The 270,529-nt window shown below is 55.4% G+C and overlaps 63 protein-coding genes across 63 annotated transcripts in view; 30 read left to right on the forward strand and 33 right to left on the reverse strand.

The window, feature by feature from the left end:
• EsH8_VI_000566 (protein kinase RIM15) overlaps positions 1-2,463 on the reverse strand; it is a gene marked incomplete at both ends in the record, with an annotated part of 5,723 nt that extends 3,260 nt beyond the window's left edge. The window contains 2 exons of the mRNA XM_083271819.1: positions 1-1,912; positions 1,972-2,463. The exon at positions 1-1,912 is cut by the window's left edge and continues 3,260 nt beyond it. Coding sequence (XP_083126993.1) covers positions 1-1,912; positions 1,972-2,463 — 2,404 coding nt within the window. The remainder of the gene's footprint in view (positions 1,913-1,971) is intronic.
• A 9,242-nt stretch (positions 2,464-11,705) lies between these two features.
• On the reverse strand, positions 11,706-12,682 carry EsH8_VI_000567 (lysophospholipid acyltransferase family protein; the record flags this gene model as incomplete). The annotated part of the gene is made up of 2 exons (XM_083271820.1): positions 11,706-12,124; positions 12,190-12,682. 2 exons carry the CDS (start codon positions 12,680-12,682, stop codon positions 11,706-11,708), a joined length of 912 nt encoding a protein of 303 aa, XP_083126994.1.
• A 4,222-nt stretch (positions 12,683-16,904) lies between these two features.
• Positions 16,905-18,386, forward strand: EsH8_VI_000568 (bZIP transcription factor; the record flags this gene model as incomplete). The annotated part of the gene is made up of 5 exons (XM_083271821.1): positions 16,905-17,052; positions 17,112-17,199; positions 17,270-17,707; positions 17,879-18,247; positions 18,302-18,386. 5 exons carry the CDS (start codon positions 16,905-16,907, stop codon positions 18,384-18,386), a joined length of 1,128 nt encoding a protein of 375 aa, XP_083126995.1.
• A 734-nt stretch (positions 18,387-19,120) lies between these two features.
• On the forward strand, positions 19,121-21,005 carry EsH8_VI_000569 (eukaryotic translation initiation factor 3 subunit D; the record flags this gene model as incomplete). Its single annotated transcript, XM_083271822.1, has 3 exons — positions 19,121-19,334; positions 19,402-20,638; positions 20,714-21,005. The coding sequence occupies 3 exons, from the start codon at positions 19,121-19,123 to the stop codon at positions 21,003-21,005; spliced, it is 1,743 nt and encodes a 580-aa protein (XP_083126996.1).
• A 1,175-nt stretch (positions 21,006-22,180) lies between these two features.
• EsH8_VI_000570 (pre-rRNA-processing protein PNO1) lies at positions 22,181-23,202 on the reverse strand (the record flags this gene model as incomplete). Its single annotated transcript, XM_083271823.1, has 5 exons — positions 22,181-22,365; positions 22,424-22,522; positions 22,582-22,776; positions 22,846-22,927; positions 22,984-23,202. The coding sequence occupies 5 exons, from the start codon at positions 23,200-23,202 to the stop codon at positions 22,181-22,183; spliced, it is 780 nt and encodes a 259-aa protein (XP_083126997.1).
• A 728-nt stretch (positions 23,203-23,930) lies between these two features.
• EsH8_VI_000571 (mitochondrial distribution and morphology protein) lies at positions 23,931-26,242 on the forward strand (the record flags this gene model as incomplete). The annotated part of the gene is made up of 2 exons (XM_083271824.1): positions 23,931-24,762; positions 24,816-26,242. The coding sequence occupies 2 exons, from the start codon at positions 23,931-23,933 to the stop codon at positions 26,240-26,242; spliced, it is 2,259 nt and encodes a 752-aa protein (XP_083126998.1).
• A 1,549-nt stretch (positions 26,243-27,791) lies between these two features.
• Positions 27,792-28,902, reverse strand: EsH8_VI_000572 (translation initiation factor eIF3 core subunit j; the record flags this gene model as incomplete). The annotated part of the gene is made up of 4 exons (XM_083271825.1): positions 27,792-27,807; positions 27,861-28,546; positions 28,608-28,708; positions 28,884-28,902. 4 exons carry the CDS (start codon positions 28,900-28,902, stop codon positions 27,792-27,794), a joined length of 822 nt encoding a protein of 273 aa, XP_083126999.1.
• A 3,795-nt stretch (positions 28,903-32,697) lies between these two features.
• On the forward strand, positions 32,698-33,899 carry EsH8_VI_000573 (alternative oxidase-domain-containing protein; the record flags this gene model as incomplete). Its single annotated transcript, XM_083271826.1, has 3 exons — positions 32,698-33,202; positions 33,262-33,687; positions 33,754-33,899. The coding sequence occupies 3 exons, from the start codon at positions 32,698-32,700 to the stop codon at positions 33,897-33,899; spliced, it is 1,077 nt and encodes a 358-aa protein (XP_083127000.1).
• A 4,916-nt stretch (positions 33,900-38,815) lies between these two features.
• EsH8_VI_000574 (C2H2-type zinc finger protein) lies at positions 38,816-40,940 on the forward strand (the record flags this gene model as incomplete). Its single annotated transcript, XM_083271827.1, has 2 exons — positions 38,816-39,929; positions 39,979-40,940. 2 exons carry the CDS (start codon positions 38,816-38,818, stop codon positions 40,938-40,940), a joined length of 2,076 nt encoding a protein of 691 aa, XP_083127001.1.
• Positions 40,941-42,440: 1,500 nt separating this feature from the next.
• Positions 42,441-43,809, forward strand: EsH8_VI_000575 (chaperonin 10-like protein; the record flags this gene model as incomplete). Its single annotated transcript, XM_083271828.1, has 4 exons — positions 42,441-42,718; positions 42,823-42,952; positions 43,046-43,499; positions 43,607-43,809. 4 exons carry the CDS (start codon positions 42,441-42,443, stop codon positions 43,807-43,809), a joined length of 1,065 nt encoding a protein of 354 aa, XP_083127002.1.
• A 239-nt stretch (positions 43,810-44,048) lies between these two features.
• EsH8_VI_000576 (uncharacterized protein) lies at positions 44,049-44,609 on the reverse strand (the record flags this gene model as incomplete). Its single annotated transcript, XM_083271829.1, has 1 exon — positions 44,049-44,609. One exon carries the CDS (start codon positions 44,607-44,609, stop codon positions 44,049-44,051), a length of 561 nt encoding a protein of 186 aa, XP_083127003.1.
• A 5,963-nt stretch (positions 44,610-50,572) lies between these two features.
• Positions 50,573-57,665, forward strand: EsH8_VI_000577 (uncharacterized protein; the record flags this gene model as incomplete). Its single annotated transcript, XM_083271830.1, has 4 exons — positions 50,573-50,737; positions 51,033-54,114; positions 54,190-55,170; positions 55,285-57,665. 4 exons carry the CDS (start codon positions 50,573-50,575, stop codon positions 57,663-57,665), a joined length of 6,609 nt encoding a protein of 2,202 aa, XP_083127004.1.
• Positions 57,666-58,585: 920 nt separating this feature from the next.
• EsH8_VI_000578 (major facilitator superfamily domain-containing protein) lies at positions 58,586-60,462 on the reverse strand (the record flags this gene model as incomplete). The annotated part of the gene is made up of 4 exons (XM_083271831.1): positions 58,586-58,656; positions 58,713-60,189; positions 60,255-60,355; positions 60,417-60,462. 4 exons carry the CDS (start codon positions 60,460-60,462, stop codon positions 58,586-58,588), a joined length of 1,695 nt encoding a protein of 564 aa, XP_083127005.1.
• A 2,896-nt stretch (positions 60,463-63,358) lies between these two features.
• Positions 63,359-66,261, reverse strand: EsH8_VI_000579 (Zn(II)2Cys6 transcription factor domain-containing protein; the record flags this gene model as incomplete). Its single annotated transcript, XM_083271832.1, has 7 exons — positions 63,359-64,140; positions 64,269-64,495; positions 64,647-64,813; positions 64,971-65,241; positions 65,388-65,735; positions 65,832-65,915; positions 66,065-66,261. 7 exons carry the CDS (start codon positions 66,259-66,261, stop codon positions 63,359-63,361), a joined length of 2,076 nt encoding a protein of 691 aa, XP_083127006.1.
• Positions 66,262-66,772: 511 nt separating this feature from the next.
• On the forward strand, positions 66,773-68,116 carry EsH8_VI_000580 (isopenicillin N synthase family dioxygenase; the record flags this gene model as incomplete). Its single annotated transcript, XM_083271833.1, has 4 exons — positions 66,773-67,059; positions 67,140-67,828; positions 67,903-67,991; positions 68,060-68,116. The coding sequence occupies 4 exons, from the start codon at positions 66,773-66,775 to the stop codon at positions 68,114-68,116; spliced, it is 1,122 nt and encodes a 373-aa protein (XP_083127007.1).
• Positions 68,117-75,208: 7,092 nt separating this feature from the next.
• EsH8_VI_000581 (Zn(II)2Cys6 transcription factor) lies at positions 75,209-77,085 on the forward strand (the record flags this gene model as incomplete). The annotated part of the gene is made up of 5 exons (XM_083271834.1): positions 75,209-75,483; positions 75,625-76,449; positions 76,573-76,603; positions 76,657-76,712; positions 76,800-77,085. The coding sequence occupies 5 exons, from the start codon at positions 75,209-75,211 to the stop codon at positions 77,083-77,085; spliced, it is 1,473 nt and encodes a 490-aa protein (XP_083127008.1).
• A 75-nt stretch (positions 77,086-77,160) lies between these two features.
• EsH8_VI_000582 (uncharacterized protein) lies at positions 77,161-78,288 on the forward strand (the record flags this gene model as incomplete). The annotated part of the gene is made up of 2 exons (XM_083271835.1): positions 77,161-77,317; positions 77,564-78,288. 2 exons carry the CDS (start codon positions 77,161-77,163, stop codon positions 78,286-78,288), a joined length of 882 nt encoding a protein of 293 aa, XP_083127009.1.
• A 5,224-nt stretch (positions 78,289-83,512) lies between these two features.
• Positions 83,513-84,030, forward strand: EsH8_VI_000583 (CFEM domain-containing protein; the record flags this gene model as incomplete). The annotated part of the gene is made up of 2 exons (XM_083271836.1): positions 83,513-83,587; positions 83,689-84,030. 2 exons carry the CDS (start codon positions 83,513-83,515, stop codon positions 84,028-84,030), a joined length of 417 nt encoding a protein of 138 aa, XP_083127010.1.
• Positions 84,031-102,168: 18,138 nt separating this feature from the next.
• On the reverse strand, positions 102,169-103,617 carry EsH8_VI_000584 (histidine phosphatase superfamily; the record flags this gene model as incomplete). The annotated part of the gene is made up of 1 exon (XM_083271837.1): positions 102,169-103,617. The coding sequence occupies one exon, from the start codon at positions 103,615-103,617 to the stop codon at positions 102,169-102,171; it is 1,449 nt and encodes a 482-aa protein (XP_083127011.1).
• Positions 103,618-104,854: 1,237 nt separating this feature from the next.
• EsH8_VI_000585 (SDR family oxidoreductase) lies at positions 104,855-105,988 on the reverse strand (the record flags this gene model as incomplete). Its single annotated transcript, XM_083271838.1, has 4 exons — positions 104,855-105,494; positions 105,550-105,614; positions 105,676-105,869; positions 105,934-105,988. The coding sequence occupies 4 exons, from the start codon at positions 105,986-105,988 to the stop codon at positions 104,855-104,857; spliced, it is 954 nt and encodes a 317-aa protein (XP_083127012.1).
• A 1,425-nt stretch (positions 105,989-107,413) lies between these two features.
• EsH8_VI_000586 (class I SAM-dependent methyltransferase) lies at positions 107,414-108,878 on the forward strand (the record flags this gene model as incomplete). Its single annotated transcript, XM_083271839.1, has 9 exons — positions 107,414-107,464; positions 107,518-107,550; positions 107,614-107,704; positions 107,762-107,803; positions 107,862-108,016; positions 108,069-108,106; positions 108,158-108,295; positions 108,348-108,767; positions 108,818-108,878. The coding sequence occupies 9 exons, from the start codon at positions 107,414-107,416 to the stop codon at positions 108,876-108,878; spliced, it is 1,029 nt and encodes a 342-aa protein (XP_083127013.1).
• A 1,427-nt stretch (positions 108,879-110,305) lies between these two features.
• Positions 110,306-111,211, forward strand: EsH8_VI_000587 (uncharacterized protein; the record flags this gene model as incomplete). The annotated part of the gene is made up of 2 exons (XM_083271840.1): positions 110,306-110,368; positions 110,585-111,211. The coding sequence occupies 2 exons, from the start codon at positions 110,306-110,308 to the stop codon at positions 111,209-111,211; spliced, it is 690 nt and encodes a 229-aa protein (XP_083127014.1).
• Positions 111,212-111,680: 469 nt separating this feature from the next.
• Positions 111,681-112,957, reverse strand: EsH8_VI_000588 (Per1-like-domain-containing protein; the record flags this gene model as incomplete). The annotated part of the gene is made up of 4 exons (XM_083271841.1): positions 111,681-111,738; positions 111,815-112,574; positions 112,637-112,685; positions 112,823-112,957. 4 exons carry the CDS (start codon positions 112,955-112,957, stop codon positions 111,681-111,683), a joined length of 1,002 nt encoding a protein of 333 aa, XP_083127015.1.
• A 2,034-nt stretch (positions 112,958-114,991) lies between these two features.
• EsH8_VI_000589 (uncharacterized protein) lies at positions 114,992-116,036 on the forward strand (the record flags this gene model as incomplete). Its single annotated transcript, XM_083271842.1, has 2 exons — positions 114,992-115,625; positions 115,711-116,036. 2 exons carry the CDS (start codon positions 114,992-114,994, stop codon positions 116,034-116,036), a joined length of 960 nt encoding a protein of 319 aa, XP_083127016.1.
• Positions 116,037-116,736: 700 nt separating this feature from the next.
• Positions 116,737-117,468, reverse strand: EsH8_VI_000590 (uncharacterized protein; the record flags this gene model as incomplete). Its single annotated transcript, XM_083271843.1, has 2 exons — positions 116,737-117,307; positions 117,362-117,468. 2 exons carry the CDS (start codon positions 117,466-117,468, stop codon positions 116,737-116,739), a joined length of 678 nt encoding a protein of 225 aa, XP_083127017.1.
• Positions 117,469-119,132: 1,664 nt separating this feature from the next.
• Positions 119,133-119,947, reverse strand: EsH8_VI_000591 (uncharacterized protein; the record flags this gene model as incomplete). Its single annotated transcript, XM_083271844.1, has 2 exons — positions 119,133-119,379; positions 119,547-119,947. The coding sequence occupies 2 exons, from the start codon at positions 119,945-119,947 to the stop codon at positions 119,133-119,135; spliced, it is 648 nt and encodes a 215-aa protein (XP_083127018.1).
• Positions 119,948-121,517: 1,570 nt separating this feature from the next.
• On the reverse strand, positions 121,518-122,784 carry EsH8_VI_000592 (uncharacterized protein; the record flags this gene model as incomplete). The annotated part of the gene is made up of 2 exons (XM_083271845.1): positions 121,518-122,096; positions 122,191-122,784. 2 exons carry the CDS (start codon positions 122,782-122,784, stop codon positions 121,518-121,520), a joined length of 1,173 nt encoding a protein of 390 aa, XP_083127019.1.
• A 2,511-nt stretch (positions 122,785-125,295) lies between these two features.
• EsH8_VI_000593 (1-pyrroline-5-carboxylate dehydrogenase) lies at positions 125,296-127,084 on the reverse strand (the record flags this gene model as incomplete). The annotated part of the gene is made up of 3 exons (XM_083271846.1): positions 125,296-126,795; positions 126,858-126,965; positions 127,034-127,084. The coding sequence occupies 3 exons, from the start codon at positions 127,082-127,084 to the stop codon at positions 125,296-125,298; spliced, it is 1,659 nt and encodes a 552-aa protein (XP_083127020.1).
• Positions 127,085-128,210: 1,126 nt separating this feature from the next.
• Positions 128,211-131,052, reverse strand: EsH8_VI_000594 (uncharacterized protein; the record flags this gene model as incomplete). The annotated part of the gene is made up of 9 exons (XM_083271847.1): positions 128,211-128,983; positions 129,036-129,114; positions 129,169-129,309; positions 129,372-129,455; positions 129,510-129,619; positions 129,673-129,808; positions 129,863-129,932; positions 129,987-130,148; positions 130,202-131,052. The coding sequence occupies 9 exons, from the start codon at positions 131,050-131,052 to the stop codon at positions 128,211-128,213; spliced, it is 2,406 nt and encodes an 801-aa protein (XP_083127021.1).
• Positions 131,053-133,929: 2,877 nt separating this feature from the next.
• Positions 133,930-137,499, forward strand: EsH8_VI_000595 (uncharacterized protein; the record flags this gene model as incomplete). Its single annotated transcript, XM_083271848.1, has 3 exons — positions 133,930-134,050; positions 134,107-135,653; positions 135,703-137,499. 3 exons carry the CDS (start codon positions 133,930-133,932, stop codon positions 137,497-137,499), a joined length of 3,465 nt encoding a protein of 1,154 aa, XP_083127022.1.
• A 2,245-nt stretch (positions 137,500-139,744) lies between these two features.
• Positions 139,745-145,619, forward strand: EsH8_VI_000596 (uncharacterized protein; the record flags this gene model as incomplete). Its single annotated transcript, XM_083271849.1, has 8 exons — positions 139,745-140,413; positions 140,467-140,486; positions 140,561-141,043; positions 141,091-141,137; positions 141,191-143,252; positions 143,302-144,084; positions 144,138-144,385; positions 144,439-145,619. The coding sequence occupies 8 exons, from the start codon at positions 139,745-139,747 to the stop codon at positions 145,617-145,619; spliced, it is 5,493 nt and encodes a 1,830-aa protein (XP_083127023.1).
• Positions 145,620-146,258: 639 nt separating this feature from the next.
• On the reverse strand, positions 146,259-147,704 carry EsH8_VI_000597 (ubiquitin-2 like Rad60 SUMO-like-domain-containing protein; the record flags this gene model as incomplete). Its single annotated transcript, XM_083271850.1, has 2 exons — positions 146,259-147,336; positions 147,409-147,704. 2 exons carry the CDS (start codon positions 147,702-147,704, stop codon positions 146,259-146,261), a joined length of 1,374 nt encoding a protein of 457 aa, XP_083127024.1.
• Positions 147,705-148,404: 700 nt separating this feature from the next.
• EsH8_VI_000598 (U4/U6-U5 snRNP complex subunit LSM6) lies at positions 148,405-148,816 on the forward strand (the record flags this gene model as incomplete). Its single annotated transcript, XM_083271851.1, has 3 exons — positions 148,405-148,516; positions 148,618-148,731; positions 148,791-148,816. The coding sequence occupies 3 exons, from the start codon at positions 148,405-148,407 to the stop codon at positions 148,814-148,816; spliced, it is 252 nt and encodes an 83-aa protein (XP_083127025.1).
• A 206-nt stretch (positions 148,817-149,022) lies between these two features.
• Positions 149,023-150,147, reverse strand: EsH8_VI_000599 (S-adenosyl-L-methionine-dependent methyltransferase; the record flags this gene model as incomplete). The annotated part of the gene is made up of 4 exons (XM_083271852.1): positions 149,023-149,453; positions 149,528-149,613; positions 149,674-149,684; positions 149,797-150,147. The coding sequence occupies 4 exons, from the start codon at positions 150,145-150,147 to the stop codon at positions 149,023-149,025; spliced, it is 879 nt and encodes a 292-aa protein (XP_083127026.1).
• Positions 150,148-151,130: 983 nt separating this feature from the next.
• On the reverse strand, positions 151,131-152,154 carry EsH8_VI_000600 (uncharacterized protein; the record flags this gene model as incomplete). Its single annotated transcript, XM_083271853.1, has 2 exons — positions 151,131-152,051; positions 152,107-152,154. 2 exons carry the CDS (start codon positions 152,152-152,154, stop codon positions 151,131-151,133), a joined length of 969 nt encoding a protein of 322 aa, XP_083127027.1.
• A 5,833-nt stretch (positions 152,155-157,987) lies between these two features.
• EsH8_VI_000601 (uncharacterized protein) lies at positions 157,988-158,967 on the forward strand (the record flags this gene model as incomplete). Its single annotated transcript, XM_083271854.1, has 4 exons — positions 157,988-158,180; positions 158,278-158,306; positions 158,368-158,511; positions 158,584-158,967. The coding sequence occupies 4 exons, from the start codon at positions 157,988-157,990 to the stop codon at positions 158,965-158,967; spliced, it is 750 nt and encodes a 249-aa protein (XP_083127028.1).
• An 843-nt stretch (positions 158,968-159,810) lies between these two features.
• On the forward strand, positions 159,811-161,177 carry EsH8_VI_000602 (Cys/Met metabolism PLP-dependent enzyme-domain-containing protein; the record flags this gene model as incomplete). Its single annotated transcript, XM_083271855.1, has 2 exons — positions 159,811-160,008; positions 160,122-161,177. The coding sequence occupies 2 exons, from the start codon at positions 159,811-159,813 to the stop codon at positions 161,175-161,177; spliced, it is 1,254 nt and encodes a 417-aa protein (XP_083127029.1).
• A 428-nt stretch (positions 161,178-161,605) lies between these two features.
• EsH8_VI_000603 (isoprenoid synthase domain-containing protein) lies at positions 161,606-163,082 on the reverse strand (the record flags this gene model as incomplete). Its single annotated transcript, XM_083271856.1, has 8 exons — positions 161,606-161,675; positions 161,724-161,959; positions 162,014-162,047; positions 162,105-162,194; positions 162,257-162,413; positions 162,468-162,736; positions 162,785-162,850; positions 162,919-163,082. The coding sequence occupies 8 exons, from the start codon at positions 163,080-163,082 to the stop codon at positions 161,606-161,608; spliced, it is 1,086 nt and encodes a 361-aa protein (XP_083127030.1).
• A 1,868-nt stretch (positions 163,083-164,950) lies between these two features.
• On the reverse strand, positions 164,951-165,679 carry EsH8_VI_000604 (chitin deacetylase family protein; the record flags this gene model as incomplete). The annotated part of the gene is made up of 1 exon (XM_083271857.1): positions 164,951-165,679. One exon carries the CDS (start codon positions 165,677-165,679, stop codon positions 164,951-164,953), a length of 729 nt encoding a protein of 242 aa, XP_083127031.1.
• Positions 165,680-167,524: 1,845 nt separating this feature from the next.
• EsH8_VI_000605 (uncharacterized protein) lies at positions 167,525-168,102 on the forward strand (the record flags this gene model as incomplete). The annotated part of the gene is made up of 2 exons (XM_083271858.1): positions 167,525-167,988; positions 168,051-168,102. The coding sequence occupies 2 exons, from the start codon at positions 167,525-167,527 to the stop codon at positions 168,100-168,102; spliced, it is 516 nt and encodes a 171-aa protein (XP_083127032.1).
• A 3,564-nt stretch (positions 168,103-171,666) lies between these two features.
• Positions 171,667-172,575, reverse strand: EsH8_VI_000606 (uncharacterized protein; the record flags this gene model as incomplete). The annotated part of the gene is made up of 1 exon (XM_083271859.1): positions 171,667-172,575. One exon carries the CDS (start codon positions 172,573-172,575, stop codon positions 171,667-171,669), a length of 909 nt encoding a protein of 302 aa, XP_083127033.1.
• Positions 172,576-176,342: 3,767 nt separating this feature from the next.
• On the reverse strand, positions 176,343-178,051 carry EsH8_VI_000607 (rRNA-processing protein PWP1; the record flags this gene model as incomplete). Its single annotated transcript, XM_083271860.1, has 2 exons — positions 176,343-177,744; positions 177,807-178,051. 2 exons carry the CDS (start codon positions 178,049-178,051, stop codon positions 176,343-176,345), a joined length of 1,647 nt encoding a protein of 548 aa, XP_083127034.1.
• Positions 178,052-178,858: 807 nt separating this feature from the next.
• Positions 178,859-181,789, forward strand: EsH8_VI_000608 (uncharacterized protein; the record flags this gene model as incomplete). The annotated part of the gene is made up of 1 exon (XM_083271861.1): positions 178,859-181,789. The coding sequence occupies one exon, from the start codon at positions 178,859-178,861 to the stop codon at positions 181,787-181,789; it is 2,931 nt and encodes a 976-aa protein (XP_083127035.1).
• A 1,142-nt stretch (positions 181,790-182,931) lies between these two features.
• On the reverse strand, positions 182,932-183,581 carry EsH8_VI_000609 (Acylphosphatase-like domain-containing protein; the record flags this gene model as incomplete). Its single annotated transcript, XM_083271862.1, has 5 exons — positions 182,932-183,081; positions 183,189-183,258; positions 183,364-183,376; positions 183,483-183,516; positions 183,570-183,581. 5 exons carry the CDS (start codon positions 183,579-183,581, stop codon positions 182,932-182,934), a joined length of 279 nt encoding a protein of 92 aa, XP_083127036.1.
• A 397-nt stretch (positions 183,582-183,978) lies between these two features.
• On the forward strand, positions 183,979-185,379 carry EsH8_VI_000610 (uncharacterized protein; the record flags this gene model as incomplete). Its single annotated transcript, XM_083271863.1, has 3 exons — positions 183,979-184,463; positions 184,591-185,036; positions 185,102-185,379. 3 exons carry the CDS (start codon positions 183,979-183,981, stop codon positions 185,377-185,379), a joined length of 1,209 nt encoding a protein of 402 aa, XP_083127037.1.
• Positions 185,380-194,580: 9,201 nt separating this feature from the next.
• On the forward strand, positions 194,581-195,918 carry EsH8_VI_000611 (uncharacterized protein; the record flags this gene model as incomplete). The annotated part of the gene is made up of 1 exon (XM_083271864.1): positions 194,581-195,918. One exon carries the CDS (start codon positions 194,581-194,583, stop codon positions 195,916-195,918), a length of 1,338 nt encoding a protein of 445 aa, XP_083127038.1.
• A 1,005-nt stretch (positions 195,919-196,923) lies between these two features.
• Positions 196,924-198,015, reverse strand: EsH8_VI_000612 (EF-hand domain-containing protein; the record flags this gene model as incomplete). The annotated part of the gene is made up of 4 exons (XM_083271865.1): positions 196,924-197,387; positions 197,442-197,766; positions 197,885-197,903; positions 197,975-198,015. The coding sequence occupies 4 exons, from the start codon at positions 198,013-198,015 to the stop codon at positions 196,924-196,926; spliced, it is 849 nt and encodes a 282-aa protein (XP_083127039.1).
• A 2,724-nt stretch (positions 198,016-200,739) lies between these two features.
• Positions 200,740-201,965, forward strand: EsH8_VI_000613 (gamma-glutamylcyclotransferase; the record flags this gene model as incomplete). Its single annotated transcript, XM_083271866.1, has 2 exons — positions 200,740-200,795; positions 201,377-201,965. 2 exons carry the CDS (start codon positions 200,740-200,742, stop codon positions 201,963-201,965), a joined length of 645 nt encoding a protein of 214 aa, XP_083127040.1.
• A 590-nt stretch (positions 201,966-202,555) lies between these two features.
• Positions 202,556-203,430, reverse strand: EsH8_VI_000614 (RNA recognition motif domain-containing protein; the record flags this gene model as incomplete). Its single annotated transcript, XM_083271867.1, has 5 exons — positions 202,556-202,629; positions 202,686-202,930; positions 203,024-203,130; positions 203,264-203,336; positions 203,411-203,430. The coding sequence occupies 5 exons, from the start codon at positions 203,428-203,430 to the stop codon at positions 202,556-202,558; spliced, it is 519 nt and encodes a 172-aa protein (XP_083127041.1).
• A 9,239-nt stretch (positions 203,431-212,669) lies between these two features.
• EsH8_VI_000615 (Pyruvate/Phosphoenolpyruvate kinase-like domain-containing protein) lies at positions 212,670-213,687 on the reverse strand (the record flags this gene model as incomplete). The annotated part of the gene is made up of 2 exons (XM_083271868.1): positions 212,670-213,586; positions 213,642-213,687. 2 exons carry the CDS (start codon positions 213,685-213,687, stop codon positions 212,670-212,672), a joined length of 963 nt encoding a protein of 320 aa, XP_083127042.1.
• A 692-nt stretch (positions 213,688-214,379) lies between these two features.
• On the forward strand, positions 214,380-215,365 carry EsH8_VI_000616 (DUF846 domain-containing protein; the record flags this gene model as incomplete). The annotated part of the gene is made up of 4 exons (XM_083271869.1): positions 214,380-214,479; positions 214,547-214,592; positions 214,771-215,054; positions 215,208-215,365. 4 exons carry the CDS (start codon positions 214,380-214,382, stop codon positions 215,363-215,365), a joined length of 588 nt encoding a protein of 195 aa, XP_083127043.1.
• A 932-nt stretch (positions 215,366-216,297) lies between these two features.
• EsH8_VI_000617 (uncharacterized protein) lies at positions 216,298-217,670 on the reverse strand (the record flags this gene model as incomplete). Its single annotated transcript, XM_083271870.1, has 2 exons — positions 216,298-217,214; positions 217,301-217,670. 2 exons carry the CDS (start codon positions 217,668-217,670, stop codon positions 216,298-216,300), a joined length of 1,287 nt encoding a protein of 428 aa, XP_083127044.1.
• A 3,216-nt stretch (positions 217,671-220,886) lies between these two features.
• On the reverse strand, positions 220,887-224,686 carry EsH8_VI_000618 (TMCO4 family protein; the record flags this gene model as incomplete). The annotated part of the gene is made up of 2 exons (XM_083271871.1): positions 220,887-222,245; positions 222,305-224,686. The coding sequence occupies 2 exons, from the start codon at positions 224,684-224,686 to the stop codon at positions 220,887-220,889; spliced, it is 3,741 nt and encodes a 1,246-aa protein (XP_083127045.1).
• A 1,091-nt stretch (positions 224,687-225,777) lies between these two features.
• Positions 225,778-228,490, reverse strand: EsH8_VI_000619 (rRNA-processing protein UTP23; the record flags this gene model as incomplete). The annotated part of the gene is made up of 5 exons (XM_083271872.1): positions 225,778-226,496; positions 226,550-226,694; positions 227,240-227,274; positions 227,333-228,012; positions 228,063-228,490. 5 exons carry the CDS (start codon positions 228,488-228,490, stop codon positions 225,778-225,780), a joined length of 2,007 nt encoding a protein of 668 aa, XP_083127046.1.
• Positions 228,491-236,639: 8,149 nt separating this feature from the next.
• Positions 236,640-240,712, forward strand: EsH8_VI_000620 (PH domain-containing protein; the record flags this gene model as incomplete). The annotated part of the gene is made up of 3 exons (XM_083271873.1): positions 236,640-236,757; positions 236,835-236,992; positions 237,098-240,712. 3 exons carry the CDS (start codon positions 236,640-236,642, stop codon positions 240,710-240,712), a joined length of 3,891 nt encoding a protein of 1,296 aa, XP_083127047.1.
• Positions 240,713-242,535: 1,823 nt separating this feature from the next.
• On the forward strand, positions 242,536-246,395 carry EsH8_VI_000621 (serine/threonine-protein kinase; the record flags this gene model as incomplete). The annotated part of the gene is made up of 4 exons (XM_083271874.1): positions 242,536-242,566; positions 242,647-243,344; positions 243,397-243,696; positions 243,750-246,395. The coding sequence occupies 4 exons, from the start codon at positions 242,536-242,538 to the stop codon at positions 246,393-246,395; spliced, it is 3,675 nt and encodes a 1,224-aa protein (XP_083127048.1).
• A 1,292-nt stretch (positions 246,396-247,687) lies between these two features.
• EsH8_VI_000622 (uncharacterized protein) lies at positions 247,688-249,603 on the reverse strand (the record flags this gene model as incomplete). The annotated part of the gene is made up of 2 exons (XM_083271875.1): positions 247,688-249,499; positions 249,550-249,603. The coding sequence occupies 2 exons, from the start codon at positions 249,601-249,603 to the stop codon at positions 247,688-247,690; spliced, it is 1,866 nt and encodes a 621-aa protein (XP_083127049.1).
• A 1,965-nt stretch (positions 249,604-251,568) lies between these two features.
• Positions 251,569-254,097, reverse strand: EsH8_VI_000623 (dolichyl-diphosphooligosaccharide--protein glycosyltransferase subunit STT3; the record flags this gene model as incomplete). The annotated part of the gene is made up of 5 exons (XM_083271876.1): positions 251,569-251,839; positions 251,890-253,042; positions 253,093-253,767; positions 253,823-253,846; positions 253,971-254,097. The coding sequence occupies 5 exons, from the start codon at positions 254,095-254,097 to the stop codon at positions 251,569-251,571; spliced, it is 2,250 nt and encodes a 749-aa protein (XP_083127050.1).
• A 1,026-nt stretch (positions 254,098-255,123) lies between these two features.
• On the reverse strand, positions 255,124-255,685 carry EsH8_VI_000624 (F1F0 ATP synthase subunit e; the record flags this gene model as incomplete). The annotated part of the gene is made up of 3 exons (XM_083271877.1): positions 255,124-255,197; positions 255,310-255,499; positions 255,662-255,685. 3 exons carry the CDS (start codon positions 255,683-255,685, stop codon positions 255,124-255,126), a joined length of 288 nt encoding a protein of 95 aa, XP_083127051.1.
• Positions 255,686-256,466: 781 nt separating this feature from the next.
• On the forward strand, positions 256,467-258,611 carry EsH8_VI_000625 (WD40-repeat-containing domain protein; the record flags this gene model as incomplete). Its single annotated transcript, XM_083271878.1, has 2 exons — positions 256,467-256,589; positions 256,641-258,611. 2 exons carry the CDS (start codon positions 256,467-256,469, stop codon positions 258,609-258,611), a joined length of 2,094 nt encoding a protein of 697 aa, XP_083127052.1.
• Positions 258,612-259,038: 427 nt separating this feature from the next.
• On the reverse strand, positions 259,039-262,406 carry EsH8_VI_000626 (RIC1-domain-containing protein; the record flags this gene model as incomplete). Its single annotated transcript, XM_083271879.1, has 3 exons — positions 259,039-259,740; positions 259,792-261,963; positions 262,023-262,406. The coding sequence occupies 3 exons, from the start codon at positions 262,404-262,406 to the stop codon at positions 259,039-259,041; spliced, it is 3,258 nt and encodes a 1,085-aa protein (XP_083127053.1).
• Positions 262,407-263,426: 1,020 nt separating this feature from the next.
• Positions 263,427-264,724, forward strand: EsH8_VI_000627 (WD40-repeat-containing domain protein; the record flags this gene model as incomplete). The annotated part of the gene is made up of 6 exons (XM_083271880.1): positions 263,427-263,539; positions 263,601-263,674; positions 263,744-263,982; positions 264,037-264,403; positions 264,454-264,498; positions 264,561-264,724. 6 exons carry the CDS (start codon positions 263,427-263,429, stop codon positions 264,722-264,724), a joined length of 1,002 nt encoding a protein of 333 aa, XP_083127054.1.
• A 2,125-nt stretch (positions 264,725-266,849) lies between these two features.
• Positions 266,850-269,955, forward strand: EsH8_VI_000628 (transcription factor domain-containing protein; the record flags this gene model as incomplete). The annotated part of the gene is made up of 7 exons (XM_083271881.1): positions 266,850-267,141; positions 267,264-267,624; positions 267,680-267,757; positions 267,834-268,103; positions 268,161-268,824; positions 268,875-269,117; positions 269,167-269,955. The coding sequence occupies 7 exons, from the start codon at positions 266,850-266,852 to the stop codon at positions 269,953-269,955; spliced, it is 2,697 nt and encodes an 898-aa protein (XP_083127055.1).
• Positions 269,956-270,529: the final 574 nt, after the last annotated feature.

The following is a 270,529-nucleotide window of genomic DNA, read 5'->3' on the forward strand; positions in this document are numbered from 1 at the left end:
CCCAGTCTTCCGGAAGACCGCCGAGCACCTTTATGAGCGACGCACAGTCGCCACCATTGAGATATTCCATGACAAGGTATAGGTAATCCTTGCTAGAAAAGGTCCAATAGAGCTTGGCGACAAATTCGCTTTGGCCCTGCCACATCATGATGGCGCGTTCGGCCTTGACGTTTCCGACCTGGTTCTTGGCAACCATGTCTGCCTTCTTCAACACCTTGATGGCAAAATACTCTCCAGTCGACTTCTTTTTGGACAGGTAGACACTGCCAAAAGCGCCTTTGCTGATTGGCTTAATGATTTCAAAATCTTTGATAGAAGGAGGTGCCGGCCGTGCTTGTGGTGGAGGCTGATGAGCAGTCATTCTCGGAGAGGGGGGGCCCTTCATCACAAATTCGGACATTGCAGCCGAAGACTGGCGGCGGTGGTGATTCACTGGCAAGTGAGCCGGAGAACTGAACTCGCTGCCCGGCAACAACGGAGATGCTTCAGGAGAGGCGAGACCATCTTGTGGGAACGGGAAGTTGCGCGGTTTGATGATGCGGAGAGGAGACGACGGCTGGTTGATGCGCGAAGGCGATTCTTGACGTCGAGGAGAAGATGTGCCCGGAAGGATAATGCTCCTACGATGATGCTGCCGGGCGCTGGCGGCTCGGCGGAGATCTCCAAACTCGGATATCGGAGAGTCGGTACGGGGTGGCTGTCTTGAAGTCACGGAAGATGACCGCATGCTTCCGTCGCTATCCCCAGCGTCACTCTCGAAGAGGAGTGATTCTCGTCTGGACTCTCGGGCAGGGGCAAACGGGTTGATCCCCCCCAAGTTGGATCTCGGCGTCGGGCACTCCCTAGGACTGCTTGAGCGCGTAGATTCCACAAACGATGTCGGTCGGGCCCTGCCAGTGTTCTCGTTCAGGTTGACGTTTTGAAGGGCAACCGCGAGGGCCGAGGGGTTTTCGAAAGACCCCTGGAAGAAGAGTTCCTCCTGCGCAGGCGTTGCTCCCTCCTCCTCTTCATCGTCCTCGGTGGAGTCGCTTAAGCGGCCAGCAGCAATCCTAGCTGCTTTGCGCATTGCCTCGTCGATGCAGTCTTGGACGATGACGGCGAACTCGATCCTAATGCGCTCGGCATATTCAATGATTTTCCGATGTCTGAAGACTGCCTCCACCTTGGTTTTGGCGGCTTTCTCGGTGTCGGCGCACAGCAGGGCGAGGCCCTGCTCCTGCTCTAGCGTGTTGGTGCTGGGCGATTGCCACTGCATAACCTGTGAGATACGTGACTCGGATTGGGGAGATTGCGTCCTCATCTCGCCGGGGTTCTGAGAGGAAGCCTCCTTCACCGCCGGGGTACTTATCTCAATGGCCGTGTCGCAGAGGTCGAGAAGCAGCTCCACAATCCTTGCCTGAGGACGCCTGATAGCAAAGGAGCGAGCTCGTGAATGACCAAAGCCACCTGACCTTTCTCTCGACTGAGACACTGAGCTTCCAGGAGACGATTGAGCTGATATGGGGGGCCCGATGGGCAAGCCCTTGTACTCGGCAGCTGGGCCAGAGAGCTGGTCGCCCGTCAAAGGCCGGCTTTTTCTTGCTTCGAGGGCATCCAAAACCCTAACGATACAGTTCCGGTGATCCGTCAAACTGTCTTGCGCCATCTGCACATCCATTTCGGCCCTGTGCTCTTGCAAACATAGGTCGGTGTGTTTCTCAAACCACCACGGCGAGATTTGTCGCTCGCAGATACGGCACAGAACCGGCAGGGGCGGGGGGTGGTTTTCAGGGTCGTCGACGCCGGACTCGGCAAGCTGCGTCAGGTAGCTGGCGAGTACCTCGGCGCCAGATCCAAGAGAGTCAACGATCACAGCGGGGAGGTCGATCTTGATCTCTCGAGGTGCGATATAGGGTCGAATCATCCACATCGTCTGAAGCGAAGAGCAATTAGCAAGAGAACTAGGCCATCAGTGATAACAGAAGTACTCACATGGCTCTCCCCCCCCGAGGCTCCGTCGTAGACCATGATGCCTTGGGCCTCGAGGTCAATAGCATCGGGGATGCACTGCTCGGTCTCATTGGGGTCCTGCTCCTGGAGATTCTCAATAGGGAGCAGCCTGGACAAGGGGCCCAGGGTAACGGCGAAGCGTACTCTCTGGCTCCGTGAATCGTCGGATTTCATGGACTCTACAGTGTCTGCAAACACCGTCTTGTTGTCACTGACGATCAAATCGGTAATCGCGGTTCCTTGGACCGAGTCGGGCTGGGTGCCAATCACGTCCGCCCATGACGGGCTGACCCATCGGATGGTGCCGTCGAGATTGAGGTCGAGGATGACATTCAGAGTCTGCTCGGCAGCCTCGCGTAGCTCCTCTCTTTCCTCTCGGATGTCTTCGCTGAAGGATCGCTCCATGGCGCCGGCCTGTGACCGGAGAGAGGTCACGGCCGGGGGGGCCAGCATGCTGATCTGTGGTGGTTCCATTGTGGGAAGGTAGCGGGTGAAATCCCCGATTGTGACGATACCATTGGCCGGTTTTCTTCGTCTCGGCGAGCGAGGACTGACTGAAGGGTGTTTGTTCGAGGTTGGACGGGAGGATATCAAGGCTGTTGCAAGTCGAGAATTGGTTCAACTCGGGGACACCGAGTGAGAGCCAGGTTGTCTGGCTAAGGGCCAAGACTACAGGCAAGCCAAACCGCGAGACATGACGAGTGTCGAAGTGAGCAGTCTTGTGGCGCGAAAAGCGAGTGGCAGCTACGGTGTCGACCACAAGACGCTGCCCACCTTTGGTGCGAGTGCTGGAAGAAGGAAACGAGGGTATTCGGCAACGAAGAGTCGTGGAGCGTTGGGCAATCGGGGGGCCAGAAGGAAGCTCGGGAGTCGGAAAGGTACACTCGACGTGACGGGACGGGACGTGATCGAGTGTGGGTGTTGGTGCCGGCTGGCCGACTTTGGTTCTCCGGGGTCCAGTCGAAGGTAGACGGGGAAGGAATGAGTCGACGAGAGGAACGAAGGCAAACGCGAGGATTGGCGTTGCTGTCTGGGACAGAGCTCGCAGTGTCGGTGGCCGTACTGGGCCTTGGGTGTTGTCGTTAAACAAAACACAGAAGCAGATTAGGAAAAAAAAAAAAAAAGTCCAGGGAACGGCACAGGCAAAGTTCACGCCGCAGGGTGGCCCTTTGTGATGATGGTGTCAGTCGTTCATTACCGTCCTTTTGGCTTGCCTATGCACTTGGCACCTTCACACGTAAGGTCCTGGTCCTATTGGAGGTAAAGGTCGGCAAAAGCCCAGGCAAACCGAGCCCCCTCAGCGAGCACTTAGCATAGGTCGCGTCCTAATTATGGGGCCCCTCTGCACATTCAGTGGTTGTGGGTGGGTAGATTAAGCGGGGAACACGCCTCGTCTATCCAATCAAGCAGGGATACTCTGGGAACGACCCAGTAGATGTACATGCATGACACGCCAACTCTGTATGCGAGGCAGCGTACCTCTACCCAAAGCAGTCTAGTGTCTTTCCAGTTAGCTCTGGTCGCTAAAACACGAGCGAGCGAGGGAGTCGGGGGTGAGGGGGCAGGGGCAGGAACAGGAGCAAGACTGCACTAGGAGAAGGAAGAGGAGGGCGGAGGCGCTCCAAGCCAGTCCGGTCCAGGGCAGCACTTCATAGTGTGCACCGCACTAGGATGGATGGGACTGGCACTGGCATTGGCGATGACAATAGCAATGGCTCTGGCTGATGAAGGACACTGGCGGAATGGCACGCAGTCTCTGGCACAGACAGGATCACACTTCGCTGGGCCGGCTAGGGGCTGCCGCTGGGGTCCGCTGGGGGCCACTCGGAAGTTTTGTCGGCTGGGAACAAATCAACAACCTGGACCACCAGACGGGCAATATCGCCAATCCACTGCTTCGTGCCATCGAGACGAGACGTCTTCACTTTCGTTCCCTCTGTTCTGCCCGCTACCTGTCCTTCTCAGTGTACGGATGCTCCCCATGTCGTGCCATGCCTCAGGACGTACCATGTTTCCCCAGGCCGGCACCGTACCTTGGTTTGCTTATAAACCAAGTGAGCCTGCATCCACTTCCCGGTATGCAGTGGGCTATTTTATTAGCATTGGGCAACCCGAAGTGACCGGGGGTTTCCGACACACAGCGGACCTCGGAGGGGTGGAAGGGAACGACGACCCTGACCTGGGAAAAGAAACAATGGAGGAACACGACGAAAAACAACAACGGTCATGCAAGAAATCCTGCGTCCAGGCTCCAGAGAGCAGCAGCAGCATGCATTGAGACCCCTCCCACCTTGTTACCCTGCCTGCTTTGCTTTGCTTTGCCTTACCTTCATCGGCCCATCTCCTTTATGTTCTGTTGTCTGCTGTGTTGGCTTGGCCTACGCTCGAATGCTCTTATCTCTTGTCGCCATCCTCCCTTGCGTAGCACACCAACAACGGCCGCATCGGACGCAACGGACAAGCAGACGCTTTCGTCTGCTCTGCCTTTTGGGGTTTGCCTTCACACCTGACGCAACTACCGCGCACCCCCCTCTTCAACCCAAACCAAGACTGCAGTGTCTCTACACCCGGGGGAGAGCAGCAGAAACAGCAGCCCAAAGTTTGACACCACCACATGGGAAACTTTGCTCCCCCGTCTCCCTTGCCCTAGTCCAACGTGCCTGCGCCTGCAAATTACCATCCATGTCCAGACCGCGCACCCACTGGCTACTGGCCCTTCCCTCTCCAAGGGTCCAAATGCCATCCCGCAAACCCGGCTATGTCATCATCGGTCTTCCGCCTCTTGTCCTCTCAGCCCGGCCCGGCCCCCAACGCCGAAGCCGAGTCGCCATTTGCTGGCTTGAACAGCAACGCCCGCCTCCCCAGTACATGCTTTCCTCGCATTGAAACAGTGGCACACGGGCGGGCAATGGTTCAAACAATACGGGACCCTCCTTGGTGGTCACTCATCACCCATCTGCGCACACATCGATTGACCTGGTTTGCATTCGCATCTCCAAAGCTTCTGCTGGCTAGCCTACGCTAAAACAAGCCGATGCGGCATGTTAAAGGCGTCGCATGTCGGCTCCAGGCACTAGGATGCGTGCTAGGTGGCACTTGCATTGGGGCTTCCCGTCCCAGCCCAGCTCATGCCATCGTGGTAAGACACCATCAGCTGGTCTCCCCGTTCATGCCGCTTCGTCTGCAGGCGGCACCACTCCCTGACACCTACCGCTTTTCGTACCCTACATGTGGCTTTGCCTTTATCCTATTGTGCCACAGAACCGCTGTTCCGTGCATGCTGCTCGAAATACACCGTCACATTCGCGGCACGACGGCACCTGTGCCTGTTGGGCCTGTCCGGCCTGGCCAAGAAGCCAGAAAACCCTCCGCCATCTGCTGCACATCCAGTCAACCCTCGCTGCCCGCGGTCTCCTGCTCATTGGGCCACCGCCGCCGGTATCCAGGTCATCCCCCCTCCTTTGTTTTTTTGGAGCTGCGGATCACTGTGAGGGACAGTCGGATCGACGATGGGCTATCCTGGATGGATCCCTTCGAGAATGCAAACGACTTGGCTCAAGCCGGCCCCTTAGGACTGCGTTGATCTGCATTGGGCCTCCCCAGTCCGGGGTGTCTCAAGTTTACTAGAAGTGGCAGAGAAATTGAAAGCGCCTCCTCGTGCAGTATCTCGCTCCGACAAAGCCGGGACGAGTGGGCGGAGTCCAACAACAGCCGTTCTAACGTCAACCCATCAGCGTCAAGACGTGTGCAACTCCCCTAGTCCGAACAGGCCTGGAACCGCGTACATAGTAGAACATTAATCGCAACTCGGTCGATGTTCTTTTGCCTGGGAACAAGGGAACTGCCGGGCACGAGAAATATCGCCGCTACCCCCCACCCCTTCACTGCTACGCTGCCTATCTTACGTCAAGCGGAGTTGGCAGAGCCTCGCAAGGACTACAGTCAACGTTGTTGAAGGGAACCAACTCCACACTCGACTATGTTTGCTCAAACTCTACACACCGATCCCATCCCGGAGAGTCCGCGAGCCCACCACCTCCTCGCTGTCTCATCGCTGCCAGCCTGTCTCCAGAGGATGGATGTATACGTGCCACACACAAGAATTTGCCTGTATTTTCTTCCATGGTTAATACCACCTCGGGACACACCGGTCAGCAACCCTTTCACACAACCTCTTAGGTAACGTGGTCCAGCCTGCAGCTGCATCTTCGCCTGCGTCTGCTCACCGGCACTCTGCCCGGGACTCGATACTGAGGTGAAAGTGTATCATCTCACATACACACACCCCCATCCTGCTGATCCCTAGCGTGCAGTAGAGTCAATTACTGCGAGAAAAACATGAGTAGCCGGCCTAGAGCAGCTCGGGGGCGCCATTCAGTGCCTGGGATGCCGTGGAACGCTACGCGAGTTGTTGACGGAGGCAAGGAGAAGGTAGTTTCTCAGAGCCCGAAGACAGCGGCGGGGAAAACGTGCTCCACACGCCGCTCCGGACGATGGTCCCACAGATGGAATTGAGGAGGCCGGAGTTGGAGCTAACCAAGCACGCCTCAAATGTGTCAAGACCGTTTTCGACTGTTCCTGTTACGTCCTTGCAACGGCAGACCATGGCAGTTGCTGGCACCACCATCTCACGACGTCCATATGACCTGTGACAATCCCATCTGTCATGGCCGCCCACCGCCTTCCTCCTCGCCGGAACCACTCAACTCTGGCCGCTTTGTTGCATCCCACTCACTCCCACGGACGCCTTACAGCTGCAAAAGCTGAAGGGTCAACAGGCTCTACCCCAAATTCCCAAAACGCCCGCGCCAAGCGTTCTGCCCGCATGATATCGCCTATCCCGCCATCCCTGACTTTCTTGTCCAATCGGCGGCAAAGGGGGTGTGGAAGAATCTCACGGGAAGCAGTAGGGCACTCTCAATGGAGTCTGCTGTACCTCCAGACGCATTCCCAAGCACCGAATCATCTCGAATTTCCCATATGCCGGGTGGGAAGCGTGAGCATGGTGCTGCAGCGCGGCACCCTCGAGCACCCTGTTTGCTTTCTCTTCTTACTTTCAACCACGTCTGTCTCACCGACTCTCTATCACTATTTCCCTTCCTCCCACTCAAGCCCTCGCAGATTCTTCGTCGTCCCGACTATCCCTGCTTCTCATGCCTATTCTCCCGAAACGCTGGCTTTCCGAAAGCCTCCTTGTCATTGAGGCAGCAGTCAGCCTATGAGAACACTATCATTGTGGCCTTCCCCAACCCGCAGATGGGGTAACGGTGCCGAATCGAGATTCTTCTTTCGAATTATTCCATCCGCGGCATACACTCACACACTCACGCAGTCACTCCCACTCACCCACTCCCACGCAATCACTCCCACACACATGCACGTACAAGGCGCTTCGATTTCGGGATCCGTGTTCCCCCCACATCCTGCGTCTCGTAAGAAGCATATGGCGTAGCTATTCGAGCCGCCAGTCTTGTTGATCTAATGACTGATCGCCCTTTCGTCTCTCCTATCGACAAGCGCACAGATATCGGTGACAATGAATCGACATGTACTACCGGGAATGATTGACTTCGACACTACTCGGTTCGGCACCCCAAAGCACGCTGTTCGTCCCAAGGACAAGCGCTGTCTCTGCCCCCCTCCTTTCCCCAAAACCGTCGGGCGCCGACCAGAGTGTGAGATCAAAAGTGGACCAGCTACTCGTCGAGACATTCCATGACAAGTCAGCCCAAGCATGCGAGAAGCTCAGACTTTTGAAGGTCGGCCATTGGAATTGGTCCCCTCTTTGCCGCAACCCCAAACAACCTTAACGACTCATGCGATTGCATGTCCACCGCTGAGCACGTCGTGTCGGCGGTCGAGTAATTAGTGCCTGCCCCAGATACATCCTGGGCCTTGTCCTGTGACACGGACCAAGCCCGGCTTCCGCTTGCCTTCCCGCGCCAGGGTCGTCGCGTTGTGGCAATTGATCGCCAAGTCAGCTGGACAAATGCACGGCCTTGACTCCCAAACTCTCTTGGATTCCCTGTTGTTCGATACCAACTTTCATTTACCCTCCATGGTACGCTCTTTTCAATCGGACGGCTTGCTGCTTCAAACCATCGGTGAACCAAAAGACTGGAGGGCAACGGGCAATCTTGCCCACGAGTTTGCGATCTTTGGTGGGAATGAGCAAATCAAATCAATGACGCTCTTCGCGATCTACACAGGCAGTCAGCACTTTTATTAATGACATTTATGCAGCCAGCACAAGTTCCAGTGGTAAGAACAACAACGAGCTACCTATGGAACTGGGGGGCGCAGCATTCCTCCTGTGCAGCCCTGTCATTATGGGAATTGACTTTGCGGGCATGGTTCGTGCACCTCAGAAGGTTGAGGGCTATGCAAAGCTCCGGCTTGGAACCTTGATGCCGGCCCAAGGTTTGTTTCTGAACAATAATCTGGTTGAGTCGATTCAAGAGTTGTCCAATAACATTATGCTCGACATCCACAGCATCAAACCTGGGCTTCGCATTGTTTGTTTCTTTCAATGACTATATCAAACTGCCTCGGGTCTCAAGGCTTACCTGAACTGTTAACTCATGGGAATTCCCCCACAAATGTCAACGTGGAAGCAACAGTAGACACAATGGTTGTGCTCTCGGCGTACGTAAAGCTCTGCGGTCGTCCCGAGACCGAAGAGCTGCTAGGAACAGTACAGTTTACGTTCTGGGAAGTCCCAACAACAAGGATTGCGAGGGTAAACCGGCCGCGGTCAACGAGCCGGGAACCCGAGAACGATTAGCAGTGTTGTGTCTCAGCAAAGTGATCAGCGAATATTGTCTCTTTATGGCAATCTCACCGTGCTGCCCCTAGGTTCCATGGTTATCACAGCATAGACGATCGGGGGCGTCCTCTAACCACGAGACTGGTAACAACTAGGTTGCTGATGCTGATTATCTAGAACCGTGCTCATGGTCGATACGTTACGTGTACAAATACCATGAGTTGAGCAACCTTTTTTTTTTACATCTCAAATGGCCTTCCTTGTCCATATCTGTATACAGTGAGCCCATTTAGGAATTGAGGGGTAACGCCGTTGATCTACATTATGTATCAATTGGGCTGCGGGTATATGAGGAGGCCACCAGTGGCGGTGTCTTGCAGCATGAATCATAGTAGTACCGGGGCATAGCCTACGACCACTTGGTCTAAGGCTGATACACGGATATTCCGGGCGTTTGTTGATGTTTTACCCCATCCCTCCCTTGATTCTACAGCCGGGAGCGCTGCCGAAAGAAGCTCAATGTGAATTGGAGATACTGTGGTATGAGACCAGTGATGCGGAGTAACTTCCTCGTCTGGAAATCCCGCGAATGCACGAACCGAGGCAGGCGAACTCGGCCCAGGGTTTACGTTGTCGAACAATCCCGGGTGCCAAATAGTTGCGAAACGCATAAAAGAACTATTTCAGGGTTCTCTGTTCAGGGTTCTCCGAACCATTCTTTGCGCCGCATCAACCGTGTCACCCGCCACCGGAACAACCCTGGCACGGCCGCTGAGACGCCAAGGTTCGTTCCGGGAGGCGGACGGGCCGCATCGCGGGCGCCAGATATAAGACCGACGGGACCCCGTTCACGATGTCCGGCGCTGACGCCGAAACCGCTGCACGAGTGTGCACCGATGAGGTGTATGGAGCAGCCCTTCGCGGGCCAGAGGCGCAGAGACGCCATCCTGTTGCCGGAGAACCACGAGATTTCGTACGATAATAACAACAGCTTGCGCGCACGTCGCACGTGGAGGAGCCAGCAACTGCCCGAGGAGATGGAGTGCCGATGGTCTACCCCGATAGGAGCGTATACGTGGTTCAAGCACTCCCGAGAAGACAATCCACGGTTGTTGAAGAGGTAGAGAGGATAGCACTCTTGGAGGTTATGGGGTGGCCGACGGAGACACTTCCTGCTGCTGCTGCTGGGGAAGAGATGTGCACCATGCAGTGGGATCTTTTCGAAGAGAGTTTGCCTGGCAAGTGGACTTGAAGGCTGTATCGGTGCAGAGGGGAAGGCAAAACGAAACTTCCTGTGAGTTGGGTCATCTACTTCAGGAGATATGCCGGCTACCGTAGAGTCGTTGGTTTACTCGAATGGCTCTCCGTCTGACGCTTCACCTACCGATACCTAAGTAGTTACCCCTAGCAATCAATATCACACTCGTAAACAGCATATAGAATCATTCGAAAAGACTCTGTTTCGGAGGCAGGGCTGTCTTGATCGAGTTAGAAGACGACGGCTTACGGACTGGGCTTGCTTCCATAAGACGACTCTAATGAGAAGGATAAGGACAAGGAGGCTCTCTGTAGCTGGTATGTAGTTAAACTAAGTTTGGTCACGTTCTAAAGCAAGGAAGGCGAGGTAGGTGTTTGGCCTGGGAGTTATGTGGTTTCCACTTTCGAAGACTCTGGTTCAGCGTGGAGTTGAGGATACCAAATGTAATATAGCAGGTTCAAAATGAACCGCACCCGTTAGGATGACATACAACACTCCGTCGGTCTTTGAAATCCTGCTCGATAACTATGAGAACTATTTGTGTTTGCATGGCTTGTGTTCTCCGGTCTGCTATCATTGCCCATACCTCCGGGGTGTGTGGTTGCAAAAGGCAGTGGTCCAACAGGAGCCGGCTTTGAGATAGGGCACTCAGTCACTGGGTTTACATTTCCAGCCAATCTCCCCCATATTTAGGTCGGACGTAGCACATGCAAATACGATGGCTAAGGAGAACGAGGAAACGTCATTACAGTTACTCTGGTACCTGGCGACTAGTCTAGCTCTGCCCAGCACACAGGGGTGACACCAGAAGGAGTCACGGTAGTTTTCCTCGGACAAAAGCACTGTACTTCAACAATCCTGGCTTGAGATATGGCGAACGAGATATAACGAATGAGGCCTGAAAAGGGGCGGGACAGCTTTTTGGCGATACCGAGAGAAGCATCAACAGGATGTCAGCCTGGCTCCTGATGATATCTCGCCTGGGTTTACCCCTGTGATTATTTTACAACGAGGGGTGCCGCAGACATGTGAAGCCTTGAATGATCGGCTCCATCAGGTAGGACGAGGGAAATCGGCACATTAGCGCCGCCACACTGCAGCACTACCAAGGGCAATCATCCACCGCATTACGTGCGAATGACGGCGAAGTATCAACAACGTGAGCGGCTCAGCCGATTTGGGACACCCCTTTAACAACACTTTGTACCACGGTAATTCTTTCTTTGCCTAGCATCGAATATCCGGTATGCTTTGATTTGTCGTTAGCTGGCATCATATTCTGGGAATCGCTGACTGGGAATCCCCTGGAATTGGTGTTTACTGATGTGATGCCGTCGTTGCCTATCACCATACTTTACATGGCCTGTCGTATCAGGATGGTATGGAAACCGCCGCCTTGGTGAGTGCTTCATCAATAGAAAACAGATGGGAAGGAGAGTTCGACCTTTTTCAACCTGGGTAGGAGCGTCGGGGAGAGTATTTCCGGTATCGTAAAGGTCCGAAAGGATGGGACTGCTTTATTATCCTTTTAGTATTTAACATTTCTGACGACATGCCAGCTGCTCTCATTACAAATTGGGCGATGAAGCACCGCATCCCTCGAGGTGCAGTTGTGAGGGCCACAACATGCTGCCTCGGAATGAGAAACGTCCTATCTTCCCTACTTCGCGACATCACAAGAACCAGCCAATCTCATGCTGTAGATGTCCATTCGGCCTTCTTCACATCCAGCCACTCTCCCTTCTCAACCCAGAGATTCTCGAGCCACTTCGCCAGCTTCTCATCGTCCGCCGGCAGGTCTTCAAGCGGAAACCTGCGAACATGTACGTGGAACTTGTACCCCAGGCGAGAGCTCAGCCCAGGAACGCTCAGGGTATCCCACATGCTCGGCGCCTCTTGGAACTCCTTTCCATTATGATACGCAATCGTTATGTCGTACACCGCCTTGACGTGGGGTGCCTTCCTGAGGTGCTGCACGGTGGTGATGAAGCCCTTCGTTCTGGGGTACAGCAAGTGCTTGGGCTGCGGCCGCCCAGTTTCCTTGCACCACTCGATCGACTGCTCGTACTTTCTCTTTGTGAAGCGTGTGGCCTCACTGAAGCTAATGAGCCCTATTCTCGGTGAGTATATACCCCGATCCATGCCATCACATCCGACTGCTTGGTTAACCACTTACAGGTCGGCCATTGCCTCTTCATGATGCCGGAGAACACCCTATCAAGCTCATGCTTGTCCTTTCCCCAGTTCCGGCTCACCATGGGCATGCCCATGGCCCACAGCCCCCAACCAAGAAAGGGGACAATCCGCAACTGGATCTTGGCGAAGTAGCGACAACGGCCTAACATCCCAGCCTTAATGGCCAGAGCCTGGATCATGTAAAAGTCCGCCCACCCGACATGGTTGGCTACCACGATCGCCGACTCCCCGCGCGGAATGGCATCGCCGGAGAAGGTCAGGTTTGCGCCATTGAACCGCTCAAATATGATTTGGATCCAGTACCACACTGTCTCGGCGATCCGTGACGATGAATTATACACGAAATTTGGAGCGAGCCACTTCAGCGGTAGCTGGAGAGAGATGGCCGTGTCGGCCAACAGTAGCCAGAGTATCCAAGGCGCTAATATGGCGGCTCCTCGGAAGTGAGTGAGCGCATTGCCGTGGCCAGCCATGACGAGCGAACTGGTCGTCAAGGCCGAAATGAAATTCCGAAGCGAAGCAAGGTGACCGAGCCGGCTATGTTGTCCGACTCTGGTGTCTTTTGCAACTGGCGACGCACAGAAAAAGAAAGAAACAAAGTTGGGCCGTCTGATGAGCGAGCCAGAGCGTGGCAGAACGTCCTACAACCCAAGGTACCTTGCCCTAGAGAAAATGGTGTTTCGGAAGGGAGTCGCGTGCGCGTGACTTTCAGCCAGCGAATCAAGGGTGACTGATAGTTTCGAACGAGCGGGCGACGATCCGGGGTTCACTTGTCTCAGAGGTTTGCGTCCTCCCGCTCGGTCTGTGGACAATCACCGCGGTATTCCCTGTTACCGAGGGAGCTTCAGGTTTGGCGATCGTGGGCTGAGGGTCTGTTCAAAGAACATGACTTTTGAACGGGTAAGAAAGAGAAAGAGAGTGGGAAAAAAGGAAATATACTACTGCAGTGGCTGGCCTCGAGTCTTCGACTAACAGAGAAGTCGGTCCCGCCGGACTGCCCAAGTGGGATGTGGTATGACGGCATAGACTTTTTTCCCAGTCTTTTTTTTGCAGAGATTCGGCCTCTTTTGGAGCGTACACTACGCTTAACTCACAATGAGGACAAGTGCCCCTCTCCGGCCGTGGAAGGCAGGGGTTCGTCGCTCCCGGCTTCTCAGCACATAAGCCGAGCTAGGAAGATGGGGTGAGACATCAAAGTACCAGAAGCAAACCGACAGGTTTACGACGTTCCGGCTCCCATCTGACGGAAGCGGTACACAGACTGACACTCACGCGTCAAAGTTGGCAGCAGAAACAAACAATTAAGATCGCAAATCCGAGGAGTCTAGAATAGGACGTCAAGCGGGAGGGCCAGACAAGGGGCTCTTGGCTTTCCCAGCTCGTCCGATGTCGACGCGGCCATTGGGTCGCTGAGCCGATTTGGTGGGCTCGGCCGAGGCCTGTGTGGATGGGGAACCGGGGGTTGAAAGGGGGGTTTGTGAACCTATACGTACGAGATGCCCTCCCGCGTACGAGTAGGTAGTGTACTTCGAACGCTGGTATGTATGTAGGGCTGGGATCTAGCCTTTCCCCGTGCATATGTGTCCTGACGAGAGGCTGGGCGCAGGGCATGGAGTCTTGGATTTTTTATACGGACGTACGGGGATGATTATATTGATATTTTGCGAAGGCCGTGCATTCAATTCTGACGAGTCCAAGACGAGCAATGGTGATAAGCGAACAAACAAGCAAACATGCAGCTTGTGTGAACCCACTCGTAATTACCACTCCGACAGGCTCGGAGCTGGTCCCGGCTCTGCTGCTACTATCTATTGCGTCCCGCAGCAGGGCCAGGAGCTGCCCAAGTAAGAGACGCCGAGTCAAGCACGTCAAGCCACGCGCGAATGTGTTCGAACAAGGAGCAGCAGTGGCCGTTGGCTGCACCCGAAAGCCTCCTTCCCTAATTTGCACAGCTAGCTGCCCTGCTCTGTGCTACCGCCAGGTCCAGCTAAGCTAGGTGAAGTAGGTGGTCAGTGGCCATGACCCAGGGTCGGAGCAGCGAATGGAACCCCTCTCCTCGTCCCCCCCCCATCGCCTGAAGCTGGCGCAGCACATGTTTGCTGCTGTGGTAGGAAGCGTCTTTGATACTGGCCGGGCCTCTTTTGCCCCTTTGGGATTCCCCATTACTGTGGCAGTACCTGTAGCAGGCCCTTCAGATCGTTCGTTTGAGCAGGGCGTCTGGTCTCCTCCTCCAAACAGCCTAGATGTCTAAATGAGATACAGTACCGGCTCAGAAGTCTGAGATCCGACCCACTTTTACACCAAGACTTACACTTTTCCAACTTACGTAATTTACTAACTTAGGCTATAAGTACTACTAAAAATTTAACTACAAGTAGAACTTTATGGAATACATAGTATATATATTTTATATTTGTTTTAGCACTCTATTTTATAGAGATATACTATATTAAAGTTAGTTAAAATGTAAATTCTTTACTTTAGTATGAAAATTGCTTGATTTTAGGAAGAATTTTAGGAAGTTTATATTAAAGCGCTTCTATTTTACTTTACATAAATACTAAAAATCTAAAATAAATACAAATAAAAGCAACTATAAGTAAATTACTGTTTTATAATAAAATTTATATATATTATACGCTAATTACTTAAGTTATAGCAATTTTAAAACTAAAGGTAAAATAAGGCTTAAAACTACTTAACTATATATATTTAGGTATATATTGCTTAGTAATAAGTATAAAAATATTTATAAAATATAAAAATTGTTTATTAGTAAGGATGATATTTTATTTTACTATATGATTTCTTATATAGGGAGATAATGCAACTTAAAAAGGTAGCGCCTGTAAAGAAAAGTGGGGTGATCTCAGACTTTTGGCCTGGTACTGTAGATGTTGAACATCGCCACAATTTGACGCGTATGCATCATGGCCGAGGCTCTTTACACCAGCCGCTGCCCTCCCCCCTTTTTGTTTTTGTTCAGCTTGTCTGGTGGTAATAACCTGCACGACACAGTTCAAATAAGCCCAAGACGATGCCCGCAGCGGCTTTTACCGGCCTTGTCGACTTGTGAATTACCTGATCTTGACCCCATACGGATACACCGCACTGGTCCCTCACATAGCCGCCGGCGGACGCAACTAAACTGTACGGGAATCGAGACCTGGACCCCCCCGCCCACGGCACGCGCCTTTCCAGCCCCCCCGCGCCAACATAAATCCCCAATATTTGTCACCCTCGGAGCGACGACTTTCTCTCGGTTTCACCACCGTCGACCATCGCGTGGTAGGCTAATTGATATAGCATAGCCCTTCCCGGTGACCACTTCGACGGGCCTGTCGCCACTACTACTCTTTGCGGAAGACGGCTCTCCCACGTAAGGCAGACGAGCTCACAGAGAACCTCGTGGAACGCCGATGATCCCGAAAAAGCAACGAAATCGGAGTCTTCGTCTAGTCCTACGCCAACCCGACCAGGCTCATCAACAAGGGGGATTGGATCTGGGCTCGAGTCACCCATTCGTATCCGCCGTGCCCACAGAGCGGTTGTGAACCAGACAACCCTTTTCAACGTCAATCCGTGAACAACCAAACTTTACCTTCCATTCACAGGCGTGCTGCACCCGAGATCGCTTCGATCCGAGGAACAGGCTGTTGCTGAAACCCCGCATATTCTCCCTCCCGTCATCCTTTTTGCGGCTCATCCAGACTCGAGACTGGCTACCCGCCCGTCCGCCCGCTCGCCCTCTGCTCTCGGCGTCCGCCATCTTGTCTTAGAAGAGCGCGGTGGCGCCTCCTCTCGTCATCTCGATTCGCGACAGACATTGGCCACATACAAGGCCAAACCACTGTGTGAAAGGACGAAGCCAAGGGCCATTGCCACCCCGTCTCTCTACCTGTTGGCGGTTTTCTCCGCTTCGCCGTCATCCGTTCTCTCTCTATCGTCGCCTCCGAGCGCTTTCTGCCACCCTTCTCCAAATCATTTCCCCAACCCAAGACGTTAAAGCGGGCAGCATTAGGGGAGCTAGAGCCTGAGCCAGAGCCAGACTGCAATCCACCATCCCTACAAGACGCACAACATCTTTCCGTCTGGACTGTGTCAAACAAATCTAAAACAGGGCGGACCAGATTACCTTACCTACCCCGACTCTTCCACGACCTGCGCCCTGCTCGTCCCCCTCGCCGCAGCCGCATTGTATCCTCAGACAGCTCGGACGCCAGAATTGAGTTTCAAGTTCGGGGACATCTTCTTTCAAATAACCATAATCGTGGACCGGCAACCAGCACATGATACAGCCTTGGACGGCTAAACCCCTTCCCATTGCAACATCCCCTGCTTCAACGGGCGACATCCACCGTTATCCAGCAACGCATTGCCAGACGAGGCCGGAATCTGCCCACGGCGCATCCAAACTTTTCAAAGTAAGCCCTCCAGCCCATCCAGTCGTCGCCGCGCCTCCAGCCGAGACGTATTTGAAAGAGCTTACCTCCTCCATCGCCGTTGCATTGCGCATCATTCACATGACGACATAAGTCGCAGCCCTTCCCTTTAAACCCATTGTTTCGTTGCAATGTTTCTTGGCCGATCAAAATGACTGACCTAGCCACCGTAGCATCCTATCGCTCCCCGCCGAACCTATCGTCGTCACCGGCTCGCAAGCAATCTGCGAGCTCGTTACACGAGAGGGCAGCGATGTCTTCCTCATTATCGCCTGACCAGTATGGGAAGCAGCCACAGTATGGCGGCGGCGGCGGCTCCGGCTCCGACCAGGAAAGGGGCCCGTTGAGCTCTCTGAATCTCGGTTTTCTCAAGTCCTTGACGGAAAAGAGAACCACCAGAGGTAAGACTACTGATTTGCCCATGCCGACAACAGGTTATCTGACAATGCGCTCTCTTTAGAAGGCAACCCGCCCAAGAGGAGAGGTCCGAAGCCCGACAGCAAGCCTGCCTTGACCCGACGACAAGAATTGAATCGCCAGGCGCAACGGTGAGTCACGACGTCCTCTGCGAGATGACAATCGCGACGCGGCACATGATATTAACGTTGGGATTTGCAGCACGCATCGCGAGAGGAAGGAGTTGTACATCAAGGCTCTGGAAGACGAGGTGCTAAGACTAAAAGAGATCTTTAGCAACGTGACGCAAGACAAGGACAAGATAGCCGAGGAGAACAGGCAACTCAAGCAGCTTTTGGTCCAGAATGGAATTCCTGTCTCCCGCTACGGCGACGACATGGTCAGCAATCCTAGCGTTGGCTACACGTCCAGCGCTAGCCAGTCGGGCCACAGCTACGGCCAAAACGCCTACACGCCGCCCTTGACATCCACGACAGCGCCATCGATGTCCCCATCGTCTCACGGTCCGTCTCACTCTCACTCACACGGTCCGCCTCCTCCTCTCCCCCAGATGAGCAGCCAGCAGCTGCAAAACATGCAGGCGCAGAGTTCTGGAAGGGGTGTGGACTTTGAGCAAGCGGGCATTGACTTCGTCTTAACGTACGATAACCACCACCCCTCGAAGGCATACCTATCACCTCCCCCGCAGTGAAAAGTACTTGTCACATCACCAAGTCTGGACACCATCGGGAGTCGAGTGATGTGAGCGATGATGACCGAACGGAAGAAGAGCTTGCTGACGAGTGCGACTTTGTCGATGGTACGCAACAGTCTCGAGAAACCCTGCATGAATCACATGCCCTGGCTACTGGAGAGATCAAGCGAGATGGGCGGCGAGCCCTGCGGCCACGCGCTGATGGCCTCCTGCCCTCCGGCGCCCTTCCCGGAGCTGACGCCGGACATTCCGTTCGGGTACAGCAACGTCAACGGAGACTTGGATTCCCAACAGAGAACGTGGGAAGTCAGCAAGGGCAGCCTTTCGGCCCTGCTCGACCTGAGCAAGAAGCTGAACCTCGATGGAGAGGTCACGCCTGTCATGGCCTGGGGCATGGTCTTGGGCCACCCCAGGGCCCACGAGCTGCGGGCCGGGGATTTCCAGAAGCTCACTGACGAGCTCAAGGACAAGGTCCGATGCTACGGGTATGTGTTGCTTACGGTTTCGGTCGTGCACGTGCATGTGCTAACAAGGCTTAGCTTCGGCGCCGTCATGGAAGAGTTCGAGGTCAGGGATGCCTTGGAGAACGTGTTCTGCTCCGGACCCGAGATGATGACCTTTTGAGGACTCCGATTGGAATGATTGGGCAGGGTATATATATTGTTAAGACGGATGGGATTATGCATATAAAGGGATTCGGCGAGTCTCTGCTTGTATCATTGGGCTGACGAGGCGCTCAGGCGGGAGACGAGAGCGTGTTCTATAAATACTAGCGATACCACGGCTGATAATGAGATTTTTATCTATTTATTTTTTATTTATTTAGCGCAATTTTCATTTCCGCTGAACATCAGAGTAGAAATAAATAAATAAATAAAATGGAGGAAAGGAACAAAAAAGGGGGGAAAGGGAGAGAGAGAGAAAGAAAAAGAAAAAAAGGAAAATATCGTCTGAAATTAGAATGCCATGTACCCGCTGCGGCCGTCAGGCCTACCACGTTGGCCATCGTGATGTTCGTGTAATTCACTGCTTGCGACTTTTGTGTTTCGCGGGCCACCAATGCAGCTGGCCGTGGCCCCGCGCGGCGCGGAAACGAGTGGCTGTCAGGCGCCACCAGGTGCCGAAACATGTTGCTCGAAATTTTGCCCGCTCTGCCCCACAAAGTTCACCCCACCAAAATCCGAACGACGAAAATCAACGGCGAGAGGAGGCGCACTACCCAAACCCTTGACGACTTTTCCCTCTCCAGATCCCGAAAGCGCTGCTGCACCCGTACGAGAGACGCACAGCACCCGATCTCGACTTCGAAGTCTCTTTTTTCTGCAGCCGATCCAAAGCGAAAAAAAATCATTTTCAACATGGCTCAGGAAATCGACTGGGTCAAGCTCGTCGAGACGTGCCCGTCCGGCGACGGTTGGGGCCCGCCCGTCACCACCGACACCACACTGAACGGCGTCCCCTATGCGCCCTTCTCCAAGGGCGACAAGCTCGGTCGCATGGCCGACTGGACCTCCGAGGGCAAGGACAGGGAGGGACGTGGCGGCAGACAGCAGTACAACCGTAACTACCGTGGTAAGCTCATCTATATAAAAACTCTTGATGGAATCTCAAGGACGTCGTCGCTAACTCTTCTGCCCAGACCAACAGGTCTACGGTGCCGGCCACGCCATCTCCTTCAACGCTCCCCCCGCCGAGGACGAGTCCACCTTCTCCGTCGTCAGCAACACCCGCGACAGCGGCAAGACAAGATACGGTCGCGGCGCCGTCTTCACCCGTGGCCGCGGCCAGCGTGGAGGTGCCGGCCCTACCGCCCGCGGTGGCCGGACCACCCTCACTCGCGGTGGCCAGCAGGGAGGCCGCGGCGGCTACGGAGGCTTTGACCGCGGTGGCAGAGGCGGTGGCCGCGGCGGCCGCCGCTTCGGCTGGAAGGACTACGACAAGCCCGCCCGTAACCGCGATGCCAGCATCAACATCAAGGCGGACTGGAACCTCCTCGAGGAGATTGACTACAACCGTCTCGCCAAGCTCAACCTGGACGCCGACGAGGGTGAGGATGTGGACACCTACGGCTTTGTTTACAGCTACGACCGCTCGTACGACAAGCCTGCTGTCAAGGGCTTTGAGCGCAAGCTTAACGCCATCGACCGCGCCGCCTACAACGTCACGACTTCTTCCGATCCTGTGATCCAGGAGCTCGCCGAGAAGGACGAGGCCTCCATCTTCGCCACCGACAGCATTCTCTCCATGCTCATGTGCTCCCCGCGGTCCGTCTACCCCTGGGACATTGTCATCTCCGTGCAGGGCAACAAGGTCTTCCTGGACAAGCGCGACAACGCCGCGCTCGACATGGTCACCGTCAACGAGAACGCCGCCGACTCCCCCATGGACGCCGCCGACGGCAGCAAGGACAGCCTCAACATGCCCGGCGCCCTCGCCGAGGAGGCCACCTACATCAACCACAACTTCGCCAACCAGGTCGTCATCGAGAACGAGTCCCAGAAGCTCCAGATGCCCCACGCCAACCCCTTCTACAACTCGTCCGAGGACACGGACCCGCCCGCCAGCAAGGCCTACAAGTACCGCAAGTTCGACCTCTCCACCAACAGCGAGGAGGACAACTTCTACCTGGTCGTGCGTACCGAGGTCGACGCCGTCCAGAAGAACACCATCAGCGGCGACGACCAGCTCGTCACCCTGCACGCGCTCAACGAGTTCGACAGCAAGGCCCAGGGCAGCGGTGGCGCCCTCGACTGGCGGACGAAGCTCGTCAGCCAGCGCGGTGCTGTCGTGGCCACGGAGATGAAGAACAACTCTTGCAAGCTTGCCCGGTGGGCGGTGCAGAGCATCCTCGCCCGTGCCGACGTTATGAAGCTTGGGTACGTCCCCTACTGTTTCCTCCCAAACTGAATCTCTCCTTTTCATAATCATCATGCTGACACCAACCCTCTTAGTTTCGTGTCTCGCGCCAACCCCAAGTCCAACGACAAGCACGTCATCCTGGGCGTTGTCGGCTGGAAGCCGCGCGACTTCGCCAACCAGATGAACCTGTCCCTCTCCAACGGTTGGGGTATCGTTCGCACCATCGCCGACATGTGTCTCAGACGCGAGAAGGACGGCAAGTACATCCTCGTCAAGGACCCCAACAAGTCCATCCTCCGCCTGTACGAGCTCCCTGCCGGCAGCCTCGACGACGACGAGGAGCAGGACGAGGCCCCCGAGGCGGGCGAGGGTGACGAGGAGTAAGCGAAGGCGGACGAGAAGCAGTTGCTCAAGGTCGTTGACACCCAATAAAACGATCTCTAAATACGGAGAAACAGTAGAAAGGGAGGGGAAGGGGGAGTAAGTAAGTAGGCGAGAGGGGAAAAGCTTTCTTCCTGTCCAAGACGGCCTGGATATGTATGGGCTTGGCTTGCTAGGTGGCCACCGGGAGAGTGGCCATGATGTAAAAAGTCTTTCTTCGACGGGTAGGCACGTATAGACGTCTATGGAGTAACGCATTACGGACATTTTTCACCCAACGTTTCCTTGTGACCCTCTTCGTTTGTCCGTTTCACGTCTTTTGCTCCAAGGATATCCCGGCATATGGTTTTTGTTTCCGTGATCGACCCCCAAGTTTTTATTTTATTTTTCGACTACGTCGTCCTGATTCACCGACTTGTCCCTAGTCTCTGTTTTGTCCCTGTTGGAAAGGTGAGAGGTTGGTCTTGCTAGATTTAATCCAAACGAAAGGGAGGGTGTTACCTTCTCAGGGTCTGCAGGGCCGTAGTTAACTGGGAGCGAGGCAGGCAGGCAGCCAGCCAGCCTTGCTGTTTCGACGAGGGCGTCTACCTACGAAATGTTTTCCCATGTGGAACGATGGCGGGCTTGGTGCTTTATATACAAACAATAACGTAGACAACAGAACAGGTGCCCGCACCCCGTGGGCCTCTAGCAGTGCTCGGGATTGCAACCTTGACCAATTCATGGCAGGTCCAAAGGGTATATACAGCATTACCTGACCTTTACAACAACGTACATGCCTATGTGCAACCAAACAACCCCAGTCCAGGATTCGCACAAGTTATTGGCTGGTGGTGGTAGTAGTAGTAGCAGTAGCAGTAGTCACCAGGATTCCTTGGCCAGTTTTCCAAACATGGTGTAATGCTGTACAACAGCTGTTTCTTCACACGACGTGCCTTGGGGCAGCAGGTGTCTAGTTGCATGCGACGGGGCCAAATTCAAGAGCGTTCGGAATCTTTTCTCACATTCTTTCCCCCCCGTCCTTAAACAAGTTTTTGGAATCTCTATAAAATGCCCACAACGCCGGAGTCCATGACGGATGTCATTCATGCCAATCATTACCCACCCGAAAATTTTCATCATTTTACTTTTTTGCTTTGGGATTATCCAACTTCTTTCCCCTTCCACGGAGTTCCCTTTTAGAATCTCTCCTTCATGCGCGCCGCAACCGTCCGCAGGTTGCCGTACACCTTGGAAGGCGGCTTTCCGAGAATCAAGCTCACGATGGACTCGCGGGCCATGTGGATGTTCTTGTAGGCGCCGAGGATGTGGATCTTGCTGTCGGCCAGGACGATACGGGTCTTGCTGGCGTTCTCGATGGCAACTGCAGACTAATGTTAGCGAAAAGTACCGCGGGTTTGTGTATAAGGGGGAAACCGTACACTTCGTCTTGCCGTCCTTGCCTGCAATACGACCAATAGCACGGCCTTGCGCCTCGTTACCCATGACTTGCTTGACATCGCGGATCTCGAACGTCTCGACTGCCGAGGTGTTAGTAACTCTATCGCGGCATGGGAAATGGTATCCCGGGCTGGCTTACTGTAGAGATCGTCCAGACGCAGCAGCGCGATAGCATCGTCGACGTCGAAGCCCAGAGTGAAGGCCTTGACGAAGTCCTCACCCTTCTGCAGCGCACCATCCTCGGTGGTGTGCTTCGAGGTCCGGAGCTCGACCTGTTTCCGGCGCGGGTTCATGCGCACCTGGAGCTTGAGGTGCTCGACGAGCGGGGGGTAGACTGGGCGCGAAGTGTCAGAGCAAACAAATCCTCAAGCACAGTTCCAGGTTAGGGGTGTGGTGGGCGTACTCTTGGGCCAGGCGGACTTGAGAGGTGTGAATCGGTGAGGGGGGACAGGGACCTTGCGAGTCTCTATTCTGGTGACGGGGTCCTGGGTTTGTCTTAGCTCCTGATATCGAGGTCATGAAGGAAGCCAGGGTAGCGTACGATGTCTCTGGCTGGCGCGAAGCGCGGGCGGTTCTCCTCGTCGACAACCATCTCACCCTCCTCTCCGTTGTGCGGCACACTGGGAAGAATCGCATCCATCTCCTCGGGCAGAGTGGGCGCATCGAGGAGGAGTTCCTCATCTTGCTGAGGCTCTTGGAGAGGGGCCTCGAATGGCGGGGCAGCGATCTCCGCCTGCTTGATGGCGGTCGGGGCAGGCATGCTGGGCGATTCTGGGAATGAAGTCTCGAGGGTTTGACGGGCAGTGGGAATCTCGGTCGTCAGGTACAGATCGCGTCGGTCGGGTGTTTCCTGGTTGTGTGTTGAGCCGAGTCGGTCTGGCGGGGGCGCAGGCGGTCGAGAAGAAAAAAAGCGGCGGTGCCAATTGCCAGGCCGGTATCGATTTAATCGCCGAATTCCCAAATTTTTGTGTTGCGTTATCGATAAGGGGATAAGGCCGGCCAGATAGAGTGAGAGTCAGAGAGGAGAGGAGACTGAGAAAAAAACTGGAGTGGAGTCAAGCCAGCACCGTGCACCCTTGCCCACCTCAAGTAAGCAATGCTCAGGGCCAGGAGGAGGCCCAGACTGGGGGCACGGACCGTGTTGTGCTCTGAATTTTTCCAGGTGACGGGCGTCGGGAGGTGCGCTGGAAGGTAGCGCCGCCCCATACGTATCGTGCATTTGGAACGGGTCCTGCCGGGTTCAGCGAGGTAAGGTAGAGCTGCGGTAGCGCGTCATGGATGACTTTTCACAGGTGCCTTCCCTGGCCCAGCTTTGCATCTCAGTCATTGCTGCATGAGCGCATGAAATGTGCTAACATTTGCCGTGCCTCCCTCGATACTTGGTTTCTCCCCTCTCGTTCCGTTCTCGTTGCGGTAAATAAACAGCGCCGGCCCTTTTTTCCCTGTCGCCGTCTCTTGTTCAACCAAGAGGCAGGATGAGCTGGAGCAATGTCTAACGCTTCGACGACTCTATTCGGGCGTCTCTTCTGGTCTTGCGCCGGTGGATCTGCGCAGACTTTGGGACTGCGAGGGACGACTATCACGACTGCGACGAGAACCACCTGTTTGCGAGCCAGCCAACCCGTTACCAATCCTGCTTATTCCAGGACAAACCCTTTTAGAAGGTCGATTCACACCGGACACCAACACTCGTTTCCACGACCGAATATCCATAATGCACGACGAAGCTATACCGGCAGTGGCCTGCTGCTGGTCGGGGTCACCACGAACCTCTCTCCTACGCAAGCTACGGTAGCCTGCGCTGCCGCTGCGGAGTCTGCCGCAAACACCGGCTTGACGAAGAAGTCCAACGTCTATCAAATAGCTCGACAAGCATGGCGAAGGGGTATACACAGCGACTCGAGAGGACTTAGATCGACAGGCGAGAGACACTTGAGCTCCAAGAGCGGGAAGCACGAGGAAAAGGCTACGACGACCCAGCCGAAACAGGATGCATCCAAGACGGCGGATCAGGGCAAGTCAGATGCACCTGACCCCGACGCCGAGTCGATTACCTCCACCATGTCGAAATATTTGCACATACCGAAGATGCCGCATCGGCCCACCCGGGACGAACTACTGGCTGCCGCGAACGGCTTCCTGGGTCGCCTGAAAGTCCGATTCAAGTGGGCGTCTATCAGGAGTATGAGGCCATGGAACATTGACGAATGGGGCGCATTTGTGTCGTGGTTTCTCTTCGGCCATCTGGTCTGGGTTCTTGTTGGAACTACCACATTCTTCTCCCTCATCATCTTTAGCATCAACACTGTTTTCGCGCAGGGTAAGCCCGCCCTCGCCCTCAATCCAGATCAAACCGCTTACAATTTCATACAGAAACTCTTGCGAAATGGGTTGGCGACTCCCTGACCGAATCCGCCGGTGTTACTGTAGTCTTCGAGTCGGCCATCGTTCCCAAGTGGGGGGATGGCGTGATCAGCTTCAAGAACGTCTTTGTTTCACGAAGACCAGGACAGGTCACGTCTTCGGTCAGCAAGGGATCGTCGGAGAGCGCCGCGGCCATGGTGGCGACTGGGAAAAAAACCGAGCAGGACGGCGAAGTCCTGGAGGAGGACGATGGCAACTACACCCAATATGACCTAACGATCGCTACGGTGAACGTAACCTTGTCGTTCCTGAAGTGGTGGAATGGGAAGGGCTTCCTGAAAGACGTCGAGGTCAAGGGCGTTCGTGGTGTGGTTGACCGCACTTCCGTGCAGTGGTCAGACGAGGCGGTCGACCCCTTGTCTTACCGCCACACACACGAGCCCGGTGATTTCGAGATCGACTCCTTTAAATTGGAGGACCTCCTCGTCACCGTCCATCAGCCCAAAGGGTTCCGGCCCTTCTCGGTCAGCATTTATTCCTGCGAACTCCCGCAGCTCAGGAAGCAGTGGCTATTCTATGATTTCCTGTCGGCGACGCACATGTCTGGATCCTTTGACGGCTCTTTATTCACGATCCACCCCCGCCAGGTGCATGGCATCATTGCCGGCGAGAACGGCGACGTCGCGGATGATGTTGGCGAGCCTTCGGCTTGGAAGAAGTTCAGTCGTCTTCGCATTGACGGCCTCAAGATAGATCACCTTAATCGCGGCGTCGAAGGCCCATTTGGCTGGATCTATGAGGGTAACGTCGACATCGTTGCGGACGTCATGTTCCCCGCAGACATTGACGACGGCATCACCAAAGTCATGTCGGACTTTTACGATCAAGTTGAAGACGTTGTGATTTCCAATCGCATGCGTCTGCTTCAGAAGGATCTCCTCGCAAGCCCCGCGCCAGACCTCCTGGGTCCTGCACCCACACAAGGCCATCTTTACCATGTTGAGCCGGAGTTGGCCGAAGAATACAACCGGGAGGCTGCTGAATCCTCTGATTCGACGGATGAGGACAGAAGGTTCTTGATCATGGATCTCCGGATCCATATGAACGACGTCAAGGCGGCCGTGCCCCTTTTTACGAAGGATATCTCATACGTCAACCAGGCACTCGTCCGCCCGATTGTAGCCTACATCAACGCCAAGAAAACATATATCCCCATCAACTGCCGCATAGTTAAACGCGTTACCGATTTCGATGGCAGCTGGTCCATATTTGACTGCGGTCTCATGGATGACATGTCAGCCGAAACCTACGAGGCTTTCGCACGCGACATTGAGGACCAGCAGAGCCGCGTCCGCCGACTCAAGAAGGTCGGCTTCTGGACTTTGAGCCTCGCAGTCCACGCCCTCTTCATGGGCATGGCTGGCAACGTCATCTAAGTTTACATCTCCTCTCCTGCTATTTCTGCCCCCTACCCGAACACGGCTGTCTTAACGAGCGCATGAATTCGAAGACGGGCGTTCATCTTGTATAGAAGGGGGAACTAGTGTGTACATATAACGGGCAGACATTTCTGCACAGCAGATGGGGTTAGGTTCCAAACCACTCAACCCTTCTCTGCTGATTTTTCTCTCTGGGAGGCGAGGCGTTTTGCTTGATACATAAGGATATACACGTGGTAGGGGAGTGGAAAACCCAAAATAATTGATACCCCTATTTTCAACAGTCTTGATCTGAACGTGTTTCCCGTGCATGTTGCAAACTTGCAGTTTGCCCCTTGCGATATGACTCACCCCTAGACGGGAGCTTCACGTCTGGTCTGTTGTTTTGCTGCTAGCATGCATGAGCGTCGGGATAGCTGGTCTGGGGATCCAGACAATGCGCATCACAGCAAACATCTCCACTACCCCCCTCCCCCGCTCCTCACGACCCCTCAAGAGCTGGGTTATGCATAAAGTCGTATATGAGGTAAACAAACACTTGGCACGCACGAGAACCCCGACCTAGTCACGCAGGGATATCGGATCGCGGCTTGGGATGAACAACACATGGATAGTCGCGAGAGGCCTGCGCGCAGCCGTGCCGCCGACTTACTGACAACACACACACACACGCATATAAACAAGGCAGGCACGACTTTGAGCGGTTTAGTGGCGGTTCGGGATAAGAGCTCCAAGAATTCGGTTTGGTTACGGGATCATGGGATCTCGGTGGCCGTCTGCATGAAAAACAAGCAAGCATGTCTGCCTGAATGCTTCGTCAACTGGAGGAACGAGGGGGCCAAGAAGTAGCACATCAGGCGGGGGCATGGATAGCCTAGGGGCTGAGAGACATATATTGGTGTCCGAAGGTCGTATGGAGTGAAACGAGAGCCCTTTGCACCGACTTTACGGTACCGAGGATATCGCAATTTCAAAGCAGGGGGTGTTAGATAATACGCATACAACGACCGACTTGAAACCGATTTCGAAATCTCATGACAAAAGACAAAGACGGCAGAACATGACAGGTTAAGGCATGGAGGGGAAGACGAGTATCAAAAACGAGGGGTCGCAGATGTATCCTCAGTGATTCAAATCTATCGTGTTTTGCTCTACTCATTCCCAATACCCATAATTCTAGAATGGCCTTGCTCCTGATATCATGCGAGAAACGCACTATGGCCATGCCCTATGACAACTTGGATTAGACGATGACTGCTTTCCATAATCACCCAGCGTCTGTCCTGATCGACGCCATATCCGCATCCTGATAATCTACTCCCTACCACCTCCCAGCAGCCCCAACAGCCCGCAAGTCCTCCTTTCAATGCCCCAACTGCGCATGGCGCAGCCGGGTTCGCGACAGCGACGCTGGTAGACTTGGTCATGCCGCTGCCACATTTGTCGGTACAAAGCCGCGCCGGGACTGTTGGCACGGAATGGGCTCGCGGAGGTGCAAGGGGCTGGGCGCTGGGCGTGGCAGAATAATGCAACCCTGCCTTTTGCTTCACATAAAGTCGTCACTAGGAAAGGGTCAGCAACAATGTCAAGTGTGCATGCAGCCGGATCAACTTACTCTCCGAAGCCGTCGTCCTCGTACGTCTCAGTATCAGCAACGGGGGCACGGCTGACAACGGCCGAGACCTTGGTCTTGGCGGCCTTGCTCTTCTTGTTGCCTCCCTGAGAGGCCTTCTCCTCCTTCATCTTCTCGTTGCCGAGAGCAGTGAGGGTGCTGGCGACCTTCTTGATCTGGTCGCTGGGCAGGTCCTTGGCCAGAGCCTTGGCGAACTCCTGGAGGAAGAGTCCGTAGTGAGCCTTCTTGACATTGTTGGCGATGATGGGCGTCAGCGTGGTGCGGAGGTGCTCGAACTGGGTCTTGGTGATGGGGTTGAAGAGCGGCATCTCGGCAATGTTGGCCGTCTTGCTCGGGTCGTTGGGGTCGATCTGGACGGCGGTGCCGGCGAGGTTGGCCTTGCGGCCGGAGGGCACACCGATGCTGCCGAAGAGATCCTCGGCGTGCTTCATGTCGGACTCCTTCTCGGTGCGGCGGAGGCGCTCTCGGCGCTCGGCCTCGGTCTCCTCCTCGTCAGAGTCACCGGCCTCGAGGCGAGCACGCTCCTCCTTGAGCTCGGCGATGCGCTCGGCCTTGGACTTCTTGTTCTTCTTGGCCTCCTCGAGAGCCTTGGCCTTTGCCTCTTCGGCCTTCTTGGCCTTCTCGCGCTCGACCTCGGAGTCTTCGGCGGCATCCCAGGAGTCAAGAACCTGGGGGCGAAGATGTCAGCGTACATGCACCGAGGTGCGATGTAGAGAATCCTCAACATACGTCATCATCGTCCTCCTCGTCTTCGAACTTGCGGCGGATGGGGATCGCGCCGACGGCGGGAGAGGAAGAGCCGGAGCTCTCGTCGCCGCTCTCCTCCTCGTCTAGAGGGAAACATCACAGTCAGTAGAGCCCAGGCAGGTCGCAAGCGAGTCTTGTGGTGGTCTGGAGAACAGCAGTTGCGCTGTCCGGTCTGGACAGATCATCGCGACATTTTGCCTCTGACGATAATTTGTGTGCGTGTGCGTGTGCGGGACAATCCAGGTGTTGATAACTCACCCCACTTCTTGGGAGGCATGATGTCAGATTACGATTGCTGAACGCGGGGCAAACGAGGGAAAATATCCAGGAGCCGGTGTGTGAAGACGACTGCGCGAGAGCAGAACAATCTTCTCAGAGAAAGTGGTTATCAAAAAACGATGTCAAAGTTTGGGAGAAGAAACCCGTCGGCCTGGCTGGAGTCTAGTAAGGAAAGAAACAAATTGTGGAAGGGAAGGGGGGTCTGTGGTTGGGCAGGAAGTGAGAGGGAAACCCCGTCAGGCCGAGCGCGGCAGCGGCCAGCAGCGGGGGACACGCTGGAAATCCGAGCCTGTCTCTTTGCAGTCCACTTACATCCGCCCACGGTGGCACGCTCACTGCGCTTGCATTCGTCCGATGAGGCATTCCTCCTGCGGGTTTCTTATTTGAGACAAGGCAACGTAAGTTGCTCACCTTTGCATGTTTGTGTCGCTAAGGGGGGCGCTACGGGCGGGTGAAGGCTCACTAACATGCTCTTCAAGGGACCTGGCTTGGTGGTTTTGGGCGGACTGCCAAGTTACAGTTACATAAAACTCTCCCACTTCCCTTTCCCTGAACAGGACACAACTACCCCCGCCTTGCCTTGATATTTTTCCATGGTGATACTACAGCGACTCGTTGGGGGTCTACATACAGACTCATGAGGTTCAGGTTGGATACTGGTAGGTTCCGCAAAAGATGAAAAAGCAACCGAAAGATGTCGCAACTCGTTTCCGCCGCCTCTCAAGCTGCATCTCTATATGCGAATTTCAAACCCCAAGTCCCGAGGCAAAGAAGGTTGTATATAGGCGGCAGTGCAGCTTCGTGTAACCCCTATTGATCGACCGCAGCAACAACACCGGCAACCCCTTTGTGCCACGTGGAAAGTGTCAAAGTTTCCAGATCGCCGAACCTGGCTCACGCGCCTTAGAGGAATCAAACTAACTTGCCTCATCATAAGACTTCAGCGAGCTTGGCCCGTGATGGACTTACATACTCAGTCGCACAACAATAGTCGAGGATTGGGATGGCAGCTTTAAGAAATTACGTCCGAGGTCAGCTCTCCCAATGCTCGGGTGGTGACAGGTGCTCGCAGACGTAGATTTTGCGGTTTCGTGACATGTGGTTGATGGACGTTGGACCCCGCCATGCTTGACTGCATTTGGCGACAAGCATCGCCAGGACGTCTCTCGGAGAGGGCTGGTTCCACGGGACGTATCATTTGGCCTCACTGGCCTCACTGGCCTCAAGTGTCAAATCTGGCCAACCATGGTTCGTGACTTCCTCATACTTTGGCGCACCCATTGAACTTCTTGTGGAACCAGCCCGTTCTTGCCTCACTTGAGCTGGCCATCCAGCGCATCTCCAAGCAGTGACTCACCAAACAACCCCGCGCCCACGCCTGCCAGACAAAAAAAAAAAAAAAAAAGAGGAAAAACCCCTCCAGGCAGGCCCCAGGCAAATACGGTACGTACCGTTGCTGATTGCGGCCCCACCCGGAAAACCTATATAAGCCCCTCCACCCACCGCGTTTCTTCCTTCTCTTCTCTTCTTTTTCTTCTTCATCCGAGTGCAAGGGCTTTACGCGTATCAGTGAGGATTCGTCCGAGATCGTGTTTTTGCTAGTTGAAAACTATAACTATGACCACTCCTGGTTGGCCTAGGCCGGCCAGGGAATTTTTGAACACCAAAAGTCTTTTTTTGCAAAGATTATTTTTGCTTTCATTGCTTGCGGTCCCTTGCGGATCGTGGTGAAGAAGGTGCTGCACTTCCCTGATAGGGAGAACACATGCGTCTTGAGCCCTTGGCACGCCATCACTGGATTATAACCAATGCTACGATTCATCTGTACACACAAACTCTTCGGAATGATTGTGACTCAGTGAGACACTGCAGCCATGTGCAGGACGGCACCGTGTAGCCGGTGCTGGCAGGCATCCTGAGATTTGATGGTCTTGTCTACCAGGTACCTACCACAAGACCGTAATGTCGTCTCACCCACGCCAACATGGTGTGGTCCTGCGGACTTGCAACGCTTGAAGGATCACGGCCCCAGCAGTTCGGATGACGTTCTGTGCCAGCAGAGCCGCCTTCTCCCGATCACTCCACAGCCGCCTCGAAGCAGCCTCATCCTGCAAACGTGACCAGCAAATTCTTCATCTTCGTACAAGCATCCATGTCGCATCCCATCTGGTGAAATGTCTTGGCCACCTTCTGGGTGAGAGGACGTGAGAAGAATCCACAAATTTGAGCAGATTTGTCGCCCTACAGTCCACCCGCCCGCCCATCCTCCAACAGTCAATGAGTCAACGCAATCCCAAATACTCTCAAACGTCATCCAAGATCCAATCTTCAATCTTCTGAGCGGACAGGAGGGTTCCCGGTCCCGGGCAATCATCTTCAATCTGGAACGGGATGAATATGCCTAATGGGGTTACTGCCATAATAACTGGTCCTCTTCCCCCCCCTTTGGACCTCCGGAGCGGGAAAGGCGGAGTCGGCGGCAACCGTCCTGTAGGGCGGAATCTTTTGGTTCATTGACAGGGCGGGATTTGAAAGTCTAGTTAATTAACGGGCTCCTCGGGGTCCAGTGAAACTAGCTCCTAGGCAATCGCCGTCTGGAAACTCGAACAGACCTAGCAAGTCTCTACCTCATGACTCGATCGTTGAAAGGACGGAGAAAGGAATAACCAAATAAATAAAACTCTGCAGTCTCGATTGTTTCGTAGCCAGCGGCTGAGATGTAGAAGTGTTTTGCTTATTGTTGCTCGATCATGTTGAGACCTTGCGTATTGGGCATTCAAGCGCATCAGTTGACCATACGACCGTCCCGGCCGGAATGGACGCCCCCAAGAAGCAGAACAGGCCGTAAGATTAGCAATACGAGCCTATTCCTGTACAACTCTCTAGCTGGGCGAGAAGAGGAAACAAGAAAAATAGTTCCGCAACTCGATTTCAATACAATCTCAAATCTCGACCAGCGTCCCGGGCCAATCACGTCCCCACGAAAAAGGTGCGGAACGGCCTCTTGACTCTGACAAAACCCCCCATCCCGAGAGGTCCCGACAGGAACGCCGTGCCAGTCCAGCTGATCACCTACGCCCGCCCGCTAAGACCGCCGGCAGCGTCTTCCTCCCCCCGCGGCGTTTGCAGTGCCCAGGTGCGCCCCCCACCAGGCCCGGCGTTTTCCATCTTTAGGTCCTCCACCTCTTGCGTCGCATACCCGCGACGCCGGGGGACGGCGCGAACGTCAGCAAACAACGACGTGAAATGCAAGTCGCTGATTGAGTTTTATGCGGCGTACTCTCGGCAATTCTCCCCTCCTGGGCCCAAAGGCGTCGGCCTACCCCGTTTTTGCCATGGATCGGGCTTCCACAGGGGCACATTGTGGCATTGCGCAAACCCATACGGATTCCTTCACCTTGTTGCCTACCCGGTCTCTCTTCGTCGTAGTGCCCCCTTCCGTTCCTGTTCTTTACCTTGCGGCCTATTGGATCCCCGTCTTCGCCGAAACCGAACCCTCACGCGGTGGCTTGCTCCCCTTGACCATGTGTACGCATTGTGTAATGTGTTCCATCTGACAGGTTCCTCCCAAACCACAGCCACCCCACCGCTTACACTGGCACGCCTTACGAGTGTAGGTTTCCAAGCATGGTTGGTATATAAGACTCCGGGCTCTGAGCCTCGTCAGGCCGTACGATTCCCGTCCCACCATCAGCACACATCAAGACATTCTTGACATCAACATCAGACCTTGACACATTCCCAAACCTTAAAAAAAAAAGTCTACCCGACTTTCACTAAACCACCGTCACCCATGCTTTCATCAACAGCATCCACAAGACTCTGCGCGCCGAAACAAGCCGCCCAGCTCGCTCGGGCGGCGGCGCTTCGCAACCTCGGCACCTCGTCCTTCGCGGGCTACTACTCGGGTGGCCTGCGGATCTCGGCCACCGCCGGTCTGCAACAGCAGCACGGTGGTCGGCTCTTCTCGACGACGCCGGCCGCCCAGCTCCGCGACTTCTTCCCCGCCAAGGAGACGGAGCACATCCGCACCACGGCCCCGGCATGGCCGCACCCCGGCTACACCAAACAGCAGATGCACGATATCGTGCCGGACCACCGCAAGCCGCGCACCGTTGGCGACTGGGCGGCGTGGAAGTTCGTCCGCCTGGCGCGGTGGTTCATGGACCGCGCCACGGGCCTCGGCTCGGAGCAGCAGGTCGACAAGAAGAACCCCACCACGTCGTTGGTGGCCGACAAGCCCCTCACCGAAGCGCAGTGGCTGGTGCGCTTCATCTTCCTGGAGAGTATTGCTGGAGGTGAGTTGTGAACCCCTCCTATCGTGCGGAAGCACCGTGTACTAACAAACCGCGACTAGTCCCGGGCATGGTGGCCGGCATGCTCCGGCACCTCGGCAGCCTGCGCCGCATGAAGCGCGACAATGGCTGGATCGAGACGCTCCTCGAGGAGAGCTTCAACGAGCGCATGCACCTCCTGACCTTCATGAAGATGTCGGAGCCGGGCTGGTTCATGAAGATCATGATCCTCGGCGCCCAGGGCGTCTTCTTCAACGGCATGTTCCTGTCGTACCTCATCTCGCCCAAGATCACCCACCGCTTCGTCGGCTACCTAGAGGAGGAGGCCGTGCACACGTACACGCGGTGCCTCTACGAGATCGACTTGGGCCTCTTGCCAAAGTGGTCCGACCCCAAGTTTGAGATTCCCGACATCGCCGTCCAGTACTGGAAGATCCCGGAAGGACACAGGACGATGAAGGACCTGATTTTGTACATCAGGGCTGACGGTTCGTAACCACCTCCCCTTGAGCTTATGGGATCCCAATCGACAGTGGACTGACAAGATATCGCAGAGGCCGTTCACCGAGGCGTCAACCACACCTTGAGTAACCTAAACCAGAAGGAGGACCCGAACCCCTTCGTCAGCGAGTACAAGGACGGCGGAAAGCCGAATGCCGCGCTGAAGGCCCAGGGCTTTGAGCGCGAGGAGGTCATCTGAAGACGCGGATCGAGAAGAAGACCGCAACGCACGACATTATTTGCTTTGCTCGAGCTTCGTAGCTTTGTTTTTTGTTTTTGGACCAACGGACGACATCAGCGCAGATGGCTGATTTTTGCTCCTTGATTTTTGCTACGAGTTGCAGAAAGAAAGAAAGACCGATGATACCATTAGAAGAAAGAGGGGATTGGCTGGCGTAAAAAGAAGGCGTTTTTTTTTTTGTTGGGAGACGGACACCCCCCACTCATTGTACAATATTGGGAGAGACATCGGTCTTTTGGATGGTTTGGATCTTGTTGGGTTTCCAATTTGGTCTCGTTTGTTAGATATGAGAGAGAGATGCTCTAAAAGAGACTCTGTGAGAAAGTCCTTTCTCGGGCGAATAGATTACCTTTCGTCAATGCCCGCCATACTTTCCAGCATTGAGGTGTAAATCGAAGTGACGCTGTATGCTTGATACAACGGACGAAGTGACATACCAAATGCATTTCTGCTGCCGGACAGAGTTTGACGCTATGGGAGTGATACAAGCTGAACAAGCCAGCTACATCCATTTTCCTCTGATGTTTCGCTGGGCTTGGGGATTCACCTCTTCTCTAGAGTGATTGACGAGCACAGCCACCCCAGGGCACGATTTCGGTGGACGGTTGATGCCGCCTCACCCTTTGGATGAACGGCATCTATAGTTACCATCAGATGAAAGTCAACTCTATCCCATGTTGGCCCTGCTGCCTGATGCCGGCCTGGGCATGGCGTAATGACCGGGAACATGGCAGCTGAGATGATTCCGAAATGCAATATCAAGTGCCGGTCAACTCGACATCTTGGGCACATGCCAGTCCCAGGCGTGCGGTCCGGTTCGTATTTCCGAAATGTTTCTAAAAATGGACTTGTGAAGGCGGGGGAAATGGCTCGAGGCCCGCCCCGGCATGGATGCGACCTTCGACGGTGTGGAGAATGGAAGCTCCTCCGAGCAACTCATGGGCTTCGATGGCCCTGCAACGGACCCTTTCTCGAATAAGCTTCTTCTTGCCGCGCGGTGGATTTGCGAAGACACATATGCTTGATGTCATGTTGGGGCGGGCCTGGTGTTGGGGGCCACGACGGCTTCGTGGCTGTGTTGAACGCCATTCCGCGTCCTGCAGCAGCGCTAGAAGTACGACGGGGCCCGTAATTGGCCATTTGGAAAGGCAAGTAGCAAGACAGAGGCACTTTGAAAAGGACACTTTCATCGACGAATATCATTTACAGGGCTGATGGGAAAACCCTGTTTCAAAACAAAACTGCGCCTCCTTGGAGCTCCTCGTAGGAGACCCGTCCGATTCTGGGGCAGCGGATGCTCTTGAGCTAATGGAGGGGTTGTGGCCTGCTTCAGGTGTGTAATCGGTTCCCAGGCGGTCTCTCCATCTTCTTGACGGCATGTAACGCCGACGGAGATTCGAGGGGTCAAGCTCATGTCGAATCTGACCTTCATCTTGTGCCTTGCGCCATGGGCCTGGAGGGTGAGACTTGTGCCTGACGATGATGGTATGCTGCCGTGCTCCGACTCAACCTTAGCGAGGTGGCAGCAGTCGGCTTTCAGAGCTTTGGACGATAGAGAAGGGTGATTGGGTGCGGGGACGTGACGCAGGCTCCGTCGAGTCTGACCATGGCCGCCAAAGGCTTCCGTCTGGGCCTGGGGCCTTGCGATCTGTATCTGGGAGGAAGACATGTGCCGAACTTACACGGGGGTGCGTTGCAGGGAATGTGACAGGGTTTAGGGTGCGTGTTTCTGTGCTTCGCTCACCGACGAATAGGCGAGCCGATGGAGGGACTAGTCGTGATGAGTGTCAGCATCCTCCTCCTACGAGGGCAGAGCGCACATTCGAGGGAGCGAGGTGCAATGCGGCAGCTTAATGCAGATGGGCCGCCGGGGCCACGGTTGTTCTGCCCATGGTCTCATGTGTGAGATGTGTTGGCGGGCTTACTTACGGGCGGCAGCTTGTAAGTGGTGCCAGCGTTTAATTAGATTGTCCACCACTTGGTTGCCCACTCTCATCTCATCACTGCTCCATGTGGGCTCGTTCATCTTGTGTCGATGAAGGGGGATCGACGGAGCTGGACAAAGGCGGTTGAATGATGTCGTCGTCAGTGTTGATTAGCGAAGGATGCCTGGCATCCAACGCAGCCAGTTGAGCTCCATCGTGTATCAGGTAGTCTAATGAGTTGGATATTGAAAGTGGGAAGTGGGTGGACGGGGCCTGTCAATCAGTATCTGACAGGCCGGCATCGAGCCCGGACCAGGGAGACAGGCGGTAGCGGCGACGGTGACAATGACAGGTGATTGAATCTTGCGCGTGCACCAGGGGGGGGAGTGGGTATGGGTCGGTGTCGGTGTGTACTGTAGCACAAGACAAGAGTGGAAGAACAGACCGAGCCAGAGCAGAGCGAGAGCCAGAGCGAGAGCCAGAGCGAGAGCCAAAGCGAAGGCCAGGATGACAGTGTAATGGAAAGGGCCACAGTGGTGGGGGGAAGTGTACCGCACTATGCGAGGATGAGGTAAGCCACCTAGGGCTCTGGGCACTCCTACGGGGAGCAAGGAAGACAGGCTGCCAAGGCCAAGCGAGGAACAGTGTAATTTCAAATTATCGGGCCTGGTAAGCAGTAGAGGTGACGGATGGACACGGACGGGAGACGGGAGCCCACTCCAAGGCAGACTCGAGGGCAGAGAACGCCTAACACAACAGCTTCAGTCGCAGCTTTGCCATGAACGGGACATTCCCCTGAGCCCCGGAAAGGCACTCCCAGCCAATCCTGACGCCGGAGCAGAAACAGACCGTCACCATTGGACCTGGAACGGCTCGGGCAGGGAACCGTACGATAGGCAAAGCAAGGGAACTAGCTACTGGTGAGAGACGTCCGCCGTCTGAGGTCAGGAGGCGGCAGGTACCTGGCGGTTTGGCCAACGGTCCAGTGCCTTGGGTAGAGTGTCTCGAGATGAGTCTGTACTATAGCCTATGTAGGCTAACGGGAACGAACACCTTGAATCCTTTGCAACTTGCAGACAGCATCCGTAATAACGTGCACCGACAGGTCGGGAGGGGCCACCCACGCCGATATTTCGGTAGTCTCTTCCTGTGAGAATAGGAAGCGAAAGCCCGCTCAAGTCAAGTCCCTCTTTTCCAGTGCAGCATGCAGTGAGTGCACACTGGTGACCGGAATTCCAATGTACTCAACATGGTGGTGCATCGTCTACAATGTTCCCGTTCGAAACGAGCCCCCATCCACCCCGCTTCCAATGGTCGTTTCCCGCCCGTTTCTCTGACCATGGACATCATGCGCGCTAGACTGAATGGGCGTTTGGTTTTCTTTGCTCTGCTGCCTAGGAGTCCCTCCCTTTGTTGGCTCGCGCACCCTCGACGCCAACATCCCCGGCGCTCTCGAGCTTTACCCCCCCGGTCCCCGACGCCGACCCGTACGCTTTAATATTATCGCACACTACACCGTCCGGAGTCACAAGCTTTTGTCCAGTGTGTCGACGACCTTCACGCCCCCAGCATACAGTGTTTTGAACCTGCCCGGCACGGCCAGCTTGTTGGCGCCCTCCCGCCCTAGGCTTTAAAGATTATCTGCGCATCAAGCCCGCCATCCGCTTTTCGCACTCGGGCATTAGCATCACGCCTCCCGTCCCAGACAGCGCATCACGCCCATCCGTTTTCAACAGCCTTCAATAGTAGCAGTCCCCGAGAGCTGGCCAACAATCCTAGCGCCAGACAGCATTCCATTCCTCCGCTTGAAACCCCTTCAGCTCTGGACTCCGAGCGACGCCCGTCATCATTGCTCAATCGACGTCAAGGCTCACCAGTGGCAAGCAGACTGACATATTCGAGAAACTTACGACCAACGCTTCGTGCAGCTCCTGCGTCCGGATCCCTGTGCGAAGGAGGGATATTTTTGGCTTTTAGCTTTCTCCCCTCCGCGACTTACAGCATCGCATCTCGCTCCGCGCATTCGCACACGCGGCCAGCACGCGTTCGACCAAGCAAGCCGAACGTCATTGACTGGAATCTGCCCTGGGGAGCTACGGGTAGAAAGCTGCAGCTGGCGCTTCACAGGCACAAGACAGGGAAGCAGAGAAGGGAACAACCACTCCAATCGCAGACCGTACCAGAGCAGAGCGCATACCAGACGAGTCGGGGCGCGCCGTTGCAGAGGTACCTCGTCCTGTCCCGAGCGTGGTAGAGCAAGTACGGAATACCTCCGTTGGGCACGCGCTTCAGGCCCAACCCCAGGTACACATCTACCTGACATTTACACACACGAAGCCGCCGGTCGACAGATCCATCCTCAAACGTGCACAGCCTTGTGGACACTACCCAGATTGGGCCGCCCAGGTGGAACCGATCCGCCCAATCACGCTGCCTGTCACCCACCTCACAAGTACCCCCCCAACTGTGACCCAACACAGACCCCAATTCCAACCCGGTGTCTGTCTGTCCGGTTCCTCGCCCGCCGACAAGTCCTCGCTTCCCCATCTCAACTCCTCTTTCGCACACTGTAGCACATTACCACTCACCCTCTCGCCGCGACACTCAACCTCCCCGACGCCTCCCCCCCCAAAAAGCTGCCAAAAGTCACACCACAAAGTCCTCTTTCTCGTCCCCGGCTCTGGTGCTCGTCGCCCTTGCTCAGTCACCTTCGTCTAAAATCCATCACCGTTGCGCAGATCTATTCGCGACAGCGAATAACACCTCGTCGCACACGGCTGCCCCCCCCGTCCCCTCCAGTTGGGTGCCGTCAGCTCGCGCGTCAGCACAGCCCCAGGGCGGTGCGGTGCCTGAAAGGCTGACTTGTGAACTGCCTCGCCCCGATTCTAAAGACAGCAACACAACACACACGACATCCCTCCATCCCGATCCTCGGCACACATCTGCATCATGGATCAACAGGGCCAACGCGGTCGCTCGCCGTCTGCGGGGCATCAGCAGCCTCATATAAGACATCCTTCGCATTCACCGTCGCCGAATCCGTTCCAGCCCACCAACGAAGCAGCTTCAATTGGACTCGGTCTCGGCTTGGATCAATCTGCCACTCAAGCCTTCTCCGGAGCCGCCTCTACCGACTTCTCCAACTTTAACACCGGCAGCAACTTCCTGAACGGCCAGCAGCCCGGCCAGTCCTTCAACCAGCAGCCCGGCGCCACCTTTGCGAACCAGGGCCAGACCGGCTTCCTCGATCCCAACTTCCCCTCCGGCGACTTCGCCTTGTTCCCGAACGCAGGCCAGGGTGAACAGCAGTTTAACACGGGAGTCTTCGACCAGAGCCTCAGCTCGGGTGATATGAACAACATGGCCATGTCGCAGAGTCACCACTCTCCCACCCCTCCCCACCTCCTCAATCCGGATCCCCACCAGACGCCCTCGACGCGCCAGTCTCCCGCCTTCAACCAGCACCAGTTCTCGTCGCCGCCGTCCGGCCACTCCAGACACGCCTCGCTCGGCCCCGAGGCCGCTCTCATGCCGAACCAGCTGAACGAATGGAGCCGACCCCAGTTCCAGGGTCACCGGAGGTCCCCTTCCGAGTACTCGGATGTTTCATCCGCTGCCCCGTCGCCGAACCTCGTGAGCGCCGACAGCTTTGATTCCGTCGACCAGCGCCATTCGCCGATGCAGCGCCCTGCGGACGCTGGCTTATACCAGCAAATCCAGGGCTTCGACAACTTCACCATCTCGGACCCCGCGCTTGGCAGCCCCAACCTCCATGGACGAAGCCCTTCGCACAGCCCGGCCATCTCTCCGCGCATCCTCCCTCAATCGATGCCCGAGCTCAATCAGCCGCCCAATTTTGGCCTTGGGAACCAGAATGCCGGCTTTGTCGGCGGTGCTGGCTATACCGGGCAAGAGGCATTCCCGACGCTGCAACAGCCCGGCCCTGAGATGCCCCAGGTCGCACCGGCCATCAACATCGAGTTTGCGCCTACCGCAAGGCAAAACAACTTTGAGCCCCCCAAGACTCAAATGGATCAGGATTCTCTGACTCCCCCCGAACGAGGTATGGCGCCCGCAACCCCGGGAATGACCACTGAGACTAACAAGTACAGCAGGCCGCCCTCGATCTCGGCCCCGCGCAGTAACGGACCCATTCAACAATTCCGGAGGAGGCATGGGACGCCAGACCTCCGTGGGCAGCTTGTCCCCTCACTTGGGGTCTGATCTATCCGCGCGAGACTCGTCACGATCGCTCTCCCCGCTCGACCGACAAGCAACAAGCCCCAGTCGCAGACGGCAATCGACCTCGGCCGTGCCCAACAACGTCATTGCGCTGAGACTGGCGGACCCCGAGTATCAAAATTCCCAGGACAATGGAAACTCGAAACGTGTGCAGAAGCACCCGGCCACGTTCCAGTGCACCCTGTGCCCGAAACGCTTTACCAGAGCCTACAACCTGCGATCCCACCTGCGAACGCATACGGACGAGCGCCCCTTCGTCTGTACGGTTTGCGGCAAGGCCTTCGCTCGGCAGCACGACCGCAAGAGACACGAGGGCCTTCATTCCGGAGAGAAGAAATTCGTCTGCAAAGGAGATCTTAAAGCCGGCGGCCAGTGGGGTTGCGGTCGGAGATTTGCGCGCGCTGACGCGCTTGGTCGACACTTCCGGTCAGAGGCGGGGAGGATCTGCATCAAACCCCTGTTGGACGAAGAAATGCTCGACAGGCAGCGTGCCTGGCAGGAGCAGCGGATGCAACAACAAAACATGCAGAACATGGCGGCCCAAGGCGCCATGGGCATGGAGCCGGGCTACCCCATGGACCCCAGCGGCCAGTACATGTTGCCGGCCGCGCTGCTTGCTCAGTACCCGGCGCTGGCCCAAATGAACTGGTCGGCGCCGGACGCGAGCAGCGGCCTCGAGGACGACATATCGGGCCGTTCGTCGTTCGACGCCAGCGACTACGAAGGCGACGACGGCGGTTATGTCAGCGGGCCCGGTACAGGGTTTGGCGAGGGTGGCATGGGCCAGAACTTTGGAGAAGTCGGCTATGCCAGCGACTACGGCGGTCGTTAACGGCGTATACGGGCACTGCTGACGGTTTTTGTTTTGTTTTCTGCCTTCTTTGTGCGGCAAATCGCCCATGACACGTTTTTTATACTATTCATTTATATCTGGGGGTGCGGCGCTTCATGATCGAGCGCCTGTTGTAAGGGAACACTGCGAACAACGCCCACTGAGAGGACATTGAGCGGATGGTCTGGTTACAGGGTTTAGAACGCGTTGTTATAGATACCATTATGACGATACTTTACTTTCACAATTTTTTTTTTTTGGTCCGTCCACTGCTTATAAGAACCCCGTGGAGAGATGCCAGAAGGGCGGCACGTGAGCGAGGAGACAGCCCAGAGCCAGGAGCTTACAGGCCCCTCGGAGGGGTAGCTTGCGGCGATAAGATTGCCGTTACATCATTTGACTGGGTCCGCGGGGTCGATCCAGCACTCTGCCCCGCGTACGTCGTCGATTAGTGAACAAGAGAGGGCGTAAGTCTCTTATTGTTATTATTAATTCTCAAGTTGAGGACGGCCGCGGGCTTGGTTCGGTCGATTACGCTCCCCGGTTTTATGGGGATTTATTCGTTGTTTTGTTGACCGACCTCGGCGCCGGATTTTTGCTTTTTTGTCAAACTACCAACCAATCCCCCCTCCCGAAAAAGAGTGAGAAATCGGCTGCGATCCGTAAGCCAGGGGGGCCGACTCCCTCGGCGCCGAAATAGAGGGGGTTGTGTGGTAGGTGGGTTAGGTGGGGCTAGTACGGTCAAGCACACCCCCACCGGGACCTCAGGAGCTCCGAGTAAAGTGTGCGTGCATTCAGGTGCCGAAAGATTGTTGGTAGGGGGCAGAAAAAAAAGCCAAAATCTTTTGAAAACACAAAGGAATGCCATCATACACTACATCATCGGTCGGACCGGGTGGGGAGGAGGGGGCGAACTTCGGCAAAAACACATGCCGGAGACCACCGTCCAAACCACGGGCGAGATTCCGCGAACGGTCCTGGAACCCGCGCGGCGGCGCATGGGAAAGAGCCTGCCCTGGCTGCCCTGGCTGCCAATGCTGGCGAGTGCGGGGCCCAGCGAAAGGGGCCCGGCTAGTGGCATCGACACACTGCGATGTGATTGTGGGAATTCCGGGAGGCCAGAGGGAAGGCGTGGGACAAAGTCCCATTGTGGATAACTCGCTCGCGCGCCAGCAGCGCATTGGCTTTCCCGCCGCACCGCGCCCCGGACTCAAAACGCAAAGCATTTGTAAGCTGGCCGGGGGAGATGCGATGGAGAGAGGGGAGGGGGGTGAGCTTCTATGACGAATGGGCTGTTGTATATAAGAGGCTTTTGGATCTTCGGTGTGTGTCTGTGTGTGAATATATGAAGCCAAGCTAGAGAGTCCGATTGAGTTTAAGCAAGCAACAAGATACCCCCCCCTCCAACCCCTCGCATACAGAAACACCACAAAACACACTCGCCAAAAGAAGCTCAAGCAAGCAAACAGACAGACAGACAAACACAAAACACGCGGAACAATGGCGCAGAACCAAGCTGTCAAGACGGTCGAGGCGGGCGTCGCAAAGGTCGTCGACGTCCCCGTCCCGGCGCTGCCGGCCGACGACTACATCCTGGTCAAGACGACGGCCGTGGCCATCAACCCGACCGACTGGAAGCACGTCGACCTCGCCGACAAGGCCGGGTGCGTCGGCATCTGGGTCGGGTGCGACTACGCCGGCGTCGTCGAGGAGGTCGGCCCGGGCGTCACCAAGGACTTCAAGAAGGGGGACCGCATCTGCGGACCCGTTAATGGATCGTGAGTTTTTTTCTTTGTGAATTTTTTTTCTTCTTTTCTTTTCTTTGGCTTGCTTTGTTGTCCGTCGCGGGATATCGAACGGAATGGCTGACGAGGACCGACAGCAACGCCCTGAGGGAGACTGACGGTGCCTTTGCCAAGTACGTCGCCGTCAAGGGCGACCTGCAGATCAAGACCCCGGACAACATCTCGGACGAGGAGGCCGCGACGCTCGGTATTGCCGTCACGACAGTCGTATGTTTTTCCCTCACGCCCCTCCCTCTCCCTCCCCAACCCCAAATCTTCCCCCTCGCGGCGGGGCACTAACACGCGCACGCACACCCGCAGGGCCAAGGCCTCTACCAGAACCTCAAGCTGCCGCTCCCCGACGCCCCCGCGACGGAGCCCAAGACGATCCTCATCTACGGCGGCAGCACGGCCATGGGCATCTCGGGCATCCAGTACGCCAAGCTGTCGGGCTACAACGTCATCACCACGGCCTCGCCCCGCAACTTCGACTACCTGCGGTCCCTGGGCGCGTCCGAGGTCTTCGACTACAACTCGCCCACCGTGTCCGAGGACATCCGCAAGCACACGGGCGACGGGCTGACGCTCGCCTGGGACTGCCAGTCCACCCCCGAGTCCGCCGCGCTCGTGGCCAGGGCCCTGTCGAGCACCGAGGACAGCCTGCTCGGCACGCTGCTGCCCGTCGACAAGGCCCAGGTGCAGGAGGTCAACCCCAAGGTCGACGTGCTGATGAGCCTGTACTACACCGTCTTTGGCGAGCCTTTTGGCTACTTCGGTAAGGCCCCGTCCGGTTCTTCTTTCCGCCCCGCCCCCATCTCCCCCCCTTCCCCCTTGCATTGCCATTCTTGACCCGAAGGACGTGTATTAACGCCGTGCCCGCAGGAAAGAGAGATGCCGTCCCCGAGAACTACGAGTTCGGCAAGAAGTTCTGGGAGCTCAGCCGCGGCCTGCTGGCCGACGGCAAGCTGAAGCCCATCCGGGTCATCAAGAACCGTGGCGGCAGCGGCCTGGACGGTGTCATTGTCGGGCTGAAGGAGTTGAAGGAGGGCAAGGTCAGCGCCGGGAAGCTTGTTTACACCATCTGAAAAGCGCCCGTGGAGGTGTAATAGTGTATTTAGAATTTAGAAGTATCTGGGGGGTGGAACATTTTATGACGTTTAAACCGCTTCCGAAATATTCAAGAAAAGCATCGCCGCCGCCCGCTTAAACGACCAACGACTTGTGGTATCTAGAAAACAACATCCAAAAACACAAGACGAAAAAAAAAAAGAAAAAAGGAGACGCCTAGTTCCCACCTTGCAGTTCGACAGAACCCGCAATACGCTTACATCTTGGCCCGGCCGACCTTCTGCGCAACTTCGTCGAGCATCTTTTGCACCATGCCGCGGTGTGCGCTCTCCATCTGGCCTTTGACGAGCGGCATCAACATGCGACTCGTCTCAACATGCGTCGTTTCGACAAGGTCGTAATCCCCCTCGACGTAACCCCCAAGCTTGCCGGAGCTGTGCTCGCCGGGCCAGCGCTCGGCGGGGCGGGGCAAGACGAGCCACTCAGACCAGACGCGGACGCCGCCGGGGGCATCGGCGCGGGAGCGCAGTCCGTTGGGAATGTTCTGCAGGGTGGCGGGGAAGCTGATCTCGGTCTTGACCCCCGGCACGACGGTGACTTTCTCGTAGATCTTGTAGGAGGCAATCTTGAAGCCGGACTCGAGGAAGAACTCATCGTTGACGATCTTGTCGAGGGCGACAGGCACTTTTTCGAAGCGTGTTATCAGCGGCTGGTGGCGGATGACGGGTGACTGGGACTGGAGCGTCGCGATCACCGCTTCCGCGGGCAGGATGCTTGGAAGGGGGACACGGATTGTCAGGCTGTGGTGGGCGGGCATCGTGATGAACTATGTGCTCCGGACACCGGCGTAGGTTTTGCGACGTCGTTCAATAGGTCTGTAGAGGTGCAGTTGATGACCCCGAAGAACAGCAGAGGCGACGAGAGATGGAGTGTCGGCCACAGAGATAGAAGCAGTATATATTCGTTTTTGGCTGGCGAAGGTGCTGATGAAATGTCAAGGTGTAGAGTGCCGTGAAGCCAAGATCAATTCAGCTTGCTTCCCTGTCGCTTGAGGATTGGCGGGGTCCCGCGTGTTATGTCTCGAAGGCGTGCGGACGGAGAGGACCTTGTGCTATGTGAACTACGTTTCCTACAGGTGGTGGACAAATTGAGAGGGCAATGGCGAGGGGGCGGCCATCTTTTGTTTCGTCCGATGGTCTGTTCTCGAAGGTGGTTGCCCCCCAAACAAGAGAAAGGGTGCGTCTGGTGCTGACTTTGTTTCGCATGGGCTTTGCGAGTGCGAACTGCGAACTTTCGACGTCACTCAAAGGATCGACCAGGCGCTGATATACATGGCAGCTTTGCCGCATCTAGAAACCGGTGCATGGAATGAGATTCTGGTGTACCCAGGGCATTGGTTGACAGGCTGCGCAAGATTTCGAGACTTTTGCTAGGTCTGACAAGGGCGACTACACTAGATGGTGTCTGCAGCATTTTGATACTCGACGGCGGCGAAGAAGGGGACAAGCTGAAACGAGTGGTCATGCTAAAATTAGCCTCGGACTGAGCCCTGGAGTCCGCTTGAGGCGCAACCCGGGATAATAGAGCGCCCGATCTTGGACCCTGAGTCGACGGCGGAGAGGCCGGGCTGCGACCTGGGGCAAAAAGTTCATTGTGTGGTGGCTGTGGCTGATGCTGACCGTCTCACCGGTAAGCCGAGTACGGGTAGATATCGTTATCTCGCCTTAACGGTACGGGCAGCACCGCAGCATCTGGCTTGGGGACGCAGGGTCGTTGTTTTGGCCGAGTTGGTTGTGTGCGCTCCGGCCAGATGCGGAACTTTTCCTCGGGATCCGAACATGGGCATTCAGGCTCGTCCCGACTTACCACCCCGGCTTTTTCTTCGTCGCAACCTGTTTCTTCCAGTGTACTGGTGTCGTTCGGGTCCATCCGAATCGACGTCACAGGCACCTTGACACAAGGCTGCAGAAGCACGATGTGGCGTTACCAAGCCCCAGTTGGCGACCGTTGAAACAGAGTGCTTCGGTTTAAATGGATACGCGCGTGTTCTTGGGAATGAGGTGGATAAACTGTCGCAAGAACAGGCGAGAGGACCCGTTACAAGCAGGCTGTCGCACCACCCGGTTCTTAAGAGATGATGGGTTGTAAAGCGGGAGATACGTGCATGCATCTTTTTGGGGCATCACAAATTGGCAATGTGGATGGTTCGATGCCCGTCATTGAACGGAGCAGCACCCTACGGTTTGGGCTCTGGGTATTATTTCGAAAAGGGTCGACAGGATTCCCGTGCAGGTCGATTCGACTCTGCAGCTAACCATGTTGGTGATATTGCATCGTGGTGCGTTGTCCTCCACATCGACCCATAGTTTCAACCTGACTGACCGTCGTGGTCCTTGCGGCCAACTGTTGACGCTTCAGGTCTGACCGCCAGAAAGCCACGGAATCCTGACATTTCATCCGAGGAGCCGTCCCCGTCAAACATGCATGAATGGTTGACTGGTGGCAGATACTGAGCTGGCAGATACACCGTAGTGAACGAGGTCATGTATGACTAGTGTAAGAGATGACTAGTGTAAGAGCCGCTTTCTCTTCAGTGCATCATCTGCTTGCTTGTCGGGCAAGGCCTTGTCCGTGGTTGTCCTGACAGGGCGGGCAGAACAAGCCCATTGTGTTCCTTTTCGTCTCTGCCTGCGTTATGCCCGACACCTCAAACTGACCAGTCCCATGTAAGTGAGCGGTAGTTTGTCTTGGTCGTGTTTATTCCATACATTGACAACGAAGAGAGGGAATAAAATTTTGCGGTATCCCAAAGCTCAAGGCCCAGACATGACGATTCGGCGTGGCTGGTTGGTGCGAATTCGCCCAGGCGTGGGTTGAGGAGTTGAAGCGGTGAAGGAGGCGCCATGCCGCTCTAGGCGATGCTCGTGGAATGAGTGGAGGGACATGCGCCATGCGATGCTGGAGGTGGGACATGCAGACCAGACGATCCAGTAGAGACGTGCAGTCGCATCTCCCAGGCAGGGCCGAAGACCTGGGTGTGCAAGGAGGCCAGGGCTAGCTCCCGATGTGCAGCGCGCGAGCACACCCGTCGAGATGCAGGCCGCTGGAGCTGGCTTAGGATGACTGGATGGACGTCCGCCATCGTGCAGATGCCAGATGGGGCTCCGGCGAGATGGGGAGGCGACCCAGCAAGTCCTCGGGCGAGCATAGGTACGAATACAAGGTCCAGCAGGTGGTGTCCCATGCTAGTAGGCGCATGGCTGCCCAGTCGGTAATGTATCGATACCTCATCTGGTGCGTTACCGCACCGGTGCTAGCTAGCAGCAAGCTGGCCGAGCCGTTGTCCGCATGGCAACGTCTCCATGAGAGGGAAAGGCCCGTCATTCTTCCCTCAGGCCGTCCCGCTTCCGGCGCGACGGTGCAGACAAGAGGGTGCGGTCTGGATGCCGCAGTGCGCGTAGGTATGATGATGAGCATGGTGTTCTCGCCTCTCTTCCCCCGCCAGTTTCTCGCGCCTGCATTCCAAGCTTTTCCCTCCGGACGCAGATGCATGGCCGAGCCTGTCTGTCATCAACAAAGGCAGTGATATGCCTGTAAGTACGCCACCTCCTTATCCCGCGGGGAGATGTGCGAGGGAGCTCCCTTGCTTGGCGGGGTTGGTGTATGTGGAGGAGGTACATGGGTATTTGCGGTCGAGTGGCTGAAAAGGCATGTACCTCAGCTGGCTGTTGAGCGCTTTAGGCGAAAGAGAAGGGATATCGAGCAGAGCAGACGCGCCAGAGTGCCCGACATCAACTCCGAGGAGGGAATGAGCGTCCGGGAGTAACCAGATAAGGGCTCTGGCAGGGGCCGTGATACACACCGATTTTTGGCCGGCGGTAGGCGAGGGGTGCAATGTAGTGGCGAAGCGTGCGCTGCCAGCAGAGCGAGCACCATCGTCATGAGGAACATGGAATACCGCAGTGTCGAAAGGAAGCCGACTTGTGACAACAGCAAAGGAACCCCAAGGACCAACGCTGTAATGCTGCGTTTTTAGAGCAGGGAAGAGGGCCGAAGAAATAAGTGCGTAGGGTCCAGCTAGTCACCGAGTCACCTAGTCGCCTACCTAGTCTAGGAAACTGGAGCCCAGAGACAACTGTCAGGTTGTCAATTCGGCAGGGTGCGGGCGGGTACGGTGTATATGATGTGCCTCTCCAGGCCCCAGAGCCCAGAACTCAGAACTCAAAGGCAGGCGGGTTTCCGTAGTTACATGTCAAAGTAGGCAGGTAGGTAATTAGCAGTTATACAGATAGCAGGCCAGGCGAGTGTGAAATGGCATGGCAGGGGAAGCAGGGTGCTTGCGGCAAGGGCGTTCGTTCCATCATCTCCCGCTGCCCTTTCTTTTCTCTCTCCCTTTGGGCTTCACTACCGGTAGCTTGTGACATGGTTGGAACCCGTCCAACCCAGGCCGCTGTTTGCTGAAGCCACGCAGGATATTTAAGTCTCGCAAGACACTCCACACACTCACGACAAGATGGATACTGGCTTGACTTTTGTCTTGGTTTTTTCGTGCACACCGACGACCTTGGACAGGCGTGTGGCGGGCAAAGCAGCGTCCAGAACCCCCCCTCCTGACCTTTCCTGGCCCTTTTCGATCCCGCGCCGTGTGGTGTGTGTGCTACGCGGATGCCCACTTGAAGCGGACGGGATCCTGGAGAAATGGCATCACCTGGGCGGCGGGTTGAAGAGGAGGGGGTCACGGTGGTGTGAACCGAGTCAACAGGCGGGACTTGCAGGGATTCGCATGGCTCATATCACACTCGCTCGGCCAATGAAGCGCCGAACCCGCCCCTCCACCCGTCCAAAGTGCCAGGGATCACCGCACACTGCGCTTTTGCCGACCGTAGCACCTCCTCTCATCTGTCATGGGCCATGGCTCGGGATCTAGTGTATTGCCTACCATGTAGTGTACGCACCACAACACACCACACACACGCGCACGCCCAAGGTGTTGGACATGCGGTGGAGAAGGGGACGAGGTAGCAAGCAAGCAAGCAAGCAAGCAATGGGGCACCGGCAGCAGCAGCAGCAGCAGGAGGAGGAGGAGGAGGGGACCGAGGAGCAACGACTAGGAGACTGAGATGAGACGGGTATTTGCATTGGATGTGATAGGATGGATGATGGATGGCTGGGCGGTTGGATCGCATAGACAGACGTACATACGTACATGCGGCATCAATCGATATCCATAATTATTCCTCCCGCCGACCTTACCTTAACTCACCGTGCTCCATACCTTGGCTTGGGTCGCATCGTTGACTCTTTCTCTAGTACACCTCTGCGGTATACAAGGCGCGGCCACCGCCCATGTTTCTCCGAACTGTTCCTTTTGTTCCCTTGCCGCCGCGTTCCACGACGAGGCGGGACTTTTGAAGAAAAAGAAAGAAGCACCTGTCGGGGTGGAAGGTGAAGAGAAGAACCCGCAATCGACCACTAACCGGACGGGAGAGCGTGCTGCTTCGACGAGCACAACTGTCTCGACCTTATCTGATTGCCGTCACATCTCGCCAGACGGGCTCAATCGGACGACGGACGACGGCTGCGCCTCGCACCACAACCTGTACAGTATCCCGACGAAACACGGAACATTGGTTCAGCTCGTCGTTCTGAGCCACACCAGGCCGACATCGAGGAGTACAGAAATACTGACGGCGTATGTCGTTGCCTGCCTCCTGCAAGATATTTGGCGGTCAGCAACATTGTCCGTCACCCACCAATTCGCCTCGCCGCGACGATCCAGCGACGACGCGCCGGGCCATTGGCTCCCTGTGCAGGAAGTGGCTTGTAAGAATCTTTTTTCTGGACCACCTCCAGCGTTCCTATTGCTCCTTTTTTTTGTTTGGTTGTTTTTTTCATTGTGCCTCGACATCCCCTCCATCAGGGGGAGGCACCCTTTGTGAAAATAGAAAACCAATAAAAAGGAGCCATAGGAACGGCTCAAAATCTGTTTGAGATGAATACCAAAAAAAAAAGTCGACCGGAAAATTGACTTCTCTTTTGACAGCTTCAACACCAACAACTTCTGGACCGGCACCCTGGGCAGTGACTTTGGTAACACAGACACCGACGAAGCTTCTGAGCGGTGACGCCAGAAAGCTACATCCCTGCTGCCATCGCTTTCCTCCCACTTGGCCCGTTATCGATCCTCCAATTCTCCGGCAATTCTTAGCAGGGGACCAGGAACATAATTAGAGCCAGGCGAAGGACCGACGAAGAGGTATTTCGCCCTGCCGTGCCATATCTTATCCGCCCTCCTCTTCCTTGCCCCTCCTCCCTTCCCCCATCAATTCACCTTACCCTTCAGGTCCCTTGCGCACCCGGGCAGCGTAAAGTGGTTCCAGCCGAACCGGCCTTCCAATCCCCCAGCCTGCGCATTTACGACGTCTTTCATCCTGTTGGCAAACTTCTTTTTTTTATTTTGTTTTTACTGATTGTTACTCCCTCTGCCTCAGTTCGCCTTGTTCCTACGAATACAAGCTTGGAAAAGTCTATTACCGGCGTTTCTCCTCGTACAGCCAATTCGTCCCTCGTTTCATCGATCCCTCCTTCTTCGGCCAAAACGACACTGCGCGCGCGCAAACCCGCTTCCCCTCCCGATACCCTTCGTACGACAGCAACGAACACAAAACACGATCGCGAACTGCATTCATTTTCAGTCTTCAGTCGTTCCTCCCCCCCGAACTGACGCAGCTTCCATGATTTTCGCACCCAGCTGTCGCAACACGAGCTCCAATTCCCAACATGGCTGCGGCCGCGGTTTCGACATTCTCCCCACTAGGATGGGCAGAAGGCGCATACGGCTGGAGGACGACCCCGTCATCAACGACTGGGTGGGATGAGAATGATGTGCGCATCCGCTTGCGCATGATCGCCCGCGCTTGGGAATCCGCATCGCATAATGCTCAGGTACGACCGAAACTTTTTCGTTCGCCGTCATGGGTTTCCTTTTTTTCTTCACTTTTTTTTTCTCTGTCCTAGATATCTCTGGGAATTTGTGCGCGCCGGCGCCGTTCCAGAGTCGACGCCTCTGCGCCCCTCCCAAGTCTAACGGCTCCTGTTCATTGCAATGGCTGGCCGGGAAAGTCCCGTTTCCTTGGGGAATCCGGGAAGCGAGGGATATGACGCCGTTTCGCCCCCCAATGCCACTAACACTGCCTTGGGATGAACTATCAAGCTAATTTAATCCGTTTGGCATCCCTAGATTTCATCCCATCGCCGACCCCTCAAAATTGCATGTGACATTTCAAGTCCGCTGAAAGCACCAGAATGCGGTCCACGATGGTCGCGTCGCCTTCACCCACCTTCTGAACCCTCCGAGTCGCCCGAGCAAATAATCGACCCGGCCAACACTGGCGCTTTTGCAAACCGACGGCCCTCTGACTTTTCATTCTTTACCCGACCCCAAACTTCGAGTACAGAAAAGCAAGAACGGCGCAGGGGGGACGCACTATTCAGGGATCCCACACACGACTTTTTGATCGACTTTGGTTCTGAGGAAGGCTTTATGCAGGCGGCTAAGAAGAAGAAGAAGGCGCCAGCCAAGGCACCGGTCTCCAACAACAATAACGACGACGACGGCGCTAAGAAGGAAGATGAAGGTGCCGGCGATGGAGGAGACCAGGGTGGTGATGCAGGCAACGCTGACGGCGGCGGCGCCGCAGGCGATGGCGACGGGGGCGACAAGGAGACGCCACCACCCGTCGACGACCCGCCTCCAGAGGACGACTGGGGCTTCGCACCCGCGAAATCTAAAAAGAAGGGTAAGAAGGACGATGAACCACCGACTATTCCGGCATCCAACCTCGACTCCTTCCACGAGATCAAACTAGATGACACAGGCGGTGGCAACGGCACGCTTGATATCAATTTTGGCTCAACGGACACCAAGAAGTCAGGGTTTGGAACATGGGGTACAAGTTGGACTGCAGGCACGGGACTTGGGAGCACTTGGGATTGGTCCGGGGCTAACAAGACTGCAGCCGCGAGCACGCCTGTAGAGGCAAAGGAAGAGATTGATTCAAATCCTTGGGGTCTCAATCGTGCAAAGCCCAAGAAGAAGACCACGACACTTGGGTTCAGCTTCGGCGACGACGAAACACCAGCCGAGCCCGAACCAGCCCCGGAGCCTGTGGATGACCCGTGGGGATCATGGGGTGCGACAACCAAGAAAAAGGGCAGTAAGGAGCCTGAGCCCGAGCCGCCGAAGGAGCCAGAGCCTGAGCCAGAACCGGAGAAGCAGGACGACCCCTGGGGGTTCACGACCACGTCCAAAAAAGACAAGAAGAAGAAGAAGGGCCTCCTTGCTGACCCGGAACCGGAACCGCCAAAGGAGGAGACAAAGCAGGACGACATTTGGAGCTCCTGGGGGTTGGGTAAGAAAAAGAAGGAACCAGTGGTAGTCGCGGAACCTGAGCCGGTCCCTGAGCCCGCACCTGACCCACCCCCTACCCAAGCTGACCCATGGAGCTGGGGAACTTCGATGAGCAAAAGTGACAAGAAGAAGAAGAAGGGCCTTCTTGTGGACCCTGTGCCCGAACCGGAGCCGGAGCCCGAACCAGAGCCAGTACCAGAACCTGTGCCAGAGCCGCCAAAAGTTGAAGAAGACCCGTTTGCCGGTCTGAGCGGCAAGCAGAGGAAGAAGAAGAAGGCCGAGATGGAAGAGGCGGCGCGAAAGGCCAAAGAGGAGGAAGAGGCGGCTGCCGCCGCTGCCGCCGAACAAGCAGCCAAGGAAGAGGAGGAGCGTCTTGCTCGAGAAGCGGAGGAGGCCGCCGCTGCGGAGGCCGCTGCAGAGGCCGCTGAGAAGGCTCGAATCGAACAGGAAGAGGCTGAAAAAGCCGAAGCTGAGGCTGCCAAGATTGCCAAAGAAGATGAACAATTCGCCGCCCTAGAGGCTAAAAAGGCCAAGAAGGGCAAATTGACCAAGAAGGACCAGGCAGTCTACGATACATTAAAAGCGTCCATCAATCAACGCAACGCAGGTGGAGCTGCTGCCGAAGCTGCTGCCGAAGCTGCCGCTGCCGAAGCTGCCGCCGCCGAAGCTGCCGCCGCCGAAGCCGCTGCCGCCGAAGCCGAGGAGGCTGCTCGAAAGGAGGAAGAGGAGCGACTTGCCAAGGAAGCCGAAGAGCAGGCAGCGAAGGAGGCAGCAGAAGCCGCCGAGGCAGTAGCAGCAGCAGAAGCGGCCAAGGCAGCGGCGGCAGTCGACGATTTCGGATGGGGCGTAACCAGCAAAAGCAAGAAGAAGAAGAAGGGCAAGGCTGAACCAGAGCCCGAACCAGTTGCTGAGGCCCCACCTCCCGCCCCCGAGCCGGAGCCCGAGCCGGAAAAGAAGGACGATCCTTGGGGCGCCTTCGTATCCACGTCGAAGAAGGACAAAAAGAAGAAGAAGGGACTTGTCGCCGAACCTGAACCCCCCAAAGAACCCGAACCCGAACCCGAACCCATACCCGAGCCAGAGCCGGAGCCAGAACCGCCAGTGGAAGACGACTGGGCGAGCTTTGGTCTTTCCAAGAAAGACAAGAAAAAAAACAAGGGGAAATCGGCTGACCCCGAGCCCGAACCCGAACCAGAGGTTGCTCCTGACCCTCCTTCTGCGGAACCAGAGCCAGAGTCAGAGAAAAAGGAGGATGACGATTTCTGGGCCTCTATTAGCTCTTCGAAAAAAGACAAGAAAAAGAAGAAGGAGGCCGAGGCCGAGAAGCCTAAAGAGGACTCTTGGGGCATCTGGGGTATTTCGTCGAAAAAAGATAAAGACAAGGACAAGGACAAAGACAAGGAGAAGAAGAAGAAGAGCAAGGAAGCCCTACCTGCAGAGGAACCAGCCGCGGAGGCAGTCGGGGACGATGACTGGGCAGCCTTGGACCAGAAAGCAGACAAGAAGAAGAAGAAGAAAGACTCCATGGCCCTGGTCGAGTTTGGTGAAGTGGAGGAAGCCGCGGCCCCTGCCGAAGAAGCTCCTCCCGCAGTACCCGATATTTCCGACCCCCTGGATGGTGACGACTTTTTCAACTCTTGGAACATTGGCAAGAAGGACAAGAAGAAGAAGGGAAGCGATGCCGAAATTGCCTCTGTGAAGCCCGATGCCATTGAAGAACCCGCTGATGACATCTGGGGAACGTCGTCTTCAAAGAAAAAGAAAGACAAGTCCAAAAACGAACCAGTTGAAGTTATGGACGAGGAGCCCAATTTGGATTCCGTACAGCCGGATTCCGTCGAGGAAACTAAGGATAAAGGCGATGAGGATGATTGGGCTGCTTGGGGATCCTCGAAAAAGAAGTCTAAGAACCGTAAGGACATACTCGCCGACCCTCCACCGCCAGCTCCCACCCCTCCTACAATGGACATGACTGAGCCTGAAGCAGAACCAGAACCTGAGAAAGAGAAATCCAGCTTTTGGGGCGACATAACCTCTTCCAAGTCCAAGTCCAAGGACAAAGACAAGGAAAAGGAGAAGTCGAAGAAAGAGCCCAAGCTGAGCGAGAAGGAGCTCAAGAAGCTCGAGAAGGAGAAGAAGAAGGCCGAGAAAGAAGAAGCAGCGCGGAAAGCCAAAGAGGAGGAAGAGGCGGCAGCCGCCGCCGCCGAACAAGCAGCCAAGGAAGAGGAGGAACGTCTTGCTCAAGAAGCGGAGGAGGCGGCTGCTGAGCAGGCTCGAATCGAGCAAGAAGAGGCCGAAAAAGCTGAAGCCGAGGCTGCCAGGATTGCTGAAGAAGATGAACAATTCGCCGCCCTAGAGGCTAAAAAGGCCAAGAAGGGCAAATTGACCAAGAAGGACCAGGCAGTCTACGATACATTAAAAGAGGCTATCGATCAACGGAACGCAGATCAAGCTGCTGCCGATGCCGAAGCCGCCGCCGCCGCCGAAGCCGTTGCCGCCGCCGAAGAGGCTGCACGCCAAGAGGAAGAAGAGCGCCTGGCCAAAGAGGCCGAGGAGGCTGCTGCCAAGGAGGCTGAGGAGCAGGCTGCACGCGAGCGAGAGGAAGCTGAGGCGGCGGACAAGAAGAAGTCGAAAAAGAGCTCCAAGACGGAGAAGGAATCCAAGTCCAAGTCCAAGTCGAAAGATAAAGAGAAGGAGGATAAGAAAGACAAGAAGGACAAGAAGGATAAGAAAGATAAGAGCAAAGACAAGGACAAGGACAAGGACATGGAGGAGGACCCTGACCAGGACGTCGACAAAGATGACGAGCTACTCGACATCGAACTTACCCCGGAGCAGGTGGAGGAGCTTCTGGCCGATCCCGAGCCCGCAGAGCCTGCTCCTCCTCCACCACCCCCGGCCCCGGAACCCAAGCCGTCCAACGATGCATTTAGCTTCTGGGGCATTGGCACGAAGAAGTCTAAGAAAGGTATGCGGCCTCAGGCAACTCCACCTCCCCCAATCCCCATTCACATCAGCACACCAACTTCTCGCTCAACGCATGTGTCACCCGAGATTACATTGCTGACTCATAAATGTCTAGAAGGTGCGAACTTCGGCTGGAATGACACGAGTACTTCATCCGCCATAAACAACGATGCCCCGACCTGGATCCAACCATCTGCGGCTCGTAAGACTAAAGGAACCAAGATTACTGACAGATTAAAAGCATTTGAACCGACGCCGCCGCCGGAAGACGAACCCGAACCTGTTGTTGAGGAACCTGCACCAGAACCCGCCCCGGAGGAACCTGCACCAGAGGAGCCGGTCCCAGAGGAACCAGTTCCTGAGGACCCGGTCCCACCGCCACCACCGCCCCCGGCCCTGACAAAGGAGGAAAGGAAACGACTTAAAAAGGAGAAGAAGCGCGCCGAAGCTTCGCCTGCACCGCCGCCCCCGCCTCCGGCCCCGGTAGAGGAACCGCTTTTGGTCGAAGTTGAGACGCTCGAAGAGGAGAACAAGCCGTCTGAACCCCCGGGTGCCTTCCCTGCTGAGGAGGATGAGAACGACATCATCGAAGTGATTGAAATGCCAGTGGAGAGAAAGAAGAAGAAGAGTAAGAAGAGCAAAGAAAGGGATATTTTTGCTGAAGAAGTCCCTCCTCCGCCAGCTCCGCCGCCACCCCCGGCTGTACCCGAGCCCCCTGCGCCCGAAGAACCCATCGCTGAGGAAGAAGAGCCCTTCTCGCCTCCACCCGAGCCGAAGTCTAGCAGAAAAGAACGGACCAAGATCAACCGGGAAGGTTCTTCGTCGTGGGGCGCGTGGGCAGCCTCTGGGTCTCGCGAGAAAGACAGGGATAGAGAGCGAGAGCGAGATCGAGACCGGGACAGAGAACGCAAGTCCAAGTCGAAACCTGAAAGGCGCGATAGAAAGCGTTCGTCTGCCGATAAGGAAGAAGGGAAGGGCTCGTCCAAAGGCTCCAGCTCCGGCAAGGTCGAACCCGTCGAGAAGGACATGGATACACCAGCGCCAATGCGCCCGAAGCTCATGTCCATGTTCAGCACCCCGCCGATTTCCCGGGCGACCTCTACTCGGGACCGGCGACATGGCTCCACTGGCCGGCCGTCACGTCGCCACTCGGTTGATGCTAGCGGCCTAGTGTCGCCTCCTCCAGAAGACGCGCCTGCCATGTCGTCCAAGGCTGCCAAGGTGCTTGGTGTCGACAAATCCAGCAGCAGGCGACGCAAGCGCGCTCCTGCCGAGGATGATGACATCGTCATGGTTGGTGCCAATGGTGACGGAGACGAAACCAATCCTCCCAAGTCGTCTCGCCGACGCCCGAGATACCCCAAGGACGACGATATTGTCATGGTGGATGCCGACGTCCCTTCCGAGCCGCCCCTAATGAAACGGTCCAATTCCAGTGCCAAGAAGGGTCTCGGTGGCTTGTTTAGTGGTCTCAGAACACCCAAGACAGAGCGCCCAGACCCTTTGCGAAGACGGCACACATATGCCACCGATGACGAGACCCGGCGAGATCGTCGCAAGGGCTCTGCCGGCGATGCAGAAGAGGCCGACCCGGCGGCCGCGACTGACATGGACCAGGAGGCACGCCGTGCTGCTCGTCGCGCTCGTCGCGCCGCCAGGGAGGCCGAAGTTGCTGAACCGGATGTCGATGACGCACGTCGCGCCAAAGATGAGGCCAGACGCGAGCGCCGCCGCCGGAAAGAAGAGGAAGAGTTCGAGGCACGGAGACAGGAAGAGAAGGAGGCGAGACGCGCAGAACGACGCGCGGCTCGTCAACGCGACGAGGAAGAACGGAGAGCAGCAGACGAACGAGAGGCTGAGCAGGCCGAACGACGCCGTCGTCGTAAAGAGCGTGAAGCTGCGGAAGCCGATGCGGAGGCCAGACGAGCGGCCCGAGAAGAACGTCGGCGTGCCCGTGATGCCGAGGGAGCTGACGACGAAGAAGCCCGAAGGGCCAGACGAGAAGCCAGGCGCGCCGCCCGTGCGACCGCCGAAGCTACCGACGGGGAAGAAATCCGCCAACGCGGCAGCCGGAGGCGGTCTACCCGAGAGTCCGGCGACGATGCCATGCACTCATCGCGACATCGGTACAGGCGCGATGAGGAACAACCCCCGGCGTGGCCCCACTCCGGAACCTCATCGTGGGTCAAGGAGCATACCGATGCGGGCCCACCCCCAGAGGACGGCGGACAAACGGACGCCGTGCCTCAGACCGAGGACGAAGCTCGTCGCGAGCGGCGTGAGCGTCGTCGCAGGGCCCGGTACGAAGAAGGCACTGCGGACGAGGCCGACGATCGCCGCCGCAAACTCCGCCGCGAGGAACGTGATCGCAGATACGGCGGCAGCGGAGGCGGCGGCGGCGGCTCCGAAGGAAGTGACGAGCGGCGTCGGCAGGCCATGCTCTCCGACGCTACGGCGACGCCGCGTAGCAGTTGGTGGAGGAAGCTGACTGGTTGATTCGACATGATTGTATGAATGGATGTCAGCAAGCGTGACTTGGAATTTTTTGCCATTTTCTTTTCTTTTCTTTTTGCCCCCTTTTTATTTGAGAAAACTTTGTGAAAAAAAAGCCCATTAACCACCCCAAATGATATATCTAGCATACCAACCTCCCCCCTAACTATCATGTCCGACCGATACCTGTTTGCAATATTGTGTGTTCTTTAAAAAAACGAAATCACCCCCCTAAATTTAACAATGTTGTCTTATTTCCCCCTGGGCTACGAGAGGAAAACGGTTGGCTTGTTGTATGTATCACCTCCTGGGACGGGGAAACCTCCGGTGCATTTGTTCTGGGCGCGGGATTAGCATACAGACATACCTCTTTTTTTGGAAAGCGGGGGGGGGGGGGGGGGGGTCGGCTGAAGGGAGTAGGGGAATTGCACACAAATAACATTAACACCACACACACACACACCCAACATAGTTATACCCAAAGGATGAGAGGAATGACGACGGACATATGCGAGAGTGTTTTTACTCCATGTCATTCGTTCACGGTGTTCCAGAAAGTGCCACCCCGTGCATCTCGCAAGCCAAATAAATGGTCCGTAGATATGTCGCCGAACTGCCCATATTGAACGGGCGAACACGCATGCTGCGGGATTGCAGATTTGAAACAGCCCCTGCCCGCCGCTCACCTCGGCCGTAGTCACATTGAGATTGGAAGTTTTATCGGTGTATTAACCAGAACTAGGCATTAACTACAGTACTGTGATTGTCGATTACATTCAAACGCCCAATGGCGGGTAAAGGGCCCCCCACTCATCGGGGCCGGGTAGTCCAAGTAGTGCTCCCCCGAGACGCCTACGCTTTTAAAAAGAATGAAGCTCCAGATTGAGCGTTGTTGGGTGGAGAAAGAAAACAGGGGCGGTGGTTCATCGCAGGCCGGTCAGCTCGAGCAAGTCGTGCTGGTGGAAGTAAGCGCGGACACGCTTGCCATATATGTCTGATTGATCCGTTAGTTTTGCCGTCATGCGAAAATTCAACACGGTTGGTACTTACACATCGGGATGCTGGAAGCACAAACGACGGCCTGGATGCTAGAGATGGCGATCATGGTGGGCTTGATGCCGCCCTGGATAATCCAGTCGTAAGCACTGTACGTGAGGCCAAAACTGAAAATGTTCTTGAAGATGATCATGATGGTGAAGCCCTCGATGGCAAGGTCGCGGTAGGCGTCGACGATGTACAGCGAGCTAGCCACCGCACCGATGACCATGCCAGCAACCTCGAAGCCGAAGAACACGAGCGGGACGACGTAGTGGTATTCCCCGGTGGAGAGGCCAGCGGAAGTGATGGCGAATCCGTACAAGCCGATGCAGCCGATGACGAACATGGGGAGCACCATGACAATGCGGAACTCGGGCTCGTAGATGCCCCCATTGCGACGTGTCATGAACTTGACACTCCAGTCGGAGAAGACGCCGGCAATAACGAACCCAATGAGAGCACCGACGAAAGCGCCGACGTAGGCGTATCCAGCATACACTTCGTTCCAGTAGTAAGGAGGTCCAAGGAAAAGGGCAGCGACAATGACACCGATGAAGACCGTCCAGCCAATCATTGTACCTTGGATCAGGCAGCCCCATAAGAAGGCGGGTTGGACGAAGAGAGGGAAAGGGCGCAGAAGCAGTTTCCAGTAGTGCTCATCTGTCTTGCGGCCGTCAAATAGGGCGAGCGACTGGACGAAGGTCTTCTTCGGGGTGTGGGCACCCTGACTAGCCTCCAGACCAGGCGTGGTCGTCGACATACCGGCGGTCGTCTTCTCGTGGTCACTGGGGCTGCTGCCGGGGCTGTCGTTGATATACGAAGCCTTATTGGCGGGGTCGACGGTTTGGGCAACCATGTCGGTGTTGAACGTAGCATCGCGGCGGAAAGCCGTCTCGGGGCAGAGGAAGAATACTGCCGGAAGCATAACGGCGCAAAAGATGGCCTCCAAGTAAAAGGTCCACCACCAGCCGATGCTGTGAGTAATTTTGCCAACGACGATCGGGGTGAAGAAGGCACCGCCAAAGACGGCCAAGTTCGTGAAAGCCATGCGCGAGCCGCGCTGATGGACGAAGTACAGGTCACCGACAGCGGCATTGACCAAGGTCTCAAAGGGGGCACAGCCAATGCCTTGGACGATGCGGGCGCCAAGCAGCGAGTCATAGTCCGTGCCTACGGCGCCGGCCCAGGCGGATGAGGCGATCAGGATACATATTCCAAGAATGAAGAGATGGCGCTTGCCCCAGACACGTCCCGAGGGCACGAAGAAGATGGCGGCAGCGCCGACTCCGAGGAGGAAGTAGCCGGTCAGCAGGGCGATGCGGGTAAAGTTGGTCTTGAACAGAAGAGCGATGGTGACGGTATTGGCAGCGAGAATGGGACCGAGGGCGGTCGCAAAAATGGCAGTGACGGAGAGGACCAAGGTGATGAGGTCCCGTTTCCAGAGGGGCCAATTGAGGGGATCGTTAGGGTCGTCGGAGGGTTGGGGGATCTGGCAAAGGTTGTCTGTCAGTGGTGGCGCGCGCACGCAGCGGTGTCGTGTCGTCGGTATCTCACAAGTATGATGGGCACGTCGCCGCTCGAATCGACCTTCAAGCCATGGTGGGCATCGGTCGCGGTCTGCGGACGGTCCGGATCGTCGTAATAGCGCGTGGTCCCTGGGATTTTGACAGCGTCAGCGTTGGGATGGCAGGAGGACAGAGCGGGCGTGAAACTCACCTGGCACTTGGTCCAAGACCTTGGACTCGAGAACTCCGAGGCCCATGGCTGCGAATGTGTATTTGCAGATGCTGTCAGCTGCGTGGGAGTTGCAGGATCAAGACATGATAAGGCTGAAGAGCAGACAGCCGGCACACACGAGGCGACCTAGCGTTTGTCAATGTCAAGAGGGAAAAGAACCTGGAGGGGGGGGGCATGCCAACGAAATGAGTATGGGCGGAAAACGCTAATCGCTCCAGGTGCAGTGTGTCTCTCACGCACCTGTGGTGTGACCCTGGGGCGACCGGGGTGGAGCCGACAGCGCCGTGGTAGGGATTTAGTGCAGGTAGTCTAGAACCATGGTCCTCTCTTGGTTCTTGATTTCTTCGGCAGCTGCGGGCTTGGGCGGCTAGGATTCTCCGCAGGGTCCAGTTATTCCAGTGGCTCATTAAACCTTAAAAGAGAGAAGCTTGACGGCAGTGGGTGCAGCCCAAAGGCCGACCCGGATGGGTCCCCCTGAACGAGAAGACAAAACCCACAACTACAGGGCCCGGCGAACTCAACCTGCCGGGCGGGGCTACGTGCCGAAGCGACGGAGCAACGAATGGACGACTGAACTCGGCGGAAGAAGAGAAAAATAAATGGCCATGTACGCCCCGAGCATCCTGCTCATTTCAAGAGTTCAGTCTCTTTACTTTTGCGACCGGCAAACTCAAACCCTATCCACCAACTCGTTACCACGGCACGTAGAGAGGTAACGGAAAACTTTCTACCAGCTCAAACCAACTTTGATACCCTTGCGACATGTGATCTGTTGTCGCTAGGTTTTTACATTCGTCATTCTCGACGGCCTTGTTGCCTTACATGATTGCTTTATGGGTTGCCTGCGCCTGGGCAACGACCTCGGAATGCCGTTGCGGGGGGCCAGGGGTACAAACAAGCTTTTCGGTGCATCAGAGACAGTGATCCGACGTTGTAGCGACTAGTGCAGGTGGCTTCCTCGAGAATGCTAACTTCGCCCCTCGTGCTTATGTGCAAAATGGTTGTAGGCGCTCCGCGAGGTCTTAACCTAGATACGTTCATCTTATTTTCCTCCTTGTTCCATCACCGCGTGTCTCGTAGGTTCTATTCGTTCGACACATAAAACGCAAACTGTTACTATCGGGGTGGGGCGCCATGGCTAAATAATCCTTGGGAAATGAACGCCCTTCCGGCGATGACATTTACATGCTCTGTTCTCAATCTCTTATCAGTAACAAGCGAGCAGGTGTACAAACATGGACTGGCAACGCAGCAAAACTGTAGATTCTTCATGGATTTCGGTATTGGTTTTCGTTCCAACGATCCAGTGAGAGCATGTTCCCTTCGGCTAGTCGTTGGCAGTAGGCATTTTGGGACGTAGATTATTCTTCCGCGGCCCCCAGTGGATGTTTCTGGCGCAGGAAACACACACCGAATTCGATCGTTGGCAAAGCCGGCTTCAAACACCAAGTTCCTCGCTTATCCCGGAGACGAGACCTGAAACCCAAGAGACGGGGGCAGCATAATACTACCTACGACCAGAGCTGGCCATGAACAATGTATGCGGCGTCCGGCAAGCCGCATTGTGCATGGGGAGGTGAGTACCAAGACGTACCCACCCACTTTGATAGCACACACATACTAGTCGAAAGCCCGACCAGAGGGAAGGCATGGCCGACAAACCGCCGCAAACGATTTTTTTTTCTTTTCTTGGTTCGGTATCCTACAGATTGAAGACAAACAAACTGCAAGGTTGCAAGCAATGGCGGGTTGGAAGGATTGGCGGTGAATAGATAAAACGGCATGTGTTATTGCCCGAATTGGCAATATCCATGTCATCATCCTCCCCCGTCCCCCGTGGCAAAAAAGGGGAGGGACTTGGCAGGCAGAGAGCAATTGGAAGGAACGACACGGAGCCCCCCCATTCACCGGCCGCACATCGAACCTGCCACTATGCTACTTGATTCCAAAAAGAAGTCGAGAAATTCACCCGACAAACAAACCAGAAAAGTCCCGGGCGTGGTTGGAGTAGTGGTTAACTCGTTGCCCTCCCATTACCCTTCGAGAGGCAGAAAGTAAGCCAGCATCCTCGCAGTTTACAGAATCCTGCTAACCCAGACAGCACTGGTTCGAACCCGGTGCCGCGCATCAAATTTTTCTTTTGCGCCTTCAATGTTTGTTTGCCCTTGCCTCGCCCCTCCATTCCAAAATGCCCATTTGTCCGTACAATTGCCCCCTTTTCGCGGCGCGCATTGGACTACTGGCCAAGCGGCACTTGACTCCTGCTGCGCAAGTGTCTTATGATAAAGTCGGTGTTTATACCACTATGAGATGTCATCGGCAAGAGTATTCTGCTTGGTCAGCACAGGTAAACAAAACCAGCCAATCGGTCGGTTAGCATCAAGATAGCGGTCCGGATAACAGAGAAACCGCTTAGTGCCGGGGATGGATGGTAGTTCTAGGTGGACCTTTATACTATACGCTTAGGGTTGCGTTATAGGATTCACAAAGTTGGATAGTTGCCAACGATTGGTCAGTACGGCTTACAAGGACTGATGATTCTACGCGGCGCAGGAAGCAGACCCGTGGCCAGCCACGGTGGCGCAAACGAACTCAAATAGGTACATCCGCTGTATAGACAGGCAATGGCGTCATGGCTACCCCCTATATACTACCAGCTTAACGAACCCGTACAACCATCGAGTTAGACGTGTCGAATAAACCGATAATGGCCGTCATATACGGAAATGCCCGGTACAAACACTGCATCCTGGAATAGTAGGCTGTTCGTTTGCTTATGTGGGCGCTGGGCGGAATTATGTACTTTTAACGCCGATACAGGAACAAAATCAAGCACCCCTTCTCCATTTCGAATTCCTTACAAAGATTGAGATTTCACCGACATGAAATCCGCAGATCGATTAAACTCCCCGGTCGCGGGATCAGAAGAACGTATGGTCCCCGAGCCCAAGGTGTCCCCCACTGAAGAAGAAATCCATCGTCTCCAATGCAAGAGACCCGTCAAACTCCGGAATCAGGGTCGCGCCTGTGAAAGATGAAGGGTGGTCATGCTGTTCCGCCGTGGCCTGCTGCTGCTGGTGTTGTTGTGTGGTCTGCGCCCAAGACGCCGGTCCTGCCTGTTGGCCCTGAACATTACGACCGCTCGGCGAGGACGCTTCCATCCTCGGCAGCACGTGGTCACCAGCAATCGCAGCCATATCCCCAGGGCACCCGTCGACCCTTGTCGCGACCTGCTTCAATGCCCTCTCTAGTCCGAACTGTATGGCCGACGGGGCGCTGTTTCCCCTGACGCCGTTGTGCTTCTGCGCCGCGCGGAGCAGCTCCAGCACCTCGCGGTCCGAGGACCCGATGCCCAGCGGCTTCTGCTCGTACTTTGAGATTATAAGCATTGCGTACGCCACACACAGGCGGTGGAACTCTGGGAGCTCCTCCGCGCGCGACGCGGGCATGTCGACGAAGGCTCTTATGACGTCTGTCGCAAAGGTGCTGACGCGCGCCTGTGTCATGTCCGGAGGGCCCTGAGAACCCTGAGAGTGGCCACTGTTGTTTGTATTGTTCATCGAAGAGTCTACTGGGTTAAGCCTCGGCGAACTCAGCAGGGAGCCCTGGTCTGATGTGGCTTGGTCATGTTCGAGTGAACGCCGGGCGAGGATCAGCCATGCGATTGAGTAGCTTATCCTCAGGGTCGAGGCGGCAGGGAGTTCTGTACAAATGACGTGTCAGCAAGCGGATTTGGTATCTTTGCAGGGATTATTCGAAGCCCAATGCATGGGATGGCGATTTGTCTCCTCATTCATATGTTAAAGTGGGCGGGTTGTCGTTCGAACGTACCGAACAAATAATTCCATCTCGACTTCCACGCTGAAAGCTCTTCGCACGCACCATCGCTTCCTAGATACGACCTCTGCGAGAACTTGTCCTGTAGTATTAGGTATAATACAATCTCGGCATACACCATGGCATCCCGCATCGTCACCTCCTCGAACTTGAGGAGGAGTTTGCACTGCTGGAGATATGCGGCCGGTACGGTTGCTGGTCGACTAGTAGTCGCCGCCCAACTGCACAATAGTCGACGTCAGTAACATCATCATATTGTATTGTGCCAGATGATACAGCACAAATGGTCTATCCGGCCCCTCCTATTTCATAGTTTTCCACTTCTCTCCAAGGTGATTATGAACGGACGCAAAAAGTTGGAGTGCGGCTTACTGGAGATTTACCAAGCATGTATTGGCCCAAAGTCGCATGACCCTTTGGTCTTCCTCGGTAGCCGTGCCGGATTTTGTCCTCGACAATATATCCGAGAAATTGATGCTCAGCATCGCCTGCTGCGCGCAATGCCCGCTTATCAACCAACTGTCGATATATTCGGGTCCCTGCTGCCATTGTGTCAGAAATGTCCTGCAAGCTGTACAAAGCCAACATCCCAGAACCCCAATTGTCATAGTTGACAACGCAGGTTCTGCTGACTCATTAACTCCTCCCAGTTCCTCGATCTGACCCTATTTAATGGTGCAGTGCGTCTGTACTTACCGATGGCGCCGAAGCCCACAGGCTCATGATTAAGATACCCATCAATTCCTCGAGAGGCAGTGGACTCGCAATCATCAACTGACCCATCTGCAGCCGCACATGCTCGAATACGCGCCGGTGCAGTACCGATGAGCTATGCTCGGTGAACCTCATCGCATGAAGACAGCAAACGTCGTGTAAGAATGGCGAGGCATGCCGGAGGTCTCGGTTCCTGGGAGCGAGGTCGACCTCGGTGTTGATGAGCAGTGTATGCCGCCTCCGGTGGACGAATCTGCGTGGCATATTAGCGCGTACGATCTTTCTATTCCGGGACCACGCTGGGGAGTTTCTATTTCCTCTCGTTTGTCTCCTCTTACCACTTTCCTTTACGGCGAAGGGCAATTTGGACGGGGGAGACTTCAGGTGTACATGACTTACTCAGGTACCAAATCGCGAGCCAACTTCTCGTCCAATATTCCGACAGAGACAATATCGGCCTGAACGTCAAACGTCCTTCGATACCCTCCACTCAGCTGGCTCCCGACTTTCCGCACAACCTCGGCCGGGGATGAGTAGACGTGTCGGTCTGCCGGCTCGACTTCTTCGTTTCTTGACGCTTTGGCAGCGCCATTCTCTTCGTTGCCGTTTTTATCTGCGGGTTGTGGCTGTTGCTGCCGCTCCTGTCGCCCCGTTGCGAGAGTCCGTCTAACATCGGGGCGGCTTCCCGATGCCAGCATCTGTACCGTCGCCTTGAGATCGGCTATTGACGCCTCTATGCTTCGAAATCTACCAGCAGCCCGAATTCAGTATTTATGGATGGTTATGAAAAAATAAAGGAGAAAGCCAAGCTAAAAGTGAATTGTAACCCGGAAGTGAATTTACCTTCCCTCCACATCGGGCTTAACCGGCGTCTCGCGCGACGAGACCGAATGCGTATCGCCACTGTCGTTCCACGTACAAGTGATCCTATTTAACTTAGTAAATTATGCCTTTTTTTTTTCTCTCCCCTTTTTTTCCCCATTGCCAAAATAGCCAGTTCAGTCCGGGCCCAAACTGGTTGGTCTTCTATGCAGCAACAGACACAGATGCTGGGCAACAGTCATGGACGAACGCACCTGAGCGAGCGGCAACGCGCACACGCCTCCGACTCATCGTCAAGCTCGCACCGGCACTTCTGCCTACGACACGTATCGCACGAGAGGATGCGCCGCTTCCTCTTCCGGCTCGAATCCTCCTTGCCTGCTCCATCCCGGCGGCTTTCGTCGCTCAGCCTACGGCGGCGGACGTTCGGCGAGTCCACTTGATTGTACATCCTGCCGAATCATTCGCCGTTGGCCAGGTCAATACAACTCGCGTGCTGGGGTAGACGTCTTGAAGCGTCGTCCCACACGTACGTGGTTGTTCGCAGTGGAAACGGGGGGGGCGGTGTTGCAGAGGTGTCGGACGAAACAGGAGATAGGCGGAGTTCTTCAGCTCCTTATCTGTTGGCGAAGAACCCCGCATGCTGAAATGAGGGTGGGTGGGGCGGGAGATAGCCGGATATCGACGGGCCGTCAACCAAGATAGGACGTCCCTAATCTCACCCTTTGACTGCACTCGGACTTTGGCGGTACAGCGGCAAGGGAAGCATGTTTGTGTAACGTTGGCTTCTAGTATAAATGTTTTATATACAGTGTGGTTTTGTGTTAAGGTCCTACGTAAATATACCAAGCGTGTGCTCAAAACGCAACAAAACACATTCATAACCGTTTGCTTAGAATACCAGTCTTTTCGACTCGAAAGAAAAAGACCAACTCACCCCGTCAATTTTAGTCACCCAGAATATGGCCACCATGACCGCAACGGAAACCGTGCCAGCCGGCAAAAGGAAGGTCTTCCTGAACAGCTATGATGGTATGACTTACAGACTCGTGTCTACCAACCCGCCACGTGACTGCACGCCGGACGAGATCCCCATTGTCGACCTCGACGGGATATACGGCGACCTCGATGCCCGAAGGTCCGTCGCGCGGGACATCTTGCATGCGGCAAAGACGAGCGGGTTCTTCTATATAAAAAACCACGGCATCCCCAAACATGTGACCGAAGCTGCTCATCAGAAGGGCATCGAGTAAGTTTCTCTGGCGAGAGTTATCCCGGAGCTGGCGGTCCGACATATTGATAGGACCCCCAAGGCTCACTCGACGATAGGTTTTTCAGACTGCCGGAGCAGGAAAAGCGAAAGCTGACCTCGACCACCTCTGCATACGGGTACTGCGGCTTCCGGGAGCGGCAGGCCAACCCGGCCGACACAAAGGACAGGAAAGAGGCCTTCATGTGCCACTATGAGCCCGAGTTTGACCCTCTGTACGAGGACCGCCTCGACCAAGTTCCCGCCCATGTCAGGCAGCACCTCCCCAAGGAGGACTTCGTGTGGACCGACGACGGAGACGCCGTCGTCCTCCCCGACTTCAAATCCGCCGTCCTGTCCCATTGGCGCGCCTGCCTTGCGCTCTCGCGCCGCCTGATCCGCGTCATCGCCCTAGCCCTCGACCTCCCGGAGGACCACTTCGACCACATGACGACCTACCCCGGCGGCGATTTCGCGATAAATTTTTACCCCGGCCACGGCGACGAGCCCGTCCAAGACCCGGACGAGGTCGGTGTCGGCGCGCACACGGACCTGCAGATCTTGACCCTTCTTTGGCAGGACGGTCACAGGGGGTTACAGGTGCTCAACAGTGCGGGGGAGTGGATGTGGGCGCCGCCGATCAGCGGCACTTTCGTCGTCAACATTGGCGACTTCTTCATGCGCATGACAAACGACCGGCTCAGATCGACGGTGCACCGGGTCGTGCAGCACGGCAAGGAGGACAGGCTCTCGATGCCCTTCTTTTTTGGTAAGGGGCGCGTTCCCGTCCAGCAACCGTGCATATGCTCTCTCAGCTAACCTAGCCCGTCTTGCCATGAACAGGTTTAAACTTCGACCAGGAGGTCGGCGTTCTCCCGACTTGCGTGGACGAGAATAACCCAGCAAAATATGGGCCTGTGACGTGCGGTGAGGTGAGTATTTCGGCATCTAGCCGAGAAAACCGTAGAGCCGATGTGATGTTCTAACGTCGGATCAACAGCTTATCGCGAAGCGCCTGGCCCAAGCGGACATCACTCCACAGCAAATTACGTCGTAAAAAGATGCCTCGGAGATCTGACATCGCCAGGATAGTCGGATGACATGGACTCTGGTCCGGGATATTAACCAGCCGTTGTCATTCACATACACTTGCGCTGTTGACCGAAGGAGCTGAAGGAAGGTAAGTCCCCTTATGGGAAAACCAAGCCCAAGGGGCTTTGACCGACCCGATCGCTCTTGGCCAAAACTGTCGATGAACGAGCTAGCTGTATGGGCACCTGGGCTCGCGACTAGTGGGTTGGATTTGGATGGCTCCCCGAACCTAAGGCTGCCCCTAATTATAGAGAGATCTTCAGTATCAGAAACTCCAATTCTTAGTTGCAAGTCATCATCCGCGTATATGGCCCACATAGATTGCAACATTGTGAAAGACGAGGTTGTAATACTCCCACCATGGCAAGAGATACGCGCCTACTGGCATGCGGAAGGGGTAGGGAGACACCAAACAACCAGGCTTCCCGGCAGAGAAGGCTGGGCATTTCGAAGGCCGCTCCCCGCCATGGCTTTCGGTCGGGAAGGGTAATATTGACTCCTCGCGCCTTGTAAAGAGGAATCCATGCGAGGAATTCGAATCCGCCCACAGCCCCATGTCGCTTGACCCGCCATGGCCTGCTCGCAGTGAACTGGTCCGAGATGGCCTTTAGCGCTACATGGTAACGAGTGATGGTGTGGCACGGGGAGTTACTTCGGGCGCAACCGCGCGACCGGAACGTTGCAATGGGTTTACAGAAGACTGAGACCTCCCGCCCAAGCAACCGGATATTTCTCGAGTCATTTTGAAGAACTCGGTATATTAGCTGCGCACGCCAGAAAGGAAGGATAAATAAATGAATAAACAAAAAGGGGGGATCACCGTGCGTTTCGTGCTGTTCCCCGAAAGATGCCCGTGTCGTCAATTGGAGACGAATTTTCTTAGTAAAAGGCCCTTCATGACTGGTTCTAGACGGGTGCTGTTATCAGGCGTGCCAGGCTGCGATGTGCCAACACCGTCGCTGGCCTCTCTGCCGACACCAAGTATCCGGCGTCTCGCTTCGGAAGATACACCCGCAACACGAGGTACAGTGCCTGACTTGGGTACGTTCGTTGTCGGCAATTAATGCCCAAGGAATGCGCTTCGAGCTTTGACGGAAGCAGCATGCCTGGCCAGGATGAAATATGATGCTATTATGTATATCATACGTGCCCTTTTAGTCCATGTAAGTTGCGTTAGTATCATAGAATGAAGCCGTCAACATCTTGACCGTTCCCAGCATTCAGCAAGGTGACTATCAGATCTCTCAGGCCGGCTTGTGCATCGGATGCCTCGTGTGGTACAATACCCTCAGTTGAGCTGAGAAGGAGGGAGATAAAGCGAGAGAAGCGAGAGAGAGACACACACAGCGACAGAGAGAGCGAGCCTCAATTGATGCACGATATCAGAGCATAATCTCATCCTGTCTTCCTCAGCCATCCTCGGGTATCTTTTGGCGGCTCCTGGAGAATCCCGCGACCTAAGCGACGTGCTTCCCGCATTAAACGCACCGCAACCCAGCATGTGCATGTACTCGCTGTCTAATCGTACGATGATAAGGACAAGACGACGGGAAATTGTGCAAATGGTCCGCTCATCGAAGTGTTTTGTCATAGCTGACCCCTCGAGGAGCGGTCGAGCCTATTAGTAGCCACGCTATCGGAGTCGTGCCAAGTCATGCGAGGGCCTTTTGGCCTATCCCCTTGACGGCCAGCGCTACGTCTACTAGTGCCCGACGTAACGACGAATCATGGCTTCTAATAATTCTGCCCGGGATGCCAGACGTAGAGGGCAGCCTAGATACGCACGCTACAAGCCAACGTGTGGCTGCCAGGGATGGCCTTGGTCGGCAGGGTTGTGTTGGAGTACGGCTTGAAGACAGCAAGATCGCTGCTGCGATGCAAGAGGCCATCCAATACTATACGATCTGTGGATAGGACGTAGATCTGTTGTTTGAAGGCCGCCATCCTCCCCCGCTTCTCGCATTAGCAGTTGTTCACTTGCCGGCTTGCACGTAACCGCGCAAGAGATACGGCATACGTCGACACCAGCATGTCCAGCTAGCGTATATTTTTCGGTTTAGGATGGCTGGGAGTGACCACATTTCGGCTCCGATATACCCTTTGAAGTACCTTGTCACGGCAAGCGGGCGACTGATGGTGCCAGGGGTAAAATTTTCACCATGAACTGACTGTCTGGGTCTATTCATACCGCAGCATCACTGCCGAGGCGAAGTATGCACGACCCAGAGAAGGTGGAACACAAGACAGGTCCTGCAGCGAGGGGTGCACAAGAGGGTCCAGGGAGATGATAAGCGGCGCTGGTTGGATGGCGATTAGCGCTGACATACGCATGTGACATGCTTGGCCGGGGAAGGACGGTATCGTTGGTTTGTTTGTGCAAAATGGCGAAATGGCAGCAGCGATTTATAATGACGTTTTCGCAGGCTGGGCTGGGCGGGAGGAAGGGGGCTCGGTCCTTGTTCGGTCCTGCGGTCCGATGACTGGCGTGACACCCGACAGCCAACTCGGAAGCAGTGACCGCCTGGCCATGCTGGGGGCAGCCGATGGGCGGAGAGGTACCGCCCCCAACCGGAGTGAACTCCGCAGCGGGGTCTTCAGAGTCCAGAACAAGGGACGACTCTCATGTGTGGCTGGCAGCCGACAAGAGGCTTCCGACAAGTACAACACTGATGGGGAGGTGGGAGAATGTTCTTGGCTAACCGAGAGATTTGTGGTCGATGGCATTGAAGAGCCGGAGATGGTTTGTCCGTCAGATCAGCTCGCTTGCCAGAGGGTCGGAGAGTGTCTATCCGTCTGTGTACGCTTCTACTTGTGTACTAAGTTTGAACATGAACCCCATCTCGAATTCGGAGCTAGCAGTCTGGATCTGTTTCGATTGTGGTCTTTGAGTCTGCCCGGTCACCATAGAGGCAAGACATATATCCTTACTGCAAGTGGTGAGTTCCTCCACTGAAGTACAAACCTCCCAGACGGCGAGATGGTCATCCGGGTGCAAAACCCCCGTCAAGCTCGAAAATCGACGAGGATTGACAACTGCCGGCGGGCCATGGCCATTAATGACTGGCCTCGCGATGCCAGGGCTGAGATCTGAATACCCGAGACAAGCGAGCTCTGTCCGTCTTCTCCTCGCCAGCGGAGAACATGGGTTTCGCCCAGGCGGTCATCCTAGCTTGATATGGGGCCGGGGCCAGGGATGGTGCGAGATGCTTGCAGTTGGGAAAAGCAAACACCCGAGACAAAGCAGCTCGCAACCTGGAAATAAGGCATGACTATCTTGTTTTGACGCCACTTCACCTTGATATTTGGTGACTTGATCGGAGCGGCGGTGGCAGGAAAGAGGAAACAAGGTTGCAGAGATGCAATGGCCCCGTTACCCTGCAAAGAAAGCCTCGTTTATTATCAATAGTGTGGGATGGAACCTCTGGATAACAGGTGCTGCACTGGTTGTTCGATGCAGTGAAATACACGAGGTGCGAGTACGGTGCTGTTCGATACTTGAAGGAGCTATCCACGGAACGCACTATAGGTCCCCCGTCTTGGCCCTCCGGCCTCCGAAGAACTGAATAACGTTCTGGAATCCAGGGCATTTTACGAGTCGGCCTGGACCTTCCCCGATTGTGTAAACAAGTGGGGTGCGGTGTACCGCATAGGGAAGTACATTTCTCACCATGTAAGTGAGTATATCTGTATGCATTCACGAATTTCGCTCGTCTCCACGGGCGGATGGATACCTTCCCTAAGAGCGTTGGTGTACGGTAGTAGTGTGGACACACGGATTCGTCGTCGTAATCAGTAGCAGGCATGAGGTTTGCAACTCAAGCCAAGCATCTCCGATCTGAAATCTCCTCTCAGGGTTGAGGCAATTGGACTAGGAGCATTGGGCAAGGTGTCCGTGATGTGAGTTGCCAAGAACCTCACACCAACGAAACACCAAAGAGCTGTCACTGGATGCGCTTGGCGAAGCAGACAAGAAGCGCAGCCCGGAAGAGGTGAGGGAGAGATCTGGATCGGATCCAGTTCAGATGCAATGGTCCCCTGGACACATCCACCTGTAACGTAACTTTATCGCACCCCCACCACATGCAATTTCTGACCAATCAAAATAAACTGTTGCCGTGTCCCCTGCTCACCGAAATCCACCATGAAATGGGGGTAGCGCCCGAGCAAGGTTTCGGCTCAACCGCCCCCCCATCGCCTGCCTACACTACATCGTACTTCATCCAACCACCTACACCCGCATTGTGCTAAAGAGAATGCAACGGCGGTAGAAGAAATGGTTCTTTAGAGATAGAGTCGAGTAAGGTGAGATGAGACAAGGCAGGTAGGTGTTTACATTCCCTCCCTCCCTGCAGCATCGAGAAGCGAGGTGACGTACCGGGAAACAACCCCCGAAACAGAGGTTGGCCAACTGCGCTACCGTCGGTTGGTCGATTAGATCTAAAGGAAAACTACTCATGGAATCCCCACAACCATCGCCTGGCTGTCTTTGATTCTTGGCAGACCATACAGTCTTCTGCTTCTTGTCTTGGTAGGGCTTGTGACCCTTCCGTGACTAACAAAGACAAGCACTGTACGCACCTCACGCGTAAGCTACCCGCGGAAAAACAAAAGACGGTCTACTAATGCCCCCCTCATTGACCGAGGTGGGAAAATGGGCGAAATGGGTAAAGGATTCCGGACCAACTAGGAGACGCTGTGATAAAAAGACAGGGGGGAGGGGGGGTTGCTCTCCTCCGACCCGCCATTCATCTCAGCTAAACCCCAGCAGATGTTCGTTCGTTGTCGACCTCGATCAATTTTTGTCCTGTTTGTCTCTCCTCCAAGTTTATTCAACTTGGGGAAACACATACGTCATGGGGTGCTGTGCTGCCGACTTCTTACACCCAAGAACACACCATGACGCCGCGAGACACGGGACGTGGTTGGATCTGCATCCTGCTCTAGCGAGCTCATCCAAAAGTCACAGCGCCAAGTCATGGTCTGTTTCTTGTTAGAACGGCAGACGGCAGACTGTCTCACGCTATATTTCGTCTCCAGGAAGCAGGGATGAATGAATCAGTGACTAACATACTTGAAGAGACTCAACGTGCATCAGATAATCATCTGGTTGTCGGAGGGTACATCCTGTTTCCGTACCAATGCCCCCCCCAAATCGGCTCCGACCATATGGGTGCTTCTGGTGAAAAGTGGGCTATGTATCGCTACTACTTACAGACGCGAAGAGATGCCTGCAGCTTGGTTACAGAGCACGGCAGTCATCTACCAGAGGAAAATTGATCAGACATGGCGAGCGATCTGACTGGCAAGTAGCAATGAGACAGACCTGGATCGGTATCCCTCCCCTCCAGACCATCATTACCCTGGTTAGAGGAGCTGGGGACAATAACATCCAACGTACTAGGTACACTCAACCAGCACTGGCTGGCGCGCGCCGCCAAGCGGTGGGGTGTGATGCAGAGGAAGAACGGAGCGGAGCGGTCACCAAGGGAGGAGCAATCCTGTGTCACCCATGCCTCACCTCAGCTCATCTGCCTTGCCTCCATCCTCAAGCCTGGGCTCAAGTAAAGCCATGTCTGGGTTAGGCCTGGTGACTCAAAGCGGGCTGGACGAGGGTGGCAGCCACTGGCGCTCTCTTCCTCCCACATATCATGAGTCCGATGCATCGCTTCACACCGCATGTAATCGTGCCGAACCACATCCTGCTGTTGTGTCACCTCCCTCGCCTTAACTCTGATTGGGGAGGGTGGTGGGCCAAGCATTTGCCGAGCCAAGAAAGCCATCTGCCAGCTCTTTTACTGAGTTGCGATTCCCACCTGCAATTGCATGTCAAGTTGTTGATGCACAACAAAATTACCACGGCCACGGCTGTCATTGCTCTGCGGATGTGCCCTTGGAACACACACACATACCCTTTTCGCAGTCGCCGACTTCTATGCTTGGTAGGTTGCCAATTTAGTTACGGTTCCGCCATCTAGGCCTCCCGACCCAGACGGCGCTACACGTCGTATCTGGGCGTTTTGGCGGGGGCAGTTCCTCGATACTTCTGCCCTGCCGTCGCTTTTTCGGTGCCTGCCGGTGATGTTGACGCCGATGCTGGTGCTAATGCGGAGGCTAGTGCTCTTCTGCTTCCACTTCACCTCTGCCTTGCCCAATTATCGGAATCGGAGCTGCCTCCGAATTCCGTAGCCTTGCCGCCACATCTGTCTTCCCACATCTCCTTCGCTTGCCCTCCAGTTTGTTCTTGCGGGGGGGAAAAGCCAGACACACTCCACTCGGCTTTTTGCTAGTAATATCTAAGAATCGCCAAAGAACGATTGCCGGCAGCGTCCTCCCATGTGTTTCCTAAGGCCGCCCGCAACATCTCCAGGTCAGGCCCCTCCTCCCCCCCCCGTTCACGGCAAAAAACAAACGCCAAACGCACGGCATGCGCTCCGGATAGCAGGGTTCCGTACCCCCGCCCACCGTGCCGTTTCTCCTGCTCGAAAATACGGTGGCCGGTTCCGCATCTCCTTCCTCCAACCCACATATTGCCGAGGAAGCGAGCTTGCTACATACTATAAGAGACCGAAGCCCAGCCAGCTCGACCAGAGAGGCGCGCCCCCAAACACCCTTGATCAGCTCAGTTCCCGACTCGACGCCCAATACCGAACCTCATCCTCGTCGCAGGTGCGAATGACCCCTGGTCCTGAGCCACTCTCACTCGCCTTCCTGGCCGCTCCTTCCCCGCCACTAGGGTTTTGCAGTCCCGGCGACCCTGGCTTGGGCCTCTTGTCCCGGCCTGGACAATACAACCCTCTCGCCTCTTTTCTCTGCCTAGCATGTAACGTCTTTACCTCAACATCAATTCCAGATTCCATCGAATGATGCGAATGTCTGGATCTGACCACCATCTCGAGCCCTTCACTATTAGGTGAACCATGAACGTCGAAACTCCACCTGCAGCCTCGAGCTCTGTGGGGCCGACGCCAGGCAAGCAGTCGACTCAAAGAAAGGAACGCGGCTCCATCGCACACCAAGTAAGTTTGATTCTGTGCTGTTTCCCTTGTGCCATTTCGCCATGTTTCGCTTCATCTCTGTACGGGATTCGGGGCCAGATCCACTGGGCGGGGCGATGACAGCCCACTGCCCTAACCTACCGGTGCTGGATGCCATTGATCATCCCTTCATGTTCCTCAGGCAACCTTCGGTTCGGCTCGGCTGCAATCTGACATCTAGACAGGCTTGCGAAGCCTGCCGCGGCAGAAAGCAGAAGTGCGATGAGGGATTGCCGAAGTGTGGCTATTGCACAAAGGCCAAAGTCGCCTGCGTATACAGAGAAACCCAGCCGACAAAGTACGTCTACTCCCCTATCCACATGTTCCGCTCATACGGCCGATCCGCCCTTAGCAGACTCTTGCTACCAGGATTCAGACGGTTCCAGTCGAGCCCTAGGTCTATTCGTAAGCTGCTCGTTAACGTACAAGCTTGGTGCAGGAAGGACAAGACATTGGTCGAGATACTCGACATTGTGACCAATATCCATCAGCAAACCAGTCATATCCCGGATATTTACAACAAGCTCCAGAATATACGAGCTGGTATTCCGCCCTCTCTTAGTAGCGAAAGCAGCAGTAGTGGAGTACCGTCAATGGCCACTCTCCGGTCTTCAGGTCAGCCTGGCCCGATACCGCAACAGCAAGAAACGTACCGTCACGCGTCCGCTATACATAAAATGATGGCCTGGCCCGCGGTGCGGCGAGCCCTTGAAGACTTCCAGCACGAGATGCCCGACCTCCAAACTATCTTCTGGGGGTCAGACTTTCGGCCCGAGACTTTGGGACAGCAAGGCCACGACCAGCGCCTTCCGCGAGGGGGGATAGAATCCATAACCATAAGAGAGCGAGTAGAGCTTGGTATTCCTCGGGATAACATGGAGCCAATTCAACTGATGGATGTGGACTATGGTCAACTCGAATTCCGCGCCAGGGTGTATTTCAACACCTTCAATCGGATCCACCCTGTAATAGACCGTCAGTCCTTTATGGAAGAGGTCTTCCCAGCGGTGCTCAGCAGCAGGTTCGAGGAGAATGCGGCTTCTACCTTGGTATGTCTGGTATTGGCACTCGGTGAGGTTGCTCTTGCCGAGGCACAATATCCTTCTGCGGTCTTCCAGGGCCAGCCAGTCGGACTAAGCGGGATCGCAGGAGCACTGGGAGACCGGCCACCAGGTCTTGTATTTTTCAACGAGGCCAGGCGGCGTATTGGGTTTTCTATGACGGGGTGCGACTTGGAGAACATACAAATGTACATCTTGGCAGGGTAAGTTTGGCCCTCAAATGGTGGAATTTACAGAGCCGGGCCCGAGCCCGGGCCCGGCCTTGGTGCGCAGTGCGATACGATGCGAGTGCTATATTAACTGGGACTCGGCTTGCCACGTGACAGGCTGTATTATGGGAGCTGTTTTCGACACATGGTGGGTAGTGGGAGAAGAGGAGTGTTCCGGGTGCTTGGCTAAATTCTGGGCAGGAGTTCTGGAGAATGACCATATCGGCGTCCTTGGCTTGCCACGCATTGATTTCCAGGTAAGATTATTTCCAATGCCACTCGGTAGCCGGCCAAGGCTTGATGCTTACCGGTCGATGGAGCCGGTGAGCTGATGGAATCTGCAGCAACTCTGCCGAAATTCGCTCCACCCGCGGCGATCAGGTCCGCCGGGCTTCTTGGCATTGCCTTATGATTGAAACGTACGTACGTCCCGAATTCGTCTTCGATAAAAAAACCAAAAATAACAAAAGAGCCCCTGCCTATTCCCCTACTATCCCCCTCGATTATCCAGAACTGCCATCTTGTCCCTATTTGCCGGTCAGCTCATCTGCCGACCGCGAGAGAGTGTTGAACGTTCAAGCTCCTGCGCCTAGAGCATATCCCTCATGCCCCCAAGAACTGGTTTTCTAACTGGTGCTTTGGTGCAGAGAACTCAATCTAGAGCTTGAGTTGCCCGTGACTGGTCTCCAAAAGTTGAAGGCCGGTATGCATATCCCCAAGTTTCATCAATATAATGCAACCAACAATGAGATGCTTCGTGAGCAGATATTCAACGATACCATGTCTCAATACCGAGAGATATTCATCTATAAAATGTCTCTTCAGAGCCTAGCAGTCAAGATTCACAACGGGCTAAGCCAAGGTCAGTATCTCCCGCCACGCTCAGGAGCCCCTCACTTCTTCTCATTGATCGATCTCGCTTGCACAATCCGGCAGTCCGTCATGCAATCTCGCCTTCCACTTGCTTTCAATTTTGTCCTATCCCTGCCTTTTCCTACCCTCAACTCACGCATTCGAGGTGATTTCCAGATGAGCACATGTGCAATGAGTAACATCTCGAAATGTTGCATCGTGTGGTACCCCTGCTGACGGTTTGTGTCTACAACAGTTACCGAATGCCCTCCCTCTATCCCGGGTCGGGCATTCCCTGAAATGGACAGCTCCCGTGTTGCGGCCGTTGTCGATGAGCTGATGAAGCAGCTTGACCAGTGGCACAACTCTTTACCGGATGGCCTGGTGTGGGACAGACACAACCACTCCGTCGTGTACCAAGCGCTCGAACTCGAAGCCAACGCCCAGCAGTTCTATGCTCCGAGTATGTACGCAACCGAACCCATGGATGAGATGCAGTCCACGTCCATTTCCGAGTTCATTGTCCCTAATTCCGACTATCCTCATTCGAACGATGTGCTTCATGCCCTTTTACGCACTCGGTACTATCACCTCGAATACCTTCTCTACCGACCTTTTGTCTACAAGGTGCTCCACGAGCCAGAAAAGCTCGTCGAGGAAGATTTCGTAGCGACGGCAAAATGCCTCCAGGCCTGTCTTTTATGGCCCATTATCCTCCCGCCGGTCTCTCGTAACAAACGACTAGTCCCTTGCCTCTACCTTTGGTCGCAAAACATACTGGGCGTGCTCGTCATCCTGCACTTGTCCACCAAAAACATGACGCTCTACCAAGCCCGAAATAGGTGTGGTCCGGAATTCGAGCTTCAAGCGAAGATGACGGTCGAAATGGGTCTTGCTTGGATCCGAGATCTGAAAGATTCTGATAGATGTGCGCAATGGTGCTGGACCATTCTCAAAGGTTTATATCGACTTGATGCCTGAAAATAAGCAGCTTCAAGCGAGACTCATTAGATCACTTGGCGCTTTATCAAGTGTCATGGCCCGTCAATCATCGGAAGCGGCCTTTGGACTAGGAGCAACTGGCACGATTCCCAGTGACCGCTTCGGGGCGATATAGAATGCGCGTTTTGTGGAAATCTTATTCACTGGACAAGCATGGCTAGGGGTTGAGCATCAAGCCTTTGAGGAGTATTTCGGATCATATAGACGGCGTTACGGTTTCAAATTATAATCGCATCATGTTGCACTGGCTGTGGGGGTGGATGAATGGGACGGGAGAGTGTAACTGACGGAATCCACCGGCAGCGGGGTGCGGCAGCGGGAGGAAACAATCCTGGAGCTGTCAATCTATTCGGCATCCGAGTTTCGACGTATCAGCAAGAGGATTCCATCCAAGCCAACCACTGATGACAGGACCACACTTCAAACCACACCTTGTGATGTGCTTGCTCATGAAGTCGGGGCGCCAAAATAGGCCATGTCGAACTGTCTGGGATAGGCATTCCTCGCAGTAGCTGTCACTGTCGACGATAACCTCACTTGTGTTAGGAACCACAAACTGAAACATGCCAGAGATAAATTCTTGCTGATTCTCCTACTTACACATCTCGCTTGCCAGGCCGAGGAGGCGATGATATCGTGACGTTGGATTACTGCATGTAGCAACTATGCAGATGAGTACAACTCGCTTTTCAACTCTGGTAAGACGGCAGGTTGCAGAAAGAAAGGCCCGGGCCTCAAGGGGAAAGAGTTGCTCACGTTTGCAAAGATGAACATCTACTACGATGTCTGTTGGTACTGTCCGCTGTTGAGCATCGACTACACCTAGGTCACTGTGCGGATCATGGGGCTTTTTGCGGCAATCGAGAGGGAACTGGATCATTTAATTCAGCTTTACAAGGCTGAGCGGCAATGGAGGAGCACGAAAAAGATCAGGCTCATATCGCTGGCCAAAGTGAAGCAAGAAGAGGATTGCCAGCAAATGATAGCTAGATGACTCAAAACCCAGAGCCCGTTTCACGAACCATATTTACTTGGAGTACTTGGGGTGAGTATTGGGCATGACAGATAAAAGAGGCGGGCGGCATAAGCATCCGATCAACGTTGGATGCTAGGTCATGTGCAAAAAAGGACCTTTGTGTAACCTGACTTCGATTCAGGGGCTACGACTGGCCGGCCCTTTACATGACAGAACTGGCTCGTTCGTACTTGACCAGCGTCTGTTGAATAAGTATGACAATGATGAACAGCTCATTTATACTGTGCACGACTGAACTGCCTTTCGTCTGCGTCTTGTGTGAATGTATCATGCCAACGCTGGAGACGAAGGGTAGACGCCGGCTCCGGCCTTTGGTTGATCACACCCGGTTCGGTTCCTCTCCTTACCCCTAACGTCGGCGAAGCATAGCCTATGAGAAGCACCGAGAGGACATAAACGACACCGTCGCACAAGATGATCCCACCCATCTCACTTCCGGATGATGTGACCTTGGGGCGGTCCTTGTCCGGGTCCCAGATGACGCGCGGGGGACCTTGGACCCGGGCTGATGGGCGCCGGGGAGGAGGGGTGTTCTCCGCAGTAGCCGCGTAGAAAGATGAGGAGGGTCTATCTCGTTCCTTTTTGTTTTCTTTTTCTTTTTCTCTTTTCTTCTCTTGTTCTTCTTCTTCGGCGAAACGGGGAGATCACGCCATGCTCATCCCAGGGGTGGCCGACCCGGCTCCTTGTTTCGACAAAAGGCTGACGGCAGATCATTCACATCCACATACAGGGATCCCAGGGGAAGAGGTAGAGAGATAGAGATAGAGAGCGAGGCAAGCAAAGTCAGTAATTAGGCTCCGGGGTGAGAGGGGAAGGGGTGTTTCCCTGGAGCCCTACCGAACAGAGAGGAACCCGCCTCGCCGAAGGGGAAACATGACAACCAAGACTATTTCAGTCGAGTGTTTCTTGGATTCCGGGCTCGATTTGAATATGGAGTCGTGAAATGCGTTCAACGAATGCTGGTGGCAAACTAGATGGGTGCTTTTTGGATGCCATAACACGCATACACACACACACACACACACGCACACACGCACGCACGCACGAAGTGGACGTTCCCAAGCCGCCTCAAAATACACGAACCGAGGTATTTGAAGGGCAGAAAGTACCGCTCCCCCCCCCCCTCACCCACCTCCCTTCAACCCCGGGCCCGGGGATGACAGGCATCGGGGGGCCTAGCTGAGGCAGAGGAACCCGCTCGCACGCCCGAGCTGAACAACCGAGAGACTATGAGCCTGTAGCGTCGTCTGCGCCCGGACTTCGGCAAAGCCAAAGCGGCGGGCGTCTTCCTGCCCCCCCCTTCCTCCCGTTCGGATTTTCAGCCGCCAACTTTTCCTCCCTCCTTACCCCCCTTCCTTCTTCTGCTTCTTCTTGTTCTTCTTCCTTTTCTCCTCCTTCCCTCCCTTTTCTCCCCACCCCACCCCACCCCACCACCCCTCCCAAGACCCAAAGGACGACGTCAACGGATGGAACCCCGTGCACGGCGCTGCGTTTGGGGGGGAAGGGGGAGGGGGGTTTGCCAACGACACTTGATACCGCCGCGCCAAAAGAAGGAACTTGAGCCCCAGCCAGGGTCCTTGCCGCCGGCGCCGGCGCCGGCACGGTGGCTTCGGTGACGCATGATCGAGAACAAGAAAAGAATTGCAGCCCTTGGCGATATGAATAATTCTTCCAAAACACCCTCCCCCCTCCCCTCTTCGTTTCTTTCTTTCCGGATGTGTGCAGCAAGCAAGCAAGCTGCCGTCATGCTGCACCTCGCAGCCACCGGGCAGAATGTCTGGGATGCGGTTATTTCAACAACAGGAGCGGAAAAGCACAGCACACCGATCCAGCCATCAGACGCTGGGTCCAGCTGCCGACGGTATACACAAACTCCCGCCGGCCGCTGCGGGGTTTGCGAGGGACGGAGAGGGAGAGAGGAGGCCATTTAGCGCTAGGTCCGTCAGTGACACGAGCCGCGAGCCGCGAGCCGGGCGCCGCTATTGAAAGCAAATGCGTGGTACTTGGGCGGCGGCAGGACGGGTGCGGTCCGGCGCTTAGGTCCGTCCGTCTCGCTTCCATTCGTATAGCTTGTCCGCCGAGAGAGGCTTGGAGGGGGGGGGGGCGTGTAGCTTGTGGCTGTCAAACATAGGACGTAGACAGGTAGGACACACGCCTAGCCGGCGGGACGCAAGCCATGTGTACTGGCAAGTTTCTTGGGTACAGTATAGCTATGACGCTGTACTCCCCCTTCCCTCCCCCCCGTCCCCGTGGAAGAATGACGGTCGGCCTCCTGCTCCCCATTTACGCTTATTCTCCTGCCGGCCTGCGGCCGCCCCGTCAAACTTGCCTCTTGGCCCAGCCGGGCAAACACGTCCGGGCCGCCCGACCGCAACCGTTCTCACCACCCAAAGCGCTGACGGGGGGCTGGCACGTTGTTCATGTGCGGTATATGAGTTCCTCCCATTTGACCCAGCTTCTAAAGGGTCAACTGCAGCAAGTAGGACAAGCTCTGCTTAGGCTGTGGCGTGGAAGGGGGAGGGGGGTCTATCGCCGATGGAAGAAGAATAAGAAGAAGAACGAGAGAACTAGGACGACGCAGACGCCAGCCCCGGTGCGCCAATGGCTCTAGTTGCCAGCCACAAGAGTTGAGAGTGGCACGGACTGGGCGCAGCAGCAGCACCGAGATCAGACGGCGCCCGTATTCGCGCATGGTTTGTCTCTGACAGCATGCAACCCGCTGAGCTCTTGCGCTTCTTCGTCGGCGTCAAAGTCAGAGGGGCCGGCCGACGAGGCAGGCAGGCAGGGCGGAAGCGGGCCGGGGAGGCTGCAAATAAACTGCGAGGACAACGGGGGTATGTACTATGCAGGCAGTGCCGGTAGCAGTCCAAGCCGCCGCTGTGTAACCCCCAAGTGGGGGAAGAAATGTTGTTAGTGCTGGGTGTCCTGCGATGGGGGCGGTCAGGTCCCATGTACAATGACGCCTTTTTTTCTTCTTGTCTCTCTCCCACGATCCCGAATCCCTGGGCATGGAGCGAGGGGCTTGTGCGGGCAGCGAGTGAGTGGGAAAGACGGCGTTTGGCATCCGGCTAAGAGGTGGTCGGGCGGCCCGGCCTTCGATCCCTCCCCCCCCCGCAGCCTAATCCGCCTCATGTTTCTTCTTTGCGGATCATTTGATCCGCTGATTTTCATCCCGGGATGGAGGAGAAGACGAATAAGAAAAGAGGAGGGAAAAAAACAACGTAGTGCAAAATGGAAAAAGGTAAAGAAGAGGAGCTTCCGTCCGGACCGATAATTCCAGACAAACAGAGCGCCGCGCGTGCATGGCCTGTGAGAAGTTTAGACGATGTTTCAGTCTCCCTGGCGGTCGGACGCAGTGGTTGACCCAAACAACGGATGCAAGGAAGTGGAGGAGCGAGGTGGATGCAAGCAAGCAACCAAGCAACCAAGCAAGCACACCCAAACAAACACGGAGCTGCCGGCAGGCCCGGGCCCCCGTACGGCCCTGCCCTTCCCCCTCCCGGAACCGCTCAGTCTCCCCAGGGCGCGAGGAAGGCACCGTACATGGCCTCCGGTTCTTCCGGCTCCTCCGGGTGGGTTAGCTTCACGGGGTTCCTGGGCGACCCTGACTTGGTTGGCATGCAAGCTGGCCAATTTTCCTCGCCAAATGAATTTCCCCATTAAACTTTAGAGCGAAAAGGGCGAAGAAAAAAGTCAAAGTTTATTGAACCATTACAGAGACTAGTGCAGCCAATGAGGCGCGCCGTACATGTCGACGATGCAACCTTGTGATTGGTGTGATTTCATTAAAAAGCGTCCTTGGCCAAGGGGCCCTGTTGATGGAAGGGGAAAGGAAATAAGGATGGTGGCACCCTTGGAGTTGATGGTTCGAATCGGGTCAAGCATACCGGTACATACCACTACGGTTGCAGACCACCCGCGGTGGTGTGTACACCTACCTAGTGCGCAAGCTTCAGCTCTTCTTCCCCTCTCGAATCTTCAGCCTACCTGTGTTACCCCATCCCTTTCCAATCGCCCCCTCGCAAGAGTGAAGCCCATCTCGTCGCCGCCCTTCTTTTCGCCAACGCATTTCTCGACGCCCAGACAACACATAACACGCCCTTTCGTCCGTGGAAGGAAACCGAACGCCCCGTGTCGCACACTTCACACCGCAGACAAACGGTCGTCATGAAGTTCTCCGCCGTACTCATCGCTCTGGCCGGCCTAGCCGTCGCGCAAGACACTGCGCTGCCGACGTGCGCAGTACGTTACCCCTCCTCGTCTCAACCCTCACCGTGACCGCCGATGCCACGGACCCCGATGTCTGATTCGCTCGTGGGCTGACTTGACGCTGTCGTGATTAGCAAGGCTGTGTGAACCAATACATCACAGGCAGTGCCATCGCCGGCTGCGGCCAGCTCGACATTAAGTGCATCTGCACCAACTCCGGATTCCTCGACGGCATCGCATGCTGTCTTGCCGGCGCCTGTAATCAAGTAGATCAGGACGCCGCCGTCAAGTACGCCAAAGACATCTGCACCACTGCCAGCGTCGCCGTGCCCGACCAGGTGGTCTGTAAAAGCTCCAACGCGTCGGCGTCCGCTACCGGCGCGACCGCGTCTGCCACGAACACACCGAACGCCGCGCCGACGATGGCGCCGGTTGCTTTGTTGGGGGGCCTTGTTGCTGTTTTGGCCGCGTTGTAGGTTTGGGCATCGTCTTGGGTGACGTGGGCGACGGTTGGAAAATTATCTCCGCATGTTGGCAAAAATGAGTTGGTAATGGCGTGTGCGCTCAGCTACCTTCATCGCCAAACATTGTATTTACTGTATGGGATTGTAATCATCGGTGCTTGGGTATGGCAGTGTGACAACAAATACGAGCTTCGTGGAACGTACCTGTAATTGAAAAGATGATAGAGAGACGTCAGTCACTATCACAATCGATGGACAAGCACCTTCATGCAGCCAGCCCACATGGGATGCTTCATTCGGTATATCGGATGCTCCAGCGACCGGGCTGCAGTGAGGACCCTGTGCGGCGCCGAGGGGTTTGTTGGACCGGAATAGTCCCGAAAGCACGACGCTGGGAGTAGTAGTGTACCTAGACTGGACTGAGAGAAGGGGAATGTCGATCCGGCAGAACCACGGGTAAAACGGCGCGAGGAAGCATCGAGTCCTTCCGGCCATGACCTTGCATCATCTATCTGCCGAAAGGGCGCACGTAGTGTGTGCGTCTGAGAGCTTCAGACCGCCAGTTCATCGAGCTCGATGTGAGTGTAGTGTGCAGGCACTGCCGTGAAGTTATTTTGGGTTTTCGACGAACCTTCTTTTGCATCAAGTAAGGGATCCTGGACCTTTCCCAAACACCCTCGAGCCTCTCCATGGAAGCTGGGGAGCGGGAAGAGATCAGTGAGCGCAACATTGACAAGAGCCTCCCGGCCATACCGTCCGGCTGGGTGTTGAATAAGCCTTGGGATTGCTGCTGTAAATCGGGCGGCCAGAAGCTTCCCTTTTATGACGCATACTCCTGCGACCACATGAGACAGGACGCGACGCACCTCTGCTCTCTGCGAGACTGTCTCGGCAGGCCGAAAGCACCATTAGAAGCGCGGAATCGCAGAACCAGACGGAGTGAATAGCCGCGTCATTCATCTGGAGGTTCTGGACGAGCCGGGACACCCCGTCTGCGGGGAGGGAGGCTATCTTTGGTCGTCGTCTCCGGCGATCTTGAGATGGGGCGCTGCAATATGGAACGGTAGCCACCGTTTCGATAAAGGTAGATTGGTCTCTCCCGATAATCCGCGCTCTGTGCATAGTGGTTTGCAAAACCGGTTCTGGCACACCTACGGAGTAAACCCCGGGGCAATTCCTCCAACTGGTGAGACGATAAGGGCAAGATAGTAGTAACTATGGATGTTTGTACGGTGTAGCCGGCATGCATGTAACGCCAAAAAAAAACACTGTTGGAACACCGTAGCATTTCGCACCCGCACCCCCAACGACTCGTTTGTATCGACCAACAAGAAGAAGCCGGCTGTTATGCGTCGTCAAAACATATATCAGAAGCAAGGCCGTGGCGGATAATGTCTCCCGTCCCCAAGAGCCGCTGTGGAGGCCACTAACCGTCACTGCCACAATGTTTTCGTACGTTCCCCGCCCAAAGATATTAGCATGCTCCAGGCCTTGGCAATGGCAGGCTGACGGCGATGGGTTTTCGAATGGATTGTCGGCCGCCAGCTTTTCTTTCTTGTTTGTCATAGGCCGACAACGCACAGTTATGAACCAACGTTGTTCGACTCCTCCATTGCAGAGCCGGCCCCCCACAACCACGCCTGTGAACGGTCCAAGGAGACTCCCCACGTAAATGCAGATATTACCAGAGCCGCGCCGTCGCCACGCAACTTCTACCGTCCTTACACTGCGGGTCCAGTCGACTTCACTGGGCCAGTTGGAGTACTATGTAAGGCATATGCGTGTAAAAAAAATTAAAAAAAAACATCCCCCCATCCCCTTCCCAAAATAAAAACCCCTGGCTTTGCCGACATGGTATAGCAAAATGTCATGGGGTGGTGTATGGTTTGGGAAGTCAAAGTACGTGCGGGCTGGTGTGAGGATGGTAGCACGTTAAGTTGAAAATGGTGCTACATTCGTAATCCTGTGCTAGGCCAGATGATTCGTGTCTTTCCATGGCATGTCATTTCCACACGGTGCGTCGACAGCCCACTTTCGCCCATTGTCTAGAACCGTGATATCGACGCAAGGTTTCGTATTCCGGACATTCAGGGTTTCCTAGAGGGCTAAGCGGGATGGAGACAGCTCCCCTTCTCTCTCGCTCTTCTCCACAAGGCGAAGAAGACCTCAAAGCCTAGCGGTTCCTGCAAGACCCTCTCCACTTGCTGTCAGACTTTGACGGGGTCCGCCCTGGTTGGGTCCGCCTGGGTTGGGCGTGCCTGACAATACCGCTTCTGGTCGAGTGTTGCGAGCAGGGGTCCCGGAAACCCCAGTCGGGTACCTGTCAGGATGGTCTTGGAACTGCCATGATTCGCTCAAGTCCCGATTGATGCGATCATCCAGCTCTGTCAGCCGCTGTGCAGGGAAAGGACAGGGACAAGGGGACAGGGAGATCAGATGAGGAATTTGGGGTTGCTGGGGCGTGGGGACGAGGTTGAACGGCGCTTTGATCATTTTGGAGTCTGGTGTGAAACCTGATGGTGGGTTTTTGTCCACGAACGCTATGACACCTGCCACTCCTGATGTCTGACCCTGCAAGGGAGTAGCAACTTAGCAAGGCAAGATGAATCACGGAACTGAGCAGCCATTGTCTTTGTAAGACGGCGACAACCAGCTACCAGCTTCACATGTAGTTCGGCCAGGATCAGCAGCGATAGGTTAAGCCAGACTCTTGACCTGGTATATATCAGGGTTGTCTGAAGCATCATGAATGCCCCGACGGGTGGCGTCGGCCTGGCGCAATTGCTTGCACGGCACCGTTGGTGGATCCAGCGTGATCGACAATGCCATGCCTGTGATGGCCCATCTGCGTGATGTACTATTGAACAACCATGCTTCTTGAATGGGAAAATATCCGGTCAGAATGGAGAAGCGCTTTCGAACAAGTCTGTACTTTGCACAGGTCAGGGAATCACGGCCTCGCCGTGCCTCCCGACTGCTAGTTCGTAACAAGCGTAGGAAGCTACCCTGCTCGAGTTGCCTTCGTCAATGACACACGATAATATCGGTAGCTTCCTGAGTACAAACCCTGATAAAGAAGTAAGGGACTTGGCAAGGTAGCCTAAAAAAACGCTGTCACCCACCAAAACATGTCGCTGATCGGCTGCCGTATTTGAGCGGGGGAGAGTGTGGGCGTCCAATGTTTCTGATGCAGGCCAGGGCGGCGGACCGGTACTTTTCTGCTTCCATGGCATGGGCTAGGGTTATCACGACAGTCTCTTTTAGAGATGCTGGCAGAGGGAATAATGGCCTAATGGTGTCCTACTCGAAGCCCTTTCATCTCGCAAATTGTCCGCTTTTGTGCAGCCATTTCGAGAACTGACAGCTATTTGCCAGACACCCATCCCCCAGCTCAGCAGCCTTCAACAACTTTGCATGATGACGACCGTGACCTTGGGAACACAACTAGACGCCGGCGGAGCAACTATGGGGTTTCCCAATGAAAAGCATAGGTCTTGGGGAACCTGCGCGAGTCCCTCTGGCCGCCCAGACGTGCGCGGATCGGCAGGTCTGATGGCTTCGTTCTGTCCCCCGAGGTTGCGAGAAAAGACTCTGCCAAGTGGAGATGACATGTTGCAGGGCCATCAACTGCCAAATGTCATACACCCCTCCCTTGGATGATGGTTCTGCAGGCCTGGATCTGGAGCCAGGCAATTTAAGATTTTGGCAGGCAAGCCAAAAGCTCGGCAATCCTGTCATGGCTGGTGTGCCCATCTTTCTGGTACGACGTAACCTGCTGCAACTGACCCCACTCAACCTAGTCCGTCCCATGAAGCCGGTGGCGTCTGTTTGCGGTCAGACAGGCACTAAGAAATGGACGATGGTCTTGAGTTTGTGAGGATACAACAGCAGCAAGCAACACTCCAGGTCAGTGGCAGAGGTGATGGCGCCTCTCGCCGCTTTGTGCTCTTCTGTGTCGCCGCCCACCCCTCAAGAGCCCCGAGTCTGTCCGTTCCGTTTTTTTTCGTTCTCTCTTGAAAAAAAATCTACCATTTCCGATCCGGCCATGATGAGATCAGCTTGCATGGCGAGCAGTATACCCTAGCTGGGCGATTCTCCGCTGTCCCTAGAAGCTGGCGATGCAGGCAACTCTCACCCTTGTATGTGCTGTAACCCAAGCTGTCGGCCAAGGAGTAACTAACAACGATCTTGACACGGTGCAATCGTCGACACAGCCCAAGTCATGAAGGTGATTAAATGCCGGATGTGCCTAGTGTTGGATGAATCACCGAAGGCCAGGATCAAAATAGTGACTGAGGGTATGAATAGGAGCCCAATGTCCGAGGAACGGGGGTTTCTTCTTCATTTTTCCTTTATTACCTTTCTCTGTGTTGCCCTCCCAAGCGGGTCAGGTGCTGAAGTAATCGAACCGTTCTTAGTTTTAGTGTCTCCAGCGTTGAGCTGATAGCATTGGTTTGGTTCATATGCAAGCTTGATCCCAAGCGAAAGGAGGAGTGGCGTTTTGAAAGACTACAAGGCGGCAAGCTTTCGTGGGGGTTTCCAAGCCATTGATCCGATCATCTGTAAGCACAGGCCTATTGTCTAAGACATACCGGATGCCCCTAAACCTGGGCGGTTGCCAAACGAGGCCAACTCAGGCGGCTGGATAGCATTGAATCACTCTTCGATACAGTTGGCGCCTTGCCCTGTCTTTGAAAGCGATAGAAGCACGGCGGCTCCGCCCTCCGAACACCCGCAGACACTATGCTCCACTCACCACGAGACCTTTAATCTGCATCTCAAGGTACAACATTGATTGACATGCCAGATTGATTGTCTGACATCCAGTGCCCATGTCGAGGTGTACCGAGCCGCATGGTGTGCATGTCCAGCAGGTGGGCCTCGCAAGGCCACGCGCGGCTAGCTTCCGGAGCGCCGCGGCATCATGAAGTCGCGCACCTCCTGCTGAAAAAAGACATCTGGACGATGCGAGAGTCGAGACGGCGGCCTTAGCAAGGCGGTAATATAGGCGAGGTTGCCAAGGGGGGTTAACCAACAGTGGAAGTGTTGAGGAAACTGGAAATCTCAACACTGTCACACAGGTCGATGTTCCTTGATGCTAGTACGGTTATGAAATGGCACGCCATTGCCCTGTACTTGGGCTTGAACCGAGGAACGGGGTGTTGCGAGCATTTGAGCCTCTCTGTCGCAGACGGACGGTCCCTGCGGGGTGTCACATCATCGTAATTGTGGCGGCCAAGGCGACAATAACTTGGAGACTGTGAACATTGTTGCTCCGATTGTCAGTGCACAATTCCCGGTTGGGTGTACCAACGACAACTTTCGGTGTCATGATGCTTTCTTTCCTGGCCGACGTCCGATCCTGTCTCAGTTCGATGCTGTTTTCTGGCTGCTTGTCTAGCACCTCGAGGCGATTACGGCGTTGGACCCAGAACATCCGTGAACCTGGCCCCGGGATCATCAGAAATTGCGTGATGTTGGAATCGCATGCGGAGAGCGCTTTGTCACCGCGACACTGCGGTGATTGCAAGCATGATGCCTTCAGGGAGCCTTGCCTGTCTGCAAGGTGGCATTGAGATCCCGTTGGACCTCGCTGAGGTTGCGGCGGATCGAGATATTATGGGTATGTAATCGTGGCATCGCTACGTTGCGCCTGCCAGTGTGATAGTTGAGGCAGCAGAAGAGATGTAGAGCATAGACAAGCAAGTGGCTTTGCTGGCTTGATTCACATATAATTTCCGAAAGCCGAGGGGAATTGGCGGGCGAAACTGCCCCACCGACAAATGTTGGTAGGCACTATGGGAGGGTGGCTTGAGTTGGCACACAACAGGGTTTGACGGTGGGTATGTTCCTGACAGAGGACGGGTCGGGTCGGGATTAGCGTGGCATAGATGGCACAACTCTGTTTGTGCGCTGGTGGCTTGCCGACGCTTATGAAGCAAGGCAGGCGAGGATGGCGAGCCTGTATTTGGAGATGGCAACGTCCCGTAATGGCGGCATGATGCCCATATACATGCCCAGGATGGCTTTGGGCACGCAGAGAGTGGAGGAAGCCTGCATCAGCCTAGCGAAGAGGATGCGTGTGAAGAAGCTGGTATCAGATGTCGTGTCCGTAGCTCAGCACAATTTTACCATGAATAGGCCACCCATCGCTAGAGAACACATGTTTGCTGTTTTTTTGGTCATGAGAAGGGGCTGTGAGAGCCAAGGCCAAGTACCTTGTCAACTTGGATTGGACTGGACGGAAATCAGAAAGCGCGAGAACGAGAAAGGGAGAGAGAGAGTATGTGTGTGTGTGGGCTGGTTGTGCTTGGACCCCGAAGTGATAGAATCATACATGGATTCGAGTCTGGCTTGCTGTTGGAGATGACGGGAGAAAACAGTGAGCCGGCAACGGCGGCGGGGGCGGGGGCGGAGCACGTCGGCGTGAGCGGATGCCCCCCGAACGGGGGAGGTGAGAGAGGTGAGAGGTGTGTGTATATGTGTGTGTGGACGGGTTTCCACTGGTGCACGGCAAAGGAGTCAGGAAAAGAAGGAAGGTACGGAGGACCACTAAGGGGGTAGAGAGGTGGCTGGCTGGTCGAATAATTCGTGCGCATGCAAACCGGACTGCTCCGGCTCGGTGTGTGCGTGTGCGTGTGTGTGTGTGTGTGTGTGTTTGTGTGGTGTGTGTGTGCGCGCGCTTCTCCAGTAGCCGTCCCTCCTCCGTCAGACTTAGGTCGAATCGAATCGGGCATCGTGCCATGTCGGCACATGAAATCTTGAGAAGGACCTGGTATAAGGTGAAGAGGTACGAAATAAGGTAGAGAGCGGAGCGGCCCTGTTCTTGCCGGGGCGGGCTTGCGTGGACTTGTCTTACCTCATCTGAGTCCCATCTGTGTGTCCGCCGAGGCCAGTTGCACCTCGCCTTTTGGTTCTGCGCTGCCAGCAACTGCCCATGGCCCACGGAGGAAGGCGACGACGGAAGGGAAGGAAGGGCCACGGTCGTTGAGTCACCCACCTTCCTTCCCAGCGATTCATGCAATAGTCAATCAAACAACGACGGGAAGAAGAATCCATGAGCAGTGGGTCCAGTTTCCGTTTCTTTCTTTTTCCGCCTCATGTTTCCTCACTGGTCGTTCTGCGGCTCGCGTGCCACACCGAGAGCGCCGCCTGTGTTTGGCAATAGTATGCGCCTTTGTTGAGCGAGGGAGAAACAGCGGGGTCAAAGAAGCCGCCCGGGGCAGGCAAAAGGAAACACCACCCTCCCACTCCCAACCCAATGGTTATGATTGCAGGACTGACTACCATGAATGAACAACCCTGAACTGGCGGTTGTCATTCATTGCATGGGCCCTGTCGGCGTCCACCCACACCCCAAATCAAATACCTACCTATTCCGTCCCCGTGCAGTCACCATATCTCAACCTACCTCTTGCGCCCTCGCTCTCGCATCTCAAGGCACGATGAGGGGGGAGCCTTGGCCCATGGGCTGGCTGCTGGAGGGACGAAGGAATGGTGCAAGAACGGACAGGATAGAGGACGACGAGGGATGCGGGACGGGGGACGGGGGATGGGAGATGGGGGATGGGCTTGAAGATGAAGTAGTGCATCCACCATGCATGCATCATGGCCTGGGTCGGAAAAGGAAAGGAAGGTGAAGATTAGACCCTTTGCACTTGCATTTGATGATGCTGATTCTGCAGCTACTCCTGCGGGGCACGTCCTCGACATTGGTACTTCTGTCTTTTTTGCATCTTCATCCTCATGGCCATGTCCGTGCCCACGTCTGCCCACGTCCGTCCATGTCGGGTTTTGCTTCTTCTGCATCGCATCTGCCCGCCCGCAGCATGCAAAGCATTCAACCCGTGCATTTTGGCCATGGCCTCATCCCACTTCATTCAACTTCGCGCTGCTTAACCTCGCCATTTTCGCCTCGCCTCGCCTTGCCTCGCCTTGCCCATCTCGTCCGTCCTACGATCTGACCTGTCTTCCGAAACGCCACACACTGAAAAATAACCAGCTCAGAGGCGTTTCGATCCAAAGCGGCTATGACGCAGTTCCAGTGACTCTATGCCGGTGTCTTCGCCAGCCACCGGAAGCCGACTGACACCCTACGCTCCCACTCACCACCTACCAATACCGCCGGCCCCGGACGGCGCTGTCCATGGCAATGGCCAACACAGCTTCCGCAACCAACCAATGAACGGTACCATACTCTGCTGGCCTAGCACTGCTGCGTCAGATTGCCGTACTATGTATGGTTGCCTGCCTCGTCCTATCCACCCGCTATCACGCCACTACTTTGCCGTCAGCCATGTCAACCTCTGATGCGCCAGACAGAGAGAGATACACACCGGCTCTTGGGCTACGGTACATTAGCCGGCTGGATATCAGATCATCAGCTTTCTGCTATTACTCTCACGCTCGCATCTGCAATGCACTTTTGCCATCTTCAACGTGGTCGAGGTCCAACCCCTCGTTTCCTCTCTAAACGCTCCCCGCGGCAGCTACCATCCATCACTGCCTAGGCGCCTATTCGTCCATGCTATGGCGTCCCATGCTATATCATTGCCCGCCCCCAACGCTATAGCACACCGAACCGGAGCAATATCAAGCACCGGCTGCCACCCCCTCCGATCCACCACCAACATCTCCTACCAGTGCACTTGCGCCCATTGCCCATATCAACTGTTGTCCGGGTTCGGATGCCCGCCATCGGGGGTGGCGTGCGGCAATATTCCATTTCAACCACGGCCCACATACTCATCGTGCCTACATCAGTTCCATCTACCTTCCACGACGAAAAGCAAATGAGCAACAGCAGCACCAGCATGAACAACCATGGACTCTCCTAGGTGGATGGGGATTCGGTGTACTCGGTTCAGCACCCAACGGGGCCTCTGTCTCGGTGCTCGAACAAAGACACCCCGCCCGCCCTGACACCTCCCGCGAAAGAGACCCAGCTTGGCCAGGTCGGTGCGTTGGCAGGGATCTGTCCCAGGGGTGCTACCTGTAGCGGACACTTCAGCGACGGCTCCTCCGTCTTGGGGCCAGTTCCTGATGGTCGCCAGGCTGTTCCACATTGTATTTTCCAGGTGCTCCGTAAGGCATGGACATGCGCACCAGAAAGAAGACCATCACGAACATGGGCCACTCAACAACGCCCGATGTCTGTTCTCGCAACCCTACAAGCCCAATCATGTCCCATGCCACAACAGTGTCGACTTGCTTACTGTTCTAGCCTTACAATTAGTGATTTCAACTGTTAAAAGGCCGACCTTCACTGGCGAAAGTGAAGAAGACGGGGGGGAAATCCCTCTCCGGTTAAGGAGGCAGGAGCTTCAGGATGACTGACCGTCACAACAAATGCCACTTGCCCATGCCGAAACAAAATTTCCTTTACCTCCTCGCCGCGCCATCACGCCTTCATGTCAGCGAGGCCCCGTCTAGTCTGAATCAATCATTCAAACCAAGCTGACCTGACCATTTCTTCTTGTCGGCACCAAACCTCGCTCGACCCCCCTAGACATACAGGCCGACCTTGACATCCCCACTGTCGGCAGAGGGCGTGGTGATAGCGGATTTACCTTGCAGGTGCCACGAGGTGTGCAGTTAAGACCAGGGGTCCTGATACCTCTCTCCCATGTATCCGCATCCCATCCCCTTTCGTCCCCCATGCCCCCCGTCCACTGTCAAAGCCCTCCATCGCCTGATGGGGGAATTTCCACCTGCATCCACTGTCACAGACCTGGACCTTGCGAGGCGGAGAGACCTCAACCCTGGACCTCGTCGTCCGTCCGTCCTAACGACCGTTTTTTTCGTTTTTTTTTTCTTTCGATGCAAGCGCTTCCGTCATGGCTCAGACATGGACAGGGTAGCTCAAATCCGTTCACAGTTTGCTCAAAACCAATGCTTTGCGCCTTGCCTCTCCTTTCCCTCAAGGTACATACCCTACCGCGCGCCCTGGCCCTGCTCTCTCGTCTCACTCATATATATCCATCCAGCCTCGACCGGCCATGCGCATGCTTTTTGCAACAACAGTTTCTGCTGCCTAAATACAAGTCTCGTCCTGATCTCAGATACACCCGACCAAGTTGGCTGTACTCTCTCCGCCGCCTCCTAAGCCTGTCATCTCTTCTTCTGCCTTTGTCCGTCTGTACAATTTCGGACCTTGAGACCAAGTTCCTCCAAAACAGAACTCTCAACACCACATCAGTACATATAACCCAAGGCATGCTGTCCTCTTCCTAGATACGTCGGACCTGATCATCACCACCACAACTTGACACTTCCGCCTACCCCAGTACCTACCTCTTCGGCCTATTGCCCAATCGGCCTTCCTCTCTTAGCACACCTCCAACACCATCTCGACGCATAGCGTGAGAGCTTGCCTGGTCGCTGCTAGGCTGATAGCGTCAACAGCCTTTACCTTTCACAACTTGTCGCCCATCATGTGCGACTTCACCAAGAACTACTACATCTACACATCATGTATCGACCCGGGCGCCCACTTTTTCAGAACCTCAGTGGACGGCAATCGGAGTCGGGCATGCTGCAATGGACCTCATGAGCGGTACATTGTCGTTCCTGGCCACTGCCCTCTTTGCAGTGGCTAAACAAGCCGTACTTGGCCAAACAGTCTTGCTGGTATTTTTTCACGGGCTGTTCGCTTGAAAACTCGGGCACGACAGTCAAAAGACCCCGACACACCCGGCCGACATCCCCGGCCAGCATTTCCACTGGACGGCTCTCGGGTGGGCCTCGAAATTCTCATTCACCACTCAACCACACTTTTCGACTGGAGACAAGTCTTTTTTTCACGCCGGTGCGGCGAGGCGTTCTGGGTATGGGCGGTGTTACTTGTTTCTGAGCTCCCGGCTCAATTCTCGTCGTTGCACTGAATTCCGGGAGGAGATGAGGCGAGGGAAAGGAGAACGACAAGCGAAAACGGCTGAACGATCAAGGGCGGACTCGCACCAAATCGAATGTCGACTTGCGGGGGACGGTTCTGCAGCCTCATTATTTGGTTTTCGAGACACCCCATTCCCGTTAACCGGACTCTGTTTCTTCTTCAGAGCGAGAGAGACGTCGAAACGGGGAACCTGAGAAGACGAGGGCTATCACCACCTCTACCGCGGGGTGGACTTGGTCATCCTGCCTGCTTTCCCACCACACGAAACACACAACGGCATCCGGGACCCCACGAGAGAAATGGCAGGACAGGCCCGGGGGAAAGGGAAAAAAGCAAAAGCAAAAAAGCACAGCAAGCGAGCACAGCACAAAAGCATCGTTGACCCCTCTCACACTTTTTCCCACTTGGTCTATTTTCTTCATCATTCTTCTTTTTCTTTTTTCCTCTCCCTTTCTTTTTTCCCACTCCTCCGGTCTTCACATCTCTGTTTAGTTGTTTTTCCTCTTGTCTTTCTTACTGGGTCCATTACACCGGCATAGCAAAGCAGATTGTGTGTGTGTGTAATTCTTGAGCGAGGGGGAGATGGGTGACGGGGAGGGAGGGGGCTGGCAAAGGGAGTGGTGGTACGGCGTTATATTTTTTATGGCATGGGATAGGCGCAAAACCGGGAAATCATGGGAAGAACAAAGTTGTTTGCAGGCATTACACTGCTACTGCATGAAGTCTAGTACTTTCTTCGTATTATATCAAGGAATCAAAAACGTTGCTACTTTTTTGTGGTAACCAACCATATATCACAACTTGACGCTCACCTGAATTCCCCCTCCGCCAAGGATAATACTTCGAGTGCAGTGTTTTTTTCCCAGCCCATTTATTATGCCTTGCTCTCCCATAAGCAGGTGCGTTCTTTAACGGGAGAGCTAAGATCTACAATGTGACGGCGGGGGCGAGTGCGTACCGAAGCGCTTTTGGCCTTTGGGGGAGGTGGGTGGGTGGCCGTCATCCAGGCCGAAAGCATATATCAGCTCCCAATATTTTCTAATATTCTTTTGGGCTTATATGTACGCTGTGCGTGTCCGTGTCTGTCGATGGCCCTGGTCTGGTGGGGGCGGGAGGGGGCCAAGAATCAACAGCAGGTCCTCGGCCGGGCTCGAGAACAGAAATCCGCATGGGGATACCTCCCGCCCAAGTCCCTCAACCAAGCCCAAGAGGCGAGGCTGAGTTATTGGGCAAGGTTATTGCGGCCGTCCGTATCAGTCCCAATGTTGGAGCCTGCAGCACTTCCGACTACGGCGGCCTCGAGGATGTCGGCGACGAAGGCAAGCGCGCTCGCACTATGGGTGTATAGCAGAGCCGCAATATACCCCCTCCACCCCCGATGCTGCGTTCTTGTTTGCAGTCATGCAAGCGACTCTCAGCCTGCCTCCCTCTATCACTTTCATCCCGTCTTGGGGGCTCCCCTCACTTCCCGCCGTTGGCTTGGTACCCCTCATCTGTTCCCTTTTCTGGACCTGCCCGGCGCCGCAAGGCTCGCGGGGATCGGATGTCCACCTTTGCTGACAGCTTGGCCACGGAACCACGAAGCCATGAAGCCACGAAAGCCAGGGGAACGTCTCCGATCCTAGCTTTGGCCCTCTGAAATGAGTTGGGTACTGGTCTAAGGAGCCATAAAACACACAATAACTCTTTATCTGTAGTAATTATATCCTCCGTGATGGAAGGCATGGCGATAAGATGACGGAAGGCTTGCCACGCGCAAGTTGATGAGATGCAGCCGGCCGGATGAAGACAACGCCGCAGCCCATCCGCACGCCGGGCCCCTCTTCCGTGTCACCATGCAATGCAGTCGGATCCTTCGACTGAAGACGCATTGGCAGAAGACAAATAATCGCATCATTCGAGGGCGCCCTTGACAACCTACATCCACACCCTCTCCTCCGACTCCTGTTACGAAGACCGGTCACGATGTGTGTAAGCCTTGCTATCATGCCGCGCAGCATGTCAGTGGGCCTATGAGGCAGCGTGGGGATTAATACACAGTCTTATGGACCAGACATGCGACAGTCACAACAGCAAGCTGCAGCGCCATGCCTCATGGCTGTCACGGCCGCTGTCTGCATGCAAGAGGCTCGTTTAGTTAACGGCGCGGCGATATCGTTGGTCGGAGGCTTGCAAAGTTGGATGAGAGAGCGTCCTAGTCGAAGACTCCCGTGGTACGATGCCGACACCGAGTTAAAGCTCCCTCTGACCGTCCAATAGGCCCACTGGGAGCCCTATACTCCTTTTGAAGGCTGCAGTCCTCACGTGAAGGTGGCCCGGATTAGCTGAATAAAGTGTTCAAGCTTCCGGGTGGTTGCTCCTGGATTCGCGCGTGATCGTTGAAGAGGGATGATGTTGGTTCGAAAGATGCCAACCTGTCCTACAGAAAGGAGCACGACGATCAGTTTCACTGAGTCGTACATAGGTGCGCATTGCCCCATCAAAGGTCGGCAACGCCCACTCGGTGGTTTGGTTCGTCCGAGTGGGCGTCGTGAGGTGTTGCTGCAATGGAGCGAGCGTGGAGCAAATGGCAGCGGGTCGACTTGGTTTGCTCTGGCTGGCAGACAGGGGGGCGCCGTACCGAATATTCCCCGACAGCAGTATTTTGCCCAGTATGCTTCCTCGGGCCCCCCATGTCAATCAATTGCTGGTCGAAGCAAGCGACCTCCCTGTTTATTTTCCTCCGTACTCGGCTGAGCGTCGCGCATCCGTTTCTTTTCCTAACCGATGTCGCACCCATCTGGGTCTCTCAGTGGGCTTGTGGCATTTCCCAAATTGCACTGGTCCGGTCCGTGATTTCGGTGCCGAGAGAGCGGCCGATAGCACATCTGGATGGCAGCCGAAGTCCAGAAACGGCGCCGTCTCCGGCTCCGTGCATGGGGTTGCATTGCCGATACGGTACGGTGGCCTGATACAGCCGCCCTACACCGTCCATGGGCGCCCCTTGGCTTGCTCGCCCTTGATCGTCCCGGCTCTCCGGACCCATCACCAACCCCGGGGCACTTTGCTAAGGTTTCCGTTCACTCCGAACCAAGAGGCCGACGGAGGCTTCCGATTCCAAGACAGGATTCCTGGTCGTTTGGCCTCATCCAGTGGGAAATCGTATGTTGCTGTCGCGTGGACCGAGTCAAGCGGGCCTCGAGCCCATCAAGTTACGTAGCGACCATCGCCCTTGTTTCCCGACGCACATGGTTTTGTACCATTTTCCCGTTCAACCGTTGGGCGGGACCCCTGTCGGACCGCTATGGCCCTTCTGGGCCTGGCGGGGACGACGATTGCCATTTCAGCTTTTCTCCATTCATGTCAAATTTTCCCTAGAGGCTCAAGCCAGGGGGCTTTGTTGACCTGGTCCTGGAGTCTCCGCCGCCTCATCATCCCCTCGTCCTGGCAGGGCCCATTGCAACGCTCCGCGTTTGTCGAAGCGACGAGACGGGGGATTTGGGCAGGGCACTCGTCGTATGATGCTGGCGAGTCAGTCGGATGATGTCAGGTTGGAAGATGAAGGGCTGCCAGCTCCTTGGTCCGGAGGGTACACAGAATGCTAGCGGCCGCCGAAGGTGCCGTGCCGACGTGGTCCCCCCTCCCCTCCCCCTCCCACGTGTCCCCGGCAGCGGGATCAGGGACCTGAGCAAGCGACCTGCTTGGCCTCCCAGTTCCACCACGTATGATTTCGCAACGCAGACGGACGGACGTCAAGGGAGACGGCCACCGGCACCTGTCATGGATGTGCCAAGGAAGTGAACTACTGCCCCGGTCCGTCTCCGCTCGGCACCTTAATTGGACGAAGGGACAGAGTATCGAACGGCGGTTGCATGCTCAGCTCACCCTTACCGAGAGCCAGGGACCTGGGTGGCGCCATTCGGCCCAGAGTAAATGTCAAAGTGAGCAACCCCTCCACTTCACCACTCCAAAGACTGGCATTTCCGCCGTTTTACCGACTGCCGATCGATGGGGTGATACTACCAAGGCAGTGGAGGCAAGAAATTGCTTCGCTTTGACGCAGGGCCGGGAGCACAAGATCCAAAAAAGCGACAGAACGATGCCGGCCTGGTTTCTAGAAGCAGGCGGGCAAGATGAATGATTGGCATGACCACTTCCTGCCTTCGTCCATGCTTAGTCAAGGTTATTAATCATTGTGGCCCCTTCACAGTGCCTTGTCCAGGTCCAGGTCCAGGCCCGGGTCCGGGTCTAGGTCCAGGTCTGCCAGGAGACGTCCTGAAGCACCTCCCCCGGCTTAGGCCAAGGCAAGTACCGAGTGCCAGGTAGCAGGCTCTGCGACTGCCGCATGGCTTCCTGGGACAGGCAGGCTGCTTGTCTGGAGAAAGAGACAGCTGCAGTGGGGCGGGGGTGATTGCAGCGCCTGCTTTACATAGGCAATATTGACTTCTCAGCCGGCAGTTGGAAGTCACTCGGCACACGAGCTGTCTGTGCAACAAACAGATGGCTGGTATCATCTGGGCTAGGCTCGAGATGGAATTTGGTACGCTGAGAAAGGCAGGCTGGAGTCGGCCGTTGACTCCATCCCGGCGCCCACTACTCCCATCGCGCCCTCCCCCCATCTTGCCCATTTTTTCCCATTAAGCTCGCCCCGTGTCGTGCCTCCTGTCTTGTTCTCTTTAGCGGCGGCAATAGCAGCCTATTCGGGCCGGCAACTTTGCCAATCAATGGACCTTCTCGGGCAAACAATGTCTGCCAACCCGAGTGCAAGTTGCCTTTTGGCATGTAAGAGCTCTTTGGAGCAATTGTGGTCCATAGGGGCTGGCCTCCAGACGCTGAATGAACCCAGCCAGAGCGGATAGCAATTGCCTGTGCCCGTGTTGTTTCCCTCCTCCAAGACTCCTGTCATGCCGTGCACATAATCCTGTCTTGCCCTCTCCAGACAAGGAAAGATCAATATGTGCAACAGGCAACAGTGGTTTACCTTCCATCCATGGCGCCGAACCCCGCCATGACAGTTGCCTACCTCGCTGTCAAAAATAGTCATGTATCTTGCGTCGCTCTAGCATGGAAGACTGCAGCCCCACGGCCTTGTTTCTTGACATGAAGCCCAGCATTTTCTCAGATCGGGACCAGCATCAAGATCAATATCAGGACCACGCTATGGTCGAACCAAGATGTGAATAAAGCGCCAAATACAGCTATACCGGGAAAGATCAAGAATACGACACAGGAATACTGCAGCAGGTCTTTCAAATCACTCCCTCGGGGTTACGGGATACCAACCGGACAGGCTCGCTGTGTAGCCGCCAAGCCTCAAACACGCACCGCCGTCATGTTGCGGCCAAAAGTAGAAGAAGAGGCGCTGGAGGAACCTACTATTCCAGCGGAAGTTCAACTGCAAAGCATGGTCATTCTTGTCGTCGCAGTCGTGTCCCTCCTTGGTGCCAGCTGGATCATGGCCAGCTACGCGGCAAGCTCCTCGCCGTAAATGCCCTCTGGTCCCGTTGCACTGACAACCAGCTCAGATGTTCCCCAATCTACGCTCGTTCCGTCACCGCCTCATTAATTGCCTTGCCATTAGCGATTTTCTCATGGCCCTCAACTTCCTCTGCTCGACGTCGTTGAACATCGACGGGAAATCCATTGGCGCTCCACAACAAGCCGATTTCTGCAGCTACAATGGTTTCATGACCCAAGTCTTTGTTATACAGACCGACTATTGGGTGCTGACCATCGCTGTCTGCACGTACTTTATTTTGGCCGGCCACAGAAAGCAATCCACCTGGATCCAGGATCACGAAGCCATCATATGGATGTTTCCGTGGTTCTTCTCTATCCTCTGGGCATCAATAGGTCTCGTAGTCGTCGGTTATGGGGATACTGGTGCTTGTGAGCGCCGCACCCCCATATGATGACGGGCCTAACTCGGGATCCTGACCATTATGAATAGGGTGCTGGTTCACTTCGGACAGGGTTATTCTGCTCGTCAACTTCGTTCCTCGATGTGAGTGAATATTGGAAACCACATGTTGACAGAGATCTAACGTAGCGTGCATTTCAGGGGTCATCATAATCACTGTGTTTGTACTGTATGCCTACCTGTCATATGTCCTTTACGAAGCACACGCCCGCTTGAGATCGGTTCATGAACCATCTCACCACCATCGCGGGTCTGGTCCTGCAAGGGAGAGCCAGCAGAGCAGCATCCACGGCGGCATGGAAACTCGCTCGATGGTTTCCATTATTAGGCTCAAAAGAGTAAGAAAATTGGGGCATACAGTATACTTGGAAGATGCAAACTGACACCTGATAGATCGCACGCCTCATGCTCTTGTATCCGCTTGCATATGCCGTGATCTGGTCACTACCCACCGCAATCCGGATATATCAGGCAACGAAAAATAAGCCAGCAGCCTTTACACTGCAGACGATCGACAAGGCCAGCATTGTGATACAAGGCCTCGTGGATTCCATTATCTACGGCATCAATGAGACGACCCGTGCGAGCTGGCGCGCACGTTTTCCTCGTCGGGGGTATCCTACTTTTCCAGGGGTGATTGTTCACGGTGCGGATAACCGCCAGTCAAACATGGGCAGGGAGAGGTCTCCTCAGCTCAGAGAGAGGAGCAGTCTTGAGCCTGCAACATCAAGTTCGAATGAAGAGGCCGGGTTCGAGAGTGATGATGCTTCAAGCCTGGCGGAGCTCTGAGAAGTGAGGGTGTAGGCTGGCCCAGTGGCGGTAGGAGGGAGTTCTGTGGAAGACTCTGGGAGCTCGGGTACGGGGAGTGGGCCGTTAATGGCCACCAACCCATCACTCTGAGTACTGACATGGTATTCATAGGAAGTACGAGGCTATGTTAAGCTTTAAAAGAGCCAGCTACTTCATGCATAGGGCCGGGAGTGGGTCGCTTGCTGCCGAACCAGGGGCTTGCTATAATTCGTGCATTCCATACCGCTGCCAGAATCGGAACGGCCTCCATGGAGTCTATAAACAGAAACGGGGGCCTTCTCTCACACATGATCATCAAGACAGGCTTCCGTGACGGCACAGCATGTGAAAACATGATCAGTCCGGCGGTAACAACATTTCATTACTAGTAGTTCATTTTCGTTACAAGTTACCATTCGCCACACATTCATCGTAACACATTATCTACCCCTTCCTTTCCTCTCCCCCTCTCTCTCCCCCTCTCCCTCCCTCTGTCTGTCTGTCACTCTTTCTGTCATCATATCTCTCTATCATGGATCCGAGTGACCGTCTTATCTTGGAACCCGTGTCAGTGCTTGGCACTGGCAGTCTGCTCGACGGCGGGGACGCCAGAGGCGTCCTTGGCAATCTTGGACTTCTTGACCATGCGCAGGCCGGCGACGGCCATGACCAAGCCCTGGATGCCGAGGATGACGACCAGGGTGACGAGCGCACCGATGACGCCGGCCACCGGGGTCGAGATGCCGCCGCTGCCGCTGCCGCCGGTGGAGTCGGAGCCGGTGGCGCCCGTGCTGCCGTCCAGGCCCAGGGCGGAGGCGCAGGTCCCCGTGGAGTTGCCGCAGGCCGTGCACCACGCCTTGGTGTCCTCGACAGCGAACTGGCGCATCTCGTCGACGAAGGTGGTCCAGGGGAGGAGGGTCTCGGAGCGGCCGAAGAGCGGGTAGACGTCGAGCGGGCTATCGCCGGCGGAGCCGTTGGCGAAGCGGAAGCGCACCGAGACGTCGGCGGCGGCGGGGCTGGCCGAGGTGGCGTTGGTGACGAGCTCGAAGACCATGGACGAGGCGTAGTCGACGACGGTCTGGAAGTCGGCCGAGACCTTTTGCAGCTGGGCGAGACCGAAGAAGGAGGAGAAGGAGGCGTAGGCGCCGAACTGGATGTTGGCCTTCGTGGAGCCCGTCTTGGCGGCGCTGTTGAGCGTCGCGTTGAGGGCCTGCAGGACCTGGCCGGCGAGGACCTTGCCGGCGATGGCGCGGATGGGGTCCGTCTCGTTGTAGGCCAGGTTCCACTCGTGGATGTTTGCGTAGTCCGTCAGGCGGCGGATGGTGGCGTTGGTGAGCAGGTCCGCCGACGGGATGGTCTCGTTGTGGATGGTGGCGACGTTGACGAGGTCGAAGATGGTGTAGGCGTTCTCGAAGGTGGCGGCCTTGGCGCCAAAGGTGCCGTTGATGACAGGCAGCAGGCCCTGGTAGAAGTCGAGAGACTCGGCGGCGACGGCCTGGTACTCGGGCGAGGAGAAGTAGTTGTTGGAGCTGACGACGGCCTTGCCGCACCCGCTGCCGCCCTGAAGCCACTCGCTACTCTCAGCGTCCTGGCTGGTGGCCGCCGTGCTGACGGCGTTGACGGGCACGTACTGGTACCCGCCCAGGGGCGCCTCGACGCTTGAGCCGTTGGCGAGGACGTTGGCGGTGCCGGCGGGCGGGTAGAAGCCCTGCAGGAAGGCGTAGGCCGAGGACTGCAGGACGACGTCGCTGGGCGACGTTACGGAGAGCTGCTCGGGCAGGACGTCGTCGGCGCTGATGTAGCGGATCTGGGCCGTGGCGTTGTCGCGGACGTAGCGCTGGCCGTAGTGGAGGCCCGACGTGTAGACCTCGTAGGCGCCGAGGTCGGTGAAGCGGACGGGGGGCGTCTTCTTGGCGGTGCGGTCGCCGTGGCGGTGGAAGACGTAGATGCCGAGCACGGTCTCGGCGGCGGCCGGCATGATGGGGAGGCCCAGGGCCAGGAGGAGCTTGAGTTCCATTGTGGGCGGCTGTCTCTTTTTCTTTCTTTCGTGACAATGGCCGGGTAGTTAGTTGCCTGGTTCTTGTCCGAGCCTTTTGAAAGTGTTAGCTACTGGGGTTTTCTTTTCTATCCTTGCTCGTTGACTTGGTCAGTCGCCGCCTGGTCATCAAGTCTCGGCCTCTTGACTTCACTTTTCCACTTCGCTCGGTTCTCATGGGAAGACAGGGGGGGAAGGGTACTAGCTTATATTCGAGGGGAAAGTAGGATGGCTTACTCCGTATGCGTAATTGCTATCCGGTTGAATATCGCACCGACAATGGGATGTGATAGACAATCGACGTCTGCCTATCTGCGACACAGCTTACGGAAAGCGTCAAGGATATCGAGCGGTCTCGGATATGGAGAGTCTCGAGACGTTACAGTTCGAAAGGCTCCCCTCGACGTCCTCCCGGGAACGGGTATCACCGGCCCTTTTATCCATCACCGACTGTCGCATTCTTCCACTCTTCACTAGCCCGGGGGGTTCGACAGAGAGAGCATCATTAGCCCTCGCTCCGGGGAGGAACATATCCATTTTCTCCACAGAGGCTCGACCCGCTCCAATCCTCCGAGCCAGTCGATGTTTCGCGATAAAGGAGGGGGTGAGAGGCACTAGCCACGGCAAGTGGTCATTAGATTTTATCACCGGCCATGTCCTATCAGCCAGCGCCGCGGAGGGCTTTTTGCGTCTGGGGCATGCCACAAGATGCGCCAGAAGCAGGCATTCGTGCGGCCAATTAGTCAAACTGTTCCTGATGTCCCCACCCGAGAAGCAAGCCATCACCTGCAGGGCGAGGGAAGTGGATGCCGGCTTGGCCAGAAAAGCTTGAGTGCGCCGCACCCGGCCGGCCTTCAGCGACGCTGATTAGTGGACAGGGCGACGAGGGGGGGGTTTAAAGAAGCGTTCAGTATTTCCGCTGCAGTCCGCGGGAGGGGCTCCGGCCTGTCGGCGGTTGCTCTGGGCTTGTCCAGCTTGGTTTTGTGGTGCCGACAGCCGATGGGTCAGAAGAACTGTTTGGTAAACGTAAGATGCAAATCTCACACACACTCTCTCTCTCTGGAAATGATTTTTTGAATTGGATCTAATGGGTCGAGGCGTTCTCCGCGCTTGAATGCCTCACAATTTACAGTTCTCAGGCCTTTAATCGTTGTTTATATCCGCGGGCTTGCTGAAGGTGGGTGGTATCGTCGACCCACCAAAGCCCCAGTTCTCCGACTCATAGCTTGGACTCGGTCTTTCGCCCGCTCTTCAAATTCTTCGAAATCTCTCCCTTGAGGAGGAAATCCGGATACACCATGTCTGCATCAGTTCCGACCGCGAGTGCACCCTGCCGTCTCCAAGCACCACCGTCGACGGGTATCGCCTGCCCGTTGACAAAACTGCCGGCGTCACTAAACAGGTAGACGGTGGAGTCGGCGATGTCCCGGACGACGCCCCACCGGCCTTGCGGCACGACGGAGTCGGCCTTGGACTGGTCCTGCTTGCTGCTGGCCAGCCGCTCCATGCCCTCCGTGTCCTTGATCGGCCCGGGGGCGATGACATTGCTCGTGACCCCGAACGGGCCGTACTCCAATGTCACCGACGCCATGAGAGAGTCGACAGCTGCCTTGGCGGCCGACACGTGCGCTTGCAGTGGCATCCCGGTCCAGTGGAATGTTGCAGACACAAAAATGATGCGGCCGCCTGTTCGGCCGTCTTTGCTTGGCGTAGGGTTCCTTTTAGCCGACTCAACCAGGTGAGAGATGGTGGCCTTGATGGTGTTGAAAGTGCCCAGAACGTCAATGTCGATGACGGCCTTGAAGGCGTTGGGGCTCATGCCGGACAAGGGTGCGATGAAGTTGCCAGCGGCGCCTGCACTGCAGCGGCCGGGCTGTCAGTTTCCGGGAAGATGGATCCGCATCGGGCACTTACATGACAAAGTCGATGCCTCCAAGTTCCTTGGCGCACCTGTCGGCCGCATCTTGCAGACTCTGGGGCTGATAGTGACAGGTCAGTTTTTCGAGATCCCTCGAGCGTGCAAAGCCCATCAATACGTACATTTCTCACGTCGCAGCCACCGATGCCGATGACCTTGGCCCCGGGTCTCGCAGTGGCCAAGTCCTTGGCCATGGCCTCGGTCTTTTCGACATTGCGGCCGATAATGCAGGCATTTGCTCCGAGGCGGACAAGAGCGCGGGTTTGAGCGCTGCAAATGGTTCCGGCACCGCCGGTGACAAAGGCAACTCTGTCGTCTGAAGGTCTTGGTCAGCCTCAACGCGGCGGCGAGAGACCACGGGTGCACGTGGCCGAACTTACTAAAGATGCCGTCCTTCCACACCGGACTCAGATACTCGGACTCCGGGACAGGCATGGTTGTAGAGGGAGGCTGTCTGCGTGGATGGCGAAGAGCAACAACTACTGTTCGTAAGTATCACCTGGCAAAGAGACGTGCGGGGCCTTTTCGACAAGATAAGCTCAGCTACAATGTAAAGGGCCTGGAGATTGGGGCCTTTGTGGATCAGTTGGCTTCACAAATAGCGATGGATGCAACACAGGAATAAGAAATGAAGAAGATAAGATTCCAGTTGGTGCGAATGCTGGTTTTGGCGCGCAACGGTAACGGCAAATGCGCAGCACAGATCGCGGCGGCAGTGACGCGACGGACCTCGGCAAGGACGGGGTGTGGAGTATTCCGTCGTGGTGGATAATATTGATTAGTCGGTGCTGCTGCTGATGTCAGCAGGACTAGAACGCCAGGCCTAAAACCCAGGCAAAGATCACGGGGGGGAGCTCTCGGTCGGCCAGCCACTGATTGGAGGGTGAAAGCCAGTGCGAGGTTGTTTCCTCAGTCAGCCTAGACGCACCTGGCCCTGCGTCCCAGGGCCGATTTTAGCGTGTTTTCCCGCCGCAATCATCCCCCGGAGGAGACGACAGGATCCCCCGGGGACACCTTCCCCAACCGCTGCTAGCGGCCGCTGCAACCAACGCCTCCCGCTTCTAAAGTAAACAACTTCGTCACATTCAAGCCAACAACAACTTGACCGCTTCACCCAACATTCATTTCTCCAACTAAGAACCGTATCCATGGGGAAAGCCTTAAATGAATGTGAACTTTGCGTAGGTGATATTGCAAACCGCAAACAATATGGCTCCGTCACACGTCCATCTCGATATTCATTTGCAGGAGACTGGAAGACCCAGAGACATGGGTATCGATACTCCCGGAGGCATAGTGACTTTAAAAACGGAGCCTGAACTTCGCCTCAGGCTCCGTCGTGAACGAAAGAGAACAACTGCAGGTGATTCTAGCTCCAACCAACATCTTGCCCGGCGACAAGGTCTTTCCTCTGTCCAGTCGTATGATCCCACAACGGGGGCATCTGAAGAATCTCGGTCTTTTGTCCCTTTTTCTTCCCTGGACTAATGCAACGGCTCAAATCCGCGACTCGCCTGTGTAGACGATTGGACATGGTGAAATACCAGAGGAACGGTCTCCAGTAATGATGCACCACGCCATCTGCTTCTGTCGTATGCTGGAGACCCGCCGTTCCTCATCTCGCTTCTATACGCGCGTAGCCTGCTTCCTCGACAGCAAACAGGCCCGCACGAGCAAACAAAACTGCATCTTTGCCGCCAACGTGCATAATGTCTTTGGCCAAGGAGAGGGGTAACACCTACATCTCTCAGAGAGATAAATGCACTCGGTCGTCGGTCTCTAGGTTCGTCTCGGTCGCCTTCGTCGAAACGTGGAACATCTGGTACAAGAGCAGCTCATTCTGTATTCAAAGCCCCCAACATGGCCAATCATCAAGCCGAAAATGGCGTGTTCATTGTCGCTGACGATGTGGTAAAACTTTCCCAACCTCACGGTAAACCAGAATATCCTAATTGTTCTCTTAGGATGCGGATGACACCTCATCGGTGGTGGCAACCGTAAGTGCAGATCCAAGATGATTCACATTGGAACTTGCCTCCGGTTCTGACTTTTACCTTCAGAGCATTGCTTCGTCGAGTACAAGCTTAGCTAGCTCAATTCTCAACCATCGTATCGAGAATGGAAGGACGTATCACAAGTATAAAGAGGGCAGTAGGTTCTACCGGTGCCCTCCGTCTTGATGCACATCAGTGGTTCTCACCAGTCTAGGATACAACTACCCAAACGATGAGAGGGAGAATGACAGACTAGGTTCCCAAATTCCTCCCTTGGCAGAATCGAGCTCGTCTTACCGTCAATCTACCCTTAGATTTCCAACACGAGCTTTTCTATCTCACCCTCCACGACAAGCTCGGCCTTGCACCTCCAAATGATGATGGGTCTCAAGTTAAGCGTGTTCTTGACCTTGGAACCGGCACCGGTATTTGGGCCATAGATTTTGGAGATGCGCATCCTGAGGCCGTGGTAAGAAAGATGAGCAAGCATTTCAGGTAATGAAAGTTGAACTTAGCCTTAGGTTTACGGCGTGGATCTTTCGCCTACACAATCAGCAGCGTATGTTCACAAACAGCACCAATAACCAACGACCGTACTGACATGTTTTAGCGTCCCTCCCAATGTCAAATTTGAAATTGACGACGTAGAGGAGCCATGGACGTATCACGAACCCTTTGATTACATTCACTGTCGCGCGATGACATCCTCCATCTCCAATTGGAGAAAACTTCTCAAGCAAGCGTTTAAGTAAGCACCACTACCTTAATATTTGTGTTACAATAAATGCTGACTGAACAAGCCACCTTGAACCTGGCGGATGGTTTGAGATGCAGGAGGGTCATATCAGACCCCGATCCGATGATGGAACCTTGTCCTCAAACCATGCACTTGTAAAGTGGGTGGATTTACTGGAAGAGGCCTGTAACAAATTCGGGCGTCCTTTCGCAGATATCCCAGGGCTTGCGGATGTGATGAAGGAGATTGGATTTGTCGACGTTACCTTGAGCACATACAAGTGGCCTCTCAATACGTGGCCCAAGGACCCCCATTACAAGGAACTCGGCCACTTCAGCTATGAGAACTTTATGGACGGCATCGAGGGTTTTACACTGGCTCCCTTCACTAGAGCCCTGGGCTGGACAAAAGAAGAGGTGAATGTCTTCCTCGTCGACGTGCGTAACGATTTGAAAGACAGAACTATACACGCATACATTCCCATGTAAGTCTAGCCTCACTCATTCTTCACTTCACTACTCATACATCCAACAGCCAAGTTGTTCACGGAAGGAGGCCCGATGAGCCCAAGGAGTCTGAAGAGCCGTCGGCATAAGGAATAGCTGGGATTTTGGTTCGCATTTCTTTTTGGAGACTATAATCAATTCCATCATGTAAATAAACGGCAAATCTTTACCTCCCAAGTCGTTGCGCAAATAAATTCACAGCACCGCCCCCGAAACTAAGCTACTATCTGGAGTACTTTGTTTGCCTGCGAAGTTGAAGTACTGGGCACTCGAAACTATGGTGTAGACTTTCATCATTATGAAGCCTCGAGCATGCCGTGAACACAGTTGTATATAACAGCTACTTCGGCGGCAAAAGTCCCAAGAATGGTCGATAAATCTGACGCAGATGTTTGCGCAGCCAATGGCAAAGCAGGGTGCAGCTTCAAGTAAGCATACGAGTGACTAGGTAGTTTAACGGCCAGCTAACACAAGCAAGCGGCAATAAGTGTTATTTGGGGCCGACATGGTTTCATGTCTCTCACAGAACCTAAATGATGTTCATTTGGACAGAGTATCTTTAGCCTCGTTTTGCTACAGCCTCTGGTTGATTAAATTTGACAACAACCGTCCCGTAGCTAAGGTGAAACAAACCCCGTCCTGCAGGTGAGCTAGTTGATTTACGACAGGAATAGCCTTAAGGTTTGGACTTCTGTACAGTTCAGCCAAAAGCGTGCAGATTAGACTATTTTGCCATTCTAGTAATGCATGGCTACTCAACCTATGGAAGCAATTCGGCAGAGGTCGCCGAGGAGGAGGGGACTCAAGGTTGATGGCATTGCGTTGGTGGATACATCAACATTACAGATTTAAGCAAGCTGGGGTTACTGCAGCAATAGTTTCCTTTCATTGAAGTAGTTCCTTCGGAGATTCAAGTTTAAACAATCGAGAGCCACCCATTGCCTTGGGCCAATGGCGAACTCTTACTCAACAAAGGCTAGAGTAAAAGCCATTGGATAACCTATGCAAGTAATTGTGCATTTGTTGTGCAATTGTGACGCAGCTTCGAATGCGAATGCAAGTGCACGGACAGGATTAAGCTCAGTTTCCCCATACGGAAGCTCTGCTCCAGGTCCGTCCCCACTCGACCCTGGGCCAACCAAAGCACGGCGAAACAACCAAGCAGCAGCCCCTCTCTTTTTCTTTTATTCCCGCGCAAGCGGCAGGCGGCAAGGCGGGAACGTCGTCAACAAGCGTCAATCAATCAATCAATCAGGCCAAATCCCATCCCCCCAGGCCCTTTTTGCCTTACCATCCTTCGACGCCTAACTGGTCAGGTCCAGCCCCCCAGATCAAACCAGCTCCAACGACAGACCACCACCCAGCCACCCACACCCCTGTGTCAGCAGCAGAACGACATCTATCCGAGTCGTCACATCCCGCACTCGACTCTACCTCGGGAACTTCGACTCTGCAACCCATCACCGACCTTTCGCCAACTCTTCTCCCCCCGAACTCGCTGCACTATCCAGCCACCATGGCTTCCAAAGGAGTCTCGCTCCTGAAGTTCGTGGGAACTGTTTCCCTCGGTCTTCTGACTGTGCGTTACCGCCCCCGCCCCGCTCTTCCCCTCCGCCCGGACCGTACAGCAGCTTGGCTCGCTGTCGGATCATCAGTGACGCCACTATTCCCATCACCCCTCCTCCAAACCTCCCCCCGCACCTCTAGAAGCCCCGGAACCCCGGGGCCACGCCCATCTTGATATGCTTCGCGCGCTGTAGATTCACAAGGGTTTGCTAAACATTGCGCGCAACAGGGCCTCTCGTACTCCCTCTCCACCGTGTCCGTCCCCTCGATCCTCTCCCTCCCCTCCGCATCCGACGCCCTCCGCGCCTTCCAGAACCTCTACCCCGGCGCGACCGCCCGCCTGCGCCTCCTGACAGGCGTTTCCGCCACGTCCTTCCTCCTCGCCTTCTTCCTCTCCCCGCGCGCCTTCCGCCACCCGTACCTCGTCTACTCCTCCGTCCTCTGCCTGACCTCCGGCCTCGCCGAGCAAATCACCCCTTACATCCTCAAGAGCTCGCCCGAATCGTCCAAGGAGGCCATCGCCGCTCGTCAACAGGCTCGCCGCGAGCGTGAAGAGGCCCGCAAGGCCGCCCGCCTGGCCCGCCAGGAGGCCCGCATGGAGGCCAGCTACGAGGTCCTCGGCGACACACAAAGCGACGGCGCCGGCAGCGCGAGCGGCGACGAGTCGGCAGCCGCCGCTGCGGAGGAGGAGGCCCTGAACGGCGAGGAGGTCCGCAGCGAGGTCGAAGGTTTCAGGAAGACACAGATCGTGCAGACCGCCATTGCCTCGTTCGGATTCCTGCTGTCCGTCATTGGCATCTGGGGCGACGGTGCCATCCAGGTCTTCCAGACCGAAACCGTCATTGTCGGCATATAAGGAAGGGCGGATGTTGAGGAACGGATGGGACGCATGGTGTCCCCGAGTACTTTTTTTTTTTTTGGTGAAATTGTTTGCGTTTGGGAGTCATGAGATTGAAGGGCCGGAAACACGATGCCACATTATTGCCGCTGTCACAGGAAACTGTCATACTCGTTACATATTCTTCTCTACTACCCCGGCCCAATGAGGATCGGAGAACATGGCAAAATAGACCATTGAAGCTAAGCTACGCACGCCAAGGCCGCTCCATCTCTTTAATTGCAATAGTGCAGTGCTCCTCTCTCGGCCAAGGCCATTCCTTGGACCTTCATTCACGGACCCCCCTTTCAGACTGGCAAATGAGTCCTTGGGGGCGGCAGTTATTCTTGTTATAAGCCTTGGGGTTATACCCCAAGGACCTAACCTCGACACGGGTAAACCCCCGTGGAGATGTGCGTGTAGGCGTCCGAAGCCGTAGCAGGTGCCCTCAAGACTTGAGCCTCTCGCTTCCCGCCATGTCGTCCTGCGCGTCCTTGATGAGGAATCTGGGAGCGGTGTCAGCGAACGGTCGCCTTCGACTCCCCAGCATTGCGTGCCGTGGGGGAGGGGGGGTAAACTCACCTGTACATCAGTATCGTCGGCGGGATCGTGCCCAAGTGCCACAAGCTGTGGGCGTCAAGGGCGCCCCACAGGGGCGGGAAGTCGAAGAGCTCGAGGCTCATGACGGTTATGACGCTGGCGACGACGATGCTCGGCCAGATGGCCCAGCCCCTGCGCGACTGCCTGTACTTCCTGAAGCTGAAGACGAGCCACATGACGTTCTGGACCATGCCGACGACGACGTTGGCGGCCATGTTGTAGGTGTAGTCCCAGCGGACGCCCTTCAGGTAGGCGACGTGGCCGGCGTACATGGCCAGGCACAGCAGGGTCCAGGCGCGCAGGACCGACCTCCGGCGCGGCGTGGGGCGGTCGAGGCGCAGGACGCGCACGACGGTGTAGTACAGGCCGTACAGCACGCTGGCGCCGGCGGCGAAGTAGTCGAGCTGCTCGGTGGCCGCGAAGTCGCGGGTGTGGAAGATGGCGCTAAAGGTCCACGAGGCGATGCCCACGCCCGCGAGCCACTCGTACCAGCGGCGCAGCGGGTAGGACGCGGGGACGACGGCGCGGAGCTTGCGCCAGCCGTCGCGGTGGGCCCAGAGGTTGCCCAGGCTGAAGAGGGTGCTGAAGGGCTCCTGGACGCCCAGGATGCGCTGGAAGGGCCATTTCCCGTGGAACTGGACCACGCGCTCGCCCTTGGCGACGCGCTCCTTTGTGATTATGTGCTGGCAGGTGTAGTCGCATTCGGAGGCGCAGGTCCAGAGGAGGAGGCGGCGGTGGATGGCTGTGCGGGAGGGGGTCAGCTTCTTGTGCGCGTGTGGTTTACGGGAGGGGACGGGGGCGTACGGATAGGTGTGGCATCTTTGCCCGGAGCGCAGTTTTCAGCTTGGCAAACCTGGATCGCGACGCAGCGTGTCAGTCACAGAAAGGGCGCGGCCAGGGAGACGAGTTGAAGGGGACAATATTTTTTTTAACGCGGACGGGCAGGCACGCGGGTATGTGTAGGTGTGCGTGGGGGGGGGAGGCACCAACTTGGACGCATTCTCTGAACTCTGGCAGCCGATCGCCGTAAGAGGCCTCGACCGTCGCGGCGAAGGCGAAGAGGATGGCGAGGAGGACTGGGAACAGAGGAGACTGCGATGGCCTCCCCGCTCGTAAGACTTTCATGGTGTCGGCATCTATCGCTGGGGTTCTCGCGTCGTTGTCGGCGGCGGCGGTAGCGGCGTGCGTTGTTTGTGCAGTGCAATGGGACGGACGGGAGGCAGGTATCTTGGGATGAGAGATGGGACACAAGGGTCCGGAGGTCTCGGACGGCCGCAGCTCTGTCACTGTGGCACTGATCGAATCAAGGTCCGGGTTATGGTACGTTGGCTGGCGGGGGATCCGGGTGTGTGATTGGCCACGCCTGGTAGGCCAATCTATTTGGCGGGGTTCAGCTCTGTTCCCATCTGTGTCTAGGGGCTCCCCGAGCTCCCATCCCTACTGCTCTTTGACGTCTGCCACTTAACCTCGACCATCCGGGTCAACACGCCGTGGCCCTTGGGATTGAAGCAGGTCATCACTCAACTATCCAATGATTTGTATTGGATAATATAACCATGGCTGGACCCACATGCTTCTGCTGGGGAACAAGAACTCGACATTGACTGATGAAGGTGGTCGGTTATTCTGTGCAGCGCCGCCTCTCTAAACAGATCAGAGTTTATGAGCTAAATAGTGGTAGCAGACAGCAGTGGTACGAGTTTCGGGCTCAGCATTGTCAATGAGGAGAAGAACGTGCATCAAAGTCAACCTTTAGTCGGATAAGCTCCGGCTGGTCATGTATCGCAGCATATTCGACATACTAGCTGGTGATGGTCTCGAATATCTATTCTCGGCTTGCCGTTTCACTTTTGCTCCTTCACCAATGGATACGTCGGGGGAGAGGGCATATCCGTTCGGCGAGCGCCATTGAACCCTGGCTAGTCGGGGAGGCCATGACAACAGAGATGTAACATGACGGGAGGCCTAACTCTGACACGGAAATAAGCACACGCTCAGAAAAGATATGGGCTAGTTTGATGATATAATTAAAGCAGCGTAAAAGGCCTGGTTACAAAAACAAGTCTTGTAACGCTGACACGAGAATGGAGAGAAGCACGTAAGCTCGCCGCCATATATTGAATGTAATAGAAGGTGTTGGACCCTGACTCTTCGGGACCCAGAAAGCAACCGAGTTGCGGGCTGTTCCTGCTTCCCAACTGGTATTTTCAGGGCGGGAAACAGGAGTTATCTGCATTTTCCATCCTGGTCCAGAGACTTTGCAATCTTCTACGTCCCCAGGCTTTACAATTTGGGTAGTTACCCCGGCACTCTTTTTTTTTTGTTCCCAGTTGAGACTCGTCACCTTTAACTAAAAGGACAATGACAGACCACCGATTCCTCTGTCATGTCCCTCCCTGCAAACTCCTTAGACCATGAGGTGGAGAGTCTAATGGCGGACGCTTTCATAGCTGGACATGTACTTTTCCCTCAACTTGATGACTTGCCCCATCCATCATTCGGCAGGACAATGCTGCTGCCCCAATCTTGCACGCGGCGATTTCTCCCGGCCAAGTCCGCATCGTCGCGCCACATCCTCTAAGAAAGAACTCAAAAAGGGACGGGGAAAAGAGGAAAGGGAAAAAAAGGGCCCTCGATTAAGATTACGTCTGGGTTCCCATTGGATCGCGTCTTCGAAGACGTTGGTTTCGGCACGTCCTGCCGGGCTTGGCATGGGCCCAGACGGCGGAAAACTAAGCCAACAAGCATAACGACCCCTGTCCTTCTGAATGGAGTCAATGGCGAGGCCCCACGCTCTTGCTCCCGCGCCATTCCAACTTGGCAAAGCTTGTGTTCGCTTCAGTGAAGACGAGGTTGCTCTCGGCGCGGGGCCTGTCTTCCCCTTGGTAGCTGTGCCGCCGGTGAGGCGGTTGTGGCTCTGCCGATTTCGTGAGAGAGAGGGAAAACCCTTCCGCAGCATTCTGAACCTTCAACCGCTCGGCTCTTTTCTCTCTTTCTCTCAACTGACGTCTTCTGAAGAAGGCTGGCAAAGGGGCTTCCAAGGCAAGTTGCTGTCGAGCTACTCGAGACTAGAACTGCTGGGTAGACTCGAACCATTCGCCAGCTTCTGCCCAACTCGGTTGTAACAAACTCCTCATCACATCCCCAAACGACCTTACGATGATCCCAACTCTGGCCTTCTATGAGGCGGCCGCCTCCTTCGTCAGCATCGCACCCTCGATCCTCGACAGCCATCCCAAGTCCAACAACGGTATGACCTATATGTTCTACGAGAAGACCGAATTTTTGTCCAACTCCTCCAACGTCGTCAAGATCGCATGGGCAGACGTACAGTCGGCATTCAAGCATCCCGACCACGCCGACGTGGCCACACACGCCGGAATCGACTGGACCAAGCCCTTCCCTGGCTCGACAATCGACGGTTTCCAAACCCACCTGCGCATTGCCAACGACGTCCCGTTTCCAGAGTCGACGGTGCATGACCAGTTCACCGAGGTCACTGCCATCACATACAGCCTCCCGGAGTCCATGATGAAAGACGGGGTGCCCAAGGCGATGGACCCTTCGTGGTACATATGCCGCCACTACATCGTCACCGACAAGATAGACCCAACCGGCCCCGTCGACCACACCTGCGGGTTCCTGCCGCAGGAATGCCGCGCTGACCTCGAGAGCAGCCTTACGGAAAACTGGACCAAGGAGGACCCCGAGTATCCCTGCTCTGCACTTGGTTTCGACTACGTCCCCGTGAGCTGCCAAGACTATCTAGGTCGTATCACCCAGCATGTTGAAGGTTAGTGTATTTTTCTTCTTCTTTCTGCCTCCGAGTTGATCAAACACCCCCCGCGCAACGACTTGGCTGACGCTGAGCGACGAAGCGTTCGACCCGGCATTGTTCGCGGACGTGGATGTATCCAAAGCAGTTGCGTTGGAAGCGGTCTCCCAAGGGTCCTGGATGATCGGCACCGGCTTCGTAGACGCCGGTAACTCGACGGCGTACTACGAGGCGACAAACCGGACATTCATAATCGGCACCGTCTTTGGCTACGGCTACTCCGTTGAGGAAGATCGGAAACAGACGCCCAAGCTGTCACTTGCTTGCCTCCGTCCCGAGTGGGTGGAACCGCCGCAGCCCACCACCACGACCGAAACCGCCGCCGCCGCCACGCCGTTCGTTTACGAGCCAACTGCCAGCCTCTGGTAGTGAGAGTCACTATGCACTTAGTTGAGAAAAGGTCGCCAGTTGCGGCCGTGTATTAATACCAAGCATCATCACCCGGGGTTGAATTCTTCTCGACTACCAATCCCACTCCATTCCACAAAGCTCCCCATGAGCTCAGTTGTCAAATTTCGGCCACTCAATGTTACTCAGTATAGTGACTGTTTTGCCTGCAATGTAGAGTTTGGACACCACGTTGTTGAGTGGCATCCCGAAACATGAACCAGTGTGTGTAATTCATGCCTCTGCTTCACGAAGGGCCACAAACGTATCCTGTTCTGCGCTGAAAGCTGTACGGATTGAACTCGTGAGGGGTTCGAGACTGTGTGGCCGCGCTTGAAGCGGTAGCTGTTCTCACCAAATCGGCCGAAGATCCTTTCGCGGGGGCATACCAGAGCAGTAGTTCCACGCTGACGATTCCTCTCGCTGGAGACGTATTGGTCTCGTTTTATACTCTCTGTTATTTGGCGGTCCTTATGGTGTCTCGTCGGCGGATGTCGTCAACTCTAAGCTTGCCGTCTCCCTTTGATCCGAGGCCGTATTGCTGCCATCCTCTTCCACAACTCCTTGGCGTCAAATCATAGTAATCTGGGCCCTCTCGATTTAATATTTTCTCTCGGCAGCAGTCGCTTGCCCCTATTGCCTAATGGCAGGCGATCACTAGCGGCTCAGCTCCGGCGCGGCATTAACCCGTGAGATCGCTGCTGAATCCCGGCACGTACTCCATCAGTATGCCTCTCACTTCGAGTAAGCGGCTGCCGGACTCCTTGTTGAGGACTATCGAAGTCGTGGCGTAGGCTCTGGGTAGTCTGGTGCCCTTCTCCGCGCCCGACCGGGACTGCAAACGCGACAGACGATCGCTGGCCGCGGCCTCGCACTCCATTTGTCGTTCAACCTCCTCCTGTAATTTGTTGCGCTTCTCCTCGGCGTCAAAGTCCTCGCTAGAGAGGTACTCGACCCAGTCATCGGCGGCTCCCCGGCGCACGAACTCGACGAATTCTTCTTCGAGCTCGGGAGACCATTCACCCGTGCCCCGGACAAGCCGCTGGTTCTGTGTAGAGGGGGAGAAGCGGCGGTCAAAGACTTTCAGTGCCGCTCTGATCGGAGGGCCTGCAGGCTGCATCACGGCAACTTCCATGACGGTCCAGTCGGAAGGTTGGAAAACACGCGATATCACCATTCGCAGAGGACCCTGAAAGGGGGGCGAGCCACCTTCGGCCAGGGCTGTTATCATGTTTCCTCGCCAGTATGGGTTTCTTTTTTAAAATATTAGCTTGCGGGGCGTTTTTACTGTCCTGGCAACAACCTACGGTGAGTATGCCATCTTGAGCCAGTCCACAATGCTTTTGAAGACATTGCCGATTCCCCGGGCCGCGCCGAAGAAGAGGCTTTTGATGTAAGCCAGAATGGCCGACATCGTGCCGCGAAGAGATGTTGCACTTGACAGGTTTGATTTATCTTGCCCCCCTCCCTGGAGTTGTAAAATCCTTCCTTCCGTGAGCGTTGTGATGCGATCGCGGGCCGGGAGCCAAGGCACGAGAAGTGAGGCAGGAAAGCGAAAGGCGCGAAGAAAAAAGGACGTTGCGACAGGGTTTGAGGGTGCAGGTTGAAAATGGACCCTGGGCAAGCCTGCCCGTTTGGGTAATCAGCTAATCAGAGCTTGTGTGGATAACCCCCGGCTGCCGCTCAAGGGTAGCTGGTGGCTCTAGCGTCTCGCATACCGACCTCATCGGCGGCTTCGGTGAGCTTCGGTGTAGGGCACTCTCTAAGCACTATGCCACGACGTAGCAACCGCTTTGATCTAGGTAACTCACCAAGCCACATTCCGGAGCTCATTTGTTTCCTTTGCGGGGTTTTTATAAAGGGGCACCAATATCAAGATTTCAAGGATATTGTTTAAAGCGAGTAGACAAGTTAACCTCAGCAAGGGTGACTGGAAGAGTCGCAATGCCCGGTAGTGAGGTGGTAGAGGCGGCGAACTAGTCCACCCAACGGCAACGCAATTGCAAACACCATATTCAGAATTTTCGCAGAGATAACAGACCAATATCTACGGACTTTTTTCAGAACTACGAGGCCGTCCATCAGGCGACAGAATCCGGTGAGTAGGCCGGGCCGTTAGAAGGGACCGCACAGATGCCCGCGGCAAAGCATGCCATCCCCTCCCGCATAAAGTTTCACGATGCGAGAAGGGGAACACCGCCTCCACCAACCCGAGCTTCCACATATCCATCCCAGGACAAACAAACCGCGGACGTGCAAAAATTTCGTGGCTGATACCCATCCCAACTTCTTTCGCGGTCTCGACTACATTTTCCCAGTGAATCCTGCAAATCCTTTTGAATCTTCGAAACCAGAAAATCCCACCCTCACATAGCGGATCCATGTCTCCTGCTTCAGTGTCTCCAGTATAAACAAACGGTTCAACCTCGAAAATAGAGGGGCTTGTCTGGGTTCGTACTCGATATGAATGCAGATGCCTGGGAAGGCTGGCGAACTGAAAGATGCTCCTGACAGCGTGGCGGCGGCGGAAACCACTCCGGAAACACGGTTCGTTCATGCTGCTGGGGGGCCGTGTTCCCTCAACCAACTCATCCCCTGCCGCTTTCAAGAACCATCGCCGGCCTCAACCCTGTTCTGCGCCGTAGCTGAGTCGTATATTTCGAAGGGCCTTCGGCAGAGAAGCTTGACAGGCGGATTCCAGCCTGGCGCCTTCGTCTGCCGGGTGGATTATACCAACTACAGGATCGAGCAGGTGTACTTGTTACTACACAGCGCGAATTGCAGGATGAACTGGTGGCCGAAGAAATCGTTGTGGAATTTTCTTTCCAAGGTATAAAAATAATAAAGAAATGTTCGCTTCCGTTCAGCAATTGCTGCCTTTCCGTGTCAATCACACCGATACCAGCGCATAACGTCTCCCAAATACCCAAAGAAAAGTGTCCCTCAAAACGCCGAGGCCTTCGCGCCCCAGTCCCGCGAAAAGTATATGCGCCTATTGCAATATATACAGCAAGAAACCCCTTTTGCTGCTTTTCCTCCCCCTCCCTTTTTTTTTCTTTCCATGTCTATTTCCTCTCCTCAGGCGGCCAACGCCAAGAGGCACGAATCAAGCAGCCTCGACGCCGCGAAGCCCGCGACGAAGCCGCCCGCGGCGATGGAGAACATGACGGCCGCCGTGAGGCTCGGGCTGATCTCGCGGTCGATCCACCGCTGCCTGAAGCTGAACTTGCCGAGGCGCATGTGGAACATCTCGTCGACGTCGGTGTCGCCCTTCCAGTTCGGCTTCACCTCCTTCGACCTGCGTTTGGTGTGCTTTCTTTCGGCTCTTTCAGGATTGCCTGGTTAGTCCGCGTCGTCAGTCATGCATGAGAGAGATGGAAGGCCATTCTGTGACTGGCACGGGCTTTGAACAAGAAATCCGAACTGTTGGGACGGAAACTCGAGTAACAGAGGGCGGTGCTAAACCAGGGAAGGAAAAAAGACTGGACTCACACAAGAGACAGGCAGATGTCGCCCTTGAGCTTCGCCTTCAGCTCCAGCTCAACGTCCAGGTCCAGCCCGATCTGCAGCTTCACGGGCCTGTCATTGGACTGGCGCTGCAGTGTCACCGTCGACGACTGCGCGGCGCCGACGCCGGCGTCGTTCTTGGCGACCTGGCCGCCGCGGTTGCGGTTGCGGCGGCGGCGGCGGCGGCGCCCGCTCCCGCTGCTCCCGTTGACGCTCACGCCCGAGTCGATGCTGGAGCTGCCCACGCTCGACGCCGAGTCGTCGAGGGGCAGGCCCAGGTCCTCCAGAATGTCGCCCTCGTCCACGGACGGGGGGCTGTAGCGCTGGGCGGGGCCGATGGACCGATGGCCCTTGTGGATGGTGGTGGTGGTGGAAACGGGGGCCATGTTTGTTTGCGTTCCGGTGCTTGGTTTCTCTAGCGTGTGAACAAGCTGAGATGAGAAGGCTGCCAAAGCCTGTCTGTTGACTTATGGGCCGGTGAACTCGAAAATGTTGCTCGAGAAGTCGGCGAGATCTCTCTGCCCGGGCTGGGGGACGCAGAGGAACAAAAAAGGAGGAGGAGGGTTTTCTGAGACGTGGGTTGTTCGCCGCAGGTTCTGCTTGCGAACTCGATTACTATGATATATATCAAGCGCGTCGGATAAAAAAATAATTCCCCTTCAAGTCTTTACTAAAGAGAGACAAGAAGTCGAAGAAGCTGCGAATGCCGGGGCGAGGTAGTCAACTCTCGAACCCTACTCGCCCTCAACCCTCCCCCCGGACGACGACCGGACTATATACCTACCCCTCGACCTCGACTCGCCACAACCTCAACGGTAGAACACACGGTCCCTCGAAACCCTGGAATTCCGTTTCTGGGCTGGGCACCAAAATTTCCCACGCGGCGGTCTCGCCCTCCCCCCTTCAGAGTCTGATATCGCACTTACACGGACCCCCCCTTCGACCCTTGTCGGTGGAAGGGACGTCACGTGATGGGTCGATGTGTGGGGACGGAACCGCATGAGAAGAGGCTCCTCGTACGATGGCCGTTCAACGCTGAAACTCGTATGCGACCTCGACGTCGCCCATCAGCTTTGCTTCCCTCCCTCTCGGCGAATCGAGCCGGGGGTTGCTCATGGCTGCTGCGCGTCGCTACCGTCGAACGAGTCCGTTTAGACATTGACACCCCGGCATTGGGGGGGAAAGGGTTGGGGGGCCTGGGCTTTTCTAGGGCGTATGGGATCCAACCTGTGCTGTTGGGATCCCCGGGGCCGCCTCGCTGCAGGAACGTTTTTCGACGGGGTGTTGGCATCTCTATCCCCCGTACATGCACGTCGCAGCTTGAAGTGCCTCTTTTCTACCGCTCACCTGGCCACCCCCGGCACCGAGTGGCCCAGTGTCCGTTGCAGAGGAACTTCTCGTCGGGGTAAAGAGGGTCAAACACTTGTCACCAACGCCCATCGTATGTTTGCTCAACCCATACGAACCCGTCGATGTATGAACGATTCTTGGTGGCAGAAAGACGGGGGAACACCGCCCCTGAATCCATACTCCTCTGGGTGCTCAGATTGAGTCGATTGGCCAATCAAGTCGTATTATATCAGTCCTGTCTAGCCCTCCCACCCATGCCCAAATCATGATATCGGTGCTTCGAGGTCTCGAGCAGCAACGACAAGAACAAAACTCCGTACAAATGCGCCGCGCCCTGACCGCCCGGTCCGTCTCAACCCCCATATTTCCCCCTCCCTGTTCGCCCAGGTTTCCTCTTCCGAATTTCCACGAGAATCAAAAGCCCGTCCCGTGTCCGGGGTAGACATCAATCACGACCCGTTACGACCAAATCCCCCCACCCCACCTCGCTATGCAGCAGATGTGAAAGCACCGAACCCGATCTAGTGCATTTCGTCTCTTTATGGTGTCGGTCCCTTGCTTTTCTCCTTCACTTCCTTTTCGCCAATTACTCGCCCCCCCTCCCCCTCATGTGCTGAGCAGGTCCCTCACCGACATGCCGCGGCCAGCGCCGCGCGAAGTGCCGCCGCTCGCTTCTCCGACCGTTCCTCTCCGGTCGCTGTTCAGCATCAGCAGCGCCGCCGTCGCCTCCTGGTCGAGGTCCCGCTGCGGCGCCAACGCCGGGCTGGTGAGGGTCGAGTGCGACGCCGACCCGATGCCGTGCCCGTAGGGATACGCCTGGGGCCCGAACGCCGGCGACGTGGTCGTTGACGTGCTGTAGCTGTAGTGGCGCTGGTCTGTCGAGACGGACGAGTACGAGTCGTGGCGATGCCTCGAGTCCTGCGGCAGGAGCGCGGGCGACACCGACGGCTGCTGCGAGCGCGAGTGTTGGGCAGGGAATGTCGGCGACGGGGCCTCGGACCCGGTCATTTCGACGTCGTCGGGGTCCTGGTATCTGGGGACGAATTGGGGCATGGGGCCCCACGGGTCACGGCCCGAAGGCGTCTGCAGGCCGGACTCGGTGGGTGAACGGGCCTCCGAAGCGTCCCGTTGGGCCTTGAGCTTGGCGACGCACTCCTCGAGATATCTCACATATTCTATTGATGCCTGCGCGATCATTCTTGTTAGTCTCATTAAAGAAAAAGAAGAAGAATTATTTTTTTTGGAAAAAAGGGCCTAGTGGGCCATTGTCACCACTCACCTGCAGAATGGCCAGCTTATGCATCTCCCCTGTGCAGGCCGGGATCATGCCCTTCAGCACGGCGAACTCCTCGTTCATCTTGGACCGACGGCGTCGCTCGATCAGGCTGTGCGCCGTTTTCCTCGCGATCTTGCGCCCCGCCGCGCTCGTCGCCGTCGGCTGCTTCTTCTTGGACTGCGCCGGGGTGGAGGCCGCGGCTTTCGCCGTGCCCGCCGACTTGGCAGCGGCGGGGGCCTCTTCGGGCTCCTCCTGGGCCCGGGGCTTCATCTGGATGATTTTGCGGGACCGGGTGGGCGGCGGGGGCAGCGCGAAGCTCTCGTTTGAGGCCTTCTGGGCGGCCGAGGAGCGCCGGCGAGACTTTACCGTCTCGCTGGGCTGCACCGGGTAGGGCGCGGCCTTGGACGGGGAAGCAGACAGCGAGCCTGCGTTTGGCGATGCCCTCGTGTCCGTCGGGGAGATTCTCGAGGCGTCTTGAATGATTGCAGGCGGGGGCAGTTCGAAGGATAGCTGCAGGGAGCTGAGGTCCTTGGAGCCATCTTGGCCCTTTATGTCGGTCGACGACCCCGGCGTGGGCGGCAATGTGGGACGCGGCATCGTGTTTGAGAGGAGGGATGAGGGACGAGCGACTTGAGCGATAAACAGAGCAGACTCTGACGGGAAATAGTAGAAAACGGCAGGCCGAGTGAGGAAACTCGACGTCTGTGCAGGACGACAGATCGATTGGCGACTGCAGCGAGGCTGTGCCGGCGGACGATCGATCCCGGATGATGAGAGACAGCGGTCGAACACCCGTTTTGGCTTGGCACACAATCCAAGGCGCCCGTCGCTGCTGTCAGGAGGGAGACGGATCCGATTCGCTGCTCTGGTCGCAAGACAGAACCGTGACCGCAGATAAAATGAGGAGCACGCGAGAGACGGAGAGGTGAGGGTATAGCCGTAGGTTGGTTTGTAAAAGAGAGAGGAGGTCCCGGAGGAGGAGAAGCAGGAGAAGGGATGGTTAAAGATTGGTACGACGTGGGATGAGATGGGATGGGCATGGGATGGAAGTACAAGTTGAGGCGGCGCACATCTGACTGACTCTCACTCTCTCGCTATCCTTGACTTGTCGTGCTCACCCTCTCTCTTCTCCCCTTCACTATCTATAACCCCGGACTGCGGCCACAAACTGTTAAGGCGCCCGCCGCAGAGTACTGCCGACTTCTTAGCAGACGTCTGGCAAGCCACGCCCCCCATCTCGACTAGGGAGGGGGGGTGGTCTCGGTCCGCATAGCACCCTGATGAAGCCCGGGGAGGGGTGGTGGCCTTGGGGGCAACGAAATAGGCAGAGGGAGAGAGGGCACGCGACTCCAAGCCAGAAGTGCCAGAAACCCATAAAACACCGACCAAAAGGAAGAAAGCACACGGCCCGGACCCTGAAGGAAGACATGGACGGGCAGAGAAAGCGTCCAATCAGGGCGGCGGACGCAGACTCCTGGGCGAGGAAAAGGGCAGGAGAGGCGGCATCGAGTGCTCGAAGCTGCCGGCCAATCAGAGGGGCGGATTCGAGCACATGGTGTTCCTGAATGGTAACTGCGCGACCCAGCGCCAAGCGCCCGCAAGGTTCCCTCCTCTCTCTCCCCCAATGGCGCCAAAGCTGGGATGGAGGCCGGTGCTGCTCTTGTCAATCACCACTGCACGGCCACATGGGCCATCGATCCATTGCACGCCCACGCCTTTGCTGTGTGGGTTTTTCTTGGTCGGTAGCCTGGGGTGTCGTAGCTTAGCCTGATGCACTCTGCTGGGGTTTGCGGCGCCGGGGAAGGGCCAAGAACCATAGGCACGAGACATGTGCTCGCGATGCGGTTGGCCGACTGGCTCTTGTTCTTGGGGGGTTTCAACGTCTAAATGGCCTTGGGATGCGTTCCGTGTGGCGGAGATTCGTCAATCAAGGATTGCTTGCGTGTGTGTGTGTGTGTGTGCGTTCGTGCGCGCGTGCCTGTCAACGTGCTTCACTTCTCTGTCCGGAGCGACGGGACGCGCAAGTTTGATGGCGATGTACCGCAGTAGGTAGGTAGGCTGACTTTGCAGTCCGGAACCGATGACGACCTCGCCTTTGCCGTCCACTGCCCAGGCCCGCTCGTAAAGTGAGCACGTGGGCGATCTGCTTGCTCCCTTCCATCCCCCTACAGACCCCCCCTCCGTCGCGACCGCGTTCTTCTTTTCCTGACTCGGCAGGCCTCGCGGCGGCAATTTGTTCCTTACTATCAGTCCGTAACCCGTTAGTTGCCTCGAGTAATTACGGCTTCGGTCTGCGGATGCACTCGAGAGGCCGCCCAAGAATCACGCGTGAGGGAATTGACTGCTTCTGGCTGTGCTCGCAGCATGTGTTGACGAGAGGCGCCCGGCCAGATCACGGTCCGGATTGCCTCTTTCTGAACACCCGCAGCCCTCGCGTCTCCTCCCTCTCTCCCTTTCTCTCCTGTAGAATAGAGTTTGGTCCCAGTTTTGCCTTCAAGGCGCAACTTGGAAAGCTCTCTCGTGTGCCCCAGACAGGGTGCCAGGGACCATTCTCATCTCGATCCGGCTTAGCGCCCGAACCCTGGGAACGGGGCCCCGACATGGGGGGGCAACAGGGGCCAACATGCTCAAGAAACTCCAGCGAGAAGCTTGGTTCATGTCCAATCCACCCCCTCCTCTATCCTATCCTGTCCCCTTAACTTCAACCTGGGCACGTGATGGTGCGGTACGGTGCAATCTCGACAAACATGGGGGGCATCTGAGAATCGCAAAAAGTCTTGGCGGAAAATCACTCATGTGCGGCCGCTTCACGAAATGTCTCAACGCGCCCAGCTGCCAAACTCGTTCACGCATTTCGGATTTCCCTTATTGGTAACTGAAAAAAAGTAAAGTAAAAATAACAGAAAAGTTGCTTCATTTTGGCCGTAGCAATGCTCATAATTCCCTCATGCCGTCGAGAGGGTAGCCCAGATATCCCATACTTCTCGCCAAATATCGTTGACAGTTTACAAAAATCCTTCCCTATTCCTCATCCTACGCTCTCCCGCTTTTCATTCTCCCGCCCTTTTTTTTGAATTTTTTCTTTCTTTTTTCGTCTTTTTCTCTCTCTCAAATCTCGTTGCTGGGATACGCGACCTTGGTCGTCGCCGCAAACTCCTCCTTGATGCTCCTCAGGTTCACGAACCGGGTGAGCAGGTTCTGGCTGCCTGCCTTGTCGTTCGTTCCGCTGGCCCTGCCGCCGCCAAATGGCTGCTGGCCGACAACGGCACCCGTGCTCTTGCAGTTGATGTAGAAGTTGCCCGCAGAGTTGCGCAGCTTGTCCTCCGCGAACCGCACCGCCGCGCGGTCGGCGGCGAAGATGGATCCGGTGAGGCCGTACTCGCCCGTCGAGTCGACCAGGTCGCAGGCCTCCGAGAAGGCCTGCACCGGGCTCGCCGTGTCGTCATAAACGTAGATGGTAAGCACGGGCCCGAAGAGCTCGGTGCTCAGCAGTTTGTGGTTCTTGTTGGTCGTCTGGTAGATGGTCGGGTGTACAAAGTAGCCCTTGGACGAGTCGTACTTGCCGCCCGCGATGAGCTCGAGCTCCTTGTCGTTCTTGGCGTCGTCGATGACGCCGGACAGCTTCTTGAACGAGCTGTCGTGGATGACGGGGCCGATAAAGTTGCCGTAGTCGGTGGGGTTGCCGATGGTGAGCTTCTTGGCCTCGCTGATGAGACCCTCCTTGAACTCGGGCCAGATCGACTTGGGGACGTAGGCCCTTGACGTCGCACTGCACTTCTGGCCCTGGAACTCGAACGCTCCGCGGATAGTCTGCTTGACGGCGTTGTCGACGTCGGCGGAGGAGTGGACGAGGTGGAAGTTCTTGCCGCCCGTCTCGCCGACGATTCTCGGGTATGACTGGTAGCGGCCCTCGGCCACGCCAGTGCCAATGGCGCCGTACAGCTTGCGGAAGATGGCCGTGCTGCCGGTGTAGTGGAGAGCGGCGAACTTCTTGTGCTCTAGCACAACCTTGGTGACCTCCTCGGGGTTGCCGGGCACGAACTGGATAACGTCACGGGGCAGGCCGGCCTCGATCAGGATGTTGTAAAGCAGCCAGTTGGACAGGATGGCGTAGTCGCTGGGCTTCCAGACAACGACGTTGCCGAGCAGCGCCGGTGCGCCGGGCAGGTTACCGGCAATGGCGGTGAAGTTGAACGGGCTGACAGCGTACACGAAGCCCTCGAGAGCTCTGTACTCGACGCGGTTCCACACGCCCGGGCTGTTATGCGCCGGCTGCTGAGCGTACAACTCCTCGGCGTACTGCACGTTGAAGCGCAGGAAGTCGGCCAACTCCGCCGCGGCGTCAATCTCGGCCTGCCATGCGTTCTTGCCCTGGCCGATCATGGTGGCGGCCATGATGTCGTAGCGGTATTTGGTGGAGATGAGGTCGGCGGCCTTGAGGAAGACGGCGGCACGGTCGGCGAAGGGGAGGGACTCCCACGCAGGCTTGGCCGCGAGGGCGGCGTTGATTGCGGCCTTGACATCGGATGGGGAGGCCTGGTGGTATGTCGCCACGGGGCTGTTGTGGTCGGCAGGGTTGACCTGCTCTCGGGTGTTGCCAGTCTTGATCTGGGGAGCTGGTCAGCGACGACTTGTTCTTCGGCCGAGGAGCGGATAGTACTAGTACTGACCTCCTTTCCGCCAATGACAATTGGCACCTCCAGTGGCAATTTGCTCTGCAGAGTGTCGATGGAGGCAGTCAGGCCCTCACGCTGGGCAGAGCCCTTTGCATAGTGGTGCTGTACGCCCGTCAGTCATCTCTACCCCTCACCAGCCAACCCCAAGCTCCGTCCGGAGTGCCACTTACGTTGGGCTCGTTGGTCACTTTGGGGATCTTGAACGCAGCAAAAGTCGCCATTCTGGTTGTTGATCTCGTCGCGGAGAGTGTCAAACGTGTTGCTAGTCGAGGGGTTGAAACGGCAGAAACGGTGCGGCCGAGTGATGTGATGCGGGAGGAGCTTCGAAGTTGGGAGTTCAGAAGCCCAGCTGCGCGTGTGGAAGCCATGATGGGCGGACGGGAAGCAGCAGAACGCCTTCTATAGGATTGGACGGAAAGGAAATCCTTAACACACACCAAACAGGTGACGGGACTGTGTGATGGTCGATGAAGGTCAATGGATGGCGAGCAGGTGACTTGGGAGAGAATGCACGGCAAACGACTGGCTATTAAACTTCCCTGGCGTAACGTAATAAAAAGCTCAATGGGTCGTGAGACATGCGTCTTCGTTCCTGGATACCAGCCATCGGCACGCAAGACGTGCCTCACACGCCGGGTGGCCGCGGGTTAAGAATGCCACTGCTCGAGAGCTTGTGAGGGGCTGCGGGGCCGGGCATCAGACAATGGATTCCCGGAGGCCAATGACGTCGCGTCCCGGCGTCGCTCTCTGCCGATAAAGATAGCAACAGCAGTTCTCCAGCTGCCTATCGTGCCCGTTGACTGTTTTGCGGGGTAGATATGGACCAATCAGAATCACCAATTGTGCCGCTACCTGGACCTGGGGTCGAGATAACAGCGGACTTGATCGGCTCAGTGGGCCCAGCAGATAAGGTAATCCAGCTCTCCCGATCCCGACTTTGCGACATCGGGATCGGACGAGTCTTCCGACATGGAGACAAGGCATGTATGTATTGCTGCTCCAACTACTCAAATGGGGAATAACCATGACGAGATAATAAAAGCAAACTAGGTATCTTTGGCCCCGTACTCGGGCTTGTCGTTATTAGCTTCCTGCGACGGGAAAAAATATTGAATAAGACTGGTGAGGCTCGGCTAGGCTTGACCTCTCCCAGGTGCACGCGCCCGCCGACATGCTCACAGCCATCTGTTACTCTTCCGAACTCCACCTCCTCTTCATGGGGTATAACGTAATGTGACCAACAGACCTCGGAACACCCTTCCGGCCACCAGGAGTGCATCGGAAGGACGATCGGACACCGGCTCGAAAGCTTACCGGGTGCGCACGAAAAACATCGAACAGAGCATTCTATTCTCCGTGTCCCTCGGGGTGCTCCTGTTCAGGGAATGGCTGAAGAGGCTCGGGCTGGCTGTTATACTTGAGCTGAGGCACCGTGAAGCCGTATCCCTCGGTGATACCCTCCCGGTTGTGCTGATCTATTTCGACGCGGATGCAGATGTCCAAGCTGCCGTCGTTGCCGGTGCCGTGCTGCTTCGAGGCTGCCCTGTGCTTTGAACCGGATTCAACCTCGCCGACATGCAGGAAGTCGTGCCCGCCCTTGCCCGAAATCACAGATCGCGCATCGCCGCCGTTGGTCACCGGCGCAGCAAGTCCATAGTTGGGCGAGTTCTCGGTCAAAATGGCAAAGTTACGGCTAGGCATGGTCACATGGTTGGAGTTCGACGTCTTGTTCGAGTCGCCCGGGTCCTTGTCAAAGAACTTGAGCAGAGTCTCGTCCGTGTCGTGGTTCAGGTGATGGATCTTGTTCCTCCTGGCGAGCAAGTTGGCAATGGCAGCCGGCGGTGGCTTATTGGTGATGGCCGAAGAAACCACGTTAGCCATGTAGCGGTGGTCGTTCTCCGTGGCAATGTTCAGGCGGGGGTGAGAGTAGAATCGGCCCATCGCCGCCAAGTGCACGTCGCCGCCCAAAATGGTGATGCGGACTGAGAATTCCGATGCGATGGCCTGGAGCCTCTCGACAAGGGCCCCACGCTCCTTCTTATGGGTCCTGGCCGTGTAGTGGTCGTCGAGGTCATCAAGCAGATCGATGCTGCCGTCAAAGTGGTTGAAAACCCCACCGGCTACGATTGTCAGCAAACTAATGACATGAACAGGGCTACCGGCAACACATACCGAGGCCGAATCTGCGGTTCAGGAACTTTACAGGGCCCATGATAGGACTTCTGAAGACATTCTCAAGCCATGTCAGGCGCTAAAGAAGAGTCAGAATGCGACTAGCCATTGTTTAAGACCAGCAGTGACTAACAGGGTATGCGATTGGAATTCCTAGCAAGAGAATCAGATGCTTTAATGGTCGCCCTGACTCTGCAGCAGACTTCAACTCATGCCTCAGGCGGCCGAAAATCAAGTCGTAAGTTTCTGGGTAGTTGATCTGATGACGTGTACGCTGCGAGTTGTTAGTTATGCGCGCACATGGCCGACTCTTTCATTATGATTGGACAGCCGTACCTCAGTTCGAGCGTCGATGCCGAGGAAGCCAATTCGGGCTCCAAGTCGGGCGAACATGTTGTGAGAATGCTCTGCAACGTAGGGCTATAAAAACTGGTTAGTGGTGACTATGGAGGGGGGTTGCATGGGGTCACTTACGCCTGGCTGCGTGCCCACAATGTAGCTAGGGTCCGACTTGGCAGGTGCGACGTAGGTGTCCATGAGCTGGTTGGGGTCAAGTCCTTGACCCTCGGCTGTCGTAGTATGATCTTTCCGTGTGAGTTAGACGGCAGACTTATCGTACTTGGATGGCGAAACTTACCCGACGTGTAGGTAGACGCTGGCGGAGGGAGGTGGTGCTGGAACAGCATATAGTACTTGTGAGCTGTTCCGCCAATACCTCTGAAAACATCGCATCGCATAAAGTCGTCAACATAAGAACCGAATCCGTCAATGATCTGTTTCTCGGTTAGCTCAGCCCTCGGCCCAAAAACACCCGTATTTCAGCTTACGTCGTGGTCATCCCAAATGTTAAGCTGGGGAATTTGGCCGTTGGCGGTCGCGAACGGCTCCGTGGAGTACCTGAGATCCATGTCAGCCCTGCCAAGCTCCGCGTCTGTACCCCTCTATACGTACCAGCGAATGTAGTTTTTCAGATAGTAGTCGTCGCAAGCCTGACGGAGCTTCTCCGGGAAGGGAAAATGTCTGCGCTTCTTGGGATTCGAGATTTCGGTCCACTCGCGCAACGGTCCGTCGACTCGAATCCCGTCGTTGTAAATCTGGTCACCTCCTCCGAGCCTTTGCGAACGTCAGTAACACATCCTCGCACCAGATCAAGACATTAGACGCACATGACGTGGAATGGTCGTTCTTTGTGGTGTCTGTTGACGTCGTTCCACAGCGCGGGGCCGCTCCAGGCGTCCTCGTCGGTGCCGACGCTGAACCCATTGCAGGAATGAAACATGATGCGCATCGACTCGTTGATGGATGGGACGAAGAAGTGGTAGCGGTCGGGCCTGATGTTGGCCGAGAAATGCATATCCGGAATCGAGTATTCCCACTTCGCCTCGGTTTGGCTAAGCGGAAGGGACAGGTCAAAGGCCCAGAACGTGTTGCGTGGGTCGGAATAGAGACATTGACCCTGGATGTCCGTGCCGCTTGATGCGCCGGGAGTCTCGCTGTTGACGGTACCGTTGGTACCGTTCACTCCGTTTGCGTCGGTAGCAACGTGCTGGCCGTTGACCGCCCCCGCGGGTCGAAGGGTCAAGTGCGGTGCGAAACTTTGCGTCTTACCCCCGCCCTTGGCAACGATCAAGACGCTTCCGTACCAATGGTCCCCGTCCATCCTGCGATAGTTGAGTAGCGGTCCACAGACGATCTCCCTGCCGCTGGGCGCATCTTGCTCGTTAGCATGGGTCGCAGTCGAGCGTGGCTGCTCCTCTCCAGTGGCCTCGCCGGCTGCGATCATGATAGGCTTAAAGTTGGGGGCGGCATTGGGGTTTTCGGGCTCGACGCGATCGCGGTTCAGGAAGCTGGCCAAGTCGTCCGTGGTTCCTCGCTCTTGGGGGTCCCGGGGTTGCGCATGAGCTTGGGCGGCGTGGCGCGCAAAAGAAGAGCTCTCCTGGTGGCGCCATCTGTTGGAAGACGCATAGGGGTTGTGCTCGACGTCATCAAGAGCTTCTCCTTGGGGGTGGGAAGCCATGATCGCAAATGCCTCCTGGTCGAATTGCGGGGGATTTCGCCTTTGTTCTGAGGTGAAAGCAGTCAGATAATGCAAAGACGACAATTGTCGTTCTTGAGCAACGGCAGGCTTCTCACAATGTCTCAGCGCAAATTAGACTGACAGGGACTGTTTGCGCGCCAGTAAACTCTGGAAAGTCAGTCAGTCGGGGATTGCTGCTTGCAATTGAGAAGCTCGGGGTATCGATCTTCGGGTATCTGGCAGTGAAGGACAGCAGCAACGCGACCCGGAAGAGGAGGGAATAGCAATATGAAAAGGGGGAAAGAGGGAGGAACAAACGAAAAGAGGGTGTCGTCGAATCCCACTACAAATCGCACGAGGAAAGTGTGTTGAGCTGGACTGGATGCTTGTTTGGCAAGGTAGCGCAAAGTGACGCGAGGTAGGAATGAAGTGGCAGGGGTTGTCGTCAGTGGAGTACGTACCCTGGTGCACATACCTACACTACCTACGCAGCCGCTGCAAGCAACGCGCTAATAGAGGTTGCCCGTTGATGGTCGTGCTGTTGTAAGGTGGACCGGGGCGTTTCTAGGGGTCAACCTGGTACGGACTAGAGCCGAAGGGGGCGAGTCGTGGAGTTTTGCGGGACTCCGGGATAGAGAAGGAGGACATTTACGGTTTGAGATGGACAAACTGATCTTCGCTTTTGTGGAAGTGTTTTTTTCCCCCTCTGTCACTAACTATTGAACGAGAACGCCCTCTCCCGGCCCCCAATCGCGATCCCACGGCCAGGGGGATATTCTCTCTCTCTCGCTCACGCACGAGCTTGGCTAGTGCCAGGCAAACCGGGCATCCAACCCAGCCAACCTGTATGCAACCCCTTGTTGCAGCTATCCGGCTGGCTCCATGCGGACAGAGATAGGTAATCAAGAGTTGGCTGAGAGGTCGCTCGTCGGCCCCCATTCGTGCAGGTATCTGCAATACACGTATTCCATCTGCTCCGTAAAACTTGGTCTATGTTGCAGCGAACAGTAAGCTCCGTCCCGTCACTTGCAATTGGCTTGGCCTGGCAAGCCGACAACGTGCTAGCGTTCCATCATCCATGTGACCCTCATCTAGATTACCTTTTGGCGAGCAACCAGCGTACTCAGTAGCATACATAGTAGTAGTGTAGGTACATGGCCTGCACCATGGCTCCGTTGAGTACTGCGTAGTACGCCTAGGTTGAGGAGGCTCCGCTTCCCTCAGCTGCCAAGGTCAAAGTCCTCGTCAGCGCTCTGTTGTTGGCGTCTTAGGATGAGATGATGAGTGGCCAGAGCTCCAACCAGCTTTGCTTTTGGCAAACACACCGGTCCATGGCTTGCAGGCATTTCCCGGGCACGGGCGCCACTCACAAGGTAGACAATGTAACCTCAAGCCTGAGCAGTGGCTCCTCTACTTTAGCCTCCTGCGAGGTAGTGCAAACACGCGGAGACCCAAGGGGGAAACCGAATCGAGAGATGAAATTAGCGGCATGCAAGGCATGGGAGGCCTGCGAAAGTACGGGGCAGCGCGAGAGTTGAACCAGGTGCCGCGGCAAGCTGCTGATGGTCAAGTGAGTTCGAGGTGCCAGATGTGGTCTGGTGTGGCGGGTTGAAATTGTCACCTACGTCAGGACTTGTGGCTCTAGGAAATTGAAACAGGAATGCCCCCACATGGCCAAGGCTGAGATGACCCGCCCCGGGGCCCACCCTGGCTGCCAATCCTTGGCCCCGGGCCTTGGGCTTCAATTGTTTCCCACGCCACATGCCGTAAAATCGGATCACGGCTGCCGGCCGCCATCTTGGCGACCCGGCCCTCCTTCTGCCCCGTGAGTATCCACCCAGCGCCGGTGTCCACATCCCGATATAGTAGCCGGAACCTCGGTGGTGTCGGTGTTTGTCCGCCTCGAGATACCTCTTGTTGGATCTAGTGTGGCCGCTCAAGAGACGTTGTCGGCTGTGATTTTCCTGCATCGACCAGCGTCGACATGGCCCGAGCCTTACGGTGGATCATCCCATCGGCGCCGGCGACACACATCACAATTAAATGAGGGTCCGGAGACGGGTTCGCTGTCACCATACGCCAGTTCAGGGCCTCTGCGGAAATGCAACGGTGATAGAACAAGTGGGGTATAAGCTCTGTCAATTATGCGACTGGATCTGGGTTTGATGTTTTGTTCATGCAGAGGGCTTCGCTTGGGCATCCCTGGAGCAGCAATTACATGGCGACAGAACGTTGGGTCATTAACATGTCTTACGCGCAATAGAATGCATCCATGAGCAGAACCAGCAACAAAAAGATTTACCATCATCGATTATGAAGCGGGCTTTCAAGAATGCGCCTTGTCGTACTGGTCGGTTATATAAATTTCAAGGTAGTCGGCAGGACGTGTAACTGAACAACAGCCAGGAAACAGCATGGCTTTGCGGCAGTAAGTGCAGCTATCACCACCGGATCATCCCAAGTGACTTTCAGGACGACTCATACACCTAGATAGGGAATAAAGTGAGACAGGTTATCAGTTTAAAAAGGTGGTGTCTTGGACGCCTGGCAGGGAGTAGGCAACACCTGGACCGTTACAGATGCCGAAGATCGAGAAACAGTGAGTGGATGCTGGCAAGCGGTGCAGGCTGCATCTCCCGACACCTCTCCTGCACTTACGTCTCTAGGGTGCTATTGGCCCGCCCGCCGCTTCTCAGCCTGATCCTTTCTTTGCGCGGGGTAAGCGACACTGCCTGTCTGATTTCACCATCATCAGTATTCTGGGGTCGCCCAAAGACGACGAGAAAAAACGACAACGGCTTCGCGGAAAAGCTCACGACCTGGTTTTGGTAGAAATACCCATAGAGCCGCGCATCTCATTGGAATGCGCATCTCTATATGGCAGCAGCGGGGCATGCAACAGGCCGATCGGGCACTGGGCCGCACTCGACTTTTGACGGAGTTGGAATTTCACAGTCGGGCTCTGGAGACTTCAGCGTCGGCGGAGATGTGAATATCAGTGAGTGACCGTGGGGTTTTCGTTCGTATTAAGACCATTGTTAACGACCTGGACAGCTGTCCAAGGCCATCCCGGGCAAAATACCAGATTCCTTGCCGACCTAAGATCCACCGATCCGCGCGACGACAAGGCGCGCATCGAGCGCACAAAGGGTGGCTTGCTACGAGACTCGTACTGCTGGATCCTCGATCATACCGATTTCCTGAAATGGCGCGACGACAATGACCAGAGTCGGCTGCTCTGGATCAGGGGCGACCCAGGCAAGGGCAAGACAATGTTGCTCTGTGGCATCATAGACGAGCTCGGGAAAGTACCTGAGAGCTCATTATCTTATTTCTTCTGCCAAGCAACCGATGCGCGCCTGAACAACGCGACGGCTGTCCTCCGCGGCCTTATTTATCTTCTTCTTGTCCAAAAGCCAACCCTTGTCACACATCTGCGTGAAAAGTACGACCACGCAGGTAAAAAGCTGTTCGAAGATATCAACAGCTGGGACGCTCTATCCAGTATGCTTTTCAGCATCTTGCAGGACCCAACCGTACAAAATTTCCACCTAGCCATCGACGCACTTGATGAGTGCGAGACGGATCTCAACCAGCTTCTACACTTAATCGTAAAAGTGTCCTTGTTATCCCGGGCAAAGCTGATTGTATCCAGCCGCAACTGGCAGAATATTGAAGACGCCCTATCGGATATCACAATCACACACAAGACCGCTCTATGCTTGGAGCTGAACCACAAGTCTATCTCTGCCGCTGTAGGCCAATATATTCAGTACAAGGTGAACCAGCTTGTACGGGCGAAAAAATACGACTCCATAACACGGGATGCTGTTCAACAGCATCTGGTAACCAACGCAAATGATACATTCCTCTGGGTGGCCTTAGTCTGCCAAGAGCTGGCAGATCCGCAGGTGCGGAGGTGGCATACGCACACAAAGTTGCGTATGTTTCCGCCAGGGCTTGACTCTTTATACAAGCGGATGGCAGACCATATGTTTAAGATGGAAGATGCAGATCTCTGTAGGAGGGTGCTTGGACTTATATCGGTTGCATATCGCCCCTTGACTTTAATAGAGCTGATGTCTCTTGTTGAGTCGCCGGAGGACTTCCCGAAGGACATCGACTCTATAAAGGAAATCATCTGGCTATGCGGGTCTCTTTTAACTGTTCGCGAAGGGATTGTGTACTTCGTGCATCAGTCGGCTAAGGATTTCCTGCTTACGAATGAATCTGCGAGAATCTATCCAAATGGTATAGCAGAGGCAAACCGCACCGTCGTCGCAACATCGCTGCAGGTGATGTCGAGAACCCTCCGACGTGATATATACAGCTTACACGCGCCGGGATTCTCCATCGATCAAGTCAAGGCACCCGAGCCTGATCCGCTAGCAACGGCCAGGTATTCCTGCGTCTATTGGGTTAACCATTTGGCAGACGGGGAACTTGGCGGGAAGGAACAGTACCACCAAGCCCTCTATGACGGCGGACCGGTTCATGCATTCTTAGAACAGCACTATCTTCATTGGCTGGAGGCGCTTAGTCTTCTTAGGAGTCTATCACAGGGGATACTTCAACTACATATGCTTGTGGGCCTGGCCAAGGTGCGTTACATACTTATTTATCGTGCGAAAATATGCTCATATTGTGCAGGCATCAGCAGAGAATTCCATGATACTGATGATGGTCAAAGATGGGTTACGTTTTATTCGAGCCTATAGAGCAGGCATCGAGAGCAGCCCCCTTCAAACGTATACTTTAACTTTTATGTTTACCCCGAGACTTAGCATCATAAGAGCGTTGTTCGGTTACGAGAAGCCCGCATGGATAACTACGAAGCCCGAGATGGAAAATGAGTGGGATGCATGCCTGCAGACTCTCGAGGGCCATGGCGAAGCTGTTACCTCTGTTGCTTTCTCAGGCGATGGGCTGCTGGCATCAGCATCATGGGATACTACAGTTAAGATCTGGGATAGTACCACAGGCCAATGCCTCCACACTCTCGAGGGCCATAGCGAAGCTGTTAACTCGGTCGACTTCCTAGGCGACGGGCGGCTGGCATCGGCATCAGACGATACTACCGTGAAGATCTGGGACAGTGCAACAGGCTACTGCCTTCAGACTCTTAAGGGCCATCTCGGTGCTGTTAGATCAGTCGCCTTCTTAGGCGACAGGCGGCTGGCATCAGCATCATGGGATAAGACCGTTAAGATCTGGGACAGTACCACAGGCCAATGCCTCCAGACTCTTGAGGGCCATAGCGAATTTGTTAACTCGGTTGCTTTCTCAGGCGACGGGCGGCTGGCATCGGCATCAGGTGATACTACTGTGAAGATCTGGGACAGTGCAACAGGCCGATGTCTCCAGACTCTTGAGGGCCATAGCGAAGCTGTTAGATCGGTCGCCTTCTTAGGCGACAGGCAACTGGCATCAGCATCATCAGATAAGACAATTAAGGTCTGGGACAGTGCTATAGGCTCTTGCCTTCAGACTCTTGGGAACCACCTCGACACTGTTAGATCGGTCGCCTTCTTGGGCGACAGGCAGCTGGCATCAGCATCAGGTGATACTACCGTTAAGATATGGGACGTTACTACAGGCCAATGCCTCCACACTCTCGAGGGCCATAGCGAAGCTGTTAACTCGGTTGCTTTCTCAGGTGACAGGCAGCTGGCATCAGCATCAGATGATTATGCTGTGAAGATCTGGGACAGTGCAACAGGCCGATGCCTCCACACTCTCGAGGGCCATAGCGAAGCTGTTAAATTGGTCGCCTTCCTAGACGATAGGCGGCTGGCATCAGCATCATGGGATAAGACGGTTAAGGTCTGGAACGTTACTACAGGCCAATGCCTCCAAACTCTCAAGGGACATAACAGTCCCGTTAACTTGGTTGCCTCCTCAGGCGATGGCCTGCAGCTGGCATCAGCATTATTGTATGATAACCTTCTTGAGATCTGGGACAGCACTACAGGCCAATGTCTTCATACTCTCGAGGGACACAGCAAAACTGCCACCTCGTTAGCCTTCTTAGGCGATGACCTACAGCTAGCATCAGCATCAGATGATAATACCGTTAAGGTCTGGGACATTACTACAGGCAGATGTCTCCAAACTTTCCAAGTAGGCCGAAGCCTTTGGGACTTGTCATTTTCAAAAATCGACCAGCAGCTCTGTACGGAAATGGGCATCATTGACATTGGTAGAGTATCCACCACAAGTACGGGAACATCATCGTCACTAAGCGATGTAGTTGAAATACCTCGCTTTTACGGCTATGGAATTAGCGCCGATAATGCGTGGATTACAAGAAACTCTGTAAACACTCTATGGCTGCCGCCAGAGTACCGGCCGTGGACGTTGGCTGCGACAAGGACTACGTTGGCCTTTGGGTGTGCTTCAGGCCGGGTTCTAGTTATGCGGTTCTCAGAGGACGAGCCAACTATTTAACAGGTCCTTAATCCTGCCTGTTTTCCATGCCTACTATATAGACACAATTTAACGTGGCTACTAGATAGTATTGGAACAGTCCCTTGCCTAGATTCCCATCATTCGCGCATCTTTCCAACCTCGTAATACAAGATCCTCCCCTACCGATACGCAGCGACGGGCGGCAACATTACCCGTCGCGGTCCTCGCCTCATACGCCTCTCTCTGCCCATCGACCAAGGCATATCGCCTTCATAATATCTGCTGAAATTCCATCCCCGCCTCCAGCTCATCGCTAAAGGCCTTGAGCCCTGTGATATTAGTCTATATTCCCGATACCCCAGGGGCCTTCCTCCACCACTCTCAAGGCTTTCTATATTCCCGGGCGCGGTACGCGTCGTCGAAGAAGAGGTCGGTGGGATTTAGTTCAGGTCACGACACGGGATTTAATGGCAATGCTAATGGGAGGCCGGTGGGAGCAATCAGAGTGGGAGGAGCAGGCGGTTCGGAGAACGACGAGGCAATCCCTATTGCGGGCTGCGACCTCTTCGTCTGACACAATGCTGAGTTCACGCTGCTGCTAGGGAAAGGTTACGGCGCCGATGATGTAGAGAGGCTGTTGTCCCTGCCCGAACTGACCTTGCGGTGCCACCGTGGTGGTGAGTTCAAGTCCTGGCATGGAACGAGACGGCACTGGGCCAAACCGGGACCAAGATTGGGAAACGCCGGCGTCCTATGTACTGTGATATTTGGTGCAGCGCAGCAGTCTGAAAGGGCGACTTCTAGTCCCAGCCGGCTCGTTGGCCTTCTGGTTGAAGCCGAAGTACCAGGGAGTGCTGGTTCCAACCAAGAGGGCGGAAGCCGATGGCACATCATAAGATTTTGTTTCAGGTCATACAGTACCTTCAGATTTCATGGACAATCGGTGTGGCTGCACTTATAATATTTTACGAGCTTTTAACAACAGAGAAAACAAGCGAGTGCCACTATGGTTGATAGCAGTTTCGAGTTGCCCTTTGCTTGTGGCCCTGGACGGTGTGTTCATGAGGAAGAGGGCGATTCTTATTATTGTTGCTACTGCTGTTTCTGTTTTGCTTCTTGGCACCAGCCATATGTAAGGACACGTCCTCTTGGTGTGAAGAGGTGTGAAAAGAGCACTCTCCGTGCAGGAGATTGATGGTGAAGTCGTAGGTCGAGGTCGTGTCATAGAACCCATTTTCTGCCTTGGGGGCGCGGTGGCGGGAAATGAGCCGGACTACACCAGACGCATTAACCGGGAGATTATCGCACGACCCCGAAGCTATTCAGGAGATACAATGCCAGAAATTCCATGGGCTCTGGACGATCTCAAAAGAATATCCAGGCTGCAGCCGGGCCCAGACGTCGTTCATGGGGCTCGTGTTGGGGCAAATTGGACCGGAGTCAATCGTGGGATGGCACCAAGCAGGCACCAGCGGGCTACGGCCGGCCAACCACGGAAAGAAACAGTGGGGTCCGTTGGAGATCACTGGACTTCGTGTCCAAGCATGCCCGCGAATTAGGCAGCATACCCCCCGTACCGCGTCTTTCCCCATCTTTTTTTCGTTTCCAGCGCGTTCCCTGCCTGATGTGTCACCATGTCAAGCCACCGGCGACAGCTTCATGCAAAAGTTAAACAAAGGCATGCAAGCGGTTCCAGTCCAGCCTCAGGGCCTTGGCGCCTCCATGTTCCCGTCGCAACAGCCCTGCAAGGTGAGGTACATGCACGACTACCCATTCATACTGCTTACCCCAAGTATCACAAAAGCATGTGGAAAGGGTACCATTGCAGGTCACGAGCGTCAGCACGGTGAGGGACGTCGCTCGCGATTCCACCTAACTACCCTGCGTCTTGCCTAGATGGCCCTTGATCATCCCCGCTCTTTGCAAGAAGCAAACGGTGAAGACTTGTGCTGGCCTGAATACCCTCAAATGATATAAGATAGCTTCAATTCCTCGCCTTTTCTCTCAATGTCATTCCCATCAGCATCTGTCCCTTTTCAAGCCCCTGCCTCTACACCGCTGTCTGTCAATTGATCCAAGTCTGTTGTTTGATCCTTCCAGCACATAAGTCAACACACACCAGCTGAGCCCTCTCACGTCTTTCAGCTCATTTTTATCCAACCCTCGAGTTAACAAATCGAGCATCTACACATTGCCTCCTTGTTGGTGCTGTAATTGGCTCCCGCCGTCTTGAATCTCGTCCTTTCTTGGAGCCAAGTAGATTGCACCTCTGCAACTCGCCAACATGTCCCTCCCAGAGCTGCCAGTTCCCCACGGGGACCTTGTCAACTACATCCACGACCACCCGGAGAAAACAATGACTGAGATCATTGAGCCCTACCGCAAGTATGAGTCCCAGCTCCGAACCGTCTTCGCGCAGGACCGCAACAATCCCGTCCTCGGCGACCCGCACATCAACCTCCTGCCCCTCTTCACCAAAGATACCAAGAATATCAAGACACGCGCCCGCTCCCTGGATGCCGAGACCCAGGAGGAGAAGGACCGCTACATCATGGCCCTTCCCGATGACAAGCGCCGTGCCAATGGGTCTCCTGCCGTGGTTTCCGATATCAAGGAGTTCCAGAAGAACTTCAACATCTTTTCGGAATCTTCTCTTGTCGACATGGACTGGGACAACGTCGTTGCTGCTGGATCGTCCGTCATCAACACTCTGCTTCCTGTCCCGCCAGAATTCAACACATCCAAGCGCAAGCTCCGAGAGTACTACCACGAGAAGTTCTGCCCGGCATCTGATGTTGATTTATTTCTTTACGGCCTCACCCATGAGGAAGCCATCCAGAAGATCAAGGACATTGAGACTTCTGTCCGTGATGCCATCTTGACTGAGGTCACGGTTGTTCGCACCAAATATGCCATTACCATTGCTTCTCAGTATCCTACACGCCACATCCAGGTGAGCTTTGGTCCCATCGCTTCTCAGCTTCAATCACTAACAAACCCAATCAGATCGTACTGCGTGTATACAAGTGAGTATCCGATGTTTCTACTGTCTTACCGTGACAGGTATGACCATGGAATGAAGGTTGACATCCAGCTTCAGGTCTGTAGGTGAAATCCTCACCGGGTTCGACATTGACGCGGCGGGCGGCGCCTATGACGGAAAGCAGGTCTGGGTGGCCCCCAGAGCTCTTGGAAGCTTCATCACTCAGGTCAATCAAATTGACCTCAGTCGCCGAAGCCCTTCCTACGAAAACCGTCTGTCAAAGTACAGTCACCGTAACTTCGAGGTATACTGGCCAGAGCTCGAACGCAGCCGGATCGATCCCACCATCTTTGAGCGCAGCTTCCAGAGAACCCTTGGACTTGCGAGGCTTCTGGTCCTCGAACGGCTGCCCACGTTTTCCGTTCGTGACACCTACTTGAACAAACGCCGAGAGGAGAGAGGTCGTCCAACCGCAAACCGCTTCAACCCTTACCAGATGCATGGCAACATCAAAGACCGCTACGAGGACGAAGTTGCCGACTGGATTGACGAAAACGACGTCTCCAACTACCACACTTTCACGGTCCCATACGGCCAGCAGTAAGCTCCCTGCTCCGTTCATTTCGGCGAGATGCTAATCAGGGTAGTTTCCATGCGAAGAAGATTGAGAAGCTTTGTTACACTCGAGACCTACGTGAGCATCTCGGTATTTGAACATCCCCCCCCAGCAACTAACAATTACATCAGTTCTCAACGCCGAATGGAACCAGCCCGAGAAGAGGGAGGTTTACCTCCATCGTCATCCTGCATTCTTTGGCCGTGTTGAGGACGTTATCGAGGACTGCTGCGGCAGCTGCCCGAAGCCCGTGACGCCGGAGGAGATCGAAGTGGCGGAGAAGGAGTCCGAAATTTACATCTCTGGCAAGGTCTCCTTCCTCATTGATGATCCTGGCCGACAACAAATTGGCTCCTTCAACCCTTTGACCGAGAACGACTGGACAGACATGGCATATGTCGGCAACACTGCTCGCCTGTGCCAGAGCATTGTGGCTGGTGACGCGGACGAGGTCTTGGACTGGCTGTCCCAGGAGGACGCCGACCCCAACAAGCGAGACTACACCGGACGCACGCCTCTTCATCTCGCCGTCATTAGTTCCACACCTGATGTCGTGCGCCATCTCGTTGACCATGGGGCTCGACTAACGGCCCGCATTGCTGACGGCAGAACAGCGCTTCACCTCGCAGCCGAGCGCGGAAACACTGACATGATCAAGATTCTGATGGAAAAGAGCATTGCCAACGAGGAAGTGGAAGAAGAGAAACAAGACCGTCGCCGCAAAGCGATTCGGACCACACTGCAGGAGCAGTCTGCCTCACAGACGACTTCGCCTCAAGATGACAAAGATATGCATACCGATGAGGAAAAGGACTCTGATGGAGAAGACTCCGACATCGAGATGGTAGATGGGGGTAACACTGAGGCGGACGCAACCTCAATGGCGACGGGTTCTTTCGTCAAGGTCAAGGATGACGGAGAAAATGACGGGGAAAAGAGCAAGGAAGACCTCGCCCTGGAAGACTCGAGTGATGATCCCGACTTCTACAAAACGGACGTGTTGGCCTGGGACGTCCCCTCCTCGCCTCTGCACCTCGCCATCGCTGAAGGACACGAAGAAGCCGTCAAGGTCCTGTGCGATTTTGGCAGCGACGCTCTTCTCCCTGTCAAGTTCCTTGACTCTGATAAACAACCCACGGCAGCAATTCTGACGCTGGTGCTTGCCTTGTCCCTCCCCGTCGAAAAGGCCAAGTCGATGGCTCTCCTCCTCCTCAAGCTTGGCGCCAGCTCATCCCAGGCCGACATGGATGGCTGCACCGCGTTTCATCGTTATGTCAAGAAAGGCAACCAGGAGATGATTGACACGCTGTGGGAGAACGACAAGGCTGGACTCAAGACCGCTCTGAACCACATGATTGTTTCCAACCGGCATTGGAACCCTGTGGCAATCGCCCCTCTTCATACGGCCATTGAGAACGGCGACTCGATCCTTGTACTCAAGTTACTTGAGGCCGGCGCCAACCCGCAAATCGATTTCGACATGTGGCTGAAGGCCACCAAGTTCTCCAAGGGGACGAACAGGCTGAACTCGTACGAACACAACAAGAAGCAGTTCAACTTCAACACGAACCAGCCTCTGATTGTTGCTATCAAAGGATGTTCCGATCCTGAGATTGCTCTCAGCCTGCTTGAAAGGGGCGCAGATGCAAATGCAATGACGACGATGTCCCACCGTGTCATCGAAGAAGAGTGGCAACGATCGTACAACAAAGGAGAGACAGCTCTTGATCTCGTCCGCCATCAGTTGAAACACCTACGCCGCTACAAGGGTGAAGAACTTGCAAGCCAGAAGCCCAAGCTGCCATCGGGCATGGACGAATACCTGCAGAAGTGCGAGAGAGGGACCTATAAACACTGGCTGGTGTCCGAGGACATTCATTCGCGCAAAGACAACCACAAGAATGAGGAGGAGAAGTACGAGGAGGCGAAGAGGGAGCATGCCCAACTCAAGGGCGCCCCTGAGAAGATGGCCGCTATTAAGGACGTAATTGCGTCGCTTGAGAAGCTGGAGGAAGCCATCATCGCGAAAGGGGGCAAAACTTTCCAGGATTTGTACCCTGACATCAAATTCACCGACCGGAACTCGACGAGACGCTCTTCGGAGGAGGAGAAGTCCAACGTATATGATCATGCCATTTCATTCTATGGCGCCACTGACCTCACCGAAGCAAGAAATGCCGCTTGTTTGGAGCTGTAAGTCCTGGTAAACTCTTGTCAACGGCCCTTACTGACAACCCGACAGATTTGAAGCTGCTTGGTCCGGGGATCTGGACAAGATCAAGTCGCTTACTCTCCAAGCCTGGGGCAAGGACCAGGAGGAGCCGCCGCTGAATATCTCAGTGTCTGATGACAACTACAGCACGCCGTTCTCACTGGCCTTCCTTCGCGGCCATCATGACGTTGCCTTGGCCATCCTTGAGGTTGTCGCGGCCCAGTACGCTCCAGCGGACCAAGAGACGACCCGTTACAAGTTGGCCACGGACAACTCCGACGACGAAGACGACGAAGACGAGAGTGACGTTGACTCCACCGACGAGCCCAGGATCATATCTGAGATTGTCAACAAGGAGTTCACGATTGAGAACATTGGACAGGTGTCAATGCAGGTGAAATCCACCGTCAAGCCCGTGGACTTCTTGGTTAGGAGAACCCTAACCTTCAAGGTTGAGGGCGACAAGACCAGGATTTGCAAGGGGGTTGTCCAGAGTCCTTTCACGTTCGTTCTGGAGAACGATGATCAAGCAGGGCTGAAGAGCCTCCTCGACATGGCGACTCATTTCGCCGGCCGGAAACTTACTGGCGGGGTCCACGGAGAGGAGGCGGACGAGGACACTGGTGGCAGGTTCTTGTTCCCGGAGGGCGATTTCCTCTGGGCTGTCAAGAATGGAAAGACATCTGCTCTTGCTGAGATTATCAGCCGAACCGGCGCAGGCATCCCCCTTGACGACCTCGTCAAGGGCACCGGTGTTAAAATGACGCAGAAGCCAAGATACTACCAGGGCTTGTCGGTATATGGAAAGAAGAGGTAAGCCACCATGTACCTGACAGGGAAACACCCTCCGCTGACTCCCTTGGCAGAAAGGACTGGGCGACGGCTGGAAGGAACATGGTAGTCCGATCGACGGGAGTGAGGACACCGCCGCTGCTTCACGCCGCACACGCGGGCAACATCGAAGGTGTCGAATGGTTCCTCGGCGACGCCCCTCACCGCCACTACGTGGAGTTTGGAAAATCGAAAGCCGCCCGTGAGGATCCGCGGTTGAAGCACCTCAGCCAAGCACCCGGGGGCTTCGACCGGGCCATCTCCAAGTGGCTTGGGATTCAGAGTAAGTCTTCTTTCTGCTCCCCCTCTCTGGCCAACGCGCTAACACGAGTCCAGACGAGTCGGTTCTTCACTGCGCCGTCATGGGCCCTCCGTCGGAGAAGACCAACGACCTCATCAAGTACCTCGTCCAGGCCTTCCCCAACTCCCTCGAGTACAAGTCGACGCTCGGCGAAACGCCCCTCTGGCTTGCCTTCTACTTCGGAAGGCTCGACTTTGTCAAGACCCTCATCGATGCCGGCGCGAACCAGATGGCCCGCAACAACCACGGCAATAACATCATCCACGCCGCCCTGGAGGGCTTGCCCAAGGCCCGCCGCCTCCGTCCCGTGCTGGAGTGCGTCGACTCGGGCATCATCGCCCACCTGTTCCAGCAGCGCAACAGCCTGCACGAGAGCGGCACGACCCCCCTGCACACGTGGATCACCGCCGTCTGCAACTCGCGCCGAAACAACGGTTACTACCACCACGGCGCAAAGTACGACCGGGACGAGCAAATCCTCGAGGTGCTCGGCCTGCTCCTCGGCATCTCCCAGGGCTCCGAGCTCGAGATGCTCAACGGCGCGGGGGACACGCCCCTCCACACGGCCGTCATGTCGCAGGACGAGCTCCTGACCCGGGCCCTCCTCGAGCACAGCCCAAAGCCCCTGTTCCGCGAGAACGCCGTCGGCCGCACCCCCGCCGAGATCGCCCGCGAGAACGTCACCGCCGAGAAGTTCGCCACGCCCGACGCCGTCTCGCTCTCCTTCGACTCGCACAACAGCAACATGGACGCCGCCGCCTTCGTCGACCGCCCCGCCTGGACCTTCACCAAGGAGGGCGGCGACGGCTCGGCCGCCGGGCTGTCCGCCAAGCAGCGGGTCTGGGAGGTCGTCCGCGCCGTCCTCGAGCGCCACCCCGACCGGCGCCGCCTCGTCTCCCTCAGCGAGGCCAACGACGTCGCGAAGCGGCTGGGCGACGAGTACAACACGAGCCGGTACTTCAGCATCACGGCGCGGCAGGACGAGTACGCCGACCCGGAGGAGAACGAGGCCAAGGAGGACGACAAGGAGGACTTTGCCGCCAAGCTGCGGCAGAACGGGAGCGGCAACGCGTGGTCGTTCCCCGACGACGACGACGAGGAAAAAGAGTCCAGGTGCCCCGCCTGCGGCCGAAACAAGGCCCAGCGGACGGAGCAGCGCGTGTTCGGGAGACGACCACGTCAAGTAGCCCGCTGTCCCACCTGCGGCGCGAGTTAACTTTGAAAGTCCGAAAGAGTGTTCCGGATATGTAAGGAGGGAGAGGTCTTGTGGCGGGGGATGACCTGGATTGACCGAGGCGTTTGCTGGTGGTTTGCGTTCCCTCCTGCGCTGGTCGCTGGGGGTTGTTGTATTCTTGATGCGATTCGTGCCCCTTTCTTTTCCTCTCTCGTTTTCCCCGCCGCCCGCCCGGCGACGCATCGTGGGACGAGTTAGTTAGCTACTACCCAAAGACTGAATGACATACTTGAAAGATTGACAGACAGACACCGGCATATGGGCCGACACGCGCCGTGCGTACCATTGTCCGCACAAATCTATGCACCATGCATGTGCTGCAATTGCGACTTTTTTGATGGGACTAGCCCTTGGGCAAGAGGTCCAAAACTTTTGATTTTAACTTTCACTCTCCCCCCCTTTTTTTCCTGTCCTTGCTAACGATGTAGACAAATGCAACTTGTCATAAGAAGAAGAAGAAAAAAACGCTCAAAAACTCCCCGGGTATCTCGAATAAATCCCACCTCCCCCTTCCCTGCCTTCCTGGCGTGTGTAAACCCCCCTAGATAATTATAGGTAAAAGAGGGTGGGCGTGGACCACCCGCCACCACGACAAGACTCAAAAAGAGAACAGCAGTCTGATCATTTCAGGTAGACTTCAATCGTCTCCATGTCGCCAATGTCGGCGTCCTCGACCGTCATGTCCTCCTCGAGCTCGTCGCCGTCGAACATGAGGGTGATGGGCGCGTCTGGCGCCAGCCCGCGCATCTTGCGGAAGAGCTCCATGATGGTCCCGACCGTCGTCGACGGCCGCACCGACGTCTTGAGCGGGTCGTCCGTCTTGGTCTTGAGGAGCACCTTGATCTTCTTCTCCTTCTCCTCCTTCTCGACCTCGATGATTTCCTCGCCCTCGCCCTCTTCCTCGTCCGAGTAGTCCCCGAGGTCGTGCCGGCGCCGGCGGGCCTCCTGCTTCTCGTGCTCCTCCCACAGATCGCGGGTCCACACCTGTATGTGCACGTTGGTCCAGTCGTCCCGGAACCCCGCGTGCTCGCCTTTGGCCTTGCGGAACGCGGCGGGGAGGTCGAGGCTGTGCAGCGTTGTCCAGTCGTACAGCTCGTGGCCGCGCCAGGTGAGGAAGACGTTCTCCAGCTCCTGGCGGGGGATTGCCACGCGGCCCTCCTGGACGTCGATCCAGGCGTTGCGCAGGACCTTGAGCGGCTTGACAAGCGTGAAGCGGAACTGCTTCTCCTTCGTGCCGGGGATATCGGAGGTGACAAAGACGTTGATGGTCTGGTTCGCCTCCTGTTCTAGTGCTTTTTTCCGTTCCATCGCCCGCTGGATGTACTCCTTGAACTCGTCGTCTTCTTCTTCGGCCGGAAGTTTATCCTCCCCGTCCTCTGCGAAAGGGTCGTCGTCGTCAATCACCAACGGTGAGACCTCGGGCTCCGAGGTTTGGCGGCGGGGTTTGCGTACGGGCGAGGCTTCGTAGATGTCGTCGTCGTCCTCATCTGGGTCTTCGTCGCTATCGTCGATCGAGATGACGGGTTTCGTTGGTATCACCTCCTGCTTCCGAGGCGTCCGTGACGCGGCGGCGCGGGTTATGCGCTTGGAGGGCGTCTCGGTGCCGTCGCGGTGCTTCGAAGGGGAGAGTTTTGTTCTCGACTGGGGCGAGTCGTCGCTCGTACGCGAGCGTTTTGACGGCGGCGTGCCGGGTTCTCTGCTGTTGAAGAATTCTGTCAGTCTCGTCCCAGAATAGGCGCGTCTGGGGTTATGTGGCAGAGGCCAAACGTACCCAATGTCCCCATTATCGTCCTTACTGGGCTCCTCGCTGGCCCTTGGCGTGGACTTCGCCTCGTCGTCTAGGGATTGCGCTTGCGAGCTCTTCTCCCGTTCTGCCTGTTTCCGCTTCATGCGGCGCTCCTGTTCCGCCACTGCGAGCGGGAAGACTTCGGCGGAGCGCTTCCACAGGCTCAGGCCATCGTCGTCGTCCTCCTCGTTCTCCTTCGGCGCGGGTTTTGGGTCGGACTTTTGGCGCAGAGCTGTAGGCTTGAAGGGGAGGCGCCTCTTCGGCTTCGCGGTGTCGGCCATTTTTTCGTACTGGGTTGTTGAGCTCCTCTCTGCTGTAGAAGAGGGGGAGAAAAAGAAAGGAGGAGGGGGAGAAAAAAGTTGTGCGATGCGATGCAAGCCGGCAAGAGCGTGTCTAAGAAGAAGACTGGCCCGGAGGTGTCGGGACCAGACACAGCCTGCAGCTATCAAATTTGTAATTGGTTGTTCACGGCAAAGAAGTCAGACCATTAAGGGAAGCTTTGGGAGGCTGTGCCTGGAGAAACGGGACGACAAGTAGAAACATCACGACACATGCGACGGGGGGCGCATTTTTGGTTGGGCTTGGGGGAGAGGGAGGGGCGTTGTTTCCGTGGTGAGAGCGAAGATTGTTTGCTGACCCCACCGGTCGCCTTGCACCCTTCACAGCGTGGGGCGTGCGCCCCTCGGGTAGCCTTACAGTGCGAACCATCCTGGGAGGGCCCTGGAAGGCCTGGGACCAGGTGCTCCGGCGCACTAACAGCCTCCAACGGACGTGGTACCTGGCGGCTTGTACCTTTCTGCGATCGACTCCACCCAAGCGTCAAGGCATCGTCGCCAGCTGCCAGCAATTCTCGAACATCGCCAAACGATTGACGTCCACCAGCCTCACTCACTCACTCACTCACATACAGCTCACTCCCACTCGACTGAGCAACCGAGTCCGACCGCCAACCACCCTCATCAATCACCCACATACCTCACAATGGAGAACGGCAACATCAGCCAGGGCGAGGGCAAGGACCCCTCCAGCTTCCTCAGCGACATCATCGGCAACCCCGTCACGGTGAAGCTCAACTCGGGCGTCGTCTACAAGGGTGAGTGACCCCCGGCCGTCGGTCAAAGTGAGGGGAGGGCGGGCTATACTGCGCCCCCGGCCCCTTCTGCCGAGCCTACGCTGACATTCATGTCACTCCAGGTGAGCTGCAGTCCGTGGATGGCTACATGAACATCGCGCTGGAGAAGACGGAGGAGTACGTCAACGGCGTCAAGAGGCGGGCGTATGGCGACGCGTTTGTGCGAGGAAACAACGGTGAGTGGATTCTTTCTGAACCCATCACATGGTGTATTTGGTCTAATATGATACCGCAGTCATGTACATCTCCGCGGACGCTTAGGAGACGATGGATGAGAATTCGACTATGGCTCAAGCAAAATGATTGAAGTCTAGGGGAAAAGACGTCTATGAATGTTTGCTCGTCTAGGATGCTGCAGGCGCTTATCAAAAACATCTACCAAGCAAGAAATATATACCCTCAATTCCACCAATGCTCCAAACCCCTCTTCTATCAAGGTAGGCTCATGACGGTGCTGATCCCCGCGCCTACAACCTCGAGGTCCACGCAAAGTACGTGACCCCGTGCAGCGCAACCTCACCTTTCTCGTTCCGCTCCACGCTCTCGTGTCGCAAAATCTCATCAAACTGATCCTTGAACGCCTTGGCCTTCTCCCCTTCCAACACCGTCACCTGGCTCAGCGTCCGCAGGCGGTTCCACACCGCCTCCGGCGTCAGCCAGACGGTGAAGGGCACCTTCTCCTCGCCGACGGGCACGCTGAAGAGCGGCATCTTTCGCCCGCCCTCTAGGACGACGTCGCGGACGGCGCGCAGCGGGTTCGAGTCGAGCTGCTGGTCAAAGATGTCCTTCCAGACGAAGTCGCGGAAGCGCGGCTGGCCGTCCGAGCCCAGGCTGAAGACGAGCTCGTTGAGTGCGTTCTCCCAAGGCGTGCTGGCTTTCCAGTGCTGCGGCTTGTTGTCTTGTGTGTGAACGGTTAGCTCATTGATTGCTGCAGAGGTATGTTCCGGGTGGCGGGGCACGGGAGGGGCTTACAGTCCTCGATGTTCCAGATCAGGCCCAGTACGGCAGTCGGCTTCAGGACACGGTGAATCTCCCTCAGAGACTCCCCTGTCGCAAACCTGTGTCTACAATGAGTCTCGGCCCACTCGGGTTATTTCTCCAGACGGCATGTAACTCACCAGTGAAAGGCCTAATCACACCGCACGCAAGTCAGCCGATGTCTCCCCGCAGGACATAGAGAAAGCGCCCATCATCCGCGCCCGTGTCGTCTCTCTCGATCAAAGAAGCAGAAGCGAGCTCACCTGCGCAACGACAGCCGCGTCACCCCACTCCTCCCCCAGCGGCAGCTTGGCCGCGAACCCGTCCCGGACATCGACGCCCCTCAGCGCCTTCCTCTCGAGCGCCGCCCGCATGTCACCGTGCGGCTCCACAGCAACGACGTCAAACCCCTCGTGCCGCGCCGCCAGCACCTCCGTCATCTTGCCCGTCCCCGCCGCCAGGTCCAGCACTTTTGCGTGCGGGACGTCCGCGATCCGCAGGTGCGAAAGAAAGCGCTGCGTGGCCTCGGGCGAGTACGAGGGCCGATAGGCGTCGTACGAGGCCGCATCCGCGAAGCCCTTTGTCGCGCCCTGGTGCAGTATCGTGGGAGACATTGTGGCCGTCTCTTCTGTCCTGACTTATCTTCTCTGGGTGTCACTGGATCTTGAGTAGGAACGTTGCAGTATGGGACGAGGGTTAGACGACCCCGCTTTGGTGTGCTTCGTGGTGTTGGTAGGGAGAGAGAGGGGGGCCGAGTTCGTCGGCGAAGCTGGGATTATCTAGGCAAAGATGCGACTGCGGGAAAAATCACTAGCTACGTACGGGCAAGAGCGAGGAGTTTGAGTAAAAAGTACGGCGGCTTCCCATGAGCCAAGTCTCGCTGCTCCCGCACGTCATGTCGTGTGCCACTTCCTGCGTGGGGTGGATGCGAGGGGCCCCTGGGGGCCCTGAAGGGACGAGTTGGTGGTGGCGGGGTTTCACATAACCGGCGCCGGTGCCGACATCGCGGAGGGGCGCCGAAGTCCGGAGCGCAGAGCTAGGAGCCGAGCACGCCAGCGAAGCATGTTTCTCGCCCCCTCCATTTTTATTTATTTATTTTTTGCCCGCCGCATCTGCCTCTTGTCCATGCCGCCCAACGCGTCTAGACGCTTTCGGCAAATCGGGAATTCGAGTCAACATTCGTCACTTTTTTGAATTTCTCTAGTTATTCTTTACATACGAATGTTGTTGTATTAAGGATAGTCGAGTTAATTCCCTCTGGTTTGAAGGGATTTGACGAGAGATCTCACGATTCTCATCGTCGCCCTGTATATCACTGTATTTCACTGTATTTCTTGTCTGTTCTTTTTCACTGGCCTAAACGCCTTTCGTTTATCATCCTTTTCGGAGACACGAAAATGCTCTTCCCTTCTAGCTGCCTGTTCTCGACAGTCTTGCTAATGATACATTGATTTTTTATTCTGAGTGGTGCGAGAAAATTATCGATTATAAGTGGAATCTCGCTTTACCATCCTATATCATTCCCAATTATCCCTCCCCATCCCCCTCCATCGGATAGCTTTCTGGTTATCTTCTTCCTCCTCTGATTCCGATTTATCTATTGGTTTTGATGAGTGCTGCTGCTTCCACTGCTTCCGCTGCTGCCTTCGCCGGGGTAGCGCTGGCTAGTGATATACTCGTCGGGTGCAAACTTCACGTGGGGCCCCTGCGTGGTAGGCTGGCTGTCATTGTCATCGGCTGGGGTATTGGTCGGCGACCGAGAGGCGGTGGGAGTTGCGAAAGGATCGGGGAAGTCGCCAACAGTGGCCGAGTCTCTGCTGTCCTTGGGGTTTCCGCTGACGGCACGAACCCCGCCACCCATCTTGGGAGGTGGCATGCTTCCGCTGACGCTGCGGGCATTGCTCAGGTGGCGGTTGACGGGCGACGCATGGGCAGGCACTCTGACATTGACACCGTTGAACGTCTCCTTGGAGCGGTCGACGGGGCTGACAGGGCTGTTGGGGTCGTCTGAAGACTCGGACATTGCGGGAGCGCCACGGGGTTGGTACGTGTTGTAGGCGGGAGCATCTGAAGATGAGCCTTCAAGCTGGCTCAGCGCATCGGCCCTTCCAACGGTAAGGTTCTGCGCAGACCTGGGGCGGTAGGTCTGCGGGCCGACACCACCGCGAGACGACGCTGGGGAACCGAATGGGTCTGAGTATGTCGACGATGTAGGCGAGATCGGAACCTGGGATACATATTTGCCCTTGCCCTTGGCTGAGTTGGGAGAAGAGTCGACGGCCGGGGTGTTGGGACGAGAGATCCAAATACCTTCGACCTCGACACCAGACTGGATGGCGCGGACGCCGAAGGGGATCTCGGACTGCTTTCGTGGAGCAGGCAGGCCAGTTGACTCGATCTCTGCAGCATGTGCTCTTTTCTCGGCGTCGATAATCTCGAGCTTCGCCATGTATCGATTTGACCACCATAGTTTAACGAAACCAATGATGAAAACTACGCCGATGCAGAGGGCGAGGACCTAGGAGAGATGCGTTAGCCACGATGATGGACAGTCGATCCACCGCGATACTTACAAAGGTCATTTGCTGCCATAGCTCCCAGCTGACAAAAACTTTACCCATTGTGAATCGTGATTGCCGACGAAGATAAAGATATGGTGCGGATTGTTGAGGAGCGAGCTCGGGGTCTGAGCAGGCGGGCAGGCGGGCAGGCGAGGAAGGTACTTGATATCAGACGAAAGGTGGTCGAGGTGAATGGAGGTGGAGCACAGCTCTCTTCTTGAACTATGAGAACAGACGAAGAAAAACTCTCTTTCGACTGAAGTCAGCTCTCTGCTCTGAGCTGTGACGTCTCCTTTGTTTCTGCAATCGGACTGGTTCGATATGCTCTTGTTCGAATGCGGCGAACAGCGGTTGGGGGCGAACGGTATCAGTGGCGAGGCATCGGGACAACCCAAAAGGTCAAAAGGCTTGGCACAGGTTGTCCTCTACAGGATCACGCCGTAACCCTTGCAGAGAGAGATGAATCAAGTCGCCCGTTGCGATCTTGCGTTGTCCTGCGAGTGTTGGTATGTGCCGAAAGGGTGGCGTGAAGGATTCAAGATGGCCGGCACGAAAGTTGAAGAATTGAAATATTAGTCACACAAGTTGCGAATAGAAACGGCCTCGTATTTAAACAGGCAAAGAATTTTATGAGAGAATATGGGCTGGGAAATAGCATCTCTGCCACCAGTGCTCAGGCGGACGACGGCAGGTTTTGTACGAAACGGGGCACACGGATAGCAGCAGCAAACACAACACAACACATCCCATCACCCACAGCTATCCATCATGGACAAGCTCGTAGTAGCCCTAGGCCTGGGCCCAGAGGACTACTGGACTTGGCTTAGACCTAAGACGACCCTTTTCAGCGTCCGTCTCTGGCAACATGTATCAGTGGCTGGTCGGTTTCCCTCGCCCGGGTGGAGACGAGGTTGACATCAGACATGGACGAATGGGGCGCCGACCAAGGACGTGCGAGGGCGAGTACAACCACGACCGTCGAGGTGCATCCAAAGGGGCATCCCAAGTCGGAAGTGGCAGTAGAAAGGCCGTAGTGGTTCCTGTGCGCTGCTCCCGCACTCGTGGCCGCTGCACGGCATATGTTTGGATCAACCCTGCTCTTCCACCAAGACCCCATGTCGCGGATCGCGACAAGCTACTAGGCCCGTTTGCGTTTGGCCCATGACAGTTTGACGAGGCTCCTACTCACTCGACAGCCTCGAGCGGTGTTGCCGCCATGCCAAAAACTGCCTTTGACTCGGCTTATGCTAGCTGGTATGGAGGACTCAGGCTACAGATTCGAAGTGCGGATGCGTAGTTTGGCGCCACTTGAGAGAGTTGCGGGGGGGTTGGCGAGAGAAGTCAAGACACGGTTCTACGACAGAAGTGATGTCCAATTACCGTTTGCGGAATGCAAGGTACGGCGCGGGTAGCCTTAGCTTGCCACTTGGCACCACCGAAGGGTGGGCGGAAGGCAAGCCACACCTGATTTCCAGACCGAGAGACGGGGCCTGGAGCTGCTCTCTCCCACATCATCGTCCAATCCCACCACGTTCTCTGCATGCTTGCGGCTGCATTCAAGCCACCTTCTGCGGCGCTCTCGTGCTGTTGGGTAGGGCTCATTGCCTCTGCCTGGGCCATCGGCTCCATGTGTCGGGATGAATGTCATGGCTCTATATCATACATTGCATTCCACAGCTACCGCGTGCTTGTTGGTTTCACACAAAGAGCCCCTGCTTGAAAGTCTGCTATGCCATCTTCTGTTGATGAGGCCCTCAGTCATGAATTCGGCCTACGTGCGATACGGAGGGCGGGCGAAGGACCACAGTAACTACACGAACGCGATGCACAGTCTCCAAAGACCGGTTCGGTCGCGGTACCCCTGGATATCTTACTTTCGCGCTGATCTCTCGTCTTGCACCCGCATAATGCAGCATGCGGGGAAGCATGTGCTTTACATCGCATCGCATCGCATCGCATCGCGCGTGTGGGCCAAGGCAACATTGACCTGAAAACAACGATTCGTCTTGGCAAGCGACGGTACCATGGGATGGGATCGATTGCAACCCGGTTGGCTAGAGGATTTGCTTGGGAATCGGGCTTTTTGTGATAGTTGTTAACAGTGCACAGCATTTCATCTTAATTTGCTTGGGCGCTCGGTGGTTGATTACTCCATTTGCCTCTTTTCTTAGGTACCCGGGCAACGCTGGCGCCGGCTTAGCGCGCCACGATGCGGTCCAAAAAAGCAAGCTCTAATCCCACAATGAGCTCTCGAGGTCGTAGACCTACAAGGTAGGCTTTGGAGCTGTTAACCCGGCGCTTGGTGTCAATGCGGCTGCTAGGGGCAGGCCTGGCTCATCCTTCTCACGGACACTCGAGATTGCGTGCGTCTCAGCATCGTGTAGATCCGTTGGCAACGTTGAGAATGAAATCTTGATGTTTGAGTAAAATCTCCCGCTAAGATCATGGCAATGGAGACTGACAACTCGACGGTGGCGGGGCCAGCCAGTTGTCTGTCAATGCCAAAACCACACGCCAACCGCGATAAGATGGCAAGATATGCACTATCATGGCATCATCGTTTGGGGGAGCGGCTCTGAAAACCTCTGAACGAGGTTCCGGTCGACACTAGGTAGCAGCTTTGGATATTACGGCCTGGCAGTGGGTTAAGTCTCATTAGGAGGGGGGCCATCTCCGGTCGGCTCCAAGCCAAAATAGAGCCGATATGCGTCGCTTCGCCTTCCAAAGGTTTCGAAGATACGTAAGCCTGCACATTCGAGCAACGAGCTTGGCAGTGGAGATTGTTGTCAAGTCCTGTGTAGATTGCAGGTGCTCATGATGTGCACCATCATATCCAAGCTGGTGGAAGGGTCGATCGTGAAAGGCGCGCGAAGGCGATGCGCTAGTGCCAGCACTCTTGCAAGTTGAAGCACGATGTTGCCAACCGAATATCATCTGGCATTGACGGCAATTACATGATCGACAGGTGACAAAGAAATAGTCAAAAACCGACGGGGTAGATCAGGCCCAATCCGGTTTCCGCCGATGATTTAACATATAACAGCAGCTCTCAGTTGACAAGGACGAGAGCGACATGGTCGGCTTAGCTGTTCCCACGTCAAACGTCTTCGGTTGTCCGCCCCAATGTCTGGTCAACACGTTCATATTTCACCAAGCCGAACAGGAACGGCCTGTGGAATGAGTGCCTGGCATGTCCAGCCATCTCGGTAGCATGTGTATTCATGTCGCGGCCGCCGTATCGGTTTGGAGCATCCACATTCCCGGTTACTAACCGGACTGCGACCACACGGGGCGGCTTTTCACGATAGCCCGATCCGGCATCCGATGTCGAGCCACATCCACCATGAATAGATAGCCGCAAAGCTCAGGCACCATTGCACGTTGAACAATTGCAAATGTTCTCATGCCGACTGACTCGAGCTTTCTCCCCGCTCAAATATCCTGGCCTGATAGACAATGGCGCCTCCCCATTGGCACACAGCCAGCGAAGCTACCATCTGCGGGGTCGACCAGGGATACGACACAGTCTGGCGATTCTTGGCCACAACAACAGAATCACGAGGCGGTTTTGGTGTTCCGCATGCGGATTTTGGCTGGTCAAAGGAAGAGATGGGCATGAAATGGTTTTCTGAGCTGCAAGGGTTTGTTTAAGAGGCCACTATCGCCCTCGAAATGTTGCCGGTTTGGTGCTTGCAATACCGGATGGCCTTTTCGATTTCGATGAGGGAATCCACCTTGATCCCAATGTGTCTCGTGGAAGTCGGGCAAGCCGAACGGAATGTTCCTCGTCCTATTGCGCGGCCCGGTAGCCTCCCGGTGATGACCGAGTTCACTGTCCGCCCGGAATGTCGATGATCCGCTCAAGCGCCAATTCAGTCAAAACGTCATCTATGCGATAGGCGGGTTCTGCGCATTACGCTCCGATGCGGTCAATCAGGGACGGCTGGCCGGGCATGATGCAGGTCCGCGGAGGGTAGTGGTGGGAGAGGGGAACAACGGCATGCCGATCGAGAGAAATCCTTTCGTGCCCCGATGCCGAGGCATCCGAAGTGCACCGTCCTATGCCCAAGCTCGGCGAAAGTGGTACTGTAAGTGGGCACTCATCGACAGAGATGATACTACCTACCATACGTATGCAGTAAGTTTCTAGGTGGCTTGTGACCCGTCAGAGGCTGCCAGTTTGCGCCCAGCTTCGAGAGAGGTCTCGGCCTACTCAGAGCACGACGTTGAGTGGTGGGCCCATTTAACCGCTGCGAAGGAAGCCAGGATAATCAGGGCAGGAAGGGGCGGCCGTGGCGGGGACAGGGCGCTGAAGTGCGAACCGGTCGAAGTGGATGACGGCAAGCGTCACCCCATCTTCCAGAAGGGAGGGTACCCTGCCGGCCGGCCTGCCTGCTTTGCTCGCTTACATAATGTGACGCCGTGGTACTTTACCGATGGCTGCAATCAAGGCGGCAGTTTTTGTATACTACCAACGAACGCATCGCGATCTGGGAGGAGACTGGAAACCATGGAACAAGCACACGTCGTTGCATCCCGTAGGCCAAGAGGTCCCCTTGCCCTACAGAGGCTTTACAGCAAGTTCGGTGTGGCCGGTCATCCCACAGAGAGATATTTGATCACGTTTTTTTCCCCCTCTGGATGGACCCCGGGCAGTTCGTGGTTCGTTCCAAGTTTCCCGGTTTCCCGAATCCCCGTCCCGTGAAGGTGTGCACTACACTGCACATCATGGCAGTGTTTACACTAGCCAGAGATAGAAGCAGCCATAGAAACTCAATTCCCCGAGGCCTCTGGGCTCTCCTTGCTATTCCTCCCCACTGATGAGCACGACGGCGCAGTGTGCCCACGAAACGTGTTGGCTGTGGTCTGGCTCGTGACGATGATCTGCCCTGGCGATGATGGGGAATCTCTGCATCTTGGCCTGCACACCTCCACGGCTAGGGCTCTCGGACCAAACCAGGTCCCCTAAACTCCAGTTTCCGCACGCGGCCCTAGATCCAGAAGGAGGGTGGTGAGGTCTGGGGCGGTGTCCCCAGCGGCAGCCGGTTCCTTACCTCATGCCCATGGTCCAATGGGTGCAGCGGCAAGAGGGTCATTCGTCACTGCCAACTCCGATATGCACCCTTCCTTGCGTCTAGCCCCCGAGTGGCAGTAGCCTGTACGCACGCTGCTGTGGATGGATGGCATGTTTGCCAGCTAAGATAGGGTGGGAAACATAGTGTGGGCGCGGGGCGGGAAGGGAAGACACGGCAGAGACCAGGGCAGGGGACGAAACGCAAGGGAAGAAGGGAAGCACAAGCACAGCCCAAAACCTGCAGATTCCCGCCCGATGATATTGCCCGCTCACGCTCTGCACCTCTCTCCCTCTCGCAATAAGAATTGTCACGTCCAGCTCTCACCTCTCTTCTCTTGCGACCCCCGTCCGCAAATTCACAACAGCTGCATCCACCTCTCCGCCCGCCGTCTCCATCTCCCTGCGCCTCACTTATCCCCCAATCCAGCTTGGTATTGGGCACCCAAGCCACCATCTGACTGTGAACTAAGACCGGACCCTGGACCAGGTCGAACAGCACAAAGCGAGATCAGCAACCTCGACCCAACTAACTGGGCGGTTAAGATTGCCATATAGTTCATCGCCATCCCGTCTATCCGTCCCCCCGCCCTCTGGATCCACCGATCGGTTTCTTTGTCAAACGGTTCCAGCATTACCCTCGAAACTCGAAAACCGCTTCAAACATCGTCCGTGGGTTTTTTTTCTCCCACCCTTCCCCACCTCACCTACCGATACCGTACTCTGGCCTGGCTTCAATCCTACACACTGCCGCCTGATATCCAACATTGCTCTTCGTCAAGAATCATTCCGACAATCCCGCTTTCGCGCACCTTCTCCGCCATGCCCATCCGCAACCCTTTCACCCGCCGTCCGGGCCCAAACGCCATTTCTCACGATGAAAATGCGCAACTTGATGGCCAGAACCCGTCGCACCCCGGCTTCGAGAAACAAGACACTGTCGGCTCCAAGGCCTCGTCTTCACTGAGCGTGATGAGCTCCAAGAGCCAGGACACCGGTGAATACAAGATGAGCGGTATGCGCTTCTGCCCACCCGCCCCCACGCACCACCACCCACGACCCAACTAGTGCGTATCATGAGACCAATTGACTTACTCTTGTCTGCAATACAGTCGTGAATGACAGCGGAGTCTATCTTCCAGTGAGCACCCTCCCGACCAGCTTCGCCGCGCGCCTGAGACATTGCTAATGCATCTCCGCAGCCTTCCCCAACTGAAGAAAAAGCCTTGTGGCCGCGCAAGTACCTCGGCTCTGGTCGCAACTCGACAGACACCCGCACCGATAGCGGCGAGATCGAGCACTTTTCCATTTCAAGGGAGTCTTTCGACTCATACCGACGTTCATTTGTATGCCGGTTCTTCCCCCACGAGCCGTTACCGCTCGTTGTGACGCCACCGCTAACGGAACTTGCTCTGCAGGATATTACAGCACGGTCCCCAATCCCTCACAGCGACGTTCCGCAACGCCAGAGTCTCGATTCAGCCCGGTACCCCCGACTGCCTCGTTCCGCGATTGACAGGCGAGCAGACAGGGACCTGCCCACCGCCGACGAGGGCTTTGAGGACGTTGGCCTGGACGACCATAAGCATCAGCAGCACCAAACCAGCCGCATGCGCGGCCTGTTCTCGCGCTTCGGTGATTCGGATCACAAGGAGCAGAGCCCCATCTCGCCCAACTCGAGTGTTACGCGCTTCCTGACCGGGGCGGGAAGGAAGCGCGGCCAGAGCGGGCAGGGTTCCGAGCTGGGGACCATCGAGCGGCCCAAGTCGGCAGCATCAGTCGAGACCACCGAAATCCATTAATCGTGCGCGGGGCATCATTCTCAATTTGTATATACAACGACCCTGTGTGGGCTTTTGACGGCGTGAGATATGGCGTTATTGGCCGGGTTGGGGCCCGAGATACGGGACGCATTCGCTATGACATGGTTAGAAATGGGTCAACCGGCAGCCTCGCCGCGCCGACTGCGTTACGCATATACGGATGGCTGCAATTAGGTTTGGCGAGCAGAGCCTCGGGGCCGGGCGCCTCGGGGGAAAGCTCTTAATGATAATGATAACTGTTGGCACTTCATTGCGATATTGAGATTGCTGTGAGTCACTGAGCGGACAATGTTCCCGAGTATGCGAGTGCAAATGGGGTAGAAAAACCCACGCTTACGGCCATTCGACACACTCATGGAACGACCAAAGATGCCCAAAAAAAATCCGAATACCGGAGCTTGGCGGAGTCACTCGCGGCAGGTTGTTCCAATCGTCTGTTTGCTCACTGACGTGCTATCGCCAAAATTGGAATCCGTCATGCACTTATCGCACCAGGACCCGTCTTCGGGGTTTGGTTGCGACCCCACCTTCTGATACGTAATGGAGGGGTGGAGGGGTACTCTCCCGCCCGTCCGTCTCTCCCATCACCACCCATGTCAATTGCCGGTGACTCCCTATGTGACACCCTGCGTGGCTTAATAGCTCGGAATCCTCTACTTCGACTCGGGGTCCTCGACGTAGATCGCTATCCTCTTCCTCTTGTGAAACCTCGCATCTTTTTTGCTGTTTCGGTGAGACACCAAACATAGCCTCTCCAGGACCAAGGAGAAAAGAGGAAAGAAAAAGTCACTCCCCATCCCTCTACCCGCATTCCAAACCGCAATGGCTGGAGACATCCCGGCGGACGGCCCCGGCTCGGCCCCGGTGGACGGCATCAGCAAGCTGTCCCTCGCCACTCGTACCGTCCATGCCGACGACGGCATCAGCGCCCAACGCGACGTCGCGCCGGCCATGCACGTCTCCACGACGTTCAAGTACAACCGCGATCCGGACACGCTCCGGTCTGCAGAGGAAGTTGATGTAAGTCACCCCCCGCGTCTCTGCACACATCTCGGCTCGCTCCTTGCGGTCCCACGTCGTCGCCCGTGAGCGAGTGAGTGCGTCCCTGGCCGGCACCTGACCATCCCCTGCAGCTCTCTGACCTCTCCACCTCGCACATCTACTCCCGCTACTCGGCCCCCAACACCACCCGCTTCGAGGCCGTCCTCTCGTCGGTCCTCGGCGGGCCCGCCCTGAGCTACTCCTCGGGCCTCTCCGCCTTCCACGCCATGCTCGTCTACCTCAACCCGAAGCGCGTGGCCATCGGCGGCGGCTACCACGGCTGCCACGGCGTCATCCGCGTCCTCGCCAAGCTCAACGGGCTCAAGCAGCTCGAGCTCGACGAGGCGTCGCTGGACCAGCTCGAGGCCGGCGACGTGCTGCACGTCGAGACGCCGCTGAACCCGACGGGCGAGGCCCGGAACCTGGCCTACTTCGCCGACAAGGCCCGCGCCAAGGGCGCCTACCTGACCGTCGACGCGACCTTCGCGCCGCCGCCCCTGCAGAACCCCCTGGACCTCGGCGCCGACATCGTGATGCACTCGGGCACCAAGTACTTTGGCGGCCACTCGGACATGCTGTGCGGCGTGCTCGCCGTCCACCCCAAGCACGCCGACAAGTGGATCCCCGAGCTGCACCTGGAGCGGTGCTTCATCGGCAGCGTCATGGGCAGCATGGAGGGGTGGCTCGGCGTGCGGTCGATGCGGACGCTGGAGCTGCGCGTCCAGAGGCAGAGCCAGTCGGCGACGAGCCTCGTGCGCTGGCTCGACGACGAGATCCGGCGGGACCCGGCGGGCGTCGTCGGCAGCGTCGTCGCGAAGGTGCAGCACGCCAGCCTGCAGAAGGAGGACCTGGAGCAGGGCGACCAGTGGCTCAAGAAGCAGATGCCCGGCGGGTTCGGCCCCGTCTTCGCCCTCCTGCTGAAGGACGCGGCCGACGCCAAGCGGCTGCCGAGCAAGATGGCCCTGTTCCACCACGCCACCTCGCTCGGCGGCGTCGAGAGCCTGATCGAGTGGCGCGCGATGAGCGACAGCACCTGCGACAAGAGGCTGCTGCGCGTCAGCATTGGCGTCGAGGGGTGGGAGGATCTGAGGGACGACTTGGTGCAGGGATTCGAGCAGTTGGCCGCCGAGAAGAAGGCGAAGGCGTAGGGGGGGTGGCGTTTTCTTTTTCCGCCCCCTGCCCCGGTAGAGTGAGGTTCTCGGGCATCTAGATTTATAGACAAAACGGTCCCTTCCTTGAAAGGAATGGCCTTGGTAGAATGCTCGTCACTCCTGTTTTAATATAGACATGGAACAGCATGCAATCATCATTTGCTTCGCCATTGCCTATGGCTGTGATCCTGGAAAACATGGGACCCGCCAGGTTCTTGGTTGAATCTAGCTGTGAATCGGCAGTGCGTGCTAGTCTTTAACCACCTGTGATGGCGACTTTTTTTCGTTCATAGCTTCTGGCTAAGGACTCGTGTACCCAAGAGCCCGAATAAAGGCCCCAACGTCGCAACCCCGGCAGAGAGCATCGAGAACCAGGCTGCTGTACAGAGCCCCCCGCGGTCTGCAAAGCTTCCGGCTTTCAGCTTTCAAAGCACAATGTCCAGGGACCCGTCCTCCTCCACACAGCCCGCAAGCTTGTATCTTGTAGACTCAAGTCTTCGTAGGTTAGTCGGTGCGCACTACTATGAACGCTGGGGCACTTACGTGAACTGAATAGAACCCGTCACCATACAACGACATGCGTCGCAATATTTCAGTATTACCTCGCGTCCCCCTTCACCGGCCGCCTCTATGAGGACGGCGGCGGCAGTCTCAAATGAGGCAACGGATGCGGCAAGGTCGTCGAGCAGGGCGTCGACGGCTTCCTGGAGGGACAAACCCCCTTTCATGAGAATGGGAATGGCGTTGACAATACTCTCGCCAGTGTTTCCATCGTGGGGCTACTCGCACATGTCAGACAGTTTCATTTGAGGAGAGAGATGGCGGTGGCTTACGATTTCCTTCTTGAGGGAAAGGATGTCGTTGGTGCTATGAACTTGTTAGTTGCCTCTCCACCTTTAATTAACAAATCAAATGCCCACTCACATCCAGATTCCTCTGCTCGTCTCTGCCCAGATAGTCTGGACCTCACCCATGTAGCGAATATGCTCGGGGATATTCTCTGACAGGCCATACCTGAAGGAAAAACTTGTTGTCAGAAGGAATGCAGTGCATCAAGATATCCACAGCCGACTGACTCGATGAGGGCGCAGAGAGTCCAGACAGCAGCCGTTCCGTGACGAAGCTCCGAGTACGACTCAAGATCAGGAAGAGTACCTTGGAGGCGCATAGTCTGTTCCTGGTGACAGTTATCAATGTACCGCCGCATTTGTGCCATGAAAGTCTCTCGCTGCTCTGTATCTCGAGTCAGCTTGTACGTCGCTGGTATTCAGGGGCTTCGGGCCTTACCGAGGGTGTAACCCTTCTGCAGCTCATCCCCGATCGCCTTCAGTTCGGCGTTGACGTAGTCGTATTCTGGCTCCTGGCTGACTTCGGAAGCGAGACCAAGGATGTATTCAAGGACCCTGATTGTGTTGCCACGGTGAACCTTGGCGCGACGGAGGTCGTTGCTGAGGTCGCCGCTGCCCTGTTGGTCGATGGCATCATCCCAGCAAAACAGCCAGATAATGTACTTCGCCAGTGTCTGAATTCGATCCCAGCCCGGGTGGGGGTAGTATCTACAAGATTCAGCGATCTGAATTCAATGCGTAAGGTCTGCCGCTTACAAGCTGACGAATCTGGCGTAGTTGGCCTCGCGGTACTTTTCTCGAAGCACAGGTGACTTGACCAACCTAGAATCATAAATCGCGTGAGCGTATGCTCTTTGGGACTCACTGCTGACGGATTGGGGCTATCTCACCGGTCAAAGGCGCCCTCAACAATGGGGACTATGCGGTCGTAGTGAGTATTGGCTTTCACAGGCCATCCTTTTAAGATGCTGTGAAGATTCGGGACGTGAAGGATCTGTCCACGCATTCCTTCAACCAAGGTATTTGCCTGCAGGTCTTGAGAGTCCACTTCCATTATGGTGGTGTTTGTGTTTGTGTAGATTTAGGTGTTTGTGTAAGCGAAGCGCGTGGGTGTTGTTTGTGTTGGGTCGGCCAGGAGATTAATGGTATCCGAAGTATTGACCAAGGTGATTCTGGGCAATGCTTAGACGAGTTTCTTTCGGCATCAGTTCAAGAAACTACTGTACAGTGGTAGGTGTTATTTTATCTGAAGAGGCCTCGACGCTTCTGGATGGGAGATGGATACTCTAGGTTCAGAGGCTTGGGAATATTCCGGTACTCAGACGAAAGAGCAGCAGTGTTAGAAGAGCAGGGCGAAGAAGCCGTACGAGGGCGGCAAGAGACAGTGTGAGGAACACGCCAAGTGTAGAAATGTGACGAGCCATCCAATAGATGCCGAGGGCTGCGAGAGCATTCACATACGACTTCAGCTCTGCTCCTTCCAACCAAGCCTGATGAAGGGCCGTTTGGCCTGGAGGTATAACGCTCAGGTCCGTTAGTGTGAACTTGGTGATGAAATCCAACGAAGTCAGGATGGAGGATTTCGTAGGGTCGCAGTTCGAGCACCGCTCGCTGCGACCTGAGCTTTTGTATTTTGCTCCTCGTTTTGTATTTTCTTGATATTATCTATCTATTTTCCATTTAACTGTAGCTGCTGAGACTCCCTTTGATTCGAAATTTGCCCCCTTTTAATATCTTGGTGCCATGATGAGATGAAATGCATGGCTGGCGCACCTTCCTTGTAGATAAAGGTTGTTGACTTACCGCCCAGTATATTGAACTCACCTGCCACACAGGGTGGCTGGTTGCCTCATCGCATGAGACTGCACGTGTGATTTCGGGTGCATATATGGTTTACAAGAAATCTTCAAATTCAAATGCCCGGCGAATCTGACGCGAGACTGCCGCCATTCACGAACACCGGGATGCTGTACTAGAGCTGTTGGAAAGTGTCTTCAGGGGCATCGATGTCACACTCGGCACACCAGAGATGGCCTGTCTTTGATCTAGAGGCAAAGGCCGGATGTTATGATGGAACAGCTTGGAATCATCGAATTAAGCGGTAACCTGTGACGAGAGCCTATATCTGCGGAATCTCTCACTGCAGATGGCCGACAGATCACATCTAAGTCGTTTATTTTTTTCAAGCATATTCGCACGTCGGGACATCTGTCACAGGGGTACATTCATGACAGCGCTTAAATGCTATTCTTCCGTGAATATGCGGCTGCCTGCGTGGTCTCTTGGACATATCCCGATGGCCAAAGTCCGAGAAGGATGTTGCTACCTTTCATCTTCGATCATTTATAATGGCTACCAGCATAAAATCCATGGCTCCTATTGTACAAAGATTTATCTGGTCCCCATGACAGTCATTACACCATGCCAGCCTAGAAACAGGTCGCAAATCATCCAAACAAGTCCCAATGAGGGTGCCACTAAGTGCTGCCCTAGCTTTGTAGAACATAGTCCTTGTACCGCTCCCCTGAAACAGCGTTAGATGGCCATACCCCATCGTTCCACACACGACGGTTTATAACTATCGATCATGCCGCAACCCGTCTCCGCATGCAGTATGTATGATTTCCACATCTTCCTGTGCTCATGCTGGCGCAAGCAATGCGCTTATACATTGCACTATTCGGGGACGAGGTGGCATTCCTATAACGCTTGTATGGTTCGTGTCCTTGGCGATATGCTGCGATCGAGACCAGCTCCAGTCGCAGTTTTATGCATTCTCAGGTATTGCCGATGCCCCTTGATCAACTCTGTGGATGCAAAGGCGTTCGGGAGCCAAGCAGGAGTTGACCCCGAGAGAAAATGTAGCGGCGTGCATTGCCATGGCTTGCTGCTTGGATAATTCTATACTTCCCGACCTGAGGCTCATCTGTCTGTGTCGACTGCCTTCAGAAGCTCCGTTAGATTGAGGATTCTATAGCCTCGTCGTTTCAGCTCTGGAAGGACCTTCCGCAACATGGGAATCGTCCAGCTCCTCCTGTCATGACAGATGATAATGGCACCCGGCCGCGCCATGCTCAAGATGTGATTGGTATTAAGCCGCCAAGAGCTGATCTGGGCGTCGTGCGGGTAAACGCTCCCCAGAACCATCCTGAAGCCCATCTTGTCGACCAATCTCCGCATTTTGTCGTTGAAGAAGCCCGAACCCGGCCGGAAGTAGTTGGCCACCATCGGTACGTCTTCGTACTCGTACAAGGTCTTGATCTTCCGGCTGACCTCGAATATCTCCTGCTCTAGTTGTCCATCGGGCAGGGACCGCGATGCCTCGTCGTGCATGGCGTGGTTTCCCAGCTCACTGCCAGCCTGTATTATAGCGCCCATGTCGTCCTCGCGGCCGTTCATCTGTGATCCGATGAGGAAGAAGGTCGCGTGCGCATCGTTTTCCTTGAGTATCTGCACGATCTCGGTGGTATGCTGTGACGGCGCATCATCTATCGTGAGGCCGATAATCTTCTGGTCTGTCGAGACCTGCCAGAGAACGTCGGGCCATCGGCGGGCAAAGGAGTTGATGACAAACGCGGGTGGTTTGTAGATGATATAAAAGGGGACGGCCAGGAGGAGGGCCAGGGCGAGGAGAGACAGCAGGGTGGCCATTCGATTCCTCCGGACGCGCCGGCGCAGCTTGTTCGGAAATCTCAAGAGCGATATTCGTGCCATTGGCCGATCATTCAACTTCCGCGTTGTCGAAGGAATGAGGAAATGGTCGGCATTGTCGAGGCGGCGAGGCAGAAAGGTGGTGGTGAAACGAAACGAAACGAAGCCGAGTCTGGTGCACAGCTCTATCGCAACTGCAGCAGGGGGTCGTTGCGTTCCAGAGCTGTTCCCCAAGCTGTCTGTGGCTTGTCGCGGCTGATTGCGGCTGGCTGTGGCGGACAGTCGCCGATCGTCAAGATGAGCCAGAGAGGATTGTGGCTTATGCCAATCAGCAATCGCCACCCGCAGATTCCCTTCCCGGGGGATTCGACCCACTTCAGCCTCCCCCAGTGCCCCAGTCTTCAACTCTATTGACCACCTGCCAAGCCCTAACGTCGTTTATTCCAACTTCCAAGTTGACTCCTCCCAGAAGACCAAAGTCCTTTTTCCTGCTCGACCAACATCGGCCTTTTCCCACCTCGATTGGCTCGATTCGGCTTGGGAAGATGGTCTTACTGACCCGCCTGCATCTCCGACTCCACATTTCATTATGGCCGCCCGCTCCAGGCTGCACGATAACCATCCTGGCATAGGCAGCTGTCGAACCAGGATAACTAGGCGCTCGAGATTTGAGACTAGTCGGCATGTTGGTTCTTCGAAAAGCTTCGGTAACCCCATCCTCTAATTTGTATATTCTTACATGCCTTCTGCACTGTCTCCCTGAAGAGTTAAAGAATGAGAAATGGAAGAAAAAAAGGCAATAACATAGGACAGCCTGCCATTGCACGCCACGCGACAGATCTGCTTTACGTCTCTCGACACAAAACTGTCCCGAGAACCACCCGGTGGGGGAGGAGAAGAAAAAGAGCGCCAAGCGGTTTTTCAAACTAGCCACCAGCGGCCCGGTCGCAGGGCGGCCGACCCTTCGCAACCCCCTCTGTTGATAGTGTGTCATTGCCGAGGGACAGGCTTCGTTGACAACATTTCCATGCCCGCAGGGCGTGCAAATTTTGTTGCCTAAACAGATTTTTACCAAAAAAGGCTCTCCAAGAACACATTGTGCCGGCCACCGCATGCAAACTGCTTGGTTATCCGCGGAACGGAGCGGCTTCCCTGCGGTTGCTGTCAGCGACCGCAGACGTTTAGCCCGGCGATCGACCGCACCCTTCAGTTCAAGAATGCATCATCGTGGGCTGTTTTCTGCGCGCTAGTCGCGCTTACATGTTGCTTCTCATTGGGTTCACTCTTCCACAATGCGACAAAGGCGACGCAACGCGATGTGGCTAGGGGCGGCGCAGGGCTGCTCTTTAGAAATCCCGAAGCCGCCATCTCTATTTTGGCCCATGGGCTCTTTTGCTCCATTGTGATTTGTCAATCGGCCCAAAAGTCCAAGGCATCATCCATAATTTAATTTGAGTGATCGAAGGGGCTGACCGTTCGAGCATCCTCTTGGATCCTTGACCATACCTTATCCATCCGTTTGGGGAGCCTTTAAGCTTGTAATGACCCCACACAAGCGAGGAGAGACTCGTAGCTTTCTGTCCGGAGCCGTCCAGGATGTTAAAACTCTCGTGGGGCACGTCTAGGCTCCCAATGTTGAGATGCACAAAGTCCCTTTCGGAGCCGGCCCGCCTTGAGCGGCTTCTCGCTGTACCTCTTCGTTTTCTTATATAGCAAAGCTCGGGTCCGTGCCATTGCCACGATGAGGACAATCCATAGCCACAAGTTTCCCATTCAGCAACAGACAATACGGATATACATTACAAAGACAGCCGAACATTATTGGGGCTTCACTCTCTCGACCACATGTGCGCACGCGTAGCGGGCTCTCCAGACCGAGTCCGGAAGAGGCAGAGCCACGAAATAAGCCGCGACCCCGCTGGCGAACTTGTCCCCAACAGGTCCCTCTCCGACTTCATCCTGTATGCTGGGGGCCGCGGCGACCCCTCAGATGTCCACTGCCACTGGACGAGCTCGACAGAGGACAAGATCCTCTGCGACGCCGACATCGACGTCTGGCTGGACCAGCAGGACGAAAAGTCGACCAACGCCAGCGTCATCGACGCCATCAACGACCTCGAGCTCGGGTCCGTGTCGGAGGGCACCCGCTCGTCCCAGCCCACCAGCCCGGGGGCCAGCAGCCAGGCTTCGAGCAGGAAACGACAACGACGAGAGGAGCCGCGGCAGGCATCCGACGCCCCGGATGTCCTCTGTAGGGTCGGGGCCTTTGCGGACACCCCGCCGGCCACGCCCGGAAAGAGCCAGAAACGGTTAGTCGTCGGCGCCGATGCATCGCGTAGCAGCGCAGGGCTAACGAGCGGGTGCTCTACAGGACGAAATCGAAACATAGGCCGCTGACAGGCTGGTTCAACCTATGGCTTTAAACCCCCCCTACAGAGCGAGAAATAACTTGCGACATGCTTCGGCGGTGCATAGGACGAGGCCATCGGCGCATGGCAGGACGGCGAAAGAAAGATACCCCCCCTTTAGCTTTGGTTTTGAGGAAATGTGGACTGAGAGATTTGGTTGGGAATGCAGAAGCTGCACCGTGCCAAACCCGCTTTCCGCTCCCGAAAGTACTTTTGACAGCGACAGCGCGAATGTTTTAATTACAATTGACTTTCATTGTGTTTTAATCTGTCCTTGGCGTCTTACTCGCGGCCAGCTATCCAATGGCCCCCCCTACGCAATGCCCCGTGCCGACGGGCCCGCAAATCCGGCGACCGGCGCCGCAGGTGTGACCCGAAACGCCGGGGCTGAACTAAGACCCCGCGAAAGACGTGGGATCTTCCATGTATGAGCAGCCCGAAAAAAACGACCGTGTGTCCCTGTCAGTTCTTGCCGTCGATGGGGGATCCCCACGTGCAACGGACATGCGGCACACCACACCGCCCGCACGGTGAACCATGTGGCCGCTGTCCCCGAAAAAATGCGAAAGATGTGATGAACCCACCCACGGCGAAACACTGTTTTGATGTCTGGCAGCCCGGCTGCTTTGTGGGATGCTTGTGGATGACTGTTGCTGCTATATGGCAACGTCGGAGTCGCAGGAAATGTGTGTTGCATTGCATGTCCGTGGCAGGCCCCCAATGGGCCTGGCCTGCCACCACTCCGCAGAGACCGGCTCCTAAGGAGGAAGTGGAGATGCCGGGCCATCGCGCTTCCCAACCATCGCCAATCTCAAGAAAGAGATCCGCATCACGCCCCGATGGGCACATCCGTTCGTGCTCGCCAGCCGCCTCCCCCCCGAGGGAAGGGTGTAGTAAGGGGAAAGCCCCCCTCCGCGACGGCCAACTAGAAAATAAAATAAAAATCCCACCATTATCCCACAATTTCCCATCCCCTCGCTGTTCGCCCGCCGCCCCCCTAAGCTCCGATTTATTTTTTCCCCAAGATCCCAGCCTCCGATCAAACACCCGCCTCGCGGCGATCGACGGTCCTCCCTCTCTCGCTTGCTGCCTGCATCATTCATGCGGGTGGGCTGGCATCCCGGGAGAAGATCAAACATGGTCGGGGTGGGACGCATCGCCACCGCCGAACATCACTCGTCAACGCTGCGTGGTTGACTAGAACAGGCCGGGCTCGCTTGGGCGGCGGCTTTTCTTTTCTTCTTTCCTCCCTCCTTCTTCTCCCCCCTGTCCCCCTCCCCTATTGCCCTCGCAGGTTGGGTTTCGGTGACAAAGAAGAAGGAAAGCAAAAGCTGGGGTGTGTGACATCCGACTGGGGACCCACCTCCTGGTGTAAATGAACCGCAATGACGTCTCTTCTCTCCGAATTTGTGCCCTTGCTTTTTTTTTTTGGGTGCTACCTCAGAGTTGTTGTTGTCATGGCTACGTTTGATGCAGACTTTCCTTATTTCGATACCAGAGCCCAGAAAATGTCTTTACCGTTCCTTTTTATCCAGGGGGGGGAACGGGTGCCGTAGAATAGCACCACATGATGGTGTTTGCTTTTCATCACCCCCCGGACGCTTCCTGACCACAGAGAGGGACCAGAGACACATGCGCACGCGAATGGTGGGAGATGGCACAGGATGCAAGAGGGTGCCAATCGCCCGCAAACCACACGACCCCGACCAACGGTCACAGGTCGCCGTGATGTTGCAGTTGTCGACCAGTCGATGTGTTGCTGTAGTTGTCATGCTTTCCCTGCAGATCCCGGCCCTGATGGACCGCCCGCACACAAACGGGAGGCGTCCCTCCGTGCCCTCCCCCTCCTCCCTCCGTCTCCCTGCCCTCGCCTCCAATCATGGCAGAAACCCATGCCTCACTCACCCCGTGGCCCTCCCACCGCGTCGTCATTGTCCGGCGAACCTAGAGTTTGTCACGACTCGAGCGGGGGCATGGGCCGGTCGGCTGGAAGACAAGCAGAAAAGGACAATGCGAATTCTCACGCCAACTCTATTCCCGCTTTGCCCCCCCTTGCTTCCGCGACGTCAACGATCCTTCCGCCTTAAGACGGAAACCCCCAAAAAGAATACTTGACGCAGTCACCAAGCAATCACCAGGCCAGGTCGAAAGCCTCCCCCCCCTCCCCTTCCCCGGGTGCACGGCAACTGTCGCCGACCTGCGTCCAACGGCTTCAGCGCGCCATCTGAGCCCGGCAAGCGTCCATGTTTGCCGTCACCAACTGGAGCTTCCCCCTCCCCTACGTGGGTGGAAATCACAAAGAAAGACAGAAAAACAGCTGTATAAAAATAAAAATAAAAATAAAAATAAAAATCGACACCAACGGCGTTGGCGCAAGCCGCCAGACTCCCTTCGACACTAACGCAGAGCCTCGGCGGCGCTGTCTCCGGCAGCTCGGTCTGGGTTGGTGGGAGCTTTGGAGACTCTGGGCCGGAGCCACCTACCGGTACCTACCTGCCTACTGTGGTACTTACCTATCTACCCGTCGACCTCCTCGCTCCCCGGTGGTGTCCCCACCCCCGCCCTTCCGCTCATTACCCGTCGAGTGGGCTCATCCAACTTTGCATTGTATTTTCTTTCATTTTATTCTGTATGATGTGGTTTCCTCGCTTGCGTACTACCGCACACGCCATACTCTCAAGTACCGGGTTTCGCATTCCGAGGCTATTGCCCGTTGTTCGGACGGAATATGAGTAAGTCTAGTCGGTTGCGGCGTCCGCGCGCAGGCGCGCACGGATGAACGGGGCAGCCGCCGAACGTTGAATACTTTCTGGGTCGACAACCCAACCACGGACCCCCCAACTTTATCAAAACGCTCCGCTGGTACCGCATATGACTTTTAGTTGTTTAATTTTAATTTTAATATAGTAAACGAAATAAAAAAAAGTAAATATATCATCGCCTTTTTCCGAGATGCTTTGTCGATACCGAACCAGGTCCGGGCGAGTGCACTTGCAAGCCTATGAGCCTGTGATATCCGTTGGCAGAAAAAAGAAAAAGAAAAGAAAAAAGCCACCATCTCGCTTGTTTTAAACCAGCTGGACCACGTTGTACCGGCGCTGGACTTTGTGACTGGACTGTTGGGATAGAGGGTAAGACAGCGGGCTGTATGGACTGATGTTCGCCCAACGCTTTTGCACACTGTAGACCAATTCGGCTGTCTGTAAAATTCACTACCGTCGAGTCACAATGACCAATCGCAAACGTCCAAGGGCAATGGCTAGTTATCAATAGCAATATTGTAGATGCCTCCTATCAGGCACTGGGGGATATGGTATCCACACGTCATTCAAAGGTATATACACAGAAACGCCAATTATCCCGTATGTAGTGGGCGTAAGGTTCCAAACAGAGCATTTCCTCCCATTTCGCGATATATCCGCTCCAAGTGAAGTTCCTCTGAAACAATTCTCATTTTCATCATCCCCCCCAACAAAAGAAACAAGGCCGAGGTCGTGGTCCGGGGGTTTTTTCTTCTCCTTCCAAATATGTACAGTAAAGAATCAAGAAGGGCGCACAGATCAGGCGGTGCGAGGTGCATCAGATCCATGCGGCGGCAGCCAGCGGGCGTTGAGGTGCGTGGCCGTCGTTGAAGAAGCTGGCGAACAAGCTTTGGACCTCGGACAGGTAGTCCTCTGCGTTGAACTTGCAGAGACCCTCGGCCTTGAGAGCCTGCTCTTCCTCGTACATGACATTGTCCTGGACGCCAAACTCCTCGGCAATTTCTGTGACCTGGGCCAGCTCGCGGCCGAAGGGGTGGGGCTCAATCGGCTTCTCTTGTCTCGGTTGCTGGCGGTGCTGGAATGCAGGAGTGGGCATCGGTGGCGCATTCTTTGGGGAGACGCCGACCGAGTTGTGAGACATGGTGGAGGCGGCGCTGGAGCCGGAAGACGCCCGCGAGGAAAATGTCATGCTGGACTTGGTCGAAACAGTCCTGTCTGAGGCCTTGGACATGGAAGACAGTGAGCGCTGGCGGGACATGGCGTCGAATGAAGCCTGCTTCGTGTGCGAGGGGGCACGCTTGGGAATGGCGGGGACCTCGGGAATGGCCGAGGAGTTGATGGCCTGGCCTGGGGCGACGAAATAGCAAGACAAGTGGTTCGGCTCGCCGGAGGGCAGCTCGTGAGGCGCAACGTCGGGGCTGGTCGGAGGGGAAGACGCGGCGGTGTTGGCACCTTCCGAGTCCTCCTCTGACGACTTGGAGGACGACTTGGACGACGAGTTGCTGGAGGATGTCCGGGGTCGGATATCGGGAGCGCTATATGAGAGCATGTTGGTGGTGTGAACGAGCTCCATGGGTGCTGAGATCTTGTGCCTTATTACGGGCTGGCCCTTGGTGGTCTTGCTTCGCTGCACAGTGTTGCTGCGATCCTTACCCCGTGCGGCGTCGGCGAGATCGATGCTGTTCTTGACCCGGCGGGTGGTGAAGGCTCTTGAGAGAGACGACATTTTGGCGTTGGGCGGAAAGGACTCAGTGCCGGCAAGGTCTTTTTCAAATTTGGAAATAGTGCTAGCGGGAGCGGAAGGCTAGGGTCGCTCGAGGAGTTAAAAGGCAAGCTAAGTAAGCTTTGGGTCGAGCCGCGGACGCAAGGACCTGGTGGTGCTGTGACGGGAGTGTGAGGAGCGGCAGATGGCGGTGATAAAAGTGCCAGAGGGCTGCACTTGTGATTGGGCCTGTGACCTTTATTGGCAGGTGAGGTGGATTCACTGCTGCACGAGAGTTGCAGCCAAGTGGGCAGGAGGGAAGGATGCCGAAAAGGGCGAATGGGGGCCGGTCAGTGTAGGATCTGCCGACTGATGGTGTGCCTGTGTGTCCGTCTGTCCACGGTAGTGTTGAGACAAGCGAGAAAAAGTGATTAGCTGACGGTCTGGCCGTGACGGATTATCCTGCGCAGGCTGCGTTTGCGTTGCGTTGCGGTTGCTGTCTGTGTGGTACACAATAGCCGAGGAGTCCAGTCCCTGGGGTGTTGGCGTCCAAGCGGATGATGAGTGGTTTTAGCGTTGGGTGTGTCTGAGTGTGAGTGTGCGAGGGTAGGTGAGTCTTGTGACGGTGGTTTCGAGTCGATAGAATGACTGTGAGTAATACAGATCAACCCGGGGGTGATCCAAAATTCGGTCGTGTGTAATGACGGGACGGCCCAGTACAGTAGCCAGCCGGGGAATGAACGTTCAACGTGTCGCGCGGTCTGACCTAGACAGGTGGTGACTGTGTGTGGGATTTTCAGTTTGTTGCTGGGAAGCTGAGTTTGGCGAAAAGTTCGGGCCGGCGACGAATCGTTTAATAAGTAAGAAATGAAATAGACACACGACAAAGGGAGCGATGATGTGTGCTGTATAGAAACGAAAAGGAAGGGATCCTTCTTCCAATATGAGACTGGAGATGGTTGAAGAGAAGGAAAGAGGAAAGAGGAGAGCAAAACGCGTGGACAGGGCGTGCGGGAGGGACAGGCAAAGTAATAATTGAATTATTGCAGGTGCTCAAGGCATGGCAAGGCAAGGTAAGGCGAGGCGAGGCCATCTGCTCTACTCTACACTAGGTCTTTGGGCCGACTCCTCCTTCTCCTCTCCCCGTCCTCCTGCCTTGGGCCTGGTTCCCAGCCAAAGACGAATGGGGCCGGTCCCTTGGCCTGGGGGATGTCGCTCTTTGATTGCCCCATCGCCTGTTCTGGTTGGCTCTCGATGGTGTTCCTCGCAGGGACTGGAGCCAACGACTGGAGACCACCACCTGGGAACTGGCGCTACCCTTGCCGCCTTTCCATCTCCCCCCTTGTCGCTGGTGGGGCCGGCCACACCTGAAAGGGCAAAGTTTCCTTGATGCTCACAGTGCCTTTGTTCTATCCTCTTTATTAACGCTAGGGCCTCGAAGAAAGTGGCCTCTGCACCAATGACAGCTGGTGCTTGTCATGAACCCCTGGTCCTTTCCCTAATTTTTTTTCTCTCATTCTCCTTGTTCCCCTTCCTTTCTCCTGCTTTCCGTGCCGATTCGATTCCTCTACTCGCCCTCCCCTGCCCGGTCTTCTCTTGGGCCTCAGAGAGAGAGAGCACTTTTGGTCTTTTTTTCCCACACCACCATCCCCATTCGGACTCGACTACCCTCCAGTTAAAGAGAATTTGGGAAGCCATGCAACCCAACCCTGGGTCTGCCGAGTTCGTAGCGTGACAACTGCCAAGAAACATCTGGAGGCGGCACGACTCGACCGGTGGGACGGCAGGTGCATCGACGCCAATCGCGAGCTCAAACAACCGTTGACCTGCCCAGCCGCCACCAAGGGAGAATGCGGACGATGTCATCACACCGGCCCAGCCGAGATCAGCCCGGGTGGTCAGTAGTCCCTCCTTTTTGACAACCACAGCCGGTTGGTCTTTTTCGCGCCTGTCCGCCTGATTGCCTGGCTTCTCTGGTGCACCACCGGCAGACAGATATCGTCCAGGCACGCTACATCGAATGCAGCTACTACCACGCCGGCATACGTATGTGGCCGGGTGCACATGTGTCGGGCTGCGACCGCCATGTGTTCCTAGCTGAGTCGTCTTGAATGGAGGAAAGAAAAGCGTGCAGCGAGCTCCTGTCCGTCACGCAAAAGAAAGCACACCTGCCCCTCCGGAACCCGACATGGCCGGCCAGCCATCACATACCTACTGTTGATTCAGATCCGAACCTCCCGCCGATGCCACCATCATGGCAACGTCCAAAGAGGGGAGACACCATGGGTCTCTTCACAGTGACTCGCGCCCGCCCACATCCTGGACGAAAGATTGGGCGATTCACGATGGCCGACGAGCCGCAACACATGCATCGTTCAAGCTGCTAGGTTTCTCCGGGAAAGCCCACCCCTGCACAGTGTGATGTGATCCGCCCGGACGGAGAAAAGGAAGGACTGGGCGATTTGCACTCCGTACCTACCTTAGGTAGTGTATGTGGAGTCGACGCCTCCAAGAGCAGAAGAGCGTCAACGAAGAAAAAAAAAAATCCCCCAAAAAGCCGACCGAGCCAGGTTCCCAACACCAACTCGGCTAGCCCAAGACAGAGGCGCGTCATTGGCTGGGTGTTCCATCCGCCATCCATCCTCCATCCTCGCCCGTTGGCAGACCCCCCTGAAGTTTCAGTGTTTCATACTGGGCCATCCCACCCTGGTGGCGCTGCGTGCCTTGCGTGCCTGCGCAAGCGGCACAGGGATCTACGTCGACGCCCAGCGCGCTACTTGTCAGGCCCGTTGTGTCCAGCGATTTTACTCGTTCACCATCCCCCTCCACAGCACTCCGTTTCCCTTGCACATCTTCCAGGGTATGGATGGGCCCAGTGGTGGTGTGGATGCCAGTCGATCAGAGAATGGAGTTTCTTCTTTGGTAGTGTGCATGTTTCTTGCACGAGGCAAAGGCCCAGAGCCCAGATGCTGGGCGGAAATCCCACATCGACACCACCATTGGCGACCGGCAGGCGGGCGCCTTTGTCGTCTTCCGATTACTTCTTGTTGCGAGTCTTGCCGATACTCGAGCGACAGCATCGGAGGTTACGAGAACGGGGCCTCGGATGGCATGAGCAATATCCGGACCTGGCTCTTATCCCAGATCTGATATCGGTCCACCTGCTCCTCCTTCATCATGTCCGCATGAATCTGCCAGGCTGCTGCCGCTCCCCGCTTCGCCATATGTCAATGCTTAATTATTAGGGATTCCTCTGGTTAGTTGAGCGGTTCCCATCACGTCGGTAGCATCATGTTCAGTGGGCAGCGAAGGCCAAGCGGCCGTGGGTTCACCTGTCTACTGCAACTAGGTAGCTCACATACATCATCATCCCCTAACGAACTGTTCCTCGCCAACCATTTCCCCCTGTTTGGGTCCACTGCTTGACAGTCTTGGCTCTCTGTCTGCACGAAACTCGCGTGGTCTATGCTTATTGCTGTTCAGACGACGGCATTTAACTTCAGACGATTTTGACACTAAATCCCACGCTTGAAAGCTGCTCTCCACTTCGGAAATCCCTTTTCCGTCCAACTCACCCCCCCACCATCAACGGTGCCGGTGCAGAGTCGTCATCATCAACTCGACGTTTGCGGCCGACTCCCCGTCTCACCTGGCGCCCAAGAGACACTCGGCCTGCTGTTTCGACCCATCGGGCCGACACCGCCAGAAAATCAGCTGGCGATTCTCAGCCGGACGGCGTGCAGGCAGCGCGGACAAAGACACATACGAAGACCCCGCTAGATTAGTTCCTCTTAGTCCTCATCCTCATCCATTGAATCGCCATCCTTCTCGCCATCCTCGTCGTCATCCTCATCCTCGCTTGAGCTGCTGTCGTCAGACAGAACGCCAACGAGCCGGTCCTCCTCAACGCCCTCCGGCTTCTGCGGGACGCGCTCAGCGAACGCGTGTCGGACGCCGGCGTTCGTGCTGGTGTCCCAAACGTGCATGGTTCCGCGGCTGCCGGCAACAGCGAGTCTGAAAGCCACCTCGGGATCCGGTGCGAACTGCGTCGAAAAGACCTTACCAACGTCCAAGTTGCGGGAGATGACCATTGAGGGTCCGCTGGGTTGGATGTTCCACAGCTTCACCGTCTTGTCGGTCGAGCCAGTGGCCATGAAGCCGGGCACAACGGGGTTGATGTCGAAGGAAGACACGGACTCGTCGTGCGCCTGCAGCGTCCAGACGGCCTTGGTCGCCTCGGGAGTTGATGGCGCGTTACGGACGTCGTGGTAGTGGATTATTCCGTTCTCCGTGGAAACGTAGAAGAAGTTGGGGTCGTGGGGGTCCCACCGAATGTTCTCCACGTCACTCTCGACACCCCATCTGGGGACCTTGGCGTCGGGGGCTCTCATGTCCGCGGCGACAACCGTTCTGTCGTAGCTGCCACTCAGCAGGACGGTGGACTCGACCGAGTGCCATGCGAGAGAGCAGACCTTGTCCGTGTGGTAAGTGTACGACTTGGCACACTTGGCCGTGTGCAGATCCCAAAGCTTAACAGTCTTGTCTGCAGAGGCGGAGGCCAAGAGGTTCCTGTGTCTCCTGTTCGCGGCAAGGGCGAGGACGGCGTCGACGTGGTACTCGTCGTTGGCCTTCTTGGCCTTCTTCTTCTTCTTCTTTCTCCTCTCCTCGGAGCCCTCGCCACCCTGTCCGAGGATGGCGTTGGGGTACATGCAGTCCACCGTGTCGAGATCCCAGACCTCAATGTCGGGGTCCATGGTGCCGACAGCGACGAAGTTGGCCGTTGAGTCCTTGTCGACACCCGCCTTCTGCACAGGAATGTCGAGCCACTCGACACAAAGGGGTATCGCGGGAAGCATGATGTCGTGGTGGACGTAGAGGTTGTCGGCAGAGTCCTCATAAACGTAGACCTCGAGGTGAGCCATTTCGTCCTCAACCTTGGCCGCGAGCAAGAGGTTGTCGGTCGCAAGAATCTGGAGGTCCTCACGGTCCTCGTCGTCGTCATCATCCGGCCCGCCGTTGCCGTTCAGGGTAATGTACGGATCTTCCTTGTTCGATTCGTAGTAGGCCAGCGACTTGACATTGCCGAACATGGCCATGCCCTCGCCCTGGCCGACCTTCTCCTCGTCTTCTTCGTCTGTGTCGTCGTAATGCTCCAGGTCGTACTCCTTCAGGTCTTCGTCGTCCAGGTTAACACTAGGTAAGGCAGTCAGCAAAAAGGTACTCCGGCTGCAATCCATGGTCTAGGTATAACAAACTTTTCGGCCTTCGCGCCAGAGGCAGCCTCCGTTGCGCTCGCCGCGCTGTCGGACGCAGGCTTGGCGGCGGCAGCGTTGCCATCCTCCTCGTCCTGCGCCTCCTTCAGGTCATCCTCGGCATCGTCGAGCTGCAGCTTCGCAAGCTCTGCTATGCGCTCGAACTCGGCCTCGTCGAATGTGTATTTCGAGGGGAAGGGTGCCGCGAAGCCTCGGGGCACCCAGGTGGATGTTGTGATCATAGACATCTTGGGATGTCTTGAAGTGCAGTCAAAAACTCAAGATGATCCGGGTATATACTGCGCGGTTCGGATTGCGCAAGATTGGACAGAGTCCGGGGGGTGTAGCAGGCAAAAAAACTGCCAAACTTTGAGAATTGACTGGGGAGTCGGTCTGCAAGGGAATTCTCCAGTGCCCAACTGTGAGCGACGAAAAAAAAAATTCGGCCCTCTGTTGGTGGGGTTTATCTTATCTCTTTATCGATAAGAGCTTGGGCCATTGCAACGGTAGGAATGCGATGAGGTTTCTTTTAAAGAAGAAGCGGCTTCAACATCACTGTGAAACCTTGCGTACCTCTCGTTTAGGTTTAAACATTTCTTTCTCTGAGAAGAATAAATTGGTGCAAATTATGTTTTCGGAGTTGATATTCCCTAAAACAAAAGGATTAAACCCATTCGCCATATACCTGCTTTTGTCACGTACACCCCGATTTTAGAATATTGTCTGGGACTATTGCATTATTACACATTAACTGTGACGTCTTGCATGGGTATACGCATCCACTCTCTGACTCCACTAGAATGTTCCCGGATAGTGTCATATTCCGACCGCCCCAGTTCTCCAACCTTTTGTTTACTTGGACTGCTTTACATGCATTTCTGGCCTAAACTTCTTGCAGCTGGATTCGCATCTGTCACCGAACACTGCATCAACACTCTTGGCTGAGGAAAGCTTGCCCGAACGACGGCCATCTCGGCGACGGCGACGACGACAAGGACGCGACGGGGAGGATATAACCACTGCGACACCTTGCGCGACAGCGAAACCGCCTCAAAATGTACGACAACCGAGATGGATCAGGCCCCAGCTTCAAGCGCCGCAGGCTGGACGGAGGGAGGTTCCAGGACTCGGGTCGCTCGACACCACGCGACGCCCGCGCCGCCGAGACGCCGGCCAGAGACGTTCCGGAGCCGACCGACGAAGACTCGAAAGCTCTAGATCGCGACTGGTACATGGGCGACGAGTTCGGCGGCCACACCTTTGGCGACGACACACACAACCCCTTTGCGGCGTATGCATCATGGGAGGCCGAAAAGCAGGAGGCTGTCAAGGCGGAGAAGATGTCGACCCGGTTTGACGCGCGGAGAGAGCAGAGGCAAAAGGAGAACGACGCGTGGGAGACGAACCGGATGCTGGTTTCGGGAGTGGCGCAGAGGAGGGACATGGGCGCCGACTTCGACGATGAGGAGGCCACCAGAGTCCATCTCCTGGTGCATGACCTGCGGCCTCCCTTTCTCGATGGAAGGACGATCTTCACGAAACAGCTGGAACCCGTCCCGGCCGTTCGCGACTACCAAAGCGACATGGCCGTATTCAGTCGAAAAGGTAGCAAGGTGGTGAAGGAGGCACGGCAGCAGCGGGAACGACAACGGCAGGCACAGGAGGCCACGAGCATGGCCGGGACGGCTTTGGGAAATCTGATGGGCGTGAAGGAGGACGACGGGGACAGTGCGTTACCAGTCGCCTCAGAGGAGGACGCGAAGAAGAGCGGAGACAAGGGCGAGGAAAACGGCAACAGCAACAAGTTTAGCGACCACATGAAGAAGGACGAGGGCGGCGGAAGCGATTTCAGCCGAAGCAAGACGCTACGCGAGCAGAGGCAATATCTACCTGCGTTTGCGGTCCGGGAAGACCTGATGCGCGTCATCCGTGAGAACCAGGTCATCATCGTTGTCGGCGAGACGGGATCGGGCAAGACGACCCAGTTGACGCAGTTCCTTTACGAGGACGGGTTTGGAAACTCGGGCATGATCGGCTGCACGCAGCCGAGACGTGTTGCTGCGATGAGTGTCGCCAAGCGTGTCTCTGAGGAAATGGAGGTCAAGCTGGGCAGCACGGTGGGCTACGCGATCCGTTTCGAGGATTGCACCAGCAAGGAAACGGTTATCAAGTACATGACTGACGGTGTCCTGCTGCGAGAGTCGCTCAACGAGCCTGATCTCGACAGGTATTCGTGCGTCATCATGGACGAGGCTCACGAGCGAGCGCTAAACACCGACATCCTCATGGGGTTGTTCAAGAAGATTCTCCAGAGACGGCGGGACCTGAAGCTCATTGTTACCTCTGCGACAATGAACGCGAAGCGGTTCTCGGACTTTTACGGCGGAGCCCCTGAATTCACCATTCCCGGACGAACGTTCCCCGTCGATGTCATGTTCCACAGGTCGCCAGTTGAGGACTATGTGGACCAGGCAGTCCAACAGGTGCTGGCCATCCATGTGTCAATGGACCAGGGAGACATCCTCGTCTTCATGACGGGCCAGGAGGATATCGAGGTCACTTGCGAGCTGATTCAACGGCGGCTCGACGCCCTCAACGACCCCCCAAAGCTCAGTATATTGCCCATTTACAGTCAGATGCCTGCGGATCTGCAAGCCAAGATTTTCGACAGGGCGGCGCCAGGAGTGCGCAAGTGCATCGTCGCGACAAACATTGCCGAGACGAGTTTGACTGTCGACGGTATCAAGTACGTGGTGGATGCAGGCTACAGCAAGATGAAAGTGTACAATCCCAAGATGGGTATGGACACCCTTCAGATTACTCCCATTTCGCAGGCGAACGCATCGCAGCGATCGGGACGTGCCGGCAGAACAGGTCCCGGCAAGGCCTTCCGTTTGTTCACCGAAAAGGCGTTCAAGGAGGAGCTCTACATGCAGACAATTCCCGAAATCCAGCGGACCAACCTGAGCAATACCGTGCTTATGCTCAAGTCGCTGGGCGTCAAGGACCTGTTGGACTTTGACTTTATGGACCCCCCGCCGCAGGATACTATCACGACGTCCATGTTCGATCTCTGGGCCTTGGGAGCCTTGGACAACCTGGGCGAGCTGACCCCGCTTGGCCGAAAGATGAGCGCATTCCCGATGGACCCCTCGCTATCGAAGCTCCTCATCACGGCCGAGGAGTACGGCTGCAGCGAGGAGATGATCACCATCGTGTCCATGCTCTCCGTCCCCAACGTCTTCTACCGGCCCAAGGAACGCCAGGATGAGGCGGACGCCCAGCGAGAGAAGTTCTGGGTGCACGAATCAGACCACCTGACGTACCTTCAGGTGTACTCGGCGTGGAGGTCCAACGGATGCTCGGACGGCTGGTGCATCAAGCACTTCCTCCACCCCAAGTCGCTCCGCCGGGCCAAGGAGATCCGCGATCAGCTGCTCGACATCATGAAGATGCAGAAGATGGAGATGCTCAGCTGCGGCATGGACTGGGACATCATCCGCAAGTGCATCTGCAGCGGCTACTACCACCAGGCGGCCAAGTACAAGGGCTCGGGCGAGTACATCAACCTCCGCACGAACCTCGGCGTCCAGCTGCACCCGACGTCGGCGCTGTACGCGGGCCACCCGCCCGACTACGTCGTCTACCACGAACTCGTCCTGACGTCCAAGGTGTACGTCTCGACCGTCACGGCCGTGGACCCGCACTGGCTGGCCGACCTGGGCGGCGTGTTCTACTCTGTGAAAGAGAAGGGGTATTCCGTGAGGGACAAGCGCATCACGGAGACGGAGTTCAACCGCAAGATGGAGATCGAGGCCAAGATGGCGGAGGACAAGAAGCGGGAGCAGGACAGGCTGGACGCCGAGGCGGAGAGGTCGGCGAGGAAGAAGGCGGGGCCGGCAGTCGCGGCCGGCGGCGCGAAGAAGATTGTCACGCATGGAGCGGTGAGGAAGCCTGTGATTAAGCGACGGGGAAGGGGCGTATAGCGGGTGCATTGGATAGAAATACAACTTGATGAACGGGGTCTCACTTTCTAATTCTGTGGTTCTGTGGAAGCGCTCCGACGTCCCCGGCGAAGAAGGTAGGCGCCTGAGATGGCCCGATCTCTTTCGGGTTGCTTCCCCAGCACGCAATGGACCCTCGTGTTCTTCGCCAGACAACAATCATGTATAAGGGCGAAGCCGTGGAGGCGGCAATTTAAGGATAAAGTTGAAAAAGGAGACGCAAGGACGGTGAAGAAAATGCTCTACGAGAATAAGCCAGCCGCCTAGTACGGAGAGGGCAGTAAATGGTTGTTATGATAAGGCAGCAAATGTTGGACTATAAGGGGTTTATACTCCGCACGATATAACATGGACTTGGTCAACGCGCCATGGCAACGGAACCGGTGGGTGGGTTGTGCGGGGTTCCTTTACCAACGTAATCAAGTCATGTTCAGCTTTGATAAATTATAGTGATTGTGTCGCTTCCGGGGTATTCCAACCGCGTCATATCTTGTGAGCTTTTCTCCTGAAGTAGGTCAGCAGGAAACCGCTGTCCGAATCCCTGCCCATCCATGCAAATTGAGCCATCGTCCCGACACAGCCGCAGAACTGCAAAGGTACCAGCACTTGGAACATTAGAGGCGTAAAACATCTCCTCGGTGAACGTTCGTCGTGCTAGATCTGTTGGTCTGTATGGCCAGCACGCCGGCCTACACTGAACGGACGCGTCGGCTTTCCTATACTGGCCACAGGAGTAGTTAGAGTCATAGTAGCGAGGAGTTTTGAACAGGTGGAGCATTGGGCTTAGCCAGCTGTATCCCTCCTCTTTTCTTGTGCACTGTATGTTCATGTTTCTGTTACAATTGTTGTATCCGAGGGGTATTCAAATAAATAATGAGCAACCAGTGCTTCCCCTTCAAGATCTCGGGAGGACATTTGAAGATTCATTTCAAGTCATCATTCTCAGCTTTGGCAGTTAGTTGCACACGCACAATAACGAACACGAATGATGCAAGAAAGAAAACACTCCGTCTATAATTTGAGACGAGACCTCTTGAGGACAGCCGGCCCTCTCTTGGTCCATTGTACGCTTCGACCGTCCCCGATGCTCATTGGATTCATCATGCATGGCGGCGGACGGCTTCTTATCGTCGGACCAAAAAGTCCTTCTCATCCTCGATGAGATCTCTCTCCTCCTGGTCAAGTTTGACAACCTTGGCCGACCTCGGGCCCTCGTCGACGTCCTTGAGAAACTTCTTCAGTGATTCCTCGTCGCCCTGCGCTTCGCCCTCGACCTGCATCCCCCATACTCAGCCGTCGCATCCTTCTCAGCGCAGTGATGCCACACAAAGGGGGTACCCCTAACGTGCCTCATCTCGTCAAAAGTTGCATGCAGACTCACCTTGTTGTTGTCCGTGTTACGACACCATCCCGATAGTCCGTATTCGGTGGCTCTCTTCTGCGTGAAGTAACTATTTGTTGCACCCCCTGGTCAGCTTCCGCGAGTGCGATTCCCATCTAGTTGGCCTCATTGAGGCCAATTGTCTAGAGCAGTTGAGGGGGATGCTATCACGAACCGGAATCCGACGCCTGTGTGACGTCAGTGTGTCGAACAAAAAAAAAACACTTATCACAGCTCTCCTTATCCATGAGATAAAAGCTCGGAGCTCATGTGGAGGAGGGGTTAACAGCGTACCTTGTACTTGGCCGCCGTGGACCAAGAAGTATATCTAGAGACGATTAGAATGGTGTTCAAATTTGTATGCCGATCAAAAGCGCATACTCTCTTAACCATGATGTCCAAATTTACTGCTTTGGCAATGTTAGATGCTGTTTGGGGGTGTCGAGAAGGGAGATAGTTGCAGGGAGGTCAAAAGTAGCTCGGAGCTCTCTCTGGAGCTTTCGAACAAGCGACACGAGGTACCTGGTGGGGGTCATTTGTGTGTCACGCATCGGTGACATACCAATGAACCAGGGTCCGTTATCGATAGGCTAAACCTCGGGGGTTCTGCGACACTCCCAATGCTCGGCGAATTTGCGAACCTTGCTGTGCCGCATTCTTTCACTGCTTCTCTGCCTTTGCACCACCATCACCACCACGACGCAACAAGCAACAAACTCCCTGAACTCGCGGCAAAAAATCCCCAAATTGCAATCGCTCTCACTTTTAGCGGCGCATCGCACACCAGATAATGGCGTCCCCAAGCGATGAAGTCCCGACCCCCGACCCGGCGCCGGTCCTCTTCCGCGCAAACAAGAAGCGCAAAGCAGGCCTCCGCCAACGCGCCGCATCTCCCGATACCACCACCGCGACAACTCTCAACACCGCAGACTCAGAGACCCCCAGCTCCGCCGCACCGAAGACGTCTGGCCTCGATGGCTTCGCCGCAAACGCTGCCGCTAACAACAACAACAATGATCGCGGCGACGATGAGGGCACCGAATCCCATATCCCCGCCGCCCTCCGCCACCGCTCACGCAAGCGCCTAAACGGCGTCGGCTTCTCTGCGCGCGCGACCGCGATTGCCACAGGCCTGGCATTGAATGACACAGACCCATCATCATCAACATCGCGCGCTCTCGTGCCCGCGACACCGGCGCCCGACGAGGATCCCCTCATCGCGAAGCGCTTTGCGCCGCAGACGGGCACGGCTACCACTCTCGTCAACAAACACATGTATGTCCTCGTCCTTCGCCTCCCCCATTCTTCTTAAAACGCTTAACTCCCTACTCGGGGCGGAGCTGGCCTTTTCGTTTTGCTTTTGTACCGCGGCCCGGCCATGACCAGAGACTGATCAAGGAAGGATGGAATACATAGAATCCCATCTCTCTAGCCGCAAATCCCCTACCGCGCAATCATCATCACAGCCTACGGATACACAACCCCCAGCGCCCGCAGCGGCATCTACATACAGACCCACGACCCCGGCGGCGGCGGCGGCAGCGGCAGCGGCAGCAGCCGCCGCCGAAGTCGACCCCAAAAACCACCCCATCATGCAGGGCAAGCTCATGGAGGTCGACCTGGGCGACGAAGCTCGCGCCCGCAACCAAGCCATGACTGAAAAGGCCGCCCGCCGCCTCCTCGGCGAGACTCTCCCGGCGGACGAAGAAGTCGACGGCGGCAGCGGCCGCAGGGCCAAGAAGCCGCGCCTCGGGAGGGACGGCAAACCGTGGCGGTCCCGGAACCGGCGTGGCAGCGACGATATCAAACGAGATCAGCTCGTCGAGGAGATCTTACGTGAGAACAAACGTGTGTTGCCCCTGTCATCCCCCTTTGGATTACTGTGCAATAACAACAACTAACAAATGTTTCAGTCGATGTGTACGACGTTCCGAATGCTCAAGAGACCACGTACGAGGGCGAGGGCGACGCAGACGACCGCATCGCCGAGGAGTTCCGGCGAGAGTTCATGGACGCCATGGTCCAGCGGCAGCAGAAGAAGAAGGCGGTTGCGCCGCCCGCCCGAGCTGGAGCCCGCAAGGCAGACGAGGAAGTACTCAGGGGTCCCAAATTGGGCGGCAGTCGAAACGCTAGGGCGGCTATGCGCGACTTGCTGCTCAAGAAGGAGAAGGAGAAGGAGGCAAGAAGGTGATGGTCACGCCAACAGTTTTTACACACTAGAAAAAGGCTGGCATAGTTTGAATGATACCCACGTCAGTAGAGAAGAAGTGCGAATACTAGCAATGAACGAATTTCATGATTGGCATCTATAAACCAATTAAATATCCCAAAAACAGGTTGCCCATACCCACCCGAAGTTAAAAAAAAAATAGGAAAAGGTCATGACGACGTGCAAGCCAACCCAACCCCCTGATCCTGTAACCATTTTGATATCCCATATTGAAGCCCGAAAAAAAGGAAAAAATAATTGTAAAAAACAAGCCGCTTCAGTCCCTCAAGACTGTCTGTCGTAAGTCACTAGTCCCTATAATGATGTAAAGAATGTGTAGAAACCGGCTCATGGAAAGCTCCCTGTCTAAGCTCTCGCGAATTTGCAACGCCGGGTGTTAATGATGCGGTGAATCCTTATGCCAAGCTTAATGCTTTGTATGCACACTGGTTCCCAAGACGCCGTCTGTGATTTCAAATGCAGTATATAGCCCCCGGATGGAGACTTTGTGCGTAAACGTACGCAAGACGTTCGATAAGGAGGCATGATTACCGAATGTCAAGTTGGAATGGCTTGAACCGGCCGCCGATTGTTGCGCAACGAGGACATTTACGTCGAGCCCCCTGCTCTGCCATGAGAACGTCGACGCACGCCTGACACAAGCCGCAGATGCATTCTGTGCAGGCGTACGAGTCTTTGAGTAGTGAGACGCTTTGACAGGCTGCGCAGTAGATCTGAGTATTCTGTGAAGAATAGCTCGGTGATGAATCGGATAGGCCTCGCGATTCGATGTGGAAATTCTCCCCGCTTTCACCGCTTTCAACCGACGGGAATGGATCAATTGTGTCCTGGTTGTAGGATGGTGGGGTTAAGGCTTGCTGCAGCGGCGAGGCTTGGTAGTTCCCTCCGACTGCTGCTTGAAATCCATGGTGTTGGAACGGAGGCAGTGAAGCCCTGTGAATAGAAACTGGTGATTGAGGCATCTTGAAAAGGTTAGATTATGCAAGTATGGGCCGTCTGGAAGGGTTGGCTTACGGGGGTCCTGTCCTCATCGATGTCACCGGCAGCCGAGGCGGCCTGGTCGGCGGCATCGATGAGATCTTCCCATCTTTTCCCATAGTCTGCAGAAGGTTCAGCCGATAACGCCTTACGGTCATTGTTACCTGGTCTAAGCCGTTCGTCGTTTTGGATTCGTCGAAGCCAATCTGCCGCGGATCCACGAGATTTTTGCTTCTTGTGATGTGCCTCTCTACCTCTCTTGGTGACAGATTGTTTCCTTGGTCGGGCAGGTCCTACGGGGCGCTGGATTGGTGGCAGTGTCGAGGAGCGGCCAGGGGGCGAATTCGCTATAATTGACGGGAGAATATCCCGCGGCCTGCTCGAGTTCATGGCTGGGAACGGCTCGCTAGTAATATCGTTGTTCGATAAATGAATGGGGGGTAGTTCAATTGATGTTCTGGGGATTCGACGTCCTTCGGTGTCGGAATGCCAACCCTGGTGGAAGAAAGAGGTTTAGCAAATTTGTACTGGCTTGCAAGTCACTACAGGCGAAAGGTCTGAACTCACAACTTCAGACTCCCACTCGGGTTCAACTTTGTGGCCGTGCAACTGAGCCAGTGCAGCAGCGGCACTGGCAGCAGGAAGCATGGAACCAACAGCGTGATCCTCCAAGGTTCGGGGCGTACCCGGGTTGCTGTTGTCGTACATGTGGTGGTCATGATGGAAGCCTTGAAGATGGTCAATCGTTGGGGGGAAGCCCTGGATTGAGAGGGACGAACCCTGAGGAATAGAGGTCGAGTTTGGCTGCATGGGTGGACGTTCTGATGGAGGGGTATTGATCATGAGCAAAAAGCTTTCTTCGGTCGCCGGGAGTTTCGAAATGTAGTGTTCTGGGTGCGCTCTACGAATATGTTCTTGCATAGAACGGTATCGCTTTTCCTGCAGTTTAATTCAGAGTGTCAGAGAAGCTCTTTTTCTCTCTCGGTCGGGTGGATTTTGGACCATGGTAATAGTGCAAGCTCTGCAATGGGGTCGCAGAAGACGGCTGGTTCTGGAGGCAACCCCGGTCTCCGGAGAACCAATGCAGCGATTCAGAACTTACACCGATGCATCTCTTCCTACAACTAGAGCCATCTTGGTTTCGCAGAGGACACACGACTTCATTGTTGGAGTCGGTGATTGAGAAAGAGGACGTCAAAGAAGATCTGGGCGGCATCTTGACCCCACCATGCGCGAGGGCTGGTATCGATACTGAGCGGGGCGAGGTGCGATAAGTGCGGGAGTAGTGTATCGCGAAGCGAGGTCAATTGTATGCGACTGGGACTGTTGAAGCTTGAGCATTTGTCGGTTCGAGGAAAAAGCTGTGATGTTCGGTGAGCAAGAGTTGGAGCTTTGGAAGCTCTCCTCTCAGGTGTGTTACAAAGAGTGTTTCGAAGGATAAGTTGTAGTGGAGGGGGAGGAAAGACGGGGAGAAGAGGAAGAGAGGAACTTGCTTTTGGGGGGCAGAAGGGAAGTTGACCGAAAGCAGTAAGTAGCGGTAATGGGGGAGAGGTACGGGCTAGGTAGGGGTGTGGCTCGGTCTGGTGGGTATGAGGTACCCAGGACAGGACCAGCTACATTACGCAGCACGCAGCCCAGTGAGGAGACCTAGTCACCTGAGGAAGGCAAGGCATGGGATGGGAGTACGGATATGAGGTAGAAGCAAGGCGTGTGAACAAGGAGGGAGCTTGGATGTGGCAAGCCCTTGTCTGGCCTTGGGCCTTGGGCCTTGGACCTGCGAGCGAGATGGAGAGAGAAGAGCGCAGCAGCCGACGAACACAGCTCTGCATCACGGGAAAGGGCCAGCTAGCTGTGCTACTCAGAGTGCTGGGAATAATTGAGTTGCGCGCTCGTACCTGTTCCTTGCCGAAGCCTGGGCTTGCCTGCACAGGAGATGGGGTGGAAGGACTGAGATAAAAGAGGACAATATCAGTCGCGAATAAGGAGACGGGGGGCGAGGGGTGCCGGCTAGAGGGTCAGCAAGGAAGTGGTAGGTTCTGGCGAGCGACTGAGCAGCTGACAAGCTGGTGAGGTAAGACTTGGTATTCGTCGCAAGGTCAGGCAAACCAAGGTTGGTCAAGTAGCAGGCGGTGTCAATGTCACTGATCAAGGTAAGCTGCAACTAACACCAGCGGTGCTGATGATAGAGGGCGGCTGCTCCGGCAGTAGTTACAGTGACGCGGGCGGTGTAAGTGGCTGGCCAAGGAGAATTGCATTGAAGATTCATCGCCAGTGCCTTGATTGCAGCAAATTGTTGCGCCCAAGAAACTCGGTTGGTCGCCGACGCCGAGCTGTCTACGCTGGTTCGTCCTGGAAACAAGCCGATGAGCTAGGCTTATTGCCCGAGAGACGAGTAACAAGTCGTTTCCCCTCGAGTCAGTCATACCGCCTCTCTTCTTTGTTTGAGAAAAAATAGGGAGCCCAATTTTTCTTGTTTGAAAATTGGATTTAAGATAATAAAGATAAAAACCAACAGCACCAAAGCGGTTGACTTGGCCGAGAAGGGCGGTAACTCGTCGACGGCCGTGGGCGCACTTGGTTCAGCTTTCTGCTCCTGGTGCTTGGATACGTCGGCACACCACACAAGGCGACGACGAGTTTGGTGCTTATTCGAAGGTACAAAGCGGTGTCATCCTCCAATAGCAGAGCAGCAATCCGCAAGCTCGGGGTGTCAGCGGTAGCAAGGTCTGTTTGACTGGGGAAGAGGAAAAAAAAAACAAAAAAGGTCGGCAAGTCGACCCGCCGAGAAGGTGAAAGGCCAGTCATTGGTCGAGTTCGGTGGACAAGATGAATGACTCGATCGAGGACGGCGTGTGTCTGGTGGGTTGGGTTGGTTGATCCCAGGGCTACTGCGTTAAAAGAAGGAAGAGGACGATGAGGACGGGGGCGTGGGCGCAGAACAAGATTGAAGCCCAGAAGGAGGATCGGGAGGACGACAGGGAAGCAAAGGAAGAGGAAGGAGGGGGGCACGGAGGGGGACGGAGGGACTAGGGGAAAGAAGGAGGAGGAGGGGTGCGGACAGGGAAAGTGGGCTGCTTTGCTCTTTCTTTTCGGAGCTTGCGAGTGGTTGAGAGAGGAAAGAGGCCCTTGCCGCATCACAGGGGAGCTCTTGTTGATCCTGCTTCTTCTGTCCGTCTTTGTCTCTGCTTCTGCCGTACCTCTGCCTTCATCTCTGGTACAGTCTCTGTCCCCGTCTCCGTCTCTGCCTCTGGGAGGTTGTGCACAGTACCTTGGCCTGCCGCTGCCCTCCCTCCTGCTTCAGGCCTGGCTCGGCCTTTGCTGCGTTGCCGTGCGTGTCTTGCGTGTGCTGCGGCTCGCTCCAGTCGCTTGCATTCAACCATCGCTCTCCCGCCCTCTTCAGTGTCCCGCCAGCACAGGGGAGCTGGACCCCTGGCCGAGTGTGACCTCCACTGTGGACGGACTACACCATGGCAGGCCCTGGTCTTGCCTGGGTACATCTGCCTGCTGCTGGATCCCCCCCGCTGGCCGTCACGTTGACATTGACCTCCCAGCTGACGGGTAAGGTCCAAAGCAAGGTAGCTTGCAGTGACTGGTGTGCTTGGGTGCGGATGGATAGCTTGTGCGAAGCGGCGCGAAGCCGTCTCTGCTCTGCTCAGACACGCACCCCGAGCAGCTCATGCTTCATTCATGCACGAGGATTGCTTGCCTGACTTGCAGTGACAAGCTAATCTTACCGCTCCGTGACGGGAGGTGAAGGCCGAGGCCAAATCTCCGGACTAAAAGCGATGAACGCCCCTTCAGCAAGGAGAAGCATGATCGGGGCTTCCGTTGGGCATTGAGCGCCAGAGCAGAAGACGAGGACGAGGCTGGTTCTGGCGGGTCGGGACCAGGCAGCCCGAAGCACGGCGCCCACATGCAGGGCCCTTGCCTTACCTTGCCTTGCCTGGACAACTCCAAGGTATCCGTAGTAATAAGGTACGTGTGTTTTCTGGCGCAGAGGTGAACCTGGGAGCTGAGGTGCAGCAGTCTGTGGTGTCTGAACCTGTGGTGGGTGTACGGAGTACCAGCATACCCTTCTGCAGCGCCTCCAAGGCACGCTGTGGTGGGGAATGCCCCCCCGACGTTGGCGCCGAATCGTCTGTTCCACAGCGGAGAGGAAGGGTGGGGACTCGAGAGGGCGTGGTGCTTGGATGTCGATGTGGATATGAACGGAGAGCTTCTTCAAGGGGGTGGATTTTTTTTCTTTGCTTTCTGCGGTACATGCCAGGATGCGCAGGGCTCCGGGGCTCTTCAGCACGTCAACCTGCCTCTTTTCATCAGCTACCCTGCTTGCCCAGATGCTGCGATGGCTACCAACAAGCGAGAGAAGCGAACCCTTCCTGCTTGCCTGCCCGCCTCGGTTACGTACTCGACAAGTACCTTTTCTATCTTTTGTGAATTTTTTTTTTGCTGTTCCCCGCCGTGCCTCGTTTTCTTCACCTTCCACTCCTATGGTGAGGAAAGCTCAATACTTAGGTACTCACTACCTTAGGTAAGGGAGGTACGTACCGAATTGGTCAGGTAAGGTAAGGTACCCACTTTCGGCGCGAGGGACCCTCCAGTTCCTCGCCTTCAACCTTCGCCTCGGCCTATCACCACTCGGCAGATTCTATGCAGCCAAAGAACAGAAGGACGAAGGGAAATTGCAACGCCAAACCTACTGATGCTAGAGCCAGATCCTGTATCTGTCTGTGTCCGTGCTAGATTAAATAAATAAAAAAAGCAATCTGTACCGGTCCACTTTGTTCTTTTTCTTCTTCTTCTTCTTCAAATCGACCTCTTTTGTAGTATGCCAAGTTACCAACAACATCCCGAAACCACGGCTTTTCACCGAGGCGGCATGTGGTCAAAGGAAGACAAGCTCCTTTCAGTCCGAGCCCAGCCTTGTTCAGATGCCGCCCCAAACTGCCGCTTTTCTGCTCTCATTGACTTCACCACGACATACCATGTCTCAGCTCTCTCTAATAGGGACAGCTTCAAGGCAGTGGTAGCATTTGTACTTTTGTCGGCCGACTGAGCGAAGACTGACCGACGAGCTCGCAGCCAATTGCAACGAAGCTGGCAATTTTTTTTTTTTTCTTCCGCCACGGCACCCGCACCCCCCCAGACCCTGGCCGGCTGGCAAGACAGCAGACAACACTCGCAGATAAAGCGGGCATCCATCCCCCCCCTCGGGGCACCAGAGTGACATCATGCTGCTGCGCTGGTTCATGCTTCCTCTGCCCCTTTGCTTCCGGGTTTTCTTCAAGGAAGAAGCAATCATTGGTCCCTGGCTTTCCCAGACATCAACCTCGACTCGTCTACATATACGGAAGCAGAGTCATGGAATGAATTGGTGCGTAGGCACGCATGGCATGTACCATGCAGCATCTCCAAGACGGCGAGTCGAGACCCTCAATCGGACCAAATCGGGGGGTCCATCTCGTGATGGCGACCCACGGAACGTTACACGAACGCCTCCCCTAGACCGCTGCCGGCTGGAATGCCGCTACTTGGGCCAAGGTACCTCGCCTGCAGGATAAATGGTTTCACGAATGCCGAAATGGTCCAGAAGAAGACCAACTTCACCGAGACCAGAAGCTTCATCTTGGCGCTTGCCAGCGAAAAATAAAGAAGGCGGTGACTAGCCGACCCCGCCATTCTGCCCTTTTGCCGCCAGCCCGAGGGCCTGTCGAAGGGGCCTGAGCTGATACCGCACCCAGTGGCGTGTCGCGATGCGGTGACGGTCACCGCCCGCCGATCCAGCTCCTCCCAAGGTCAGGTTGTGCAAGAATGGAAGGGTGTGGGGGATAAGCTCCCAGGACGTGAGCTCAACCGCTGATAAGGAGCCACCAACCAGGAGCCAGGGCAGCTCTGACGATAAAGCTCCCCCAAAGGTTCTAGCGCAATTCTGCCAAAAGCAGCAGAACCAACCCGTGCATTGTGCAGAGTAGTAGAGTACCTTGCCTGAAGCTTCATTTCCCCTGCCTCGAGTGGCAGCGACGTACCTACGGTAGTATCTTACTTGGGGCATCGGTCGCTCGCCGACTCCCCCTACCCTTTCGTCGTTTTGGAGAAGGATAACTCGTCCGAACCAAGGCACACCATGAATCCACACAAGTCTCGCCTTGAGAATAACCCTTTCCCGTCTAAATACACCCCGTGCGTGGAACGAGGCTTGGCCCGCGCAACTAGGTACTCGCATGCTTCGATTCAAGTAGCCCGCGCTAACAATTTGGCACGGGGAAAACTAATCCGACATGTTGGATATCGGCACAATCGGCCCCTACAGCAGCCAGTATAGCACGTCTCTGCTGCGCTGCTCTGCCTCGTTCCTTTGGCAGCCACAGCTAGCTAGTAGGTGCCTTGGCACAAAGACACGAGTCTGTCACATGCATGATCCGCTTCCTAACGAGGCTACTAGTACCTTGAGCCTACCAAGCAACTGCCCAACAGCCTCCTGATCTCCCGCCTGTCTCCCTATCTTCCGAGACATGGCGGTCAATCCACCGTCTGTCATGTCGGTAACACCGACTGCGTCTGCGGCTCCTGTCGTGGCCACATCAACTTTCGCCGCATCCAAGGAGGACCTGGCCACACTTCAGGGGATGACAGCACCCAACTGCAAGTCGGAGGAACCCCGTCAATTGCGAATGTGAGCACTGTGCTGCATCTGTCCTGGGAGCATTTGAAACACAGTGCAAGTGTTGCAGCACCTTGGACCAGTCTTCCCACACCTCCAAGCCCCTATTCGACTCATTCGTCTCGCTCAAGGTACAGGATATCCCCGACTGTGTTGAAATCCGTATGACTCTTGGTTTTCAGCACTCTGGGATCTCGAGACCCCATCATGTTGACGGTAGATGAATACCATGGTCACCGCTCATTTGCACTCGGTGAACCTTGACTCGACCTCATGAAAACGGTCTCCTGCTTTCGGACTAACCTCCCACCTCAACATGAAGAAGCTGTCTTTTCCGCATCCACATCAAGGGAAAGGATCCATTGTTCGCCAGCCGTCTTCACTGTCCCTTCCCTGTAGGTGTGTACGCTCTCCAGCTTGTCACTCAGAGATGGCTGTGCTTTCGGTGCAGCTGGCTCTCATCAGGCACCTCCTACAACGGCTCCTCTCTTACCTCTTCCTGGGGTAGCCGGAACCGCCAGAGCCGCCGCAGCCGGACGTCAATCTTGCATGAGGTGCACAGCAACATCCAAAAACCTCGTCGTCCACGTCTCCGTTTGTCCCCGCGGTCCAACTGACGACCGACTGTCATCTTATCATCTGGGAATTCGATTCGACTTAACCATCACCCCAGCTTTCGCTCGGCCAGTATCGTCCGAAATTTCTCATCCACCTATCAAGCCCACCCCATCCGCAGGATCCCAAACAAACTTGTCACAACTCCTCGTTGATCAGCCCCTCGAGATTTGCCGCACAGACGTTCGAGATGGACCTCGTTGCCAAGAAACTAGAGAGAAATTCGCTGCTTCGATGCGCCACAGAGGCTTTTCGGCCTGTGGCAGGAAATGATTACAGGGGCTGTCGGCTCACCTTCGCCTGACTGGCCCGTAGTGATCAGGTTGTCTTCTCGGAATCTGCAAGGGACGTACTCCAGGTTTCCGGGCCATGGTGTGGCACAGCCATCGGGTTTCAGCCTCCGACCTTGACCGAACTTGGCGACCTCTTTTCAGAATCCTGCCGGCCACTCACACAAGAGCCGTCGTCATGTTATGATCGCCCGGGCTTCCAGAAGTCTGAGCACCTCGCGTTAACTTGCCATCGGGGCTGTTGATCTGGTAAAGACCCAACAAAATGCTCTGACCTCTTCATCGTGGACTGCAAGATTGGCGTTACAGGGACAGCGTTTCCAACCCGGCCAAGGAAAAGTTTCCTAATCTCGCCTCGCGTTTCCCTGGTTCTTCTCCGCGTCTGATCATGGACGGCAAAACATCCCCAGAGTTACACTCCGGCGCGCCCTCCACTCCCAGATACTGCCGTCATCATGAAAGATAAACTAATTGCCTTAACGGCCTGCCCCTAATCTTCTTCTGTTACGGTCATGAGCATGCCATTGCTCTGCCAGCCAACTCCCATCTCCATTAGCCATTCAGCAGTTACTCGCAGCTGTCGCCCACTTTATTTGTTACTTTGTATGACACTGAATCATGGCGTTGACCGTGAAGCAGCTCAACGCCGATGCCTCGTTTCTCTTGACCTTCGAACCCGTCGTGCCCGAGTCAGTCCCGGGCATCACTCCCAGGCCCTTCACGATTCTTATGGATCCATGGATCACGGGCCCGTCCACCATTTTCCATTCCATGTTCTCAACCGCAACACACAAGGAGTGCCCATGTGTTTGTTCACTACAACACCTCCCCGAACCCGATCTCGTCATTGTAAGCCAGCACAAGAGCGACCACTGCAATGAAGCTACACTTCGACAGCTTCCTGCGAGCGGGACGAGGACACTGATATTGGCGGAACCGGCAGCAGCCAAGGTGATTCGGAGCTGGAAGTACTTCGACAAGGACAAAGTCCGCACCATACCGCGATGGGAGGACCCCCTGACGACTGGGAAGCAGACCGTCATCAGGGTGAAGGTACCTCCTTTCATTCCCAGAGGGGAGCCCGGCGAGGTGTCGGTCGCATTCATTCCGCAACGGAGAGACTTCAAGGGCCTTCACGCCGCGATCGGTATCACATATCGGCCACCACCGACAAGTCCGAGATTCAACCACCTTACGACGCCCCCGGAGACGCCTGTATCTCAGCTGTCTAGAAACCGTCTCCCCGCGCTGCAAGTCCCGTCGATAACTCGCCATAAGAACGCACTCGCCTGCCTCGGCCTGCCAACTCCTCCGGAGACACCCAGCACCCGATCCCTACGATCCGTCCACTCCGCCGCTTCCACGCTGCCCGCCCCCGACGCACGGGGCGGGACCGTCTCTGTCATATTCTCTCCCCACGGCATATCCTACCGCTGCCTCGAACGATACGCCGACTCGCACCTCGCGGCCGAGGCGGCTTTACCCCTGACGGCTCTCTTGCACTGCTTCGATACCGTGTCAAACCCGTGGTGGCTGGGCGGGAATATCTCGGCGGGTATGCCTGCCGGGCAGGAGACGGCGGCGGCGCTTGGTGCGAGAGCGTGGGTCAGCACTCACGACGGCGACAAAGATGTCAAGGGCCTAGTGACGAAGATGCTCAAGACGAAGAAGTACACCCGGAAACAGATCGCCTCGTCCTCTTCCGACAGGAGGCCCGGCGGCCGATCAGAGCGGGGGAGGGTCGCCGACGGCAGCAAGGGCACCGAAGTTCTGGTCCTCGGCGTAGGGGAAGAGGTCGCGATGACGAGTGAGGGGGTGTGGAACGTCGAGGCCGGGGCTCGTGTGCCCCCGTCGAGGGAGCTTCATGGCGTCGAGAAGAAGACGCCGACGGGCCGAGCGCGGGGACGGAAACTTTCGCCGATATTCACGGGCGCGAAGTACCGTCCATATTCATGATACCCAGGCGTGATTTCCATCTTAATGTATTAAATTCCGAAGGGCGTATGTTGCAGCGCGAGAGCCCGCAGCTGCCGACCGAGCCTTACGTTTTGTTTATGCGGAAGGACGAAAGCGGGACACGGAAAGGAGATACCCCCCCCCCTCTTATGAACAGCGGCAAAACGGGACAACACAATGGGGGCTAGCTTACAAGAAAAGCGGTGGGAGGGGGCGAATCGCGGTGTTTTTTTTTTTTTTTTTTCGTGGTTTCGTTTCTTAAGGGGGTCCGGCGATACTCGCCCAGTAAGGGTGATATATCGCCTAGTTTAGCAAGCGGTTGATACCTTGAATCCCTGAATGTGGACAAGTGCCTTTTTCTAAGGTCTCTCTCTCTCTCTCTCTCTCTCTCTCTCTCTCTCTCTCTGTCGTCTTCGGCCCGTCCGAAGCTTTGCTGATTGATTACTGCTGCGAATAAGAAAAAGAGGATGTACGGGAGTGAGAGAATGAACCTCGTAATACTACGTCGCCACGCTCATGTAATGATGGGTGCTAACACGCAGGTACTGGTCATGTATTCGTACACATCCCACAAAAAGATGCCGTCCAAGTTTGCTATCTCTTTCCCTGTCTTTCTTTCTTTCTCTCTTTCCGTACTGGGTTTTCCTCATCATGCGATTGACTGCTTTAAGACGGCCTGCCGTTGACAGGGTGCCATAAGAAACCTAAGAAGCCTCCTACCTCCATTACATGCGCCCCCCATCAACCCGCCCACCCTCCCTCCCCGTCCACCCAGGGTATCTAATTTTCCCATGCAAATGGGATTTGTCTCCCGTCGTGAAGACGCACCACCTCCGATTGAGCATGGTTTCGCTCCTTCGTCTTCCTAATCTAGCCTTCAACTTCTCAGGCTGTATAGATTCGTCATCTCTCCCAGGTGGTGCATGAAAATCGGAACCCAACTATGCGCTCTGATGGAACTCAACTCGGGGCTGCTGGCCCTCACCAATCTCTACCAACATGTGTTTACTTGAGCTGCTTGAGTATTTCTGTCAGGAAGTCTTCGAAGCTTAGCGTGATGTAGCCGTCCCGGTCGTCGTCGTACTTCTTGAACACGTCGGTCATGCGCTTGAGCGAGATGCAAGCCTGGACGAAGAGGTCGAAGGACATGACTCCCTCCCCACGCTTGTCGTACGTCCGGAAAATAAGCTCGACGAAGCCGGGGCTCAGACGGTAACGGAAGGCAACAAGGGCGTTGCTGAACTCGGGGAGTGAGATGTTGCCGGAGCGGTCAGCATCGAAGCGGTCGAAGAGGGTGCGCCACGAGGCAAGGAAGGACCAGAGCCCGCAGAACTCGGCGAACCCAATAGTGCCGCTACGGTCCGAATCGAACATCCGGATCATCATGCGCACTGTCTGCGGATCAAAGGCAGTCCAGTCACCGTTAACGAGGGCAGTCGACAACTCGCGCTCGGAGAGCTGGCCGGTTCCTACGAAGCCTTGTTAGCTCATATTCGACGCGCGGGAGCAGCAGGGGCACCTACCATCCTTATCGACAGCTCGGAACAGTGGGAGAAGCGTCGGGTCGGCGCCATCCCCAAGGGCATCTGGAGCAGGAGACGGGGGCGGTCTTGAGTTGGGTGGTGGCCGATGGTGAGCAGTCGGGCGCGGGCCGCCAGTCGGGGGAGGAGAGCTGACACCGTACATGGCGTTGGGATTCGGTCGGCGGTGGTCGTTCCGGGGGTCGTTCCGAGGGTCGTTTCGGGGGTCGGGACGGTGATAGTCGTCGCGCGGGACTGGTGGAGGGGGTTTGCTTTCGTAGCGCGGCTGAGAAGGCGTTTGAGAAGGCTTCGGGGCAGCGCCGCCCTTCTGTGATGGGAGTGTTAGTTTGACTGTAGATGGGCGATGCGTGATTGAAGGATGGTGATGAGATAGATGGAGGGTAAAGCGCTGCGTGGGTGGCCGGAGGCCGAGGACATTTACGTACCTGCTCGGGTTCCGCGAATCTGATAGGGGGTTAGTATGGCGGGGTAAAGTAGATTACGAATGAGGGGCCAAGGGGAATCGCAGTACGCACCTTGGAAGTTCGTCGGGGTTGTAAGGTCTGTTGTACGCCATTGTAACTTTGGTCCAAAGCAGAGCGATCAAAGTCCAAACGAGAGAAACGGTTGGTTTTTGGAGTCGATCCGAGTGAGGCTCCCGGATTATATGAAGTTGCTGGAGTGGGGATTGATGGGGGCAGAAGGGGAGCCGCAGCAGCTATGTAAGACTAAAGGCGAGGAAGTAGGGGATGTAGGGGATGTAGGGGACCACGACTCAACGTCAGACGGCTGCCGGCACGCTAGTCAACAGGTAGGTAGGTAGGGCTGTCGGGTTAGGCTGCGGCGGAGGCTGTGATGTGTGTGTGTGTGTGTGCGCCTGTCGGGCTCTCAGCTCAGCGCAATCGTCAGAGTACTTTTCAGCCGCACGCTCTAATATGAAGTGAGGCTTGGGCTATGTTTGGTTGCTGGTGCAATGGCGGTTGTGGTTTGGCGTAGTACAGGGCGTTCTTTTCTCGAGAGGAAATGAATGCGACGCGAGGATGAAAGAGGGGGGGGTGCTTATCTGGCCCTGAAAACCGCTCGGTGAACGGAGCCGGACAACTTTGGGTACAGGACGGCACGGGCGGCAATGCAGGGAAGAAACCGCTGGAGATGCCTCAGTGTATGAGCCGAGCGTCCGGGTGTAGTGCGGGCGTCAGGAGCAAGAACAAGATATACTAAAATAAAAATAAAAAACCAAGGTGTAACACAGATCGATGTGGTTGAGGGTTGGGCGGCTGCACTAAGAGTAGTGCGATGGCTTTTACAGAAGAGCTCAGACGGGATGAACAGGCAGGCGATGGTTCACAGTCAGTCAGCCTACCGGGTGGGTTTGCGAAATTACTCTCTAGGGGAGAGCAGCTAAAAACAGAAAATGCCCCCAGCCAAGAAGCCCGTCGGCAAACTCAGGAAGGCAGAAAGATGGGTATCGATTTCCACGCGGCCCTGCTCCTGGGCTCTGGGCTCTGGGCTTCGGGCACCGGCTGTTGGGGTTTTGTCCTGCTCTCTCCGGAACGCAGGCACCAGGCACACAACGGACGGGAAGTGGAAGAGGTGTGGACTGGCTCCGGATCCTGATCCCAATCCTGCTCCTGTCAGTGTGCTCGGTTTCGTGTCCCCGCCACACTGTCCCGCTGTGGGCGGTGGGTAAGCCAACGCGGCACCAAAAGAATGGCGAGCTGTCAATAAGAGCCTGACAGGGAGGATACCTGCAGCCTCCAGCAGTTTGCAAGAGACTCTGAGGAATCCCGTCCATGAGTCGCCCACAGGCCATGGAGGCGCAGGTGGAACAGCGTCAATATTATACGCGCTTAGTGTTCGGTCACTCGTATCTTGCGTTCTGCGCTCGCCGCTTCGAGCCGGTATCCACTGGAAGGCCCCCCCCTTTCTCCCCAAGGGGGTACTTTTCTTCGTCTCGGGACCGGGTACTTGATACGATGCAGATACAGATCGTGAGGTGCAAAAGGGGTCACAGCCCGCCCCGGCGGACGTCTATCTCATCCTGAAGCCAATTGTTAGTGGTGCGGCGTCGAGTCATCCCCTGAGCAGCAGCGTCTTGTCACCGTCACTTGCTCGCAATGCGATGATCAAACGGCGTTGAAGGACGGCTGGGCAGGCCATGCGTTAGGGTGGTACGTATCCACGTACACAACCAGAGAGAGGCGGACAGACATCCGACACACACACACACACCTGGAGGCCGGGCCGGGAGGCTTGACGCCTGGGCTGGTTGCTTTATCCCCCGTTTAAGCTTAATTTACTCGGGCAGTCGTCAACACCTGAGATGACCTGTCCAGTTGACAACCGCCAATTCCAACCTCGACCGAGACTGCCCTCACACATGTATTCCGCGTGGTCCAGTCCTCATCTTCGGACTCAAGGCCTGATGCCGTTCTCGTCGGCCAGCAACTGCCCGTCGTGTAAGCGTGACCGCCCCGAGAACCTGGAATCAGCCGTATCACCCTAACACCCTAACACCCTTCCCATCGTTCCCATCCCCTCCAGCCCGCCCCACCACAGCCCCGGCACCACGCCCCTCCCCAGAACGCCGAGCCTCTCGCACGGGACGCCGGCAAGCGGGATTGCGTATGCTCTCCAGCTTCTGCAGATTCGCGGCGCTCAACTCGTCTTTGCCCAACTTTCTCGAACACATCGAACCTTTTCCCTCCCCCCTCCTCTCCTCCTCTCCTCTTCCATCGTATGTACCATGATCCTATTCTTCCTCTAAAGCCCACCCCGGAATATTTCAGTCTAGACTTTTGCCCTTTGATTTTTCCGCCTGATCCGTTCTAGGAGACTCTTCCACACCACCACCCCTCACCGCAGCTTTCTGCTCCCCTTTTCTCCTCCCCTTTTCTTCAAGACTGTGTGCGTGTTTGTGTGTGTATGTGTCTGTCCAACATGTGTACGCGCGGCACCCTGGGTCTTGCACCACTCCGCCTCCGCCGTTGCGGCTTGCCGCTTTCGGGTGCCACCGACGGCTTTCACGGTTTTCCGTCTTCTCGCAGCCAGGCAAGTGCCCAAGAGATCTGAGATGGATCGCCGAGCTGCCTTTGCCGCCCCCCATGCGTCGTGCAGGTTAACGCGAGTTACACCGGAGTGGGACTGATTTGCTTGGGGCTCCTTCAGATTCTGGGTTTGCAAATCCCGGCCGCAACACACACTCTCCCGCCTTCAAAGCCGCGGTAGATAGCAAGCGGCTGTCACTGCTCATAGTCCATCTATTCCTCGCCGGAACAGAGAGCAAGCTACGACATCCAGCATGGCCGACGAAGACCTCTCGACCAGCGACGGCGAGTTCTGGCTGTACGGTTATGGGTACGTCTTCGAGTCTACGAGGCCTCCCCCCCATCCCTGCCACTCTGCCTGTTGGTCTGCTCTTGTCCATCAGCGTCTCCCGTCCTCCCGCCCTCCCGCCTACACCCCTGCCGCAGACAGCAACCCTTAGGCATGTCGGTCCTAACGTCACAAACCCGGTTTCTTCAGGAGTTTGATATGGAAGCCTCCGCCACACTTCGGTTAGGCTCATTCCCCCCCCTCCCCTCTTCCTCTTGCCGCTATCCGAGCTGCAGGCTGATCTGTGTCGTCCCACCCCACAGACAGGAGAATCCCCGGTTGGGTGACGGGATATGTCCGTCGCTTCTGGCAAGTTCGTCTCTCCCCTCCCTCCCCTGACGCACCGTCGTGCCCGACCCCACGGGACACAAGGCCATCTACCCTCCCTAGTGCCCGCTGCCGCCAATGCTTATTTGCACTACATGTCCCGCCCGTCCCTGGTCTCGCTTGATCTTACTAACTCTTCCTTCAGGCAAGGTAACCAGCTCGACCCCTGCGGTCCACCGTGGGCTCGCTCTCTCTGCTTTTTAAATCGGAGACACCATTCCTAACACTCTACCCAGTCAAGACCACAGGGGCACCCCTGAGGCCCCAGGCCGCGTCGTTACCCTCATCGAGCGCTCCTACTGGGAACAGCTGACCGACCACCACGACTCGGCTCCTGACCGCGTCTGGGGCGTTGCCTACAGAATCAAGGCAGACAAGGTCGCCGAGGTCAAGGACTACCTTGACATCCGCGAGATCAACGGCTACACCATCCACTATGCGCCCTTCTACCCAGCCGACGGCTCCGAGCCTATCCGGACGCTCGTGTACATCGGCACGCCGGACAACGATCAGTTTGTGGGTCCCCAGGATCCCCAGGCACTCGCAGCCCACATCCACAAGAGCCGCGGCCCAAGCGGACCGAACATCGACTACCTTCTTGGCCTCGAAAAGGCCCTCAACGAGCTCAGTCCCGAGAGTGGCGACGTCCATGTCACCGACCTCTCCGACAGGGTCCGGGCTGTCATCGCCGCCGAGCACAAGGCTTCCGGTGCGGGTGCGGCTCAGCCACATCTCCCCGGCCCGTCTCCGCCGTCAGCCGTCAGCGACAACTTCAAGCAAGAAACCAGCGTCAAGGAGCAGGAGGAGACTGAAAAGAACTACTGAAGATTTCTTTGGACAATCTTTTTCTTCTGATATTGACCCCTCCCCCTTCCTCCCTCCCCCCGGTCGTACAAAGCCCCAGAGCCATCCATGTCAACCAACTTTTTTTGTTCTAAACAGATCATAGACAATCATACAGACAAGTAGCGTTAGACCACAAATTTGTTGGCCTGCCGGCGATTTCGATACTTTCGTACTCCAGCTCGCTCACCAACGTCACAACCTGAATCACCGGACAGAAAACATCACCGAGTGCGAGAAAAGACCCATAGTTGGGGGCAGCCCAAGTTGGACAGAGGTAAACCCCTAAGAGGACAGAAGCAGAAAACCATTCCATTTGAGAGAAGACTAGGCCGTTACCAACCCTGTACCGCGGGTTGGGGTTTTATTTTCCAGAGATCCAGTGCAACAGAAGAACCGGGTATTGTGTTGCAGCGAAGAATATCACCAATGCTCGATCGAACCAACGGGCGCGCGCACGAACGTCTGTCAGACTCGGAGGAGGTATCGTCGGCAACAACTCTTGGCAGCATGCTCCCGAGTTGCGGTTATCGACAACCAGCGGGCAACGAATCTCCGAAATCTAGCGAGCACTAATAGCCCCGGCCGCCCTGAGGCTGCTGAGACGGGTCCTGGTAGCCGTACGGAGCCTGGGGCGCGTAGCCATCTAGGGAGTGTCAACGGTGGAAGGCTCGGGGCTTGGGTCCCGCGGTTACAACTCACCCTGAGGGGGGGCACCGCCGTAAGGCTGCTGCTGCTGCTGCTGGGGGTAACCGCGGCCGTACGCCGGCTGCTGGTACATGTTGGGGACGCCAACAGGGTATCCGCCGGGTGCGGCACCGTAGGGGGCCTGGGGCGCGCCGTAGCCGCCACGTCCACCGCCGAAGCCGCCGCGGAAGCCGCCGCCGCCGCCGCCACGGGGGCCGTTGTCGGAAGCCTTGTCAACACGGATGGTGCGTCCGTCAAACCTATAAATTCCCCATGTTAGAGACTGTGGGTCCTATACGATCATTGCGCCGGGGGAAGCAAGCAATGGAAGCAGATTGTCAAAGGCAGCGTACTCGACGTTGTTCATGGCAGCAATAGCCTTCTGGGCATCTCCCTCCTGGTTGTATCGGACAAAGCCGAAACCACGGCTGCGGCCAGTGTCACGGTCCTTCACGACGACCTTGAAAAATGGGAAAAGCGCGGGTCAGATCTCTCTCTCCTTTCGTTGGCGAATTGGACAAAGTCTCTCCATGATCCATGGCAGCGCCACTCTCGAGAAGGGTTTCTTTGCGGACAGGACGATCAGTACTTACAGCTTCCTCAACGGCACCGAACTCCTCAAACTTCTGTCTGAGGGTGCCTTCCTCAGTGTGCCATGCGAGGCCGCTACGGGACGTCAGGTCAGCAAAAGCTTGTTTGGATTGTTTGACGTCGGCATGCGCGTGTGGGGAGGGACCTACCCAATAAAGAGCTTGGACATATTGATGGTTGTTTTGTTTTTTGTTCTTGCTTGTGAGCTTGATGGTCTGTCGTTTGCGAATTAGAGTCTGTCTGATGGAAGGATCAAAGGGAGGCTCGATGCATAAATGCGAAAGTGTCTGGGTGGCGCCAAGCGGGGTGAATGAGGGAAGAAGGCGAGGGGTGGAAGCGCTCTTTTTGGGACTTCCCAGATGAAGAGTCGAGCCAAGTCTGAAGGACTGAGTGCATCCTTCGGCGCACCAAAGAGAGGGGCAGTGTTGGAAGGCGGGCTTTGTCACTTGACGATGGTGCGTAAGCCCGGCCAGCAGAGTCGACAAAGCGAACGTACAGATTCACGGACGGATGGTGCCGATGCGAGAGGGAAGGAAGCAGAGATGCAGGCTGTGTCAACAAAGGGAGATTGCAAGTGCGTGTCTCCGGTGTCGCCGCTCAATTATGTTGATTTGTGAGGTGGAAGTGAGGGAGCGAGATACGAACCTGGTGGTTGGAATAAGGTGGGCTGTTGGTGGGAGTGGTTGATAGACGTCAGGTTTGGATCTGGGCTTGATGGATCGAAAAAAGGAAAGAGGGGGTGAGGAGGAAGTGAAAGGCCACCTTGAGGGGAAGAAAGGAAATCTTGCCTAGCGGGAAATTTTTGAATGGAACGAGGAGAGGGCGTTGAGGCAGTGCAAAAAAAAAGGCCCAAGGTAAGTTTTGGGCGTATGAGCGGCAATGGGAGCAGAGCGACTGGACAGGATGGTACCGTAAGGAAAGGTAGGCGGGGTGGGTTGAGAAAAAGGTAGGAGCGGAACGGGGGTAGGTCTGATGTCTTCTTCTGCAACAGTCCAGCAGCGGTTCCAGCAGTCCGCCGTCGCCGTCGCCGTTCTTGCCTGCTTGCTTGAATTGGAACTGGGAACGTGCCAGATGGGAAGGGGAGGTGGGCGTGGAGGGGTTCCAGCGAGTCGGACAAGTGGAGGGGGGGGATTGATTGATGACGGGAAGACGAAAGGTGTGAATGACGGCGATATGTACCTCGCCTCACAAATAGGTAGGGAAGGTACGTCCACTGCCTGGGCCCAAGGCGAAGGGAAGATGACAAGCGAGGCAATAAGGTAGGTACGAACACGAAAAGTACACCGAGAAAGTAGAACAGGATGAATGACGTGAAGGAAGTTGTGCGGATCCGGCAAGTACCTTTTTTTTCTGTTTGGTTCTTTGTCCTGAAAGTGCAGGTACGTATCGGATTTGGTGTTGTTGTTGCTGCTGTTGTTGTTGTTGCGATGTTTAAGGAAGAAGCGAGAAAATAAAATAGAAAAAGTACGATGCGGGAGAAAAAAAAATGACGATAAGAGTCTCAATCAGAAGACACAAAGTACCGATCCCTGACGATTAGGAAGGGGAGAAAAAGCGGTCGTTCAGCAAGGACAGGCGCAGGTCAGTCGTAATTGAATAATCGCGCTTCTCGTTTCTCTCTTGTTCCTTTTTTTCGTTCCCACGCTCTCCCCCCTCCAACCCGAGCCGTCCCTGTCCCTCATCTTATATGTGATAGACACAGGGTCCGCTGTCATGCTCCATGCATCCAGCGGCGGCGGCGAAAACGCAACAGAAACGGACGGGACATGAATACAGGGTGGCCAGCTTGCTCCGGCGGCAGTCAGATACCTGCAATACCAGATGGAAGGGTAAGAAAAGAGCAAAAACAGTGACCTGCCTGCGGCAAAGCAAGGCATGTACATTGGCACGGTACCTTGCCGCTCGCCTCCCCAAAGTACATCCGCTCAGACACACGTAGTACATACACACATACATGCATGCCTCCATACATACACAGGGCTATTTACTAGGTCCCCTGCCTGTTAACGCCGCCGCCGCCGCCGCCGCCGCTGCTGCTAATGCTGCTGCTCATGCTGCCTCTGTTCAGGCACACGAGGCAAGGGCCAAGGCATCTGGGAGATCTGCCCGGGAAGAGGGACCCATGAAAATCAATCCTTCCACCCAGGGACAAATCCAGTGTCATGGGGTGGTAAAGAGGGGACCGCCCACGTCCCAAATTCGGCTTTTCTGCGCAAGGGGGGAGCAGGAAGAAGGGAAAGATGCCCAACGCCCATCAAATGTTTCGACTACAGCATGAGTGTGGCAGCAGGGTTAGCTCCCCCTCCCAAACAAGCTCAAACAGTCGAAAAAGCTCGCATGTACCCATGATACTTCCCTCTGGATTGGCTCGCCCGTCGTCTCCCATCTTTCGTCTTTTTACCGCACCACAGACGAGGCAAGACGAGACACACCACTTTCCGTCTGTCTGATTCAGTTCGATTCAGTTCGACCAAGACCTGTACGGCCACCCCCAGCCATCGCGAACCCAACCGGCCGACTCCGAGTGGATGCCGGCGCAAGTATTCGTACAGCAGAGCTCCCTTGGGGATTTGGTGTCGATGTCGTCGTCATCATCCTCGTCGTGGCCGGCGTCGTGGGCGTCGTCGCGTACTGGGGCATTGCAACGCACACACTTACGCACTTTGCCTACAGACATATACTCATCTACTTCTCCAAAGGTGTGTTCTCGCACACAACTAACTCGACAGGGGTCTCCACGGCGTCAGCAATATCATCATCACCAGCTTGTCTCGGCTGAGTCGAAACGGGCCAAGCGCCCAATCTGCTCACACTCGCAGTCTGATTGACTAACCAGGCGTCTGCAGGTGTGGTGGGATGAGATGCAGAGACCAGGACCACGGAAAGCTTCTTAGAAACCATGAACCCGGCCGTTGCAGGGTATTGGCAGGCGAAAAGGGCTTGCTAGCTGGTTGTGGGCGATGAAAATTTCGAGCGTGGTGAATAGGTACACGCTGTCTGTGGTAGCTTCTTGTAGTTGCAGCCGCTCGAAAAAGCGTGCCCTTTTGCACGGCAGGTCAGAAACACATCTGGCATCTGTGTCCGCCGTGGGTGCTGGAAACACTGCGCGGGACGACAGGCCTGGCCTAGTCACTTGCGGACGCACTGGCACATTGGTTCATGAGTGACATTCCCATTCGACCCCACACTTTGCACAGCCTCCTTTCACCATGCCAGTTTGAAGCAAGATGGGCATCTTGGAGCTTCTCCAACGTCCACCTTCTCCTGAAAGTGGGGTCTCTAGTGCGCCAGGTACCTAGCTGCAGAGCCTGCAGAACCGGTTCTCGACTCGGCCTGGCATTCCAGATGCGCTGCGGACGGGCAACACAGGGCGTGACATGATAGACAAATATGACAATGGGACGTCCATTTCCATCCATTTGGTCTCGTCCCAGTCGGCAAATTGCGACATTCGCCGTCTCCTTGCCGCCTTTTCTACATCTTGGCGGAAACCATGCATTCGATTTTCTGAAATGTCCATGTCAGGGTCCGTCTTCATCCCACGCAGGCGTCATAGGGCCAGGGCCAGGGCAACCAACCCCATTTCATGTGTTGCCTTGCCCGCTCTGTAATCCGTCCCTGCGCTTCGTCCAATGCGATCCAAGGATTCGGCCTACTCCTTCATGGCACTCACTTCATTTTCTTGCCTTCCGTCATGCTAGGTGGCCTTCCCATGCGCAAGGCTGTGGCCATCAGTGGCACGAGCGGCCCCCTTTGCTGGCATTGACTACATGGTATCCGTACTCATGCGAGGCGACACGCGAGGCATTCCGTCTTGGGGGTCCTTCTCGATCGGCAGCTAGGTAACGAGAAGTCGGGTAAGCAGCCTCTTTTGGCGCGCAAAACGCTCCATACCGCCCACTCGAACCTCCACTCCTGGTTGGCACTGACCAGCTTTTGCGATGTGGGTGAAGCTGTGAAGTCACCTTGACAATGTCCATGTCCTCCTCCTTGCCAGTGGAGATGGTCGATCCAGTGGAGCCGTGGATGGCCACAACCCATCTGTCGTATCGTCAACTTGGTTTGGCGATTAGTGCCCCTCCCCCAAGCTGCTGCGCACGGCGCACAAACAACCCCTCAGGAAACTCGGTACATCTGATACCTTATGCCCCCGATGATTGTCCGCGTGTGCGACCTGACGTCGGCCACAGAATCCCGAGGCCCAATTCCATGCCCGCCGAGTGGCTGACCACATTTTCTCGTAGACAGCAACCTGATCTGTTTTTTTATTGGGTTGTTTTTTTTTCGCCGCCGCCCTCAAGCTCCGAACATTGGCCCTGGCAGGACCGAGCGGCGCGTCAACTGAAAATACTCCAATCTTGACCCGAAAATGCGACGCAACGTGGTGGACGGCTGGGGCACCCATCACCAGGGACTAAGGTAGTGGGACCTGGGACCTCCCTACCCTTGGAAGTATACCAGCCATGATATGTCGCATGGGCCAACGACTATGGGCCTCTAGTTCAGCGATGGAGGGGCAACTTGGTCCGGAATGCCGCCAGCAAGAAACCTAATGCACGTGGCCGCGATCCAGCCGGAAATACCATGGTTTGGAGATGGCCCCATTCCCCGGCATTGTCTTCACACCGCTTGGTTGCGGCCTTGGTGGTTTTCTTGGCTTCGCCAGTCATATAGTTGACGCATCTCGTCCTCCTGCTTGCTGCAGGGCCGGCGGCGGCGGTATGAAGGAGCTTGGTGGTTCTGCTGGTCGAGATCCCAGTGACATTCGAAACTGTCAGGTACCGTCTATAATTACCAGGTCTTGACGGGACGAAAGATGAAACCTGCTGCGCCTTCTTCGCAGATCCACATCCAAAGTTTTGCCCGCAAAAGCAAAGAGGTTGGGCGACGTCGTTGCCGGCACATGTCCAAAGCTTGCTTGCAATGATTAAACATGCTGCCTGGGGGAGCTTCTGCAGCCACGTGCGTTGTCACGGACGTTGCGACCCTGCAGCATATCTATTGGGCTGATCTCGAGTGCCAGTAGCCTCTCAGCCGCGCTTGGTCCGGATTTTAGGCACCTTCAAGATACCATCGGGTGGTCACAGTTGACCGCGAACTGTTCAACCTATCAAGGCCGTGATTGAAACCAGGCTTCGTTGTGCCACGATATCGGAGACAACGATACTGAACCGCGCATGTCTGCATCTGTCTCGGGCAGTGGGAAGTTGGTTATATTATGCCCAAATCGCGTCCAAGTCGACGTTGCGAGAAGCTGTTGGTCGACCAGGTTGAGCAGTAAATGGACGCTTGGGATTTGGGGTTGTTAATGGTCATTGGCAAAGCAAGCCCGCATAGGACCGCATCCACAGCCGTCGAGCGCCCGTCACAGCAGGGCAAAGCCGATGCGTTTCCCCATGCCCAAGACGAGCTATCAATAGAATTCGGCCGGGTATGACACAAGACGTGTTCCGTCACCACCGGGGGCCATGTCATTGTCTTGGCATTCTGATACAGTCGTGACCTGGGGTTTGTCGACCACATATCAAGTGCGCCTCCCAATGTATGTCATATGCGGTCGGTGCCAAAACCTTAGGTCACAACAATCGGGTATGGTTGCCGAGATGCCCAAAGAGCCCTTTCACAAGACGGGCGGGAACCTCAGCCATGCGTCTCCAATCCAGGATGTGTCTTCATAATACTTTCCAAGTTACAGTTTGCGGTGCAAATGCCACGGTATTCCTTGAATAAGTAGTGCCAATTTCTGGGCCGAATGTGTGCGCAACGACTCAGCGAGATAATACATCATCATACCTTTCCTTGGCTTTCAGACAAGTGGCATTGGCAGTGGCTGACCGTGGGTTAGTTTGGGCAGGCTGCCCTCCACACAGCCTACCTTGAATTTGGCCAGAGAGGGATGGAATCTTCCTTCTGTCTCCGAACAACAGCAGGGATGCCATGACCCTGCGCTATTTTCGCGGTACTGTGGGGGCTCTTATATTCAAGCCATCATACCGGTAGCCAAACAGCTGTCAAAAAGTCAGAACTATTATCGAGGAAAGTGTCGAAAAGCTTCGTCGGCTTTTGAAAAGGTGTTCCACAGAATTGGCTTCCAAAGCAAAAAATCACTTGAGATGAAGGCGCTTGCATTCCGCAGAATTCATATACCACGGGCATTGATGATATTGATGGCGAAATGGTACGGGGCGTCTCGCAATTCTGAAGAACGTCGACTGATAGGCGTGATATATTGAGTCGTACTAGCTACGATTGCGCCGCGGGTTTAGCGCTTGCCTTGGAAAGGGGCTCTTCCAGTCTTGGTAGGAACAGCAACCAAACGTTCAGTTGAAGTCGGGTCCATCTTGCCTCCTAGTGATGAGCTCCTTCTGTGTTTAAGGGTACAATACTGGCAGAAAGCGGCGATTGAAAGCGGCAGCAAAACATCCGTTGATGGGAAAGTGACGATGCCGTCACAGAACAAGTTTTCTTCAGGACGTGGATGATCTTCCTCGGCTTTAGTGCCCATCATACACCAACGACTGTGGTTCCTCCCACGCAAAGATCTCACTGGTACGAAGTCCCAGAGGCCGGCATCTTGTCCATACCGCACAGCCTTGCCTAGACCTGCCCGCCATCGGACTGGCTACGTATGTTTGGAGCACAGCCCAAGTATAGAAACTTTAGTTTTGCGATTGGCTCGAAGGAGCTGAAGCACACCATGCAATGGAACACCGCCTTGCAAAGCACCATTACAGTCGCGGCACACCTCGCAGCAATGTCCGCCATGGCCACTATCGCAGTCAGCCCGAGAACACCATACCGAGACACAGAATACCAGACTTTCAGCATCATGGGGATACAGATAGTAGGCGTTTGTATTCCCCTACGAAACCGAAGGATCGGTTGCCCAGTGGCGGTATGCCGGAGTATGCAAGTGGAAGTGCTGGAATCATACAGGACTGGCTTGTCAACGTCAGTCGCAGGGATGTAATTCCACCAGAACCTGTAGACCAAAAGCATCAGAGCTATGATTTTGCGATTAGTCGCGGTCCGGGATGGCGGCCATACGGTCTTCCGATACAAGACACACCTCGGCAAGGTCACAAACGTACTCGATCGCGAGACAGCTCTATCATATCAGACGCAGCAAAGAATTCAGCATGGCCGCCTCTAGCATCAGATGGACACACTCCACTAGAATCAACTAGACATTCATCAGCTCAGGAAGCAGAATCGAGTGGCTTCTTTATGCCCACAGAAACATTATCGCCTAGATTCGACAAGCGCGCGAGACGCAAGACAAGAGAAGCTCGGTCCGAATCGAAAAAACAGTCCAGAAAGAGACAATCGAGAACTCGTGAGGAGAAACCCGAGCACCAAGGAAACCCACCGAAGAAGATGCATTCTTCTAGCCGGAAGGTCATGGATAACTTCCATTCCGAAGCCATTCTCAATGGCAGGCTGACAGTAGGCAAGCCCAGCCTGTACATGTGATCACGGTTAACTTCGTTCCAGCTACAGCCCAGCCTCACACCTGGGATTTTCCAGAATGGTCGCATTTCGTCGCCAAAACCAGGTGTGTTGTTCTCTCAAGACTACAAACGCGGAGTTTTCTAACAAACACTAGTTCAAGAACTAGCCTATAACTCTATGTCTTCCTTCGAGTATCTCCCACTTCGTCAGCGCTCGCGACAACAGCACCAACGTTCACAGATAAAGGAACAACAGCGGCGGGAGAAAGAGTTGGCAGAGATGTCGGCCTTCTTCGACCTTAAGGAGACACCAGAAGAACAGATTGCGGCTACTGCGCATGGACAACTTCATGAAGACAATAAATACTGGGAGATAAAGAAAGGATTCGGTTCAGACGATCGCAAAGAATGGTGTGAAGGCCAAAGACGACACACAAGAAACTCGACAGAAGAGAAAAGAGAGAGAAGCAACCAACAACAAATGCCTCAAGATAAGGAAGTCAACGAGTCGATCCGGCGACTTCGGCCAAGCCGCAGCAGGGCTACGAGCTATACAACGTGGTCCACAAGCAACAATCGTCAGACTCTTTTGCCAGATAGAACTGATACTAGGCACCCCAGCAGCACCCCGGAGCCGGTTAGAGAGGCCCTCAGAGAGACAGGTGTTTTCAATGGCACTGGAATACTTGGAAAGGATTGTAAGTCGGAGGCCGATCTACTCCGGGCTAATTTGTGTCGCCAGATACAAGCCTTGTCAAGAAACCAAAATTGCAAGAGCAATGAACTAGACAGAAACCCACCTATAGTCCAGGTGGAAAGGCCGACAATCGTTCGGTATCAAGACAAAGGCGTCATGGCTGTCAGCAACCCTCTACCGCCATTGCTCGTAGCTGGAAGTCACGATTTGTCGATACAAACTGCGGCAAATAACAAGATTGGAAGAGGCATACAGGCAGAGTGTGAAGCTGGCTTAAGCCATGTTAAAGACACTTCAGCGACCAGGGCGGATATTGCGGCGCAAACATATCTGGGACCACAATACAAACAGATTTCCACTCAAACATCTCCGAGCATCACCCAAGAAAGATCAACGAGAGCACATAAGACCGACGTGGTCACTTATTCAACGAGCAAGGATTTCGAGGCACATGCAGCCACTGCTGAAGTTTACCAGCCAAGCACTGAGGCGACATCGACCTTTGAACGCCTGGAGGAGATGGCAGACAAGTTGAGAAACAGACAGACAGGAAGGCCAGACCCCGCTACAACTTCCATATCTCGATGGAATTCCAACGAGGGAAATTTAAGTACTCCCTCCAGCGACCTTTTGGCACAAGACAGCGCAACGCATTGCCGTTCTGCCTTTCCCAGTGTTAATGTCACAGAAAGTGACCCGACTAACCAGTTTCGCACTGAGACTAGCCGCCACAGCGCAGAATCAATGCCATTTCCACGTGCTGTGCCACAGTTATTATCGGATGGCTATCAACCGAAAAGACTATACTATGACCTTAACGCTCAAGGACATGGTTCGACATCACGATCCTCTGCATCTCGATTCCAGTCTTTAAAAAGCACGATGGACTTCATCACACGAGCTGATCAAGACACACGGGGCAACCAGAACCAGGACTTCATATATGATGGCGACATAACCCTCCGGCGAAACGCAGATCATCTCGAAACGGCCCCTAGGTGTTACGACTGGCAACATACCCCAAGAACCGAAGCCACTGCAATCAGTCGATACCCGGAGGTACCAGGTTGGTACCATCTCGAAAACGCCGGTGCAATCGGTGCGAGAGTGGAGCAACATCCAGATGCAGAGTCTTACGTGCAACCCGATCGTAACTACCATCATCCTTGGCAACACCAGCCAGTTAATCAGGCAACCCAACATGAACAGGAAGAGATGCATGCATTTTGGCGGCCGAACTACTTTTACTAATGACACAGCTTACTCAGGCTGCTGGTCCTTCCATTTCGCCCGAAGACTGGCGACATCAATGTCGCATCTCTCTGCCTTAGCAATGATTGCGTTGGCTTTCCCTGTTACCGGCGCATCGATCATCTTGCCATCAAGCGTCCAGGCCCCACGGCCCGCTTTGCTGGCTTTCTCGTCCGCAATTGCAACACGCACAGCCCACTCCAGTTCCTTTTCGCCAGGGGCGAACAACTTCTGAACAAGCGCCACCTGGCTAGGATGAATGCATTGCTTCCCGTTAAACCCCATAGACTTACCTCCAAGAGACTCTTCTTCTAACCGCTTCAGTCCTTCATCCCCCTTGAAGGAGGTGCAGACAAGGTCTATCGCGCTGGGCAAACCAGCAGCCTTTGCAGCAGTTACAATGGCAGATCGTGCATACAGAAATTCCGTTAGAGATGGCGTTCTTGTAAGAGATAGATCCAGAGCGAAATCTTCGGCGGCGAAGACTAAGCCGCTGAGGTATGGCGAAGCTTTGCAGATTTCCGAAAGATTCATGACGGCTTGAGCGGACTCAATCAAGGCAATGATTTTGATGGGATTTTTGGACGAGGTAGTGTGCCTCTCAGGGGCTACATGTCGCAAAACATCGGTTACGTACGTCAGGTCGGCGGCGGAGTTGACCTTGGGTACGACGACAGCGTCGACGTTGGGGAGCGAACCGAGAGAAGTTAGATCGTCCAAGGCAAATCGGGTTTCCACCGCGTTGATTCGTACAGCTAGTTCGGAAATGGAAGGCGGCCGCGAGGTTTGATTCGAAAGGAACGACCGAAGTTGACCGCGGGCTTGCGACTTCAACGACGTTGTTACCGAGTCCTCCAGGTCATATGTCACGTTGTCGGACTTGAGACCCAATGACTTGGTGAGCATCTTTTCCGACGATGAGGGCACTGGCGGAATGTTAGTTGAGACCGAGGGTGGGTGATTTTTGAGGGCTGTATTCACCATAAAGGAGCGCCCGGCGGACGATTGAAGAGGACCTTGCCGCCATGATGGATATGTCTTCAACTGCAAATACACCACTGGGCTTGTCTTATAGTAGTCTATCACTTTGAATCGATTGGAAGTTGGTTGAAGAGAAACGAATCAAAGCTGCCAACGTAATTTTCATTGACATGAGCAGACACATACAACCGCAACTACTTAACCATCCAGCGCCGGCAGTTTGCAGTCACTTTAAGGACGGCGCTCGGTAACTGGAGATCGGAGAAAGCGGTTAACACAAGTCGGCTATTTGGGAACCGTGTCAGCGAAGCAGGGGACTCCTGATGATGTAATGCAAGCTCCTGGATAGCAACAGTTTCTGCCACTGCTGACCGCTTCTGGACCCTGGTATCAGGATGAGCGGGTCTCGTGCTTCAACGGCCCCTGGCGGAACAATTCAGCCTCCACCCGCCGAACAGCTTACCGTAGCTTCAACTGGGGTGGGTGCGGGTAGACAGCTGAATCCACGGCTGCGGCCCGCGCATTACGACAGCTGTACCGTATTAGATAGTGTCTGGCCCTTTTCTAACAGGCATCCCTCTCGTCCTGACTGCACCAGAACCCTACGAGGGCCACGACATGCGCACAACGAAGACGAACCCAAGTCCCTGATCGCATCTATCCCATCGGTTCCAAACGAAATAAGGTTCGACAAAAGGAACAATCGTGACGTTCGTTAATTCAAACGTCTCGCCCGAGATGGATTCCTCGCAGCAGCAGCAAGAGGCGCCTGGCTCTTTGAGCTGGCGATTGAGCTCGCATCCCATCACTCTCCTGACCTTCCTTTCATTTCGGATATGTTAGTCGACCCTGGACCTACGAATCGTATTGTCAAAGATGTGGGCTGACATGTTGCGGGGGGATAGCAAGTGTTCTCGTGTACTTCCTCGGTCTGTGGATCATCAGAAGCATGTACGTTGTCGCATACTCTCAATGCCCTCCCTTTTCGAGCCAGAACAAGCCAACAACACCTGAACTAAACTTGCCCTGCACGCAAACGAACGAATCATCGTCTGCCGTATAGCTGTCGCGCTCACGGCGTTGCCCCCACTGCCATCACTGATCGACGCTAACGTTTTATGACTTATAGGATCATGATCTTCATCATCACCATTCTCCTTCTCGCGGCCGACTTCTACTATCTCAAGAACATTGCCGGCCGTAGACTCGTGGGACTGCGGTGGTGGAACGAGGTGGACGTGCAGACGGGCGACTCCCAGTGGGTCTTCGAGAGCAGCGAGCCGGGCACTAAGACGGTCAACCCAACCGACAGTCGCTTCTTCTGGCTCGCGCTCTACGTCCAGCCGATTCTGTGGCTTCTGCTCGCCATATTTGCGCTCGTGAGGCTGCAATTCCTGTGGCTGCCGCTTGTTGGTAAGTTTCTCAACTGCTCTCAACTATCCCTTACACCAGATGTTTTCCTTTTCGTTTCTTTTTCTTTTTAAACCTGCCCTTTACTGTTGCGACGAGAAAGGACCGGATGCCATGCAAGAGACCAAGCTGTATACTGACATCTGAATATCGCAGTTATCGCCCTGGTCCTGACTATCATGAACGCAATGGCCTTTTCGAGGTGCGACAAGTTCAGCCACGCGTCCAACATGGCTGGAAGTGCCCTGTATTCTGGCGGTTTGGCCGGAAGCCTCGCGAGCAACATGGTGGGACGGCTGTTCAGCCGTGGTTAAAGTGGTCGGGGAAACTATTGCTCTAGTACTGGCTGGCAAATCCAACGGATGCCTGCCTGGGCAGGTGGCGGGGTTGCGTGCGGCTGTCTCTGTACCAAGACGGGGGATCTTTTTGTCGTTACTGCAAAAGTCGCAACGCAGGATGATGCATGCAAAAGTGGGGGGGAGAGAAACGAGAGAGAAAACAACACAAAAACGAGCGCGACCGTTCGCCGCGAGGCCGGTCGATCGGTGTTCTATATGCTATACCCAGCTGTATACTAGACATGTAAGCATGACCCGGAAGTATCAATGATTTGCCTTTTTTATTACATCGTCACATATTATTTGGCAGACGGTCATGGCTTGGCCAGCTTGGGCGGGAGTGTTGATTCGTGTGAGCGACGCCCGGCTTTGGCGATGGCTTCAAGTCGGGTTGCGTTTGAGAGGGCAATATGTTTTTCACCAGGGGTTCTTCACCTACAAAGGACTCTCGCCGCCGACTGTGCGAGCAGTTCGAGCAGGGCTTTCGCAAGCAGCAACATAGGGCAACTGGCCTGTTTGACTTTTGCTTTTATAAACCACCACCTCGCCACCTCACCACCACCCCTCTCAACTCCGCCCCGCCTCATCCAGAGAATCATATTCATCGTGTACTATGGCCTTGACTACGCTTTCTCCCCCTTCGTGCGGCATGGGTATTAAACCGTCGAGCAAACCTCTCCAGTCCTCTCTATGCTCACTACGTCGGAAACGAACGAACAGTACAAAAAAAAAGTACCGGAACAGCCAGCCCATGAAAGAAAGGGAAAAAAAAAAAAGACGCCATTCCAACAAATAACACCATCCACTACAATGTTATCCCGTCAGGGAAAATAAATAAATATTATGCAACAAGAACTCGCATTTTGTCTGGTGGGTGGGAGGGGGGTTACGAAAAAGGGTGCCAGTCACTACTGTCGACGCTGTCCCTGTCCCTGCCCCTGGCCGGCCTGCTCAATCGCCGCGTCCAGCGCCTGCTCCTCCTCCTCCAACCGCCGGATCTCGTCTGCCGTCATGCCATCCTCAATCAGGTGGGAGACATTGGAGTTGACGTTCGGGGCCGATGAATGCGTGCCGGTTCTCGTCACGTCCTCCACCGACCGCGATACGGCTGCTGTGTGCTCCTCGCTATACGGCGCGAAGGGGTGGTGTTCTGCGGTGGTGCTGACGGCGGAGGCGGGTATGGCGGCTTCTTGGAAAGGTTGCTGTTGCTGCAGATGCTGCAGCTGCTGTCCGTCGTCCGAATACGGAGTATGCGGCGACTCGGTGACACGGGCGTGGGTCTCCTTGTCGGCGAGGTAGTCATGGGGGCTGTGCCCGGAAGCGTAGGCGCCGTCTGAGACGTGGTCCGCGCGGCGGCGGCGGCGGCCGAGAAAGAACCACAGCAGGAATGCGATGAGCGCAACGCCGAGCACCGCGCCGACGACGATACCAGCGATTGGACCAGCACCGAGACTCTTCGTCGTCGTTGTCGACGCACTGCCGGTCCCTGGCGATATTACCGAGGAACCACTGGAAGTGGGACCGGGGGTGGCCGCGGTGGATGTGGGGTTCTGAGTTGACGTTGCGCCGCCGTCGGGGGTTTCCTGACCGTCGATATTGGTGACATTGAATGTCAGGGTTTGGATTACGCCGACCGCGTCTACATATTGTTGGGGGCCTATGGGAAAGTCGAGGACAGTAAAGACGCCGCTGGTAGTCACGCCTGTTGCGCTTCCTAATTTCCAACCGAGCCTGATGTACATGCTGTAGTTTGCGTATGCTGACAATCTGTGGCTGGTTTTCAGTTCGCTGAGTGACAAAATGAGACCGCCATCGCCAAGAACCACTACATCGAGGCGTTAGTATTGAGAAGCAAGGAGTGAAGTGGCCAGTTCCCACGACCACCTCCAGTCAAGGACAGATACCACTCACTATTTGGTCCGTTTGATCCGTTTGACCCGGGAGTTTTTTCTTCTTCGGTGGTACTGATCTCCTGGAGATCATCAGGGTTGTTACTATTAGATCGGTCCCAACCAAGCCAAGTAGCATTTCGGACCTCGACGGAGTCGGCTGCAGTCCAGGTAACAGTGCGTGTGGAATTTTCGAGCACAATGATACGGTCATTATTAATCGTACTTAGGGTGGCGTAGTTGAACTGGACTTTCTTTTCCGTGCTCGGAGTCGTGGCTCTCGTTACGTCCGGTATTGTTGTCAAAAAAGGATGAGCTTGAGAGTCGCCATCGAAATCGGCGTTGCCGGCCTCGCCTTCATTGTAGAGCATGTCCTGTGAGTATGATGGCATGGCTTTGAGCTGTGATGGTCTCCTAATGACCTGAATCGCAACGCTCGGTGTGTTCGTCTTGTGTGTCCACTGTCGTCGTCGTGTAAACCGGCGGAGCCCTGCCCTCCACTATCGTGAAGTCCAATGCCCTTTTCTTTCTTCGCCGAAACCAACAAGCGTATCCGTCGCAACCGAAATCAAGAGGTATGGTGAAGCCGAGCAAAGTGAAGAAATGAGAGGAAGAATGGAGGGAGTAGAAGCGGGCTGCGGGCTGGGATGAAGGAAAGAATGAGGAAGCCACCAACGCTTGTAAGACGGGGGAGGAATGCGAGAGCCAGAGACACCACGCAAGAAAAGTCGTGGGACAGGGGTGTGTTAGACCCTTGGGCGTCTTCTTGTTGGTTGGGCCGGGGGCCGGTGATGGACTCTCGCTGGCCGGCCCTGGCTGACTGGGCGCGCGCGTGGTGGTGTGAGACGTTCAGCTGGAGACGCCCGGTTGGGTGTTGGCTGCTTTCACCATGGATCTGCGCTACGCCAGCTGCAGCAAGCCACGCGCCAAGGCTGCGCCGCGCAAAGAAATGTGGGAGGAAGGATCTCGCAGGTCGCTGTTCAGTCTTCAATGCCGGTTCCGTTTCCTCCTTTCTAGGTTATTTGTTCTTTCCCGGTCCGCCCCCTCAACCCATTCTACCTATTATTTAACCAAAAGAGCGAGGCGCTGCCGATTCCCTCGATGAGTTTAGCCCTCGAAGGCTTTGTTGAAGACTGAGGCTGGTGTCGAAACCGTTCCTCGTCGCCCTTATGCCAAGGTGGCCTTCACCAACAATACAGTTGCATCTGGGCAAGAGAGCAACGAAGACGGATTGAGCAGCCTTCTCATCTCATTTCAATTTTTGTTTCTCTCGTTCTCGAGCACCTGCAATGGCCACTGGAATGATCGTTCCGCCAAACCAAGTGTGCTATATCCTGACAGCAGGCAGTAGTAGGAAAGCAATGCCGCTTACCTGATAATCTTTTTTCTTTTCTTTTTTGGTGTTCTGACGGAGATGATCCCCCCACCGTGTCATCATCACCCACCCAGCAGGCATCCCAGCCCAGGGTTGCGAATCCCAAGGCCCTTTCATCAATCCCTTGAGAACCAGCCTGCTAGTCTAGAAAAGTTATTCTGGTGCCTCGTCAAAGTACCGTATTACCAGGATCGACAGACCCCCGTTACACCACAGCAGCAACACAAGCGCAATCGCCAGCCTGCTTCGCCTCCCAGTTGTCTTGCTCATTCGCGTAACGCACCGTAGTGGGGAGGCGGGGAGGGGAGGGGGACGAAGCCCAGAGCTAACGTCTGTCTACCCAGGAACCAGCCAGCATCGAGGCACTGATCATGCCGTCGTCTACCTTCTTCTTCATTAACCCATGATGCCGTTATTCTGCCTCCCCCTATTCGCCCTCCACGCCCGATTTGTGCCTTCTTGTCAAGGTCAACTACGAGAAGCACTGGAAACACCAAGCACCCATTCCAAGACCACAGATGGTGTCAGCGAGTGGACAGGCGTAAGGCTGGACAAAAGCGGACACCTCATGCCACACTATCGCCCCCAGCCCCATCGTCAGCAACAGGCCATCCAATGGAACGCGGCGCGGGCGGTTCTATTAATTGAACCCTCGACAAAGCCTACGCCCCCTGCAGGCTTGCAGAGAGAGGGAAGAAGAGACCCCTGCTAGTACCGCCAACGGTCTAGCGTAGCGCCGCTAGTGCCGCTGCGGCTGATGCTGGGGCTGCAGTCGCACGGGGGCGATGCCCACCTCGACACCACTCCTATGCCGGCCCCAGCCCTTCCTTGCTCTCCCTGGCCGCCGCTCTTTTACTTTTGTTTCTGCGTCTGATGTTTGGGCTGTCTGCTCTGTTGTGTCCCAAACTGGCCCATGGGACCCGAATGGATCTCGGGATCCTCCCTGGCTGGATGATCGAGGTGGATTGTCCGTCGCACAACTCATCAAACAGACAGCTGATGGTGACAGGGAACGAAGTATACAGCGGGCGCTGGTGGAAGTAAGCTTCGACGTTCGTCTCGCACGGTCGTCGAGGCTCCGCCGGAACCCGAACGCTGTTCAGCGGAGAAGCGAACCGCCTTTTGTGTCTTTTTCGCCTCTCCTTGACATCAGATGAGAGGAAAGCCGAAACCCAACGAGCATGGATGAAAACTCACTCGCATGGGGAGTAATTGACAAACTTCGTCTCTGGCAGAAGAGACGAACCCAGTCCTTCCCGCCCCATCGGGCCCCAGTCTTATTCCCAATCCCTCACCGTTCGTTGTGTTGCATCCCTTGCCTCTGCTGCCTGCCGATCAAATCTACCCCCCTTCCTCCCTCCCCCCTCCCCGGCGCGGCTCTGCCTGCTCCCAATGTGACCCCTCGACCATGTCCATGTCCAACCAAACGAACTCTCTCACTCACTCTAGCTCCCCCCTCTCTCTTCCAACTCCCGCTTGCACCCCCACCTACCCGGGCGACTCGCTCTCACGGAGCCCTCGCTTCCAACGGCGCGCGTCTCGCTCGCGCGTCGCAGCAACTCGGTGCCTGCGTGATCACGGCGCGGTAAATGCCCGGGCCATTCAATCATTGGCCTCGCTGTGTTCCTTCCCTCCACTGGCGGAGCAATCTCGAAACGCAGGAATCCTGGGCTCTATTCAACTTCCAACAATCCCACCAACAAGGAAACTGGCCCAATGGCATTTTCGTCTGAGAGGGACTTGCAGCAGAGGACCCGGATGTAAGGCGTCATAAATGGATAATAGAACCCACAATCAGAGCAAGCCCCCCCAAGGGTTGCATATGGAGATTGGAATTGTCTAGGCGCCCATCACACATGTCAAGGGCAGCTTCCGATTCTTGGTTGCAGGCACACGTAATGCCGCCAAAGTCCACGTCGCCATGGACCCCAAAGCTTAGGTCGGGACAAGAGTCTCCGTGTAATTGTATTACTTCCACGTCATCGTGGACGGATTATGTACGCGAATGTTCTACAGTCTGTAATATAACCCAACGCTGGACCCAAAAGAATATACCAGTCATACAGAACAGGCGGTGCGGTTGCACGCTTCGCGTGCTCGCACATAAGGCAGCAACGACCCTCGCAGGTCGAGGCCGCACTGTCGTAATCTTTCGCTCCAAAAGTCATACGCCTCGTCGAGGGGGGCTTGCACGCTTGGGCACTGAAGCCAAGCCATGCTGTGACGTCCCCTACTATGCAAAAGTCATCGAGATCTCCTTCTCCTTGCCAAAGTCATCATCCTCGGAATCCGCCCACGGGTTCGCAGGCGCGATACTTGGCACCGTCTGCGCCGACCTCATCTCCGGCCGAACCGGGAGGTCATCTTTAGGCGGAGGTCGTGGCGCGGGCGCCGGGTCATGGAACGAGGTGTCGAACGTCATCTCGATCTCCTCGTCGAGCGGGGACGGCGCCGCGTGATACGGCGATACCGCCCTCTGCGTCGTCGAAAAGGTCTGGCTCGATTGAAATGTAGGTGTTCGCTCTGGCGTGTAAGAATACGAACCCGACGTTTCGTACGACGCCCGACCCGGAACCGCATACGCGCTCTTAGTTTCACGCAGGCTGTCCCGCGGATTCAGTGACGAGGTCGACGAATTCAGGTCGAGCTTCATCGGCGGGAGGGTGGATTGAAGCTCCCTCACCTGGAACTCTTCGGGGTCCTCCTGTGATGTGTTCTTCTCCCTTGCCAGCTCGGCACGAATCGCTTCCACGTCGAACAGCACGCCGTGATTGTTGCCCTCCTTATCTTCGGTCCTGGCAGGAGTGGCCTTGCTCCCATCCTTTGCCGAGTCTTCATAGATTTCCCACTTCTCCTTGTCTGTTTTCTTTCCGCGCCCAAAGATGGAGAATCTGCTCTTCTTCTTCTGTCCCTCCTTTTCGAGCTCTTTGCGTGCCTCTTCGATCTCGTTGATGAGTTCACGCTGGCGCTCTTGGTGATTCTCGGGATCCGGGTCTTCGATTTCGCTGAATTCATCGCTCTCCACAAGCCACCCGCACTCTCGAAGGAGACGAGGCATGGCTTTCCGGTACTCCATGTGACCCTTGACGAACTCTGTCACGTCAAAGTTTTCAATCCACGGAAGGTCCTCAATGGGTGCCAGGCCAGCCACCTTTCGAGGGCCACCGCCCGTCAGCCTGAAGAGGTAGGCCAGGATCCAGTCGTTGCTGCTGTATCCGTTGACGAATCTTCCGGGAACGACGGTCCGTGCACGTAAGAATTCGTCCTTCTTGATGATGAGGGGCGACCCGAACATGTAGACGTTCTGGACGAGGCCGTAAGCCCCCTTTCTAGCCAACTCCAAAAGGCAGGAGTAGATCACTCGCGACCCAAGCGAATACCCAACAAGTGTCACTGGGCGTGTTCCCAAGTTTCTGTCGATCAAAGAGTCCGCCAGAATCAGACCCGCAGCCCAAGCTCGATCCTGTGAGACGCTCCATGGGTTGTCGATTAAGTATGCCAGCTTGGTCAAGACGACTGGCAATGACAGGGCGGCCATCAAACTGGTCAGAATTGTGCTGGCAAGAACTTGTTGGAGACCTTGTGTAAGAGCCTAGCACACGTTAGACGGAGCTGAAGCACTGGGAACAGGGGGGGTGTGGGTTGACTGACCTCGGTGGCAAGGATGTTGATGGTGTCACCCATACTCCTCAACATTTCTGGTTCCCAATAGACGGAGTAGAGGTCGCCCATAATGGGATCCACGGTGCTGAAAGGCAGCCGCACGTCATCGACCTTACCTGTCATCCACCCGGCCACTGTTACAACTAGATGGACTCGCTTGTTGTTATGTAACGGGCGGTACTCAAACGTCTTGACGGCTCCCGTTCGTCTGTTCGCGGCTCGAACGCCAATAACGCCACCAGAAGCCGCCGCGCTGGATGTAATAATGGCGGCCCCGCCGACTCCTCCGAGGAAGGTTGACGTTCCGGTCACTCCAATGGTAGTGAATCCGGCCGCCAAGCCGGCGCCGATAACCGGCGCAAGTAAACCTGCCGACAGACCAATGACCAGTCCACCACCGACTGTAGCCAGACCCATCATCATGTATCGTTTCCTGAGAGCTTGCTTCCTTCTGTGCTCCATATGCTCGTCCTCGTTCCAATTCTCTTTCTCGGCTGCCTGCTGCATTTCCAACGCATCCGTCACCTTCTTTTCAAATTTCCGGACTTCCAACCAATCAATCTGGAGACTCTTTCCGACCCGCTCCAGAAGAATTCTTGAACGACAGTCATACACGGAGTCGGCAATCAACAGGAGAAAGAGATCGCACAGCACCGTCCACCGCAAATCAATGTCGATTTTTTCAGTCGTGGCCAGCTGGGCAGGCGTTTGAACAGGAGGCAGCTCTTCGCCCTGGTGAGTTTCGTACGGCGGCGGTGCCTCGGCGGCCTTCTCATCTTGGGAAAGGGCTGGTGAAGGGGGCGGCAGGGTTTTGGGCGACGTCAGAGCAAGCGAGCTACGCGATGATTCCGCCATGGGGTTTTTGACCCGTGCGTTCGCCATCAGAACCGGCGTCAGGTCGGCGGGCATGACACCGTGATCGCTCAATTGCTCGACCATGATCTGCTCCGCGGAGCTGATGTCCATGTGGGAATACAGACGGACCATCATCTTCTGGCCCCACATCTTGGTTGCTTCGGCAGACATGTTGACCTCTTTCTTTGTCTGCCTGGTGTGCTCGACGCTCTCGGCTTCCTTGACCATATTGTGAATCTCCAGCCTCACGAGTCCCACGTAACCGACTCTCTGCCCCTCGGTGAGCAGGTCCTTGGTCGCCTGCATTTGGGAGACGGCATCACGTGCCTCGGCGTCGTCTTCGGTCATGCTTGTGCCCTTTACTTCTTTGAAGAGGTATTGTGTGTTCTCATCCATGCTCGTCGCTGATTCGGCGTCGTCGTCCATGATTACCCGGGTGTAGCCCTTCCCTGCCCCTCCGAGCCCGCCGTAGGCATATGTTTCATCCTCCTCTTGAGCATACTCCTTTGCGACTAGCCTATTATCATCGTCGTAGATGTCGTACGGTGCATATGCTGGCATAGTTTGCCAGTCGCCATCGCCGCCATCGTCCTCTTCCTTCTTATCCGACGTAAGCTGCTGGTGGGAGAATTCCGACATGACCACATTGCTAGCGTTGCTCGTGTCTCTTTCATGGCGAGATTTTGTTGGAGACGTTGGTTCTGCTGCCTTCGGTTCGGGCTCGTCTGCCTTATCGACTAGCTTCGCTGGAGACTCGGGCCGCTGTTCATTGGGCTTGGCAGCAGATGCCGTCTCCTGTGCGTCCTTTGCATTTGTCTGATTCGCATCGCCGTTTATTACGACGGCCTTGTCTTTGATTCCGTCCTTTTCCGTGCCAGGGGCTTCTATCGTTGACGGCTTCTCGGCATTGGACTTGGCCGTAAGCACATCCTGCGTTTGGTCCTCGGCCTCTTCCTTCTTTTTGCTGTTTGTGTTTACATTCTTATCTACAATGTCACCACTGTCCGCACTTGCTACGTGCTTGTCCTTGATTTCGTCCTTGTCCAAGTTCGAAGTCACAGGAGTTGACGGGGTGTTCGAGTTGACACCGGAGGCTGCGGCAGTGGCCGGCTGGTCGGATTGCGCATCCCTGAAGTCGTCCTCGTCACTTTCTGACTCGACGACTTGGCCATCTGCTTTCTTGATCTCTCCGGAACCCGCCTCTGGAAGCCCGTCCGCCTTCTTGTGGTCTTTGGACTGTGTCGCTTCGGATTGAGAGTCGGTAGGCTGATCGGTCTCCTCGGGTGGTGGCGGTGGCGGTGGCACGTATCGTCGGATGGGCAGGCCGAAATCGTCAACGTCGGGCTTGTCGCTCGTCATGGCAGCAGCGGAAGATTGTTGTTGTGCAGTTGCATCTGGTACATGGGTGCCGTTTGGTGGCATCTGGCCCCCCTCTGTATCGGCGGCCGTCGCGGCGGTGGCGGGTGTTGTCGGTGAGGGGTTGCCAGTAGTGGCAGACTCGCCTAAGCCCGCCATGATGAAAGGTTGTGTCGTCCTTTATTTTAGAGAAGCATGCGGGCTATCTCGATGTGCCAAAGTATCCAAGCAAGCCAAGGGTGCTTGTTCCTTTCGGGTGTTGGAGAACAAATGAATGGGTTGCGGGTGTATGCCAGTTCAAGGAGTACGACGCGCAATAACGGGTGGTGGCGCGATCTACTAGTGGGCTGCGATTATGATTACGGTGGGATATAGTGTACTGCAGGAGCGCCGACGCGTAAGACGTAAAGACGCTGCTCTACTGCTGGCTGCCGAATCTTCAACTGTGGTTACATCTGGTGGATGGACAGAGGGGAGAGACAGCGAGGCGTCCACGTGTTTTTTCCCCCTTGCCAGCTCGATTCTTTGAGGGGGTCCTTGGGCTCGAAAGGGATGATGAAGAGGCCGTTAGCGAGTTTGACCCTTGATTGAGAGATCAAATTCCCCAAGGAAACCCGCTAGAGTACCATTCCTGTGGGGCTCAGACAGAACCAAACGAGAATTGGAGGTGAGGTGGGGCCCAATCAAAAGAATGTATTCAATAATTAGAGGATTGCGCTCACTCACTGCTGTCAGCGCGGTCCGGCACATCGCCAACACACCACGACATTGTTCGTTTCAGTGGGCGAGAGCTCTGACCGCTGTCCAGCCCTGCCTCACACTGAAGGGGATTCCTTCCTTGGACAACTGACGACACAGGCCGACTGTAATCATGGGCAGTCCCGGCAGTCCCGGCAGCCTGTGCCTTTGCCTCGCCTTTCTATCGTCGTCCGTTTTGATTCTGGTGCATTGAATTGTCAGACGGTTGTTCGTAAGAAACCCATCAGCAGATCCCCTGGCCACTGCCTAGCATGAGTCGTTTTAGTCAAGATGATGTATTCACAATCCCAGCCAAGGATCCTGCTCCCAGGTCTTGGTTAACTACGTTGCCAGTTTATGAGACGAACCGGAAACGCAGCCTCGTCGTCGCCCCCCTCACCCCCCCAGTCGTGATGTAGGAAGAATTTCCCATTAATTGGTATCTCAAAGCTTTTGCTGTACCCTACGTTCCAATCAAAGTCCCCAACGCCCTTGATATGCTTTTAGAATCCCTACGAGCTTTCCACCGCCTGCTCCGCCGAACCCTCGCCATTTGTTGCCGGCGCATTCGAATCCGCTTCACCGCCCTGGGGCTTGTTCCGTCTTCTGCGCTTCTTCTTCGCCGGGCCGTCTCCCTCTCCTCCCTCCGTTGCCGGTGGCTGTCCAGCTGCGCTCTGTGGCTTCCGCTCCCCGTCGGTGGCCTTCTTTGCCTTCTTGACTGCCAACGGATTCGGGCCCTTGGGTCCCTTCCTCTTGTGCTTCTTCTGTTCTTGGTTTCCACTAGCCGACGCGCCATTCTTGGCCTCGCCGTCTTTGCCGCTCTCTTCGTCGTCGTTGTCCTCGCGCTTCCTCTTCCTCTCGGGTTTGACGAGGCCGTCGCGGAACTTGCTCTTCTCTTCCTTCGTTCTAATTGCCACACTCTCCGTCGCCATGGGCTCAAGAATCATGACGGATCGTTTGATATAGATTTGAGGAACGCCGGGGATCTCGCGGAGCATCCGGCGCACATCGACAGACTGGCTTGCGACGCAGTAGCGGTGCTTGTTGACTAGGTTCCCCTTAGGGTCGACGACGGCCTTCAGACAGTCCATCGTGCTCAAGGGCTCGGGGTAATCCTCCGGCAGGTGACCACATCGTCTTCGCTCCAGGGTCTTTGCAAAGTCGATGATCCTGTTCATCTCGGGTTCGTTCTTGCGCAGGTACAACTTCCGGATTTCGCATTGTGTCATCACTTCAAGTCGTCAGCAGGCGGATCGCAAGGCAAACTGCAGATTTGCTACTCACTTGGCTTGACCTTGCCGTGGAAAGTGCGCTCGAGTCCGGCGAGCAGGTCGTATTTGGAGTTGTGGCAGTCGACCACGATTTCAGCATCGACCAGGCATTGGTACGGTTCGCGGAATCCCCAGGTCAATGAGTACTGGTTCATCAGCTTACGATACTGCTTGCTTCGTTTTCCGCGCATCTTGGAATCGGGCGGCGATGTGGCACCGTGCCGTAGGTCGAGTGTGTTTGATTTACTGGTGTGGCAGGATGTTGCGGTGGCAGGCAATGTTTGCGTTGAAAGTCGCGAAATTTCTCTTGCAGAAAAATTGCGATAAGATAAGAGGTCAGACCCATGGAAGCCGATTTTACCCCACTACAGCCCGGCCGCGGGAGGACGGGCTGCCCCCGATGAAACGTCACGTTCTGAGCAAATCATTGATGAATACGAGCGTTGAGATTATTTGTTTTTATTTTATTTTTTCTGAATTGAAAGCAAGCATTGAAATCGTGGATAGCATTGCCGAACCGTGACCGAAGCGGGCAGCACGCAAAACGCCAAACTTTCTCCCAAAATGGCCGCTGTCATCCAACTCGCGACAGGGCACATGCCAAATTATTGTAGCCTTGCCCTTGCGAAGCATTTCCCGTGATTCTATTTCAAATGGCTGTTTCGTAGCACCGCACTCGCTCTCATGCATCTTGCTTCCTGACGAGAGCGGCGACAACACTGATATCATCAAGTTTGCCTATGTCGTTCGTTGTCAGTCCAATGCCTAATGGAGAGTGATAAGTGCTGCGTCTTACCTCCCTCGCTGGCCAGGCCCTCCTCGATGGCATGCTCCATGAATGGGCTTTCGGCAAACGGATCGGTCGCGATTTTCTTTGCTGCCGCCACCAGCTCCTCGGCGGCAAACTTCATACCTCCATTTGCGCCACCTGTCCGGTCACCTTCGACCCTGTCACCTCCTCCCTCTCCCTTCTCCCAGCGCTGTATGCTGTTCTGAATACTGTCGACAATCTCGTGCTCCCACAAGTTGTCAATGACGCCGTCTGACATGGCAAGAACCACATCTCCAACCTGAGTCTCCACTATATCCATGACCGCGTTCTGCTCAGGCGTGTCCGGACTGTTGGTGCCGAGCTGGCGTGGGCAGTCGAACCAATGCCACTGCTCCTTGGTCTTGTAGACAACCTTTTCGTGTCTAGGTCGCAAAATCATGACTTGGCAGTCGCCTAGGTTGGTAACGTAGACCTGGGGAATCTGTTCACTTCCATCAAGAGTCTTGTAGTGCAACTGCGCCCCGCTTGCTGTCGTCGTGCCTTGCCAATCATTCGGGTCGGATGTCGCCTTCAGCGTCTGCTCGTATGCTGCCTGGAGGTATGCTACGGGATCGGGTTTGTAGAGCTCTCCTTCCGACCGAGGACTGGCGACATCTTGCTGCACGGCCGTTGCCCAGAAGTGAAGTATCAAGCGTGACCAGAGACTGCGCGGACATGTTAGCTTCGCGTAAGCACAAGACACCGATCTACCCACCCGGCATGCCCCCTCGGGCGCGTAGACCAAGCGCCGACCCCATCGTTGGCACAAATGAAGTTGTTGCTGGCGAAGACGGCATCGTCTCCGTTCGTCTGTCCGAGTATAATCTCTCCGTTTACTCTTGCGCGCCGGTCGCGGCTTCGATGATGGGTGCTGAGCGGGTCGGAGAAGGAGCCCGACGGAGGGGAGAGGAACGGCGGAGGGAAAGGCCTCGGGGCTCGTTTCGCAAAGAGTGAGACTCCGGTCTCGAAGCGAAAGGGATGTCTCCATGATTTCTCATCGGAAGGCTCTGCTCGCAACGATGTTGTCGACAGGGAGGCAGTCTTGACGAGAGAAGGAGGCGGCCATGGTGCGCTTCGAGGCGCTCGAGGCGGCCGCGCTGTGAACGGTGTGGTCGCCAACAAGGGCCCAGGTAGCCTCCTCATTCCAACTATGAGGCAAATCAGGCGCCTTTTGCGATGTTGGATCGCAACGAGACCGAATGGCAGGGCCTGAAGCCGTTATCTTTGGCGCTTGAAAGGTGCCACTGGGTGCTGGGCATGGCCGGGGGGGGGCTTCGATGTGTTGGTTGGGGCTCTCCGAACCGGGGGTTAAATTGGGCACACGTGCAAGCGCGTTTGGTTGGCGCACTGGCACTGGGCTGCAGCGTAGTACTTGGAGCTCTCCAGAAGGCCGGGTACGTACAAATTACTTAATCAGGGACTTTGGAGCTCCGACCTCGAATTATCAGCACGGCCGTAGTGCACCGGCTCCCGGGCTGCTCCATCTCATATTTCACCGAGCGCCCAGCACTCCTACCAACGCCTCAGCAACCCGGTCGGGCCACAACTTGCTACCCTTCCTTCGAATCGACAACAGGCTCATGCCGGGAGCTCCCTTGTTTTTCTGCCTGACCGCACTTTGAGGAACACACTCTTCACTGGCATCACCCTTCATTATGTGCCGCAGCAAACAACAAACAACAAAGTGAAATTTTTGATTTGATTGGGAACTCTCGCAACCTAGCGTATTGTCGATGGGGCAAATAAGTGGCAATCGATGCAACATCTGAAATTGCCATTCACTGCGCAGGAAACCGATTACACCGACATTGACACTGTTTGCAGACTTTTTACAGACTTTTCACACTAAACAAAAGAAGGAAAAAACCATGTCTCCTTCCCTCTTTCTCTCATCTTCTTATCTGCTCCTATCGGTGTTTCCGATCTAGGGGGACTACAATGCGTGTACGCTCCTCGACCAGGCGGAGCACCGTCTTGCTGCGGATGCAAAACTTGCACACAGGGCTTGCCGGCCGATCGACATTCGGGATCGACAACAGCTGGGCCTGCTGAGGTGGCCACCGCTTGGCTTGCAGCTTTTTGCGGCTGCGGTACCTAAAATAAACACCACAACTGCTGGCAAATAGACTTGGTCTCGAAGACTCTGCGTCACGGCCGGCGGCCTCGTCCCCTCAAGGAAACAGACACAGATGCCGTGTCACCTGGCGAAGGCAAGCATTACTAATGGCTTGCATGGTGGTAGTAGACGGACGGTCGACTGTCTAGGGCTTCCTCCAGACAACCACAACACGATGAAGAAGGGTATTCATTGCGATACAATACGAGGGATTGAGCCGGAAGCAATGGCCTCTCAGCCTGCGCCGATCTTTTCTAACAATAAACCCCGGGCAGCACAGGCACCAAGGCACGCACGCATCATCTGGTTCGAATTTACTTGCTTTCTGACAAACTCTCCTGCTCTGATTTTCAGCCATTATCCACCCTTACCATCAAGCGATGGAATGTTGCTTGATGGGACTGGCGCGAGACATTGTATTGCCAGACAACTGGTTAGCGCGGCGACTTATGCTTCCAAGGTTTCTATAGTGAATCCAGACTATCCATTCAAGCTGTTTGCGCTACGAGCCTAGACATCACCCAGCCGTACTGATGCGTCTGGTAATTACGTCGTCGCATGCCTTCTGCGCATGGTTGGTGTCAATCTGACGCCAGCTCGTAGCAGGGATGCCCAGAGCCCCATCCACCGCCATGACGTAACGGGGGCTGACGCTCAGTGTCAACCATGAGGCGGCTCAGTGTTGGGACTCATCGTACGTGTCTTTTGTTGTCACTGCAAATGAGACGACGCCGTCTATAGGATGTCTTTAATTGCCGTTTCCGTTTACGGAGAAGCAACGCGCGTTCGGGGGAGCTGCCACGAGCCGCCAGCGAGCCGTTCCACGGGCGGGGTTTACGTCTTACACAGGACAGGCGTCAAAGCCATCGCCAGCCGTGTGTCTTACGGCAGCGTGGTCGCATTTCAGCTCCCATGAAGCCTCTCGGTCTGGTGGAACAGGCGAGAATAAGTCATTGTGGTCGGGTTGACCGGTGTTGGGTATCGATTGAAGGGACAAGGGACTGGGGAACAGTTGCCGCAACAGAGTGCTCACACTGCCAATTCGTGATCGAGGTGCTCTGTACTATGTGCAGCATCACAAACTACACAATTATAGGGAGCCGCTGCATCTCAGGCGGCTTTCTGACCCCGTCAATTGACAATTCAGCATGTTGCAGAGGAGCCGGACCGGACCCTTGGGGGTTGATAGCGCCCGGCTCGCAGCCGCAGACCCTTGACATTGCAGCGCTCTGACTGGCTAATTGATGCTCAGTAGTTGGAAGGATGCGAGGTGGAGGTTGGGAAGTTCGTATTCTACCGCCTCAGAGATGGCTCGGCGTTCGAAATGATTGGATTGCATGGACCTCTTGGAAGGGCGGAGAACGGAGAGGGGGGCGGGAAGCGCCTTCGCGGAGGAGCCCAGAAGACCCTGAATCTTTCCGGATCGTTCGCACCTGCGAATGCCACAACCGGCAAGCCACTCGGGCGTTCGGTCACAACCGAGCACATGGGGACCCGAAGCTATTCAGGCTCGGAATAAACCTGGGGGCCTCGCTCGCATACTCCGGGTCTTACTAAGGACGGATCCAGCCAGCCCCCCTCAGTAGACGTCGTGGAAAGTGACTGTTGAGGGCGGGGCGAACCCCCTGCCCATGCTGCATGGCACTGGGGCCAAAGAGAAGGGGTCGCATGCAGGATACAGGTCCATCGTGGACCCTTTAAGTCAATTTCTTTTCCCAGCCCGCGTATCCGGAACGAGACTGGCATCGCTGCGGTGGCGAGCGATTTGCGAGCGCAGTCGGTCACGAGAGCCGTCACGGCGCTGGCCTCACGTCCGTACCCTTGAACCCCGTCCGATGTCGACCTGCGGAGTGAAATGCAACGGGGCAGAACAATGAAATCGCCCCCAGTTGTGTGTGTGTGGTTCCGAAAGGGACGGCAGATGACGGGGAGAGGGAGACCAGCCAGAACGGTTTCAAATCGGATACGATTCGCACGGCAGATTCCCTCAGACCAGACTGGATCGCAATAGCCCGAGACGCAGTGTCGACGGTTCGGCGGCAGTTCTTACGGCGAATGGACAGGACCGCTGCGGAGAAGACAACGAGGAAGAGCAGGGGGGCCGGCGTCAACGGCCCCTCCTAATCCTTGGAGACTTTCCGGCCCATCTATGCCCCAGCTCTCAGAGTCCCCGGCCCGCCTGGGAGACCCTGTTAAACGGTTGACGCCAGCACCTCGATGAGGCAGACGGGCATGGGCATTGGGTAAAGTCACAAATCATGCCATCTTATACCCGGGGAGTACGTGTTCAAGGGTTGAAAACGTAGCGTATGACAATGGCGGGCGTGCACGGTTCGTATAACCTCTGGTTTAGTTTGCTGGACCAGGGTTCCTACGCCTTCACGGAACGGTTGGCAGGAAGCCCAGAAGCCAAGTCGGCACTGGAATTCCTTCATGGGTCCTACTTCAAATTACAGCCACGTTGTCGTTGGCGGGTGAGCGTTTCGGGGAGATGATGGTTGCTGGTACGTGCACCTTCTGCATGGAGTAATTAGAAGGTATTCATGTGCCTGCCGGCTTACCATCCATCGTGCACTAGGTATGTGTTTAGTCACCGGGCCCAGGTACCTCGAGGCGAGGGGGTGAGGGTGGTTGGAGGGTGAGGTAAGAGGGTGTTGAAGTGTCTTGGAACTGGGTGGGAAACCCGGTCACGCATAACTCAATGTAGCCCGTGACACAAGGAGTCAACACGGCATCGGACGCATGCAGTTTGAGGGAATTTTCATCGGACTGCGGCCGCGCATGGTTCATCAACCCGGGAAAGATGTTGCACGCGCGTTGAAGCATTATTTTGTCCGAAGCTGTGCCCTGGGGGTTGATGAAGGAAGACAGGCATCCTTTTCAGGGAATTGAAACACCACAAGGCTTGATTGGCAGGAAAGGAACATAGATAGAGAGGACCTTATTAGGACGATGACATGGCTTCCTTCACCGCAGGGCGTTGTGTTGTAGATGCTCTGTGCAAAACCACGACGTACAAGATACAAGACGGTATCCGTACCGTTGGGGCAGGTCTCGCGCTCCTTCCCTAGTTACCTCGTTGGATTCCCCATGTTTGGACACATTCCAGTCAGTTGCAGCCACGGGGGGTTGGGTTGTCTTATCTCTGAGGCTCAACCGGGCGAGAAGAGACAAAGCAGAAGGCCGTGGAATACCCGTCATTGTCGAGACAAACGAAGCGGACGTTGGCCGCAACAGATCCGGGAGACCGAGACCGAAGCGGACATTGAAAGCCGCCGAACATGACAAAACCCAACAATCGACGGGTCAAGTCGCAAAAAGTAACTCCCGAGACCCCGATCGCAAATAAAAACACCGCATGGTTTACGCACCGGTGCATCCAGGGAGGTAGGTGGTAGGTAATTGATTCTTCAACCCTTTTTGCACAGCCACCCGGGATTATTGACGAGTGCGGTTAATGGCAGTAGTCGGTCGGGCCTTGATTGGGCTAGCCGCGACTGCACGTCTCTCTGGCGCTCCCGAGCATCCTAGAGCGTACGTACCTACGTAGACTACAGACACAGACGTGCGGGTGCACGGAGTCCGATGTAGACAGACGGCATTTGGGGGTTCTCTTGGCGGGCAAGTACGGAGGAGGAGGGAGATTGCTCTGGCGGCAAGGAGGGGAATCGGAATCGATGAGTCGGGGAAACAAGAGAGCAGACCACGCACGCTCTGCGGTTCATCCCCCCTCCCTCCCCCATCCTCCCTCAGGCTCGCGCGCCCAGCCACCCAACCCGAGCCTCCGCGTCTGGAACAGGCGTCATGTGTAGTTTAATCCGTCCCAAGTAGCCCGCAGGCCACGGTGTGTGTGTGTGTGCGTGTGTGGCACACGGCCTGGCTGTGGAGGAGCTGAGGTGTGTGGCAGGAGGCGCATCACCCGCGCTGTTCTTGTCGCTCGCTGCCCGCCTGTCTTGCACCCTGCAGACGGGGGGCGTCGAGTGCGGTGCGCCGCCCACCCATCATCAATGGGCAGACTTCGTCAACGACAGCCCGACCCTGGAGGAGACACGATGGAAATGGGAGAAAAGTCGGAAGAGGAGGCTGAGAGTGACAAGTCGGTCCATATTGCACGACTGGACCGACAGCAACACGTCACGTCACGACTACCCAGTCCCAAGATATCCATCTGTGTCCGTCCAAGCCCCCCGCCACGAATCGCGAATACGCCGGCGGCTGCGCTGTCAGGTACCTGGCCCGCTACTAGTGTGCCTTACCTTATTCACTCGAATGGATGCTGTTGGAAGGAGAAGAGGAACCACTGCCGACCCGACCTCGCTTTTTTTCTTTCCTTACACCATCTGCAGTCCTCCGGTCAGTCTCAGCCAGCGATCGCCTCATCCACCCGATCTCCAGAGTCTTTGAGGGGTAGTTGCGCGTCCACCCACTGCCACCCCTGCTTGGCTGCTTTACAGCCCAGGTACCTACCTACAGAGCGCCGTACCCTGCACGTTTCTTACGGGCCTCGAGTCTTCTTAACCGCAACTGCAACTCTTTCAGCTGCAACTGCCCCCGTGTAGCGCCAGACTCCCACCCGGCGCCAATCGTTTGGGGGCAGCTCGCGGCTTCCGTCTTACACGCCCTCCATCTCACCATCAGCCCCTCACGGGGCCGGGGGCGACAAGGAGGCAGCAGCAAACCCGCGGGAACGACTGGGAGAGACGAAGCTGCGTAGAAACAATCCCATCCAGCAAAAGGATACCAAGGCCCCAAGCCCGCAGAGGCCGGAAGCTGGCTTGTCTTGGCAGCCGAGGGTTTGGGTCCTCCTAGATCCTTTTTGGTCCAAAGGCGGACCAAGGAACCTTGACGTGCTGCATTTGCGTCGTCCGGCTCTTCCGTAAGCCATTGATTGGCACCCATCAGCATCGACGGCATCGTCTCCTCTCCTGTTTCCACCCCACCGCTTCTCAATGGAGGGTTAAATAATAGACCCAGTCCCTTGGCCCTCCACCCCTTGCAGTTAAGGCACTGTGTAGTTTAGTTATTGCGAGATTAGCTCGCGGTCTCTCGGCTGAGACAGAAGCAAAAGAAGAATAGGAGGAGAAAAGGGACGGGGAGAGAACAAAGTCAGAATCAAAGGAAAGAAGACCAACGACGCCCACAAAAACCCCCGACGGAAAGAAAGGGGGGGAAAAAGCAGGAGGTTGATGAGGAGGTTGAGAAGGAAGAAACCGAAGGGGAAAAAAAACCACTAAAAACCCCCATCGGCCTACATACTCTGTGCAAAGTACCATTTTTACTCCGCTGTTCAAAGTACACATCAGATAGTCCCACGCTTGTCGGGGACACTAGCATCCGCCAGCACCGGACACACAGAGTCATCAACATCATCATCACGGCCGCCCAGCCAGTCCAACGCCAAACGGTGTGGAAGACGCTCCGCATAACGCCATTACGTCGCCGGCTCTTGTTCCGGAAGGGGGGGGAGCCTTGGTCTGTTCCATTTGCCTGGGACTGGCCTGGCCTGGTCTGCTGCCGCTGGACTCTTACCCCGAGACAGGGCAAGTTTACCTTACCTTGCCCTGCCTCGAGCCCTTGAATCGCCTGCCTTCTTGAAGTGCCTTGCCTTGTCTTGCCCTGCCTTTAAGCTGCTCTATTTGTTCTGGTCTTGGACCACCTGCCAACTGTGACCTTGCTGATGCTGCTGCTGCTGCAACTAGGTGAGGTAAGGTAGGTAGGCGGTGCTGCCAATGCTTGTTGCATAATACGCCTCCATACGCCTCGTCCTTTTTCTTTTTTTCTTCTGACCCGTTCTCATACGGATTCATACATCATCTTTGGGATTCTTTTGCCTCTCTGTTCTTTTATTTTATTTTTTTTAACGCCGTCACCGCGACCTCGACATACCTTCACCTACTTCCCACAACAACTCCTCTGTACCAGTGTCCCATGTCCGAATCCTAATCCTCTCGCTTCCATCTGGTCGGCCTGCATTCGTTCACCGTAGTAATCCACCTTGAGCGCGGCGACCCTGCGTACTCTCTCATCTTACATTACCTACCGCCGAGTCGCCCAAACGTCCACTATATCACATCCACTACCAGCAGACGATAATCTAACTTGGAGGTCCACGAATCCGCCGTCCATGACAAGAGACATCTGACTAGACAGCGCGCTCGAATTCCGAAACCCTCGGGTCCCCAGTCTACGCATATTGGGCCCCCATCTCTCATTCCTCGCACCTCGTCTCGCCGGCTCGTTCTGCTCCTCCAAGGACCAAGGACCGTCTAGGTTGCGCACGGCGCAAGTCGCTGTCTCTCAGTAATTTGGCTGCATGGTTGCTGGCTTGGCACCACCACCAGCAAGATGGGCCGTAATCGAGGTTCGTTTGTGCTCCCACATTCCCCGAGTCACCCTTCCCTTGTCTTGTCTTGCCCGGGTCTTGTCGTAAGGGGCTTTCGACATGGCGTCTGTTGCCGTGCATCCCAATTCCCAATCCCAAGATCCCCTTCGCTGCGATTCTGCCCACATGGTGCGCCTACATCAAATACCCTTGCCCGGCCTTATTTCGTCAGCTCAGCTGGTCCTGGACCACCGGTATCCTGAACCTGGTTTGGTCTTGCCGTTCATTTGAGGTCCTTCCTCGTCGCGGCCCATCCCCATCCACCCCATTATCGCCCTGCTCGTCCACCGCCGGCCCCCCCCCCCCCCCCTCACTCCCTCGCAACCCCCCTTCCCATCCCCCCCGTCCGGCGGTCCTGGCCAATTACTTGGGCGTCAGGCGGTAATATTACTTTTTGACCAGGCGGTATTGCTGCTAGACGGGTGCGCATTATGCTGACCAAATCTTCTTCCGTGGGCACAGTCTTGTCCTTTATGTCCCAGTTTTCTGGCGCACCAAGGGACGCCAACAAGAACCAGCCAACTCCAAATCCGTCGCCTCCCCACGACTCGACGCCTTTTCCTCCGTACAAGTCACAACCACATCGCAACACAGAACCTTTCCCAGATCCTCCAACCAGTTTTACACAGCGCCCCGCAACCCCGACCTCGCCAGCACGCCCGCCCTCCGAATATGCGTCACCACCCGCCAACGGAACCACAAACAGCTCGCCCGTAAATAGCCCCAGAACAGTCGGTCGTCAACGCAGCTCCTCCCGCCCACTTTCGATGGTAATGCCATACCAGCCGCCCCTCATGGATATCAACGAGGATACCATTCCCGAGCTGCAGCCCATCTTCACCTTCCTCAACAGCCATGCAAACAAGTTGTACCAGGAGGGCTACTTCCTGAAATTGGACGACCAAAATACTCGTACGTTCACTTTTCTTTCGCATCTGCGCCAGACACGCGCGGACTCTTGGATCAATTTCTGACCTTGGCAACCACAGAGGGAAAACCCAATGCAGACCGCACATGGACCGAGTGCTTTGCGCAGCTCGTCGGCACGGTCCTGTCACTATGGGACGCTGCAGAGCTGGACGCCGCTGGCCAGGATGGCGAAATTCTCCCAAAGTTCATTAACCTAACGGACGCCTCTATCAAGATGGTACGTGAAGAATCGATAGTTGCGCCCAGACCTCGAATGGCAGCTGGCAGATGCGACGGTGGGGGGGCCGATCGAGTGCTAATCTAATCTTCCCTTGGCGAACAGATCGAATCCCTACCAACACGATCGAATGACGAGCAACCTCTGCAGAACATTTTGAGCATCTCAACTGCCGGCAGAAACCGTTATCTGCTGCACTTTAACTCCCACCACTCATTAATACAATGGACGGCCGGTATCAGACTCGCCATGTACGAGCAGTCCACGCTGCAGGAGGCGTACACCGGTGCCTTGATCGCCGGCAAGGGCAAGTCTCTCAATAACATCAACCTGATCATGGACAGATCCAAGTTCAAGACCGAGGAATGGGTGCGTGTGCGATTTGGTGCTGGAGTCCCCTGGCGACGGTGCTGGTGCGTCATCTCTCCGCCCGATGAGAAAGAATATCAGAAGGCGCAGAAGGAGATGAGGAAGAAGTCGCCCTACGACCGCCATACTCCCATACTCAAAGGAGAGATCAAATTCTACGATACCAAGAAGGACGGCAAGAAGCAGAAGAAGGCACGCCCCATTGCCTCCATTACCGATGCCTACTCAGGCTACGCCATTTATCCCCAGGCAAAGTCGCTGATCGACGCATCCACCCTCCTGAAGATCGAGGGCAACATTACCATCCACTCAGATCCGCCTTCGTCAACCGAGGGCTTCGTCTTTATCATGCCCGAAACCCACCCCGCAGTGAGCGGCTTCGAGATGCTGCTGCGCTTCCTCTTCCCGACGTGGGACACGTTTTGCCTCTACGGCCGTCCCGGCAGGCTGGTCGCCAGTGTCCTCGATCCCAGATCGCTCATGTTTGCAATGCCAAAGCACCGTCGCTATGGATACCTTGAGATACTAGACGTTTCTAACTTGATCCTGGAGGAGGGAAGTTCGTCCTGGTCGGAGCGTGAGTGGAGAAAGAAGCTCAAAGAGCTCACTGGCAAGCGAATGAACGCGGTGGATGAAGGCTCGGGCACTCGGCAAAGAAGTGGAAGCAAGAAGAGCAACCGTCTCAGCTTTGGAACCGGTACTTCAAGCCCCGTGCCAACCAAGCCTAGAGTCGGCTTTGCCGACGATACCATCTCGAACCGATCATCTCGATCGATGTCTTTGGGAACACCTAACCGCTCAGAGACCGCACCAGTCACAACTTCGCGTGCACCCCCTCCAATTGCCGGCGTCAACAAGACAAACCACGTCCGCAACTCGTCAGATCCTCATTTGCTCGGCCATGCACCTCAGCGAAACGACGACCGAGGTTACGACAGCTCCTACAACAATTCTTACAACAACTCGCCAGCACGCGGCCCTACCCCTGTGAGGGGCATCCTTCGTTCAGGAACCCAGAGCTCAGATGACGACACAGCTCGGAGCACGCCGGTGCGCGAGATCGAGGGAAGTGTGCGCAACATGGAGTCGCCAGAGCCCGTCTCTGTGCCTCCTGCCTTTAACTACGGTCCCAACTCTAAGCCTGCGGGCAAACCTTACCATTCTCCAGACCTTCGCAGAGCCACCACCCGTTTGTCGAGCACCACGCTGTCGCAGTTGACGAAAGCTGGAGGATTCGTGATCCCTTCGGACAGCACCTCTGATGGCTCTTCCGAACGGAGAAGTGGAGAGGATACCGCACCATCCAACCCTTTGGTACATCCTCACGCCGATCCCACAGGAGGCACTGCTAACGACATGTTGTCCCGTGAAGCTCTGACCCCCAATCAAACCCCCCCTTCCTCTGGTGGTCTGCCGCCCCCTATCCCGCCCATGAACCAGAAGCGCTCCCGGTCGCCACTTACCCAGCAGTCATTCGGCCCCCCTGGCCCTCACCCCGTCGGCCCCCTGCCCCCTGACCCCCAAGCCCGCGGGCCACCTGATGCGAGACCTCCAGACATGAGGTCCCCTCAAGACGCGAGGCCTCCATTTGATATTCATGGTCCCCAACAGATGAGGAGCCCCGTGGAAGGACACCCTCAACCGTTCTCTCCCCAGGGTCGCCCTCAGCCGCCATTCAACAACTTCTCTCGGCCGGAAGGGGCCAGAACGCCCCCGATCGGTGGCCCGGGTCGAGTTCCTACTCCGGAAATGAGGAACCGCGGTATGAACCCGCAGATGATGAATGGTCCGCCGCCGCCTCTTCACCAATCCAGAGACCCTCGTGCCCAAGGCCGTGGTGTTCCGCTCCCTGAGATCAACACGGGTGTCTTCCAGAGAAAACCCATTCCGGTGCGTTCAGACAGCTTAAGGAGTCCCCAAGAGACACCCATGTCGGCGTCGAGCGGTGGCAGCTGGGGCAACAACGTCATTGATCAGGCGGCTTTCCAGCAAGTCCAGCCTCGGGACCCGAGACAGCGCACACCACTGCCCGAGCACCAGATGCACAGAGCGCCAACCATGAAGAGCGAGGGCAGCTACTACGATGACGCATCGTCAACTGCCAGCCCAGACTACGCCAGCCGCAAATCGAGCGAAACCCAGCAATCTCAGAGGTCTTTCGAGAGGCCCAGAGCCGGTGTTTTGAAGACGGTGGGCGGCGCGGACTCTCCAGTCTCAGACCTGAACATTCCCGAGGTCAACTTTGGTCCCACGATCAACTATGGCGCCAACCCCCCCAGAAACAAGACGCCCACGCCATTCAGCCCCCAAGGCGTCTCGGGGCCACAGAGGCCCTTCTCGCCTGCACTAAAGTCTCCTCTTGTCCAGGGCCACAATCGACAGGAATCTGACGACACGGTCAGGAAGGTGGCTTGGCAACCAGGCGGTGCTAGTGTGCCAACCGGCCAGGGCATCAGCGCCGAGCAGTTTGTACAGCAGCGTGCCGCCCAGCCCGCAACTCCCATGTATGCCCACGGCAGAACGCCGTCTGGCAACATCCTTACCATGCGGTCCATGACACCGACTCCGTCGGTGAACCGACGCGGCTCAGCAGAGATGCTTGCACGTCATTCCCGCAGCAGCTCGGCAGACCTTTTGCAACGTCCCACCATGCTCGACATGGCCAGCAGCGGCGAGGTCTCGTCTCATCTTTCGGCCCGCGAACAAGAGCACGTGGCTCGCATCACGGGCTCTCCCCTCATCAGCATGACTGGTAACAGAAATGGCCAACAAGCGCAGCAGGGAGCCGGCTTGGTCGGTGCTATCGAGGCACGCGAACGAGAGAGGCAGCAGGCCAAGCAAGGAATGAACACCCAGGCCGTGCAGCAAGCCATCAATCAGCGGCACCAACAGCAGTCGGCCGCCTACCAACAACAAATTCAGCGACAGCAGCAGCAGCAGCAGCAGCAACAGCAGGTATACCAACAGCAGCAGCAAATCTATGGTCAGCAGCAGCAGCAGCCCATGTCGCCCCAGGGCATGTACGCCCAGAGCAACATGTCTCGCGGCCAAATGGGACCGCCGCGAGGACCGCCGAATGGCTACGGCGGCGCCCCAGCTCAGAACTTTGGCTACGGCCAGGGAAACAGCTACGGCCCAGCAGGCGGCTACGGTCAGGGAGGCGGGTATGGTCAGGGAGGAGGATATTCCAACCCAATGGCCATGCGTCAGGGTCATCAATCGCCCGGGCCGCAGATGAAGGACCCGCGGTTCATTCCTCAGGGAGGCTATTCGCCAGGACCTCAGCAGGGCGGTCGAGGACAGGCATACCAAGCCCAGTACCAGGGACCGGGACAGGGGCAGGCTTTTTAGTCGGCTCTATGGAGACAGACGGGGAGAGAAGGATTGCAGGATAGGGACGTACATTGAGTCTAATGAATAACTTGGGTGGGATACCCTGGCCTGGCCTGGCCAGAGAGACAGAGGTGTATACCATAATGGAACGGCCCACGGAAGGCGTTTGGCATGAAACCGCAGCCACAAGAAAGTTGGCTGAAATTATTGATTTCTAGACTGGATATGCATCTGGGTTTCTTTTGTTGCATGAGTAGAGTTTGAGTACAATAGCATGGCTGATGGGTGGGCATAACGACTCGCAGAGACGGCCGAATACATTTGATGAGAGAGCATTGGCAAACACCATGACTGACCGGGACAGTGCCTAATTGTGATTTATGTCTCAGTGGAATGAATGTTGGCTGTAGCCTTCGCACGGGTACACCCGTGCCTGGAACAGCAAAGCATTTCCGGGCTTGAGTATAGGCAGGCATGCAAAGTTTGGTATGGTTGATTTCACTAACCCGCTCATCGACGACACCAATGAGAACAATGGTGACAATAGCGACGGGCCTTTGTGTGTGTGCCTAAGGTGCGCATGGACGTTGGTCGTCGGTCGGTTGTCAATGGGATGCCGTGGCGCCGAGCCAGTCACCCTGAGAAGGCCCGGGAAGTACGGAGTACAGCCGCCACCAACTCAATTCAGCCCCCAAGGCAGGCAGGCAGGCAAACACGGCCGAAAACCTCGCAGGGTCCCTCCTGTCTATTCCATCTCTATACACCTCTGCCAGAAAGAAAGCGCACCCGCTAAGGAATATTCATTTTAGGCAGTTGACAGTCTTGCCACCCGACCGCTAGCAGATCTTGGCAGCGTTCTTGAACCTACCTTGCTTCGGGGGGCCGAATTTCTTTGGCAGGCGTGCACCTACTATTATTGCTTACTCTGAGGTCCGCGTGCCGTCACCGCGCCCTCACCATTTCAGGCGCGTCGAGCCCAGTGGGCTCTTAGTGCCGGGACTGGGATCAACCCAAGCACCGACTGGCTAACAGAAGCTGTAGCGGCCCTGGAGGCTGCCTCGTGGTCAATGGATAAGTGGACGACCCGCCCGCCTTGGACCCCCTTGCAGCCAGTGCCTCGTCGCATTTCTAGAAAATGAGAGACATTGGTTCTCGAGGTCGAGCTCACGCACATTCCTCGCGTCCAGGAGCCTACATCATATGACTGTCGCCCTCTCGCTGACGGGAGCCCCATTGCATTCGATTTTTATTTGTAGTTCTGTGATTTCTTTCATTTTCCAATCAATACCCATCGTCAATTCTGCCACTGGTTCTTTTTGTCTTGCTGCTGTTTGGCTTTGTATGGCGTCGTTGCATCCTTGATTTATAAAGACTGAGAACGTTGCTAGGTGACGGGGGTCAACTCGCATACGGCCCCTCCACCTACGGATACCGTCCATCGCTCTACGGATCCCTTGGCTTTCATTCTCGAATTTCTGGCGGACGACGCGCACCTACGACACGCCCCCCCACCGAACATCGAGAAACGAGGCGCCCGGGATCTGAAAACCACGTTTTCTTGCTGAAGCCTGTGGCGCGAAAAAAGAAAGAAAAAGCAAAGACGCAAGACTGTATAACATTGAAGGCTCCCTCGAGACCGAGGTCGACACCCTTCTAGTAGCCCACATTCAAATAAATGCATTGTTCGCCTCTTCTATACCAGCCGCGAAACCTTCTATATACTAGGCGCACAACTTGAACAACCCCCTCCCTCTACGCCGGCCGTCTATCAGCGGCCCACGGTTGAAGACGGGCAGCCAAGACAAGCTTCACTAGGCTACTCTGCTTCTTCGTTGCTCCCAATGGAGGGCGATGGGTCGCAGCCCACCCAAGGTATGCTCTTTCGTCGTGCCGCGATTCCACGCATCCCAACCCGACGGACCGGAGGCTGACCTTGACCCCTTACTCCTCAGCTACTCAGAATGTCCTCGACCCACGGCGCGTAGGCAAGCAAAACTCGGGCTTCTCCGACGAGGACATCTCCGACATCATCTGCCTCCTTTACCCACATTCCGACTTCGCCCGCCGCGAAGTCCACCGCATCGCCCGCGACCACTCGCAATATGTCGTTGGAAGGGAGGAGGCCGACGCCGTCGAGCCGGACTACGAGGAAGAGGACAGGGCCGACCAGTTCCAGCTCACGCCGCCCAACATCGACCACGCCGTCATCCTGCGGCTGTCGGCGCAAACGAAGGACCCTCTCCACGGCTTTCTGTTCGGCCGGAACGTCACGCGGTGCGACATTTGCTTCGCCAACGATCCCATGAAGCGCCTCAGCAACGTCCACTTCCGCATCTACGTCAACGAGTACGGCGTGGTAATGCTCGAGGACCAGTCCACCAACGGCACCTTCGTCGACGGGACGCTGTTGCGTTCAAAGCCCAAGAATGCCAACGAGAAATGCGACACAAAGAGGGTGCTGAGCCACGGCTCGAGGATCAAGGTGCTGATGCACGCCGAGCAGCACGACTTGGAGTTCTTGGTACGGATACCGAAGCGGGTGGGCGAGTACGACAGGGCGTACATCTCGAAGCTGGAACACTACTTTGAGCATCTGGACACGCTGCGCGCGAAACAGAACGAGACTGTTGTGCCGGGTCCTGGCGGACATGTGGGTTATGCCTCTCTGAGCGCCGTTCCGTGCTAGAAACTAACAAGGGCAGGTGGACTTGTTCTCTGCTCCTCGGAGACCACAGACTACCACAACACGGCGAATAGCGTTGCCGACCGGAACAACGCAAGACAACGTCGATCGATTTCCGAGAGATTGGGACGGGTCTGGCAAGTACAACCGTGTTGGCCAGATTGGTAAGGGAGCATTTGCCGTAGTCTACAAGGTGACGTCGAAATTCGACGGAGTCCCATACGCCGCCAAGGAGCTGGAAAAGCGACGATTCATCAAGAACGGTGTCCTGGATCAAAAGGTGGAAAATGAGATGAAAATCATGCAGAAAGTTCAGCATGTAAGCCATTCCTCGCCCTGTTTGCATCCTCGCATCCAACTGACCTGAGAAAGCCAAATGTCGTCCGGTATATAGAGCATTTCGATTGGGACAACCGGCTCTTCATAATTATCATGGAGTATGTAGGGAACGGCGATCTAGGAAAGCTGATCAGCAACCGGGGGCCCTTACAGGAACAGTCCGTCAAGCAGATGGCGGCACAATTGCTGAGTGCTTTGGCTCACTTGCACGAGAACCACATCACCCACCGAGACGTCAAACCCGACAACATCCTTATTCAGTCGCTCAGCCCATTTGATGTCAAGTTGACGGACTTCGGTCTCTCCAAAATGGTGGACAATGAGCAAACCTTCCTCCGGACATTCTGCGGCACTTTGCTATACTGTGCTCCAGAGGTTTACTCGGAGTATGCAGAGTACGATGACTTTGGCCGCCGGCACCCGCGGAATCGAGCCAAACGAGCCGCGGTCGGGCAAAGATATGACCACGCCGTCGATGTCTGGTCTCTCGGCGGGGTGCTCTTCTATGCGCTTACTGGCAGCCCACCGTATCCCGTACGGAATGGTGTCAGTTATTCCGAGTTGCTACACACAATCATGACGGTGCCGCTCAACACGGCGCCGCTAGTGAGAGCTGGAATCACACGGCAGGGCATCGAGTTCATGTGCCTCATGCTGGAGAAACGGCCGGAATGCCGTGCGACGGTCCGGGATCTTCAGTCGCATCCTTGGCTGGGGGTTCACAGACTCAAGCCTCCGCCGAGTGACGAGCAGTCATTTGACGAAATCACGGACGAAGACGAAGAATTGCAAATCAACGCGTCCCAACTCAGTTTACAAGAAGGACAGTCGCGGTATCTTGCTGACACCGAGCCACCATTCGAAGACATTGTGGACGATATTGGCAACGACTTCGTCGAGGAGGATTCGGATGGAGAGAATGGAACTTTCGGCCCTCCCCAGAATGGCCCCGGACCGCGGCTATTTGGGGAGGTTAACGTGTCTGCCGTTGGAAGCTTGGGCGCAATACCAGCGGAACGTCTCAACCTTCCCATAGCCGACTCGGGGGTTTTGGGCAACGAGAGCCTAGAGACAGAAATCCGGGACAGCTACGACTCGGGAGATGCCTCGACGATCATCGTGAAAAAGTCGCAGGGCAGCGGCGGGCCACAGCTCTCCATCTCCGCTGCGAACGGGCAGTCCGCGGATCAACTGCAAAGCCTGGTCGAAAACGTTGCTTCTCAGAGCTTGGGTGCGACTGAATTCTTTAGCGACATCCAGATGAAGTCGGCGGCCACTTCTCAGGCCAACGGGACATTCTACAATACCAGCAAACGGAAGCCACTGTCTGACACGAGTGACGAATTCGAGCCGCGACCTCGGGAGAAGCCAATTTTCAAGCGGCTAAAGTCAGAGGGCAATCTCGATGTTCTGGCAGTTGAGGAAATGGAGGAGTACAATCTGCTTGCCTCTGTGCCGCAGATCAAGAGACTGGAATCAGGGCGTCAGATCGATGGCCCGTTCAACAAGGTGATATTCTGGGAGCCTGAAGAAGTGAGAACCTGGCATCTCCGCTACCCCGAGATGACCCAACTGCAGTATGAGATGTTCACCCAAGCTGCACAAGCACGAGGAGAAAAGTTTGGCCCCGGCAAATCTCCGTTGTGGGAGCTGGCCTTCAAGTACTTCCCGCCAAGCAACGGTGTGCCCGCCGTGCACACCCAAGATCAGCCAACTGCCGAGGAGACAAACCGGGCTTTGCTGAAACGCGACGACAGGAAGATGCTGGAGGGCGCAGAGTGGGACATTCCTGCCACAGCACCGCAACCTGACGAAGAAGACTCCTTGCCCGACACGTTACCACCAGAAACGCAAAGGATCATTGTTCCCGTCTCTGACAAAAAAACAAAACGCGCCGTTGCTGTGCTGGAGTCGGCGCCTGGGTCTGTGGTTTCTGGGATCTCTGTTCCGGTGACGGGGTTGCTGATGTCATGGGGCCGAGGACCGGAAAACACAGTAGTTTATGAGCCGAAGACGGAGATCAGGGTGCCCAAATACGCAGTCAAGATCTTAGGCTACGACCCTTCTAAGAGCCGGGACGCCCAGCCGTGGGAAAAAGATCCTGTTGGCGACGGATTCGCCTTCCATCTATCAACAAAAGCAACCAATGGTGTCATGCTCAACGGCTATGAGCTTCCTTCGCACGACTGCAAGAACCCCTCGAGCCCATCCCGCAACTGGGTTCAACTCTACGACGGCGACGAGATTGTCGTGTGGGGTACCGTCGCCGACACAAGCCAAACAAAGGTCACGTTCCGCTGCTTTTGGGGTGATTCCGCGAAGCCTCGTCCCGCAGACGTACCCCTCAAATTCGTCCCTTCATCGACGGCACGCAGGATAGATGAGGTCTGCCTCAAGCTGGAGAGGGGCATACGGACGAAGGCCGAGAAGCGCGGGAGGTTGGACGAGGCGGAGAAGGACCTGGTAGAGCGCAAGCTTCATATCGAGAGGGAACGCGAGCGCAGCCGTGTGTTTGAGGAGAGGCGGCTCGAGGCACTGAGGTTCGTGGCGATGAGGACCGTCTCGAGACGCGGATCACCAGCTAGCGCGCCCGCGGCCACTGTCCTCCGGGGCCAGACCCCTGGACTGGGCGGCGCTCCGTCGCCGTTGCAGGACTCCCAAGCCAACCCCCAGAAGTAGAAAGTCGGGGGCTGCTCGAGGGAGACTGGCGGTTTCGGCACCACCGCATACCTCTGCACTCCGCCAGCAGGCCCTCTCTGCCTTCCCAAAAGAGCACGTTCCAGAAAGGGAATACAGCTCCGGGCTTCCGGCCAGAGTCACTCCAACTGGCGGAAGTTTAAAAAAAAAAGTAAAGGGTCTGGGCAGTACTTGAAGGGGAACGGGACTACGGCAGCTGGGAATGTGCAAGGGGGGGAGAGCACCGTCCGTCCGTCCAAGCCGCCGGGGGGAACCACAGATGCTTAAGAATGCTCTGCGAAAGAGTATTGGAGCAGCTTCCACCTGGTGCGGTGAAAATGAAAGAAGAAGAACAAGAAGCGGGGGGGGGGGGGAATGAGACGGAGCAATGGAGGGGGGTTATCGGTAGAGTAGATGACTACGAAAATTCACGAACAAAAGCAGCGCATCATTATCAACTCACACGCGCGCGGTCCAGTCAGAACTGTGATAATCTATCTATATTCTGAGGTTTTCGTTGCATTCAATTTCGTCTGGCTAGCTAGCTAGGGGGCAGCTGACAATCTTTCTTGCGATGCAGAAGTCTCGACTCTCCACCCCAGAAAGACAGACTAAGGATACACTCCAAACCCGTGGGCGAGCGACCTTCTCTCCCCAAGCCAAGCCCCTGATGTTGTACTCGGAAGACTTTGTAGCTTGCCCCCCCCCCCCCCCCCAAAACTCCAACATGCACAAAGGCGTATAGTATAGGGTTCCAAATCCATGCATGGGGGCCGCCGTCGGGAGGGCGTCCTCCAAGGAAATATGGTTTCCAGGCCCCTCGTCTCTTAGGACGATTTTCGGCTCATCAGGACACTCGGCTGTCTCTGTTTGATATCAAGGCGCATGCGTCTGCGCAGGCGATAATGATAAAGGTCGTGGTTCGTCATGAGTGAGGCGTGAAAAATAGGGGGGCGGTATGGGGAATTAGTGATAGTGGTGACGGTTATGAGGGGTTTGTGGCAGTCAAGGAAAGAAATAATAACAAAAAGTGAAGAAAAAAATTGAAAAACAGACAAGACAAGAGTGAAGTATTCCATGGCAATGTTCTGCAAATCGTTTGCGAAGCAGAATATTTAGGTCGACAATATGTTCCGTCTCATTGCACAGTTGCGGTGCCGCCATTTAGCTGAGGTTGCCGAGTGGCAAAGCAGACTCCTTCCGAGCAAGAGAGTCCAGACAATGTGGGAGAATCAATAAATAAGGAAATAGCCGTGGCAATAGTGCTACTCGCTGCAGTCGAGGTTGAGCTTGTCTCATTCCAGAGGACGGACGTAGTCGTCGCAGCCCGGAATGAGCAGCGTATGGACGTCGTTATCGGACATGTCATCTGGGATTTCCATGGCGACACCAACAGGGGGGAGCTTAGGCTCGTAACGCGTTGGCCAGACATCGTCGATCTTGCTCGAGGACTCGAAAGGGACGTCGATATTATAATAAGGAGTGTCGTGTCCGCTGTCCGATCCTTGATCTGTCGAACGGCCGGGGACGCCATGGTGAGATCGGGGTTGAGATTCGCCGAATCCGACATGGTCCTTTGTAGAACCCGCATTATAGTGATTTCGTTCGCCGTCCGTTGCGCGCGAATAACAGTCTTGCCTTTTTTGTTGATAATCGAAGCTAGAATCTGAGTCATCCCAATGGTAGCCACAGTCGCCTGGGAAGAGGTCCTGGTCGGACTGGGCAAACGGCATGTCAAACCCGGCGTTTCTGTTGTCCTGGCAGTCTCCATAGAACTGATCCCGTTGGTCTTCGGGACAGCGGCTGCATGACTCAAAGTAGTTGTTTGTATGAATTGCTTGAGAGTTATGGTCGAGGTGAGAGCTATTCTGGTGCCAGGGGAATCCAGTTTGTTTGGCAGATGAACCGTCGTTGTGCTGGAAGAATTGATCTGTCGTATGAGACTCCTCGGGGCCACGGTGGCCGCCAAACGGACCATACGATATGTACGTACTCTCAGGAGAAACATGGTTCAAGGGGCAAGTTTGATTCTCCTTTCCCTGACTGCGACGGTAATTGTTGCCGTTGTATGGTTGATACTGTCGGTTGTTGGGGTTCGGCCGTGTCTCGTCAAAGTACGGTTGGCTGCAGCCCATAGAGTTTGGCAAGGCCTCATTCTGCTGGTTACTACACGGGCGTGGATGATATTCCGGTTGGTACCCTTCTGCTGTATGCAAAGTACCCCGATGGGGTTGGTTGGCGTTTGAGCTGAGGAAAGAGGCACTGTAACCGAAGGTCGAATCAGCCGAGGCATTGTTTCTCGCACCAAAGGTGCTCCATGAGTTAAAGCACTCCTCATCGATGCTGTTGCGGCGAAACCGAAGATGTCTTGCACTGTAACCGTCAGGGTCTCTCAGGGGGTCCTTAAGCGGAAGAGCTTTCTTTCCATCACGGAGGTCCTCGTGGTATTGCTCGTGCCGATATTTCGTGTAGGATTCGTCGTTGTCTGAGTGCTCCCGCTGCCAGTACGTAGGAGATGTGCGAACTTCGACACGTTCGTTGAAGCTTGTTCGCTTAGAAGGTGTATTAGAATCTGAGCTCAGGGACGATCCGAGTTCAAGGCCACTGTCTCTGGTTGTGACATGCCCCTTGAGTGTGACGGGTGTCCTGGGCGGCTGCGTGACAGGCGCAAAATCATGCAAGACAGGGGAGACGCAGCATCCAGGATCCTTCTGGCCATCATGTTGCGCATGGTTCGATGATTCCAGAGCGTCCTCAACCGAAGGAACTCGGTAAGCACTGCTGGGCATCGAGGTGACACCATCTGCATCAGGATCACTTGCTGATAGGCGTTCAGATCTGGATGGCTTCTCCGAATATCTCAAATCGTGCTTGTGAACAGAACGGCGCTTGCCCAGCTGACATCGAACGGACACTGGGGGAGAAACGACATTCGATCTGTCATCGGTTTCACTCGGTTCATTTGACAAGTGTGCAGCATCGTTGCGCACTGCCGCTTCGTGCTTCTTGGCGACGGGATGTTGACCGGTTTGGCTAAGGCTTCGTGTGTCAGGATGTTCTCCATCCGACTCTTGATCATCTAAATAAGAGTCGCTCTCATCGGAAGACTAGGAAAATTTTAGTGGATGATGAGATGTGACAAATAGCAGAAACTTACACAGCCTAGCAGAGTCTCCGTAGGAATGACTGCCTTCTTGAAAACTCGTTTCATGCAATGTGCGCAAAAGTTTTTGACTGGGTTCTGGCCCCGTGTAATAGGATGTTCTTTGTTGAAGTGAGAAGACCGGGCAAATCCACAATCAAAGCAAAAGTTTCCATATGCCTTGATCGTCTTGTCGTCGCGGTTGGCGAGGTGTTTCTCGTGGCATGACTTACAAAAGTTGCGCCAGGGCGGATCCCCAGTACGAAACTTGCGGACTATGTGGTGTTCATCAGATCGTCGGATACCGCAGCCACAGCAGTAATAGCCATCATTGTTGTCGTCAAGATGAACCGGTATCTTGGACGCCTAGTCGCAAGAACTTTCTCTTCTGCCGCTCCTGCCTGCTCTGGTATCCACGTGGCGCATTATATCGGGCAATGGGTCGGTAGACCCTTCGTGGCCAGAGATATATCCGTTCTTTACCTCAAAATCACTCTGGGCAGCTTCGAGTCGGCGGCGAGATGCGTCCTTCGGTTTATCGGGTGTATGCAATTCAGAAGTGGGCTGGGAACTGCTCTGACTTTGGGCTACCTGAGAGACATTGCGCACAGGAGCAATAGCGAGTCCCGACTCAGAACCGTTCAGGTTGATAGAGGACCGATGGTACGTGGCTGTAGTCGAAGTACGGCCATAGCTAGCTTTTTGAGTATTCAAGTGACCTGAAGCAGTCTGGCGAGATGACTTGCAGCCTGTGGAAGCACGGCTCGATTTGATGCGCCTTCGCCGAGGCTCTTCTTCCAGTCGACTCTTGAGCCCATATTCGTCATCTATCAGCTGGTGACGATTTCGACAAGAATCCTTATGAACTGTTGTCGAGATTAATCAGTATAACTTGGCATATAAACCAGGGAAAGGGAGGTAATACAGTGATATCGGGAGGATGCCATTTCTTTTTCCAATACTGGAGCCATCTCCGTCAGTCCTATGTTTCTGGATGCCTCTGAGGCTTTCTGCGGAGGTCGTGCTACTCCAATGTAACGGTTAATAGAAAATCTGAAAGAATACGACTTTTCCTTGTCAAAAAGATGAGCTGGATTGGCTCAATGCAAAGATATTACTAAAGGTAAGTTAGGTGCAACATAAAGTAAGAGGAGCCAATGAGCACCTGCCTTAAGGAGAGAGCTTCAAGCACCACTTACAATGGAAAAGGAAATAAGTCACGGGACCTGGGGAACCCAGAATTGAGACGTACCTATCAATGTTCCCATCTCTCCTTGACACTGAACACTGGTATATGCTATGCTTTCTCGCCCTTTTGATTCTCCCTTTGAGAGTACCCAAAAGTATTTCTATGGCAGGTTATGGTGCAATGATATGAAGTCAAAGCATCATCAAAGGCGAAGGCACCTGAATATTTTTTCCATGTTTTTCCAAGATAGAATGAAGTCTTGCAAAAATAATATCAGCAAAGGTATGTTGGCTATGTTGGCAATGTTGGATGGCCAATAAGGCTGTTGGAGGTGAGAAAGGGTGACAACAAACTTATCTGATGCTACAAGAGAATAGAAAAGAAACACCCGACTAGGCCGAGAGATTTAGGGCTACTGCCGTTGCAGTTTCACGAGGAGGCTTGGCTGTAGGACCTATCTTCAGTACGTAGGGACAGCTTAGATATGGTCATAGTCTAATTCTATCTAGCGTACAAAGTCCACCGAGTCGGGGAATGAGTGAGATGGTTGATTCCATGCGGAAATCTTCCAAACTCGAGTACTTTTTGTTTTTGTTTTGTCAGTTGCTCTCCCAGCATACCAAAAACTGCCAAGCAGCCTGATCAGAGCCAACGGACCGACATATAAGACTGACAAAAACTTCACGATGGTCAGGTTAGGTCATGATCAAGTAGTGTACATTTGCCGAAGCGTGCTTTTTTGTCTACATGTGGAATCTAAAACCACCTTGTTCCCATCCTGATGCAAAGAAATGGAGAGGCATTCATGAGATAATCTCACCCAATCGCCTCAATAAACCACCGACTTAGTCGACTCTGAGGACTCTGGGTCCCCGCTTCTTCGTCGGCTTCTTCTTCTTCTGGCCCTTCTCAAAGGCCGTAACGGCCGCATGGTCGCGGCCAACATTATCCAGGTCCTTGACCTTGTAAATGCGGATGATCCAGTTCTCACTGGTGAACGCCTCGTCGAGGGTGTCCAAAGTAGGACCGACCTCAGGAAGACGAACGCCACGGACACGGTCCTGGGCCTGGCCGGCGGGGAAGAGCGAGTTGTAGTTGTAGTATGACATCTTGTACCTATTCCATTGTCAGCAGGGATTCAAAACAAAGGCGTATCATCCACTTACATCAAGCTGTTCTTCATGGTCTCAGTCGCCTGGTCGTCGACTTTGTACTCGCCGCGAGGAGTAAAGAACTTGCGTTCCTGAACTTCCTCAGGCCAGATACCCTCGGCAATACGGACCATCCACAAGAACTTGTTAATATCGTCTCCGGAGTAGCCCAACAGACCACCGAAAACCACCAAGACGTAGTCAACCTCGTGTTGGCGCATAATGGGGTAGCTGACTTCCTCGCGAGAACTCATCGCCTTACCAACGGTGGCAATGTGAGTGTTGTTCCAAGTGTTATTGTCGACGAGGGTAGGGCGATCCGCCATGCCACCAATTTGGTAGCCGTAGTCCCACCATGACATAATCTTGGCATCCTCCTTGGTGTTCTGGCGCAGCCACTGGTAAGCCTCGCGGTAGTCGTCAATGATGTGCTGGCTGCCGTCGGGAAGTCTACTCGCAAGGACAACGGAGGGGGAAGAGTAGGCGTTGGAGGTGACCCAGGTGCAGTGAAGCACGAAGAGAAGCAGGAAGATGGACATGCCACCAACAACAACAGCCTTCGAGAGGAAGGTGTAAATGCCGACGACAGGCTTGCTAGTCGACTTGAGTCCACCCTGCTTGGCCGCCTTCTTGGGAGTTCCTTCGACGGCCTCATCGGGCTTGTAATCCTCCGGGTTGGGGGACTTGGCGACCATGTAGGTGTCGAGGATTTGCGATGCCGCAATAGCCGCCGCAACGCACACCACAGGGGTCAGGGTGAGCATCAAGCGCACCATGACACCAGCAAAGTAGGTGCCAAAGAGCGCATAGACAACAATGAACACGTGCTCATCTCTGAGGTTCTGGAAGCAAAGGTACACGCCGGCAGGGAAAAGCCATACCAGCATGTTGAGGTCGAAGAAGAAAGCGGGCCAGGCGGTGGGCTGGTGCTCGGAAACGGAGGCGATGATAGGAATATGAATCTTGGCGTATCCGGTATCCCAGAGAGAGTAGAAACGGCCACCCCAGGGGGCAATGTATCCGAACGAGGTCAGGGCAACCAAACCGGCGAGTGCAATACCGAACGTGGCAGCGAGGAAGGTGTAGACAAAGGTCTGGAACTGTCGGCTAGGAATCGCACCTCTGACGTAGTCAATGAAGGCGACAAGCTGCAGGAATCCGAACACACCTGTTCTGTGTTAGTTGGCAATAACCAAATGAGAACGTATTACAACTTACCCAGAGCAGGCATGTGTTCGCTGGTCTTGACGGGCAAAAAACCGACAAAGGGAATTTGCATGCTTGCCAAAGTTCCTAGAGCATACCAGGTGGTGTAGCTGACGTAGAGGCGGGCGCTGTACCTGCCCATGCAGATCAAGGTTAAGGCATGCAGGGGCAGCATATTGGTAATGAAGGCATAACCACCCCAAGAAGCAACCATGTAGCCGTAGAAGAGGGCGCAGAGAGCTCCCCAGAGCATAGAGCCCAGCTTCAAAGACTTGATCCACAGGAAGAAGGTGAAGACGAGAAGGAAAATGGCGATGGCCTCGTTGTCGTAGCTGCCAGCAACTGATCGAGAGATGTAACCAGGAGCGATGCCCATGAAGGCGGCCGCGAGCAGGCCGGCCGAAGGCGAAGTGGTCATCTCATTGGTAAGAAGGTAAGCCGCGTACGCCGTGAGACCGGAGCAAGCGGGTGCAAGAAGGACGCAAATGTTTCGGATATCGACGGGCACCGTAAGGGCTCGAAGCGCGTGATAGATGGCGCCGCTGGTTACCATCAGACCGGGGTAGAGGGTTCCTCCAGTGACCCGACCGAGAGGATGCCACGTCCGATCATCGAACCAGTCCCAGAACTTATAGAATCCATTGGCCACAAGGTATTTGGTTGCTCTGAAGTTAAACCAAGGGTCGACTAGGAAGAATTAGCACTGGGTGCGGGAAGGTGTTCAGAACGATGGGAAACCGACATTCGTGAATGATACTCTCGAAACCTAACTCAATTAATTAGCATCCCTCCAAACTGATGACAAAGTGGCAAGTTGTTCCCCCAAGCTATCCGTCAATGGGTGCTGGTGGGCGGGCAGGCACTTGGGTAATGTGTCGAGGGGCACTTACGAATGACGGAAAAGAGACGACTCGCAACGGCGGCAGCTGCGATCAGGGACAAAATGATGACTCTGAGAACAGTTCTTGTGTTCTCTTTGCTGCCTCCGGAGAGGACTTCCAGAGGTTGGGCCGTCATAATGGCCGCGAGTGATGTGAAGAGACAATTGCCCTGAAGGTGAAGGTTGCGAAATGTAGCTGGCGACAACCTTCTGTCTCACAGCAAGGTATCCGAGAAGGACAGCTTGGAGCTTATGCACCTGAATCGGTTGTGCAGGGGCAGGGCGCACGGTCCATGAGGAGCCGAGCCGTTCAGTCCACGTCCAAATGACAGTAACAGCGTCGTGGCTTCCGCGACAGTCGATTGGGTCACGTGCTTCGGATAAAAGATATACCGAAGAAGCAGCCATGGGTTCTAGGGATCCGGGGTGGCCGGGCTAGCTATGGACCTCCGGCACTCGGCCGTGAGGATAATGGAATAGCAGTCGTATGTAATAGCTCCGATACTTTAATCTATTTCAAGAAGCACTTCTAGCAGTAACGTGTTGATGATCTGAAACTTATAGAGAGTCGGGTAATCTATTAGAAGATTCAGATTTTAGTCTGAAAGTTCAACAGGGGCACGCGTCCTAGCTTGACTACTCTATCTTTGAGAAGGGAAGAAACACTCTGGTTCCTTAAGATAAGATCAAATAACATACAAGCCGGTGAATATTTGTGCAGCTGAGACTTGGGCTCTGGCGAAGGGGGTGAGTGGTGACAAAAGCAACATACTCCAAGTGTGGCGAATCACCTCAAACAGGATTCAGTTTGCCTTTGCAGGCTCCATGTGGCAGTATAAGCATGTACTTACTGCAACATGCACAAGGGACCCAAAAGACTGTACAAGAGAAATTTGTGATTGATGGAATCCAATGGCTCGTTCCTTGGAATTGTCATCTAGTTGAGCGTATTGTACACATGTACATCCGGTAAACAGACGTAAGGAAATGTCTATGCATTGACATCGGGTGAGGTGCCAACCGTGCACCTACTGCTGCCGAAAGACCAGATTATTTGCCCCGTGGTGGGACTCTTCGTGTTCTCTTTGCGCAGGCGTCTCCCCGATCCTGACCTTGTCTATCCGTTGTGCAAGTCGTCCCCTCCTCCCAAACTGCCCACCACTTTACGGGTTCTGCTTCACCAGGTTGTTGAAGTAGGCCTCAAGGTCAAACTTGGGGTCCATTGGGTCGACGTTAGCTGTGTAGGAAGTCAGTTCCATGATGTCTGTTAAGGTAGCTATAGAGGGCGACAAGTGTAAATTGCATCATCCCGACTCTGCAACACTTTGTCGAAGATGGAGAAAACGCACCTCCGGCATCAGCAGCTGCCGCCTTGACGGGCTGGTTCTTCTTTGCGAACTCGGCCTTTGCTTGCTCAATCAACTTCTCCTTGCGCTCGTACTCCTGGTGGGCGGCCGCAGCCTTCTGGCTTGCTGTGATCGATCGCTGATGTGTGAAGCCGTAGAACACGCCCAGGCCGAGGGCCGTGTATCGCAGCACCTATAAAGTCCATCAATCAGCCGAGCTGTCCCCCCCAAAATGCGGGGTGTATGAGATATTCGGAGTCGGGTCGCTTGGTGATGGAGGTTCGTCGGCTCAGGGAGAAAGGGTGGCTGGTATTCGCTCCGAAGGATGCGGACGAGGATGGAGGACAAGACGTACGTTAACTCCGGAGGAGGAAGACATTAGGGGCAATTGCCTGGATTGCGCGACTGTTTTCGGGAGGGAGCGAGCGATGGAAAGGACAGTGCGCGGGTTGACAATGGCTGCCAATTGACCCTTTCGGAGCTCTGTCGAGGGAATTACGTTAGGGGACGCAAGGTGTGAAGATTTGAAAATATGCTCGGGAAAACTCGCAGATTTTCCACTGGCTGGCCGTCAGGTCACTCCGGCTGTCTGGAGCTCGGACGGGGAACAAGAGCCTAGCAACAATGCCTGTGGCCCGCCCAAAGCCAGCGCCAGGTGCACATCAGCTTGCTGACTACTTAGGAGCATATAGCGGCTACATTACCTCAGCGCTGACATTACCGGGAACGGTTTTCCCGGTCCTTTGCCGATCTGGCGCAATCACGTGCATTAATTGCCTTGCAAGGTTAGCTGATTCTCAGTGGAAACGTCCGCCTGCCGCTGAGCAAATGGAGACGGGACCAGAATGTCAACTTTAATGCAGGGACAGCTCAGGTACCTTCATGCACTGAATTGGCAGCGGGGGTACCTCGATACAGGGACCTTGGGAAATCGCGACAGGACAACGCGTATTGATAGGAACCCCCATCAAACAAAACGACGCTACTGTTGCCGAACATTCGTCACAGCACATTGTCAACACAGTATTGACTCCTCGCTCCACCAACCCGCTACTCCCCCCAGTGTGCTTGTGACCACCAGCCCTTTTCGCAACATCCGTGTCTCTCTTTTCGTCACACGTAGTCGGCAAGTCCCGCGATGGGATTAAGGAGAAGGCAGGATGCAACAGCGACGAGATGAAATCCTCGCGAAGAAGGCCAAGCTCGCGGAGCTCAAGCGACAGAGAGAGCTTCGTGCAAGTCAGGCAACGGCGAGCCGGCAAGGCACAGGCAGCCCTGGCGATGTTGGTGTAATCAGCCTTCCTGCTGGCGCAACTTGCTGATGTGGAATACAGCTAGTGTCGCCCATCCCAGGCCGAGCCGATAACCGACGCGATATCGAGACCTTGATCAACAGCTTGGTAGGAGAAAGCCGACCTGGGTCTACAACTGGAGGAGCTGCATCGCCAGCTCGTAGGGGCAGCCGGCCAAACAGCGTCCTGAGTGCCGGAGAGTTGAGCACCGCAACCTCAGAATTTGCGATCCCCGCGAACGGCCTGTCGATTCCAGCTCCAGCTCCAACAGCGGCGCCTGTACAGCTGAGTCTGACCACGGCGCCGCTTACCACGATATACGAATGCCCGCCATCTCCCGTAAAGGAGGTGCATTCCTATAGTAAGGGAGTGCAAACCGCTGAAGAATGGACCCCTCCTAGCCGACCTAGAGCCCAGTCGCTTTCCGACAATGAGGACATTGCCGCCGTCACATCAACGCCCAGCAAGAGGTTGAGCCGAAGACAGCGGGACCGGGAAGAAGAACTTCGGCAGGACATCAGAAAGGAGGTAGAGGAGGAGCTCAAGGCATCAAAGGCATCTCTGGAGATGGTCAAGGATGGTGTCCTTCCAAACGAAGGTCCTGCCAAGGAAAACTATCCCATGCGCAAGCTCACTACCGAGGAGCTCGAAGCCGTTACCGGTGCACCCGATTTTGTCGAATTTCTAGAGAAGTCCGCCAAAGTTATTGAGCGAGCCATCGACCAGGAGTACGATATTCTCACCGACTACGCCCTTCAAGGCCAAGACGTGGATGATGAAGACGACGATAGCGGCAACTTTGGAGGCAAGGGCCGGCAAAGGGTGAAGGAGGTGGCCCAATTCTTCGATGAGAGATGGTCAAAGAAACGAATGATCAGTAGTATCGACTTCTCACATCACCATTCCGAGCTGATGCTGGCATCGTATACCAAAAACCCCACCGCACCACATGAGCCGGATGGCCTGGTTCAAGTGTGGAGCTTGGCTCTGCGCGACAGGCCAGAATATGTCTTCCACGCACAATCCGATGTTCTTACTGCCAAATTTTCGCCGTATCACCAAAATCTCATCATCGGCGGCACCTACAGCGGCCAAGTTCTTCTGTGGGACATGAGAGCAAAGTCGGCACCCGTACAGAAGACACCGCTTACAGGGTACGGACACACACATCCCATTTATTCCGTCGATATTGTCGGTACACAGAACGCAAACAACATCATCTCAACTTCCACAGATGGTGTGGTTTGCGGTTGGAGTATGGATGTCTTTGCTCAGCCGCAAGAACTGCTGGAGCTCAAAGCACCACCAGGATACAAGCTGGATGACGTCAGCCCTACCTGTTTAGCATTCCCGCAAACTGATCCTACTTTCTTCCTTGTTGGTAGCGAAGAGGGCACAATCTTCCCCTGCCACAGATATGACCGAGCCGGCGCAAAAGCAGGCGTTGACGCTCGCGTCAGCTATAAGGGACATACGGCACCCGTCATGTCCGTGGACTTCCACCCTGCTCGCGGTCCTGTGGATCTTGGTGACCTGGTCCTGTCATCGTCACTTGACTGGAGTGTCAGACTCTGGAAGGTTCGCGCACCTGCTGCCACATCGACGGCGGGAGTTGAGCCGACAGTCTCGCCGCTCATCGACTTTGTGCGGGAAGACGTTGTATATGACGCCCAGTGGTCGCCGATCAAACCGAGCGTCTTTGCCCTCGTTGACGGGGCGGGATGGCTCGAGCTTTGGGATATCACGGTTGAGACTGAGGAGCCCGTGGCAAGAATTTCGCCAAGCTCTCGTAAGGACGGTAGGACTATGCTGGCCAAGAGCTTGAACAAGGTTGTCTGGGAACCTTCCGAGGGCAAGCGTCTGGCCACGGGAGGCATCGATGGTGTTTTGACTGTCTTTGAGGTGGCTTCCGGTCTGGGCGGCAGAGATGATTTGAAGGCAGAGGAGTGGACGAACGTGAAGAAGCTGGTCAATAGGGTTGAGGCTCACGGTTTGAACGGAGCCATGGTGTAGAAGCCAAACTCTTCCATATGTGTGCACTTCCTGCATTGGCGAGTCACTTCTATTCGATTTGTTGGTAAAAGGCGCATTCCTGTATACCCTGATACCGTGTTTAGCGTCGATCATACCAGGTTTCCGATTTCGTTTTGTGTGCTCTGTCTCCAGCGCCGCCATTTGTTGAAACCATGCCCGAGTAGTTCGTGTCAGTGATTACAGTACGGGAGCAGACCCTTTGTTTGTGCGGAACATGATGTTGGCTCAGAAGCCACGGCTTTCATCAACCACTGAGGTAGCCAACGAGGTAAACCTAAGTTGAGACTAGATGCTTGGAGAACACATAGGCCGAGGTGAAGACTGAGCACCGCGAGGTCTTCAGCAAATAAGTACAAGCGTCGCGGAAACCATCCATGTTATTTTTTATTCAACGCCATGCGGCATCTCAGCGACCGTCCGAGCTGAAGCTGGCGGCGTCGCTGATCGACTGACCTTCCGATTCCATCTCGTCGCTTTGTTCCGCATACTTTAACCCTAAGCCGTTAAGGGCTCTACTATTAGGCACGTCAAGCCTACTCATCAAGCCAGAAGGCTCCTCGTTGCCCCTCAGCGTTATGTTCACCCCTTCCATCGCCTCGCGGAGTGTGTCGCCTGACTCGTCCATGGCAGCCAGGAACCGTGCCAGTTCCTTGCACAGCTCCCAATCACCCTCTTTCATGGCTCTTGACAATAAACGCACCGTTTGTTCCGAGGCGGATCCCAGTTCGTCTAGTGTATGCAGGATAATGAGGTAGCCACCGGCAGTTTTGAGAGACCCTCGCTGAAGCGACTCCTCAAATAGCTCTTGCACTGGCGGGAGGTATGCGAATAGCGTCCGCCACTGCCTCACCTCCGTTTTCCTCGTACACTGTACCACAATGTCTAGATACTGCTTGAAAGATGAAAGTAGGGATAGCACCCGTGGTAAAATTGCCTCCTCTGGGCTTGGCCCAGAGTCCACCTCGTCATCCAAAACTTTGTGAAGCAAAATCTCCAGGGCATGCGCGAAATACTCTAGGTTTTGGTACTGCTCTGATAGCTTTACCGCGTCCACTGTCCTGCCCTCAGTTAGAAGGAAGCGCAAGATGTCGGGCAAGAATAGGTGTGTCTGACATCCACGGTTAGCAGAAATTTCCCGATGGCAGGGCGGCTAACCAACTCTAATGGTGAAGCGGAAGAAAGAGAAGCTGATATCCCGCCGCTGTACGAGGTCGGCCTCGACTCCAAGAATTATGCCTTTCCCAAGAAGAGTCGAAAGAGGATAGAAGTCTAGAGGGACTGATATCGTCTTTGGCAGATCTCGTTGTGTCTCATTCGATGCTGCTCGCAACACATCCTGTATGTCTGGCCAAATTTTGAATTCGTGGCCATCGAAAACCCAGAGGGAATTCCGTAGAGACACCGCTGTTGCCAAAGCATCCTCGACGTGCGCCGCTGTCGTATCAAAATGTGGCTGGTCTCTCATGCTTACATGAAATTCCACATTCTGAGCAATGACTTTCATGTCGTACTTTAGATGCCCTTCGTTGTTTAACGATGGCTGGAGCAAGACCAATTTGGCATCAACCAAAAACAAGACAGACGCAACAGCTACATCTTGCGAAGGATCACCGTCAGCGAGTTGACTATCTGGTAAAATCCAGCTAAGTCCACGAACTCTGGCGGGTGATCGCACTATGCCATGGAATGCGATTTGTCCAAGCTGAACCAGTCTGATGGAACCGCCGGTGGGCGCGAAGATGAAGTGGTAAAGCAGATTTTCGTACGTGTATACCAGCAGAGAATCCTCCCCTGAAGTGGTCACCAGAACCACCGGTGCTGGCAAGGGTTGGGTATGAAGCACAAGAGAGCTATCGAGGGCCGTTTCCCTTGAATAAAGGCGAAGCTCGTGAGACTTGTTGGCCTCCACCGCAGCTACTAGTATGTGCTGATACCAACACATGCTACCCCTGACTTGGAACTCGTTTTCCATGGCTTCGTTGGCGAATGTCTTCCACCGACCACTGTTAACGCTGTAGTGAGCCAGACCTCGACGTCCAGCTACAGCAACATATCTTCCGTCTGGTGAAATGACGGTGTGACGAATGGGCCACTGCTGAAGAAGATAGGCCGAGGGCACCTTTGTCGTATGCCACAAATGTGGCTCTGCGGATATACTGGCCAGGTCTGGCAGATCATACCCGCGGTATATCATGACGTTGGTGCTCGTCTGTAATACAGTACGCATGAGATTGGCCGCGTTATAACAGCCGACAACCGCACTCCTGGCCATTTCCAACACCCAAACTGCCTCGTGCTGACGATGTGTTATGAGAAGTTCTGATCCGCTGCCAAGCCAGACAGCATCCCCAACGCCGGCAATCCAGTTCTCGCCGTTTGCCTGGATAATAGCATCGTGCGCCCCGAAACTGTGACTGCCCGGCTTCCCGTAGACGCTCCAGGTAGCCCAACCGTTTTCAAGCCCAGCAAATAGACAATAGCCGTCGGGCGAGTAGCTCAAGCTGGTAATTGAGCCAGAGACCGTCGTCGAGACTGGGATGGTGTGGGTGTGTGAGGGTGGGATGTTTCCGGCGTAATCTCGAGCCGAGTAAACGCGAATGCATCCATCTGCACACCCAATCGCAATCAAGGAAAATCTTGCATTGATGACAGCTTTTTTGGCAGATTCTTCTGGCTTGCGCGGCGTGTGGAAACAGTAGCCTTTGAACAGCTTTTTTGGGTCTGCTTCCTGAGAGTCTCCTTGAGGTAGATCGCGCGGGTGTAGACGCTGGACTGCATAAACCTTGCCGTCACTCGTGATCCAGGTTGATAGGTTCATCGGTCGGTCATGGGTCATCTCAACAATAGTTATCTTCTTCTCCAACCAGCCCATTCGACTGATAATCTCCGTCTTGGTCTGGCTACCACTTTGATCCGGGGTCCAGCGGATGCACTGAATGGCTGCTGGTTTGCGCGTAGCCACCACCAGTTCGTCGTCCAAAGCTAGAGCGCTTTCTATACCAGCATCGACTTTGATGACCATCCTAAAGCGGACGCTCACATCACGGACCCCTTGACCCTCACCGGGGCCCCAGAGATACTGGTCCGGGGCAGTGCTCCCAGGTCCACCGTGGTGATTTTGGCGACGTCTTTGAATATTCGCGTAGCTTGGAAAGTAAGGCTTGTAGACCTGGGCTTCAGAATCCGTCGCGAGAGAATACGTGATGAGATAGCCTAAGGATGTCCGAACCACAAAGATGGCCGAGTCGGGTCGCAGCAAAAGGTCGACATTCTCGCCGTAGGTTGACAGCGACGATTCCGAGCGGACGACCACTGCTAAGATGACTGTGGGCTTGAAGGGAATGAGCATGGTTCGTGAGATAGGACCGGGCAGCCGGCAAGAGAACTGACCTTAGCCTGCCATATCGTCATTGAAGTGGAGGTAATCACGGCAAAAAGATGGCCAGGACGGGAGATGCGCAACGCAAGCACGGGGTCTTTTAGGGGGATATTGGCGTTGGGTCGAGGTGACGGTCGAGACGTTTCCGAGTCGTGGGCATCATAGTCAACTGACTGAATAGCAGGCGTGACTGGTGTCAAGGGTGTGGCAGGTTCGATTTCGTCATGTTGGGGTCGCTGCAACTGCGAGTCTAGGTACGACGTTGCCGAGGGTTCGTCTGCAGGCCGATTGTCGAATGGGTTGGGCAAGCCATCGTGAGAGACGACCAGATTGAAAGCAGGACCAGACCTGCTGCTCGTGGCAAAGATTCTAGGGGTTCCGATGGGCCAATACATCTCGGCAAGAACCTATGTCAAGGTATCAGTTTTGATGCGGTTCTGCCGTCACAATGGCAGCCTGTCGTCGGTGACAGGCGGGAGGCTCGTCAAGCCGGGGAGTGGGTATCCTTTGTCGTCGAGCCGGACAACGCTTTGATCATGGCCGCTGCTGAGCTTAAGCAAGAAACCTCATGTTCTGTACCGATTATGGCCCATTGACAACCCCAGCATGCGGTGTGGAGTGGGGGGAGGCCAGTGGTGAGAAATTGGTGAAGCTGGCGGACGATTGAGCATCATGGCCCGAGGAGCTTCTGGAAGTCGGTAGGAGCTTGCGAGATCGTTAGCGTTGGGGGGGGATGCTAACTAATGCCACCCTGGAGCTTCCACTTGGCATCCGTCTTATCGGTTAGTCCTCCATCGATCAGGGGCATGGCAGGTACCTACCTACCTCACGCATCCTGACCGCCCTACCCGAGATGTCTTAGGTAATCAGTTGCACCTTGAAAAGATGGACCCATTATTCTGGCCAGGACGGGAACTGGTCAACCGAGCCCCACCGAACGCGCCTTGGAGAAGCGTGAAGACCCGTGACGGCACCCGCCCACTTCATGGGCGGGAGAGTGGTACCCATGCCCAGGTATCTTTCCTCTCCTCCCCTGTACGACGCCAGACAACATTGCTAGTCAATCCGAGAGGTTGGTGCAGACTTGCAGGAGTTCAACCTCTAATTGGACAGTCGTTGAGATTCGCCGAGCAAGACCAAGCCTTGTGTATCCGTATACGCCTGTTTATTCTGGTCCTTGGTTCTGATCCAAACTCAATTGAGTGTCATTCGAATTGGCTTCTCCTCTCGCCCACGGTTTACTGCTCAGCCTGCTGCCGCAGCCTGTCATTCCGAGCCGACCCCAAGACACAGTGCAAAAGAGCCAATCTAGGAACCGTCTGGCCTACGAAGTCGATTGCACCAGACATCGCCTCTGCTGTGTCTTTTTTGTTAGCCTCAACTGTTTTCGGCACAGTCATTCGTCAGTTGCCGTAATGGCCCCTCCTCGGCCGCGATTGAGCCTCTCCAAGGAGAGATTTCCTGCCTATTTAGCAAACCTCAAGAGTCAGCCGTACCATGACCCAGGTTCAAGCTCCAGAGGACACAGGTACGCCCCCAAGGGGCAGCACCAGAGAACGCCCAGCTCGACAGTATTGACCGTCGTCTAGTTTACGATCGATTGCCTGGAATCCTTTGGGGACTTTAGTTGCTACAGGCTCATCCGACAAGACGTTGCGTGTCTGTATGTGAAGAATTTGCCAGTCTGTGCTACTGTGTCAAGTGGTAAAGCTGACTCCCCCAACCTGGGCAGGGAACCCAGAAAAGCCGAATGTGCGTTTCTCGACCGAGTTGAAGGGGCATTCGGCTGCCATCGAAAAGGTGGCCTTCAACCCAGTCAAGGATGCGGAGCTGTGCAGTGTCAGTAATGACGGAGTCGTCAAGTTCTGGGACGTTCGGTCCAAGACCTGCACAAACGAGATCAAGGGCTTAGGGGATGCCTTTACTCTTGTCTGGGCACCCGACGGCCAATCTCTTGTTGTTGGAAATAAGGTTTGAGATATCACTTTTTTGTTGTTTCAGAACAAGACACTCACATTCGATCAGACAGACAACATCTTTGTTTTGTCGCCAACCCAGTCGACACCGATGGCATCTCATCAACAGCCCTGCCAGACGAACCAGATTGCGTTTTGTTGGAGCGGGGATAAAATCTTCCTCACGACGGGAGAGGGAAGAACCCGAATTTTGACGTATCCGGAATTCAAGCCTGCCCTTCAGCTCAACCAAGGGGACGATGATAGGGAGTTTGCCCTTAACGGGCATACGTCGTCCTGCCTATCGGTTGAAATGCAACCAACTGGCCGTTATCTCGCCACTGGGGGCTCGGATTCTATCATCTCTCTTTGGGACACAACAGACTGGATTTGCCAGCGGACCATTACTAGCATGATTGGGCCAGTGCGGTCCATAAGTGAGTTTTCCGGATTGGTATGTTGCGGATGAGGTTCTGATTCTGCCTAGGCTTTACGTTCGATGGTAATTTCTTGGTGGGGGGGAGTGATGAGGGTAAGTTTGATATTGCTGTTCGATTCAGAAGACTCAATCAAAGGGACTAACTGCAATACTAGGCTCCGGGCTAGATATCCGGCACGCGGAGACAGGGGACCAGGTGCACACCTTCAAAACTGCTGGGCCATGCCCCGTTGTATCCTGGGCACCGACAAAGTATTGTCTGGCTTACAGTGACCTGGGGATTCTTCGCATTATTGGAGTAGATGCAGAGAAGAAGTGATGAGACGTGCAGGTAACAATCCCCCAATGATTTGGAAGTCTTTCTTGCCAGATATAATTAGGTACTGGCCAATCTCCAGTGAGTAAGACCTATATAACTCGAACGTATTGATAGGCCAGAGGCTTTTCTTAGCCCAACTAGTAGCTACACATTGGCCGAGTTCTGAGAATGATGGCAGCTGTTCTAGTCTTGGGAAGTCATAGGGAAGTCATAGAAGGTAGCTCAAGTTGCATCAATGGTTGTATTGAGAAACCCATGAATTGGCAAGCAAGGTCAGCCCGGCCCAACTTGAAGCCGAGCGACGTTGGTGAGGAGGTGACGGTAAGATTTGGTACTCTTTTGACAGTCGCCGCGACAGGCTGGCGTGGGCGCAGCATGCCCAATGCAATTGCAGGAACTTGGAATTGGCATGTTGCAGCCGTTCATATGGATTCGATTACACGGTACACACACCACCGAACGTGTTATTAAGAGTCACCCGATACACAGAGACCGCCACAGGTCTTCGTGGTACATGTAGTGCACATTGCATATTACAGCCTGTCTCTTATGTTGCGAAAATATGAGGAGACGAAGGGTACCGCCACGGGCCTTCTTGGTACCTTTAGTGAAGGGGAAAGGCGCAACTTTCCCAACATAGGATCCGTAGGCAGGATGGTGAAAGGGTTGTGCGGCTTGCAGAAGAGGATGAGAGTAAAGGGGTCTGGTCCGTCCATTCAGCAATAGCAGCCAGGGTTGCGGACGGCCATACCCAAGTTGATGGGCTGGGCGGCCGCTGCATTTTAGCGCAGTGTGGCTGTGGTGCATAAGGTAAGGATGGATCAAGGATGGGGTGCTATGGTACGTGTTCGGGTGTTTGCCTAGAGCTTCCACAACTGGCCCCTGGTGTTACGCGCAACACCCAAGATAGGGAGGGTATTCTGCAAATCCCATTATGGTGGTGAGGCAGCTGATGGCAATCTCAGCTAAAAATGACGAGATAATCAAAAGCATGCGTCGCCTCGCAAACCACGCAGAGAGGATGAAGAGTCCGTGGGAACTCATGCATATAAGTTGAGCCTGAGAAATGCCATGGCCGAGATAACCGAGTTAATATTTCTTGATTGAATATAGAGTTTGGTAAAAGGCTTGTTATTTGAGGGAAGCATAATTGTCCCCAACTTTCAAGGTGGCTCATTTCTTGGGTAATACTCCGTAGTGTGCCCTAGTCAAGGCAATGCATGCTTGGCTGATAACCTTTTACCTAAATACGTACCGAGAGTGTATCAGAGCCAAAGCTACGAACTGCGGGCGAAAGTTGTTGAGGTGTGGACTTGCAACCCGTGACGGGCTCTTGAACGATTCCGACAGCCCACTCAGGCCACGCTAAAAACAGTGATCCAGGCCAAAAGTCCATGAGCCCAGTCTACCCCCATCCAGTGTGATGCTACCTGACCCCTCGCTTAAGGCAAGAAAAGGCAGGGTCCTTCTGTCGCCTGCGCGCCTTACAGAATACATACACTACATTCTCCAGGCGAGGTACCTTGCCCCAGTAAACGGTGCCATTTGTACCTTTTACGCAGATATCTGCCGCAGTGCACGCTGGGGCACCCATGCCGGTACTTTGTTACTAATCGTAATCTCACCTGAAAAGGGAATGGCGGCCAGGCTATGCCGCTGCCACTCTCTCATGTTCAATCTGCGCTGCACTGCACACTGCATTGCGTCCTCTCGATTCTCTCTCTCCATCACCCTCCACCGCCCGACCGATTCCCCGTTTCTTGTCCCCGTCCCTCGCCCTTTCTACCTTTCACTGCCACCTGCTGATGCATTTTCTGCTCGACTTGGCGTCGCTTGCGAAATCCCATCTCAACGGCCCTCCTCTCGACCAGCGGATTCCGAAGCATCGCATGACGTTCAACGCTCCGTGCGACGCCGAGCAACCCCTCCCGTAAGCAACGGTTGTAATTGCGCGCCGCGACGCTTCCCGCAGTCCAACCCAAAGAGGCTTTCGGCTGTCTCTCCGATAATCAGATAGCTTGTTATCTCTCGCCACGCCCGACAGATTTGTTAACTATCCCTGACTGCAAACTTGGAACCCATATCCCAAACCACTACGGCGCATCCCACCCGTCCTCATCTCGTCATGTCGTCGAGTACGCCGACACCGCCAGACACCAACAATGCCAGCTCCCACAAACGCCCGCGAAGTCCAGGCGCCGACTCCAACGGTAGGGAAGCGGCCACCGACAACACCAATGTTCCCAAACCGAAGCGCCTGGCATGCATGATCTGCCGAAAGCGCAAGTTGAAGTGCGACGGTGTTAGACCGAGTTGTAGCACCTGCGCCAGGCTAGGCCATTCTTGCGCCTACGATGAAGTTCGTAGGAAAAGCGGTCCTAAGCGGGGATACGTCAAGGCTCTAGAGGAACGACTGAGTGAGCACTTCCACCCTGCTCTTCTCTACTTTGCCCATTTTCACTTCACTCTTGCACCCGCCTACCTTTCTCTTCCTCGTGCTCTTTGACTGACTGATCGTGTTTGCGCGCCCCCTTCGTAGAACAAGTCGAGACCCTTCTCAAGACTCAGGACCCCCCTACGGCACCCGCCGACCCCTCCAGGGCCATACCTCACGTCCTAGATACCACTGCTCCGAACCGCAATCAACATGCCGCTGCCACGGCCAATTTCAACGTTGCTAACCCATCGATCGGCCTGGCTGCCGACCACGACGTGGACCGATGGCGGTTCAATGGCGAATCACCGCAGACCCAGAATGTGGCTGCGCCCCCAATGGACGATTTCAACTTCAACTCCAACATAGCAATGGGCATGAATAACGTCGGAAGCAACTTCACCTGGGAAATGATTGGATTAGGCCTCGAGGAGCCTCTTCCCCCTCAAGAGACCATTGACGAACTGTCAGTATTGCGCACTTGCTGTTCCAATGCACTTGTACTAACATGCATGTCTCAGCCATCAAATCTTCTTCGAAAAGATTCACCCTTCAGTGCCTATGATTCACAAGTACAGATATCTAGCAGCTATGAACTTGTATGGCCCCCCTGCTTCCGAACTCGTATGCGGCGGCGGCTTTTATCAAGAACAAGCACACTGACACGGTTCTCAGGGCCCCAAATCAGCGGCCACCAGTTGCACTCAGATACGCCATGTGGACCTTGGCGTGCTCAATCACGGAGAAATACCTCGACCTCAAGGATCTCTTTTACCAAAGAGCTCGCAAATACGTCGAAGCAGACTACATCAAAGGCTATGGTGAGCACATGATATCAGTCGCTCATGCTCAGACACATGTGTTATTGGCGTCTTACGAGTTCAAAATGATGTATTTTCCACGAGCTTGGATGAGCACGGGTTCTGCTGTGCGCCTGTGTCAGATGTAAGTTCACTATCGTGGTGTGTTGGCTGCTTCTGGGCACAGCTAATAAGTCGTCAGGATTGGTTTACATCGACTCGACGGATCTAGTTTGGATGTTAAGCAGTGTCTTCCCCCGCCGAGAGACTGGACCGAGCGCGAGGAAAGGCGACGTACCTTTTGGATGGCTTTCTGCGAAGACCGCTATGCGAGCATCGGTACCGGATGGCCAATGACGGTTGATGAAAGGGACATCATGACTAACCTGCCATCCTCAGAGGAGGCATTCGACATGAGCCGCCCTGAGCAAACACAATCTCTGCAAGATTGCATGAGCCCCTCTGGGGCAGCCAAGCTCTCCTCCTTTGGAGGCATCGTACTAATGGCATGCCTCTTTGGACGTAATCTGATTCACCTACATCGGCCCGACGTCGACGATAGAGACCATGACCTCAACGGCGAGTTCTGGAAACGACACCGCAACATGGATAACATACTGCTCAACACTTCTCTCTGTCTGCCATCTCACCTCAAGTTGCCCATTGGTCTCGGCAACCCCAACATTGTCTTCACCAACATGAGCATACACACGTCGACAATATGTCTCCATCAAGCTGCTATTTTCAAGGCCGATAAGAACAGGCTTCCATCGTCAGTCAGTGCCGAAAGCAAGGTCCGGTGTATTACGGCGGCCAATGAGATCGCGAGCATCATGAAGATGATCTCGCACATGGACCTTTCAGCGGTATGTTTGGCGAGTGGATCACATTCCTATGTCTACTAACACGTTTCTAGATGAACCCGTTCATCTCTTTCTGCCTATATGTCGCGGCAAGAGTGTTTGTTCAGTATCTCAAGAGCCGTCCAGAAGACAGCCAGACAGCCGATTCTCTTAGGTTTCTTCTTTCCGCCATGAACGCGCTCAAGAAACGAAACCCCCTCACAGAATCATTCCTCGTACAGTTGGATGTCGACCTGGAGGCTCTTGCGATCAGGATACCAAAGCTAAAGACGGCATTCCCTCGCAGTGGTGACAGTGTAAGTTTTCGCCCTCAAACTGGTTTGCCCTTGTCTAACCAAGTTGTAGCCGGGTTCCAATAATGGCGGGTCCAAGGGTCCCGTATGTGATGACCCGGAGGGTGTACAGGGCATCATGTCCTATCGCAACGAATGCCACTTCATGAAGACTGTGGAAGATGATGGAAATGCCGCTGCGGCACCAAGTATCGTGGAGCCGGAGCAAAGTGGTGAAGCCGACCCGAATTCTGCTTCGACAGGCTTCGGGGGCCAGGGCTGGCTTTCTGCGGAACAACCCATTCCCTACGGCACGAATAACACACACAGTCTCCCATTACATGGGAACGCATTGACGCCGAGTTCCGGATCCCTCTACGACAAGTCTGGGTCAAGTAGCGGACGCATGACGGGGTTCGGGCAAAGCGAAAGCAGCGGCGACAACAACATGTCTGGATCGCCTGATGGCGACCAGTCCAATCGACCGACGCCGAATTCCAGCTCAGCGTCAGAGCAACGAGTGAACATGGCACCAGGTGGTCTACATGGGTCTGGCAGGAACTCGTTTGACGCCAGCCCCGTGACGGCACAGCAGAACATGGATCCTCGGGGCAGTGCGGACGGGAATGCGAATTTCTTCAACGACGCAAGCGCATTCGGCATCCGCACCGGGTTGACACCGAACCAGAGATTTTCGATGCCAGATACACCGGGGGCCGACTTTGGCATGCCACACAATGGATGGGGCGACTTACAAGGACAGACAAGCATGACGCCTGTAGCTGAAGGGGTGCTGCGATCACTGATGAATATGGGGCCTATGGACGCTATGGATCTTACTTCATGGGATGCGACAAACTAGTTTAGATAAAGATCGGTCGAGCCACGGAGTTTGGAACCGGCGGCCGGCGAGCCATCTGGTGTGGGTGAGATCCCGTCTTCGAATTCGAGAGACGAGGATTTTTTCCCTTCTTTTTTCATTGTTATTTTTCAACTGACGCTCGAAGGCCTTGGTTGTGTACAACACGGAGCCGGTCAACAACCTACGGGTTGATGTGTGAGGGAGGCTTAAATAATTACCAAGGAGCTTATGAATAAACCACACGACTCTCATGAACGAAACCGCTTTGATCTCTGGCTGCAATGCTGTCGCCTATAGGGATTGAGTAGCTGTCGCAAGCGGTGCTTTCGACTGATGTCCATCCGTCCACGGATTCTAGTGCCGGTTCAGTTAGGTCCTACGGTTCACGGTACGTACCACAGTGAACAGACCAGGCTTCTCACTGATTGGCCCGTGCACAAGTTGCCGCCTTGCGGGCCCCGCTGCTGGTTGCCAAGCCGCCCAACGTCCATCAGCACTCTCCATCCACTTTTGCGCCCTGCTGAGAGCACTGTCAGCGGCCATGGAATGCACCGCACATTAAAGCAGCAACACA

This window comes from Colletotrichum jinshuiense, chromosome 6 (assembly GCF_051148585.1).
Source record: "Colletotrichum jinshuiense chromosome 6, complete sequence".
NCBI lineage: Eukaryota > Fungi > Ascomycota > Sordariomycetes > Glomerellales > Glomerellaceae > Colletotrichum > Colletotrichum jinshuiense.